At 44.6% G+C, this 243,793-nt stretch overlaps 4 protein-coding genes and 1 long non-coding RNA gene across 8 annotated transcripts; 1 reads left to right on the top strand and 4 right to left on the bottom strand.

Moving 5' to 3' along the window:
• The first annotated feature begins 1,037 nt into the window (after positions 1 to 1,037).
• Positions 1,038 to 23,733, top strand: LOC144689963 (zinc finger C2HC domain-containing protein 1A-like). Of its 2 annotated transcripts, none has more exons than XR_013578741.1 (8): positions 1,038 to 1,495; positions 1,587 to 1,850; positions 6,419 to 6,538; positions 7,911 to 8,046; positions 15,079 to 15,374; positions 18,733 to 18,795; positions 20,103 to 20,163; positions 23,515 to 23,733. XR_013578741.1 is itself a non-coding variant. In XM_078557489.1 (8 exons), exons 2-8 carry the CDS (start codon positions 1,659 to 1,661, stop codon positions 23,534 to 23,536), a joined length of 894 nt encoding a protein of 297 aa, XP_078413615.1. In that variant the 5' UTR covers positions 1,146 to 1,495; positions 1,587 to 1,658; the 3' UTR covers positions 23,537 to 23,733. The 2 variants fall into 2 exon arrangements, 1 of the variants encoding a protein (XP_078413615.1); XM_078557489.1 differs by having other exon boundaries at positions 1,146 to 1,495; positions 18,729 to 18,795.
• A 4,220-nt stretch (positions 23,734 to 27,953) lies between these two features.
• LOC144690179 (zinc finger protein PLAG1-like) lies at positions 27,954 to 119,307 on the bottom strand. The gene is made up of 8 exons (XM_078557631.1): positions 119,233 to 119,307; positions 39,226 to 39,268; positions 37,900 to 38,055; positions 35,456 to 35,568; positions 32,720 to 32,869; positions 32,359 to 32,472; positions 30,887 to 31,323; positions 27,954 to 29,220 (listed from the first exon to the last, which is right to left on the bottom strand). The coding sequence occupies exons 1-8, from the start codon at positions 119,260 to 119,262 to the stop codon at positions 27,954 to 27,956; spliced, it is 2,310 nt and encodes a 769-aa protein (XP_078413757.1). The 5' UTR covers positions 119,263 to 119,307.
• A 46,083-nt stretch (positions 119,308 to 165,390) lies between these two features.
• On the bottom strand, positions 165,391 to 167,404 carry LOC144689962 (uncharacterized). The gene is made up of 2 exons (XR_013578740.1): positions 167,293 to 167,404; positions 165,391 to 167,262 (listed from the first exon to the last, which is right to left on the bottom strand). It is a non-coding gene; the product is annotated as an uncharacterized LOC144689962 (long non-coding RNA).
• Positions 167,405 to 167,735: 331 nt separating this feature from the next.
• Positions 167,736 to 168,151, bottom strand: sf3b5 (splicing factor 3b, subunit 5). Its single transcript, XM_078557488.1, has one exon. It carries the CDS (start codon positions 168,070 to 168,072, stop codon positions 167,812 to 167,814), a length of 261 nt encoding a protein of 86 aa, XP_078413614.1. The 5' UTR covers positions 168,073 to 168,151; the 3' UTR covers positions 167,736 to 167,811.
• A 13,081-nt stretch (positions 168,152 to 181,232) lies between these two features.
• On the bottom strand, positions 181,233 to 185,876 carry oprm1 (opioid receptor, mu 1). 3 transcript variants are annotated; one of them, XM_078557628.1, is made up of 3 exons: positions 185,680 to 185,876; positions 182,839 to 183,191; positions 181,233 to 181,759 (listed from the first exon to the last, which is right to left on the bottom strand). In XM_078557628.1, exons 1-3 carry the CDS (start codon positions 185,694 to 185,696, stop codon positions 181,233 to 181,235), a joined length of 897 nt encoding a protein of 298 aa, XP_078413754.1. In that variant the 5' UTR covers positions 185,697 to 185,876. The 3 variants fall into 3 exon arrangements, with proteins under 3 accessions (XP_078413754.1, XP_078413755.1, XP_078413756.1); XM_078557629.1 differs by having other exon boundaries at positions 181,233 to 181,750; positions 182,821 to 183,191; positions 185,680 to 185,765; XM_078557630.1 differs by having other exon boundaries at positions 185,695 to 185,726.
• Positions 185,877 to 243,793: the final 57,917 nt, after the last annotated feature.

Here is a 243,793-nt window from a genome sequence, read left to right as displayed (position 1 = left end):
ATGTTAGCCTTGAACCAATCAGCACTTTTCCACTCTTGCTTCCCATATGTTGAGTGCGCGATATTGTAGATGACGTCTCGCAATATGCTCAATTTCACTTCTGCACTCTGTGTGGGAATGCCAGAGAGTGCTTGTTCAATCAAGTATTGTAGGAAACACAGCACATAATTTTCACAAAGCAAGATCCCACAAACATTAATGCTATCTGCGTTAATGATGAGGAATAAATATTGGCTCAAGGCGTTGGAGAGAACTCCCCTACTCTTCCAAACTTCACTATGGGATCTTTTACCTCCACCTGCAAGGGCAGAAGGACCTCAACTTACTGTCTCATCAGAAAGAGAAAACATCCAACAGTGTAACATTTGCCTCAGCACTGCATGGGGAGGATCAGCTGTATTACATGTTCAAGTGGGAGTTTAACTCACAACCTTCTGTCCAAGAGATGAGAAGTGCTCGCCACTGAGCCTTGGTCAACATCTACAATCTTTTAAAATTTCAGCGTGTGGTCAACCTTACCCACTAGTCTTCAATTTTCTCATCTTCTCCCCCACTCCCTTCAACCTGGTAACTGGACTGCACTTTCATTTTTGGCCACTCAGTGTGGCCTATCCTCACTCTTCTGTATCTTCACACCAAGTCCTCTCAATCCCTTAGCCCCCTGACCTACATTAACCCTCGCTGCAGCTGCAAGTGACTGCTAAGCTGGCATAGTGACCGCTTGCATTCGAGCATTCACTGGGAACCTTAAACTTGTTGGGGTGAAATTAATCACGTGCAGTAACACAAAGCAGCTGATAGCAAGTTCCACACAGCAATATGATGATAATCAGATAATCAATTTTAATGATGTTGGTTAAGGGATAAATATTTGAGCAGGACACTGAGGCTAACTCCCCTGCCATTCTTCAAAATAGTGCCATGGGTTCCTTTACATCTACAAGAGAGAACGGCTAAGTTTGACGGTTCACCGACAGTGCAGCATTCCCTCAGTACTGCACTGGAGTGTCGGCCTAGGTTTCTGTGTTGCTCAAGTCTCTAGAGTGGAATTTAAAATCACACCCTTCTGACATTGAGAGGTAAGCGTGCCACCTGCTGTGCCATAGCTAACATCCACAGCTACTGAAAGCAATGGGTTTATTTTTGGGAGAATGGCCTTTCACATACCGGATTTTCCTGGGTCCTTATTAGCACTCTCAGTGCATTATAGCCTCTGTCCGCTGAAAGAGATAAGAATGGACCAACTGTCTTTCTCTCTTCATTCTCGGGATGTGGGCATTGTTGGTGTATTACCCACCCCTAGTTACCCTGAGAAGGCAATTGAATGGCTTTGCTGGGCAGCATTGAGGAGTCAAATCAACCTGGTGTGGGACTGGAGTCACATACCGAGCCAGACCGGGTAAGGATGGCAGATTTATCGAGCCAGACCGGGTAAGGATGGCAGATTTATCGAGCCAGACCGGGTAAGGATGGCAGATTTATCGAGCCAGACCGGGTAAGGATGGCAGATTTATCGAGCCAGACCGGGTAAGGATGGCAGATTTATCGAGCCAGACCGGGTAAGGATGGCAGATTTATCGAGCCAGACCGGATAAGGATGGCAGATTCCCTTCCCTGAAGGGAGTCAGCCGAGATTTTACAACAATCTTGACAGCTTCATGGTGACTTTTACTGTTAGCTTTTATTTAGAAACTGCCAGGGTGGGATTTGAATTCAGACATTTGGATGACAGTCCAGTAACAATGGATCTGCTGAAATTTTTAATATTTAATCTTTTCTTGAACACAGAGCAGAATCTGAACCTTGTGCCCTGTAGAAACTGTGGAAGAAGTTTTGAACCCAGTAATCTGGTAAGTTTGTACAAGATTCATTTCCTCAGTTTCCTTCTCAGCCTTCTACTTTCTGCTAAGCATCTCTGAGAACCTTTTTTATTGCTTTGCTCTGCGTCTCTGCACTTGCTTCTGTTTTATGAACCATGATTTAAAACCTGTGTCTTTACTTGCCGTTCCCCAACCACCCTTGAGCTCGCTGACCTACATTGATGCCCAGTCAAGCGATCTCTTGATTTTAAAATTCTCATCCTTGTTTTCAAATCCCTCCATGGACTCACTCCTCCCTATCTCTGCAATCTGCTCCAGCCCTCAACCCTCCGAGGTATCTGCACTCCTCTAATTCTGGCCTCTTGAGCATCCCCGATTTTAATCATTCCACCACTGGAGGCCGTGATTTCCGTTGCTGAGGCTCTATTCCCTCCCAACACCTCTCCGCCTCTCTACCACACTTCTCTCTTTCAAAATACTCCTTAAAACTTAACTCTTTGAACAAGCTTTTGGTCATCTGACCTAATATCTCCTCATGTGGCTCAGTGTCAAATTTTGTTTTGCTCCTGTGAAGCACCTTGGAATGTTTTATTAGTTAAAGGCAACATATAAATATGTTCTTGTTGAGATTGTAGGGTCATCCTCATCACTTGCTAGACCTGAGGCTATGAATTATTTCTTAAATGGGAGGGTTTGGTGATGTTAAGGCCTAAACAAGCATCTGGGCACAGGCGGCCATCTTGGCACCTTATGTCCTCTAATAGGAGGAGTTTTGCCAACAGGTTTCTGTGCCACCATTGAACAGGGACACTGTAGATGTCCATGATGCTTGCTGTCCCCCTTTTCCCCACAGTTCCCTGTCAGAGTGAATATTCAAACCCACGGCAAATCTCAAACTCAAGCCTGCCTTTGCAGACCATTTTGAGTGATGGTTAAGGAAGGAACTGTTTTGTCCGAAGCTCGACAGGTCAGTTTTCTTGCTCGGCCTGTCTGAGGGAGGCTTTGCTGCCTGTGGAAGCTTAATTTCTTGTGAGAAGTTTGAAAGAAAGAAAGACCTGGGGCCTTTCACCATCTCAGGACGTCCTGAAGCGCTTTACAGTGAGTGAGGTAGTTTTGAAGTGTGGCTCATACTATCGTATTGTAGGAAATGCAGCAGCAGATTTGCACACAGCAATGTTTGTAATCGGTTTCAGCAGTGCTACAGATGTTCAGCGATAGTCCCAATCACAGGGCCGCCAGGGCAGTCAACACAGGCCACCATGACCCCCAGGATTACCCTGGAGTCTCCAGGAATTAAAGATGAACCCACAGGACTCCCCTGGGAGCAACTCCTGGAGAAAAATCATAGGATTATTGTTAAAAATGGTATTTTCATGTTCTTTGAGCCCTTATTGCAAGTGGGAAAATTGACTGACTGCCATTCAAGAATCATCCAATGGGGTAGCAAGGAGTCTTTTCACAGAACCACAGAGTGCAGAAGAGGCCCTTCGGCCCATCGAGTCTGCACCGACACGTGAGAAACAATTGAACTACCTACCTAATCCCATTTACCAGCACTTGACCCATAGCCTTGAATGTTATGATGTGCCAAGTGCTCATCCAGGTACTTTTTAAAGGATGTGAGGCTAACCCGCCTCCACCACCCTCACAGGCAGCGCATTCCAGACCGTCACCACCCTCTGGGTAAAATTGTTTTTTCTCACATCCCCTCTAAACCTCCTGCCCCTCACCTTGAACTTATGTCCCCTCGTGACTGACCCTTCAAATAAGGGGAACAGCTGCTCCCTATCCACCCTGTCCATGCCCCTCATAATCTTGTACACCTCAGTCTTCTCTGCTCCAATGAAAACAACCCAAGTCTATCCAACCTCTCTTCATAACTTAAATGTTTCATCCCAGGCAACATCCTGGTGAATCTCCTCTGCACCCCCTCCAGTGCAATCACATCCTACAATGTGGCGACCAGAACTGCACACAGTACTCCAGCTGTGGCCTCACCAAGGTTCCATACAACTCAAACATGACCTCCCTATTTTTGTAATCTATGCTTTGATTGATAAAGGCAAGTGCCCCATATACCTTTTTCACCACCCCACTAACATGCCCCTCCGCCTTCAGTGATCTATGAACATACACGCCAAGGTCCCTTTGTTCTTCAGAACTTCCTAGTGTCATGCTGTTCATTGAATACTTCCTTGTCAAATTACTCCTTCCAAAGTGTATCACCTCACACTTTTCAGGGTTAAATTCCATTGCCACTTATCTGCCCATTTGACCATCCTGTCTATATCTCCCTGTAGACCAAGACACTCAACCTCACTGTTAACCACCCGGCCAATCTTTGTGTCATCCGCAAACTTACTAATCCTACCCCCCACATAGTCATCTATGTCGTTTATATAAATGATGAATAATAGGTGACCCAGCACAGATCCCTGTGGTACGCCACTGGACACTGGCTTCCAGTCACTAAAGCATCCTTCTGTCATCACCCTCTGTCTCCTACAACTAAGCCAATTTTGAATCCACCTTATCAAATTACCCTGTATCCCATGTGCATTTGCCTTCTTTATAAGTCTCCCATGTGGGACCTTGTCAAAGGCTTTGCTGAAATCCATATAAACTACATCAACTGCACTATCCTCATCTACACACCTGGTCACCTCCTCAAAAATTTCAATCAAATTTGTTAGGCATGACCTCCCTCTGACAAAGCCATGCTGACTATCCCTGATCAAACCTTGCCTCTCCAAGTTGGGATAGATTCTCTCCTTCAGAATTTTCTCCAATAGTTTCCCTACCACTGACGTGAGACTCACTGGCCTGTAGTGCCCTGGCTTATCTCTACAACCCTTCTTAAATAGTGGAACCAGATTAGCTGTTCTCCAGTCCTCTGGCACCTCCCCCGTGGCCAGAGAGGAATTAAAAATTTGGGTCAGAGCCCCTGTGATCTCCTCCCTTGCATCCCTCAGCAGTCTGGGACACAAATCATCTGGACCTGGAGATTTGGCCACTTTTAAGCCTGCCAACACCTCAAATACCTTGTCACTCCCTGTATCAATTTGCTCAAGAACCTCGCAGTCTCTCTCCCCGAGTTCGATACCTTCATCTTCATTCTCTTGGGTGAAGACGGATGTGAAGTATTCATTCAACACTCTACCGATGTCCTCTGGCTCCACCCATAGATTGCCCCCTTGGTCCCCAATGGGCCCTGGTTATCCTCTTCCCATTGATATACTTATAGAATATCTTGGGATTTTCCCTACTTTTACCAGCCAGAGCTTTCTCACATCCCCTCTTTACTCTCCTAATTGCTTTCTTAAGCTCCACCCCACACTTTCTGTACTCCACTAATGCCTCCGCTGATTTGCTTCCCTTGTACCTGCTAAAAGCCTCTCTTTTCCTTCTCATTGTATCCTGAATATCTCTGGTCATCCAAGGTTCTCTGGGCTTGTTACTCCTTCCTATCACCATAGAGGGAACATGTTGAGCCTGTACCCTCCCCATTTCTTTTTTGAACGCCCCCCACTGCTCCTCTGTAGATTTGCCCACAAGTAACTGTTCCCAGTCTACCTTGGCCAGATCCTGCCTTATTTTAGTAAAACCCTCTCTCTCCCAATCCAAAACATTTTTTTACAACTTGTCAATTTCTTTGTCCATAACAAACTTAAACTGTACCATGTTGTGGTCGCTATCACTAAAATGCTCCCCCACCACCACCTCAGCCACCTATCCAGCTTCATTCCCCAGAATTAGGTCCAGCAATGCACGGTTCCTTGTTGGACCCTCTACATATTGACTTAAAAAATTCTCCTGTACAAATTTCAAGAAATCCACTCCATCCAAGCCCTTAACACTATGTCTATCCCAATTAATGTTGGGAAAGTTGAAATCACCTAATATAATTACCCAATTGTTATTGATATTACACACCTCCACAAATTGTTCACATATTTGCTCCTCTATTTCCCGCTGACTATCTGGGGGTCTATAATAAACACCTAATAATGTGGCTGCCCCTTTTTTATTCCTAAGCTCTACCCACAAAGCTTCATTCAATGCCCTTTCCAAGATATCATCTCTCCTTACTGCAGTAACTGATTCCTTAACTAATAATGCAACGCATCCTCCTCTTTTACCCCCTCCCCTGTCTCGCCTGAAGATTCTATATCCCGGAATGTTGAGCTGCCAATTCTGCCCCTCCCTCAGCCACGTCTCAGTGATGGCTACTATATCACAATTCCACGTGTCAATCCTCACCCTTAACTCATCCGTTTTACCTGTAATACTCCTGGCATTAAAGTAGAGGCCATCCAGCCTCACTCCCTTGAAGCTTATTGCAGCTGATTGGCTGTGGATAAACAGGACGTTGCGAGAATGATTTGTTAAGTAACCAATGGTGGAGGGTGGGCTGAAAGATCATGTGATGAAACTACCAGGAACGTGTCCCACCAGAGTTGGCACCCTGATTGGGGATGGGGGCAGGGAGGAGATTAGGGATAAACTTTGAGAAGGAAAATCCTATTAAAAGTAAGCTTCAAATTATTAGAAGCTGCTTCTGAACCGCTGTAAAACTCAATGACTTCTTTTATTTTAAGGAAAGACATGAACCCATCTGTAGCAAAGCCGCTAATAAGAAAAAAAGAGTATTCAATTCATACAAGCAAAGAGCTTCTGGGACAGGCGTTTCATCGGTGAGGGGGCCACCAGCTGCAAAGGTAGAACTGATCCCTGAACACTTCATATCGCTTGGAGCGCAGGCTCTATGTCCCTGTGTCGATAGTCAATAAACTGAAGTGAAAGCGTTCAGGTGCAAGGGCTGAAGCGTGGGGGGAGATGAAAGTGGGATTAGTATGGTTGTGGTTAAGAAGTCAGTAGGTTGTAGAAAAGAGCAAAGACTGAGATAAGGAGTGCCACAGTTTTGGTTCTAGGAATTTGTGATCTGGAATGTGCTGCCTGGAAGAAGGATGGGAGCAGATTCACTTTCCAAAGGGAATTGGATAAAAAGCTGAAGGGAAAATATTTTGTTGGGCTATAGGGAAAGAGCAGGGAGTGGGATTAATTGGTAGCTCTTCCAAAGAGCTAGCACAGGCTTGATGGGTGGAATGGCCTGCTACGCCGTGTGATTCTATGAAATAGGCCACAGCAGCACTGGGTGTGAAAAATATAGAACAGAAAATGCTGGAAACACCGACAGAATCTGTGGATAAAGGACCAGAGTTTGTGTTTCGTTAACTGTCTCTCTCTCTCCAGGCGCTGCCTGAGCTGCTGAACATTTCCAGCGTCTTCTGTTTTCATTCCAGATTTCCCGCATCTTCAATATTTTGCTTTTGTGGAAAACGTGGATTCAAACTGTGAGGGTGCAGGCAGAAGGAAGAGTGTCTTTATACTGGGCCGTGGGTTATGTACAATTATTTCACACATTGTTCACCTCAGAGCAGAGAAAGCTAAGCGGAGGTTTGATCGAGGTGTTCAGAATCATGAAGGGTTTAGGTAAAGTAATAAAGAGAAACAATGGCTGAAGGTTTGAGAACCAGAGGGCATGAGTTTAAGGTTAAAAGCAAAATACTGCGGATGCTGGAAACCTGAAACAAAAGCAGAAAATGCTGGACAAGCTCAGCAGGCCTGACAGCGTCTGTGGAGAGAGAAACAGAGTTGATGTTTCGAGTCCGTATGACTCTTCTTCAGACTCTTTGTCTTCTTCAGTTTAAGGTTATTGGCATAAGAACCAGAGGCCACATGAGGATAAACTTCTTTTTCACGGAATGAGTGGTTAGGATTCGGAATGCACCCTGACAGGGTGGCAAATACAGATCTGATAGTATTTTTCAAAAGGGAATTGGATAAATATTTGAATGGAAAACGTGCAGGGGCAACAGGAAGAGTGGGACCAGCTGGATGACCCTTCAAAAGATTCGGCACAGATTCGATGGGGCGAATGGCCTCCTCCTGTGCTCCACGAATCTATGATTGTGCATGGGGTTGTTGGTGATGCTGTGTGTAGAGAATTCTTTATTTGGGAGCGTCTTGCATGCTGAGTGGAAATGATTTAAATTGCAAATTATTCCTTGTTCTGTGCCCCTGCTGCAGCATTCGCCACCCGTATCACATTGGAGACAACAGCATGAAGATTTCATCAACAGCATCAGGTCAGCCAGACTTGCAACAGATGCTGTAAAAAAGGGACTTCCACTTCCACCTCCACCACCTGCCAGCATCAATCCAGGTGCTTTGCTTTTATTGAGTTGCTTTTATTTGCTGTTTAATTTGTACATCTCAACACAAAGTCATTCACAATCCAGATTTTCATACAAGATGATTTTACAAGTCTCTCAAAAATCATAATCTTCACAGGTTATTGAGCAGAGAAACCTCCTAAAGAATTTCCTCTGGAGTCTCCATAGGGTCTATCCTTGGCACCTCCTCTTCCTCGTGGACATCCTGCCCATTGGCAACTTCATCTGAACATATGGGGCCAGATTCCACATTCACTGCTGATGTCTCTCCCCGAGCTCTACCCCTCACCCAGCTCCACCCCACCCCTGACTCCACCCCTCACCCCGACTCCACCCCTCACCCTGACTCCACCCCTCACCCTGACTCCACCCCTCACCCTGACTCCACCCCTCACCCAGCTCCACCCATCTCCCGGATCCACCCATCTCCCGGATCCACCCATCTCCCGGATCCACCTTCGCCAGCTCTACTCCTCCCCTGACTGTACCCATCCCCAGGCTCCACCCCTCACGTGGCTCCACCCCTCCCTGGCTCCAGCACTCACCCGACTCCACCCCTCACCTAGCTCCACCCACCCCCTGGATCCACCCCTCCCACAGCTCTACTCCTCACCTGGCTCCACCCCTTGCCTGGCTCTACCACTACTCTGGCTCCACCCCTCCCATGGCTCCACCCCTTTCGTAGACCCACCCCCCTCACCCTGGCTCTAGCCATCCCCTGGTTGTAGCCATCCCCCCCCCGCTGGCTCCACCCCTCCCTCTGGCTCCTGCCCTCCCCTCCCCGTCTACCCCCTCCCCGGGCTCTACCCATTGCTTGGCTTCATCCCTGCCCCCTGCTCTACTTATCCAATGACTGCACCCCTTGGCTCCACCCCTCCCCAGCCCCAACCCACCTCCATCTCTCTTCACCCCCTTCAGCAGCCTATGTTGTCAGAGAATCAAACATTTGAAAGATTGAAGCCGTTGTCTTTGGTCCTCGACACCATCTCCATTCCTTGGCTATCGATTTCATCGCCCTGCCTAGCCCCTGTTTAAGGCTGAGTCAGGCTGTTCACAAATTTGGTGTCCCATTGACCTCTCTTCCACCAAAGCCTCCATTGTAAGAGTCTTCTCCTCGTGTGAAAAAGTTTTTACAGATTACTCTCTTGAACCATCTCGCTGTAATTTGAAGATTGCCCCCCAACTCTTCTTCTGGATTTCCTCACCAGACTAAATCGCTTCTCTGTCAAATCCTTCTATCATTTTAAACAACTCGATTAGATCACTCCTCACTCTCTCATATTCAGGCTGCCCTCATAATGTAACCTTTTAACTGTGGGTACTATTCTGGTGAATTAACGCTACACCCACCCCTCCACCACCCCCACCTGTTATAAAGGTTGTTTGGTGTTTCAACGAGAGGTCTGAGGCTTGTAAGGTTGAACATAAACTGCATATTGGTAACCCATAACTATGTACATCGCCAAGGTACAGCCCTGCTTAGGTACTGTCTCCAGGCCAGCTCCCGAGACTGTACTGCACAGTCTACTATCATATGACTGTCTACTTCATACTGTGGGGGTTACTGTTCTCCAGTCCCCCATTAACCTTTACACTGCCGAACAGCCTTATCCTACACCTGCCCCCAAGTCCTTACCCAAATACATTTATAATACAATCTTTCCTTTACTTGCTACCCCTTCTCTCCCCCACCGGCCACCCCCTCCCCAACAAGTCTCTGACTTTATAAATTCAGACGGTCTTGAGGCTTGACAATTCTTCAAGATCTCTGTCTGTCAGGTTTGGAGGAATGGTCGTCTCAGTTGCTTTGGGTTGACTTTGTCATTATGGCGCTGAAATTGTCGTGCTCTGTGTTTCTGGTACTTGGTTGTCTCCGTTTGACTGGCTTTTTGTGCTCCTTCGGGCTGCGTTTTCCTTTATTAACAACCGTCTGCTTTCTTTGGACTCCGTGGTTTTGCCCCGTTCCTTCCGAAGGAAACGTTCACTCCTCTCATTCCGAGGGTGGAGTGGGATTTTCTTTTTCCGTGGGATCCGCCATGTTCGTGCTGGATGTGGATGTTTCAACAATGAAAACTTAATTTCCACTCGTTTCACAATTTCAGCTATTTCGTTTTTCAACAGCTCAATGGTTCTCAGTATGTTTGAGGCATCCAGTGTTGTTTCTTCTAGTTGCTTCAGCATCGGGTTTACATTTTCCAATCTTATTTCTGTCTTCTTTCTCTGTCTGCAGCATAACTTTGTCCTGGTCCTTCATTTTGGTTTCACTATTGGCCAGGTCTGTCTCCGGTGAAGTATGAACTTGTTTCGGTTCTGTTATTGTGCTACTCACGGCCTCATTATCCCGCTCGCAGTTTGGAAAGCTCTACGGCTTTTCCTCTCAATGCCTCCTCTTTTCCATTCAGCTACTTCTTCAGTCTTCAGTTTCTTACTTGTAGCTTTCAGCTGTCCCCTGGAATATTGAACATTGCTGAGTCTTCTGGTGCCAACTGGTTCTTCAGTTCATTCAGAGTGACATTAAATTCATTTTGCTTCTCTCTTGTTCTCAGAGGAACAAACTTTGAACTGAGGGAAAAGCAAAATACTGCGGATGCTGGAAAAACTCAGCGGGTCTAGCAGCATCTGTGGAGAGAGAAACAGGGTTAATGTTTCAGGTCCGTATGACTCTTCTTCAGAGCTAGCTCTGAAGAAGAGTCATACGGACTCGAATCGTTAACTCTGTTTTTCTCTCCAGATGCTGTTAGACCTGCTGAGTGTTTCCAGCATTTTCTGTTTTTGTTTGAACTGAGGGATCCTTGTCACGTGTGAAGGTCTTTTAACAGGTTTTCCTTTTCTTTCCAAAGCTCAATTGCTTCACCTTGATTTTTCTTGTCATTCAACAGAGTCTCCTGAAGTTTCTTCTGCTGTTCTTCCATTCTACTGTTCAAAACAGCCTTCATTTCTTCATGCTGCTGAAGGGTTCTGTATTCCTTTTGCATATGATCGTGAAGGACAATCAGCTGTTCTTTCAACTGTTTATTTTCTTGTTGACCTCTTGGCAACTCACGCTGTGATTCAGTGCATTGCTTTTTCACTACAGATAGCTCCAAAACTGGTTTTGCTGACGTAGTATTCAACATTTTTTTGCTCCTCATGTTTATCCAGGGCCATGTATTTATCCTTTAAAGAGTCTTTCAGGGCTTCTTTGTTTTCTCACCAACTTCTTTGAGCACCTTTTCTGCCTGCAGTTATGTCTGACTGTACTTCTGGTTGAGTTCCTTCCAACTCACCTTTCACACAAACATTCTCCTGTGGAATTGTTTCATTTTCTTTTTGCAGGTTTTGTTTGTTTTTGGTTATGTCAAATAGCTTTCCTTCATTCACAGCCATCTGCTTGCTTTGGACTACCACCTGCTGTTGCAATTCAGGTAATGTGTCAGCATTTTCAAAAAGCTCTATTTTTAAGCCTTTCAGCTGCTTCTCAGCCTTGTCTTTCTTCTGTGCTAAACTCTTGTGCACTGACGTGGCCTGTCACCATGGCCAGAAATTCCACCCCCTGGGCGCTCCCTGTGCAGGCGGGGGGGGGTTCCCTGAGTGGTTCCCTGTGCTCTTTCGCGCATGCCCGCGGAAGAATGCAGAGATCTCCCTGAGACATGGAGGTGCCTCGGGGAGATTTGTTTCAGTGTTAAACTTTTAAATAAAGGTTTTTAAAACTTTTAGAACATGTCCCCTCGTGACATTGTCACATGAGCTGGGATATGTCAAAGAATAAATGTATAAATTTTTATTAGCTTTTAAAACACTTCAGGAAACCTCATCCCGCCCGTGGATGAGGTTTCATGAAAAATGCGAAGGCCGCCTGGGCTCTTCACCTGCCCCCCGCCAACCTGAAAATCTAACTGACGAGCGGTGACGTTGGGACGCACGCCCGCCCGCCCGACATCACCGCGCGTCATTTTACAGGTCGGCGAGTGGGCCCCACCTCCTCGCTCGCCGACCGGAAAATGCCTCATCATGTTGTGTGCTTGAGTATTGTATCCCTCGGCCTGGGGTCTTCTATCTCCATCGGTGCTTTATTGGGGGCGTTCTAGACCTTTTAAGGTCTGCACTCTCCACAATTTGGAGATTAAAATATTTGTCAAAGGCTTTTATTAGCTCCTAAATGTGGTGCAGGATTCATCTATACTTTGGTTTAGGATTACTTCATCTGCAAATACACCAAACAAGTATAAAAATGTACTTCTTCTGATTTCTCACTTAATCCTTCTCCAAGACTCCCAATCTTAGATTGGTTTGGCCCTTGCCTTAGCCTAAACCGGCCTATTAGTTTTGATTTACTATCCATGGCTGTTTTTTGGTAACAGGTGAGTACCTCATTATTTTTCTTCAAGATGGCTCTGCAGCTGCTGGTTTTGTTTTTCTCTCTGAGCTTCTTTCCGCTCTTTGTCAGTTTCAGCAGGTTCCCACTGCGATCGTGAGCCTTTCTTTTAAACCACTGTCTCCACAGGGAACCTCAAAAGAAGACGTTTGGGCCAACTATTGGATTTTTGAGCCTAGGAATCACCTGAAAAGTCATCTTTAAATTCTGGCTGCTCTTTCTCACAGCTTTTCCCTTTCAATTCAACCCGGCCACCTCCTGTTCCGGTTCTGGCTGGGACCCTCGCTGTAGCTTTCTTTTAGTTGCACTCTGGATGTGCTGATCCTGATGGCCGCCTATTTTCAGAGGTAGCTTCAACTTTTCTACTTTATTTTTTTGCTCACCCTTCTTGTGATTTGACCAGGTCTACTAACTCTGCTTTCACTCGGGGTCTTCTGTTCATATCCACAGTGGATTTTATTTTTTAGCCTTTTTTCCTTTTTACAAAATTTTGCTCAGCCTTCCTGTGATTTGGCCAGGTCCTTTGACTCTGCCTCTATGTCTGATCAGATCTGGATTCTCATCTGCACAGTAGATTCTTTTTCTGCCTTTTTTCTGTTTCTTTGAATTTTGCTCAGCCTTTTTATCTAGATGGGTCCCTTGTTATGGCAAGTGGACGGTAGATGCCAAGCTGCCCAAATCCCAGAGGGAAACTTGAAGCAGCTGCCACAACTATTTTTGCAATTTGTACTTATTTCGAGATGCAGGCTTTGAATTCAGTAAAAAGGCCACCACATCTTATAGGATTCTTATAAAACTAAATTAAACCTTTATTGATGGAAGAAATGATTTTAAACACATACACAGATCTACAAATTACTACCATGATAACTTCTAAATCCCCTAATTAATCTAAACCCCAGTTACACCTCCATTAAGACAGCAGTGAGACACAAAGGTTTTTAAAAGCCCCAGGCAAAGTAACACACAATACAATGGACAGTCAAATTCAAAGTGATTTTTTTCTCAGCTTCAGTTCCTTTCAGACAGCAGTCTGAGGCTTAGATGCTGGAGGTTTTTCACACTTGATAGATCTTAGAATTCCTGCCTTTACACAAAGCCTTCTCCCCTTTATACATATTTTCCCCATTTGAATGCAAAATCCCATTGTTTCACTATATCTTTGGACTTTTACCTCTCTAATAATACATTTTACCAGTAATCTTTGGGAAAAATAAACACACTGTTTCTTAACTTCTCCTGGCTAGGTGTAATGTTTCACTGCCTCTTTTGAATTCAAGCTAGTCTGGTTTATTTAAAAGTGCAGATGTTCCCTTTGCACCTTACATTCTAAACTTCCCTCATGTTTACCTATTTAACATTTCAAACTTAATTTATCTTTTGATACATTAAAAACTTCACACCAGCTGCCTTTAATTCAATTAAGCCCAATACACACACAAAAACACAGAACAGACCCCACTATTACTCTACTTTACAATAAATTCCAATAACATTTTGAAAATTATTATATCTTCCTGACACCCTTGACCCTGCCTTCAATCAGGTCTGGCAATGGACCCCCACATGGTCTAGTGGAGTCCTTCAGCCTCCATGTCTGTAATGGAGCTTTCCAACTGTGTCTTCAATTTCCTTCTGGCAATTTCCAACTGCATCTTCAATTCAGATGCAGTTTTCTCAGGTTAGGCTTCAGTTTCTTTACTTCTTCATGCTTTGAGATTCCAGGTTCCTTCTCCAGCTTCTCTGGGATTTTGGGGTCCATCCTTCACTGCCACCATGTTGTAAAGTTTGTTTGGTGTCTCACTAAGAGGCCTGGAGGCTTGTATGGTTGAACAAAAGCTGTATATTGGTAACCTGTAACTATGTACATATCCAAGGTATTGCCATGCATGGGAGGCGTCTCCATGCTGGCTTCTTCCGGACTCTACTCCACAGACAGTCTACTATCATGTGACTCCTACATCATACTGTGGGCGTTACTGTTCTCCAGTCCCATATTAACCCTTACTCTGCCAAACACCCTTATGCTACACTGCCCTCCCTCCAAGGCGAGTGTATACTTCCTGAACTTGATACTCCGAGGGAGTGGTGTAGAAGGGACCTGACCAAGGCTCTGCATAACTGAAGCATCACTTCCACTCTTTGTATTCCAGCCTCCAAATAAAAAATAACATTCCATTAGTCTTTTTTATTACTTTCTGTTTTTGTGCCCTCGATTTTAAGCATTAATGTACCCAGACAACAGTGGGTCAGTTGGCTTTTAGAAGGTTAGAACACAGGAGGCCATTTTGCCCATGGGATCTTTTGCATCCACCTGAAAAGGAAGATGTGACCTCAGTTTAACGTCTGAAAGATGGTGCCTCCAATAGGGCAGCACTCTCTCAGTACTGCACTGGAGTGTCAGCCTAGATTCCATGTGGTTGTATCTGGAGTGGGATTTGAAATCACAACCTTGTAACTCAGAGGCAAGAGTGCCACCAACTGAGCCACAGCTGACACTATGGATAGACTAATATAGAAGGCAATCTAAGTGAACACTTAAGCAATACACGATCAAAGGAAATGAAACCACGGCTACCTGATATGTAACAGCATGGCTGTGTGTGTGTTGAGCTCTGTTCAAGATGTGATTGTGTTTGACATTAAGCTGTGTGTAATTTACCCACAGATTACGTTGAGTGTCCATACTGCAATAGACGCTTCAACGAAACAGCTGCAGAGCGACACATCAACTTCTGTAAGACCAACGTCAACCGCAAGACTGTGCCCAGACAAGCCCCACCGCCTTCGTCTTCCTATCAGCCCAGAGCTCCACCACCAGTGGCACAAGTTCAGTTGGCCTCTAAGCAGCCCACAAGCTCAGCCAGAGTTCCAGCTTTGTCATCCACCTCATACCAACCACCGAGAGGCCCTCCTGTACAACCCCCTGTACGGAAAACACAACCAACATATTCACCACCCTCGGTAAGTTCATTTCACCCAGTACGGTCACCCAGTCCGGTAAGATCAGCCCGGCCTGTATGGACACCTGGTTCAGTACGGTCACCCCATCCATATGGTCACCCTGTCCATACGGTCACCCGGTTCAGTTTGGTCACCCTGTCCGGCACAGTTATCCTGTCCGGTACAGTCACCTGGTTTGGTACGGTCACCCAGCCCGGTATGGTTACCCCATCTGGTATGGTCACCCAATTTGTATGGTCAACTGGTTTGGTACGGTCACTCCATTTGGCATGGTCACCCAGTCCAGTATGGTCACCCAGTCCAGTATGGTCACCCAGTCCAGTATGGTCACCCCGGTTGGTATGGTTATCCCACCCGGTACGATCACCCGGTCTTGTATGGTCACCTGTCTGGTATGGTCACCTCGTCCGGAATGGTAACCCAGTCCGGTACAGTCACCCCATCTGGTATAATCACCCCGTTCGGTACAGTCACCTGTTCCAGTACGGTTACTCCATCAGGTACAGTCACCCCGTCCAAAGCGGTCACTCCATCCGGTACAGTATACAAGCGCAATAAGTGATTAGGAAGGTAAATTAAATGTTGGTGTTTATTACAGAGGAATGGGATATAAAAGTTGAGAAAAGTTGCTGCAGCTGTACAGGGCCTCAGTGAGACCACATCTGGAGTACTGTGTATAGTTTTGGTCTCCTTATTTGAAAAAGGAAATAATTGCTTCAGAAGTAGTTCGGAGAAGGTTTACTTGACTGATTCCTGGGATGAAGGGGGGATATCTTATGAAAAAGGGTTGAACAGTTTAGGCTTAAGCCCACTGCGGTGGTCTTAATGAAACATCTAAGACCCTGAGGGGACTTGACAGGGTGGATAGTGGGAGGATGTTTCCTCTTGTGGGGGAATCTATATATAAATTAGGATTAGAAGCAGCAGTGGGCCATTTGGCCCCTCGAGCCTGCTAGAGCTAGGGGACACCATTTAAAAATTAGCGGTCTCCCATTCAAGACAGAGATGAGGATTTCTCTGAGGGTCATTAGTCTGTGGCATTCTCTTCCCCAGAAAGCATTGAGTTTATTCAAGGCTGGGTTCGATGGATTTTTGATAGACAAAGGAGTCAAGGGTTATGTGGTGGGGGGCGTGCAGTCAGGAAAATGAAGTTGAAACCAAAACCAGATCAGCAACGATCTTATTGGATGGCAGAGCAGAGCAGGCTCGAAGGGCCGAATGGCCTACTTCTGCTCCGAAGTCCCATTTTCTTATGTTCCTAAGCCACTCAAGCCGATGTGGTCACTGCACCTGGTATGGTCACTCCACATAGCCGCAAGGGACAGATTTTGGGAATATGATGACTGTGTTTCTCCCCTGTTGAGTCTCACCCTCTGAAGGTGACCACACCCCACCCCACCCCGGCTCCCACCACCCACTTTGTTCCAATACGTAGCTGTGGGAAATTGTAGCCGTGCAGCCCGTCGCCCCCACTAACTATTCTCGGCGTGTGAGCTGGACACTACCCCTTGGCCTGGCTATTCCATCATCACCAGCAAGGGGTATAGCAGTAATGGTCTCCTGTTCCTGAACCCTATCTAGTGACTGGTGCTCAGAGTCAAAAGGTGCAGGATGTGAGATTGGGGTTCAGGCTCGGATTGGGCTGTGATGCCCTTCCTGGTCAAATAGTCAACTGTTATTTATTGTCGAAGCGTGTACAAGTTGACTGGCTACTTGTGTGAGATGAGTGCGAGGAGCTGGTACCCACTGTACTTGGACTCAGTAAAATGAGCAGGGAAAGAGTGGATGTCTGGCCAGAAAAACAACTTCCCGTATCTTATAAGGTGCCAATTCTGGAAAGGAAGAAGTTGCTTTTACATATCACCTGTCACATCCTGTCCCAAAACTCAACAAGGCTTGAATTAATTTTGAAATGCAATCACTGTTATGATCAACCAACCAGGTAGCCAGTTGCTGCAGAGCAAGATCCCATAGGGAATAATTGACTTCAATGACCAGATAATCTATTTCAGTGATGTTAGTTGAAAGATAAATATTGGCCCCAGCAGGCTGGGGAAAACTGCCCTGATCTTCTTTCAAAGGATTATTTACGTCCACCTGAGTGGGCAAAAGTGACCTCAGTTTAACGTCTCATCCAAAAGATGACACCACTGACAGTGCAGCATTTGCTCAGTACTGCGCCTCCAATGCTGCAGCACCCCGTCAATACTGACCCTTCAACAGTGCAACACTCCCTCAGTACTGACCCTCCAACAGTGCAGCACTCCCTCAGAACTGCCCCTCTGACAGTGCAGCACTCCCTCAGAACTGCCCCTCTGACAGTGCAGCACTCCCTCAGAACTGCCCCTCTGACAGTGCAGCACTCCCTCAGAACTGCCCCTCTGACAGTGCAGCACTCCCTCAGTCATGGCAGTGCTCCATCAGTACTGACTATCTAACAGTGCAGCATTCCTTCAGTACTGCCCTTCCGACAGTGCAACCCTCCCTGAATACTGATCCTCTGACAGTGCAGCACTCCCTCAGTACTGACCCTCTGACCGTGTGGCGCTCCCTCAGTCCTGACCCTCAGATATGCCAGCGCTCCCTCAGTACTGGCTATCTAACAGTGCAGCGTTCCCTCAGTACTGATCCTCAGATGATGCAACATACCCTCAAAACTGACCCTCCAACAGTGCAGCACTCCCTCAGTCCTGACCCTCAGATATGCCAGCGCTCCCTCAGTACTGACCCTCTGATAGTGCACGCTCCCTCAGTACTGACCCTCCAACAGGGCAGCATTCCCGCAATACTGACTGTCTGACAGGGCAGCATTCCCTCAATACTGACCCTCAGATGATGCAACACACCCTCAAAACTGACCCTCCAACAGTTCAGCATTCCCTCAATACTGACTGACAGGGCAGCATTCCCTCAATACTGACCCTCAGATGATGCAACACACCCTCAAAACTGACCCTCCAACAGTTCAGCATTCCCTCAATACTGACTCTCTGACAGTGCATGCTCCCTCAGTATTGACCCTCTGAAAGTGCGGCACTCCTTCAGTATTTACCCTCCTTCAGTGCAGCACTCCCTCCGCACTCCCCTTCCTCCAGCGCAGCACTCCCTCACCACTGCAGTGGGGTGCCAACCTGGATTTTGCATTCAACTCCCTGGAGTGGGTCTTGAACCCACCACCTGGTTGAGAGGTGAGGGAGTGCGGCTAAAGAATTCTGAGAAATAGGTGAATCTTGACTTGTTAATGTGCCCGTTAATGAACTGAGCATACACGGTACAATCAGATCGTTGAAACTCTGGCTCAAAATGTTAATGATTGTTTTCTCTTTACCATCTCCCCCTGTCCCTGAATCAAAGACAGCAGGTTCCCCATCAAAAGGCAAACTGACTTCAGCTGCCCAAGCTGTCATGGGAATGACCAGAGGTAAGAGCCGTGCATTGAGTACCCATGCTGTAATTTCAGGATAACCAGGCACAACTGAGAGCTTAGAACTAACTGGAAAGATTGAACAGGCCTGAGGCTCTTTCTGAAAGGAAAGAGAAAGCTTTTGAGATAGCATGATCAAGGTCTGTAAAATGAAAGAGGGGTTGATAGCATAAAGATGTTTCTGCTTGTGGGGGAGACCAGAACCCAAAAAAAAGCAAAAACATTTAAAAATGAACAAACCAGGGTTAAATAAATATAAGATCATCACCATTAAATTCAATAAGGAACCCAACAACGACTAGTATCTGAAAATTTTCTGACATCATTTCTGCATTCAAATGCGATCAAAAATGATCAGCGATCAATGATCAATGTTCTCATTTGGAATGTGTTTTGCATGCACAGCACCTGGTTCTAATAAAACGTCCCATCAAACTTCATAGCAGCATTATAAAACAAAATGTGACACCGAGCTACTAAAGGACATATTAGGGCAGGTAACCTAAAGCGGGGCCAAAGAGGCTGGAAGCTCTTAAAGGAGGACGGTGAGGTAGAGAGGTTTATAGGGCCGAGGCAACTGAAGGCATGGCCACCAGTGGTGGAGAGATTAAAATTGGGGATGCTCAAGGGGCAGGAATGAGGAGTGTAGAGATCTCGGAGGATTGAGGGGTAGAGGAGATTACAGAGATAGTGGGGCAGACGGCAGGGGTGAGGCTGTGGAGGGATTTGAAAACAAGGATGAAAATTTTAAATTCGAGCCAATGTAGGTCGGCAAACATGGGGGAGGGTGGGTGGGACAGGTGAACGGCATGTGGTGTGAGTTAGGACACGGGCAGCAGCATTTTGGATGACCTCAAGATTACGGAGGGTAGAATGTGGGAGGCCAGCCAGGAGTGCAATGGAATGGTCAAGTCTGGAGGTGACAAAGACATAGATGAGGGTGTCATCAGCGGAAGAGCTGAGGCGAGATAGAGACAGACGATATTACAAAGGTGGGGATAGGCGATCTTGGTCATGGGTTGGCATTCAGGGGAAGCCTCTTTACCCAGGGAGTGGTGAGAATGTGGAGCTCACTACCCCAGGGAGTGGTTGAGGCAAATAATATAGATGCATTTAAGGGAAAGCTGGATAAACACATGACAGAGAAAGGAATAGAAGGATATTCTGATCGGGTGAGATGAGATCAGCTGGGAGGAGGTGCATGAGGAATAAATATCTATTGAATTGAATGGCCTGTTCCCCTTCTGTAATTTTGTAATTCTGTGAATTGTAAAATGTGTTTTTGTATATTTAATATGTTGAAGATTACGATGATCCATCCACCAGCCGGAAATCAGCCAGCATGAAAACTTCTTCCACACAGCAGTGAGTACACACGCAATGGGGGATCCTCCAACTATTTATTACTGGCTTCAGGCAGGGGAATGGGCTCTGCAGAACTCTGGCTTGTCAGTGGGGCACATCCAGCCGAGTGGGAAGCAGGAAAGATAGTGACATCGTGGAAATGTCACTGGGCTAGTATTCCAGAGGCCAGGCTAATGATGTGGGAAAACAAAAACAAAAATACCTGGAAAAACTCAGCAGGTCTGGCAGTATCTGCGGAGAGGGACACAGTTAACGTTTTGAGTCCGAATGACCCTTCAACGGAGCTAAGTAAAAATAGAAGAGAGGTGAAATATAAGCTGGTTTAAGGGAGGGGGTGGGACAAGTAGAGCTGGATAGAGGGCCAGTGATAGGTGGAGATAACCAAAAGATGTCACAGACAAAAGGACAAAGAGGTGTTGAAGGTGGTGATATTATCTAAAGAATTTGCTAATTAAGGGTAGAAAGCAGGACAAGCAAGGTACAGATAGCCCTAGTGGGGGTGGGGTGGGGTGAAGGGATCGAAAAAGACTAAAAGGTAGAGATAAAACAATGGATGGAAATACATTTAAAAATAATGGAAATAGATGGGAAACGAAAAATCTATATAAATTTATCTCTACCTTTTAGCCTTTTTCGATCCCTTCACCCCACCCCACCCCCACTAGGGCTATCTGTACCTTGCTTGTCCTGCTTTCTACCCTTAATTAGCACATTCCTTAGATAATATCACCACCTTCAACACCTCTTTGTCCTTTTGTCTTTGACATCTTTTGGTTATCTCCACCTATCACTGGCCCTCTATCCAGCTCTTCTTGTCCCACCCCCCCTTAAACCAGCTTATATTTCACCCTTTTTCTATTTTTCCTTAGTTCTGTTTAAGGGTCATTCGGACTCGAAACGTTAACTGTGTCCCTCTCTGCAGATGCTACCAGACCTGCTGAGTTTTTCCAGGTATTTTTGTTTTTGTTTTGGATTTCCAGCATCCGCAGTTTTTTGCTTTTATAATGATGTGGGGACATGGGTTCAAATCCCACCACATGGAATTTAAATTCAATCAATAAAAATCTGGCACATACAGCTGATTACAGTAATGATTACCATGCAACTATCATTGATTGTTGTTTTAAAACCCATCTGGTTCACCAGTCCCTTAGGGAAGGAATTCTGCTATCCTTCTCTGGTCTGGCCTACATGTGACTCCAGACCCACAGCAATGTGGTCGACTCTTACCTGTCCTCTGAAATGGCCTAGCAAGCCACTAAGTTCAAGGGCAATTAGGGATGGGCAACAAATGCTGGCATTGCCAGTGATGCCCACATCCCATGAAAGCAATGAAGTGGGAGGCAGCTTCCACTGAAATGGGTCAGCATTGAAGGAAAATGGCTGGTGATGTAGGTAACCATCAGAAAATGAATTTCCATGTAGATAAGTGGTTGAGGCATTACATTTTGGTAATAAAACTAAGGTCAGGTATTACTTGGGTAAGAATCTAAATGGGGTAGAGGAGCAGGGGTACAATACAGGCATCACTAAAAGTAGCAAGACAGGTTAATGTGTTTGTAAAAAAAAAAATCAAGCACTAAAGTTTGTTTCTAGAGGGGATAGATTGAAAATTAGGGAAGTCATGCTAAGCTTGTATCGAACCTTGGTAGGGCCAAGCTTGGAGGACTGCATACAGTTTTGGTCACCATGTTATTGAAAAGGATATAGATCCACCAGAGAGGGTGCAAAACAGATTTACGAGGATGACACCAGAATTGGGAGGTTTTACCTATCAGGAAAGGATGAACAGACTGGGTCTCTTTTCTCTTGAAATGAGAAGGCTGAGGGGTGACCCGATAAGAGGTTTGCTAGATACAGAGACATTGTTTCCAATTGTTGAGAAGAGCAAAACTAGAGCCATTAATGCAAGAGAGTCACCAAGAAATTCAATCGGAAAGTCAGAAGAAACTTCTTTACAGAGAGTGCTGAGAATGTGGAACTCACTACCACGGGGAGTGGGAAGCTTGAGAAGGATATGCGAGGAGAAGGGAAAGAGGGTTACGATGATAGAATTAGATTGAGAAGAACAGAAGTCGTGAGTGAAGCAAAGACACCAGCATGGACTGGTTGGGCTGAATGGCCTGTTCCTGTGCTGTATATCCTACATAACTAAGAGAGGGAGCACAGGAGGAAAACACAGGCAACAAGAGGTCAGTTGACATATTTATGGGACCTCCAGATCAGCAGCAACTACGCGTCACCATTCGTTTAAATGGATCATGCCCCTGCTTCCTGGAACATAGTAACACTCTGTGTTTCATGTTAGTTCCCCACTGTGGGGCCCGAATGCATTGACACAGCAAACCAGGTGCATTTCTTGATGGTGTCCAAATTGAGGCCTCAGAACTGAACTAAACTGGTGCTTTGTCATCTCTATGGGTGCCCAGGGCTTGCCTGTAGGGGCCTTGCAGATTTTGCCCCTTGTCAAACTCCGCAGATAAATCTGGGGGAGGTCAAGACGCTCAGTTGGGTGAAAGAAGGCAATGGGGGCAAAGTCGGATTGGCCACTCTGTTTAAACGGAACTGGAGGCCCGTAAAACAGTCACAACAACGTTCAATTTTGAGCACAGTTCCTTTTCACTTCATCTGTTGTGTTAGATCCACACACACTGTGTGTCTTATTGACCTAATACAAAGCCTGGAGTGGATAGCCCCATGTTAGTTTATAGTACATAAGGAGACCATTCAGAGCATCATACCTGTGCTAGCTCTGTTCGATCAGTCCAAACACTGATCCCTCTGCCCCACATCTCCCTATGTTCCTCTCCAAGTGTTTATCCAATTGCTTTCCCTTGAAAGTCTCGGTATTCCCAGCCTCGGCTGCTTGTTGTGGAAAAATTCCATGCCCTGTCTGTAACCCTGGCTGTTTATGTGCCAACGCAGCACAATGGCAGCATTCCTGCTTCCGAGGTTTTGAATTCAAACCTCAGCTCGGGGGATGTGGATCTGTAATGTGGACGAGTGCTTCAGTGTGATGCTGAGGAGGCACTGAAGGGGGTGGGTAGAGAGTTGGAGGGAGGGTGGTGAAGAGAGAGAGAGACTGTCTTTTAGTTGAGAAACCCAAGCTTCAGTGCATGTAAAGATCCCACAACAAGTACACAAGTCTCTGCAAGTGCAGGAAGATAAAGCCAGGGAAAAGTTGTTGGAACTTGGGGGCCAATCACAATGGAAACCTCCCAGAGAATCCCTGGGAAATTGGTTTTACCGAACAGCCAATGTGGATCTGTGCAAACCCACTGGAAAATCAGACAGTAATAAGATAAGGCTCTGGTCAGAGGGTACACTGTCTCTTTCTCTGATCTTTCCCAGGTCTCGATACGGTCGGATGTAATGGCAGAGTATGAAGAGTGGGAAGATAAGAGCTGAGGTGCTACAAGTGCTGTCTGTAACCCTGCGGCAGAACTGAGTCCTGTGGTGGGATTGCAAGTCCCAATATCATTGCAGCTGCACCTCATCGTCCTCATATGTCATCAGCATCAACTGGTCTGTCACTGCTCCCCACCATCAAAAAGCAGTAAAATTCAATTTAATACCCTGCGTTTTATTTCGTGGATAAGGGGGTGGAGGAGAGAGGGACGGAGGTGAGGAGATGGGGCGATGGACCAGTGGTTGGGGGAGGGAGAGAAGGATGGGCAGTGGACTGGTGGGTGGGGGTGGGGGAGGGGATGGGCAATGAATGGGCCTGTGAGTGGGGAGGGGGAGGGAATGGGCAGTGGGCGGGAGGAGAGGATGGACGATGGACTGGCGGGTGGGGGACGGGGATGGACGATGGACTGGCGGGTGGGAGGGGTGGGGGACGGGGATGGACTGGCGGGTGGGAGGGGTGGGGGATGGGGATGGACGATGGACTGGCGGGTAGGGTGGGGGACGGGGATGGACTGGCAGGTGGGGTGGGGGACTGGGATGGACTGGAGGGTGGGGTGGGGGACGGGGATGGACTGGAGGGTGGGGTGGGGGACGGGGATGGACGATGGACTAGCAGGTGGGGTGGAGGACGGGGTTGGACTGGCGGGTGGGGTGGGGGACGGGGATGAACTGGAGGGTGGGGTGGGGGACGGGGACGGACTGGAGGGTGGGGTGGGGGACGGGGATGGACTGGCGGGTGGGGTGGGGGACGGGGATGGACTGGAGGGTGGGGTGGGGGACGGGGATGGACGATGGACTGGCGGGTGGGGGACGGGGATGGACTGGCGGGTGGGGTGGAGGACGGGGATGGACTGGTGGGTGGGGATGGGCGATGGACTGGCGGGTGGGGTGGGGGACGGGGATGGACGATGGACTGGCGGGTGGGGTGGGGGAATGGGGATGGACGATGGACTGGCGGGTGGGGTGGGGGACGGGGATGGACTGGTGGGTGGGGAGGGGGACGGGGATGGACTGGCGGGTGGGGTGGGGGGCGGGGATGGACTGGCGGGTGGGGTGGGGGAACGGGGATGGACTGGTGGGTGGGGAGGGGGATGGGGATGGACGATGGACTGGTGGGTGGGGAGGGGGATGGGGATGGACTGGTGGTTGGGGATGGGGATGGACTGGCGGGTGGGGGATGGGGATGGACGATGGACTGGCGGGTGGGGGATGGGGATGGACTGGCGGGTGGGGTGGGGGATGGGGATGGACGATGGACTGGCGGGTGGGGGATGGGGATGGACGATGGACTGGCGGGTGGGGTGGGGGATGGGGATGGATGATGGACTGGTGGGTGGGGTGGGGGATGGGGATGGACGATGGACTGGTGGGTGGGGTGGCGGATGATGGGCCATTGGGTGGCTGGTGCTTAGATATTTGCAACTCCTATTTTAAAAATGTTGGTTCCAGTGCCTCACCCAGCAAGATCCAGAATGAGTATTCAAGTGTGTGTGCACGTGCGACAGGGTGGTGGGGGCAGTGTGTGTATATGTGTGTGGGGTGGGAAGTGTGTGTGTGTGTGTGTGTGTGCGTGCATGCGCCGTGGGGTGTAGCGTGTGTGTGTGTGTGTGTGTATTGGCATATGTGGGTAAAGTGAAGTTATTTGTTTCCCCTATGGATCCTGATAGATCAGGGTTTGCTGTTCCACACCCCTCAAGGAGAGAATAGGCCCCCACGACACAGGCTCAGACCCCATCCCCAGCACTCACCTCCGCCCCAGACTCCGAGATGCCACCAGTTGATTTCCTGCCGAAGATTTAAAATGCCCCTTCCTATGATCCCAGTCTTACATGCTAACCACTGTCATTACTGCCATTGTGAATAACATACCAGCAAAATAATGAGCTGAGATCAAAACACAGAGACAACATCAACCACCAGTTCCAAATCATACATGGGATTTAATGCATTGTGTAAAAAAACGTTGATCATTTCCAAAAATATATTTTTCATTCCACAACATAAAAAATAATCCTCACCAAATCCACTGTCTATCAATAATTATATGGTGATCAGTCTTAATCGAAAATGTTCATGGTCAATTCCATCAAAAATATATATATCTTTACAAAAGTAAAACCTTACTGAGAATTTGTGTTAACCTCAGGTTTTAAAACTGACCCCGCTTGAAAATTGATTAGGGCAAAAATAGACGATAACTTGAGGATCAACACTGGTCAATCAGAGGAACAGGACTGAGAACAACAGCTATCTGGGTGGGTTAACCAATAATCTGAGGAGTTTGTTGGGGTTTATATACAGAATAACAGATATCCAGGAGTGAGTTACATGCTGAGATCTAAATGGGGGTTTGGGAGTTTTATATATAGAATAGTAGATTCCTGGCAGTGAGTTACAGGCTGCAATCTAATCGAGGATTTTAGGGGGGTTTATATATAGAATAACAGATATCCAGGAGTGAGTTACAGGCTGCAATCTAATCAAGGTGTTTAAACGGGTTTTTATATAGGATAACGGATCCCTGGGAGTGACTTATAGGCTGGAATCTAATGAGAGATTCAGATGTTTTACATATGGAATAATGGAAACCTGAGAATAAGTTGCATGTTCAAATCTAATTGATGTGTCCAAATAGCTTATGTATAGAGTAATATCCAGGAGCGAGTTACAAACTGGGATTTAACCGTGGGAGTCACTGGGAATGTTTCTGTATTTGTGTTAGAGTCTCTGCTGTCAACATTTGTGGAAGTTCCAGGAACAGGAGGAGGCCATTCAGCCCCTTAAGCCTGTTCCACCATTCAATCAGATCAGGCACGTCACCTCTGTTCAGTCCCTATGTTCCACATCTGTCAATGTCCTTCCCGAATAAAAATCCATCAATCTCAGTTTTGAAAGCTCCAGTTGAAAGAGTGTTCCATATTTGCATTATCATTTCTGCTTAGAGGTACTTGCTGATTCACGCCTTGATGGGACTGTCTCGAATTTTAAGATTAAGATCAGACTGCACAGAAGGAGGTCATTCAGCCCATCGTGCCTGTGTTGGCTCCTTGGCAGAGCTATTAAAGCTATTATATGGAATATAATGTGGGAAAATGTGAGGTTATGCACTTTGGCAGGAAGAATAGAGGAGCTGAATATTATTTAAATGGAGAAAGTCTGCAGAAAGCTGCAGCACAGAGGGATTTGGGGGTCCTTGTGCATGAATCACAAAAAGCTAACATACAAGTTCAGCAGGTAATAGGGAAGGCAAATGGAATGTTGGCCTTTATTTCAAAGGGAATGAAATATAAAAATAGGGAAGTTTTGCTAAAACTATACGAGGCACTAGTTAGACCACACCTAGAATACTGTGAACAGTTTTGGTTCCCTTATCTAAGGAAAAATATACTGGCACTGGGGGCAGTCCAGAGAAAGTTCACTAGATTGATCCTGGGTATGGAGGGATTTTCTTATGAGGAGAGGTTGAGTAGGTTGGGCCTGTACTCATTGGAGTTTAGAAGAATGAGAGGCGACCTTATTGAAACATAGATTCTTAGGGGGCTTAACAGGGTAGATGCTGAGAGATTGTTTCCCCTTGTGGGAGAGTCGAGGATCACAGGACATAATCTCAAGAGTAGGGCGGCGCCCATTTAAAAGAGATGAGGAATTTCTTCTCTCAGAGGGTAGTCAATCTGTGGAATTATTTACCGCAGAGGGCTGTAGAGGCTGGGTCATTAAGCATATTCAAGGCGGAGATAGACAGATTTTTAATCAGTAAGGGAATCGAGGGTTATGGGGAGGTGGTGGGAAAGTGGAGTTAAGGATTATCGGAACAACCATGATCTCACTGAATGGCGGAGTAGACTCAGTGGGCCGAATGGCCTACTTCTGCTCCTACCTCTTATGGTCACTCACTCCCATGCTCATGACCCACTGTCCAGTAAATTATCTTTCCCCTTCAAGTATTTTATCCAATTCCCTTTTGAAAGTTATCACTGAATCTGCTTCCACCACCCTTTCAGGCAGCACATTCCAGATCGTAACTCACTGTCTCCACTGCTTCCTTTTCCAATCACCATGTCAGGTTGCGCTGCCTCTGTCTGGATCCTCCTAAGTTTCAAATATATCAAATTGGATCATTACCAAAAAGTAGGGCTTCAAAAATAAGAAATAGCATATTTTGAAAAATGGTAATGTTTGAAGTGCTTTTATCGACAGATGTTGCAGATTTAATGGCCTGGCAGTAATAGAAAACAATTTATATTTGTAAAAATATATATTTTAAAGAAAATGTAAGAATCCAACGTATTTGACTCTTGAATTTTTCAGATTTGACTCTCCATGTTCCCGATCCTCTGTGACTGTTACCCGGGGCTCCCTGATAGAGTGAAGGCAGCAGCTGGTTATTGAAACACTTGGTGAAAGCGGGGCAGTGGAGTAGGTGCGACGGTGGAGGGAAAGGCTGTCGAGACCCGATGAAGCTGGGTCAAGCTCAAACTGGCCACCGAAGGCCCCCCGTCCGGCTGCTGCCCCTCGAGGGGAGCCATTCTCTGCCCAGCCTCCCTTTGGCCATACGGCAGCCCCACATCACCATCTGGAGGTTGGCTGGCACCAGGAGGTGTGGGCAAGAGTCCAAGCAAATGGGAGATGTCCATGGAACTCATGTTCAAGGGCTTGGCATCTTTATGCATGGTGCTGGTACAGCCTGTGTTGTCCAAGGAAACACTCAAAGTTTCCAATCCGATATCCGAGCTTTCCTTACCAGCTGCCGATTGGGATTGAAGCCCTGGTATATCTCCCGACAATTCCAAGTTGTAGCCCCTCGTGCCAACCTTTAGAGACTGGTCTTTGCTGGGCAAGGGGTTATATGAAGTAGTATTGAGCTGGTATTGGGAGGGTTGCATACATCGGCTTGTAGGAGGTGGTGTGGGAGGAGAAAGAATCGGGGCTGGTGTCTCTATGCAACCCAACCTTGTTGCCAGTGAGCTGGGTACCATGTGGTGAGGCCTTCTTGGGTGATGGCCAGATGGCAATGGGTGGGTGTAGAGTTCAGGTCTCACGCTTGCATTGTCCTTCTGCACCGGCTCACCCAGAGGATCAGGCCATAAGGTGCCAACCTCCTCCTTCAGAGAGATGGGGGAGCCGCCATTCAATGGCTCGACCATCCCGTGAGCCACCAAATTCCCTCTCGGCAGCTCCCGAGCATGGCTTTTTTTGGTGTGCCGCGTCAAGTGATCCTTCCGGCCAAAGCGCTGGGCACAGAATTGGCAGAGGAAGTCTTTGCGCCCCGTGTGGACCACTGTGTGCCGCCTGACGTCCTTGCGGGTGTAGAAGCGCCGCTCGCAGCGATCGCACGCGTGCCGTTTCTCCCTGGCGCTGTTGGCCAGCCTACCTGCATGGCCCTTCAGGTGCTCCAGCAGCTGGTCAGTCCGCCCAAACTCGTGGGCGCACACTCCGCACGTCAGGTCACCGCTGGCAGCCGAGTGCAACGCCAGGTGCCGCCTGTAGCCCAGTTTTGTGTTGTACCTCTTGCCACACTCTTCACACCTGAGCAGGGTCTTGTTTGGGTCATGGGTCTGAAGATGGTTCTTAAGGTGATCCTTCCTGTGGAACATCTTCTCACAATATGAACACCGGTGAGACTTCTGAGGACAGTGGGTAGCCATGTGTCTGAAGGAACAATGACATTCAGAAGATTAGCAGGGGCAACAAGCTCTCAGATCCCCCGTTAAAGAAGATGTTTACTCTGCTAACTTTAGTTTTTACTATTAAGGACCAAGGTCTATCATGAAGAACCCTGTAGGAGAAATTTTCGAATCCTGTGCTGCCAGTGAGGAGCCATGCTTGCTGAAGATTGGGAATAACACTATAGCCCTGATTGTCTTCACCTCACTTCTCTTGAGTTTGTGGCCGCTGTCCAGGATCAGATAGTGACAGTGGGATTGGGAGACATTTCTCTACATCTTAGCCCTAAATGGCCCACCTCTTGTTCTCAGACTATGATCCCTAGTTGTAGAATCTACAACTAGGGAGAAAAACAGCCTCTCATCACCTACCCTGTCAAACCCTCTAAGAATCTTATACGTTTCAATGAGATCACTACTGAGGATAAAGGCCAGCTCTACTCAATCTCTCCTCATAGGAGAGCTCCCTTAACCCAGGAATCAGTTTATGTATGCATAATGGGAGACTGTAGGCTAAAATGAGCCATATAGTCTTCCCCATTGTATTAATCTGTCTTGTGATACAATCAAGATTGAACAGACTAAGACTGAAGATGAGGTCTCAAAAGCCTGTAGATCACAGGAAGAGAAGGCTGAGGAGTTCCACGGTTTGGAACTGTTAAATTAGCCCAGAACATACACCTACTGGTGTCTCTTGGTTGCTTTTTTGTTACCAAATTGGTATCAATTAAAGCAACTTACCTGATCAAAAGGCTGAATTCACAATTAAAGTCTAACCCTTTATCAGAAATGCCCTGGCCATTATTTATCCTACAACGGACATTATTAACACAAATTATTTGTTCATTATCACACTGCCCCTTGTGACACCTTGTGAGCAACTGGGTGCAAAAGGGGAGGCGGTGGCATAAGTGGTGTTGTCACTGGACTGGTAATTCAGAGACCCAGGGTAATGCTCTGGGGACCTGAGTTCGAATCCACCACGGCAGATGGTGGAATTTGAATTCAATAAAAATCTGGAATTAAAAGTCTAATGCTGACCATGAAACCATTGTTGTAAAAACCCATTTGGTTCACTCATGTCCTTTAGGGAAGGAAATCTGCCGCCCTTATCTGGTCTGGCCTACATGTGACTCCAGACCCACAGCAATGTGGTTGACTCTTAAGGGCAATTGGAGATGGGCAATAAATGCTGGCCTAGCCAGTGATGCCACATCCCATGAATAAATAAAAAAAAGTGCTTCAATGTCTGTCATTTGGGACATTATGAAGGTATGAAAAGTGCTAAATAATTGCAAGATTGTCCTTACTTTCTGTGGTTCCCAAAGCTTTCCAGCACTGGGGGTTTTCCTCACCTCATGTCTGGATCTGTTATAGACTCAGTTGATAGAGACAGGTTATTGTGATGAGTCAATAGCTCCATTATTGTTGTCTCAGGTGAAGGTGGTGGAAGGAGACCCAGGTGGTCTGTGGTCTTATTTCATCCAGTAACTCCAATGTTTCTATGGCACCTTTAATGTACACATTTGCCCTGAGGCAGTGACAGAACCAAAAACGGAGATCTAAGGAGGGGTGACCAAAAGCTTGGTCAAAGAGATGGGTGAAGTGATGGAGGGATTTAGAAGGGGAATTTCCAGAGCCTAGCCCTTTACCTTATCAGTTTATATTTGGAGATAAACGCTTTGGCACAGTCATGTTGGGAGCAGATATACGGACGTTCTCCAGTGTGTGAATAGGAGTGCGCTGTTAGTTTGTCCGCAGTGAAGAAGATCTTCTCACACAGTGGACAGGGGAATGTCTTCCGTGGTTTTGTCTCTTCTCCCTCCATCCCTGTGCCCACGGCCTGACTGTCTCGCTGCAGGATCCTCAGGCTCGCCGTCTGGTCAAACTGACCATCAGGGACAGGAGTGTCTGTCTTCAAGCAGGTGGAAGCATGCTCGGTCCCCAGGCGCCCAGTCATGGCCAGTCCGCGCACTCTCCCTCGGACCATTCCCTGACTCAACTGGCTGCAGGGATGCGATTCCAGCAAACTGAAGTTGCTGAAGACATTACAGCAACTGGAGCATTTCCACCGGTTGGCAGTCTCCACCTGCAAAAGAAAGAAGAAACTGCGCTTTAATTTAGAATCATAGAATCAAACAGCACAGAATGAGGGTCGCTGTGCTTAAACCGGCTCTTTGAACGATCCAATTAAATAGTTTCACCCCTCTGTGCTTTCCCTGGAGCCCTGCAATCCTCTCTCCATCAGTATTGATCTAATTCCCCTTTGAAAGTTACTAATGAATCTGCTTCCATCGTCCTCTCAGGCAGATCACAACAACTCACTGTGTAGAGAGAAAAAGACCCTCCTCATCTCATTCTCTGGTTTTTGTTGCCAATTATCCTATATACCTATCTATATAGATATATATAGTAATATAGGATATATATATATATATATATATATCTGTATCCTCTATATCTATTTCCTTTGGTTACCGACCCTCCTGCCACTGGAAAAAGATTCCCCCTGTTTTCTGATTTCCTGATATCCACCTGATGAATCTCTGATCCTTTCGAAGAAGAAGAGAAAAAGCCTTAGAAACAAATGGAAGGAACTCTTGAGAAACTACGTGCCATCCTCTTTTAGATCTGTGTCAGTTCTGGCTCCCCATCCCAAACACAAGTCACTTAGATCAAGTGCTTCCATTTCTGTCAAGTCTTGACACATCTCTAAGAAAAGTCTCCAAGCTCTTCATGGTTAATGGAGGTGTTCTGAAGGGCAGTAACAACAGGAATTCGTATGTGGACAATCAAACCTGCCCATTTCCTCCACAACAAAGCCTCAGAGGCAGCAAGGAGATGAAAGAGATGGTACAGATTGAGGGAGGAATATTGGCCAGGACACTGAGGAAATTGCTGCTGCATCCTTTGAATAGTTACCAGTGACTTTTAACCATTCATCTCAAGCACTGGAACAGGCAAATAAGTTGCCATAGGCAGAGAACTGAACTTGAGATCTTCCAAATTTGTTTGGCAAAGAGATAGATTCTCTAGCTCTGAGCTATTGGAATAGCTACTGGAAAATCAGGCAATGTGATTTAACCCAAACAAGCCAATCCCTGAGTGACAAAATGAGACTTACAGCAGGAGATGTGTAGAGCCCAGGCTCCTGTTTGATAAGCACCGATGGAGCTTCCATGAATTTGGCGTAATCTGCCGCATACCAGACTTTCAGTTCCATATGCGGTTGGATGCTCTGCAGAAGATACCATTCCATTTAGCATTTACATAGTTAACACCTAACCATGATGTCACATCACACACCTGTGTACCTCCCCTCTGTGGCAGAACCCGCTGGATGATACCACCCATCAGGTGACATTTCCCCATTGGCTGACACCTTTCCTGTGGGTGTCACCTCCCTGTTAGATGTCACTTGTCTACACCGTGACACCTCCCCACCTCCATTGGGTCCAGGCTCTGATAAGATCTACAGCCCCTACCTTTACTGTTGTGAAGTACACTTCTCCCCGGTGCTGGTATGCAACAAGGGTTTGCTCCTCCAGATTCCTCGCAGGACGCACAAACATCATCCAGTTACCTGATTCTTCATCCGGAGTGTTTAGGAAATATTTTACCCCATCCTTTAAAACCTGGGGAGACAGACAGTGTACCAATGGAACAAAGTATACAACAGGTCTCCCTCAAGCACACCCTAAACTCCTCGCCAATGGCATAAACAGAGGAACAGGGGGAGACCATACAACTCTAGAGCATGTTCCACAATTCAGTTAGATGATGGCTGGTCTATATCTTTATTACTCGCTGTGATTCCATTTCCCTTTATATCCTTGCTCAATAAAACTCGAACAGTCTCAACCTTGAAATTTTTGTTTGACCCCCAATTTCAACAGCTTTTGGGAGGAAAAGTTTGAGATTTCCACCCCCATTTGTGTGAAGCAATGTTTCCTGGGTGAAATACACACGCACTGTTGGCGCCTCCTTATATAGTCAATAGTGCAGAGCATTAGTGCCAACAAGGGTTTCTACTACAAGCCCTTGCCCTACCACCCTGTGCCAATTGATGCCAATATTCAGTTACGTAACACTGCCTGAAGGATACCTGAAGACGTGGCTGTACAATTACAAGGCAGAAGTCAGGAGTGTGATGGAATACTCTCCACTTGCCTAGATCAGTGTAGCTCCAACACTCAAAAGGCTCAACATCATCTGGACAAAAGCAGCCTGTTTGATCAGCACCCCACTCACCACCGCTCCCTCCACCACCAACCAGAGTGGCAATAGTGTGTACCATCTACAAGATGCACTGCAGCAACTCACCAAGGCTCCTCTGACAGCACCTTCAAAACCTGTGACCACTACCACCTAGAAGGACAGCAGGGGAACAGCACCACTTGCAAGTTCCCCACATACCAGCCTGACTTGGAACTTCACTGTCGCTGGGTCAAAATCCTGGAACTCCCTCCCTAACAACACTGTGGGAACACCTTTACCAAATGTACATCAGTGGTGCTGAAAGAAGGTTCACCATCATATTCTAAGCATAAACAGAACAAAAGAATGGTGTCTGGTAGACAGAACCAAATATTGGTGGCAGTTCTACACTGCACTTGGTAAGCTCCTGAGTGAGTCAGGTGACTTGGTGAGTCAGGTTCAACAATATAGCAGTGGCTGCTGAAGAAGGGAAGGAGAGAACTGCAGATGAAGGAATGTTTTTTTAATTCGTTCGTGGGGTGTGGGCGTCACTGGCTAGGCCAGCATTTATTGCCCACCCCTAATTTCCCTTGTTCAGAGGGCATTTTTAAGAGTCAAACATATTGCAGTGGGTCTGGAGTCACATGTAGGCCAGACCAGGTAAGGATGGTAGATTTCCTTCCCTAAAGGACATTGGTGAACCAGATGGGTTTTCACGACAATCGAGGTTTCATGGTCATCATTAGACTTTTTAATTCCAGATCTTTATCGAATTCAAATTCCACCATCTGCCTTGGTGGGACTGGAACCCAGGTCCCCAGGGGGGGGCTCTGAAGAAGAGTCATACGGACTTGAAACGTTAACTCTGTTTATCTCTCCAGGTGCTGTTAGACTTGCATTTTCTGTTTTCGTTCCCCAGAGCATTACCCCGGGTGTCTGGATTACCAGTCCAGCGACAATGCCACTACACCACCACCTCCCCATGTTGCTGCTTTTCTTGCTACGTGCATTTATAGGTTCTGGGAAATATGAATTTAGCTCTGTCTACAACAGCACAGAGAATTAAGAGAACAGGCACACACCTGGAAACTATGCTCCCTTACCCAGAGGATATATACTTTTTGAGAGTGTAGTGTACCCTTACAGAATATCTCAGTACAGAGGTGACCATTTGACCCAACATGCCTGTGCTGACTTGGTCCAATATAGTCCCACGCTCCAGCTGTTTCCCCATAACTCTGGAGTATATGTCCAATTGTTTTTGAAGAGTTCCTACTGAATCAGATTCCACCACCCTCTCAGGCAGTACATTCACATTCATAAACCAAATCAGGATAGAGAGGAGGGCGGGGAAGGTCACTCGATCCCATCCTAACCGATTCACCCAGAAAGAGCATACAGCCTCTCACTGTAGATCCCGTTGCTTCTCAATCGACTCCTGGGGTTTGAGCTCCACTACCCAGACACACGTCATTAAATACAACTGTCCCTAAGACACAATGAAGAAAATCCTGCTCTAGGGAGAGGTTGTGTTGTCAATGAAGGTGCATTTAATTGATTCCTAGAATGAGGGGTGTTCTGTGAGGGGAGATCGAGTAGAATGGATGGATATTCTCTGGAGTTTAGAAGAACGAATCAAACATATAAAATTCTTGGGAGGGTTTGATAGGGCAAATACTGAGAGGTTGTTTCCCCTGCCTGGACAGCCTAGTACAAGAGGTGACAATTTCAGGATAAACAGTCAACCATTTAGGGCGGAGATGAGGTGAGATATCTTCACTCAGAGGGTTGTGATTCTTTGGAATTCTCCATCCCAGAGCACTCTGGAAGCTCAGTTGTTGAGTATATTCACGGCTGAGATCAACAGATTTTTAGGCACCAAGGAAATTGGGGATAGTGTCGGAAAGCGGAGTTGAAGTAGAAGATCAGTCTTGATCTTCCTCAATGGCGGAGCAGGTTTACTTCTTATGTTACTGCAATCTCATTGCAAGGGAGGCTAAACACCTGTACTTGTCAATCCATACCTGTAACACAATCCTGCTGTCATCACTGTTGGTGAGCCTGGTTGAAAGTTGGCCCACGAACGGTCCAAACTGTGTCCGCTTCTGAATCACCTTCTTGGCGAATACTCCTAAGACTGTAAGAGGGCATCAAATTAACACAGAATTTACAACACAAAAACAGGCCATTCGGCCTGACTGGTCCATGTCAGGGTTTCTGCTCCACAAAAGCCTCTTTCTACTGTACGTCATGGACCCCTATCAGCATAATCTCTATTCCTTTCTCCTGCGTATGTCTCCACTCTGCTCCCCGCCCCCACCTCCACCCCCCACAAGTGGAAACAACTTCTCTACATCCACCCTTTCAAATCCTTTCATAATTTTAAAGACCTGTATCAGATCAGGAGCCCCAGGCTGTACAGACTTTCCTGATGGGTATAACCTCTCAGATCTGGTATCATTCTGGTAAATCTTTTCTGTACCTTCTCTAGTATTTCTATACACTGTCTCCTGCCAATATCTTTCTGTGTATGTGTGGAAAACCAATGACGTCATTGGCAGGAGATGCAGTGCCAGCAAAAATCTGTCACAGGGTGGCGGCCGCGCAACCTGACTTGATAGCACGAAGGGGGTGGGCACCTGGGCATGATTGATGTCCACATCAGCCAATAGTAAGGATGTATGTCAGTTTAAAGGGTATGTAAGCCAATCAGAGCTGCAGGCACGGGACTCAATGAATCATGTGCGGTTGTAGTGGTTCGGACCCTGCTGAACGAGGACAACGTTGTTACCAACCGAGGCCCAGAATAAGATCGTGAGAAGCTTAGACCACCGAATCGGTGCTCGGCACAATGGCCTTCAATGCGTCCATCAGTGGCCTCCTCATATCTGAGGAGCTGTGGGGCGAACGTTGTTGGGCTCAATGTTGGGTTTTATTTACTGGTTTGGAGACGGGGTCTTGACTGGTGTTTTCTTACAGCGTCTGTATTTGCTTGAAATATCTTTCAAAATACATGGGAATATGTCTTTAATAATTGTTTGATAAGCATCTGTGTTTCTGGGCGCTGCTGCTCCATCACTCGCTAAGACGTCACGGAGTAAAACACGACAACTACGCACGCATGGCGTTGGCAGCAAACACAGCCTTTTCTACAAACCTTTTATAATGTGGAGACCTGAACTGTGCTCAGTGTGGCCTAATCAAGTCTCGCGCAAGTTTCAACGATGGATGGTCGGTCAGTAACTGAGTAACAGCGTGGAATTAAAGTGCAGAATGTGGTTCAGGAATGTGTTATAGTATAATGTGTGCTGCAACAGATACATGTACTGATCCATCCCATACCGGAAACGTCACTGAATTGTTCTCCTGTTGGCTGGTGGTGGTAGAAAGTGTCTAAAAGTCTCTGTAAACTAGCCTGTGTACCAATGCCTCTCTTCCATTTATTATACTCCTAGCCACACAAATACCTCTATATTAAAAGTGTACAATTCACCTGCATCTCTATTGCCAGCCCTCAAGCCCATCCCTCCTGTATGTCTCAGTAGGTTCTCCCACATAAAATTATGGTTCCCTCTTTGTGTCCTTAAGTTGGATTCTGTTTTTCCCTCTCTCAATATTGTGCTTTCAATATCCTTTTTTCAAAAAAAACTTGTTCATGGAATATGGGTGTCACCCATCCCTAATTGCCCTTGAGAAGGTGGTGGTGAGCTGCCTTCTTGAACCGCTGCAGTCCATGTGGTGTAGGTACACCCACAGTGCTGTTAGAGAGGGAGTTCCAGGATATTGACCCAGTGACAGTGAAGGAACGGTGATATATTTCCAAGTCAGGATGGTGAGTGACTTGGAGGGGAGCTTCCAGGTGGTGGTGTTCCCATGTGTTTGCTGTTCTTGTCCTTCTAGGTGGTAGAGGTCGCAGATTTGGAAGGTGCTGTCGAAGGCAAGTTGTTTCTGTGCATCTTGTAGATGGTACACACTGCTGCCACTGTGCGCTGGTGGTGGAGGGAATGAATGTTAAAGGCGGTGAATGGGGTGCCAATCAAGTGGGTTGCCTTGTCCTAGATGGTGTCCAGCTGCTTTAGTGTTGTTGGGAGCTGGACTTATTCAGGCAAGTGGAGAGTATTCCATCAGATTGACTTGTGCTTTGTAGACAGTGGACAGGCTCTGGGCAGTCGGGAAGCGAGTTACTCACCACAGAATTCCCAGTCTCCGACTTGTTCTATTGGCCACAATATTTATGTGGCTGGTCCAGTTAAGTTTCTAGTTGATGGCAACTCCCAGATGTTTCTACATTGAATTGCCTCTATATCCTTTCTTTATTCTTCATGTGGTAACCGTTTCTGCTGTATCTTCTCTGAGTGCAGTTATGTCTACTCCTTGTTCTCTGGTTTCTATTCATTCACCTCAACCTATAAGAGATACCTTTAGAACATGAGGTACTTGTGACCCAGTCACTGCATAGGCTACTTACTCTGCTTGCTGACAGCTGGCATCTCCAATACTCGGAGGGCAAGGTAGTGTGGTAGAGTCAGCCTGGCACGGCTGGGAATGGTCCTGTCCTTCACCTTGATTAATGGCCCATGTATCCTGCACTCCCCAGGCAGGCATTTACCACAGTCCGCACACCCTAGAACAACAACAATGTGCATTTACATAGTGCCTTTAACGCAGTAAGCATGTTCCAAGGCGTTTCACAGCAACAAATCAAAGAAAACTGGATACTCAGCCATACAAGGAGATAGTAGGATAGGTGGCCAAAAGCCTGGTCAAAGGGATAGGTTTTAAGGAGCATCTTAAAGGAGGAGAGAGAGGTGGAGGAAGGGAATTCCAGAGCTTGGGGCTGAGGCAATCAAAGGCATGGTCACCAACAGTGGAGTGGTTAACATCGAGGGTGCACATGTGGCCGGACACTTCTTAAAACCTCCCTCTTTGACCAGGCTTCCTTGTTCTTATTTTCCAGTTCCCTTGCAATATCCGACATCAGGCAGGAACCCTTAAAGGGACAAATTGCACAGCAACAGCAACTTAAGCAGCACATGTGCAGTAAGTTGCATGAAAAGCCGATCCCTGCAATTTTAGCAGCCAGAGTGCTAATGCATCCCTGTGAAGTTCCTCTTTCTGTCAATTTAACATGCTCACCCACTTAGCGTGACATTGGGCCATTCATCACTAATGTACTTGTGATTTCAACCTTTTCATTTCCAGGCTCCTCCTCCCCTCCACTTTATCCTCTTCCTTTCCAATATCTCCTCCCCTCCACTCTCCTGCCCCTCATCCTCCTTCTCTTCAACCACCTCTCATTCAACAGTCTCCTCCATCCTGCTTCCCTTCAACTGCCTCCTCCATTCCTTTCCCCTCCAAACTCTCCCCAAAAACCTTCCTTTTCCCTCCCCTCCGTCTCTCCAACCACAGCTAGGGATGGGCAACAAATGGCGACCTTGCCAGCGACGCCCACACCCCGAGAATAAATGAAACACAAACTCGAGGCTCCTGCTGAGCCCAATTCCCCACAATGGGGAGCGAATCATCCAATCAAAGCTCAGTCACGTAAACCAATCAGCAGGCTACATGTGACCAGCTTATTTCTTGATCTACAACACTGGGCTGACTTGCATCACCTGCGAAACATCACCCATGCGGGAGCTGGTGGTGCCTGGGGACGGGGCTGTTGGTCTCGAGATTGTTGGTCTCGAAACGAGGAGTTCAAAAAAAAACACAAGGAGGAAAAATGAGCTCCAACTGAGCGCGAGTCAAAGGTTCTGACACTCGGTTTAAGAGAAAGGGAAAACAAACTTACAGAGCTGATCTGTGGACATGTTCAAGGAGTTTGAGGGGCAGACCTGCGGAGGAATGGATCGTTTAGTAAAGCACACAGCAACATTCCTTACAGCTCCCCAAATATTCCCCGCACAATTCCTTATCACTTGATTTACTTTCACGATTCCTTCAATCTTTGGGGGTCCCTTGTCTTGGTCAGGTTATAGAGGCCGATGGACAAAAGCAAAGGGCTGTGCACTGGATAGATGGGAATATTGAGAAATTTTCCAAGTTCACATATCAATGGTTCCGTAGTGGCGTACTGCAACAACAACAAAACCAATAACTAACATTTATACAGCGCCTTTAACGTAGTAAACTGTCCCAACACGCTTCATCAGGCAAATTTTAACTGGCACGGATCGATCTCGATAGGGGAGGGGCACGGACCAGTCTCGATGGGGGAGGGGCATGGATCAGTCTCAATAGGGGAGGGGCACGGACCAGTCTCGATGGGGGAGGGGCACGGATCAGTCTCGATGGGGGAGGGGCACGGACCAGTCGATGGGGGAGGGGCACGGATCAGTCTCGATGGGGGAGGGGCATGGATCAGTCTCGATGGGGGAGGGGCACGGATTGATCTCAATGGGGTAGGGGCACGGACCAGTCTCGATGGGGGAGGGGCACAGATCGGTCTTGATGGGGGAGGGGCACGGATCGGTCTTGATAGGGAAGGAGCACGGACCAGTCTCGATGGGGGAGGGGCACGGATCAGTCTCGATGGGGGAGGAGGGGGGCACGGACCAGTCTCGATGGGGGAGGAGGGGGGCATGGACCAGTCTCGATGGGGGAGGAGGGGGGCATGGACCAGTCTCGATGGGGGAGGGACACGGATCAGTCTCGATGGGGGAGGGGCACGGATTGATCTCAATGGGGTAGGGGCACGGACCAGTCTCGATGGGGGAGGGGCACAGATCGGTCTTGATGGGGGAGGGGCACGGACCAGTCTCGATGGGGGAGGAGGGGGGCATGGACCAGTCTCGATGGGGGAGGGACACGGATCAGTCTCGATGGGGGAGGGGCACGGATTGATCTCAATGGGGTAGGGGCACGGACCAGTCTCGATGGGGGAGGAGGGGGGCACGGATCAGTCTCGATGGGGGAGGGGCACGGATCAGTCTCGATGGGGGAGGGGCACAGATCGGTCTTGATGGGGGAGGGGCACGGACCAGTCTCGATGGGGGAGGGGCACGGACCAGTCTCGATGGGGGAGGGGCACGGACCAGTCTCGATGGGGGAGAGGCACGGACCAGTCTCGATGGGGGAGGAGGGGGGCACGGATCAGTCTCGATGGGGGAGGGGCACGGATCGGTCTTGATAGGGAAGGAGCACGGACCAGTCTCGATGGGGGAGGGGCACAGACCAGTCTCGATGGGGGAGGAGGGGGGCACGGATCAGTCTCGATGGGGGAGGGGCACGGATCGGTCTTGATAGGGAAGGAGCACGGACCAGTCTCGATGGGGGAGGGGCACAGATCAGTCTTGATGGGGGAGGGGCACGGACCAGTCTCGATGGGGGAGGGGCACGGATCAGTCTCGATGGGGGAGGGGCACGGACCAGTCTCGATGGGGGAGGGGCACGGAGCAGTCTCGATGGGGGAGGGGCACGGACCAGTCTCGATGGGGGAGGGGCACAGAGCAGTCTCGATGGGGGAGGGGCACAGATCAGTCTTGATGGGGGAGACGGGAGGCACGGATCTGTCTCGATGGGGTGGGGCACAGATCAGCCTTGATGGGGGAGGGGCATGGATCAGTCTTGGCTGGGGGAAGGGCACAGATCAGTCAATCAGGGGAAGGGGAGGGGCACAGATCGGTCTCGATTGGGGGAGGGGGTGGGACATGGATCAGTCTCAATTGGGGGAGGGGGTGGGGCACAGATCAGTCTCGATTGGGGGAGGGGGTGGGACATGGATCAGTCTCGATTGGGGAAGGGGAGGGGCACAGATCAGTCTCGATCAGTAGAGGAGCACAGATCAATCTCAATCGGGGAGGTGGGAGAGGGGCATAGATCAGTCTTGATTGGGGGAGGGCAGTGGGGGGATGAAACAGGCACAGTTCAAAGCTTAGACCAGCCTTGGATCAACAAAAAGGGACCTAGAAGGAGTGAGTGACTAGAGGGGAAGCCAGCTTAATACTGCCACCTATACACACACCTACAAATACTCACGCGCACTCACACGCCCAGGTGCGTATTCACTCACACGTGTGTACTCACACGCACGCACTCACTCACACGCACTTGCACACACTCACACGCACGCACACACGCACTCGCATGCACTCACACACGTACTCTCACACGCACGCACGTATTCTCACATACTCACGCACACACACACACGTACTCTCACATACATACACACACCTGCACGTATTCACACCCACACTGCTTATTAGTAGTTTCCACTTGGCGGGTGGGGGTGGGGGCGGTGGTAAAATGGTTTAAAGAAAAAATACAAAGTTCCCAGGTTTAAATACTAGCCATAAACTGATAACAGGTTGAAGCTTCTAAGCATTTTACCAAATGTTAAACAACTGTGGAGGAGGGTGAATACTCCCTCTGGTTAGTCAAAAATATTGTAAAGAACAAATTCATTTTTGCACGAGAATGAATAAAGAATTTTCCCTACTATCTTGCTAATTTATAATGAGTAGAGAGGCACTAACATGTCCATCCATGTCTCTTTTGACCAGATCAGTTTTGTTCAACACATTATCCACATGTAAGCAATTGAAAATCCAAATGTACTAAATGGATTTCTGATTATAATAGACACCATTACTGGTCACGTAATCTTAATACTCATTTCACATGGAGTATGTGTGTGAACTTCAAGCTTTCTGTGCGGTTGTTGGTTAAAAAAAAAGAAAATAAGCAAATTTTTGATCGCTCTCTCGCTGTTATATATAAACCGCCTGAATTCCACCCTTTTCTCTCTGTGTTCTCTGTTGCAGCAGCAGAATTGATGTGACAAAATGCAATTATTTCTAGAACCAGAACCTCTTAACTCATTAAAACGTGTGACAATGCAGCACCCTTCAAGATGAAACAGAATTGATTTGAAAAATATGGAGCAAATCATTTGTAAACAAAATACATACTTAATTTTCAAAGCAGCTGCTGTGACTCCCAATGCCCACCAGCGTTTTGCTTTGACAGCCTAGCAGCAATGTCACATTGAATTGATGGGCTGTGGTGGAATAATACAGCACTGAATCAACAGAGCCCTTTAAACCAGCGGGGTCCACGAAGTTAGCCACATGTGGCTAATTGAGAATCCACATCTGGATCATTGCATTTCTGATTAGTAAATTAAGAAAAACGGCATCAGTGGTCATGTGATCACAATACTCATATCACCACAATGTGTTTTTTTTAATTCATTCATGGGATGTGGGCTTCGCTGGCTAGGCCAGCATTTATTGCCCATCCCTAGTTGCCCTTGAGAAGGTGGTGGTGAGCTGCCTTCTTGAACCGCTGCAGTCCATGCTTGTGCTTGTGAACTTTAACCTTTGTGAATGTAATATGCTAAGATGAAAGACAGAGGGTGCAAGTGTTTTTTGAACAATGAGGCTGCTTTATTTCCTTGGGTAATGAGTGACAGTAAATGTCCAGTAATATGAAATATCACAGAATGTGTCTGTTGGCTCTCTGAATGAACGATCCACCTAGTGCCACTGCCCCATCTTCTCCCTGTAACCCTGCACATTCTTCCTTTTCAGATAATAATCCAATTCCCTCTTGGATGCCTTGATTGAACCTGCCTCCACCACACCCACAGGCAATGGATTCTAGATCTTAACCACTCGCTGTGTGAATAAGTTTTTCCTCATGACTCCATTGCTCTTTTTGCCAATTACTTTAAATCTGTGCCCTCTCGTTCTCGATCCTTTCACAAGTGGGAAGAGTTTCTCTCTATCTACTCTGTCCAGGTCCCTCATGATTTTGAACACTGCTATCAAATCTCCTCTCAACCTTCTCTCCTTCAAGAAAAACAGTCCCAATTTTTCCAATTTATCCACTTAACTGAAGTTCCTCATCCCTGGAACCATTCTCGTGAATGTTTTCTGCACTTTCTCCCACGCCTTCACAACCTCCTTAAAGTGTGGCACCCAGAACTGAACACAATGTTCCAGTTGGAGTACTTTTATCTAAATTGTGTGCAAGCCGTTTGCTAAACTAACATGTGGGGTAAAACATGTCGCCATACAGCAACTTTGGATAGTCTGAGATTTGTCCTAGAAAGGCTGCTTTGGATACACTGAACCATTCTATTGGCATTATTAATCAATACATCCCTTAGAACGGAAGAACAAGCCATCCTGGACAACCAGACAGCACAGGACCTACCCTATGTCAGGTCAGTTTACAGACAAAACCAGTTCCACTTCATTCCAAGGGGAAGCACAGGGCCAGAGGCCAGAGAGACAAACCAATAGAATGTCAAAGGGAACAGGAAACTCCTGAGTAGTGGAAGCGAGAGAGGAATACTGTAGCAAAACTCAACACCAATCCTTATCGTTAAGACACCAGGCTTTCAGCTGCTCTACCAAATTCCTTTCTGCTCTATTTTAACACAGTTGTTAACTCGTTTAAAAAAAGTGGCACACCACTGAACAAGGTGTCTGCTGTGGGTAACACTCTCCCCAGAACGTCATGGACTCAACTCCCACTCCAGGTCTTCGAGCCCACACTCCAGGCTGACACGTCCAGTGCAGTACTGAGGGACTGCTGCACTGTCCCGGGTGCAGTCTCTCAAAAGGGACATTAAACTACCCTCTTGGCCTCTTGGGTTGATGCAAAAGATTCCATGCCACCTTTTTTGGTGAAAATCAAGAGAGTTCTCCGGTATCATGGCCAATATTTATCCCTAAATCAACATCACACAAACCAATTCCCTTGTCAATTCTCAGCTTGCTGTTTGTTGGAGCTTGCTGTGCACAAATTGGCTGTTACATTGTGACAGTCATTACATATGTGTCTATGAAGCAACTACACTTCAAGAGTACTTAATTGATTGTAAAGTGCTTTGGGACCCCCTGGGCTGGTGATAAGTGCCGTATCAATGCAAGTCTTTCATAATAAATGATCATTCATGGCTGTTATTACAGAATAGGGATCTGTTTCCCTCAATAATAAACAGTGCACTATTTACTGTGTGTGAAGTGCTGAGATGTGATGTGATACTTCACTAGCTCTGCATTCACACTTCCTGCTCGATATTCTACTTACATTTAATATTATCAACAGTATTCCTTTCAGCATTTTAAAGGTCTAGATCATGTCCTCTCTCCACCTTATTCTCTGAACTGAAAATCAACTCACTCCACTTACAGCAATGTCAGCTGTACATTGTTCCAACAGTCCCCTGAAATTTAATGCTGCAATGATGGAATCACAAGGAAGATTAGTTCCCTTGGTGGAGTTGCAGCCCTACTCACCATCCCAGAATGGGCTGCTGCTCAAAGCAGTCTCTGGATTTTGGTAGTCAATACTGGGGAAAGATCAGCTCCCAACTTAATCCCTATACTCAGCATCAAGCACACCCATTCCAGAGTATATAAAGAGTGTGAGCAATATTCGACCCTTCTGTGAGAGAGTGTGTTTGTGTGTGTGTGCGTGTGTATGGTGTGCAGGGATTTATATGTGTGTGTGTGTGTGTGTGTGTGTGAGAGAGTGTGTGTGTGTCTTTTTTTCCGGATTTTATATGAGTGCGTTTTGTAGGGTTTCATAAGTGTGCGTGTGAGTATTTTGCAGGGTTTTGTGTGTGTGTGCGCGTTTTGCAGGGTTTTGAGTGTGTGTGTGCGTTTTGCAGGGTTTTGAGTGTGTGTGTGCGTTTTGCAGGGATTTGTGTGTATGCGTTTTGCAGGGTTTGTGTGTGTGTGCGTTTTGCAGGGTTTTGTGTGTGTGTGTTTTGCAGGGTTATGTGTGTGTGTGTATTCTGCAGGGTTTGGTGTGTGTGTGTGTTTTGCAGGGTTTTATGTGTGTGTGCCTTTTGCAGGGTGCTGTGAGTGTGCGCGTTTTGCAGGGTTTTGTGTGTGTTTTGCAAGGGTTTGTGTGTGTGTGTGTGTGTGTTTTGCAGCCTTTTATGTGTGTGTGTGTTTTGCAGGGTCTTGTGTGTGTGTGTGTTTTGCAGGGTTTTGTGTGTGTGAGCGTTTTGCAGGGTTTTGTGTGTGTGCGTTTTGCAGGGTTTTATGTGTGTGTGTGTTTTGCAGGGTTTTCTGTGTGCATTTTGCAGGGTTTTGTGTGTGTGTGTGTTTTGCAGGGTTTTGTGTGTGTGTGTGTTTTGCAGGGTTTTATGTGTGTGTGCGTTTTGCAGGGTTTTATGTGTGTGTGTGCATTTTGCAGGGTGCTGTGTGTGTGTGCGTTTTGCAGGGTTTTGCGTATGTGTGTGTTTTGCAGTGTTTTGTGTGCTTGCGCGTCTTGCAGGGTTTTGCGTATGTGTGTGTTTTGTGCGTGTGTGCGTTTTGCAGGGTTTTGCGTATGTGTGTTTTGTGTGTGTGTGCGTTTTGCAGGGTTTTGCGCATGTGTGTGTTTTGCAGTGTTTTGTGTGTGTGTGCGTTTTGCAGGGTTTTATATATGTGTGTGTGTGTGTGAGAGAGAGAGAGTGTGTGTGCGTCTTTTTTTCCGGATTTTATATGAGTGCGTTTTGTAGGGTTTCATAAGTGTGCGTGTGAGTATTTTGCAGGGTTTTGTGTGTGTGTGTGCATTTTGCAGGGTTTTGAGTGTGTGTGTGCGTTTTGCAGGGTTTTGTGTGTGTGTGTGTTTTGCAGGGTTTTGTGTGTGTGTGTGTTTTGCAGGGTTTTATGTGTGTGTGTTTTTTGCAGGGTTTTATGTGTGTGAGCGTTTTGCAGGGTTTATGTGTGTGTGTGCGTTTTGCAGGGTATTATGTATGTGTGTGTTTTGCAGGGTTTTGTGTGTGTGTGTGTTTTGCAGGGTTTTATGTGTTTGTGTGTTTTGCAGGCTTTTATGTGTGTGAGTTTTGCAGGGTTTTGAATGTGTGTGTGTTTTGCAGGGTTTTGTGTGTGTGTGTTTTGCAGGGTTTTGTGTGTGTGTGTATTTTGCAGGGTTTTATGTGTGTGAGTTTTGCAGGGTTTTGAATGTGTGTGTGTTTTGCAGGGTTTTGTGTGTGCGTTTTGCAGGGGTTTGTGTGTGTGTGCGTTTTGCAGGATTTTATGTGTGTGTGCGTTTTGCAGGATTTTATGTGTGTGCGCCTTGCAGGGTTTTGTGTGTGTGCGTTTTGCAGGGTTTTGTGTGTGAGGTTTGCAGGTTTTTGTGTGTGTGTGTTTTGCAGGGTTTGTGTGTGTGTGCGTTTTGCAGGGTTTTGTGTGTGTGTGTGTTTTGCAGGGTTTTGTGTGTGTGTGTGTTTTGCAGGGTTTTGTGTGTGTGCGTTTTGCAGGGTTTTGTGTGTGTGTGCGTTTTGCAGGGATTTGTGTGTGTGTGTTTTGCAGGGTTTTGTGTGTGTGTGAGTTTTGCAGGGTTTTGAATGTGTATGTGTTTTGCAGGGTTTTGTGTGTGCTATTTGCAGGGGTTTGGGTGTGTGCGTTTTGCAGGATTTTATGTGTGTGTGCGCCTTGCAGGGTTTTGTGTGTGTGCGTTTTGCAGGGTTTTGTGTGTGTGTTTTGCAGGTTTTTATGTGTGTGTGTGTGTTTTGCAGGGTTTGTGTGTGTGTGCGCCTTGCAGGGTTTTGTGTGTGTGTGCATTTTGCAGGGTTTTGTGTGTGTGTTTTGCAGGTTTTTATGTGTGTGTGTGTTTTGCAGGGTTTGTGTGTGTGTGCGTTTTGCAGGGTTTTGTGTGTGTGTGTGTGTGTTTTGCTAGGTTTTATGTGTGTGAGCGTTTTGCAGGGTTTTATGTGTGTGTGTGCGTTTTGCAGGGTATTATGTATGTGTGTGTTTTGCACGGTTTTATGTGTGTGTGTGTTTTGCAGGGTTTTGTGTGTGTGTGCGTTTTGCAGGGTTTTATGTGTTTGTGTGTTTTGCAGGCTTTTATGTGTGTGTGTGTTTTGCAGGGATTTGTGTGTGTGTGTTTTGCAGGGTTTTGTGTGTGTGTGAGTTTTGCAGGGTTTTGAATGTGTAAGTGTTTTGCAGGGTTTTGTGTGTGCGTTTTGCAGGGGTTTGGGTGTGTGCGTTTTGCAGGATTTTATGTGTGTGCGCGCCTTGCAGGGTATGTGTGTGTGTGCGTTTTGCAGGGTTTTGTGTGTGTGTGCGTTTTGCAGGGTTTTATGTGTGTGTGTACACTTTGCAGGGTGCTGTGTGTGTGCGTTTTGCAGGGTTTTGCGTATGTGTGTGTTTTGCAGTGTTTTGTGTGTGCGCGCGTTTTGCAGGGTTTTGCGTATGTGTGTGTTTTGTGTGTGTGTGCGTTTTGCAGGGTTTTGCGTATGTGTGTGTTTTGTGTGTGTTTGCGTTTTGCAGGGTTTTGCGCATGTATGTGTTTTGCAGTGTTTTGTGTGTGTGTGCGTTTTGCAGGGTTTTATATATGTGTGTGTGTGTGAGAGAGAGAGAGTGTGTGTGTGTCTTTTTTCCTGGATTTTATATGAGTGCGTTTTGTAGGGTTTCATAAGTGTGTGTGTGTGTGTGTGTATTTTGCAGGCTTTTGTGTGTGTCTGTGCGTTTTGGAGTGTTTTGTGTGTCTGTGCGTTTTGCAGGGTTTTGTGTGTGTGTGCGATTTGCAGGGTTTTATGTGTGTGTGTTTTTTGCAGGGTTTTTTGTGTGTGAGCGTTTTGCAGGGTTTTATGTGTGTGCGCGTTTTGCAGGGTATTATGTATGTGTGTGTTTTGCAAGGTTTTATGTGTGTGTGTGTTTTGCAGGGTTTTGTGTGTGTGTGTTTTGCAGGGTTTTGTGTGTGTGTGTGTTTTGCAGGGTTTTACGTGTGTGTGAGTTTTGCAGGGTTTTGAATGTGTGTGTGTTTCGCAGGGTTTTGTGTGTGTGTGTTTTGCAGGGATTTGTGTGTGTGTGTTTTGCAGGGTTTTATGTGTGTGTGTGTTTTGCAGGGATTTGTGTGTGTGTTTTGCAGGTTTTTATGTGTGTGTGTGTTTTGCAGGGTTTGTGTGTGTGCGTTTTGCAGGGTTTTGTGTGTGTGTGCGTTTTGCAGGGTTTTCTGTGTGTGTGATTTGCAGGGTTTTGTGTGTGTGTGAGTTTTGCAGGGTTTTGAATGTGTAAGTGTTTTGCAGGGTTTTGTGTGTGCGTTTTGCAGGGGTTTGGGTGTGTGCGTTTTGCAGGATTTTATGTGTGTGTGCGCCTTGCAGGGTTTGTGTGTGTGTGCGTTTTGCAGGGTTTTGTGTGTGTGTTTTGCAGGTTTTTATGTGTGTGTGTGTTTTGCAGGGTTTGTGTGTGTGTGCGTTTTGCAGGGTTTCGTGTGTGTGTGTTTTGCAGGGTTTTGTGTGTGTGTGTGTTTTGCAGGGTTTTATGTGTGTGTGCGTTTTGCAGGGTTTTATGTGTGTGTGTGCATTTTGCAGGGTGCTGTGTGTGTGCGTTTTGCAGGGTTTTGCGTATGTGTGTGTTTTGCAGTGTTTTGTGTGTGCGCGCGTTTTGCAGGGTTTTGCGTATGTGTGTGTTTTGTGTGTGTGTGCGTTTTGCAGGGTTTTGCGTTTGTGTGTGTTTTGTGTGTGTTTGCGTTTTGCAGGGTTTTGCGCATGTATGTGTTTTGCAGTGTTTTGTGTGTGTGTGCGTTTTGCAGGGTTTTATATATGTGTGTGTGTGAGAGAGAGAGAGTGTGTGTGTGTCTTTTTTCCTGGATTTTATATGAGTGCGTTTTGTAGGGTTTCATAAGTGTGTGTGTGTGTGTATTTTGCAGGCTTTTGTGTGTGACTGTGCGTTTTGGAGGGTTTTGTGTGTGTGTGCGTTTTGCAGGGTTTTGTGTGTGTGTGCGATTTGCAGGGTTTTATGTGTGTGTGTTTTTTGCAGGGTTTTTTGTGTGTGAGCGTTTTGCAGGGTTTTATGTGTGTGTGTGTTTTGCAGGGTTTTGTGTGTGTGTGTTTTGCAGGGTTTTGTGTGTGTGTGTGTTTTGCAGGGTTTTACGTGTGTGTGAGTTTTGCAGGGTTTTGAATGTGTGTGTGTTTCGCAGGGTTTTGTGTGTGTGTGTTTTGCAGGGATTTGTGTGTGTGTGTTTTGCAGGGTTTTATGTGTGTGTGTGTTTTGCAGGGATTTGTGTGTGTGTTTTGCAGGTTTTTATGTGTGTGTGTGTTTTGCAGGGTTTTGTGTGTGTGCGTTTTGCAGGGTTTTGTGTGTGTGTGCGTTTTGCAGGGTTTTGTGTGTGTGTTTTGCAGGTTTTTATGTGTGTGTGTTTTGCAGGGTTTTCTGTGTGTGTGATTTGCAAGGTTTTGTGTGTGTGTCTGTTTTGCAGGGTTTTGTGTGTGTGTGTGTTTTGCAGGGTTTTGTATGTCTGTGCGTTTTGCAGGGTTTTGTGTGTCTGTGCATTTTGCAGGGTTTTGTTGTCTGTGTGCGTTTTGCAGGGTTTTGTGTGTGTGCGTTTTGCAGGGTTTTGTGTGTGTGCGTTTTGCAGGGTTTTATGTTTGTGTGTTTTGCAGGCTTTTATGTGTGTGTGTGTTTTGCAGGGTTTTGTGTGTGTGTGTTTTGCAGGGTTTTGTGTGTGTGTGTGTTTTGCAGGGTTTTGTGTGTGTGTGTTTTGCAGGGTTTTATGTGTGTACGTGCATTTTGCAGGGTGCTATGTGTGTGTGCGTTTTGCAGAGTTTTGCGTATGTGTGTGTTTTGCAGTGTTTTGTGTGTGTGTGCGTTTTGCTGGGTTTTATATATTTGTGTGTGTGTGTGTGAGAGAGAGAGAGTGTGTGTGTGTCTTTTTTTCTGGATTTTATATGAGTGCGTTTTGTAGGGTTTCATAAGTGTGTGTGTGTATTTTGCAGGGTTTTGTGTGTGTGTGCATTTTGCAGGGTTTTGTGTGTGTGTGCATTTTGCAGGGTTTTGTGTGTGTGTGCGTTTTGTAGGGTTTTGTGTGTGTGTGCGTTTTGCAGGGTTTTGTGTGTGCGTTTTGCAGGGTTTTGTGTGTGTGCGTTTTGCAGGGTTTAATGTGTTTGTGTGTTTGGCAAGCTTTTATGTGTGTGTGTGTTTTGCAGGGTTTTGTGTGTGTTTTGCAGGGTTTTGTGTGTGTGTGTGTGTGTTTTGCAGGGTTTTATGTGTGTGAGTTTTGCAGGGTTTTAGAATGTGTGTGTGTTTTGCAGGGTTTTGTGTGTGCGTTTTGCAGGGGTTTGTGTGTGTTCGTTTTGCAGAGTTTTATGTGTGTGTGCGTTTTGCAGGGTTTTGTATGTGTGCATTTTGCAGGGTTTTGTGTGTGTGTGTTTTGCAGTGTTTTGTGTGTGTGTGATTTGCAGGGTTTTGTGTGTGTGTGTGTTTTGCAGGGTTTTGTGTGTGTGTTTTGCAGTGTTTTGTGTGTGTGTGATTTGCAGGGTTTTGCGTGTGTGTGCGTTTTGCAGTATTGTGTGTGTGTGTGTTTTGCAGGGTTTTGTGTGTGTGTGTGCATTTTGCAGGGTTTTATGTGTGTGTGCGTTTTGCAGGGTTTTATGTGTGTGTGTGCATTTTGCAGGGTTTTGTGTGTGTGTGTGTGTTTTGCAGGGTTTTATGTGTGTGTGAGTTTTGCAGGGTTTTAGAATGTGTGTGTGTTTTGCAGGGTTTTGTGTGTGCGTTTTGCACGGGTTTGTGTGTGTTCATCTTGCAGAGTTTTATGTGTGTGTGCGTTTTGCAGGGTTTTGTAAGTGTGCATTTTGCAGGGTTTTGTGTGTCTGTGTTTTGCAGTGTTTTGTGTGTGTGTGATTTGCAGGGTTTTGTGTGTGTGTGCGTTTTGCAGTGTTGTGTGTGTGTGTGTGTTTTGCAGGGTTTTGTGTGTGTGTGCATTTTGCAGGGTTTTATCTGTGTGTGTGTTTTGCAGGGTTTTATGTGTGTGTGTGCATTTTGCAGGGTGCTGTGTGTGTGTGCGTTTTGCAGGGTTTTGCGTATGTGTGTGTTTTGCAGTGTTTTGTGTGTGTGTGCGTTTTGCAGGGTTTTATATATGTGTGTGTGTGTGTGAGAGAGAGAGAGCGTGTGTGTGTCTTTTTTTCCGGATTTTATTTGAGTGCATTTTTTAGGGTTTCATAAGTGTGCGTGTGTGTATTTTGCAGGGTTTTATGTGTGTGTGCGTTTTGCAGGGTTTTGTGTGTGTCTGTGCATTTTGCAGGATTTTGTGTGTGTGTGTGTTTTGCAGGGTTTTACGTGTGTGTTTGTTTTGCACGGTTTTGAATGTGTGTGTGTGTGTGTGAGAAAGAGAGAGTGTGTGTGTGTCTTTTTTTCCGGATTTTATATGAGTGCGTTTTGTAGGGTTTCATAAGCGTGCGTGTGTGTGATTTGCAGGATTTTGTGTGTGTGCGTTTTGCAGGGTTTTATGTGTGTGTGTTTTTTGCAGGGTTTTATGTGTGTGAGCGTTTTGCAGGGTTTTATGTGTGTGTGTGCGTTTTGCCGGGTTTTATGTTTGTGTGTTTTGCAGGCTTTTATGTGTGTGTGAGTTTTGCAGGGTTTTACGTGTGTGTGAGTTTTGCAGGGTTTTGAATGTGTGTGTGTTTTGCAGGGTTTTGTGTGTGTGTGATTTGCAGGGTTTTGAATGTGTCTGTGTGTTTTGCAGGGTTTTATGTGTCTGTGCACTTTGCTGGGTTTTATGTGTGTGTGCGTTTTGCAAGGTTTTATGTGTCTGTGCGTTTTGCAGGGTTTTGTGTGTGTGCGTTTTGCAAGGTTTTCTGTGTGTGCGTTTTGCAGGGTTTTGTGTGTGTGCGTTTTGCTGGATTTTATGTGTGTGCGTTTTGCAGGGTTTTGTGTGTGCGGTTTGCAGGGTTTTGTGCGCATGTGTGTGTTTTGCTGGATTTTATGTGTGTGCGTTTTGCAGGTTTTATGTGTGTGAGCGTTTTGCAGGGTTTTATGTGTGTGTGTGCGTTTTGCAGGGTATTATGTGTGTGTTTGTGTTATGCAGGGTTTTGTGTGTGTGCGTTTTGCAGTGTTTTGTGTCTGTGTGTGTGTGTTTTGCAGGGTTTTATGTGTGTGTGCATTTTGCAGGGTTTTATGTGTGTGCGTGCATTTTGCAGGGTGCTATGTGTGTGTGCGTTTTGCAGAGTTTTGCGTATGTGTGTGTTTTGCAGTGTTTTGTGTGTGTGTGTGCGTTTTGCTGGGTTTTATATATGTGTGTGTGTGTGAGAGAGAGAGTGTGTGTGTGTCTTTTTTTCCGGATTTTATATGAGTGCGTTTTGTAGGGTTTCATAAGTGTGTGTGTGTATTTTGCAGGGTTTTGTGTGTGTGTGCATTTTGCAGGGTTTTGTGTGTGTGTGCGTTTTGCAGGGTTTTGTGTGTGTGTGCGTTTTGCAGGGTTTTGTGTGTGCGTTTTGCAGGGTTTTGTGTGTGTGTGTGTGTGTTTTGCAGGGTTTTAGAATGTGTGTGTGTTTTGCAGGGTTTTGTGTGTGCGTTTTGCAGGGGTTTGTGTGTGTTCGTTTTGCAGAGTTTTATGTGTGTGTGCGTTTTGCAGGGTTTTGTATGTGTGCATTTTGCAGGGTTTTGTGTGTGTGTGTGTTTTGCAGTGTTTTGTGTGTGTGTGATTTGCAGGGTTTTGTGTGTGTGTGTGTTTTGCAGGGTTTTGTGTGTGTGTTTTGCAGTGTTTTGTGTGTGTGTGATTTGCAGGGTTTTGCGTGTGTGTGCGTTTTGCAGTATTGTGTGTGTGTGTGTTTTGCAGGGTTTTGTGTGTGTGTGTGCATTTTGCAGGGTTTTATGTGTGTGTGCGTTTTGCAGGGTTTTATGTGTGTGTGTGCATTTTGCAGGGTTTTGTGTGTGTGTGTGTGTTTTGCAGGGTTTTATGTGTGTGTGAGTTTTGCAGGGTTTTAGAATGTGTGTGTGTTTTGCAGGGTTTTGTGTGTGCGTTTTGCACGGGTTTGTGTGTGTTCATCTTGCAGAGTTTTATGTGTGTGTGCGTTTTGCAGGGTTTTGTAAGTGTGCATTTTGCAGGGTTTTGTGTGTCTGTGTTTTGCAGTGTTTTGTGTGTGTGTGATTTGCAGGGTTTTGTGTGTGTGTGCGTTTTGCAGTGTTGTGTGTGTGTGTGTGTTTTGCAGGGTTTTGTGTGTGTGTGCATTTTGCAGGGTTTTATCTGTGTGTGTGTTTTGCAGGGTTTTATGTGTGTGTGTGCATTTTGCAGGGTGCTGTGTGTGTGTGCGTTTTGCAGGGTTTTGCGTATGTGTGTGTTTTGCAGTGTTTTGTGTGTGTGTGCGTTTTGCAGGGTTTTATATATGTGTGTGTGTGTGTGAGAGAGAGAGAGCGTGTGTGTGTCTTTTTTTCCGGATTTTATTTGAGTGCATTTTTTAGGGTTTCATAAGTGTGCGTGTGTGTATTTTGCAGGGTTTTATGTGTGTGTGCGTTTTGCAGGGTTTTGTGTGTGTCTGTGCATTTTGCAGGATTTTGTGTGTGTGTGTGTTTTGCAGGGTTTTACGTGTGTGTTTGTTTTGCACGGTTTTGAATGTGTGTGTGTGTGTGTGAGAAAGAGAGAGTGTGTGTGTGTCTTTTTTTCCGGATTTTATATGAGTGCGTTTTGTAGGGTTTCATAAGCGTGCGTGTGTGTGATTTGCAGGATTTTGTGTGTGTGCGTTTTGCAGGGTTTTATGTGTGTGTGTTTTTTGCAGGGTTTTATGTGTGTGAGCGTTTTGCAGGGTTTTATGTGTGTGTGTGCATTTTGCCGGGTTTTATGTTTGTGTGTTTTGCAGGCTTTTATGTGTGTGTGAGTTTTGCAGGGTTTTACGTGTGTGTGAGTTTTGCAGGGTTTTGAATGTGTGTGTGTTTTGCAGGGTTTTGTGTGTGTGTGATTTGCAGGGTTTTGAATGTGTCTGTGTGTTTTGCAGGGTTTTATGTGTCTGTGCACTTTGCTGGGTTTTATGTGTGTGTGCGTTTTGCAAGGTTTTATGTGTCTGTGCGTTTTGCAGGGTTTTGTGTGTGTGCGTTTTGCAAGGTTTTCTGTGTGTGCGTTTTGCAGGGTTTTGTGTGTGTGCGTTTTGCTGGATTTTATGTGTGTGCGTTTTGCAGGGTTTTGTGTGTGCGGTTTGCAGGGTTTTGTGCGCATGTGTGTGTTTTGCTGGATTTTATGTGTGTGCGTTTTGCAGGTTTTATGTGTGTGAGCGTTTTGCAGGGTTTTATGTGTGTGTGTGCGTTTTGCAGGGTATTATGTGTGTGTTTGTGTTATGCAGGGTTTTGTGTGTGTGCGTTTTGCAGTGTTTTGTGTCTGTGTGTGTGTGTTTTGCAGGGTTTTATGTGTGTGTGCATTTTGCAGGGTTTTATGTGTGTGCGTGCATTTTGCAGGGTGCTATGTGTGTGTGCGTTTTGCAGAGTTTTGCGTATGTGTGTGTTTTGCAGTGTTTTGTGTGTGTGTGTGCGTTTTGCTGGGTTTTATATATGTGTGTGTGTGTGAGAGAGAGAGTGTGTGTGTGTCTTTTTTTCCGGATTTTATATGAGTGCGTTTTGTAGGGTTTCATAAGTGTGTGTGTGTATTTTGCAGGGTTTTGTGTGTGTGTGCATTTTGCAGGGTTTTGTGTGTGTGTGCGTTTTGCAGGGTTTTGTGTGTGTGTGCGTTTTGCAGGGTTTTGTGTGTGCGTTTTGCAGGGTTTTGTGTGTGTGTGTGTGTGTTTTGCAGGGTTTTAGAATGTGTGTGTGTTTTGCAGGGTTTTGTGTGTGCGTTTTGCAGGGGTTTGTGTGTGTTCGTTTTGCAGAGTTTTATGTGTGTGTGCGTTTTGCAGGGTTTTGTATGTGTGCATTTTGCAGGGTTTTGTGTGTGTGTGTGTTTTGCAGTGTTTTGTGTGTGTGTGATTTGCAGGGTTTTGTGTGTGAGTGTGTTTTGCAGGGTTTTGTGTGTGTGTTTTGCAGTGTTTTGTGTGTGTGTGATTTGCAGGGTTTTGTGTGTGTGTGCGTTTTGCAGTATTGTGTGTGTGTGTGTTTTGCAGGGTTTTATGTGTGTGTGCATTTTGCAGGGTTTTATGTGTGTGCGTGCATTTTGCAGGGTGCTATGTGTGTGTGCGTTTTGCAGAGTTTTGCGTATGTGTGTGTTTTGCAGTGTTTTGTGTGTGTGTGCGTTTTGCTGGGTTTTATATATGTGTGTGTGTGTGAGAGAGAGAGTGTGTGTGTGTCTTTTTTTCCGGATTTTATATGAGTGCGTTTTGTAGGGTTTCATAAGTGTGTGTGTGTATTTTGCAGGGTTTTGTGTGTGTGTGTGTGTGTTTTGCAGGGTTTTGTTTGTGTGTGTTTTGCAGGGTTTTGTGTGTGTGTGTGTGTGTTTTGCAGGGTTTTATGTGTGTGTGAGTTTTGCAGGGTTTTAGAATGTGTGTGTGTTTTGCAGGGTTTTGTGTGTGCGTTTTGCAGGGGTTTGTGTGTGTTCGTCTTGCAGAGTTTTATGTGTGTGTGCGTTTTGCAGGGTTTTGTAAGTGTGCATTTTGCAGGGTTTTGTGTGTCTGTGTGTTTTGCAGTGTTTTGTGTGTGTGTGATTTGCAGGGTTTTGTGTGTGTGTGCGTTTTGCAGTATTGTGTGTGTGTGTGTTTTGCAGGGTTTTGTGTGTGTGCATTTTGCAGGGTTTTATGTGTGTGTGCGTTTTGCAGGGTTTTATGTGTGTGTGTGCATTTTGCAGGGTGCTGTGTGTGTGCGTTTTGCAGGGTTTTGCGTATGTGTGTGTTTTGCAGTGTTTTGTGTGTGTGTGCGTTTTGCAGGGTTTTATATATGTGTGTGTGTGTAAGAGAGAGAGAGAGAGTGTGCGTGTGTGTCTTTTTTTCCGGATTTTATATGAGTGCGTTTTGTAGGGTTTCATAAGTGTGCGTGTGTGTATTTTGCAGGGTTTTGTGTGTGTGTGCATTTTGCAGGGTTTTATGTGTCTGTGCGTTTTGCAGGGTTTTGTGTCTGTGTATGTTTTGCAGGGTTTTGTGTGTGTGCGTTTTGCAGGGTTTTGTGTGTGTGCGTTTTGCAGGGTTTAATGTGTTTGTCTGTTTTGCAGGCTTTTATGTGTGTGTGTTTTGCAGGGTTTTGTCTGTGTGTGTTTTGCAGGGTTTTGTGTGTGTGTGTGTGTTTTGCAGGGTTTTATGTGTGTGTGAGTTTTGCAGGGTTTTAGAATGTGTGTGTGTTTTGCAGGGTTTTGTGTGTGCGTTTTGCAGGGGTTTGTGTGTGTTCGTCTTGCATAGTTTTATGTGTGTGCGTTTTGCAGGGTTTTGTAAGTGTGCATTTTGCAGGGTTTTGTGTGTGTGTGTGTTTTGCAGTGTTTTGTGTGTGTGTGATTTGCAGGGTTTTGTGTGTGTGTGCGTTTTGCAGTGTTGTGTGTGTGTGTGTATTTTGCAGGGTTTTGTGTGTGTGCATTTTGCAGGGTTTTATGTGTGTGTGCGTTTTGCAGGGTTTTATGTGTGTGTGTGTTTTGCAGGGTTTTATGTGTGTGTGTGCATTTTGCAGGGTGATGTGTGTGTGTGCGTTTTGCAGGGTTTTGCATATGTGTGTGTGTGTGTGAGAGAGAGAGAGAGCGTGTGTGTGTCTTTTTTTCCGGATTTTATTTGAGTGCATTTTTTAGGGTTTCATAAGTGTGCGTGTGTGTATTTTGCAGGGTTTTATGTGTGTGTGTGTTTTGCAGGGTTTTGTGTGTCTGTGCGTTTTGCAGGGTTTTGTGTGTGTCTGTGCATTTTGCAGGGTTTTGTGTGTGTGTTTTGCAGGGTTTTATGTGTGTGTGTTTTTTGCAGGGTTTTATGTGTGTGTGCGTTTTGTAGGGTATTATGTGTGTGTGTTTTGCAGCGTTTTATGTGTGTGTGTGTTTTGCAGGGCTTTGTGTGTGTGTGTTTTGCAGGGTTTTGTGTGTGTGTGTGTTTTGCAGGGTTTTGTGTGTGTGTGTTTTGCAGGGTTTTGTGTGTGTGTGTGTTTTGCAGGGTTTTACGTGTGTGTGAGTTTTGCAGGGTTTTGAATGTGTGTGTGTTTTGCAGGGTTTTGTGTGTGCGTTTTGCAGAGTTTTGTGTGTGTGTGCACTTTTCAGGGTGCTGTGTGTTTGCGTTTTGCAGTATTTTGTGTGTGTGTGATTTGCAAGGTTTTGAATGTGTGTGCGTTTTGCTGGGTTTTATGAGTGTGTGCGTTTCACAGGGTTTTGTGTGTGTGTGCGTTTTGCAGGGTTTTACGTGTGTGTGTGCACTTTTCAGGGTGCTGTGTGTTTGCGTTTTGCAGTGTTTTGTGTGTGTGTGATTTGCAAGGTTTTGAATGTGTGTGCGTTTTGCTGGGTTTTACGTGTGTGCGCGGTTTGCAGAGTTTTGTGCCCATGTGTGTGTTTTGCTGGATTTTATGCGTGTGCGTTTTGCAGGGTTTTGTGTGTGTGTGTGTTTTGCAGGGTTTTATGTGTGTGCGTTTTGCAGGGTTTTGTGTGTGTGTGCACTTTTCAGGGTGCTGTGTGCTTGCGTTTTGCAGTGTTTTGTGTGTGTGTGATTTGCAAGGTTTTGAATGTGTGTGCGTTTTGCTGGGTTTTATGAGTGTGTGCGTTTCACAGGGTTTTGTGTGTGTGTGCGTTTTGCAGGGTTTTACGTGTGTGTGCGGTTTGCAGAGTTTTGTGCCCATGTGTGTGTTTTGCTGGATTTTATGCGTGTGCGTTTTGCAGGGTTTTGTGTGTGTGTGTGCGTTTTGCAGGGTATTATGTGTGTGTGCGTTTTGTAGGGTTTTGTGTGTGTGTGCATTTTTCAAGGGTGCTGTGTGTTTGCGTTTTGCAGTGTTTTGTGTGTGTGTGATTTGCAGGGATTTGAATGTGTGTGTGTTTTGCAGGGTTTTATGTGTCTGTGCGCTTTGCTGGGTTTTATGTGTGTGTGCGTTTTGCAGGGTTTTGTGTGTGTGTGTTTTGCAGGGTTTTGTGTGTGTGTGCGTTTTGCAGGGTTTTATGTGTGTGTGCGTTTTGCAGGGTTTTGTGTGTGTGTGCGTTTTGCAGGGTTTTATGTGTGTGTGCGGTTTGCAGGGTTTTATGCGCATGTGTGTGTTTTGCTGGATTTTATGTGTGTGCGTTTTGCAGGTTTTATGTGTGTGCGGTTTGCAGGGTTTTGTGCGCGTGTGTGTTTTGCAGGATATTGTGTGTGTGAGCGTTTTGCAGGGTTTTATGTGTTTGTGTGCGTTTTGCAGGGTATTATGTGTGTGTGTGTTTTGCCGGGTTTTGTGTGTGTTTTGCAGGGTTTTGTGTGTGTGTGTCTTTGTGTGTGCGTTTTGCAGAGTTTTGTGCGTGTGTGCGTTTTGCAGTGGTTTATGTGTGTGTGTTTTGCAGGGTTTTGTGTGTATGTGTGTGTTGCAGGGTTTTGTGTGTGTGCGCGTTTTGCAGGGTTTTATGTGTGTGCGTTTTGCAGGGTTTTATGTGCGTGTGTTTTACAGGGTTTTGTATGTGTGTGTTTTGCAGGGTTTTTTTTGTGTGTGTGTGTGTGTTTTGCAGGGTATTATGTGTGTGTTTGTGTTTTGCAGGGTTGTGTGTGTGTGTTTTGCAGGGTTTTGTGTGTGTGTGTGTTTTGCAGGGTTTTGTGTGTCTGTGTGTGTTTTGCAGGGTTTTGTGTCTGTGTGTGTTTTGCAGGGTTTTGTGTGTGTGTGTGCGTTTTGCAGGGTTTTATGTGTGTGCGTTTTGCAGGGTTTTGTTTGTGTGTGCACTTTTCAGGGTGCTGTGTGTTTGCGTTTTGCAGTGTTTTGTGTGTGTGATTTGCAAGGTTTTGAATGTGTGTGCGTTTTGCTGGGTTTTATGAGTGTGTGCGTTTCACAGGGTTTTGTGTGTGTGTGCGTTTTGCAGGGTTTTACGTGTGTGTGCGGTTTGCAGAGTTTTGTGCCCATGTGTGTGTTTTGCTGGATTTTATGCATGTGCGTTTTGCAGGGTTTTGTGTGTGTGTGTGCGTTTTGCAGGGTATTATGTGTGTGTGCGTTTTGTAGGGTTTTGTGTGTGTGTGCATTTTTCAAGGGTGCTGTGTGTTTGCGTTTTGCAGTGTTTTGTGTGTGTGTGATTTGCAGGGATTTGAATGTGTGTGTGTTTTGCAGGGTTTTGTGTGTGTGCGTTTTGCAGGGTTTTGTGTGTGTGCGTTTTGCAGGGTTTAATGTGTTTGTCTGTTTTGCAGGCTTTTATGTGTGTGTGTTTTGCAGGGTTTTGTCTGTGTGTGTTTTGCAGGGTTTTGTGTGTGTGTGTGTGTGTTTTGCAGGGTTTTATGTGTGTGTGAGTTTTGCAGGGTTTTAGAATGTGTGTGTGTTTTGCAGGGTTTTGTGTGTGCGTTTTGCAGGGGTTTGTGTGTGTTCGTCTTGCATAGTTTTATGTGTGTGCGTTTTGCAGGGTTTTGTAAGTGTGCATTTTGCAGGGTTTTGTGTGTGTGTGTGTTTTGCAGTGTTTTGTGTGTGTGTGATTTGCAGGGTTTTGTGTGTGTGTGCGTTTTGCAGTGTTGTGTGTGTGTGTGTGTTTTGCAGGGTTTTGTGTGTGTGCATTTTGCAGGGTTTTATGTGTGTGTGCGTTTTGCAGGGTTTTATGTGTGTGTGTGTTTTGCAGGGTTTTATGTGTGTGTGTGCATTTTGCAGGGTGATGTGTGTGTGTGCGTTTTGCAGGGTTTTGCATATGTGTGTGTGTGTGTGAGAGAGAGAGAGAGCGTGTGTGTGTGTCTTTTTTTCCGGATTTTATTTGAGTGCATTTTTTAGGGTTTCATAAGTGTGCGTGTGTGTATTTTGCAGGGTTTTATGTGTGTGTGCGTTTTGCAGGGTTTTGTGTGTCTGTGCGTTTTGCAGGGTTTTGTGTGTGTCTGTGCATTTTGCAGGGTTTTGTGTGTGTGTTTTGCAGGGTTTTATGTGTGTGTGTTTTTTGCAGGGTTTTATGTGTGTGTGCGTTTTGTAGGGTATTATGTGTGTGTGTTTTGCAGCGTTTTATGTGTGTGTGTGTTTTGCAGGGTTTTGTGTGTGTGTGTTTTGCAGGGTTTTGTGTGTGTGTGTGTTTTGCAGGGTTTTGTGTGTGTGTGTTTTGCAGGGTTTTGTGTGTGTGTGTGTTTTGCAGGGTTTTACGTGTGTGTGAGTTTTGCAGGGTTTTGAATGTGTGTGTGTTTTGCAGGGTTTTGTGTGTGCGTTTTGCAGGGTTTTGTGTGTGTGTGCACTTTTCAGGGTGCTGTGTGTTTGCGTTTTGCAGTATTTTGTGTGTGTGTGATTTGCAAGGTTTTGAATGTGTGTGCGTTTTGCTGGGTTTTATGAGTGTGTGCGTTTCACAGGGTTTTGTGTGTGTGTGCGTTTTGCAGGGTTTTACGTGTGTGTGTGCACTTTTCAGGGTGCTGTGTGTTTGCGTTTTGCAGTGTTTTGTGTGTGTGTGTTTTGCAAGGTTTTGAATGTGTGTGCGTTTTGCTGGGTTTTACGTGTGTGCGCGGTTTGCAGAGTTTTGTGCCCATGTGTGTGTTTTGCTGGATTTTATGCGTGTGCGTTTTGCAGGGTTTTGTGTGTGTGTGCGTTTTGCAGGGTTTTATGTGTGTGCGTTTTGCAGGGTTTTGTGTGTGTGTGCACTTTTCAGGGTGCTGTGTGCTTGCGTTTTGCAGTGTTTTGTGTGTGTGTGATTTGCAAGGTTTTGAATGTGTGTGCGTTTTGCTGGGTTTTATGAGTGTGTGCGTTTCACAGGGTTTTGTGTGTGTGTGCGTTTTGCAGGGTTTTACGTGTGTGTGCGGTTTGCAGAGTTTTGTGCCCATGTGTGTGTTTTGCTGGATTTTATGCGTGTGCGTTTTGCAGGGTTTTGTGTGTGTGTGTGCGTTTTGCAGGGTATTATGTGTGTGTGCGTTTTGTAGGGTTTTGTGTGTGTGTGCATTTTTCAAGGGTGCTGTGTGTTTGCGTTTTGCAGTGTTTTGTGTGTGTGTGATTTGCAGGGATTTGAATGTGTGTGTGTTTTGCAGGGTTTTATGTGTCTGTGCGCTTTGCTGGGTTTTATGTGTGTGTGCGTTTTGCAGGGTTTTGTGTGTGTGTGTTTTGCAGGGTTTTGTGTGTGTGTGCGTTTTGCAGGGTTTTATGTGTGTGTGCGTTTTGCAGGGTTTTGTGTGTGTGTGCGTTTTGCAGGGTTTTATGTGTGTGCGGTTTGCAGGGTTTTATGCGCATGTGTGTGTTTTGCTGGATTTTATGTGTGTGCGTTTTGCAGGTTTTATGTGTGTGCGGTTTGCAGGGTTTTGTGCGCGTGTGTGTTTTGCAGGATATTGTGTGTGTGAGCGTTTTGCAGGGTTTTATGTGTGTGTGTGCGTTTTGCAGGGTATTATGTGTGTGTGTGTTTTGCCGGGTTTTGTGTGTGTTTTGCAGGGTTTTGTGTGTGTGTGTCTTTGTGTGTGCGTTTTGCAGAGTTTTGTGCGTGTGTGCGTTTTGCAGTGGTTTATGTGTGTGTGTTTTGCAGGGTTTTGTGTGTATGTGTGTGTTGCAGGGTTTTGTGTGTGTGCGCGTTTTGCAGGGTTTTATGTGTGTGCGTTTTGCAGGGTTTTATGTGCGTGTGTTTTGCAGGGTTTTGTATGTGTGTGTTTTGCAGGGTTTTTTGTGTGTGTGTGTGTGTGTTTTGCAGGGTATTATGTGTGTGTTTGTGTTTTGCAGGGTTGTGTGTGTGTGTTTTGCAGGGTTTTGTGTGTGTGTGTGTTTTGCAGGGTTTTGTGTGTCTGTGTGTGTTTTGCAGGGTTTTGTGTCTGTGTGTGTTTTGCAGGGTTTTGTGTGTGTGTGTGCGTTTTGCAGGGTTTTATGTGTGTGCGTTTTGCAGGGTTTTGTGTGTGTGTGCACTTTTCAGGGTGCTGTGTGTTTGCGTTTTGCAGTGTTTTGTGTGTGTGATTTGCAAGGTTTTGAATGTGTGTGCGTTTTGCTGGGTTTTATGAGTGTGTGCGTTTCACAGGGTTTTGTGTGTGTGTGCGTTTTGCAGGGTTTTACGTGTGTGTGCGGTTTGCAGAGTTTTGTGCCCATGTGTGTGTTTTGCTGGATTTTATGCATGTGCGTTTTGCAGGGTTTTGTGTGTGTGTGTGCGTTTTGCAGGGTATTATGTGTGTGTGCGTTTTGTAGGGTTTTGTGTGTGTGTGCATTTTTCAAGGGTGCTGTGTGTTTGCGTTTTGCAGTGTTTTGTGTGTGTGTGATTTGCAGGGATTTGAATGTGTGTGTGTTTTGCAGGGTTTTATGTGTGTGTGCGTTTTGCAGGGTTTCGTGTGTGTGTGTTTTGCAGGGTTTTGTGTGTGTGTGCGTTTTGCAGGGTTTTATGTGTGTGTGCGTTTTGCAGGGTTTTGTGTGTGTGTGCGCGTTTTGCAGGGTTTTATGTGTGTGTGCGGTTTGCAGGGTTTTATGCGCATGTGTGTGTTTTGCTGGATTTTATGTGTGTGCGTTTTGCAGGTTTTATGTGTGTGCGGTTTGCAGGGTTTTGTGTGCGTGTGTGTTTTGCAGGATATTGTGTGTGTGAGCATTTTGCAGGGTTTTATGTGTGTGTGTGCGTTTTGCAGGGTATTATGTGTGTGTGTGTTTTGCCGGGTTTTGTGTGTGTTTTGCAGGGTTTTGTGTGTGTGTGTCTTTGTGTGTGCGTTTTGCAGAGTTTTGTGCGTGTGTGCGTTTTGCAGTGGTTTATGTGTGTGTGTTTTGCAGGGTTTTGTGTGTATGTGTGTGTTGCAGGGTTTTGTGTGTGTGCGCGTTTTGCAGGGTTTTATGTGTGTGCGTTTTGCAGGGTTTTATGTGCGTGTGTTTTGCAGGGTTTTGTATGTGTGTGTTTTGCAGGGTTTTTTGTGTGTGTGTGTGTGTGTTTTGCAGGGTATTATGTGTGTGTTTGTGTTATGCAGGGTTTTGTGTGTGTGTGTTTTGCAGGGTTTTGTGTGTGTGCGCGTTTTGTAGGGTTTTATGTGTGTGTGCATTTTTCAAGGGTGCTGTGTGTTTGCGTTTTGCAGTGTTTTGTGTGTGTGTGATTTGCAGGGATTTGAATGTGTGTGTGTTTTGCAGGGTTTTATGTGTGTGCGTTTTGCAGGGTTTTATGTGCGTGTGTTTTGCAGGGTTTTGTATGTGTGTGTTTTGCAGGGTTATTTGTGTGTGTGTGTGTGTGTTTTGCAGGGTATTATGTGTGTGTTTGTGTTATGCAGGGTTTTGTGTGTGTGTGTTTTGCAGGGTTTTGTGTGTGTGCGCGTTTTGTAGGGTTTTATGTGTGTGTGCATTTTTCAAGGGTGCTGTGTGTTTGCGTTTTGCAGTGTTTTGTGTGTGTGTGATTTGCAGGGATTTGAATGTGTGTGTGTTTTGCAGGGTTTTATGTGTCTGTGCGCTTTGCTGGGTTTTATGTGTGTGTGCGTTTTGCAGGGTTTTGTGTGTGTGTGTTTTGCAGGGTTTTGTGTGTGTGTGCGTTTTGCAGGGTTTTATGTGTGTGTGCGTTTTGCAGGGTTTTGTGTGTGTGTGCGTTTTGCAGGGTTTTATGTGTGTGTGCGGTTTGCAGGGTTTTATGCGCATGTGTGTGTTTTGCTGGATTTTATGTGTGTGCGTTTTGCAGGTTTTATGTGTGTGCGGTTTGCAGGGTTTTGTGCGCGTGTGTGTTTTGCAGGATATTGTGTGTGTGAGCGTTTTGCAGGGTTTTATGTGTGTGTGTGCGTTTTGCAGGGTATTATGTGTGTGTGTGTTTTGCCGGGTTTTGTGTGTGTTTTGCAGGATTTTGTGTGTGTGTGTCTTTGTGTGTGCGTTTTGCAGAGTTTTGTGCGTGTGTGCATTTTGCAGTGGTTTATGTGTGTGTGTTTTGCAGGGTTTTGTGTGTATGTGTGTGTTGCAGGGTTTTGTGTGTGTGCGCGTTTTGCAGGGTTTTATGTGTGTGCGTTTTGCAGGGTTTTATGTGCGTGTGTTTTGCAGGGTTTTGTATGTGTGTGTTTTGCAGGGTTTTTTGTGTGTGTGTGTGTGTGTTTTGCAGGGTATTATGTGTGTGTTTGTGTTATGCAGGGTTTTGTGTGTGTGTGTTTTGCAGGGTTTTGTGTGTGTGTTTTGCAGGGTTGTGTGTGTGTGTTTTGCAGGGTTTTGTGTGTGTGTGTGTTTTGCAGGGTTTTGTGTGTCTGTGTGTGTTTTGCAGGGTTTTGTGTCTGTGTGTGTTTTGCAGGGTTTTGTGTGTGTGTTTGTGTTTTGCACGGTTTTGTGTGTGTGTGTGTTTTGCAGGGTTTTGTGTGTGTGTTTGTGTTTTGCACGGTTTTGTGTGTGTGTGCGTTTTGCAGGATTTTGTGTGTTTGTGTTTTGCAGGGTTTTGTGTGTGTGTTTGTGTTTTGCAGGGTTTTGTGTGTGTTTGTGTTTTGCAGGATTTTCTGTGTGTGCGCGTGTGTATGTTTTGCAGGGTTTTGTGTGTGTGTGTATTTTGTAAGGTTTTGTGTTTGTGTGTGTTTTGAAGGGTTTTGTGTGTACGTTTGTGTTTTGCAGGGTTTTGTGTGTGTGTGTGTGTGTTTTGCAGGGTTTTATGTGTGTGTGCGTTCTGCAGGGTTTTATGTGTGTGTGTGCATTTTGCAGGGTGCTGTGTGTGTGTGCGTTTTGCAGGGTTTTGCGTATGTGTGGGTTTTGCAGTGTTGTGTGAGTGTCTGCGTTTTGCAGGGGTTTATGTGTGTGTGTTTTGCAGGGTTTTGTGTGTATGTGTCTTTGTGTGTGCGTTTTGCAGAGATTTGTGCGTCTGTGCGTTTTGCAGGGGTTTATGTGTGTGCGTTTTGCAGGGTTTTGTGTGTTTCTGTTTAGCAGGGTTTTGTGTGTGTTTGTGTTTTGCAGGGTTTTGTGTGTGTGGGTTTTGCAGGGTTTTGTGTGTGTGTGTATTTTGCAAGGTTTTGTGTGTGTGTGTGTTTTGCAGGGTTTTGTGTGTTTCTGTTTAGCAGGGTTTTGTGTGTGTTTGTGTTTTGCAGGGTTTTGTGTGTGTGTTTGTGTTTTGCAGGGTTTTGTGTGTGTTTGTGTTTTGCAGGATTTTGTGTGTGTGCGTGTGTGTGTGTTTTGCAGGGTTTTGTGTGTGTGTTTATTTTGCAGGGTTTTGTGTGTGTGGGTTTGGCAGGGTTTTGTGTGTGTGTGTATTTTGCAAGGTTTTGTGTGTGTGTGTGTGTTTTGCAGGGTTTTGTGTGTATGTTTGTCTTTTGCAGGGATTTGTGTGTGTGTGTGTGTGTGTGTTTTGCAGGGTTTTATGTGTGTGTGTGTGTTGCAGGGTTTTGTGTGTGTGTGTGCATTTTGCAGGGTTTTATGTGTGTGTGCGTTTGGCAGGGTTTTATGTGTGTGTGTGCATTTTGCAGGGTGCTGTGTGTGTGTGCGTTTTGCAGCGTTTTATGTGTGTGTGTTTTTTGCAGGGTTTTATGTGTGCACGCTTTGCAGGGTTTTGTGCGTGTGCGCGTTTTACAGGGCTTTATGTGTGTGTGTTTTGCAAGGTTTTGTGTGTGTGTGTGTTTTGCAGGGTTTTGTGTGTATGTTTGTGTTTTGCAGGGTTTTGTGTGTGTGTTTGTGTTTTGCAGGGTTTTGTGAGTGTTTGTGTTTTGCAGGATTTTGTGTGTGTGCGAGTGTGTGTGTTTTGCAGGGTTCTGTGTGTATGTGTGTGTTGCAGGGTTTGGTGTGTGTGCGCGTTTTGCATGGTTTTGTGTGTGTGCGCGTTTTGCAGGGTTTTGTGTGTGTGTTTGTTTTGCAGGGTTTTGTGTGTGTGGATTTTGCAAGGTTTTGTGTGTGTGTGTGTTTTGCAGGGTTTTGCGTGTGTGTGTGTGTGTGTGTGTGTTTTGCAGGGTTTTATGTGAGTGTGTGTTTTGCAGGGTTTTGTGTGTGTGTGTGCATTTTGCAGGGTTTTATGTGTGTGCGTTTTGCAGGGTTTTATGTGTGTGTGTGCATTTTGCAGGGTGCTGTGTGTGTGCGTTTTGCAGGGTCTTGCGTATGTGTGTGTTTTGCAGTGTTTTGTGTGTGTGTGCGTTTTGCAGAGTATTATGTGTGTGTGTTTTGCAGGGTTTTGTGTGTGTTTTGCAGGGTTTTGTGTGTGTGTCTTTGTGTGTGCGTTTTGCAGAGTTTTGTGCGTGTGTGCGTTTTGCAGGGGCTTATGTGTGTGTGTTTTGCAGGGTTTTGTGTGTATGTGTGTGTTGCAGGGTTTTGTGTGCGTGTGCATGTTGCAGGGTTTTACGTGTGTGTGCGGTTTGCAGGGTTTTGTGCCCATGTGTGTGTTTTGCTGGATTTTATGTGTGTGCGTTTTGCAGGGTTTTGTGTGTGTGTGTATTTTGCAAGGTTTTGTGTGTATGTGTTTTTTGCAGGGTTTTGCGTGTGTGTGTGTGTGTGTGTTTTGCAGGGTTTTACGTGTGTGTGTGTTTTGCAGGGTTTTGTGTGTGTGTGCATTTTGCAGGGTTTTATGTGTGTGCGTTTTGCAGGGTTTTATGTGTGTGTGTGCATTTTGCAGGGTGCTGTGTGTGTGTGCGTTTTGCAGGGTTTTGCGTATGTGTGTGTTTTGCAGTGTTTTGTGTGTGTGTGCGTTTTGCAGAGTATTATGTGTGTGTGTTTTGCAGGGTTTTGTGTGTGTGTGCGTTTTGCAGGGTTTTATGTGTGTGTGCGTTTTGCAGGGTTTTGTGTGTGTGTGCGCGTTTTGCAGGGTTTTATGTGTGTGTGCGGTTTGCAGGGTTTTATGCGCATGTGTGTGTTTTGCTGGATTTTATGTGTGTGCGTTTTGCAGGTTTTATGTGTGTGCGGTTTGCAGGGTTTTGTGTGCGTGTGTGTTTTGCAGGATATTGTGTGTGTGAGCATTTTGCAGGGTTTTATGTGTGTGTGTGCGTTTTGCAGGGTATTATGTGTGTGTGTGTTTTGCCGGGTTTTGTGTGTGTTTTGCAGGGTTTTGTGTGTGTGTGTCTTTGTGTGTGCGTTTTGCAGAGTTTTGTGCGTGTGTGCGTTTTGCAGTGGTTTATGTGTGTGTGTTTTGCAGGGTTTTGTGTGTATGTGTGTGTTGCAGGGTTTTGTGTGTGTGCGCGTTTTGCAGGGTTTTATGTGTGTGCGTTTTGCAGGGTTTTATGTGCGTGTGTTTTGCAGGGTTTTGTATGTGTGTGTTTTGCAGGGTTTTTTGTGTGTGTGTGTGTGTGTTTTGCAGGGTATTATGTGTGTGTTTGTGTTATGCAGGGTTTTGTGTGTGTGTGTTTTGCAGGGTTTTGTGTGTGTGCGCGTTTTGTAGGGTTTTATGTGTGTGTGCATTTTTCAAGGGTGCTGTGTGTTTGCGTTTTGCAGTGTTTTGTGTGTGTGTGATTTGCAGGGATTTGAATGTGTGTGTGTTTTGCAGGGTTTTATGTGTCTGTGCGCTTTGCTGGGTTTTATGTGTGTGTGCGTTTTGCAGGGTTTTGTGTGTGTGTGTTTTGCAGGGTTTTGTGTGTGTGTGCGTTTTGCAGGGTTTTATGTGTGTGTGCGTTTTGCAGGGTTTTGTGTGTGTGTGCGTTTTGCAGGGTTTTATGTGTGTGTGCGGTTTGCAGGGTTTTATGCGCATGTGTGTGTTTTGCTGGATTTTATGTGTGTGCGTTTTGCAGGTTTTATGTGTGTGCGGTTTGCAGGGTTTTGTGCGCGTGTGTGTTTTGCAGGATATTGGTGTGTGAGCGTTTTGCAGGGTTTTATGTGTGTGTGTGCGTTTTGCAGGGTATTATGTGTGTGTGTGTTTTGCCGGGTTTTGTGTGTGTTTTGCAGGGTTTTGTGTGTGTGTGTCTTTGTGTGTGCGTTTTGCAGAGTTTTGTGCGTGTGTGCGTTTTGCAGTGGTTTATGTGTGTGTGTTTTGCAGGGTTTTGTGTGTATGTGTGTGTTGCAGGGTTTTGTGTGTGTGCGCGTTTTGCAGGGTTTTATGTGTGTGCGTTTTGCAGGGTTTTATGTGCGTGTGTTTTGCAGGGTTTTGTATGTGTGTGTTTTGCAGGGTTTTTTGTGTGTGTGTGTGTGTGTTTTGCAGGGTATTATGTGTGTGTTTGTGTTATGCAGGGTTTTGTGTGTGTGTGTTTTGCAGGGTTTTGTGTGTGTGTTTTGCAGGGTTGTGTGTGTGTGTTTTGCAGGGTTTTGTGTGTGTGTGTGTTTTGCAGGGTTTTGTGTGTCTGTGTGTGTTTTGCAGGGTTTTGTGTCTGTGTGTGTTTTGCAGGGTTTTGTGTGTGTGTTTGTGTTTTGCACGGTTTTGTGTGTGTGTGTGTTTTGCAGGGTTTTGTGTGTGTGTTTGTGTTTTGCACGGTTTTGTGTGTGTGTGCGTTTTGCAGGATTTTGTGTGTTTGTGTTTTGCAGGGTTTTGTGTGTGTGTTTGTGTTTTGCAGGGTTTTGTGTGTGTTTGTGTTTTGCAGGATTTTCTGTGTGTGCGCGTGTGTATGTTTTGCAGGGTTTTGTGTGTGTGTTTGTTTTGCAGGGTTTTGTGTGTGTGGGTTTTGCAGGGTTTTGTGTGTGTGTGTATTTTGTAAGGTTTTGTGTTTGTGTGTGTTTTGAAGGGTTTTGTGTGTACGTTTGTGTTTTGCAGGGTTTTGTGTGTGTGTGTGTGTGTTTTGCAGGGTTTTATGTGTGTGTGCGTTCTGCAGGGTTTTATGTGTGTGTGTGCATTTTGCAGGGTGCTGTGTGTGTGTGCGTTTTGCAGGGTTTTGCGTATGTGTGGGTTTTGCAGTGTTGTGTGAGTGTCTGCGTTTTGCAGGGGTTTATATATGTGTGTGTGTGTGTGAGAGAGAGAGAGCGTGTGTGTGTCTTTTTTTCCGGATTTTATTTGAGTGCATTTTTTAGGGTTTCATAAGTGTGCGTGTGTGTATTTTGCAGGGTTTTATGTGTGTGTGCGTTTTGCAGGGTTTTGTGTGTGTCTGTGCATTTTGCAGGATTTTGTGTGTGTGTGTGTTTTGCAGGGTTTTACGTGTGTGTTTGTTTTGCACGGTTTTGAATGTGTGTGTGTGTGTGTGAGAAAGAGAGAGTGTGTGTGTGTCTTTTTTTCCGGATTTTATATGAGTGCGTTTTGTAGGGTTTCATAAGCGTGCGTGTGTGTGATTTGCAGGATTTTGTGTGTGTGCGTTTTGCAGGGTTTTATGTGTGTGTGTTTTTTGCAGGGTTTTATGTGTGTGAGCGTTTTGCAGGGTTTTATGTGTGTGTGTGCGTTTTGCCGGGTTTTATGTTTGTGTGTTTTGCAGGCTTTTATGTGTGTGTGAGTTTTGCAGGGTTTTACGTGTGTGTGAGTTTTGCAGGGTTTTGAATGTGTGTGTGTTTTGCAGGGTTTTGTGTGTGTGTGATTTGCAGGGTTTTGAATGTGTCTGTGTGTTTTGCAGGGTTTTATGTGTCTGTGCACTTTGCTGGGTTTTATGTGTGTGTGCGTTTTGCAAGGTTTTATGTGTCTGTGCGTTTTGCAGGGTTTTGTGTGTGTGCGTTTTGCAAGGTTTTCTGTGTGTGCGTTTTGCAGGGTTTTGTGTGTGTGCGTTTTGCTGGATTTTATGTGTGTGCGTTTTGCAGGGTTTTGTGTGTGCGGTTTGCAGGGTTTTGTGCGCATGTGTGTGTTTTGCTGGATTTTATGTGTGTGCGTTTTGCAGGTTTTATGTGTGTGAGCGTTTTGCAGGGTTTTATGTGTGTGTGTGCGTTTTGCAGGGTATTATGTGTGTGTTTGTGTTATGCAGGGTTTTGTGTGTGTGCGTTTTGCAGTGTTTTGTGTCTGTGTGTGTGTGTTTTGCAGGGTTTTATGTGTGTGTGCATTTTGCAGGGTTTTATGTGTGTGCGTGCATTTTGCAGGGTGCTATGTGTGTGTGCGTTTTGCAGAGTTTTGCGTATGTGTGTGTTTTGCAGTGTTTTGTGTGTGTGTGTGCGTTTTGCTGGGTTTTATATATGTGTGTGTGTGTGAGAGAGAGAGTGTGTGTGTGTCTTTTTTTCCGGATTTTATATGAGTGCGTTTTGTAGGGTTTCATAAGTGTGTGTGTGTATTTTGCAGGGTTTTGTGTGTGTGTGCATTTTGCAGGGTTTTGTGTGTGTGTGCGTTTTGCAGGGTTTTGTGTGTGTGTGCGTTTTGCAGGGTTTTGTGTGTGCGTTTTGCAGGGTTTTGTGTGTGTGTGTGTGTGTTTTGCAGGGTTTTAGAATGTGTGTGTGTTTTGCAGGGTTTTGTGTGTGCGTTTTGCAGGGGTTTGTGTGTGTTCGTTTTGCAGAGTTTTATGTGTGTGTGCGTTTTGCAGGGTTTTGTATGTGTGCATTTTGCAGGGTTTTGTGTGTGTGTGTGTTTTGCAGTGTTTTGTGTGTGTGTGATTTGCAGGGTTTTGTGTGTGTGTGTGTTTTGCAGGGTTTTGTGTGTGTGTTTTGCAGTGTTTTGTGTGTGTGTGATTTGCAGGGTTTTGCGTGTGTGTGCGTTTTGCAGTATTGTGTGTGTGTGTGTTTTGCAGGGTTTTGTGTGTGTGTGTGCATTTTGCAGGGTTTTATGTGTGTGTGCGTTTTGCAGGGTTTTATGTGTGTGTGTGCATTTTGCAGGGTTTTGTGTGTGTGTGTGTGTTTTGCAGGGTTTTATGTGTGTGTGAGTTTTGCAGGGTTTTAGAATGTGTGTGTGTTTTGCAGGGTTTTGTGTGTGCGTTTTGCACGGGTTTGTGTGTGTTCATCTTGCAGAGTTTTATGTGTGTGTGCGTTTTGCAGGGTTTTGTAAGTGTGCATTTTGCAGGGTTTTGTGTGTCTGTGTTTTGCAGTGTTTTGTGTGTGTGTGATTTGCAGGGTTTTGTGTGTGTGTGCGTTTTGCAGTGTTGTGTGTGTGTGTGTGTTTTGCAGGGTTTTGTGTGTGTGTGCATTTTGCAGGGTTTTATCTGTGTGTGTGTTTTGCAGGGTTTTATGTGTGTGTGTGCATTTTGCAGGGTGCTGTGTGTGTGTGCGTTTTGCAGGGTTTTGCGTATGTGTGTGTTTTGCAGTGTTTTGTGTGTGTGTGCGTTTTGCAGGGTTTTATATATGTGTGTGTGTGTGTGAGAGAGAGAGAGCGTGTGTGTGTCTTTTTTTCCGGATTTTATTTGAGTGCATTTTTTAGGGTTTCATAAGTGTGCGTGTGTGTATTTTGCAGGGTTTTATGTGTGTGTGCGTTTTGCAGGGTTTTGTGTGTGTCTGTGCATTTTGCAGGATTTTGTGTGTGTGTGTGTTTTGCAGGGTTTTACGTGTGTGTTTGTTTTGCACGGTTTTGAATGTGTGTGTGTGTGTGTGAGAAAGAGAGAGTGTGTGTGTGTCTTTTTTTCCGGATTTTATATGAGTGCGTTTTGTAGGGTTTCATAAGCGTGCGTGTGTGTGATTTGCAGGATTTTGTGTGTGTGCGTTTTGCAGGGTTTTATGTGTGTGTGTTTTTTGCAGGGTTTTATGTGTGTGAGCGTTTTGCAGGGTTTTATGTGTGTGTGTGCGTTTTGCCGGGTTTTATGTTTGTGTGTTTTGCAGGCTTTTATGTGTGTGTGAGTTTTGCAGGGTTTTACGTGTGTGTGAGTTTTGCAGGGTTTTGAATGTGTGTGTGTTTTGCAGGGTTTTGTGTGTGTGTGATTTGCAGGGTTTTGAATGTGTCTGTGTGTTTTGCAGGGTTTTATGTGTCTGTGCACTTTGCTGGGTTTTATGTGTGTGTGCGTTTTGCAAGGTTTTATGTGTCTGTGCGTTTTGCAGGGTTTTGTGTGTGTGCGTTTTGCAAGGTTTTCTGTGTGTGCGTTTTGCAGGGTTTTGTGTGTGTGCGTTTTGCTGGATTTTATGTGTGTGCGTTTTGCAGGGTTTTGTGTGTGCGGTTTGCAGGGTTTTGTGCGCATGTGTGTGTTTTGCTGGATTTTATGTGTGTGCGTTTTGCAGGTTTTATGTGTGTGAGCGTTTTGCAGGGTTTTATGTGTGTGTGTGCGTTTTGCAGGGTATTATGTGTGTGTTTGTGTTATGCAGGGTTTTGTGTGTGTGCGTTTTGCAGTGTTTTGTGTCTGTGTGTGTGTGTTTTGCAGGGTTTTATGTGTGTGTGCATTTTGCAGGGTTTTATGTGTGTGCGTGCATTTTGCAGGGTGCTATGTGTGTGTGCGTTTTGCAGAGTTTTGCGTATGTGTGTGTTTTGCAGTGTTTTGTGTGTGTGTGTGCGTTTTGCTGGGTTTTATATATGTGTGTGTGTGTGAGAGAGAGAGTGTGTGTGTGTCTTTTTTTCCGGATTTTATATGAGTGCGTTTTGTAGGGTTTCATAAGTGTGTGTGTGTATTTTGCAGGGTTTTGTGTGTGTGTGCATTTTGCAGGGTTTTGTGTGTGTGTGCGTTTTGCAGGGTTTTGTGTGTGTGTGCGTTTTGCAGGGTTTTGTGTGTGCGTTTTGCAGGGTTTTGTGTGTGTGTGTGTGTGTTTTGCAGGGTTTTAGAATGTGTGTGTGTTTTGCAGGGTTTTGTGTGTGCGTTTTGCAGGGGTTTGTGTGTGTTCGTTTTGCAGAGTTTTATGTGTGTGTGCGTTTTGCAGGGTTTTGTATGTGTGCATTTTGCAGGGTTTTGTGTGTGTGTGTGTTTTGCAGTGTTTTGTGTGTGTGTGATTTGCAGGGTTTTGTGTGTGTGTGTGTTTTGCAGGGTTTTGTGTGTGTGTTTTGCAGTGTTTTGTGTGTGTGTGATTTGCAGGGTTTTGCGTGTGTGTGCGTTTTGCAGTATTGTGTGTGTGTGTGTTTTGCAGGGTTTTGTGTGTGTGTGTGCATTTTGCAGGGTTTTATGTGTGTGTGCGTTTTGCAGGGTTTTATGTGTGTGTGTGCATTTTGCAGGGTTTTGTGTGTGTGTGTGTGTTTTGCAGGGTTTTATGTGTGTGTGAGTTTTGCAGGGTTTTAGAATGTGTGTGTGTTTTGCAGGGTTTTGTGTGTGCGTTTTGCACGGGTTTGTGTGTGTTCATCTTGCAGAGTTTTATGTGTGTGTGCGTTTTGCAGGGTTTTGTAAGTGTGCATTTTGCAGGGTTTTGTGTGTCTGTGTTTTGCAGTGTTTTGTGTGTGTGTGATTTGCAGGGTTTTGTGTGTGTGTGCGTTTTGCAGTGTTGTGTGTGTGTGTGTGTTTTGCAGGGTTTTGTGTGTGTGTGCATTTTGCAGGGTTTTATCTGTGTGTGTGTTTTGCAGGGTTTTATGTGTGTGTGTGCATTTTGCAGGGTGCTGTGTGTGTGTGCGTTTTGCAGGGTTTTGCGTATGTGTGTGTTTTGCAGTGTTTTGTGTGTGTGTGCGTTTTGCAGGGTTTTATATATGTGTGTGTGTGTGTGAGAGAGAGAGAGCGTGTGTGTGTCTTTTTTTCCGGATTTTATTTGAGTGCATTTTTTAGGGTTTCATAAGTGTGCGTGTGTGTATTTTGCAGGGTTTTATGTGTGTGTGCGTTTTGCAGGGTTTTGTGTGTGTCTGTGCATTTTGCAGGATTTTGTGTGTGTGTGTGTTTTGCAGGGTTTTACGTGTGTGTTTGTTTTGCACGGTTTTGAATGTGTGTGTGTGTGTGTGAGAAAGAGAGAGTGTGTGTGTGTCTTTTTTTCCGGATTTTATATGAGTGCGTTTTGTAGGGTTTCATAAGCGTGCGTGTGTGTGATTTGCAGGATTTTGTGTGTGTGCGTTTTGCAGGGTTTTATGTGTGTGTGTTTTTTGCAGGGTTTTATGTGTGTGAGCGTTTTGCAGGGTTTTATGTGTGTGTGTGCGTTTTGCCGGGTTTTATGTTTGTGTGTTTTGCAGGCTTTTATGTGTGTGTGAGTTTTGCAGGGTTTTACGTGTGTGTGAGTTTTGCAGGGTTTTGAATGTGTGTGTGTTTTGCAGGGTTTTGTGTGTGTGTGATTTGCAGGGTTTTGAATGTGTCTGTGTGTTTTGCAGGGTTTTATGTGTCTGTGCACTTTGCTGGGTTTTATGTGTGTGTGCGTTTTGCAAGGTTTTATGTGTCTGTGCGTTTTGCAGGGTTTTGTGTGTGTGCGTTTTGCAAGGTTTTCTGTGTGTGCGTTTTGCAGGGTTTTGTGTGTGTGCGTTTTGCTGGATTTTATGTGTGTGCGTTTTGCAGGGTTTTGTGTGTGCGGTTTGCAGGGTTTTGTGCGCATGTGTGTGTTTTGCTGGATTTTATGTGTGTGCGTTTTGCAGGTTTTATGTGTGTGAGCGTTTTGCAGGGTTTTATGTGTGTGTGTGCGTTTTGCAGGGTATTATGTGTGTGTTTGTGTTATGCAGGGTTTTGTGTGTGTGCGTTTTGCAGTGTTTTGTGTCTGTGTGTGTGTGTTTTGCAGGGTTTTATGTGTGTGTGCATTTTGCAGGGTTTTATGTGTGTGCGTGCATTTTGCAGGGTGCTATGTGTGTGTGCGTTTTGCAGAGTTTTGCGTATGTGTGTGTTTTGCAGTGTTTTGTGTGTGTGTGTGCGTTTTGCTGGGTTTTATATATGTGTGTGTGTGTGAGAGAGAGAGTGTGTGTGTGTCTTTTTTTCCGGATTTTATATGAGTGCGTTTTGTAGGGTTTCATAAGTGTGTGTGTGTATTTTGCAGGGTTTTGTGTGTGTGTGCATTTTGCAGGGTTTTGTGTGTGTGTGCGTTTTGCAGGGTTTTGTGTGTGTGTGCGTTTTGCAGGGTTTTGTGTGTGCGTTTTGCAGGGTTTTGTGTGTGTGTGTGTGTGTTTTGCAGGGTTTTAGAATGTGTGTGTGTTTTGCAGGGTTTTGTGTGTGCGTTTTGCAGGGGTTTGTGTGTGTTCGTTTTGCAGAGTTTTATGTGTGTGTGCGTTTTGCAGGGTTTTGTATGTGTGCATTTTGCAGGGTTTTGTGTGTGTGTGTGTTTTGCAGTGTTTTGTGTGTGTGTGATTTGCAGGGTTTTGTGTGTGAGTGTGTTTTGCAGGGTTTTGTGTGTGTGTTTTGCAGTGTTTTGTGTGTGTGTGATTTGCAGGGTTTTGTGTGTGTGTGCGTTTTGCAGTATTGTGTGTGTGTGTGTTTTGCAGGGTTTTATGTGTGTGTGCATTTTGCAGGGTTTTATGTGTGTGCGTGCATTTTGCAGGGTGCTATGTGTGTGTGCGTTTTGCAGAGTTTTGCGTATGTGTGTGTTTTGCAGTGTTTTGTGTGTGTGTGCGTTTTGCTGGGTTTTATATATGTGTGTGTGTGTGAGAGAGAGAGTGTGTGTGTGTCTTTTTTTCCGGATTTTATATGAGTGCGTTTTGTAGGGTTTCATAAGTGTGTGTGTGTATTTTGCAGGGTTTTGTGTGTGTGTGTGTGTGTTTTGCAGGGTTTTGTTTGTGTGTGTTTTGCAGGGTTTTGTGTGTGTGTGTGTGTGTTTTGCAGGGTTTTATGTGTGTGTGAGTTTTGCAGGGTTTTAGAATGTGTGTGTGTTTTGCAGGGTTTTGTGTGTGCGTTTTGCAGGGGTTTGTGTGTGTTCGTCTTGCAGAGTTTTATGTGTGTGTGCGTTTTGCAGGGTTTTGTAAGTGTGCATTTTGCAGGGTTTTGTGTGTCTGTGTGTTTTGCAGTGTTTTGTGTGTGTGTGATTTGCAGGGTTTTGTGTGTGTGTGCGTTTTGCAGTATTGTGTGTGTGTGTGTTTTGCAGGGTTTTGTGTGTGTGCATTTTGCAGGGTTTTATGTGTGTGTGCGTTTTGCAGGGTTTTATGTGTGTGTGTGCATTTTGCAGGGTGCTGTGTGTGTGCGTTTTGCAGGGTTTTGCGTATGTGTGTGTTTTGCAGTGTTTTGTGTGTGTGTGCGTTTTGCAGGGTTTTATATATGTGTGTGTGTGTAAGAGAGAGAGAGAGAGTGTGCGTGTGTGTCTTTTTTTCCGGATTTTATATGAGTGCGTTTTGTAGGGTTTCATAAGTGTGCGTGTGTGTATTTTGCAGGGTTTTGTGTGTGTGTGCATTTTGCAGGGTTTTATGTGTCTGTGCGTTTTGCAGGGTTTTGTGTCTGTGTATGTTTTGCAGGGTTTTGTGTGTGTGCGTTTTGCAGGGTTTTGTGTGTGTGCGTTTTGCAGGGTTTAATGTGTTTGTCTGTTTTGCAGGCTTTTATGTGTGTGTGTTTTGCAGGGTTTTGTCTGTGTGTGTTTTGCAGGGTTTTGTGTGTGTGTGTGTGTTTTGCAGGGTTTTATGTGTGTGTGAGTTTTGCAGGGTTTTAGAATGTGTGTGTGTTTTGCAGGGTTTTGTGTGTGCGTTTTGCAGGGGTTTGTGTGTGTTCGTCTTGCATAGTTTTATGTGTGTGCGTTTTGCAGGGTTTTGTAAGTGTGCATTTTGCAGGGTTTTGTGTGTGTGTGTGTTTTGCAGTGTTTTGTGTGTGTGTGATTTGCAGGGTTTTGTGTGTGTGTGCGTTTTGCAGTGTTGTGTGTGTGTGTGTATTTTGCAGGGTTTTGTGTGTGTGCATTTTGCAGGGTTTTATGTGTGTGTGCGTTTTGCAGGGTTTTATGTGTGTGTGTGTTTTGCAGGGTTTTATGTGTGTGTGTGCATTTTGCAGGGTGATGTGTGTGTGTGCGTTTTGCAGGGTTTTGCATATGTGTGTGTGTGTGTGAGAGAGAGAGAGAGCGTGTGTGTGTCTTTTTTTCCGGATTTTATTTGAGTGCATTTTTTAGGGTTTCATAAGTGTGCGTGTGTGTATTTTGCAGGGTTTTATGTGTGTGTGTGTTTTGCAGGGTTTTGTGTGTCTGTGCGTTTTGCAGGGTTTTGTGTGTGTCTGTGCATTTTGCAGGGTTTTGTGTGTGTGTTTTGCAGGGTTTTATGTGTGTGTGTTTTTTGCAGGGTTTTATGTGTGTGTGCGTTTTGTAGGGTATTATGTGTGTGTGTTTTGCAGCGTTTTATGTGTGTGTGTGTTTTGCAGGGCTTTGTGTGTGTGTGTTTTGCAGGGTTTTGTGTGTGTGTGTGTTTTGCAGGGTTTTGTGTGTGTGTGTTTTGCAGGGTTTTGTGTGTGTGTGTGTTTTGCAGGGTTTTACGTGTGTGTGAGTTTTGCAGGGTTTTGAATGTGTGTGTGTTTTGCAGGGTTTTGTGTGTGCGTTTTGCAGAGTTTTGTGTGTGTGTGCACTTTTCAGGGTGCTGTGTGTTTGCGTTTTGCAGTATTTTGTGTGTGTGTGATTTGCAAGGTTTTGAATGTGTGTGCGTTTTGCTGGGTTTTATGAGTGTGTGCGTTTCACAGGGTTTTGTGTGTGTGTGCGTTTTGCAGGGTTTTACGTGTGTGTGTGCACTTTTCAGGGTGCTGTGTGTTTGCGTTTTGCAGTGTTTTGTGTGTGTGTGATTTGCAAGGTTTTGAATGTGTGTGCGTTTTGCTGGGTTTTACGTGTGTGCGCGGTTTGCAGAGTTTTGTGCCCATGTGTGTGTTTTGCTGGATTTTATGCGTGTGCGTTTTGCAGGGTTTTGTGTGTGTGTGTGTTTTGCAGGGTTTTATGTGTGTGCGTTTTGCAGGGTTTTGTGTGTGTGTGCACTTTTCAGGGTGCTGTGTGCTTGCGTTTTGCAGTGTTTTGTGTGTGTGTGATTTGCAAGGTTTTGAATGTGTGTGCGTTTTGCTGGGTTTTATGAGTGTGTGCGTTTCACAGGGTTTTGTGTGTGTGTGCGTTTTGCAGGGTTTTACGTGTGTGTGCGGTTTGCAGAGTTTTGTGCCCATGTGTGTGTTTTGCTGGATTTTATGCGTGTGCGTTTTGCAGGGTTTTGTGTGTGTGTGTGCGTTTTGCAGGGTATTATGTGTGTGTGCGTTTTGTAGGGTTTTGTGTGTGTGTGCATTTTTCAAGGGTGCTGTGTGTTTGCGTTTTGCAGTGTTTTGTGTGTGTGTGATTTGCAGGGATTTGAATGTGTGTGTGTTTTGCAGGGTTTTATGTGTCTGTGCGCTTTGCTGGGTTTTATGTGTGTGTGCGTTTTGCAGGGTTTTGTGTGTGTGTGTTTTGCAGGGTTTTGTGTGTGTGTGCGTTTTGCAGGGTTTTATGTGTGTGTGCGTTTTGCAGGGTTTTGTGTGTGTGTGCGTTTTGCAGGGTTTTATGTGTGTGTGCGGTTTGCAGGGTTTTATGCGCATGTGTGTGTTTTGCTGGATTTTATGTGTGTGCGTTTTGCAGGTTTTATGTGTGTGCGGTTTGCAGGGTTTTGTGCGCGTGTGTGTTTTGCAGGATATTGTGTGTGTGAGCGTTTTGCAGGGTTTTATGTGTTTGTGTGCGTTTTGCAGGGTATTATGTGTGTGTGTGTTTTGCCGGGTTTTGTGTGTGTTTTGCAGGGTTTTGTGTGTGTGTGTCTTTGTGTGTGCGTTTTGCAGAGTTTTGTGCGTGTGTGCGTTTTGCAGTGGTTTATGTGTGTGTGTTTTGCAGGGTTTTGTGTGTATGTGTGTGTTGCAGGGTTTTGTGTGTGTGCGCGTTTTGCAGGGTTTTATGTGTGTGCGTTTTGCAGGGTTTTATGTGCGTGTGTTTTACAGGGTTTTGTATGTGTGTGTTTTGCAGGGTTTTTTTTGTGTGTGTGTGTGTGTTTTGCAGGGTATTATGTGTGTGTTTGTGTTTTGCAGGGTTGTGTGTGTGTGTTTTGCAGGGTTTTGTGTGTGTGTGTGTTTTGCAGGGTTTTGTGTGTCTGTGTGTGTTTTGCAGGGTTTTGTGTCTGTGTGTGTTTTGCAGGGTTTTGTGTGTGTGTGTGCGTTTTGCAGGGTTTTATGTGTGTGCGTTTTGCAGGGTTTTGTTTGTGTGTGCACTTTTCAGGGTGCTGTGTGTTTGCGTTTTGCAGTGTTTTGTGTGTGTGATTTGCAAGGTTTTGAATGTGTGTGCGTTTTGCTGGGTTTTATGAGTGTGTGCGTTTCACAGGGTTTTGTGTGTGTGTGCGTTTTGCAGGGTTTTACGTGTGTGTGCGGTTTGCAGAGTTTTGTGCCCATGTGTGTGTTTTGCTGGATTTTATGCATGTGCGTTTTGCAGGGTTTTGTGTGTGTGTGTGCGTTTTGCAGGGTATTATGTGTGTGTGCGTTTTGTAGGGTTTTGTGTGTGTGTGCATTTTTCAAGGGTGCTGTGTGTTTGCGTTTTGCAGTGTTTTGTGTGTGTGTGATTTGCAGGGATTTGAATGTGTGTGTGTTTTGCAGGGTTTTGTGTGTGTGCGTTTTGCAGGGTTTTGTGTGTGTGCGTTTTGCAGGGTTTAATGTGTTTGTCTGTTTTGCAGGCTTTTATGTGTGTGTGTTTTGCAGGGTTTTGTCTGTGTGTGTTTTGCAGGGTTTTGTGTGTGTGTGTGTGTGTTTTGCAGGGTTTTATGTGTGTGTGAGTTTTGCAGGGTTTTAGAATGTGTGTGTGTTTTGCAGGGTTTTGTGTGTGCGTTTTGCAGGGGTTTGTGTGTGTTCGTCTTGCATAGTTTTATGTGTGTGCGTTTTGCAGGGTTTTGTAAGTGTGCATTTTGCAGGGTTTTGTGTGTGTGTGTGTTTTGCAGTGTTTTGTGTGTGTGTGATTTGCAGGGTTTTGTGTGTGTGTGCGTTTTGCAGTGTTGTGTGTGTGTGTGTGTTTTGCAGGGTTTTGTGTGTGTGCATTTTGCAGGGTTTTATGTGTGTGTGCGTTTTGCAGGGTTTTATGTGTGTGTGTGTTTTGCAGGGTTTTATGTGTGTGTGTGCATTTTGCAGGGTGATGTGTGTGTGTGCGTTTTGCAGGGTTTTGCATATGTGTGTGTGTGTGTGAGAGAGAGAGAGAGCGTGTGTGTGTGTCTTTTTTTCCGGATTTTATTTGAGTGCATTTTTTAGGGTTTCATAAGTGTGCGTGTGTGTATTTTGCAGGGTTTTATGTGTGTGTGCGTTTTGCAGGGTTTTGTGTGTCTGTGCGTTTTGCAGGGTTTTGTGTGTGTCTGTGCATTTTGCAGGGTTTTGTGTGTGTGTTTTGCAGGGTTTTATGTGTGTGTGTTTTTTGCAGGGTTTTATGTGTGTGTGCGTTTTGTAGGGTATTATGTGTGTGTGTTTTGCAGCGTTTTATGTGTGTGTGTGTTTTGCAGGGTTTTGTGTGTGTGTGTTTTGCAGGGTTTTGTGTGTGTGTGTGTTTTGCAGGGTTTTGTGTGTGTGTGTTTTGCAGGGTTTTGTGTGTGTGTGTGTTTTGCAGGGTTTTACGTGTGTGTGAGTTTTGCAGGGTTTTGAATGTGTGTGTGTTTTGCAGGGTTTTGTGTGTGCGTTTTGCAGGGTTTTGTGTGTGTGTGCACTTTTCAGGGTGCTGTGTGTTTGCGTTTTGCAGTATTTTGTGTGTGTGTGATTTGCAAGGTTTTGAATGTGTGTGCGTTTTGCTGGGTTTTATGAGTGTGTGCGTTTCACAGGGTTTTGTGTGTGTGTGCGTTTTGCAGGGTTTTACGTGTGTGTGTGCACTTTTCAGGGTGCTGTGTGTTTGCGTTTTGCAGTGTTTTGTGTGTGTGTGTTTTGCAAGGTTTTGAATGTGTGTGCGTTTTGCTGGGTTTTACGTGTGTGCGCGGTTTGCAGAGTTTTGTGCCCATGTGTGTGTTTTGCTGGATTTTATGCGTGTGCGTTTTGCAGGGTTTTGTGTGTGTGTGCGTTTTGCAGGGTTTTATGTGTGTGCGTTTTGCAGGGTTTTGTGTGTGTGTGCACTTTTCAGGGTGCTGTGTGCTTGCGTTTTGCAGTGTTTTGTGTGTGTGTGATTTGCAAGGTTTTGAATGTGTGTGCGTTTTGCTGGGTTTTATGAGTGTGTGCGTTTCACAGGGTTTTGTGTGTGTGTGCGTTTTGCAGGGTTTTACGTGTGTGTGCGGTTTGCAGAGTTTTGTGCCCATGTGTGTGTTTTGCTGGATTTTATGCGTGTGCGTTTTGCAGGGTTTTGTGTGTGTGTGTGCGTTTTGCAGGGTATTATGTGTGTGTGCGTTTTGTAGGGTTTTGTGTGTGTGTGCATTTTTCAAGGGTGCTGTGTGTTTGCGTTTTGCAGTGTTTTGTGTGTGTGTGATTTGCAGGGATTTGAATGTGTGTGTGTTTTGCAGGGTTTTATGTGTCTGTGCGCTTTGCTGGGTTTTATGTGTGTGTGCGTTTTGCAGGGTTTTGTGTGTGTGTGTTTTGCAGGGTTTTGTGTGTGTGTGCGTTTTGCAGGGTTTTATGTGTGTGTGCGTTTTGCAGGGTTTTGTGTGTGTGTGCGTTTTGCAGGGTTTTATGTGTGTGCGGTTTGCAGGGTTTTATGCGCATGTGTGTGTTTTGCTGGATTTTATGTGTGTGCGTTTTGCAGGTTTTATGTGTGTGCGGTTTGCAGGGTTTTGTGCGCGTGTGTGTTTTGCAGGATATTGTGTGTGTGAGCGTTTTGCAGGGTTTTATGTGTGTGTGTGCGTTTTGCAGGGTATTATGTGTGTGTGTGTTTTGCCGGGTTTTGTGTGTGTTTTGCAGGGTTTTGTGTGTGTGTGTCTTTGTGTGTGCGTTTTGCAGAGTTTTGTGCGTGTGTGCGTTTTGCAGTGGTTTATGTGTGTGTGTTTTGCAGGGTTTTGTGTGTATGTGTGTGTTGCAGGGTTTTGTGTGTGTGCGCGTTTTGCAGGGTTTTATGTGTGTGCGTTTTGCAGGGTTTTATGTGCGTGTGTTTTGCAGGGTTTTGTATGTGTGTGTTTTGCAGGGTTTTTTGTGTGTGTGTGTGTGTGTTTTGCAGGGTATTATGTGTGTGTTTGTGTTTTGCAGGGTTGTGTGTGTGTGTTTTGCAGGGTTTTGTGTGTGTGTGTGTTTTGCAGGGTTTTGTGTGTCTGTGTGTGTTTTGCAGGGTTTTGTGTCTGTGTGTGTTTTGCAGGGTTTTGTGTGTGTGTGTGCGTTTTGCAGGGTTTTATGTGTGTGCGTTTTGCAGGGTTTTGTGTGTGTGTGCACTTTTCAGGGTGCTGTGTGTTTGCGTTTTGCAGTGTTTTGTGTGTGTGATTTGCAAGGTTTTGAATGTGTGTGCGTTTTGCTGGGTTTTATGAGTGTGTGCGTTTCACAGGGTTTTGTGTGTGTGTGCGTTTTGCAGGGTTTTACGTGTGTGTGCGGTTTGCAGAGTTTTGTGCCCATGTGTGTGTTTTGCTGGATTTTATGCATGTGCGTTTTGCAGGGTTTTGTGTGTGTGTGTGCGTTTTGCAGGGTATTATGTGTGTGTGCGTTTTGTAGGGTTTTGTGTGTGTGTGCATTTTTCAAGGGTGCTGTGTGTTTGCGTTTTGCAGTGTTTTGTGTGTGTGTGATTTGCAGGGATTTGAATGTGTGTGTGTTTTGCAGGGTTTTATGTGTGTGTGCGTTTTGCAGGGTTTCGTGTGTGTGTGTTTTGCAGGGTTTTGTGTGTGTGTGCGTTTTGCAGGGTTTTATGTGTGTGTGCGTTTTGCAGGGTTTTGTGTGTGTGTGCGCGTTTTGCAGGGTTTTATGTGTGTGTGCGGTTTGCAGGGTTTTATGCGCATGTGTGTGTTTTGCTGGATTTTATGTGTGTGCGTTTTGCAGGTTTTATGTGTGTGCGGTTTGCAGGGTTTTGTGTGCGTGTGTGTTTTGCAGGATATTGTGTGTGTGAGCATTTTGCAGGGTTTTATGTGTGTGTGTGCGTTTTGCAGGGTATTATGTGTGTGTGTGTTTTGCCGGGTTTTGTGTGTGTTTTGCAGGGTTTTGTGTGTGTGTGTCTTTGTGTGTGCGTTTTGCAGAGTTTTGTGCGTGTGTGCGTTTTGCAGTGGTTTATGTGTGTGTGTTTTGCAGGGTTTTGTGTGTATGTGTGTGTTGCAGGGTTTTGTGTGTGTGCGCGTTTTGCAGGGTTTTATGTGTGTGCGTTTTGCAGGGTTTTATGTGCGTGTGTTTTGCAGGGTTTTGTATGTGTGTGTTTTGCAGGGTTTTTTGTGTGTGTGTGTGTGTGTTTTGCAGGGTATTATGTGTGTGTTTGTGTTATGCAGGGTTTTGTGTGTGTGTGTTTTGCAGGGTTTTGTGTGTGTGCGCGTTTTGTAGGGTTTTATGTGTGTGTGCATTTTTCAAGGGTGCTGTGTGTTTGCGTTTTGCAGTGTTTTGTGTGTGTGTGATTTGCAGGGATTTGAATGTGTGTGTGTTTTGCAGGGTTTTATGTGTCTGTGCGCTTTGCTGGGTTTTATGTGTGTGTGCGTTTTGCAGGGTTTTGTGTGTGTGTGTTTTGCAGGGTTTTGTGTGTGTGTGCGTTTTGCAGGGTTTTATGTGTGTGTGCGTTTTGCAGGGTTTTGTGTGTGTGTGCGTTTTGCAGGGTTTTATGTGTGTGTGCGGTTTGCAGGGTTTTATGCGCATGTGTGTGTTTTGCTGGATTTTATGTGTGTGCGTTTTGCAGGTTTTATGTGTGTGCGGTTTGCAGGGTTTTGTGCGCGTGTGTGTTTTGCAGGATATTGTGTGTGTGAGCGTTTTGCAGGGTTTTATGTGTGTGTGTGCGTTTTGCAGGGTATTATGTGTGTGTGTGTTTTGCCGGGTTTTGTGTGTGTTTTGCAGGGTTTTGTGTGTGTGTGTCTTTGTGTGTGCGTTTTGCAGAGTTTTGTGCGTGTGTGCATTTTGCAGTGGTTTATGTGTGTGTGTTTTGCAGGGTTTTGTGTGTATGTGTGTGTTGCAGGGTTTTGTGTGTGTGCGCGTTTTGCAGGGTTTTATGTGTGTGCGTTTTGCAGGGTTTTATGTGCGTGTGTTTTGCAGGGTTTTGTATGTGTGTGTTTTGCAGGGTTTTTTGTGTGTGTGTGTGTGTGTTTTGCAGGGTATTATGTGTGTGTTTGTGTTATGCAGGGTTTTGTGTGTGTGTGTTTTGCAGGGTTTTGTGTGTGTGTTTTGCAGGGTTGTGTGTGTGTGTTTTGCAGGGTTTTGTGTGTGTGTGTGTTTTGCAGGGTTTTGTGTGTCTGTGTGTGTTTTGCAGGGTTTTGTGTCTGTGTGTGTTTTGCAGGGTTTTGTGTGTGTGTTTGTGTTTTGCACGGTTTTGTGTGTGTGTGTGTTTTGCAGGGTTTTGTGTGTGTGTTTGTGTTTTGCACGGTTTTGTGTGTGTGTGCGTTTTGCAGGATTTTGTGTGTTTGTGTTTTGCAGGGTTTTGTGTGTGTGTTTGTGTTTTGCAGGGTTTTGTGTGTGTTTGTGTTTTGCAGGATTTTCTGTGTGTGCGCGTGTGTATGTTTTGCAGGGTTTTGTGTGTGTGTTTGTTTTGCAGGGTTTTGTGTGTGTGGGTTTTGCAGGGTTTTGTGTGTGTGTGTATTTTGTAAGGTTTTGTGTTTGTGTGTGTTTTGAAGGGTTTTGTGTGTACGTTTGTGTTTTGCAGGGTTTTGTGTGTGTGTGTGTGTGTTTTGCAGGGTTTTATGTGTGTGTGCGTTCTGCAGGGTTTTATGTGTGTGTGTGTATTTTGCAGGGTGCTGTGTGTGTGTGCGTTTTGCAGGGTTTTGCGTATGTGTGGGTTTTGCAGTGTTGTGTGAGTGTCTGCGTTTTGCAGGGGTTTATGTGTGTGTGTTTTGCAGGGTTTTGTGTGTATGTGTCTTTGTGTGTGCGTTTTGCAGAGATTTGTGCGTCTGTGCGTTTTGCAGGGGTTTATGTGTGTGCGTTTTGCAGGGTTTTGTGTGTTTCTGTTTAGCAGGGTTTTGTGTGTGTTTGTGTTTTGCAGGGTTTTGTGTGTGTGGGTTTTGCAGGGTTTTGTGTGTGTGTGTATTTTGCAAGGTTTTGTGTGTGTGTGTGTTTTGCAGGGTTTTGTGTGTTTCTGTTTAGCAGGGTTTTGTGTGTGTTTGTGTTTTGCAGGGTTTTGTGTGTGTGTTTGTGTTTTGCAGGGTTTTGTGTGTGTTTGTGTTTTGCAGGATTTTGTGTGTGTGCGTGTGTGTGTGTTTTGCAGGGTTTTGTGTGTGTGTTTATTTTGCAGGGTTTTGTGTGTGTGGGTTTGGCAGGGTTTTGTGTGTGTGTGTATTTTGCAAGGTTTTGTGTGTGTGTGTGTGTTTTGCAGGGTTTTGTGTGTATGTTTGTCTTTTGCAGGGATTTGTGTGTGTGTGTGTGTGTGTGTTTTGCAGGGTTTTATGTGTGTGTGTGTGTTGCAGGGTTTTGTGTGTGTGTGTGCATTTTGCAGGGTTTTATGTGTGTGTGCGTTTGGCAGGGTTTTATGTGTGTGTGTGCATTTTGCAGGGTGCTGTGTGTGTGTGCGTTTTGCAGCGTTTTATGTGTGTGTGTTTTTTGCAGGGTTTTATGTGTGCACGCTTTGCAGGGTTTTGTGCGTGTGCGCGTTTTACAGGGCTTTATGTGTGTGTGTTTTGCAAGGTTTTGTGTGTGTGTGTGTTTTGCAGGGTTTTGTGTGTATGTTTGTGTTTTGCAGGGTTTTGTGTGTGTGTTTGTGTTTTGCAGGGTTTTGTGAGTGTTTGTGTTTTGCAGGATTTTGTGTGTGTGCGAGTGTGTGTGTTTTGCAGGGTTCTGTGTGTATGTGTGTGTTGCAGGGTTTGGTGTGTGTGCGCGTTTTGCATGGTTTTGTGTGTGTGTGTTTTGCAGGGTTTTGTGTGTGTGTGTGTTTTGCAGGGTTTTGTGTGTGTGGATTTTGCAAGGTTTTGTGTGTTTGTGTGTTTTGCAGGGTTTTGCGTGTGTGTGTGTGTGTGTGTGTGTTTTGCAGGGTTTTATGTGTGTGTGTGTTTTGCAGGGTTTTGTGTGTGTGTGTGCATTTTGCAGGGTTTTATGTGTGTGCGTTTTGCAGGGTTTTATGTGTGTGTGTGCATTTTGCAGGGTGCTGTGTGTGTGCGTTTTGCAGGGTCTTGCGTATGTGTGTGTTTTGCAGTGTTTTGTGTGTGTGTGCGTTTTGCAGAGTATTATGTGTGTGTGTTTTGCAGGGTTTTGTGTGTGTTTTGCAGGGTTTTGTGTGTGTGTCTTTGTGTGTGCGTTTTGCAGAGTTTTGTGCGTGTGTGCGTTTTGCAGGGGCTTATGTGTGTGTGTTTTGCAGGGTTTTGTGTGTATGTGTGTGTTGCAGGGTTTTGTGTGCGTGTGCATGTTGCAGGGTTTTACGTGTGTGTGCGGTTTGCAGGGTTTTGTGCCCATGTGTGTGTTTTGCTGGATTTTATGTGTGTGCGTTTTGCAGGGTTTTGTGTGTGTGTGTATTTTGCAAGGTTTTGTGTGTATGTGTTTTTTGCAGGGTTTTGCGTGTGTGTGTGTGTGTGTGTTTTGCAGGGTTTTACGTGTGTGTGTGTTTTGCAGGGTTTTGTGTGTGTGTGCATTTTGCAGGGTTTTATGTGTGTGCGTTTTGCAGGGTTTTATGTGTGTGTGTGCATTTTGCAGGGTGCTGTGTGTGTGTGCGTTTTGCAGGGTTTTGCGTATGTGTGTGTTTTGCAGTGTTTTGTGTGTGTGTGCGTTTTGCAGAGTATTATGTGTGTGTGTTTTGCAGGGTTTTGTGTGTGTGTGCGTTTTGCAGGGTTTTATGTGTGTGTGCGTTTTGCAGGGTTTTGTGTGTGTGTGCGCGTTTTGCAGGGTTTTATGTGTGTGTGCGGTTTGCAGGGTTTTATGCGCATGTGTGTGTTTTGCTGGATTTTATGTGTGTGCGTTTTGCAGGTTTTATGTGTGTGCGGTTTGCAGGGTTTTGTGTGCGTGTGTGTTTTGCAGGATATTGTGTGTGTGAGCATTTTGCAGGGTTTTATGTGTGTGTGTGCGTTTTGCAGGGTATTATGTGTGTGTGTGTTTTGCCGGGTTTTGTGTGTGTTTTGCAGGGTTTTGTGTGTGTGTGTCTTTGTGTGTGCGTTTTGCAGAGTTTTGTGCGTGTGTGCGTTTTGCAGTGGTTTATGTGTGTGTGCGTTTTGCAGAGTATTATGTGTGTGTGTTTTGCAGGGTTTTGTGTGTGTTTTGCAGGGTTTTGTGTGTGTGTCTTTGTGTGTGCGTTTTGCAGAGTTTTGTGCGTGTGTGCGTTTTGCAGGGGCTTATGTGTGTGTGTTTTGCAGGGTTTTGTGTGTATGTGTGTGTTGCAGGGTTTTGTGTGCGTGTGCATGTTGCAGGGTTTTACGTGTGTGTGCGGTTTGCAGGGTTTTGTGCCCATGTGTGTGTTTTGCTGGATTTTATGTGTGTGCGTTTTGCAGGGTTTTGTGTGTGTGTGTATTTTGCAAGGTTTTGTGTGTATGTGTTTTTTGCAGGGTTTTGCGTGTGTGTGTGTGTGTGTGTTTTGCAGGGTTTTACGTGTGTGTGTGTTTTGCAGGGTTTTGTGTGTGTGTGCATTTTGCAGGGTTTTATGTGTGTGCGTTTTGCAGGGTTTTATGTGTGTGTGTGCATTTTGCAGGGTGCTGTGTGTGTGTGCGTTTTGCAGGGTTTTGCGTATGTGTGTGTTTTGCAGTGTTTTGTGTGTGTGTGCGTTTTGCAGAGTATTATGTGTGTGTGTTTTGCAGGGTTTTGTGTGTGTGTGCGTTTTGCAGGGTTTTATGTGTGTGTGCGTTTTGCAGGGTTTTGTGTGTGTGTGCGCGTTTTGCAGGGTTTTATGTGTGTGTGCGGTTTGCAGGGTTTTATGCGCATGTGTGTGTTTTGCTGGATTTTATGTGTGTGCGTTTTGCAGGTTTTATGTGTGTGCGGTTTGCAGGGTTTTGTGTGCGTGTGTGTTTTGCAGGATATTGTGTGTGTGAGCATTTTGCAGGGTTTTATGTGTGTGTGTGCGTTTTGCAGGGTATTATGTGTGTGTGTGTTTTGCCGGGTTTTGTGTGTGTTTTGCAGGGTTTTGTGTGTGTGTGTCTTTGTGTGTGCGTTTTGCAGAGTTTTGTGCGTGTGTGCGTTTTGCAGTGGTTTATGTGTGTGTGTTTTGCAGGGTTTTGTGTGTATGTGTGTGTTGCAGGGTTTTGTGTGTGTGCGCGTTTTGCAGGGTTTTATGTGTGTGCGTTTTGCAGGGTTTTATGTGCGTGTGTTTTGCAGGGTTTTGTATGTGTGTGTTTTGCAGGGTTATTTGTGTGTGTGTGTGTGTGTTTTGCAGGGTATTATGTGTGTGTTTGTGTTATGCAGGGTTTTGTGTGTGTGTGTTTTGCAGGGTTTTGTGTGTGTGCGCGTTTTGTAGGGTTTTATGTGTGTGTGCATTTTTCAAGGGTGCTGTGTGTTTGCGTTTTGCAGTGTTTTGTGTGTGTGTGATTTGCAGGGATTTGAATGTGTGTGTGTTTTGCAGGGTTTTATGTGTCTGTGCGCTTTGCTGGGTTTTATGTGTGTGTGCGTTTTGCAGGGTTTTGTGTGTGTGTGTTTTGCAGGGTTTTGTGTGTGTGTGCGTTTTGCAGGGTTTTATGTGTGTGTGCGTTTTGCAGGGTTTTGTGTGTGTGTGCGTTTTGCAGGGTTTTATGTGTGTGTGCGGTTTGCAGGGTTTTATGCGCATGTGTGTGTTTTGCTGGATTTTATGTGTGTGCGTTTTGCAGGTTTTATGTGTGTGCGGTTTGCAGGGTTTTGTGCGCGTGTGTGTTTTGCAGGATATTGGTGTGTGAGCGTTTTGCAGGGTTTTATGTGTGTGTGTGCGTTTTGCAGGGTATTATGTGTGTGTGTGTTTTGCCGGGTTTTGTGTGTGTTTTGCAGGGTTTTGTGTGTGTGTGTCTTTGTGTGTGCGTTTTGCAGAGTTTTGTGCGTGTGTGCGTTTTGCAGTGGTTTATGTGTGTGTGTTTTGCAGGGTTTTGTGTGTATGTGTGTGTTGCAGGGTTTTGTGTGTGTGCGCGTTTTGCAGGGTTTTATGTGTGTGCGTTTTGCAGGGTTTTATGTGCGTGTGTTTTGCAGGGTTTTGTATGTGTGTGTTTTGCAGGGTTTTTTGTGTGTGTGTGTGTGTGTTTTGCAGGGTATTATGTGTGTGTTTGTGTTATGCAGGGTTTTGTGTGTGTGTGTTTTGCAGGGTTTTGTGTGTGTGTTTTGCAGGGTTGTGTGTGTGTGTTTTGCAGGGTTTTGTGTGTGTGTGTGTTTTGCAGGGTTTTGTGTGTCTGTGTGTGTTTTGCAGGGTTTTGTGTCTGTGTGTGTTTTGCAGGGTTTTGTGTGTGTGTTTGTGTTTTGCACGGTTTTGTGTGTGTGTGTGTTTTGCAGGGTTTTGTGTGTGTGTTTGTGTTTTGCACGGTTTTGTGTGTGTGTGCGTTTTGCAGGATTTTGTGTGTTTGTGTTTTGCAGGGTTTTGTGTGTGTGTTTGTGTTTTGCAGGGTTTTGTGTGTGTTTGTGTTTTGCAGGATTTTCTGTGTGTGCGCGTGTGTATGTTTTGCAGGGTTTTGTGTGTGTGTTTGTTTTGCAGGGTTTTGTGTGTGTGGGTTTTGCAGGGTTTTGTGTGTGTGTGTATTTTGTAAGGTTTTGTGTTTGTGTGTGTTTTGAAGGGTTTTGTGTGTACGTTTGTGTTTTGCAGGGTTTTGTGTGTGTGTGTGTGTGTTTTGCAGGGTTTTATGTGTGTGTGCGTTCTGCAGGGTTTTATGTGTGTGTGTGCATTTTGCAGGGTGCTGTGTGTGTGTGCGTTTTGCAGGGTTTTGCGTATGTGTGGGTTTTGCAGTGTTGTGTGAGTGTCTGCGTTTTGCAGGGGTTTATGTGTGTGTGTTTTGCAGGGTTTTGTGTGTATGTGTCTTTGTGTGTGCGTTTTGCAGAGATTTGTGCGTCTGTGCGTTTTGCAGGGGTTTATGTGTGTGCGTTTTGCAGGGTTTTGTGTGTTTCTGTTTAGCAGGGTTTTGTGTGTGTTTGTGTTTTGCAGGGTTTTGTGTGTGTGGGTTTTGCAGGGTTTTGTGTGTGTGTGTATTTTGCAAGGTTTTGTGTGTGTGTGTGTTTTGCAGGGTTTTGTGTGTTTCTGTTTAGCAGGGTTTTGTGTGTGTTTGTGTTTTGCAGGGTTTTGTGTGTGTGTTTGTGTTTTGCAGGGTTTTGTGTGTGTTTGTGTTTTGCAGGATTTTGTGTGTGTGCGTGTGTGTGTGTTTTGCAGGGTTTTGTGTGTGTGTTTATTTTGCAGGGTTTTGTGTGTGTGGGTTTGGCAGGGTTTTGTGTGTGTGTGTATTTTGCAAGGTTTTGTGTGTGTGTGTGTGTTTTGCAGGGTTTTGTGTGTATGTTTGTCTTTTGCAGGGATTTGTGTGTGTGTGTGTGTGTGTGTTTTGCAGGGTTTTATGTGTGTGTGTGTGTTGCAGGGTTTTGTGTGTGTGTGTGCATTTTGCAGGGTTTTATGTGTGTGTGCGTTTGGCAGGGTTTTATGTGTGTGTGTGCATTTTGCAGGGTGCTGTGTGTGTGTGCGTTTTGCAGCGTTTTATGTGTGTGTGTTTTTTGCAGGGTTTTATGTGTGCACGCTTTGCAGGGTTTTGTGCGTGTGCGCGTTTTACAGGGCTTTATGTGTGTGTGTTTTGCAAGGTTTTGTGTGTGTGTGTGTTTTGCAGGGTTTTGTGTGTATGTTTGTGTTTTGCAGGGTTTTGTGTGTGTGTTTGTGTTTTGCAGGGTTTTGTGTGTATGTGTGTGTTGCAGGGTTTGGTGTGTGTGCGCGTTTTGCATGGTTTTGTGTGTGTGTGTTTTGCAGGGTTTTGTGTGTGTGTGTGTTTTGCAGGGTTTTGTGTGTGTGGATTTTGCAAGGTTTTGTGTGTGTGTGTGTTTTGCAGGGTTTTGCGTGTGTGTGTGTGCGAGTGTGTGTGTTTTGCAGGGTTCTGTGTGTATGTGTGTGTTGCAGGGTTTGGTGTGTGTGCGCGTTTTGCATGGTTTTGTGTGTGTGTGTTTTGCAGGGTTTTGTGTGTGTGTGTGTTTTGCAGGGTTTTGTGTGTGTGGATTTTGCAAGGTTTTGTGTGTGTGTGTGTTTTGCAGGGTTTTGCGTGTGTGTGTGTGTGTGTGTGTGTTTTGCAGGGTTTTATGTGTGTGTGTGTTTTGCAGGGTTTTGTGTGTGTGTGTGCATTTTGCAGGGTTTTATGTGTGTGCGTTTTGCAGGGTTTTATGTGTGTGTGTGCATTTTGCAGGGTGCTGTGTGTGTGCGTTTTGCAGGGTCTTGCGTATGTGTGTGTTTTGCAGTGTTTTGTGTGTGTGTGCGTTTTGCAGAGTATTATGTGTGTGTGTTTTGCAGGGTTTTGTGTGTGTTTTGCAGGGTTTTGTGTGTGTGTCTTTGTGTGTGCGTTTTGCAGAGTTTTGTGCGTGTGTGCGTTTTGCAGGGGCTTATGTGTGTGTGTTTTGCAGGGTTTTGTGTGTATGTGTGTGTTGCAGGGTTTTGTGTGCGTGTGCATGTTGCAGGGTTTTACGTGTGTGTGCGGTTTGCAGGGTTTTGTGCCCATGTGTGTGTTTTGCTGGATTTTATGTGTGTGCGTTTTGCAGGGTTTTGTGTGTGTGTGTATTTTGCAAGGTTTTGTGTGTATGTGTTTTTTGCAGGGTTTTGCGTGTGTGTGTGTGTGTGTGTTTTGCAGGGTTTTACGTGTGTGTGTGTTTTGCAGGGTTTTGTGTGTGTGTGCATTTTGCAGGGTTTTATGTGTGTGCGTTTTGCAGGGTTTTATGTGTGTGTGTGCATTTTGCAGGGTGCTGTGTGTGTGTGCGTTTTGCAGGGTTTTGCGTATGTGTGTGTTTTGCAGTGTTTTGTGTGTGTGTGCGTTTTGCAGAGTATTATGTGTGTGTGTTTTGCAGGGTTTTGTGTGTGTTTTGCAGGGTTTTGTGTGTGTGTCTTTGTGTGTGCGTTTTGCAGAGTTTTGTGCGTGTGTGCGTTTTGCAGGGGCTTATGTGTGTGTGTTTTGCAGGGTTTTGTGTGTATGTGTGTGTTGCAGGGTTTTGTGTGCGTGTGCATGTTGCAGGGTTTTACGTGTGTGTGCGGTTTGCAGGGTTTTGTGCCCATGTGTGTGTTTTGCTGGATTTTATGTGTGTGCGTTTTGCAGGGTTTTGTGTGTGTGTGCGTTTTGCAGCGTTTTATGTGTGTTTTTTGCAGGGTTTTATGTGTGCGCGTTTTGCAGGGTTTTGTGCGTGTGCGCGTTTTACAGGGCTTTATGTGTGTGTGTTTTGCAGGGTTTTGTGTGTGTGTGCGTTTTGCAGAGTTGTGTGTGTGTTTTGCAGGGTTTTTTGTGTGTGCGTTTTGCAGTGTTTTGTCTGTGTGTGCGTTTTGCAGTGTTGTGTGTGTGTGTGTGTGTGTGTGTGTTTTGCAGGGTTTTATGTGTGTGCGTTTTGTAGGGTTTTGCGTGTGTGTGTGTGTTTTTCAGGGTTTTGCGTGTGTGTTTTGCAGGATTTTCTGTGTGTGTGTGTGTGTGTGCGTGTGTATTGCTGGGTTTTCTGTGCGTGTGTGTTTTGCAGGGTTTTGTGTGTGTGTTTTGCAGGGTTTTATGTGTGTGTGTTTTTTGCAGGGTTTTGAATGTGTGTGTGTTTTGCAGGGTTTTGTGTGTGTGTGTTTTCCAAGGTTTTGTGTGTGTGTGCGTTTTGCAGGGTTTTGTGTGTGTGCGTTTTGCAGGGTTTTGTGTGTGTGTGCATTTTGCAGGGTTTTGTGTGTGTGTTTTGCAGGGTTGTGTGTGTGTGTTTTGCAGGGTTTTGTGTGTGTGTGTGTTTTGCAGGATTTTGTGTGTGTGTGCGTTTTGCAGGATTTTGTGTGTGTTTGTGTTTTGCAGGGTTTTGTGTGTGTGTTTGTGTTTTGCAGGGTTTTGTGTGTGTTTGTGTTTTGCAGGGTTTTGTGTGTGTTTGTGTTTTGCAGGGTTTTGTGTGTGTGGGTTTTGCAGGGTTTTGTGTGTGTGTGTATTTTGCAAGGTTTTGTGTGTGTGTGTTTTGCAGGGTTTTGTGTGTATGTTTGTGTTTTGCAGGATTTTGTGTGTGTGTGTGTGTGTTTTGCAGGGTTTTATGTGTGTGTGTGTTTTGCAGGGTTTTGTGTGTGTGTGTGCATTTTGCAGGGTTTTATGTGTGTGTGCGTTTTGCAGGGTTTTATGTGTGTGTGTGCATTTTGCAGGGTGCTGTGTGTGTGTGCGTTTTGCAGGGTTTTGTGTGTTTGTGTTTTGCAGGGTTTTGTGTGTGTGTTTGTGTTTTGCAGGGTTTTGTGAGTGTTTGTGTTTTGCAGGATTTTGTGTGTGTGCGTGTGTGTGTGTTTTGCAGGGTTTTGTGTGTATGTGTGTGTTGCAGGGTTTGGTGTGTGTGCGCGTTTTGCATGGTTTTGTGTGTGTGTGTTTTGCAGGGTTTTGTGTGTGTGTTTGTTTTGCAGGGTTTTGTGTGTGTGGATTTTGCAGGGTTTTGTGTGTGTGTGTATTTTGCAAGGTTTTGTGTGTGTGTGTGTTTTGCGTGTGTGTGTGTGTGTGTGTGTTTTGCAGGGTTTTATGTGTGTGTGTGTTTTGCAGGGTTTTGTGTGTGTGTATGCATTTTGCAGGGTTTTATGTGTGTGTGCGTTTTGCAGGGTTTTATGTGTGTGTGTGCATTTTGCAGGGTGCTGTGTGTGTGTGCGTTTTGCAGGGTTTTGCGTATGTGTGTGTTTTGCAGTGTTTTGTGTGTGTGTGCGTTTTGCAGGGGTTTATGTGTGTGTGTTTTGCAGGGTTTCGTGTGTATGTGTCTTTGTGTGTGCATTTTGCAGAGTTTTGTGCGTGTGTGCGTTTTCCAGGGGTTTATGTGTGTGTGTTTTGCAGGCTTTTGTGTGTATGTGTGTTGCAGGGTTTTGTGTGTGTGTGCATTTTGCAGGGTTTTGTGTGTTTGTGTTTTGCAGGGTTTTTTGTGTGTGTTTGTGTTTTGCAGGGTTTTGTGAGTGTTTGTGTTTTGCAGGATTTTGTGTGTGTGCGTGTGTGTGTGTTTTGCAGGGTTTTGTGTGTATGTGTGTGTTGCAGGGTTTGGTGTGTGTGCGCGTTTTGCATGGTTTGTGTGTGTGTGTTTTGCAGGGTTTTGTGTGTACGTTTGTGTTTTGCAGGGTTTTGTGTGTGTGTGTGTGTTTTGCAGGGTTTTATGTGTGTGTGCGTTTTGCAGGGTTTTATGTGTGTGTGTGCATTTTGCAGGGTGCTGTGTGTGTGTGCGTTTTGCAGGGTTTTGCGTATGTGTGGGTTTTGCAGTGTTGTGTGAGTGTGCGTTTTGCAGAGTATTATGTGTGTGTGTTTTGCAGGGTTTTGTGTGTGTTTTGCAGGGTTTTGTGCGTGTGTGTCTTTGTGTGTGCGTTTTGCAGAGATTTGTGCGTCTGTGCGTTTTGCAGGGGTTTATGTGTGTGCGTTTTGCAGGGTTTTGTGTGTTTCTGTTTAGCAGGGTTTTGTGTGTGTTTGTGTTTTGCAGGGTTTTGTCTGTGTGGGTTTTGCAGGGTTTTGTGTGTGTGTGTATTTTGCAAGGTTTTGTGTGTGTGTGTGTTTTGCAGGGTTTTGTGTGTTTCTGTTTAGCAGGGTTTTGTGTGTGTTTGTGTTTTGCAGGGTTTTGTGTGTGTGTTTGTGTTTTGCAGGGTTTTGTGTGTGTTTGTGTTTTGCAGGATTTTGTGTGTGTGCGTGTGTGTGTGTTTTGCAGGGTTTTGTGTGTGTGTTTATTTTGCAGGGTTTTGTGTGTGTGGGTTTGGCAGGGTTTTGTGTGTGTGTGTATTTTGCAAGGTTTTGTGTGTGTGTGTGTGTTTTGCAGGGTTTTGTGTGTGTGTGTGTTTTGCAGGGTTTTGTGTGTATGTTTGTGTTTTGCAGGGTTTTGTGTGTGTGTATGTGTTTTGCAGGGTTTTATGTGTGTGTGTGTTTTGCAGGGTTTTGTGTGTGTGTGTGCATTTTGCAGGGTTTTATGTGTGTGTGCGTTTTGCAGGGTTTTATGTGTGTGTGTGCATTTTGCAGGGCGCTGTGTGTGTGTGCGTTTTGCAGGGTTTTGCGTATGTGTGTGTTTTGCAGTGTTTTGTGTGTGTCTGCGTTTTGCAGGGGTTTATGTGTGTGTGTTTTGCAGGGTTTTGTGTGTATGTGTCTTTGTGTGTGCGTTTTGCAGAGTTTTGTGCGTGTGTGCGTTTTGCAGGGGTTTATGTGTGTGTGTTTTGCAGGGTTTTGTGTGTATGTGTGTGTTGCAGGGTTTTGTGTGTGTGTGCATTTTGCAGGGTTTTGTGTGTTTGTGTTTTGCAGGGTTTTGTGTGTGTGTTTGTGTTTTGCAGGGTTTTGTGAGTGTTTGTGTTTTGCAGGATTTTGTGTGTGTGCGAGTGTGTGTGTTTTGCAGGGTTCTGTGTGTATGTGTGTGTTGCAGGGTTTGGTGTGTGTGCGCTTTGCAGTGTTTTGTCTGTGTGTGCGTTTTGCAGTGTTGTGTGTGTGTGTGTGTGTGTTTTGCAGGGTTTTATGTGTGTGCGTTTTGTAGGGTTTTGCGTGTGTGTGTGTTTTTTTCAGGGTTTTGTGTGTGTGTTTTGCAGGATTTTCTGTGTGTGTGTGTGTGTGCGTGTGTATTGCTGGGTTTTCTGTGCGTGTGTGTTTTGCAGGGTTTTGTGTGTGTGTGTGCGTTTTGCAGGGGTTTGTGTGTGTGTGTTTCGCAGGGTTTTGTGTGTGTGTTTTGCAGGGTTTTATGTGTGTGTGTTTTTTGCAGGGTTTTGAATGTGTGTGTGTTTTGCAGGGTTTTGTGTGTGTGTGTTTTCCAAGGTTTTGTGTGTGTGTGCGTTTTGCAGGGTTTTGTGTGTGTGTGCATTTTGCAGGGTTTTGTGTGTGTGTTTTGCAGGGTTGTGTGTGTGTGTTTTGCAGGGTTTTGTGTGTGTGTGTGTTTTGCAGGATTTTGTGTGTGTGTGCGTTTTGCAGGATTTTGTGTGTGTTTGTGTTTTGCAGGGTTTTGTGTGTGTGTTTGTGTTTTGCAGTGTTTTGTGTGTGTTTGTGTTTTGCAGGGTTTTGTGTGTGTGGGTTTTGCAGGGTTTTGTGTGTGTGTGTATTTTGCAAGGTTTTGTGTGTGTGTGTTTTGCAGGGTTTTGTGTGTATGTTTGTGTTTTGCAGGGTTTTGTGTGTGTGTGTGTGTGTGTTTTGCAGGGTTTTATGTGTGTGTGTGTTTTGCAGGGTTTTGTGTGTGTGTGTGTATTTTGCAGGGTTTTATGTGTGTGTGTGTTTTGCAAGGTTTTATGTGTGTGTGTGCATTTTGTAGGGTGCTGTGTGTGTGTGCGTTTTGCAGGGTTTTGCGTATGTGTGTGTTTTGCAGTGTTTTGTGTGTGTGTGCGTTTTGCAGGGTATTATGTGTGTGTGTGTTTTGCAGGGTTTGTGTGTGTGTGCGTTTTGCAGGGTTTTACGTGTGTGTGCGGTTTGCAGGGTTTTCTGTGTTTGTGTGCGTTTTGCAGGGGTTTGTATGTGTGTGTTTTGCAGAGTTTTGTGTGTGTGTTTTGCAGGGTTGTGTGTGTGTGTTTTGCAGGGTTTTGTGTGTGTGTGTGTTTTTTGCAGGGTTTTGAATGTGTGTATGTTTTGCAGGGTTTTGTGTGTGTGTGTTTTCCAGGGTTTTGTGTGTGTGTGCGTTTTGCAGGGTTTTGTGTGTGTGTGTTTTGCAGGGTTTTGTGTGTGCGTGTGTGTGTTTTTTGCAGGGTTTTGAATGTGTGTGTGTTTTGCAGGGTTTTGTGTGTGTGTGTTTTCCAGGGTTTTGTGTGTGTGTGCGTTTTGCAGGGTTTTGTGTGTGTGTGTTTTGCAGGGTTTTGTGTGTGCGTGTGTGTGTTTTTTGCAGGGTTTTGAATGTGTGTGTGTTTTGCAGGGTTTTGTCTGTGTGTGTTTTCCAGGGTTTTGTGTGTGTGTGCGTTTTGCAGGGGTTTATGTGTGTGTGTTTTGCAGGGTTTTGTGTGTATGTGTGCGTTGCAGGGTTTTGTGTGTGTGCGCGTTTTGCAGGGTTTTATGTGCGTGTGTTTTTTGCAGGGTTTTATGTGTGCGCGTTTTACAGGGATTTATATGTGTGCGTTTTGCAGGGTTTTATGTGTGTGTGCGTTTTGCAGGGTTGTGTGTGTGTTTAGCAGGGTTTTGTATGTGTGTGTTTTGCAGGGTTTTTTGTGTATGTGTGTGTGTGTGTGTGTGTGATTTGCAGGGTATTATGTGTGTGTTTGTGTTATGCAGGGTTTTGTGTGTGTGCGTTTTGCAGTGTTTTGTCTGTGTGTGCGTTTTGCAGTGTTGTGTGTGTGTGTGTTTTGCAGGGTTTTATGTGTGTGTGCGTTTTGCAGGGTTTTATGTGTGTGTGTGTGCATTTTGCAGGGTGCTGTGTGTGTGTGCGTTTTGCAGAGTTTTGCGTATGTGTGTGTTTTGCAGTGTTTTGTGTGTGTGTGCGTTTTGCAGGGTTTTATATATGTGTGTGTGTGAGAGAGAGAGAGAGAGAGAGTGTGTGTGTCTTTTTTTCCGGATTTTATATGAGTGCGTTTTGTAGGGTTTCATAAGTGTGCGTGTGTGTATTTTGCAGGGTTTTGTGTGTGTGTGTGCATTTTGCAGGGTTTTGTGTGCCTGTGCGTTTTGCAGGGTTTTGTGTCTGTGTGCGTCTTGCAGGGTTTTGTGTATGTGCGTTTTGCAGGGTTTTGTGTGTGTGCGTTTTGCAGGGTTTTATGTGTGTGTGTTTTTTGCAGGGTTCTATGTGTGTGAGCGTTTTGCAGGGTTTTATGTGTGTGTGTGCGTTTTGCAGGGTAATATGTGTGTGTTTTGCAGGGTTTTTTGTCTGTGTGTGTTTTGCAGGGTGTTGTGTGTGTGCGTTTCGCAGGGCTTTGTGTGTGTGCGTTTTGCAGGGTTTTATGCGTGTGTGAGTTTTGCAGGGTTTTAGAATGTGTGTGTGTTTTGCAGGGTTTTGTGTGTGCGTTTTGCAGGGGTTTGTGTGTGTTCGTCTTGCAGGGTTTTATGTGTGTGTGCGTTTTGCAGGGTTTTGTATGTGTGCATTTTGCAGGGTTTTGTGTGTGTGTGTGTTTTGCAGGGTTTTTTGTGTGTGCGTTTTGCAGTGTTTTGTCTGTGTGTGCGTTTTGCAGTGTTGTGTGTGTGTGTGTGTGTGTGTGTGTTTTGCAGGGTTTTATGTGTGTGCGTTTTGTAGGGTTTTGCGTGTGTGTGTGTGTTTTTCAGGGTTTTGCGTGTGTGTTTTGCAGGATTTTCTGTGTGTGTGTGTGTGTGTGCGTGTGTATTGCTGGGTTTTCTGTGCGTGTGTGTTTTGCAGGGTTTTGTGTGTGTGTTTTGCAGGGTTTTATGTGTGTGTGTTTTTTGCAGGGTTTTGAATGTGTGTGTGTTTTGCAGGGTTTTGTGTGTGTGTGTTTTCCAAGGTTTTGTGTGTGTGTGCGTTTTGCAGGGTTTTGTGTGTGTGCGTTTTGCAGGGTTTTGTGTGTGTGTGCATTTTGCAGGGTTTTGTGTGTGTGTTTTGCAGGGTTGTGTGTGTGTGTTTTGCAGGGTTTTGTGTGTGTGTGTGTTTTGCAGGATTTTGTGTGTGTGTGCGTTTTGCAGGATTTTGTGTGTGTTTGTGTTTTGCAGGGTTTTGTGTGTGTGTTTGTGTTTTGCAGGGTTTTGTGTGTGTTTGTGTTTTGCAGGGTTTTGTGTGTGTTTGTGTTTTGCAGGGTTTTGTGTGTGTGGGTTTTGCAGGGTTTTGTGTGTGTGTGTATTTTGCAAGGTTTTGTGTGTGTGTGTTTTGCAGGGTTTTGTGTGTATGTTTGTGTTTTGCAGGATTTTGTGTGTGTGTGTGTGTGTTTTGCAGGGTTTTATGTGTGTGTGTGTTTTGCAGGGTTTTGTGTGTGTGTGTGCATTTTGCAGGGTTTTATGTGTGTGTGCGTTTTGCAGGGTTTTATGTGTGTGTGTGCATTTTGCAGGGTGCTGTGTGTGTGTGCGTTTTGCAGGGTTTTGTGTGTTTGTGTTTTGCAGGGTTTTGTGTGTGTGTTTGTGTTTTGCAGGGTTTTGTGAGTGTTTGTGTTTTGCAGGATTTTGTGTGTGTGCGTGTGTGTGTGTTTTGCAGGGTTTTGTGTGTATGTGTGTGTTGCAGGGTTTGGTGTGTGTGCGCGTTTTGCATGGTTTTGTGTGTGTGTGTTTTGCAGGGTTTTGTGTGTGTGTTTGTTTTGCAGGGTTTTGTGTGTGTGGATTTTGCAGGGTTTTGTGTGTGTGTGTATTTTGCAAGGTTTTGTGTGTGTGTGTGTTTTGCGTGTGTGTGTGTGTGTGTGTGTTTTGCAGGGTTTTATGTGTGTGTGTGTTTTGCAGGGTTTTGTGTGTGTGTATGCATTTTGCAGGGTTTTATGTGTGTGTGCGTTTTGCAGGGTTTTATGTGTGTGTGTGCATTTTGCAGGGTGCTGTGTGTGTGTGCGTTTTGCAGGGTTTTGCGTATGTGTGTGTTTTGCAGTGTTTTGTGTGTGTGTGCGTTTTGCAGGGGTTTATGTGTGTGTGTTTTGCAGGGTTTCGTGTGTATGTGTCTTTGTGTGTGCATTTTGCAGAGTTTTGTGCGTGTGTGCGTTTTCCAGGGGTTTATGTGTGTGTGTTTTGCAGGCTTTTGTGTGTATGTGTGTTGCAGGGTTTTGTGTGTGTGTGCATTTTGCAGGGTTTTGTGTGTTTGTGTTTTGCAGGGTTTTTTGTGTGTGTTTGTGTTTTGCAGGGTTTTGTGAGTGTTTGTGTTTTGCAGGATTTTGTGTGTGTGCGTGTGTGTGTGTTTTGCAGGGTTTTGTGTGTATGTGTGTGTTGCAGGGTTTGGTGTGTGTGCGCGTTTTGCATGGTTTGTGTGTGTGTGTTTTGCAGGGTTTTGTGTGTACGTTTGTGTTTTGCAGGGTTTTGTGTGTGTGTGTGTGTTTTGCAGGGTTTTATGTGTGTGTGCGTTTTGCAGGGTTTTATGTGTGTGTGTGCATTTTGCAGGGTGCTGTGTGTGTGTGCGTTTTGCAGGGTTTTGCGTATGTGTGGGTTTTGCAGTGTTGTGTGAGTGTGCGTTTTGCAGAGTATTATGTGTGTGTGTTTTGCAGGGTTTTGTGTGTGTTTTGCAGGGTTTTGTGCGTGTGTGTCTTTGTGTGTGCGTTTTGCAGAGATTTGTGCGTCTGTGCGTTTTGCAGGGGTTTATGTGTGTGCGTTTTGCAGGGTTTTGTGTGTTTCTGTTTAGCAGGGTTTTGTGTGTGTTTGTGTTTTGCAGGGTTTTGTCTGTGTGGGTTTTGCAGGGTTTTGTGTGTGTGTGTATTTTGCAAGGTTTTGTGTGTGTGTGTGTTTTGCAGGGTTTTGTGTGTTTCTGTTTAGCAGGGTTTTGTGTGTGTTTGTGTTTTGCAGGGTTTTGTGTGTGTGTTTGTGTTTTGCAGGGTTTTGTGTGTGTTTGTGTTTTGCAGGATTTTGTGTGTGTGCGTGTGTGTGTGTTTTGCAGGGTTTTGTGTGTGTGTTTATTTTGCAGGGTTTTGTGTGTGTGGGTTTGGCAGGGTTTTGTGTGTGTGTGTATTTTGCAAGGTTTTGTGTGTGTGTGTGTGTTTTGCAGGGTTTTGTGTGTGTGTGTGTTTTGCAGGGTTTTGTGTGTATGTTTGTGTTTTGCAGGGTTTTGTGTGTGTGTATGTGTTTTGCAGGGTTTTATGTGTGTGTGTGTTTTGCAGGGTTTTGTGTGTGTGTGTGCATTTTGCAGGGTTTTATGTGTGTGTGCGTTTTGCAGGGTTTTATGTGTGTCTGTGCATTTTGCAGGGCGCTGTGTGTGTGTGCGTTTTGCAGGGTTTTGCGTATGTGTGTGTTTTGCAGTGTTTTGTGTGTGTCTGCGTTTTGCAGGGGTTTATGTGTGTGTGTTTTGCAGGGTTTTGTGTGTATGTGTCTTTGTGTGTGCGTTTTGCAGAGTTTTGTGCGTGTGTGCGTTTTGCAGGGGTTTATGTGTGTGTGTTTTGCAGGGTTTTGTGTGTATGTGTGTGTTGCAGGGTTTTGTGTGTGTGTGCATTTTGCAGGGTTTTGTGTGTTTGTGTTTTGCAGGGTTTTGTGTGTGTGTTTGTGTTTTGCAGGGTTTTGTGAGTGTTTGTGTTTTGCAGGATTTTGTGTGTGTGCGAGTGTGTGTGTTTTGCAGGGTTCTGTGTGTATGTGTGTGTTGCAGGGTTTGGTGTGTGTGCGCTTTGCAGTGTTTTGTCTGTGTGTGCGTTTTGCAGTGTTGTGTGTGTGTGTGTGTGTGTTTTGCAGGGTTTTATGTGTGTGCGTTTTGTAGGGTTTTGCGTGTGTGTGTGTTTTTTTCAGGGTTTTGTGTGTGTGTTTTGCAGGATTTTCTGTGTGTGTGTGTGTGTGCGTGTGTATTGCTGGGTTTTCTGTGCGTGTGTGTTTTGCAGGGTTTTGTGTGTGTGTGTGCGTTTTGCAGGGGTTTGTGTGTGTGTGCATTTTGCAGGGTTTTGTGTGTTTGTGTTTTGCAGGGTTTTTTGTGTGTGTTTGTGTTTTGCAGGGTTTTGTGAGTGTTTGTGTTTTGCAGGATTTTGTGTGTGTGCGTGTGTGTGTGTTTTGCAGGGTTTTGTGTGTATGTGTGTGTTGCAGGGTTTGGTGTGTGTGCGCGTTTTGCATGGTTTGTGTGTGTGTGTTTTGCAGGGTTTTGTGTGTACGTTTGTGTTTTGCAGGGTTTTGTGTGTGTGTGCGTTTTGCAGTGTTGTGTGTGTGTGTGTTTTGCAGGGTTTTATGTGTGTGTGCGTTTTGCAGGGTTTTATGTGTGTGTGTGTGCATTTTGCAGGGTGCTGTGTGTGTGTGCGTTTTGCAGAGTTTTGCGTATGTGTGTGTTTTGCAGTGTTTTGTGTGTGTGTGCGTTTTGCAGGGTTTTATATATGTGTGTGTGTGAGAGAGAGAGAGAGAGAGAGTGTGTGTGTCTTTTTTTCCGGATTTTATATGAGTGCGTTTTGTAGGGTTTCATAAGTGTGCGTGTGTGTATTTTGCAGGGTTTTGTGTGTGTGTGTGCATTTTGCAGGGTTTTGTGTGCCTGTGCGTTTTGCAGGGTTTTGTGTCTGTGTGCGTCTTGCAGGGTTTTGTGTATGTGCGTTTTGCAGGGTTTTGTGTGTGTGCGTTTTGCAGGGTTTTATGTGTGTGTGTTTTTTGCAGGGTTCTATGTGTGTGAGCGTTTTGCAGGGTTTTATGTGTGTGTGTGCGTTTTGCAGGGTAATATGTGTGTGTTTTGCAGGGTTTTTTGTCTGTGTGTGTTTTGCAGGGTGTTGTGTGTGTGCGTTTCGCAGGGCTTTGTGTGTGTGCGTTTTGCAGGGTTTTATGCGTGTGTGAGTTTTGCAGGGTTTTAGAATGTGTGTGTGTTTTGCAGGGTTTTGTGTGTGCGTTTTGCAGGGGTTTGTGTGTGTTCGTCTTGCAGGGTTTTATGTGTGTGTGCGTTTTGCAGGGTTTTGTATGTGTGCATTTTGCAGGGTTTTGTGTGTGTGTGTGTTTTGCAGGGTTTTTTGTGTGTGCGTTTTGCAGTGTTTTGTCTGTGTGTGCGTTTTGCAGTGTTGTGTGTGTGTGTGTGTGTGTGTGTGTTTTGCAGGGTTTTATGTGTGTGCGTTTTGTAGGGTTTTGCGTGTGTGTGTGTGTTTTTCAGGGTTTTGCGTGTGTGTTTTGCAGGATTTTCTGTGTGTGTGTGTGTGTGTGCGTGTGTATTGCTGGGTTTTCTGTGCGTGTGTGTTTTGCAGGGTTTTGTGTGTGTGTTTTGCAGGGTTTTATGTGTGTGTGTTTTTTGCAGGGTTTTGAATGTGTGTGTGTTTTGCAGGGTTTTGTGTGTGTGTGTTTTCCAAGGTTTTGTGTGTGTGTGCGTTTTGCAGGGTTTTGTGTGTGTGCGTTTTGCAGGGTTTTGTGTGTGTGTGCATTTTGCAGGGTTTTGTGTGTGTGTTTTGCAGGGTTGTGTGTGTGTGTTTTGCAGGGTTTTGTGTGTGTGTGTGTTTTGCAGGATTTTGTGTGTGTGTGCGTTTTGCAGGATTTTGTGTGTGTTTGTGTTTTGCAGGGTTTTGTGTGTGTGTTTGTGTTTTGCAGGGTTTTGTGTGTGTTTGTGTTTTGCAGGGTTTTGTGTGTGTGGGTTTTGCAGGGTTTTGTGTGTGTGTGTATTTTGCAAGGTTTTGTGTGTGTGTGTTTTGCAGGGTTTTGTGTGTATGTTTGTGTTTTGCAGGATTTTGTGTGTGTGTGTGTGTGTGTGTGTTTTGCAGGGTTTTATGTGTGTGTGCGTTTTGCAGGGTTTTGTGTGTGTGTGTGCATTTTGCAGGGTTTTATGTGTGTGTGCGTTTTGCAGGGTTTTATGTGTGTGTGTGCATTTTGCAGGGTGCTGTGTGTGTGTGCGTTTTGCAGGGTTTTGTGTGTTTGTGTTTTGCAGGGTTTTGTGTGTGTGTTTGTGTTTTGCAGGGTTTTGTGAGTGTTTGTGTTTTGCAGGATTTTGTGTGTGTGCGTGTGTGTGTGTTTTGCAGGGTTTTGTGTGTATGTGTGTGTTGCAGGGTTTGGTGTGTGTGCGCGTTTTGCATGGTTTTGTGTGTGTGTGTTTTGCAGGGTTTTGTGTGTGTGTTTGTTTTGCAGGGTTTTGTGTGTGTGGATTTTGCAGGGTTTTGTGTGTGTGTGTATTTTGCAAGGTTTTGTGTGTGTGTGTGTTTTGCGTGTGTGTGTGTGTGTGTGTGTTTTGCAGGGTTTTGTGTGTGTGTGTGCATTTTGCAGGGTTTTATGTGTGTGTGCGTTTTGCAGGGTTTTATGTGTGTGTGTGCATTTTGCAGGGTGCTGTGTGTGTGTGCGTTTTGCAGGGTTTTGCGTATGTGTGTGTTTTGCAGTGTTTTGTGTGTGTGTGCGTTTTGCAGGGGTTTATGTGTGTGTGTTTTGCAGGGTTTCGTGTGTATGTGTCTTTGTGTGTGCAGTTTGCAGAGTTTTGTGCGTGTGTGCGTTTTCCAGGGGTTTATGTGTGTGTGTTTTGCAGGCTTTTGTGTGTATGTGTGTTGCAGGGTTTTGTGTGTGTGTGCATTTTGCAGGGTTTTGTGTTTGTGTTTTGCAGGGTTTTGTGTGTGTGTTTGTGTTTTGCAGGGTTTTGTGAGTGTTTGTGTTTTGCAGGATTTTGTGTGTGTGCGTGTGTGTGTGTTTTGCAGGGTTTTGTGTGTATGTGTGTGTTGCAGGGTTTGGTGTGTGTGCGCGTTTTGCATGGTTTTGTGTGTGTGTGTTTTGCAGGGTTTTGCGTGTGTGTGTGTGTGTGTGTGTGTGTGTGTTTTGCAGGGTTTTATGTGTGTGTGTGTTTTGCAGGGTTTTGTGTGTGTATGCATTTTGCAGGGTTTTATGTGTGTGCGTTTTGCAGGTTTTTATGTGTGTGTGTGCATTTTGCAGGGTTTTGTGTGTGTGCGTTTTGCAGGGTTTTGCGTATGTGTGTGTTTTGCAGTGTTTTGTGTGTGTGTGCGTTTTGCAGAGTATTATGTGTGTGTGTTTTGCAGGGTTTTGTGTGTGTTTTGCAGGGTTTTGTGTGTGTGTCTTTGTGTGTGCGTTTTGCAGAGTTTTGTGCGTGTGTGCGTTTTGCAGGGGTTTACGTGTGTGTGTTTTGCAGGGTTTTGTGTGTATGTGTGTGTTGCAGGGTTTTGTGTGCGTGTGCATGTTGCAGGGTTTTACGTGTGTGTGCGGTTTGCAGGGTTTTGTGCCCATGTGTGTGTTTTGCTGGATTTTATGTGTGCGCGTTTTGCAGGGTTTTGTGTGTGTGCGTTTTGCAGCGTTTTATGTGTGTGTGTTTTTTGCAGGGTTTTATGTGTGCGCGTTTTGCAGTGTTTTGTGTGTGTGCGTTTTGCAGGGTTGTGTGTGTGTTTTGCAGGGTTTTATGTGTCTGTGTGTTTTGCAGGGTTTTTTGTGTGTGTGTTTTGCAGTGTTTTGTCTGTGTGTGCGTTTTGCAGTGTTGTGTGTGTGTGTGTGTTTTGCAGGGTTTTATGTGTGTGCGTTTTGCAGGATTTTCTGTGTGTGTGTGTGTGTGTGTGTGTGCGTGTGTATTGCTGGGTTTTCTGTGCGTGTGTGTTTTGCAGGGTTTTCTGTGTGTGTGTGCGTTTTGCAGGGGTTTGTGTGTGTGTGTTTTGCAGGGTTTTGTGTGTGTGTTTTGCAGGGTTTTATGTGTGTGTGTTTTTTGCAGGGTTTTGAATGTGTGTGTGTTTTGCAGGGTTTTGTGTGTGTGTTTTGCAGGGTTGTGTGTGTGTGTTTTGCAGGGTTTTGTCTGTGTGTGTGTTTTGCAGGATTTTGTGTGTGTGTGCGTTTTGCAGGATTTTGTGTGTGTATGTGTTTTGCAGGGTTTTGTGTGTGTGGGTTTTGCAGGGTTTTGTGTGTGTGTGTATTTTGCAAGGTTTTGTGTGTGTGTGTTTTGCAGGGTTTTGTGTGTATGTTTGTGTTGTGCAGGGTTTTGTGTGTGTGTGTGTGTTTTGCAGGGTTTTATGTGTGTGTGTGTTTTGCAGGGTTTTGTGTGTGTGTGTGCATTTTGCAGGGTTTTATGTGTGTGTGCGTTTTGCAAGGTTTTATGTGGGTGTGCATTTTGCAGGGTGCTGTGTGTGTGTGTGTTTTGCAGGGTTTTGTGTGTTTGTGTTTTGCAGGGTTTTGTGTGTGTTTGTGTTTTGCAGGGTTTTGTGAGTGTTTGTGTTGCAGGGTTTGGTGTGTGTGCGCGTTTTGCATGGTTTTGTGTGTGTGTGTTTTGCAGGGTTTTGTGTGTGTGTTTGTTTTGCAGGGTTTTGTGTGTATGTGTGTGTTGCAGGGTTTGGTGTGTGTGTGCGTTTTGCATGGTTTTGTGTGTGTGTGTTTTGCAGGGTTTTATGTGTGTGTGTGCATTTTGCAGGGTGCTGTGTGTGTGTGCGTTTTGCAGGGTTTTGTGTGTTTGTGTTTTGCAGGGTTTTGTGTGTGTGTTTGTGTTTTGCAGGGTTTTGTGAGTGTTTGTGTTTTGCAGGATTTTGTGTGTGTGCGTGTGTGTGTGTTTTGCAGGGTTTTGTGTGTATGTGTGTGTTGCAGGGTTTGGTGTGTGTGCGCGTTTTGCATGGTTTTGTGTGTGTGTGTTTTGCAGGGTTTTGTGTGTGTGTTTGTTTTGCAGGGTTTTGTGTGTGTGGATTTTGCAGGGTTTTGTGTGTGTGTGTATTTTGCAAGGTTTTGTGTGTGTGTGTGTTTTGCGTGTGTGTGTGTGTGTGTGTGTGTTTTGCAGGGTTTTGTGTGTGTGTGTGCATTTTGCAGGGTTTTATGTGTGTGTGCGTTTTGCAGGGTTTTATGTGTGTGTGTGCATTTTGCAGGGTGCTGTGTGTGTGTGCGTTTTGCAGGGTTTTGCGTATGTGTGTGTTTTGCAGTGTTTTGTGTGTGTGTGCGTTTTGCAGGGGTTTATGTGTGTGTGTTTTGCAGGGTTTCGTGTGTATGTGTCTTTGTGTGTGCAGTTTGCAGAGTTTTGTGCGTGTGTGCGTTTTCCAGGGGTTTATGTGTGTGTGTTTTGCAGGCTTTTGTGTGTATGTGTGTTGCAGGGTTTTGTGTGTGTGTGCATTTTGCAGGGTTTTGTGTGTTTGTGTTTTGCAGGGTTTTGTGTGTGTGTTTGTGTTTTGCAGGGTTTTGTGAGTGTTTGTGTTTTTCAGGATTTTGTGTGTGTGCGTGTGTGTGTGTTTTGCAGGGTTTTGTGTGTATGTGTGTGTTGCAGGGTTTGGTGTGTGTGCGCGTTTTGCATGGTTTTGTGTGTGTGTGTTTTGCAGGGTTTTGCGTGTGTGTGTGTGTGTGTGTGTGTGTGTTTTGCAGGGTTTTATGTGTGTGTGTGTTTTGCAGGGTTTTGTGTGTGTATGCATTTTGCAGGGTTTTATGTGTGTGCGTTTTGCAGGTTTTTATGTGTGTGTGTGCATTTTGCAGGGTTTTGTGTGTGTGCGTTTTGCAGGGTTTTGCGTATGTGTGTGTTTTGCAGTGTTTTGTGTGTGTGTGCGTTTTGCAGAGTATTATGTGTGTGTGTTTTGCAGGGTTTTGTGTGTGTTTTGCAGGGTTTTGTGTGTGTGTCTTTGTGTGTGCGTTTTGCAGAGTTTTGTGCGTGTGTGCGTTTTGCAGGGGTTTACGTGTGTGTGTTTTGCAGGGTTTTGTGTGTATGTGTGTGTTGCAGGGTTTTGTGTGCGTGTGCATGTTGCAGGGTTTTACGTGTGTGTGCGGTTTGCAGGGTTTTGTGCCCATGTGTGTGTTTTGCTGGATTTTATGTGTGCGCGTTTTGCAGGGTTTTGTGTGTGTGCGTTTTGCAGCGTTTTATGTGTGTGTGTTTTTTGCAGGGTTTTATGTGTGCGCGTTTTGCAGTGTTTTGTGTGTGTGCGTTTTGCAGGGTTGTGTGTGTGTTTTGCAGGGTTTTATGTGTCTGTGTGTTTTGCAGGGTTTTTTGTGTGTGTGTTTTGCAGTGTTTTGTCTGTGTGTGCGTTTTGCAGTGTTGTGTGTGTGTGTGTGTTTTGCAGGGTTTTATGTGTGTGCGTTTTGCAGGATTTTCTGTGTGTGTGTGTGTGTGTGTGTGTGCGTGTGTATTGCTGGGTTTTCTGTGCGTGTGTGTTTTGCAGGGTTTTCTGTGTGTGTGTGCGTTTTGCAGGGGTTTGTGTGTGTGTGTTTTGCAGGGTTTTGTGTGTGTGTTTTGCAGGGTTTTATGTGTGTGTGTTTTTTGCAGGGTTTTGAATGTGTGTGTGTTTTGCAGGGTTTTGTGTGTGTGTTTTGCAGGGTTGTGTGTGTGTGTTTTGCAGGGTTTTGTCTGTGTGTGTGTTTTGCAGGATTTTGTGTGTGTGTGCGTTTTGCAGGATTTTGTGTGTGTATGTGTTTTGCAGGGTTTTGTGTGTGTGGGTTTTGCAGGGTTTTGTGTGTGTGTGTATTTTGCAAGGTTTTGTGTGTGTGTGTTTTGCAGGGTTTTGTGTGTATGTTTGTGTTGTGCAGGGTTTTGTGTGTGTGTGTGTGTTTTGCAGGGTTTTATGTGTGTGTGTGTTTTGCAGGGTTTTGTGTGTGTGTGTGCATTTTGCAGGGTTTTATGTGTGTGTGCGTTTTGCAAGGTTTTATGTGGGTGTGCATTTTGCAGGGTGCTGTGTGTGTGTGTGTTTTGCAGGGTTTTGTGTGTTTGTGTTTTGCAGGGTTTTGTGTGTGTTTGTGTTTTGCAGGGTTTTGTGAGTGTTTGTGTTGCAGGGTTTGGTGTGTGTGCGCGTTTTGCATGGTTTTGTGTGTGTGTGTTTTGCAGGGTTTTGTGTGTGTGTTTGTTTTGCAGGGTTTTGTGTGTATGTGTGTGTTGCAGGGTTTGGTGTGTGTGTGCGTTTTGCATGGTTTTGTGTGTGTGTGTTTTGCAGGGTTTTGTGTGTGTGTTTGTTTTGCAGGGTTTTGTGTGTGTGGATTTTGCAGGGTTTTGTGTGTGTGTGTATTTTGCAAGGTTTTGTGTGTGTGTGTGTTTTGCAGGGTTTTATGTGTGTGTGTGCATTTTGCAGGGTTTTATGTGTGTGCGTTTTGCAGGGTTTTATGTGTGTGTGTGCATTTTGCAGGGTGCTGTGTGTGCGTTTTGCAGGGTTTTATGTGTGTGTGTGCATTTTGCAGGGTGCTGTGTGTGTGTGCGTTTTGCAGGGTTTTGCGTATGTGTGTGTTTTGCAGTGTTTTGTGTGTGTGCGTTTTGCAGAGTATTATGTGTGTGTGTTTTGCTGGGTTTTGTGTGTGTTTTGCAGGGTTTTGTGTGTGTGTCTTTGTGTGTGCATTTTGCAGAGTTTTGTGCGCGTGTGCGTTTTGCAGGGGTTTATGTGTGTGTGTTTTGCAGGGTTTTGTGTGTATGTGTGTGTTGCAGGGTTTTGTGTGCGTGCGCATGTTGCAGGGTTTTACGTGTGTGTGCGTTTTGCAGGGTTTTGTGTGTGTGTGCGTTTTGCAGCGTTTTATGTGTGTGTGTTTTTTGCAGGGTTTTATGTGTGCGCGTTTTGCAGGGTTTTGTGCGTGTGCGCGTTTTACAGGGCTTTATGTGTGCGTTTTGTAGGGTTGTGTGTGTGTTTTGCAGGGTTTTATGTGTCTGTGTGTTTTGCAGGGTTTTTTGTGTGTGCGTTTTGCAGTGTTTTGTCTGTGTGTGCGTTTTGCAGTGTTGTGTGTGTGTGTGTGTGTGTGTTTTGCAGGGTTTTATGTGTGTGCGTTTTGTAGGGTTTTGCGTGTGTGTGTGTGTTTTTCAGGGTTTTGTGTGTGTGTTTTGCAGGATTTTCTGTGTGTGTGTGTGTGTGTGTGCGTGTGTATTGCTGGGTTTTCTGTGCGTGTGTGTTTTGCAGGGTTTTCTGTGTGTGTGTGCGTTTTGCAGGGGTTTGTGTGTGTGTGTTTTGCAGGGTTTTGTGTGTGTGTTTTGCAGGGTTTTATGTGTGTGTGTTTTTTGCAGGGTTTTGAATGTGTGTGTGTTTTGCAGGGTTTTGTGTGTGTGTGTTTTCCAAGGTTTTGTGTGTGTGTGCGTTTTGCAGGGTTTTGTGTGTGTGCGTTTTGCAGGGTTTTGTGTGTGTGTGCATTTTGCAGGGTTTTGTGTGTGTGTTTTGCAGGGTTGTGTGTGTGTGTTTTGCAGGGTTTTGTGTGTGTGTGTGTTTTGCAGGATTTTGTGTGTGTGTGCGTTTTGCAGGATTTTGTGTGTGTTTGTGTTTTGCAGGGTTTTGTGTGTGTGTTTGTGTTTTGCAGGGTTTTGTGTGTGTTTGTGTTTTGCAGGGTTTTGTGTGTGTGGGTTTTGCAGGGTTTTGTGTGTGTGTGTATTTTGCAAGGTTTTGTGTGTGTGTGTTTTGCAGGGTTTTGTGTGTATGTTTGTGTTTTGCAGGATTTTGTGTGTGTGTGTGTGTGTGTGTGTTTTGCAGGGTTTTATGTGTGTGTGCGTTTTGCAGGGTTTTGTGTGTGTGTGTGCATTTTGCAGGGTTTTATGTGTGTGTGCGTTTTGCAGGGTTTTATGTGTGTGTGTGCATTTTGCAGGGTGCTGTGTGTGTGTGCGTTTTGCAGGGTTTTGTGTGTTTGTGTTTTGCAGGGTTTTGTGTGTGTGTTTGTGTTTTGCAGGGTTTTGTGAGTGTTTGTGTTTTGCAGGATTTTGTGTGTGTGCGTGTGTGTGTGTTTTGCAGGGTTTTGTGTGTATGTGTGTGTTGCAGGGTTTGGTGTGTGTGCGCGTTTTGCATGGTTTTGTGTGTGTGTGTTTTGCAGGGTTTTGTGTGTGTGTTTGTTTTGCAGGGTTTTGTGTGTGTGGATTTTGCAGGGTTTTGTGTGTGTGTGTATTTTGCAAGGTTTTGTGTGTGTGTGTGTTTTGCGTGTGTGTGTGTGTGTGTGTTTTGCAGGGTTTTGTGTGTGTGTGTGCATTTTGCAGGGTTTTATGTGTGTGTGCGTTTTGCAGGGTTTTATGTGTGTGTGTGCATTTTGCAGGGTGCTGTGTGTGTGTGCGTTTTGCAGGGTTTTGCGTATGTGTGTGTTTTGCAGTGTTTTGTGTGTGTGTGCGTTTTGCAGGGGTTTATGTGTGTGTGTTTTGCAGGGTTTCGTGTGTATGTGTCTTTGTGTGTGCAGTTTGCAGAGTTTTGTGCGTGTGTGCGTTTTCCAGGGGTTTATGTGTGTGTGTTTTGCAGGCTTTTGTGTGTATGTGTGTTGCAGGGTTTTGTGTGTGTGTGCATTTTGCAGGGTTTTGTGTGTTTGTGTTTTGCAGGGTTTTGTGTGTGTGTTTGTGTTTTGCAGGGTTTTGTGAGTGTATGTGTTTTGCAGGATTTTGTGTGTGTGCGTGTGTGTGTGTTTTGCAGGGTTTTGTGTGTATGTGTGTGTTGCAGGGTTTGGTGTGTGTGCGCGTTTTGCATGGTTTTGTGTGTGTGTGTTTTGCAGGGTTTTGCGTGTGTGTGTGTGTGTGTGTGTGTGTGTTTTGCAGGGTTTTATGTGTGTGTGTGTTTTGCAGGGTTTTGTGTGTGTATGCATTTTGCAGGGTTTTATGTGTGTGCGTTTTGCAGGTTTTTATGTGTGTGTGTGCATTTTGCAGGGTTTTGTGTGTGTGCGTTTTGCAGGGTTTTGCGTATGTGTGTGTTTTGCAGTGTTTTGTGTGTGTGTGCGTTTTGCAGAGTATTATGTGTGTGTGTTTTGCAGGGTTTTGTGTGTATGTGTCTTTGTGTGTGCGTTTTGCAGAGTTTTGTGAGTGTGTGCGTTTTGCAGGGGTTTATGTGTGTGTGTTTTGCAGGGTTTTGTGTGTATGTCTGTGTTACAGGGTTTTGTGTGTGTGTGCATTTTGGAGGGTTTTGTGTGTTTGTGTTTTGCAGGGTTTTGTGTGTGTGTTTGTGTTTTGCAGGGTTTTGTGAGTGTTTGTGTTTTGCAGGATTTTGTGTGTGCGTGTGTGTGTGTTTTGCAGGGTTTTGTGTGTATGTGTGTGTTGCAGGGTTTTGTGTGTGTGCGCATTTTGCATGGTTTTGTGTGTGTGTGTTTTGCAGGGTTTTGTGTGTGTGTTTGTTTTGCAGGGTTTTGTGTGTGTGTCTATTTTGCAAGGTTTTGTGTGTGTGTGTGTTTTGCAGGGTTTTGTGTGTGTGTGTGTGTGTGTGTGTTTTGCAGGGTTTTATGTGTGTGTGTGTTTTGCAGGGTTTTGTGTGTGTGTGCATTTTGCAGGGTTTTATGTGTGTGTGTGCATTTTGCAGGGCGCTGTGTGTGTGCGTTTTGCAGGGTTTTGCGTATGTGTGTGTTTTGCAGTGTTTTGTGTGTGTGTGCGTTTTGCAGAGTATTATGTGTGTGTGTTTTGCAGGGTTTTGTGTGTGTTTTGCAGGGTTTTGTGTGTGTCTTTGTGTGTGCATTTTGCAGAGTTTTGTGCGTGTGTGCGTTTTGCAGGGGTTTATGTGTGTGTGTTTTGCAGGGTTTTGTGTGTATGTGCGTGTTGCAGGGTTTTGTGTGTGTGTGCGTGTTGCAGGGTTTTACGTGTGTGTGCGGTTTGCAGGGTTTTGTGCCCATGTCTGTGTTTTGCTGGATTTTATGTGTGTGCGTTTTGCAGGGTTTTGTGTGTGTGTGCGTTTTGCAGGGTTTTATGTGTGTGTGTGTGCATTTTACAGGGTGCTGTGTGTGTGTGCGTTTTGCAGGGTTTTGCGTATGTGTGTGTTTTGCAGTGTTTTGTGTGTGTGTGCGTTTTGCAGAGTATTATGTGTGTGTGTTTTGCAGGGTTTTGTGTGTATGTGTCTTTGTGTGTGCGTTTTGCAGAGTTTTGTGAGTGTGTGCGTTTTGCAGGGGTTTATGTGTGTGTGTTTTGCAGGGTTTTGTGTGTATGTCTGTGTTACAGGGTTTTGTGTGTGTGTGCATTTTGGAGGGTTTTGTGTGTTTGTGTTTTGCAGGGTTTTGTGTGTGTGTTTGTGTTTTGCAGGGTTTTGTGAGTGTTTGTGTTTTGCAGGATTTTGTGTGTGCGTGTGTGTGTGTTTTGCAGGGTTTTGTGTGTATGTGTGTGTTGCAGGGTTTTGTGTGTGTGTGCATTTTGCATGGTTTTGTGTGTGTGTGTTTTGCAGGGTTTTGTGTGTGTGTGTGTTTTGCAGGGTTTTATGTGTGTGCGTTTTGTAGGGTTTTGCGTGTGTGTGTGTGTTTTTCAGGGTTTTGTGTGTGTGTTTTGCAGGATTTTCTGTGTGTGTGTGTTTTGCGGGGTTTTCTGTGTGTGTGTGCGTTTTGCAGGGGTTTGTGTGTGTGTGTTTTGCAGGGTTTTGTGTGTGTGTTTTGCAGGGTTTTATGTGTGTGTGTTTTTTGCAGGGTTTTGAGTGTGTGTGTGTTATGCAGGGTTTTGTGTGTGTGTGTTTTCCAAGGTTTTGTGTGTGTGTGCGTTTTGCAGGGTTTTGTGTGTGTGCGTTTTGCAGGGTTTTGTGTGTGTGTGTGTTTTGCAGGATTTTGTGTGTGTGTGCGTTTTGCAGGGTTTGGTGTGTTTTTGTGTTTTGCAGGGTTTTGTGTGTGTGTGTGTGTGTGTGTGTGTGTGTTTTGCAGGGTTTTATGTGTGTGTGTGTTTTGCAGGGTTTTGTGTGTGTGCGTTTTGCAGGGTTTTGTGTGTGTGCGTTTTGCAGGGTTTTATGTGTGTGCGTTTTTTGCAGGGTTCTATGTGTGTGAGCGTTATGCAGGGTTTTATGTGTGTGTGTGCGTTTTGCAGGGTAATATGTGTGTGTTTTGCAGGGTTTTTTGTGTGTCTGTGTTTTGCAGGGTTTTTTGTGTGTGTGCGTTTCGCAGGGCTTTGTGTTTGTGTGTTTTGCAGGCTTTTTTGTGTGTGAGTGTTTTGCAGGGTTTTGTTTGTGTGTGTTTTGCAGGGCTTTGTTTATGTGTGTGTGAGTTTTGCAGGGTTTTAGAATGTGTGTGTGTTTTGCAGGGTTTTGTGTGTGCGTTTTGCAGGGGTTTGTGTGTGTTCGTCTTGCAGGGTTTTATGTGTGTGCGTTTTGCCGGGTTTTGTATGTGTGCATTTTGCAGGGTTTTGTGTGTGTGTGTGTTTTGCAGGGTTTTATGTGTGCGCGTTTTACAGGGCTTTATGTGTGTGTGTTTTGCAGGGTTTTATGTGTCTGTGTGTTTTGCAGGGTTTTATGTGTGTGTGTGTGTGTGTGTGTATTGCAGGGTATTACGTGTGTGTTTGTGTTATGCAGGGTTTTGTGTGTGTGCGTTTTGCAGTGTTTTGTCTGTGTGTGCGTTTTGCAGTGTTGTGTGTGTGTGCGTGTTTTGCAGGGTTTTATGTGTGTGCGTTTTGTAGGGTTTTGCGTGTGTGTGTGTGTGTGCGTTTGTATTGCAGGGTTTTTTGTGTGTGTTTTGCAGGATTTTCTGTGTGTGTGTGTGCGCGTGTGTATTGCAGGGTTTTCTGTGCGTGTGTGTTTTGCAGGGTTTTGTGTGTGTGTGTTTTGCAGGGTTTTGTGTGTGTGTGTGTTTTGCAGGGTTTTGTGTGTGTTTGTGTTTTGCAGGATTTTGTGTGTGTGCATGTGTGTGTGTTTTGCAGGGTTTTGTGTGTGTTTGTTTTGCAGGGTTTTGTGTGTGTGGGTTTTGCAGGGTTTTGTTTGTGTGTGTATTTTGCAAGGTTTTGTGTGTGTGTGTGTTTTGCAGGGTTTTGTGTGTATGTTTGTGTTTTGCAGGGTTTTGTGTGTGTGTGTGTGTGTTTTGCAGGGTTTTATGTGTGTGTGTGTGTTTTGCAGGGTTTTGTGTGTGTGTGTGCATTTTGCAGGGTTTTATGTGTGTGTGCGTTTTGCAGGGTTTTATGTGTGTGTGTGCATTTTGCAGGGTGCTGTGTGTGTGTGCGTTTTGCAGGGTTTTGCGTATGTGTGTGTTTTGCAGTGTTTTGTGTGTGTGCGTTTTCCAGAGTATTATCTGTGTGTGTTTTGCAGGGTTTTGTGTGTATGTGTCTTTGTGTGTGCGTTTTGCAGAGTTTTGTGCGTGTGTGCGTTTTGCAGGGGTTTATGTGTGTGTGTTTTGCAGGGTTTTGTGTGTATGTGTGTGTTGCAGGGTTTTGTGTGTGTGTGCATTTTGGAGGGTTTTGTGTGCTTGTGTTTTGCAGGGTTTTGTGTGTGTGTTTGTGTTTTGCAGGGTTTTGTGAGTGTTTGTGTTTTGCAGGGTTTTGTGTGTATGGATTTTGCAGGGTTTTGTGTGTGTGTCTATTTTGCAAGGTTTTGTGTGTGTGTGTGTTTTGCAGGGTTTTGTGTGTGTGTGTGTGTGTGTGTGTGTGTGTTTTGCAGGGTTTTATGTGTGTGTGTGTTTTGCAGGGTTTTGTGTGTGTGTGCATTTTGCAGGGTTTTATGTGTGTGCGTTTTGCAGGGTTTTATGTGTGTGTGTGCATTTTGCAGGGTTTTGTGTGTGTGCGTTTTGCAGGGTTTTGCGTATGTGTGTGTTTTGCAGTGTTTTGTGTGTGTGTGCGTTTTGCAGAGTATTATGTGTGTGTGTTTTGCAGGGTTTTGTGTGTGTTTTGCAGGGTTTTGTGTGTGTCTTTGTGTGTGCGTTTTGCAGAGTTTTGTGCGTGTGTGCGTTTTGCAGGGTTTTGTGTGTATGTGTGTGTTGCAGGGTTTTGTGTGTGTGTGCGTGTTGCAGGGTTTTACGTGTGTGTGCGGTTTGCAGGGTTTTGTGCCCATGTGTGTGTTTTGCTGGATTTTATGTGTGTGCATTTTGCAGGGTTTTGTGTGTGTGTGCGTTTTGCAGCGTTTTATGTGTGTGTGTTTTTTGCAGGGTTTTATGTGTGCGCGTTTTGCAGGGTTTTGTGCGTGTGCGCGTTTTACAGGGCTTTATGTGTGTGTGTTTTGCAGGGTTTTGTGTGTGTGCGTTTTGCAGGGTTGTGTGTGTGTTTTGCAGGGTTTTATGTGTCTGTGTGTTTTGCAGGGTTTTTTGTGTGTGCGTTTTGCAGTGTTTTGTCTGTGTGTGCGTTTTGCAGTGTTGTGTGTGTGTATTGCAGGGTTTTATGTGTATGTGTTTTGTAGGGTTTTGCGTGTGTGTGTGTTTTTCAGGGTTTTGTGTGTGTGTTTTGCAGGATTTTCTGTGTGTGTGTGTGTGTGTGCGTGTGTATTGCAGGGTTTTCTGTGCGTGTGTGTTTTGCGGGGTTTTCTGTGTGTGTGCGTTTTGCAAGGGTTTGTGTGTGTGTGTTTTGCAGGGTTTTGTGTGTGTGTTTTGCTGGGTTTTATGTGTGTGTGTTTTTTGCAGGGTTTTGAGTGTGTGTGTGTTATGCAGGGTGTTGTGTGTGTGTGTTTTCCAAGGTTTTGTGTGTGTGTGCGTTTTGCAGGGTTTTGTGTGTGTGCGTTTTGCAGGGTTGTGTGTGTGTTTTGCAGGGTTTTATGTGTGTGTTTGTGTTATGCAGGGTTTTGTGTGTGTGCGTTTTGCAGTGTTTTGTCTGTGTGTGCGTTTTGCAGTGTTGTGTGTGTGTGTGTTTTGCAGGGTTTTACGTGTGTGCGTTTTGTAGGGTTTTGCGTGTGTGTGTGTGTGTTTTGCAGGGTTTTATGTGTGTGCGTTTTGTAGGGTTTTGCGTGTGTGTGTGTGTTTTTCAGGGTTTTGTGTGTATGTTTTTCAGGGTTTTGTGTGTGTGTTTTGCAGGATTTTCTGTGTGTGTGTGTGTGCGTGTGTATTGCAGGGTTTTCTGTGCGTGTGTGTTTTGCAGGGTTTTCTGTGTGTGTGTGCGTTTTGCAGGGGTTTGTGTGTGTGTGTTTTTGCAGGGTTTTGAATGTGTGTGTGTTTTGCAGGGTTTTGTGTGTGTGTGTTTTCCAGGGTTTTGTGTGTGTGTGCATTTTGCAGGGTTTTGGGTGTGTGCGTTTTGCAGGGTTTTGTGTGTGTGTTTTGCAGGGTTGTGTGTGTGTGTTTTGCAGGGTTTTGTGTGTGTGTGTGTTTTGCAGGGTTTTGTGTGTGTGTGCGTTCTGCAGGATTTTGTGTGTGTTTGTGTTTTGCAGGGTTTTGTGTGTGTGTGTTGTGTTTTGCAGGGTTTTGTGTGTGTTTGTGTTTTGCAGGATTTTGTGTGTATGCGTGTGTGTGTTTTGCAGGGTTTTGTGTGTGTGTGTGTATTTTGCAAGGTTTTGTGTGTGTGTGTGGGTTTTGCAGGGTTTTGTGTGTATGTTTGTGTTTTGCAGGGTTTTGTGTGTGTGTGTTTTGCAGGGTTTTGTGTGTGTGTGCATTTTGCAGAGTTTTATGTGTGTGTGCGTTTTGCAGGGTTTTATGTGTGTGTGTGCATTTTGCAGCGTGATGTGTGTGTGCGTTTTGCAGGGTTTTGCGTATGTGTGTGTTTTGCAGTGTTTTGTGTATGTGTGCGTTTTTCAGGGTATTATGTGTGTGTGTGTGTTTTGCCGAGTTTTGTGTGTGTTTTGCAGGGTTTTGTGTGTGTGTGTCTTTGTGTGTGCGTTTTGCAGAGTTTTGTGCGTGTGTGTGTTTTGCACGGGTTTATGTGTGTGTGTTTTGCAGGGTTTTGTGTGTATGTGTGTGTTGCTGGGTTTTACATGTGTGTGCGTTTTGCAGGGTTTTGTGTGTGTGTGCGTTTTGCAGGGTTTTGTGCACATGTGTGTGTTTTGCTGGGTTTTATGTGTGTGTGCGTTTTGCAGGGTTTTGTGTGTGTGTGCGTTTTGCAGGGTTTTACGTGTGTGTGCGGTTTGCAGGGTTTTGTGCACATGTGTGTATTTTGCTGGATTTTGTGTGTGTGCGTTTTGCAGGGTTTTGTGTGTGTGCGTTTTGCAGGGTATTATGTGTGTGTGTGTTTTGCAGGGTTTTGTGTGTGTTTTGCAGGGTTTTATTTGTGTGTTTTGCAGGGTTTTTATGTGTGTATTTTACTAGGTTTTATTTATGTGTTTTGCAGGGTTTTTATGTGTGTGTTTTGCAGGGTTTTATTTGTGTGTTTTACTGGGTTTTATTTGTGTGTTTTACTGGGTTTTATGTGTGTGTTTTGCAGGGTTTTTGTGTGTGTGTTTTACAGGGTTTAATTTGTGTGTTTTACTGGGTTTTATTTGTGTGTTTTGCAGGGTTTTTATGTGTGTGTTTTGCAGGGTTTTTATATGTGTGTTTTGCAGGGTTTTACATGTGCGTTTTGCAGGGTTTTGTGTGTGTGTTTTGCAGGGTTTTGTGTGTGTGTTTTGCAGGGTTTTTATGTATATGTTTTGCAGGATTTTATTTGTGTGTTTTACTGGGTTTTCATTGTGTGCGTTTTGCAGGGTTTTACATGTGTGCGTTTTGCAGGGTTTTATATGTGTGTTTTCCAAGTGTGCGTTTTGCACGGTTTTACTTGGGTGCGTTTTGCAGGGTTTTACACATGTGTGTTTTGCAGGGTTTTATATGTGTGTTTTGCAGGGTTTTACATGTGTGCGTTTTGCAGGGTTTTACATGTGTGTTTTCCAGGGTTTTACATGTGTGTGTTTTGCAGGGTTTTACATGTGTGTGTTTTGCAAGGTTTTACATGTGTGCATTTTGCAGGGTTTTACATGTGTGTTTTCCAGGGTTTTACATGTGTGCGTTTTGCAGAGTTTTACTTGTGTGTGTTTTGCAGGGTTTTATATGTGTGCGTTTTGCAGGGTTTTACATGTGTGCGTTTTGCAGGGTTTTACATGTGTGTGTTTTCCAGGGCTTTACATGTGTGCGTTTTGCAGGGTTTTACTTGTGTGTGTTTTCCAGGGCTTTACATGTGTGTTTTCCAGGGTTTTACATGTGTGCGTTTTGCAGGGTTTTACATGTGTGTTTTCCAGGGTTTTACATGTGTGCATTTTGCAGGGTTTTACATGTGTGCGTTTTGCAGGGTTTTACATGTGTGCGTTTTGCAGGGTTTTACATGTGTGCGTTTTGCAGGGTTTTACTTGTGTGCGTTTCGCAGGGTTTTACATGTGTGTTTTACATGTGTGTGTTTTGCAGGGTTTTACTTGTGTGTGTTTTGCAGGGTTCTATATGTGTGTTTTACGTGTGTGTTTTGCAGGGTTTTACATGTGTGCGTTTTGCAGAGTTTTACATGTGTGCGTTTTGCAGGGTTTTACATGTGTATGTTTTGCAGGGTTTTACTTGTGTGTGTTTTGCAGGGTTTTACATGTGTGTGTTTTGCAGGGTTTTACATGTGTGTGTTTTGCAGAGTTTTATTTGTGTGTGTTTTGCAGGGTTTTACGTGTGTGTTGTGCAGGGTTTTACTTGTGTGTGTTTTGCAGGGTTTTACATGTGTGTGTTTTGCAGGGTTTTACTTGTGTGTGTTTTGCAGGGTTTTACATGTGTGCGTTTTGCAGGGTTTTACATGTGTGTGTTTTGCAGGGTTTTACTTGTGTGTGTTTTGCAGAGTTTTACATGTGTGTGTTTTGCAGGGTTTTACTTGTGTGTGTTTTGCAGAGTTTAATTTGTGTGCGTTTTGCAGGGTTTTATGCGTGCATTTGTATGTGTGTTTCGCAGGGTTATAAATGTGTGTGTGTTTTGCAGGGTTATAAATGTGCATGTTTGAGCAGGCAACACATTTCTCCCCATTTCTAATCTGAAGTAGAGGAAATGACAAAGATGTTCAGGCCGAGGGTGAAAAACGACATCCGCTATAATCACCCTGAGTTGTATGTTGCAATGTTATTGACAAAACGGGGAGGGGGCGGGGAGGGGGGAGCAGTAAGCAGGGGATAATGCTAGTTCAGAGTTTAGAATATTTTATAGTAATTCTGAGCCACAGCCACCGAGATTCCTGTCGAGGTCACGGTTGAAAGCAGCAACGCTATTGTTGTAGCGCTGGACGTTGGCTACATTACATTCTGTAATGTGTACTTACAAAGACCAGCCTTCATGAGTCCCGCCCCCATTCCTCCAAAGCCATTCATAAAATTTTGGTTGAGAACTGCCACAGGTCAGACCTGTCTCTGCGATTGTATCTAAAACACTCGCCAGGGAGAGAGAGAGAGAGAGAGAGAGCGAAGGATGATCATTGTAAACTTACTTTCCAAAACAAACCAACTCCAAAGAATGGCCCCTCCCTCCAAACCAGACCATAATCCGCCAAGGTGGGTGGGTGGGGGGGTAATAAAGGGGGTAGGGGGGCGAAGATTTAAAAAAAGACAAATTCTACCTATGGTATCGTGTTCCCTTAAACAGTACAAAGACATCAGCAACAAGTTAAAGGGGACAGTGAAAATATAGCATCTTATTAATGCATTCCAGATGCAAAAGAGAAAAATCCTCAATATAAATAAAAGCAATTGTAGTTTCACCCTCTTATATGTCGCAAGGAGCAGCTGGTAAACATATATCAATACAGAATCATTGTCTGCTCCTTGGACACACAGGTTGGGGCCAGGGAAAGGAGAATTAAGGCAGGGAGAGAAAATAAACCTCCAACTTTGGGTCATATGTTTCTGGAGTTGTGCTGTCAGCAAACATGCTGGAGAGGGATGGACTGACTCACCCCGATCGGCCAAGCATCGCTCCCCCTCATTCAGACGGCATCCGGCCGGCCTCTGCTCTGCTGCTCAGCGATCCCCAGTTTGCCTCCTGTCCTTTCCTGTCCAGCAGGAGCAGAACCCGCAAGGGTGCGAAACTGTGCAAAAGTTAGTCTCAGTTTCTCGGGCTTGGGATTCACAAAGGAAGTTACAGTGGTTTTGGTGAGGGACACAACACCGGTTAGTCCCTGCGATCTACAGGGGGCTGGGGGGTGGGGAAGGGGAGGGGCTGCCCTGCTATTGAAAAACACACACACACACACAATCCTCACTACAGACTCACACTGTACTCACTCATTCAAACGTGCAAACAGCAAACAGGGTTCTTGCATTTCTGAAGATGAATCTTTAAGTGTTACAACAAAAAAATATCAGAGTTATGTCTTACCAAACATTTTGTTCGTCCAATCCTGGAGTTTGCAAGTTGCATGGGGGAATCCTTAAACTGTGCGGCAAGGGATATAAATAAGATTGAAGGGATCCAAAGATTAAGCAAGAGTCACATCCCTGATCAAAGATTTGGAATGGGAATCAGGAAAAATAGACTGACCGTGATCTATAAACTATGGACTGGACCGGTGGGGATTGACAGGAACACATACCTGGTCCCCTCCAGCAATGAGTAAACATGAGATAGTCACCCACACAAACTACAAAGGCCATGTGTTTCCAAGACAGTGTATTAACAATCTTTCTTCCCATGGATAATCCCACAATGGAACAAGCTGCTAAAGGAAATAGTCACTGGAAATCTTCAAGGCCCATCTTTAGATTATTTCCAAAGAACAAAGAAAAGTACAGCACAGGAACAGGCCCTTCGGCCCTCCAAGCCTGCGCCAATCATATTGCCCGTCAACTAAAACATTTTTCACTTCCGGGGTCCGTATCCCTCTATTCCCATCCTATTCATGTATTTGTCAAGCTGCCTCTTAAACACCACTATAGTACCTGCTTCCACCACCTCCTCTGGCAGCGAATTCCAGACACTCATTACCCTCTGCGTAAAAAACTTGCCCTGCACATCTCCTCTCTCGCTTTCTCCTCTCACCTTAAATCTATGCCCCCTAGTAATTGACTCTTCCACCCTGGGAAAAAGCTTCTGACTATCTACTCTGTCCATGCCACTCATAATTTTGTAAACTTCTATCAAGTCGCCCCTCAATCTCCATCGCTCTAGTGAGAACAATCCGAGTTTCTCCAACCTCTCCTCATAACTAATAACCTCCAGACCAAGCAGCATCCTGGTAAACCTCCTCTGCACCCTCTCCAACGCCTCCATATCCTTCTGGTAAAGTGGCAACCAGAATTGCACACAATATTCCAAGTGTGGCCTAACCAAGGTTCTATACAACTGCAGCATGACTTCCCAGCTTTTATACTCAATACCGCTGCTGATGAAGGCAAGCATGCCATATGCCTTCCTGACTACCTTATCCACTTGCATTGCCACTTTCAGTGACTTGTGAACCTGTACACCCAGATCCCTCTGCCCGTCGATGCACTTAAGGGTTCTGCCATTTACTGTATAATTCCTACCTGTATTAGACCTTCCAAAATGCATTACCTCGCATTTGTCCGGATTAAACTCCATATGCCATTTCTCCGCCCAAGTCTCCAACCGATCTATATCCCGTTGTATCCTTTGACAATCCTCTTCACTATCTGCAACTCCTCCAACCTTAGTGTCGTCTGCAAACTTACTAATTAGCCCAGTTACATTTTCCTCCAAATCATTTGCATATACTACAAACAGGAAAGGTCCCAGCACTGATCCCTGCGGAACTCCACTAGTCACAGCTCTCCATTCAGAAAAACACCCTTCCACTGCTACCCGTTGGCTTCTATGACCAAGTCAATTCTGTATCCACCTTGCCAGCTCACCTCTGATCCCGTGCGACTTTACCTTCTGTACCAGTCTGCCATGAGGGACCTTGTCAAAGGCCTTACTGAAATCCATGTAGATAACAACCACTGCCCTTCCATCATCGATCATCTTTGTCACTTCCTCGAAAAACTCGATCAAGTTAGTGAGACATGACCTCCCCTTCACAAAACCATGTTGCCTTTTACTAATACGCCCATTTGCTTCCAAATGGTAGTAAATCCTGTCACGATGAATCTTCTCCAATAATTTCCCTACCACTGACGTAAGGCTCACCAGCCTGTAATTTCCTGGATTATCCCTGCTACCCTTCTTAAACAATGGAACAACATTGGCCATTCTCCAGTCCTCTGGGACCCCACCCGTAGCCAGTGAGGATACAAAGATTTCTGTCAAGGCCCCAGCAATCTCCTCCCTTGCCTCCCTCAGTACTCTGGGGTAGATCCCATCTGGCCCTGGGGACTTATCCACCTTAATATTCTTCAAGATGCCTAACACCTCTTTTTTGATCTCAACATGATCCAGGCTATCTACACACTCTTCCCTAGACAAATCGACCACTAAGCCCTTCTCTTTGGTGAATACTGATGAGAAGTATTCATTTAGTATCTCTCCCATTTCCTCTGGCTCCACACACAGATTCCCACCTCTGTCCCTGAGTGGGCCTACCCTTTCCCTGGCTACCCTCTTGCTTTTTACATATGTATAAAAGGCCTTGGGATTTTCCTTAATCCTGGTTGCCAATGGCTTTTCATGACCCCTTTTAGCCCTCCTGACTCCTTGCTTAAGTTTCTTCCTACTTTCTTTATATTCTCCACGGGCTTCATCTGTTCCCAGCCTTCTAGCCCTTACGAATGCTTCCCTTTTCTTTTTGACTAATCTCACAATATCTTTCGTTATCCAAGGTTCCTGAAACTTGCCATGCTTATCCTTCATCCTAGCAGGAACATGCCGGTCCTGAATTCTTATCAACTGACGTTCGAAAGCCCCCCACATGTCAGTTGTTGATTTGCCTTCAAACATCCGCCTCCAGTCTAGATTCCTCAGTTCCTGCCTAATATTGTTATAATTAGCCTTCCCCCAATTAAGCACCTTAACCCGAGGACTCCTGTTATCCTTATCCACCAGTACCTTGAAACTTACTGAATTATGGTCACTTTTCCCGAAATGCTCCCCTACTGAAACTTCGACCACCTGGCTGGGTTCATTCCCTAATACCAGGTCCAGTATTGCCCCTTCCCTAGTTGGACTATCTACATATTGTCTCAGGAAGCCCTCCTGGATGCACCTTACAAATTCTGCACCATCCAAACCCCTAGCACTAAGTGATTCCCAGCCAATATAGGGAAAGTTAAAATTACCCATCACAACAACCCTATTGCTTTTACATCTTTCCAAAATCTGCCTACATAACTGTTCCTCAATCTCCCGCCGGCAATTGGGAGGCCTATAGTAAACCCCCAACATTGTGACTGCACCCTTCCTATTCCGGAGCTATACCCATATTGCCTCGCTGCATGAGCCCAATGAGGTGTCCTCCTGTCGTACAGCTGTGATATTCCCCTTAACCAGCAGTGCAACTCCCCCACCTCTTCTACATCCCTCTCTATCCTGCCTGAAACATCTAAATCCTGGAACGTTTATCTGCCAATCCTGTCCATCCTTCAACCAAGTCTCTGTAATAGCAATAACATCAAAGTCCCAAGTACTAATCCAAGCTCTAAGCTCATCTGCCTTGCCTGTTATACTTCTCGCATTGAAACAAATGCATTTCAGACCCCCAGTCCCACTGTGTTCAGTAATTTCTTCCTACCTGCTCTTCCTCTTAGTCCTACTGGCCATATTCACTAGTTCCCAGTCCTTTATTTCACCCGCTGACCTATTGCTCTGGAAGAGATCCCAATGATCTGGATCAGAAACCCTCCCTCCTACACCATCTGTTCATCCACGTGTTTAGCTGCACTATCTTCCTATTTCTAGCACACTGGCATGTGGCACAGGGGGTAATCCTGAGGTTACAACTTTAGAGGTCCTGTTTTTTAACTTTCTGCCTAACTCCCTGATCTCCCGCTGCAGGACCTCATCACTCTTCCTGCCTATGTCGTTAGCACCAATGTGTACCACGACCTCTGGCTGTTCTCCCGCCCCCTTCAGAATGTCCCGCACCCGATCAGAGACATCCTGGACCCTGGCACCAGGGAGGCAACATACCATCCTGGTGTCTCTTTCATGACCACAGAAGCGCCTATCTAAGCCCCTGACTATAGAGTCCCCTATGACAATTGCTCTTCTTCCATTTAATTTTTTTTAACATCAGGGCTACCATCTCAGCAGCTCATGCCTGGTTTATCTAGCGCTACCCATATAAATATTAGTGGAATACGGATATTAGTCTGTGATGTTAACACAACTACAACAAGCAGAAACAGACATTAGTTTAAGACACACAGAGAATATTACTAACTCTCACACACACACACATAACCAAGCACAAGTCAGGAGTGTGATGGAATACTCCCCACTTGCCTGGATGGGTGCAGCTCCAACAACACTCAAGAAGCTAGACACCATCCAGGACAAAGCAGCCCGCTTGATTGGTACCACATCCACAAACATTCACTCCCTCCACCACCAACACACAGTGGCAACAGTGTGTATCATCTACAAGATGCACTGCAGGAATTCACCAAGGCTCCTTCAACAGCAGCTTCCAAACCCGCAACCACTACCATCTAGAAGGACAAGGGCAGCAGATAGATGGGAACATCACCACCTGGAAGTTCCCCTCCAAGTCATTCACCATCCTGACTTGGAAATATATCACTATTCCTTCACTGTCGCTGGGTCAAAATCCTGGAACTCCTTTCCTAACAGCACTGTGGGTGTGCCTACACCACATGGACTGCAGCGGTTCAAGAAGGCGGCTCAGCACCACCTTCTCAAGGGCAATTAGGGATGGACATTAAATGCTGACCCAGCCAGTGAAGCCCACATCCTGTGAATGAATAAAACACACACACACACACACACACACAATACTGTAACTCAGACAGACACACAGTTAGATACACGTGATACTCACGAACTCATAGACACACTCACACAGTCACAGACTAACTTAGAGACACACACAAACATACACCAATCTACACACACACAGACTGTTATGACCGATGCAGTTGGTAAAGTGGAGTTATTTAAAAATCCCGGAGGGAACTTTAATCAACTTTCATAGCCTATAATTTTTCATTGATATGTTTGAGATGAGACTCTAAATTCAGGATTCAGACCACCAGTTCTCAAGGCTTTACATTAAACTAAATTAAACATTTCAATACTTTATATAGGTTAAAATATATGTACACATGGCTACAAATTACTACTATCATAACTTTTAACAAATTCCCAAACTAATCTCCATTAAGGCAACAGCAACCCATAGACTTAACCAAACACCAGGCAAAGCATTTTCACCTTACAAGTTCAAAATGAGGTTCTTTTCACTTTGGTTCCTGTGTAGCCAGTTGGAGGCTTGCAGCTGCCTTTTGATCTCACATTGCCTCTGCTCTGCACACCCGAAAACTACAGAAGTTATACCTACCAGCCCCATTGAATGTTAATTCTCATTGTATCAACAATCTCTGAACTAAACCTCTTTGACAATAAAACCCTTTTCATTGTACCAACCTGATTAGTAATATAAACATATTGCTTGGTAGCTGCTAGATAGGTGTCCGTTTTCACCCCACTTCTTGAATGCTCTATTCAAAAAATGCAAATGCACACTATCTCTCTTACATATCAAAACTAGTACACATCAAAGCACCCAGACTAGCTGGCTTTAATCCAGTTAAGACACACCCACAAACTAAACCTCTATTTTAAAATAAAAATATTTTCCAAAATATTATATACATTAATAGCTTCGTGACAGAGACAAACAATACTAACTCAGACACATGCATGCATTCAAACACAAGATACACCAACTCAGGCTCGCATACTTGTGCACACAGACACACGGGGCAGACTTTTCCCGTTGTCGCGTGGGGGCGGGACCCGCACCACCGCGTGTAAAATGACGTGCAGTGATGTCGGGCGAGCGTCCCGACCTCACCATGCGCCATCGCGATATTTCACTGGGCGAGGGTGCCATTAATTAACCGGCCACTTAAGGCTCTTTAGTCTTCAATCGATGCTGATTTTTCGGCGTCTGTACAATCTTCGGGTCAGCACACAGGTGCAACGGGCAGGCGGGTAGGACACATTTGTATTAACCTCATCCACGGGCAGGATAAGAGGGCTCAGTGGGTTGTGAATGTGCACAGACAAGTTTTTATTTTTGAAAGTTTTTCAAACTTGCCTGTGTGATCTGCAATGCTTCCAAACGCACACCAGCTGCTTTGTCTGGACTCTTAACCTTCAGGTCAGCACTCTGCAGTGAGGAATCTTTTCTGGGCCTGCAGGTTTCAGGAAGCCTTCCCTTAGCCTGGGAATGGGAGCTGAACTCTCCACTGGAGGCAACTCCTCTGAGGAGGAAGGGAGGGCTAGAAGTGGGAGGAGGCCAGGAGTGTACATTCAGCCTCCAGGGAAGCCACCTTTGGGAGGCCAGGTGCAGGCACAAGGGGTGCAGGGCCAACAGGAAGCCCAAGGCGGAAGTGGCTGCAGAAGACACCACTATCCTGCTGCCAGGGTTTACAGGCAGTAAAGCGGCTACCTCAATATGTCTGAGGTGCAGTGCTGAAGGAGGCTCCATCTCTCAAGGGAGACAGTCAACTATATCTGTCAGATGATTGGGCCTGAGATCTCCGCTAACTGTGCGGGTGGGCACCCCATGCCAGCGGCTCTAAAGGTCACAGCTGCCCTCAACCTCTATGCCTCTGGCTCCTTCCAGGGCTCGGTGGGTGATCTTTGCGGTGTCTCCCAATCAGCTGTCCACACTTGTGTCAAGCAGGTTACAGACGCTCTGTTCAGACGGGCATTGACCTTCATCCACTTCTGCTGCGACCAGGCAAGTTAGGCACAGTGAGCCAGAGGCTTCACGGCCATTGCTGGCTTCCCCTGTGTCCAGGGTGCTATAGACTGTACACATGTGGCCATCAAGGCGCCAGCAGGTGAGCCCAGTGCCTTCGTCAACAGGAAGGGCTTCCACTCCATGAACGTGCAGATAGTGTGTGATCACAGGATGCTGATTCTACAAGTCTGTGCAAGGTACCCAGGGAGCTCCCATGACGCCTACATCCTCAGACACTCCCAGGTGCCGGGGCTGTTCAGTGCTCCAGCCCGGCTGGATGGATGGCTGCTGGGTGACAAGGGCTATCCCCTCAGAAGGTGGCTCATGATGCCTCTCCCCCATCCAAGAACAGAAGCTGAGCAGCGCTACAATAGGAGCCACGCCTCCACAAGGGTTGTGGTGGAGAGAACCATCGGTCTTCTCAAGATACGCTTCCGATGCCTGGACCGCTCAGGGGACGCACTCCAGTACCCCTCAGATCGTATCTCGGTGATAGTGGTTACATGCTGCACTCTCCACAATCTGGTGCTGGAAAGGGGGGACACAGTGAACGATGAAGATGTAGACGCAGTGGCTGCAGCTGCACACGATGAGTCCAGCAGTGAGTCCGAGGATGAGCACGCACAGGGAAATGCTGAGGGGGTAGACGCTGACCCGGGCATACTCCAGGGAGGCAGGGACACCCGGGAGGCTTTAATCCAACGAACCTTCAGCTAACACACCACAGATGGACCTCCCGGACAAACCTGGGCTGTCGGCTCGATACTCAACACCTGAGTGCAAAATCTGCCAGGTTAGCAACAGTAACTAAGGGCCTTGTTAATAAAGCTGAATATCCAACAAAGCCCTCATTACAGATTTGGAAACCATCCACATGCAGAAGTAAAGAGGCTCCCTCAGCCATGGTGACATATCTGAATTTAATATGTCAAGTAAAGCAACTTATTTCAAAAAAAAGACAATAATATTACAAATCAAATAAAATCATAAGTGCCTCATTTTGGGCCAACACAAAAGCACCAGTGAAAACCCCATGGTGTGCCTAAGGTGCCTTATGCTTTTGTTTCCGGGTGCTATGTCTTGGTGCCGCCCCATCGCTCGGAGATGGCATCTGAGAGTCTGCTGACTCTGCTGTCCTGTTGGCCTCGATGACCTTGGCGGGCGTCCTCTGGCCCGTGGAGCCTGTGCTGGCCCCGCCTGGGAGGGAGCTGCCAGTTCCACAGCTGGCATCTCCCCAGTCGTCGCAGCCTCACCGGATGCTACAGTCCCTGGGAGAGGGTCAGAGGAGCTGCCGCCCTCATCTGGAGCGCCCTGAGAGGAGCTCGCAGAGACGACAGGCAGCTGCTGCACCGACGTGAGGTCACTTTGGATCTCCCTGCTCTGTGGATGGATGGGCACCGAGCTGGGAAACTTGATGCCCAAACCATCTCCCACACTGGCACTGACCAGCTGAGGTCAATGCCGATATGAGGGCTTGCTGGTCAGAGCGCATCCCCAGGAAGCCCTGATGGGTCTCCTGGAGGAGCCTCTCCATGAGAGTCACCACTCTCTCCATGGAGGACGCATAGTGTTCGGACATGTGGCTCATTGCTTCGGCAATCGTCCGCGTAGACTCCTCCACCACGGAGACCAAGCCAAGCACAGCCTCATGTATCTCCCCCAGATGCTCCCACACATCCGGTCGCATTTCCTGCGCTTGCTGCACATCCAGAGGCACATCATCAGACACCGACTGAGCATGTGCCTGGTCCCCTGGAGTCCTCTGACTGCTGGCGCCATGGGCACTCTCTGTCTCTGCCAGCTCCTCCAGCGACTGTGAAGTGCCCTCACCACTGTGCCCCGGGGCACTAGTCGATGTTCGAATTCCCACCGAGGTGCTAGTATCTGCGCTGGTGCCTGCCTCGCAGAAATGGTGTGACACTGGTGAGAATTCAGGCCCCTCAGGTGTGAGAGGGGCCTCTGCTGCTCCTCCTCCCGGCCCTGCTCCGATGATGTTGAAAGGAAGAACAAGGACATTGGATCAGTTAACGTGGAGACAATGACAAAGTTCAGCCCTGTTCCCCGGATCATTATGTGCTCATCCTTCCATAAGCAATGGTCAAGCCATGTTCAAAATTAAATCATTTAACATTCAGCCCTGCTATGGCTGCTGGGAGGACAATGCAGACCCCACTGTTGGGCATAAATACCTGGCCGTGGCACCCCAGCCTCACCAACACCAGTGGACCTGGGTACATGGCGCCTCTCCAGATCCAGGACCTCCAGCTCGAACTGGCTTAGAATGGCGATCTGCGCCTGGCCGCCGCCAGTCCTCACCCGCTCTGCCACGTTATGAGCATTCTTCAGCTGAAAAGGAGAGAACAGCATTGATTAGTGCAAATTGCACATGGACTCACTTCACGCACGGCCCACCCCAACCAGAGTGGGACATACCAGGGCTCCAGTGCCCCCTCACCCTGCTGCTGCCGAACACTCACATAAAGATGCTAGGCCTGTTCCCCACCCCCTCACCACCCCCCACTCGGTATATCCTTCCACAGCAAGGAGGCGCAAGCACATGGAGTGCGGAGCGCAGCAGATGGTTCATTGCCAACGCCACCTTGAAACTCCCCTCCCACCATCTCATCACCCTGACTTGGACATGTCCTGGAGTTCCAGCACTGTACCCAGGTGCAGCTCCTCCAGGCTGCCCCCACACCAGCCATGTGGGACTCAGTGTAACACATGCTGCGAGGGAAAATTCATCTCCTCATCACCCTCTCAGGCTGACCTCAGCATGGGCAATATCTGCTGGCCCACCCAGCACAGGACACATACCGTCAATGATCCATTGCAGCTACTACACTCAGACTTGGGGGCGGGTGCAGCAGGGGGCATAAGCCTACCTGCTGGGTTAAATGCCCAATGCCAACATGGTACTCACCCTGCCAGAGCGCAACAAGTCATTGAAATGCTTGCGACACTGGATCCAGGTGCGTCGCACCACATCGCGGGAGCTCACCACCTCCGCCACCTCCTCCCAGGCACATTTCGTCATGTGGGGGGGGCCCCTCCCCCAATCCTGGGGAACCAGCACCTCCTGGCTTGCTGCTGACTCCTCGAGGAGGGCAGCAAGGCAGTCAACCGAAAAACGAGGGGCACACAGGCCCCACCCTCCAGCCTGGCCTGCTCACCAGAAGCCCTCTGCTGTGGACTTGCACTGGCCATTGTGAGCAGCTTGGAAAAGGCTGCCAGGCCTTCATTTAAACAGACCACCAGGTCGCCATTGGTCCCCGCGGTCTGTGCACGCCCACCACCGCCCGCACACTCCCATTATCCACGGGGTCGAGAAATATGCCGGGCGGGCCTTAATTGACACGTCCGTGTAAAATGGTGGCCCGGACCCAATCGCGGATGGCGATCGGGTCCACACCCGCCCACGCCCGGTCCTGCTCCACCCCCCCCTCGAACCCTGACAACCGGAAAATTCAGGCCACGTACACACAAACAGTTACAAACAGTTACACACAGCGATGTACTGTGCACATGCACAAGGACAGGAGCACACATATTCCTGTGAAAAAATCCCACCGTTTCTGTTGTAAAAATAAAGTTTTCAAACTGGTAGAGACAATAATCTAGAACAAAATTAATTGGCATTGGGAAAAGAATGGTCAAATAAATTAAAGTCAGCAAGATTTGTTCAAGACCATGTTTAGTTAACTTGACTAAGTTCCTAAATGAAGAAAGTTGATGAGGGCTCATGTACATGACATGAACAGCTCATGTTTGATATATGGACTTTCAAATAGTGTTGGATAGCCTACGATATAGTAGACTTGTTAGCAAAATTACATCTCATGGGATTAAAGGGGCAGGGACATGTGTGGATATGAAATTGGCAAAGAGGAAGAAACCAAGGAGTAGTCGTGAACAGTTGTTTTCCATACTGGAGAAAGATATACATTGGGTTCCCCAGGGGTCAGAATTAAGACGACTGCTAGTTTTGAAATATAGTGAATTAATGATCTGGTTACAGGATTGTAGTAGTCATGTTCTTGAACTATAATCCATTTCTTTATGAAATATGGGCATCACAGCAAAGGTCAGCATTTGGTGCCCATTCCTAATTGCCCTTGAGAAGGTGGTAGTGTTCCACCTTCTTGAACCATTGTTGTCCATGAGGTTGTAGCTAACAGTTCTGTTAGGAAGGGAATTCTAGGATTTTGACCCAGTGACGATGAAAGAACACCGATATACTTCTAAGTCAGGATGATGTGCAGCTTGGAGACGAACTTGCAGGTGGTGGTGTTCCCAAGCACCTGATGCCCTTGTCTTCTAAATGGTGGAGATCTCGGGTTTGAAAGGTGCGGTCGAAGGAACCTTGGCAAATTGCTGCAGTGCTTCTAGTAGATGGTACACACTGCCGCCACTGTGCATCAGTGGTGGGGGGAGTGAAATGCTTGTGGATGGGCTGCCAATTAAGCTGGCTGCTTTGGCCTGGATGGTGTCAAGTTTCTTGAGTGTTGTTGGAGCTGCACTCATCCAGGCAAATGGAGAGTATTCCATCACACTCCTGACTTGTGCCTTGTAGAAGGCGGGCAGGCTTTGGAGAGTCAGGAAGTGAGTTACTGTCATGAAGGTGTAATAATTTTCATAATGTTTTTCTGGTTTCTTGTAAGGTAGGTTTATTGGGGTGAGTAGCTGGGTCTGTGTGTGATTTAATTACATTTGAAGTCAGGTAGATTGCAGGCTTTGTCTCATCAAAAGAAGCTAGGTGCTTGGTGAGCTAATGAGTAAACATGGATGCCGGCTTAGCATGTAAGGTGTGAAAGGAATTTGCATTTTTAGATAAATAACGGGAGATTAGGATTTCAAAGGCATCTCAGTCTGTTTACAGATAGCCAGGCAAGCAAGTTAAGGAATGTGTTTATTTTTTCCCAAAGGTTACTGATAGTATATAGTGACAACATGAACGTTTTATGTTATGAGAGAGATACAGTTTCAAAGACTTATGAAACAATAGAATTTACACATTAAGAAGGGAGAAATGTTTATAAAGGAGAATGAGGCTATTTGTCAGGGGAAGGCATTGTAAGATTTAACAGGAGTGTGTGAAGTAGCCTTAATGAAGCCTCCAGCATTTGTGCATAAGCCTGTTGTCTATAGAAACTGGAGCTAGAGAAAAGTAATTTGGAATTTCACTGTCCAGGGTATTGTGTTAATTTGTTGGATCTGTTTAAAGTCTAAAATCTATTTTTGGACCGTTGCCTTAAAAGGAGGTGTAACTGGGAGTCAGGTTCATTAGGAATTTTAGGAGTTATTATAGTAGTAATTTGTAGTTTTACGTATGGACTTGAAATCTTCTCTTTTGTTAATAAATATTTTAAATTAGTTTTTAAAAAAAATCTAAAAGTCCTCGTGGACTTATTACTTCTCAATTCAGCGCACGCATCTCAAAATAAATACAAGTTGCAAAACCGTTGTGATAGCACGATCAAGTTCCCCTCGTGGATTTGATCTGCCTGGTACACATCATCTGTCATGTCATAACAATTACTCACTGCAGAATACTCAGCCTCTAAATTGCTGTTGTGTCCATGGTATTTACATGGCCAGCCCAGTTCAGTTTCTGCTCAATGGTAACCCCAGGATGTTGATCGTGGGGTATTCAGCAATGGTAATGCCGCTTACTGTCCAGAGGAGGTGATTAAATTATCACTTGTTGGAGATGGTCGTTGCTGGGCACTTGTGTGGCATAAACGTTACTTGCCACTTATCAGCCAAAGCCTGAATATTGTCCAGATCTTGCTGCATAGGGACACAGACTGGTTCAGTATCTGAGGAGCTGCAACTAGAACTGAACTTTGTGCAATCATTAGCGAATATCCCCATTTCTGACTTAATAATGGAGAGTAGGTCATTGATGAAGCAGCTGAAGATGGTTGGGTGCAGGACACTAACCTGAGGAATTCCTTCAGTGATGTCCTGGAGATGAGATGATTGACTTTCAACAACCACAGCCATCCTCCTTTGTGCATTTTTCTCTGATTTTAGACTGACTTCAATTTTACTTCAGCTCCTTGATGCCACACTCAGGCCAATTTACAATGAAGTCAAGGGCAGTCACCTCCAATTAACCTCTGGAACTCAGCTCTTTTGTCCATGTTTAGACCAAGGCTGTAATGAGTGGCCCTGGTGAAACCCAGGATTTCTTGGTATACTGTTTGTGTTTTTGGACAAATAATTCGGAGTTTATGATTTATATGCCACCATGGCAGTTTATGAATTTGAAATCAATGTAAAAAATCTTGAAGTTAAAAAGCTAGTAACAATAAAAATTACCACAACGTTGTCAGATTGTCATGTTGCCAATGGAAATAATAACCAGGAAAGATGGAAAATGGGTTGTCAATTGATTATTAACCATCTTCCGCTATGACACAAACTGAAGATCGACCTCAGTAATGTTGCAGCATCAAGAATACAAACAACAACTAGAACAACAACTGTCATTAGAACATGTCAAGTTTCAGTCAAAGACATGAGGTTTCCATGATCATCTACAATAAGATTGAGGTTGAGTAGAACTTAAAACCTTGATGCCATCCCCTCGGCAGTGCCGCTCTCCTGCTCCCTGTCTTCTTGGAGCACCCTGGGAATAAGAGCCCAGAAGCGGACGAATAGCATTTGTTCCTGGCAATTATTGATAACACTGAGGAGAATCTGTGGATCTGAATAATATCCTGTTATTAGCTGATGAAGGAAGAACTTTCGTTTATATAGCATCTTTCATGGCCTCAGCACATCCTAAAGCATTTTACAGCCTATGGAGTTTTTGGAAGTGTAGTTAATGTTGCCATGTAGAGAATGTGGGAGCCAATGTTCACACAGCAAGAAAATTCTCTTCTGAATAGTGCCACAGTATCTTTTATATCCAGCTGTGAGGAGCAGAAGGGGTTTCAGCGTAATGCCTCTTCTGAAGTACAGCACTGCCAACAGTGCAGCATTCCCTCAGTACTGCAGTGGATGCAGCTTTGATACAAATTTCAGGAAGGAAGAAGGATCAGGAGCCATTGGGTATGGCTGAGTCTGCCCACAGTGCAAAAGCATCAAACATAACATTATCGGAGCTTGTTTTAATTTAAAGGGGCATAATCGCCCCTGGGGAATAATGTACCTAACAAGATGCAGGATAAATAATTATAATCACCCAGTCACCTCCTGCATATATTGGACAAAGTGGTTGATGCATTTTTATTTTTTTAACGAAATGGCCAATCTTAGATTGAAACACCACTGGTCAGGACTTCAGATCAATGGCTACCAGTTGTGTGGAGTATAAGGAGGCTGCAAGGTGGAGTTCAGGTCAGCTGCATGTTAATGGATGTGCTGTTGTCTAGTGCCTAGCTTCTGACTGAATGCTCATGCTGGTGGCTTGCTAATTATCTCATCCATTCACAATCTTCGTCGAATTGCGAATGTAACACCTTTATTCGAGAAAGTATACTTTTCGAAAAAAAAAATCTTCATTGGATTATTTGTCTATCGTCCAAACCATAAATTTGTTCTCTTAACACTTTTAAAAAGAAAGCTGCAAAGCAACTTCAGTGGGAATAGTTTCCACGTTTTCTGTGAAATTATTGGTATGGTTCCAAAGGCTCCTGGTCCTCATTTCCAAAAGGACATGTTTATGATGCCTTGCTTGTTTCATACTTCAATGAGCACAATTTCTTAATTATTACCCATTCCCCGTTGACTTGAGAAATTGCTGGTGGGGCTTCTTTATCATAGTCATTGTTTCTACATTCTAGTCACTTGCTGGGTCACTTCAGAGGGCACTAGAAAATAACTTGTAATTATACAGCACATTTCATAACTTCAGGTTATCTCAAAGCACTTTAGAGTCAACTGCATCAGGTAGGGCTGACATGCATCAGGTTGGCATGTTTTTCCATCCCCAAAGGCTGTTGGTGAACTATTTGAGTTTTTAGGGCAATCTGATACCTCTTTTATGATTATTTCCCCATCTGCCCTTACCAGCACACCAATGGCTACATTTCTTGAATTCAGTGTGGGATTTGAACCTCACGTGAAGCATTGACTCTGTACCATAACTGTTGCATAATAATCAGATTTCTCTGTCTGCTATTTAAGTGGAAGCTATAAACTAAATAGGTCAAAATCTTTGTTAATATGGCACATTAGGTATTTCAGACACCCAGTTTCCCCTGTCTCTCTCTGAAGCCTTGGGACACTTTTGCATTAAAGCAAACAATGTGAATGTAAGTTATTACAATAACATATAGCTTGATTCAAACCTCCTTACCTCTATAAAAGCCTCTGACGGAGGGCGTTTTACATCCATTAAAAAGCTCTCAGCATCTCACATTGGGCTGGTCGCTGTTTATGGAGAAAGTCGACGCAAGGACTAAAAAGCAGATCTCCAACTCTTCCATTGAAGTTATTTACCACTGATTCCACATCCCCATGCTGTAGAGAACATGCTGCCTGATGCTGGCAAAGTTAATTTTATCCACTATTTTGGCAAAGATACATATCTGTTTGAAATGAATGAGTTAATTATTCAAGGACCTATCTGGTTTCAGCCTCAGTTACTTCCTCAAAGAATTCCAGTGGCTCAGTGAGGCATTACTTATTGCTTCAGAAACCACGTTGACCAATCCTTGTGGTCTCGTCATTCTTTGGATCAACAGTGATGCATTCCATAGAATGGAGTCTCATGTTTTCACCAATACTGAAGTTGATCTAACTTGTCTCTAATTCTCTGACTCATAAATTAATGCAGTTTTGGTGAACAGGGGACATTTTACATCTTCTAGTTCTCAGTGTAGCTCCTTCATTTGTGAAGCAGCAAAAAATATTGACCTGAACCTTGCCTTTAGGATTCTGGGTTGCATCACATCTTATTTAAAATTTATACTTGGGTTGTGGGTTTCGCTGGCTGGGCCAGCATTTATTGCCCATCCCTAGTTGCCCTTGAGGAGGTGATGGTGAGCTGCCTTCTTGAACCGCTGCAGTTCCGCTGGTCCAGGTGCTGATAGAGATATCATACTTTATATTTCTTTGTTAACTCATGCATCGGTTATGGGTTTTATCAGTCAACTTGGATCTTGAATTTGACCACAGGGGTAATTTTTGAAGAATCTATTTCATATATTTTCTATTCCTTGATCCTTTTAGATGTTCTACATGCTAACTAATTCTAATATTCCCTTTAGTCCCTTACTCTATGCCTTTGTCACCTCTTGCTGAATATTCCAATATTCTCCTGGTGAACTTTCACCTTCCGTAAATTACAGATCATTTAAGCTCTGCTTTCCATATCCTATCTTACACATGCCTATCCCTTCTGTCTCTGCTGGCGTTGATTTGCTCCCAGTCTCCTATTTCCTCAAAGTTAAACCTCTCAACCCTGTCTTTAAATTGATCCATGGCATTTCTCTTTCTACCTCTCTAATATCCTCAAGTGTTGCAACTCTCCCCTCCCAACTCGCTGGACCTCTGATTCCAGCCTCTTGAAAATCCTCAACTAATTTTGCCCAACCCCACCACAGCCCCCACTTGGTGACCATATCTTCAGCTGCGTAGGGCCGATGTTCCAGAATTCCCTCTCCAACTCCCAGTGTAGCTCCCCTTCCTCCTTTAAGGCCCACTTTAAAACCAACCTTTTAAACCAAGCTTTAGGTTAGGTAGGGAATGCCAGCCTATTCACCCAGTAATGATGAGGGAATGATGATTAGGATGGTGCGTGACTTGTGCGGAACTCGGAAGGGATGTTATTCCACGATGCTGTTGTTCTTCATTTTGGTAGGGGGGAAATGTTTTGGAGCAATAATAGTGAATCTGAAGATTGATCTTATTGTAGCCATAGTGTGCTGGATCACTCATTGAGCTAGTTGCCCTATTCTGGATGGTGCACAGTGTTTTAACCATTGTTGTGCCTGCATCCATCCAAGAAAGCTGTGAACATCCCGCCACAATTCTGGCTTCAGTTTTGATACTGGGTGGAGCAGCACTAAGTGGTTAGGAGCTGAGACACTCGACACAGTGTACTCAGCCTCTGAACTACTTTTGTTGTTGTGATGTTGATGTGTCTGGCTCCGTTCTGCTTCTCACCAATGATGACCCACTAGGATGTTGATGGTGGTGCTGTTGATTGGTCAGAGGGAGATGGCTGGGCTTTCTCTTTTGTACAATCGTCATTGCCTGGCATGTATGAATAACAGCATTCCAACATAATAGTGTGTCAACATAACAGTTAGAGTACATAGTAGCTGTCTCTATCCAATTCAACGTCCTCTTGATAAGATGCTATATCTTGAGTGTAATTCTCACCATCACTGTTTGGGGAGTAACCTGGTGGAGTAGAGAGTTCATCTATTATATAATGTCCTCCTGATTACAATGGGATGAAAAGTAAATGGTTCGACAATGGTTGGGCAACCCACTCTGCCAGGTTAGTGCTCAAATGTCGAAAATGCAAATGTCCACCTTAGCTTCCTGTTAACATAATTAAATGGTGCAAAGGGCATTTGATAGAGTTGATTTGTGGAAGTTTGAATAGGTTGATGGGGTTTCTTCATCAGAACTGATCAGGCATGTTCTCCTGTGTGTGTGGTTTTCTGTCCTTATGGTGACATCTCCTGCACCAACAACACTTTGGGCAATGACTCACCGTATTTCATTGAGATATTTCATCTATACATGGGACTGCAATTGGGTCAATAGTCAATTTTTGATAACATTCTATTCCTGGCTGACCTGTTACTCAACTCCATTTAACCTCCTTTAATACATATTCCTACCTAACAAAGATGTATCAGCTTGTTTCAAAAATATCAGTTGTCCTTCAGGACAGCCCTTTGGCAGAGAGAGTTCCAGATTTCCACCGCTCTTAGCGTGAAAAATAATCGGGCTCTAGTTTTAAGGCTGTGTCCTCTTATTCCTCCACAGTGTCACTGAATCTATCTTATCAAATCTCTATTATTTTAATGATCTCAGTTAGATCACCCCCTCAGCATTCTAAACTAACTCTATGCAATCTGTCCCTTGTTTTAATTCCTTACACCCATTTATCATTCTAATGAATCTGCACCATAACCCTTCCAAAGTCAATATTTTTTTCCTTAGGTGCAGTGCCCAGAGCTGAATGGATACTCTCAAGGGGATCTGACCAAAGTTCTGTACATGAAGCATCAATTGTTTAAAACAGTACACTCCAGAGCCAACCAGGGAACAGGCTATTCTAGACCTGGTAACATGCAATGAGGCAGGGTTAATCAATATCCTCATGGTAAAGGAGCCTCTAGTTGAGAGCGATCATAATATGATAAAATTTCACATTCAGTTTGAAAAGGAGAAGTATGGGTCTAAGACTAGTGTTTTAAACCTAAATAAAGATGATATAAGGGTGTGAAGACAGAGCTGGCCAAAGTGAACTGGGAAACTAGGTTAAAAGCTAGGACAGTAGAGAAGCAGTGGCAGACCTTTAAGGAGATAATTAACAAGTCTCAGCAAAGATTTATCCCAGTGAGAAAGAAAGACTCTTTGAGAGGGGTGCATCAGCCATGGCTAAATAAGGAAGTTAAGTATTAAATTGAAAGAAACACTGTAAAAATCTGCAAAGATTAGCAGTAGGTCAGAGGATTGGTCAACTTTTAAGAACCAGCAAATAATGACTTAAAAATAAAAGAGGGAGCTAGTATTGGTCCTCTAGAGAGTGAGCCTAGGAAATTAATAATGGGAAACAAGGAAATTGTGGAGTCGTTGAACAAGTATTTTGTGTCTGTCTTCACTGTAGAAGACTGAGAAAACTTCCCAAAGATACCTTAAAGTCATGAGGTGAACGGAGGAAGTTAAAACAATCACGATCACCAGGGAAAAGATGCTGGGAAAACAATTAGACCTAAAGTCTGACAATTCACAAGGACCAGATGGCCTGATTCCTGGGATCTTAAAAAAAGTGGCTGTAGAGACAGTAGGTGCATTGGTCATAATCCCTTAGATTCTGGAAGGTCCCAGCGGATTGGAAAATGGCAAATGTAATGCCTTTATTCAAGAAAGGAGGGAGACAGAAAGCAGGAAACAATATGCCAAATTAACCTAACATTTGTCATTGGGAAATTGTTGGAATCCATTAATAAGAATGTTATAGCTGGAGACTTAGAAAATCATAATGTGATCAGGCAGAGTCAACATGTCTTTGTTTTTTTTTATTCATTCATGGGATGTGAGTGTCCCTGGCTAGGCCAGCATTTATTGCCCATCCCTAATTGCCCTTGAGAAGGTGGTGGTGAGCTGCCTTCTTGAACCACTGAAGTCCATGTGCTGTTGGAAGGGAGTTCCAGGATTTTGATCCAGTGACAGTGAAGGAACGGCGAAACATTCCCAAGTCAGGATGGTGAGTGACTTGGAGCGGAACTCCCAGGTGGTGGTGTTCCCATGTGTCTGCTGCCCTTGTCCTTCTAGATGGTAGCGGTCGTGGGTTTGAAAGTTGCTGTCTAAGGAGCCTTGGTAAGTTCCTGCAGTGCATCTTGCAGATGGTACACACTCCTGCTATTGTGAGTTGGTGGTGGAGGGAGTGAATGTTTGTGGATGTGATGCCAATCAAGTGGGCTGCTTTGTCCTGGATGGTGTCAAGCTTCTTGAGTGTTGTTGGAGCTGCACTCATCCAGGCAAGTGGGGAGTATTCCATCACACTCCTGACTTGTGCCTTGTAGATGGTGGACAGGCTTTGGGCAGTCAGGAGGTGAGTTACTTGCCACAGGATTCCTAGCCTCTGACCAGCTCTTGCAGCCACTGTATTTATACGACTAGTCCAGTTCAGTTTCTGAACAATGGTAGCCCCAGGATGTTGATAGTGGGGGATTCAGCAATGGTAATGCCATTGAATGTCAAAGAGTGATGGTTAGTTTCTCACTGGTTGGAGATGGTCATTGCCTGGTACTTGTGTTGTGTGAATGCTACTTGCCACTTGTCAGCCCAAGCCTGGATATTGTCCAGGTCTTGCTGCGTTTGGACATGGACTGCTTCAGTATCTGAGATGTCACAAATGGTGTTGAACATTGTGCAATCAGCAGCGAACATCCCCATTTCTGATCTGATAGAAGGAAGGTCATAGATGAAGCAGTTGAAGATGGTTGGGCTGAGGACACTACCCTGAGGAACTCCTGCAGTGATGTCCTGGAACTAAGATGATTGACCTCCAACAACCACAACTATCTTCCTTTGCACTAGGTATGACTCCAACAGGCAGAGAGTTTTCCCCCTAATTCCCACAGACTCTAGTTTTGTTAGGGCTCATTGATGCCACAATCAGTCAAATGCTGTCTTGATGTCAAGGGCAGTCACTTGCATCTCACCTCTGGAGTTCAGCTCTTTTATCCATATTTGAACCATGGTTGTAATGAGGTCAGGAGCTTTGTGAAGGGGAAATCATGTTTAACTAATTTGTTAGAGTTCTTTGAGGAAGTAACAAACAAGATGGATAAAGGGGAACTGGTAGATGTGGTATACTTGAATTTTCAAAAGGCATTTGATAAGATGCGACATCAAAGGTTACTACACAAGACAAGAGCACATGGTATAGGCGGTAATATATAAGCATGGATAAAGGATTGGTTGGCTAACAGGGAGCAGAGAGTCAGGATAAATGGGTCTTTTTTGGGTTGGCAAGCCGTAACTACTGGAGTGCCACAGGGATCAGTGCTGGGGCCTCAACTAGTTACAATGTATATCAATGACTTGGATGAAGGGACTGAAGGTATGGTAGCTAAGTTTGCCAATGACACTAAGATAGGTAAGAAATTAAGTTGTCAGGAGGTAGAGAGTCTGCAAAGGGATATAGATAGGTTAAATGAATGGGCAAACATTTGGCAGATGGAGTATAATGTGGGAAAATGTGAACTTGTCCACTTTGGCACGAAGAATAGAAAAGCAATATATAAATGGAGAGAGATTGCAGAACTAGGTGGTACAGAGGGATCTGAGCGTCCTGGTGCATGAATCTCAAAATATTAGGTACAGCAAATGATTAGGAAGGTAAATGGAATGTTGGTGTTTATTGCAAGAGGAATAGAATATAAAAGGTGCAAGGTTTTACTGCAACTGTACAGGGCCTTGGTGAGACCACATCTGGAATATTCTGTGCAGTTTTAGTCTCCGTATCTGAAAAAAAGATATAATTGTATTAGAAGCATTTCAAAGAAGGTTCACTAGATTAACTTCTGGGATGAAGGGCTTATCTTATGAGGAAAGGTTGAACAGGTTGGGCCTATACACATTGGAGTTTAGGAGAATGAGAGGTGATCCTATTGAAACATATAAGATCTTGGGGAGGTTGGGGGGTGTGGTGGGGAGTTGATAAGATAGGTACCAGGAGAATATTTCCTCTTGTGGGGGAGACTAGAACTAGGGGACACAGTTTAAGAATAAGAGGTCTCCCTTTTGAGATGGAGATGAGATGGAGATGGATCTTTCCTCTTAGAGGGTCATTAATCTGTGGAATTCTCCTTTCCCAGAGAGCAGTGGAGGCTGGGTCATTGAAATGATTCAAGGCTGAGTTAGACAGATTTTTGATAGACAAGGGAGTCAAGGGTCATGGGGGGCAGACAGGAAAGTGGGGCTGAGACCACAACCAGATCAGCCATGATCTTATTGAATGGTGGAGCAGGCTCAAAGGGCCAAATGGCCTACTCCAACTCCTGTGTTCCTACATTCCAATTTATCATTTTGTATTCCACCCCCTTTGAGGTAAAGGTCAGTGTTCCTTTTGCTGTTTTAATTTCTTTTTGCGCACCATAGATTTTAGTGATTTGAATGCATGGACCCTTTTTGTTCCTCCACAGTTCCTGGTCCCTCCTCATTAAGAAAATATTCTTTCTCAGAAATAAAGTGCTTGACCTCACATTGAACTATCCAGCATAGTTTTGCCCACTCACCTAACCTGTCTATGTCCCTTTGTAACTTCCTGTGCTCATCCACACAACTTACTGCGCCTCCTAACTTATTATAGTCTATAAACTTGGATATACCACTCTCTATTCCTTCAGCCATGTCATTTATATATGAGGAAAAGCTGATGCTTCAGTATAAATAACTGGGGAAACATTTCTAGTTACATCCTGCTAATTACAGAACATTCTAATTACCATATATAAGCGTGTAAAAGTTGAGATTTTGAGACCAATCTTTAGGCTTTCACACGAGTGATTTTTTGAGGGATTGACATGCGTGTTTGATATAGGCCCAACTGAGTGAAATCTAAAAAAGACTGTTGAATGAAATAATGTAAAAAAAAAACAACACTAAAGAGCCCATATTAATTATCATTCATAATCTGATCACTTTAATAATTTGATTAAATAAAAACAACTTTAAACATATATTTACCAGTACTTATTCTCAATGGTATTAATACATTTGTAATGAAATTGAATCATTTTTGGGCTTTGATCTCTGAAAAACTAGGGTTGACTTTTACATGAGGTATTGAAAAATTACTTTTTTTGGCCAAAAATCATGGGAACGAGGTTTACATAAGATAGACTTTTATCTGAATACATACGGTACTCCGACTCTGTTAGCTACCTCTCAACCAGCCCGTCACAAGGTTACCTTTCATTCTACATACTTTCATTTTTGCTAATAATCTTTTGTGCAGACCCCTAACAAATGCTTTCTGGGAATCCATGTAGACAATATCCATAGACACCCCCATATCCACCTTGCTAGCAATATCCTGAAATAACTCAACTAGATTAGCCAGCCCTGATCACAGAATCACAGAATTGTTACGATGCAGAAGGAGGCCATTCGGCCCATCATGTCTGCACCGGCTCTCTGAGCATCTTAATTTAGTGCCAATTTCCTGCCTTTTCCCCGTAACCCTGCACTGTTTCTGTTTAAATAATCATCCAATGCCTTTTTGAATGCCTCAGTTGAACCTGCCTCCACCACACTTCCAGGCAATGCATTCCAGACCCTAACTACTCGCTGTGTCAAAAAGTTTTTTCTCATCTCGCATTTGCTTCTTTTGCAAAACATTTTAAAATTGTGCCCTCTGGTTCTCGATCCGTTTACAAGGGGGAACAGTTTTTCCCTATCTACTCTGTCCAGACCCCTCATGATTTTGAAAACTTCTATCAAGTCTCCTCTTAGCCTTCTCCTCTCCAAGGAAAACAGTCCCAACTTCTCCAATCTTTCCTCATAACTGAAGTGTTTCATCTCTGGAACCATTCTCGTAAACTTCTTCTGCACTCTCTCCAATGCGTTCACATCCTTCCCATAGTGTGGCGCCCAGAATTGTACACAATACTCCAGCTGATGTCTAACTAGTGTCTTATATAAGTTCATCAAAACCTCCCTGCTCTTATACTCTACACCCCTATTAATGAAGCCTGGAATACTGTAGAAACAGCTCTCTCTACCTCTCCTGCCACCTTTAATGACTTATGTACATATACACCCAGGTCTCTCTGCTCCTCCACACCCTTTAGAATGGTATCCTTTATTTTATACTGTCTCTCCATGTTCTTTGTACCAAAGTGTATCACCTCACACTTCTCCGCACTGAACTTCATCTGCCCCCTATCTGCCCACTCCACCAATGTGTCAATGTCCTTTTGAAGTTCTACACTGTCCTCCTCACAGTTTACAATTCTCCCAAGTTTTGTGTCATCCGCAAACTTTGAAATTGTCCCCTGCACACCAAGATCTAGATCATTTATATCTATCAGGAAGAGCAAGGGTCCCAATACCAACCCCTGGGGAACTCAATTACAAACCTTCTTCCAGCCCAAAAAATACCCATTAACCATTACTCTCTGTTTCCTATCCCTCAGCCAATTTTGTATCCACGTTGCTACTGTCCTTTTTATTCCATGACTTATAACTTTCCTCACAAGTCTGTTTGTGGCACTGAATCGAACACCTTCTGGAACTCCATATACACCACATCAACGGCCCTCATCAACCATCTCTGTTACCTCTTCAAAAAACTCCAGAAAATTAGTTAGACATGATTTTCCTTTAACAAATCCATGCTGACTCTTCTGAATCAATCCACATTTTTTCATGTGACTATTAATTCTATCCCAAATAATTGTTTCTAGAAGTTTCCCCAGCACTGAAGTTAAACTGACTGGTCTGTAATTGCAGGGCAGATCTTTACAACCTTTTTTGAACAAGGGCGTAATGTTTGCAATTCTCCAGTGCTCTGGCACCTCCCCTGAATCCAGGGAACATAGGAGTTGGAGTAGGTCATTTGGCCTCTGCAATTTCCACTCTCACTTCCTTCAATACTCTTGGATGCATCTCGTCCAATCCCAGTGCCTTATCAACTTTAAGTACCGACAGCTTATCCAATACCTCCTTCTTATCGATTTTAAACCCTTCTAGTGACTAGGTTTCTTCCTCTGTCACCATCTACCATGGTGACATGTAGCATGTCATGATAGCATGACATGGTGACATCTGGCAGCATCTACGTCATAGGTAAAGACTGATGCAAAGTGTTCCTTTAACATCTCAGCCATGCCTCTTGCCTCAATGTGTAAATACCCTTTTTGGTCCCTAATTGGCCCTACTCCTCCTTTTATCACCCTTTTACTATTTATGTGCTTTTATGTTAGCTGCCAATCTTTTTTTATAATCCCTCTTTGCTTCTCGTATTTGCTTTTTCACATCCCTTCTGAACCTTCTGTAGTCAGCTTGGTTCTCAATTGTATTTGCTACCTGACACCTGTCATAAGTGCACTTTTTCTTCTATAACTTAATGTCTATCTCCTTTGTCATTCAGGGAGCTCTGGATTTGTTTGTCCTGCCCTCTCCTTTTGAGGGAACATATCTTGAAGGTGCCCAAACCATCTCCTCTTTGAAGGTAGCCCATTGTTCAGCTGCTGTTTTTCCCGCCAACCTTTGGTTCCAGTCTATCCGTCCCAGCTCCGTTCTTGCCCCATTGAAGTCCGCTTTGTGCCAGTTGACTATTCTTACTCTGGATTGACCAATATCCTTTTCCACCTCATCCTTTAAAAAATCCGTGTTAACTCTATTTATACAATCCCCACAGAGACTGATAACTTTTAAAAAGAAATTTGAACTTCCAGTTAATAGCTGAAAGAATGACATATCAAGATTGTGCATTTTAAGACACTTGCTGTAACAAATGACTAAGGGGTTGGTGGCACAGTGATATTGTCACTGGACCAGTATTCCAGAGACCCAGGGTAATGTTCGGCAGATGGTAGAATTTGAATTCAATAAAAAAGTCTGGAATTAAAAGTCTGATAGTGACCATGAAACCATTACCAATTGTTGTAAAAAAACCCATCTGGTTCACTGATGTCCTTTAGGGAACAAAATCTGCCGTCCTTATCTGGTCTGGCCTACATGTGAATCCAGACCTACAGCAATGTGGTTGACTCTTAAAATGCCCTCTGAAAAAGGACAATTAAGGATGGGCAATAAATGCTGGCCTAGCCAGTGATGCCCACATCCCATGAATGAATTTTAAAAAATTAACGAAACAATATCTTTGTAAGGAATTTATACTTATACAGTATGGAATTGCCCCCTTCTTATTCTTAGGCCAACTGAGAAAACACACATCACAGCTACACTTTACATTGTCCTTTATATAGGCATTCAATTTTCCCAGAATCAATCCAAAATATTCTGAGATCCCAATGGTTTATTTCTGTTCTTTTCTTTTCTCAGTCTGGTAACTTGCAATCTTAGAACTCTCTTTCACAGTGAGTTTTCTTTTCATGGAGACTCCCCCTCTAGCTGAATCTAGGTGACTCTTACAGCCTTGTTTTAACTCCCCACAAATTTCGTCTTTTCAATCTGAGCGCGAGCTTCCACCTGTATTCCTGTGCGGTGAACCAAACAAAATTTTTTCGACATTGAGTTGCTCCCTCCCTCCTGGACCCAGGCAGACTCAAAAATACTGTCTGTGATATTCTTGGAAAGCCTGTAACGTGATCTTTACAAAGGCTTTCTCTGCAAACTTCCCCATGGCAATGTGAATCACATGGGCCTTGTAGCTAGGTATAAATGCTAATTAGCTATGCTTGAGAGCCCAAATTCCTTTCATTTTGGAACCAAATAGATGGTTTAAAATTATTTAGAATCTAACATTCTCAACACCTTCCTGAAACTTTGGAGACTCATGGTTGCTACTGTCAACACATAGGCTGCTACCATTATCTCCAAGCATAAATACCTTGCACCTTCTTCCCTGTAAAACAATCTAAGCCTTCCTTTGATCTCTAACAATCAAACCGTCCAGGCTTATTGTCAGGCAGACTGCAGAATGGGTCACATGACCCCTTCATTTTACCTTAAATTTTAAGACACAGTCCGAAAACATAACAATGTTATAAACCTCATTTATGTGGCACTATCACCTGCTCATTCTTGTCTTCACAACGATTTATGTTAAATTGACAACTCTCTATTTAGCTGCTGTTTTCCTCCCCTCCTTCTTTAATAGCTGAATGACATTTGTGATTTTCAATGCAAAAGTGGAATTCCTGAATCTAGAAAGCTTTGGAAAATTATGACCAACACATCTGCACATTGATGAAAATGTATTAAATAGGAAAGACTTGAATTGATATTAAATCCTTTCAAGGTATCGCAAAGCACTTTACTGCCAATGAAGTACTTGTCCAGTGAACACTAATGTGATAATGGCCAGATAACCTGCTTTTGTGGTGTTGATTGATGGATAAATATTGCCCTGGGCACCAGAGGTAACCCCCTGCTCTTCTTCAAAATAGCGCCATGGGATTTTTTACACCCACCTGAGAGAGCAGGTTACATCTCTGTTTACTTCATCCAAAGTGCAACTCCCCCCAACAGTGCTGCACTGGAAAGTCCACTTTGCTTTTGTGCTTCAGGTCTGGAATGGGACTTGAACCCATAATCTTCTGACTCAGAGGCAAAAGTGCTACTAATCACAAGCCACAGCTCACACATCTGTAAGTTAGTGAAGTATGTATTAAATCATTCCCCCCTTCTCCAATTTCATTGCAGCACCCCACCCCCTGCTATCTCAGTGTCATATTTCCAATTGTAACTCCAGTCCCCATCTGGTTACCTTTCCTGGGGAAGATTGTTAAAGTAAGACATGCTTGTACAGTATATGTACTAGTTCTCTATTGTAGCTATCTCCTCTAATCCTTTTCCCCTGCTCATTCCCAGCATACTTTCATATTATTCTTCCTCAAGTATTTATGCTATTCATTCTTAATACTGCAATTAATTGGGACTCAACAGTGAAATGGCATACCCTTGATCGCTTTTTCCAGTTGAATCAATACAGATTTAAATAATATGCTGCATGAATGGGCAATAAAAGGGTTTAAAATAGTGAAGCAATCCTTGAGTATTGTAAAATATATTGGTGCAAGTTATTTAATGATGTTGAGGAATGTCGTGTCAGGGTTTAGTAGGCACTGCATATCAATCAATGTGGGGGTCAGGCAATTAAAAACAAACATGTCTCCGGAATTTTCTTTAAATGGCATCTGGAAGTACTTAAAGCGAACCTGATCTCTCAAATGGCAATTCATAACTTGTGGGTGCTGTGCTGATTGGCATCTTGTGCTGTGGCCAATCAGCACTGTATCCCTGTACCTTGTTAAATTGGGGGTGGAAAGGTCACAGGCCCCCAGGCTAGAACTGCTGCACCAAATTGAAAGGCTGATTGAAGGCCAGAGAAACAAGTCCTTGATTGGGAACACAGATTGATAAAAATAAAGGCTGACTATTCAGAAATTAATCTGTTTCCTGACATGTCCAGTTCTCAGTCATGGCTGTACGAGCTATAGGGACACAAAGATGAGATGTTCATGGGGTCAAAGTGTTCCAAAACAGCTACTGAGTAGAGGGGAGGGGCTTCACAGAGAAGCACTGGCCAGAGATTAAAGGAGGCACAAGGAATGACATAAACATTCACTCCCTCCTCCACTATCACATAGTGACGGAAGCGTGTACCATCTACAAGATTCACTGCAGCAACTCATCAAGGCTCCTTTGGCAGCACCTTCCAAACCCTCTACCACCTAGAAGGACAAGGGCAGCAGATGCATGGGAACACCACCACCTGCAAGATCCCTCCAAACCCCACACGATCCTGACTTGGAGTGCTGTTCCTTCATTGTCACTGGGTCAAAATTCTGGAACTCTCTTCCAGCAGCACTGTGAGTGTAGCTACTGCAGTGCAGTGGTTCAAGAAGGGTGCTCATCATCACCTTCTCAAGGGCAATTAAGGATGGGAAACAAATGCTGGCCTTGGCAGCGACATTCATATCCCATGAACAAATAACAAAAAAATAGTAGAGAGGCCACCTGATGAAGGCTAGAGATTTTAGAAATATATGAATACTAGATACTGCTAATTCAGAGACATGGATTGGAAACAGGGCTTGAGAGAGAGAGAGAAACAAAAACAAAAATACCTGGAAAAACTCAGCAGGTCTGGCAGCATCTGCGGAGAGGGACACAGTTAAAACCCTTTTTTTGCCAATAATTTATATAGATTTTTCTTTTCCCACCTATTTTCATTATTTTTAAATGTATTTCCATCCATTGTTTTATCTCTACCTTTTAGCCTTTTGCGATTCCTTCCCCCCACCCCACCCCCACTAGGGCTATCTGTACCTTGCTCGTCCTGCTTTCTACCCTTAATTAGCACATTCCTGTAGATAATATCACCACCTTCAACACCTCTTTGTCCCTTTGTCTGTGACATCTTTTGGCAATCTCCACCTATCACTGGCCCTCTATCCAGCTCTACTTGTCCCACCCCGCCTTAAACCAGTTTATATTTCACCTCTCTTCTATTTTTACTTAGTTCTGTTGAAGGGTCATTTGGACTCGAAACGTTAACTGTGTCCCTCTCCGCAGATGCTGCCAGACCTGCTGAGTTTATCCAGGTATTTTTGTTTTTGTTTTGGATTTCCAGCATCCGCAGTTTTTTGCTTTTATATGAGAGAGAGAGAGATACTGAATGGGGACCAGCAACCCCAAAGTAAGGCATATGTTAGAATCCGCACTGAGTGGAGGAGAGTGGCTTCAGGAGATGGCAAATGCTGGATCACAGAGAGGCATGAGGGGTAGAAGGACACTTCTACAGGAATTTACCATGTGTAAAAATTATTATCGAAACACAGGGAAGGCAATAAGTAGGTGCTGGGATTTTGATGGATTTGCAAAAGCTCCTTGATTTAAGACATTACACAAATCTGGCTGATTTTCTTAAATCCTACCCAATGTCTGTCTGTTCATTGGATCACACTGTGTATTGCAATATTACTGTGCATTTGCTCCATCTTGCCATATGTTCACTTCACTTATCCATTTGCCATGTAACATTAACTTGAGATGTAATGAAAGCCAGATTTTGACTAAAGTATTATTGAGGTCAGATCTCACTAAAATAAACCAAACCCGATTAAATAACTTCAAACTCAACCTGGAATTTTAGTTATAATTGAAAACAGTTTGACAATTACGGCCAGATCCTAAATGCCTTACTATGTTTGCAAGTTCAGGAGCTTCTTGAAGAGGCTGTTTGTTCAGTTTTTGCAACAGGAACAGACTGGAGGAGTGAGTAGATTCTGTTCTTGCTGACTGCGCAGTCACTGGATCCATTTGGTCCAAAGGGAGACACGCTCAGCACACGCGAAGAAAGGACTTGTTCATGATCTCAGGATGACCTCAAGCACCATGCAACCAATTAAATACTTTTGGGGGTTTAATCACTATAACAATATGAGAAACACAGCAACCAATTTGTATACAATACGGTCTGACCGTAATGAGATAATGATCAGATCAACTGTACTAGTGATGTTGGTTAAGGGATAAATATTGACCAGGGCTAAAAGGAGAATGCTTCTGCTCTTCTTCAGAATAATGCTGGGGGATCTTTCATGTCACCTGAGGGGCAGACAAGGCCTCAGTTAATGCCTCATCAGAAAGATGACACCGCTGATGGTGTATCAGCAACTCAGTGATGCTGTGCAAGTTTCAATCTAGATTAATGTGCTTAAATTCCTGGGTTGGGGCTTGAACTCATGACCTTCTGATGCAGAGAGTTTGAGGGTGACGACTGAGTTGAGACTGACAGTTCCAATGAGCATATCTGTTTAACATGCACTGGTGATTTTTTCTTTTTATTCAATCATGGGATGTGGGTGTCACTGGCTATGTCAGCATTTATTTTCCATCTCTTTCTATTGCCCTGCCTGTTGATATCTGTGTTAGCTGTAGCTAGTAAAGACAACTTCCTCATAACCGCAAAGGATTGTGTGCTCACCTGACTCTGGCAAGGGCTTCACCTACCTCCGAAACAATAGGTGTTACAATTGGAGATCACAGCTATGAAGTGAGAAATGGAACTGTTCCATTTTGACTGTTCAGTCACTCCATTCTCACTCAGCTGACTCACCAGTCAGGTGAAATAGACTCTGTACATCACATCTATCAAAATACTTCCATCATTTAAAAAAAAATCTATTAAATCTTCCCTTAGCCTTCTTTATGCTAGATAAAAATGCTCACAGGAGCTTGAGTTTCAAAGCGAGAAAGACAGAGAGAAAACATGCCAATAAAATATCAAAGCTGATTGTAACCGATGAATATTGCCATTGTCATTCAAAACAGTGGCAAAATATTTCACTGGGTGTAAAATATTCTGGATGCCCTATGCTTGTGAAAAGAGCTATAGAAATGTACGTTCCTTTTCTTTATTGAGCTTTTTCTCATTTCTTTTTAAGATTGGTGTGGGTGGTAATTCTGCTACTCTGTCACTGTGGGTGGTATGCACAAAACAGCTTTATTGATGTACCCTGTGTCATTTTTTAAAGGAACATTTTCTTCAAGGAAAGAAAGTGCTGGCAAATCTTTTTTCTCTGGGAGAGAGAAAGGAACATTATTCTCCGCATGAAGCTGTGACACCATATTTGCAACTTGATGTACTTTACAACAGTTGTATACAACATTAATGTAGCACGTTTAACATGAGAGAATGTCTCCACGACCTTTACAGAGGGCTATAAAGCAGATACCAAATGGGAGAGTCTGAAAGCTTGGTCAGTGAGATGGGTTTAAGGGTGTTAAAGGTGGGAGAGGAACTGAGAGGTGAAAGAGTTCAGGGGGGGAATGTTTCGGAGGTGGTGCTAAAGTCCCCACCACCACTGGAGAAAAGGGAAGAGGAGCTTGACAGAAGGCTGTGAATGAGAGTCTTATTTGCAGAGGAATGGACATCTTGAAGAGCTAATACATGAGAGAGTTAAGGAGGTCATGGGAGTGCGGGGAGGAAGCAACCTGGAGAGAGCTGAAGCTGAAGTTCAGGATTTTAAATTCAATGCTCTGTAATGTATATCAGTGAAATGGGGTGGACAGATTGATGGGGTTAAACCTTACAGAAACCACTGCAAACTCAAATGATGGTTACTCCACAACATAGTCAACCGTAATGAGAGAACCTGAATTCATTAGCATTCTCCCCAGGCAGTTTTGCGTGCAAGTCTCGCTCCAGCAACTTGAGCCATGAAATCCAGGCTGATACTTCAGTGCGGCATTGAGGGAGTGCTGTACTGTTCAAGGTACATTTCAAATGAGGCTTCCGCCCTCTCAGACTGCTGTAAAAAACATGGCTGCTAGTCAAAGAAAAGCAGGAGAGTTCCTGCTACTTCCTGTTCCAGTGTAGTGGCAGGAGTTCAGTATTGTATTTCTTTGAATATAAAAGATTGCGGGGTGAGCCTGATGAAAAGGTGAACTGATTTGAAAGGGTAGATAAGAAGAATGGTGAGGAAATCAAGAACAAGGGAGCACAATCTCAGAATGAGAGCTAGGCCATTCAGGAGAGAAATCAGAAAGCAGTTTTTCACACAAAGAGTAGTGGAAATCTGGAACTCATTCTCACAAAAGGCTGTGGATGGTTGGGGGTGGGATGGCATTGGAATATTCAAAACTGGGAGCGATTGAGTTTTGTAGGTAAAGGAAGTGTGAATATGGAACAATGGCAGGTAAATGGAACTGAGGTGCAGATTTAAAAAAAAATTCATCTATGAGATGTGGGTGTTGCTGGCTAGGCCAGCATTTATTGCCCATCCCTAAGTGCAAGCTGTCCTCATAAATGAGCCCACTGAGCTCATTGTGGTTTCAAATCCCAACATAGGATATGTCAATAGTATAGGGAATTTCTCTGGACTTCTGCACATTATCAAGTCTTCCGTAGATTCTGTTGTAATCTGGAATTCTTAATCTTTCAAATTAAAAAAAACAACATTAACATTAGACTTTTTTTTGAACAGGTATGAAAACCCAACATCCAGTTAAAAAGTTTCCACTGGAAACACCATATACATAGAGCTTCAGTGTGCCTGATACAGAATGGAAATCTTGGCAATTTAGAGATACACTCTGGTTGCCAGGCTAGGGCTCCCCTTTTTTCTGGGAAAGATTGAGGAGTTATATGACTTGATAGAGGTCATTAAGACTACGAAAGGGCTTGATAGAGTTAAGATGATGTTTCCACTTGCAGGTGAGACCAGAACTAGGGGCTATAATTATAAGATAGTCACTAATAAATCCAATAGGGAATGCAGGAGAAACTTCTTTATCTCAAGAGTCTGGAACTTTCCACAAGAAGTTGTTGAGATGAATATTATAGATGCATTTATGGGGAAGCTGGATAAATACAAGGGAGAAAGGAATAGAAGGATATTGATGGGGCTCGATAAAGTGAGGTGGGAAGAGGTTTGTGTGAAGCACAAAAACCAACATGGACCTGTCACTCTGAATAGTCTGTTTCTGTGCTGTAAATACTATACAACTATGTTACCAAACTCCCAGGCATTTATGTATCTTCAGGGGTGCATAGATCTGCTGTCACATTGTGTGTGGTAAAAACAAAGTGGATCCAACCAGGGCCACTCTCTCCCACGTCAGTATTAACTTGCAGCATTCAGGAACTGAGCATCAGGCATCAGTGGTGGTTCAGTTCGTAACACTCTCTTCCTTGAATCAGAAGTTTGTAAGTTTGTTCACATTCCAGAAACCTGAGCCCGTATCTACACTGGCCAGATGTCTGGTTTCGTACCGGAGAGTCTGGTTTGTAGCCGGTCTGACCACTGTCTGGTATTTTGTACCTTTGATCACTTACCTCAGTGAAGCAGCAGCAGGGGCCTGCGCTCATTCTTTTCCCTGTCTGCAGCAGCCTCAGTTTACATATTCCCCCCCGCCCACTCCATTGTCTCTCAAACTGTAATCAATCTCAGTACATGATGACATCATCCTCCATGTGTCACAACAGTGTCCGCTATTAATGGTTTCTAACAGTGGCCAATGGCACTTCCAATGCAGTACTGAGGGCGTGTTGCACTATTGGAGGCGCTGTCCTTCAGATGGAATGTTAACTGAGACCTGGTCTGCCCCCTCACATGGATGTCAAAGACCCTGCTGCACTATTTTGGAGAAGAACTGGGTTTTGGGGTTAGGGAGGTAGGCCTGTTCCTCAGGAATAAAGACCAGCATTTACAGTGTTTTTTAGACTACATAAAGCACTTTACAGGAAATGAAGAACTTTTGAAGTGTAGTCACTTTTTGTAATGGCATGGCAACCAATTTGCGCACAGCAAATTCCCACAAACACCAATGAGATAAATGATCAGATAATATTATCTTTAGAATGATCGACCTAAATGGAGTTGGTGTATTTGGTGACCGCTTTGGTGCCTTTGGAGACGGCGTGTTTGGCCAGTTCCCCTGGCAGCGTGAGGCGGATGGTGCTCTGGATCTCCCCGGCTGAGATGGTGCGGCGCTTGTTGTAGTGAATGAGGTGCGAGGCCTCGGAGGTGATGTGCTTGAAAATGTTGACAAAGAAGGAATTCATAACACTCACGGCCTTGGATGAGATCCTGGAGTAAGGGTGGGGCTGGGTCAGCACCAGCTCTGCTTGCGAGATTTCCTCTGCTACTTGGGCGGCTTCTTGGTGACTTTAGTCAGTGGCCACTTTGACGCCTTGTCGGACGAATCACCCTTAGCCACAGCCGCCATCTCAGGCATTCCACTCGACTTGGACCATAGTGGTACAGGGAGCATATTGGTTGTCGCTGCATTAATAATCCAGAACCTTATGCTAATGATCTGTTGTCATGAGTTCAAATCCTACCAAGGCAGCTGAGGAATTTAAATTCAATTAAACAAATCTGGAATAAAAACCTAGGAGCAGTAATCGTGACCATGAAACTACAAGATTGTTATAAAAACCTTTAGGGCAGAATTTTACATTTGGCGTGCGGGCATGTGCCCGACACGCTGGGATGTAAAATGATGCGCAATAATGTCGGGCGTACGTGCATCCTGATGTCATCGCAAACTTGTGCGATATTTCGTTTGGCGGGTGCGCGCTGGAGTTGGCTGAATAACTGAAAGGCCTATTAAGGCCATTAACTAGGTAATTAAGTTGCATTTTACGCAACGGTTCAACATTACAGTTGGCACTCCACGGCTACGTTCGCGACCGGGTGTCCCTGGAGAGGGAGCTCGCGGTGTCTGCCGGCACCATCGAGGCCTTCCGTGCCCGGTGGGCACCGCGGGGACTGGGGTGTTTTGTTGACCCCTTTAATCACATTTTGGTTTAATGTTTGTAAGGTTCCTTTAAAGTTTTTCCTTGATTTTACAGCTGACCTGACTTAGGGGCTGTGCTTGATTTACCCCTTATTTTGTTAATTTAGTTAATTGTTTTAACTCTGAAAGAGATTACAGTTGGCGGGCAGGCGAAAAGGCCAAGCAGCCTTTATGTTTTTTTAGCAAACCTCATCCACGAGTGGGATGAGGTTTCCCAAAGCTAATACTACTTAAATAAAACCGTTATTTTCAAAATAAAAGCATGTCCCATCTCATGTGACACAATCGCCGTGTGGAGCCAATCGCGGGCGGTGGTTGGCTCCATGACCGGGCCCGCCTGACCAATGTAAAATCTTGGCCTTAGGGAAGGAAAACTGCTGCCCTTACCTGGTCTGGATTATATTTGATTCCAGATCTACAGCAATGTGGTTAATCAACTGCCCTTTGAAATGGCCTGGCAAGCCACTCAGGAGTATTCAAGAAGGTGGCTCCTCACAGGTGATTAGGGATGAGCAATAAATACTTGCCTTGCCAGCGACACCCATATCCTGTGAAAACATTTATTTTTACTGATGTTGGTTGCAGGATACGTATTGACCAGAATGCTGGCGACAACTCCCCTGCTCTTGGAATAATGTTGTGGGGTCCTTTACATACACCCCAAGAGGGTGGACAGGGGTCAAGGATTAACAATTGAAAGACAGATGGTTGGCTAAATAATGCCATACAGTTGCATGATTTCACATGCTGCTGATAGAGTATTATAAGGGGGTGCATAGGGTGGTAGGAGGAGCTGCATGTGGAGCATAAACATAAGCATGAAGCAGTTAAGGCCTGTTTCTATGCTGTAAATTCTATGTAACATAGCCCATTCTGTTATTTAATTAACAAAGTGGCCTTTGATACCAATATTGGTCAGAGATGCCTCAGTTGGCATAAAGTATGTTGTTTAATAAATGACTGGCACACAGCACCATTAAAAGCTGGTCAGTAAAGGGCTCATTAACTTACCGACCAGTTTCTGGATGAATTGCATGCCATTTGTCTGATGTTTCTTCTTTATTAAGGAGAAACCCCCAGCTTAAATGAATTATTCTGCATGCTTTATCGTTACAGACAAGTTATCAGTTCTATTTTGTCCTTTTCCTAACCGTTCATACACGGTTCCACAGCTGTCTGGGATCTTGCTGAAGCGACCTTTCCTTACCCTAGGGAGTGGCTGATGTTATCCAGAGATTTGGATGAATCAAACAGACTTGTGCAACGCGATGCTGCTTGCTTGCATAATTGTGGTAGCTCTATCAAGCACACGTGTGACTCAAAAACAAGCCCAAATCCACATCCATATTCACATCTGTAATTCATTCCAGGTCATCTATTATCTATACTCAATGCTCGCTTTGAATCCCAGTACATCATGAAGCATTTACAATGTAATTATCCCCTCCGTTCCAAGCTGCCAAACTCCTGAAATTAATTTGAGTGAGATTATTGGGTCAACTCAAACCAACCCCTTGCTTCCATTTGCCCGTACACTATAATTTCATGAATGATGTCTGATGAGTAAAGAACTAGAGATTACAAGCATTAAGTCTTGTTTTCAGATCTGTTAATTTAAGAATTAGAGGGAACTCCTCTTTCTGTAGTTTTTGGAATGTGGAATAGACTCCCAGTTAGGAGTGGTTAACATTGCATCGATCAACATATTTGGTAAAATGATACCTGAATTTTGGATCTGGAAAAGTGATTGATAAGGGTAGGTACAGATTTTTTGTTGAGAAATGTAGGTGTAAATAAGGACTGAAGGAGAGTGAAGCGTGCAACACTGATACAAAAAACAGAAAGACAAAGCTGCCAATGGAAATCGGTTGAGGGATTTGTCCGAACACCAGGGAGATCTCCCCCCCGGTCTTCTTCAGGATAATGTCATGGGACCTTGTATGTCTGCCTGAGAGGAAAATGGGGCATTCGTTTTATATCTCAATACATACAAATTAGGAGCAGGAGGAGGCCACTCGGCCCTTTGAGCCTCTTCCGCCATTCAATAAGATCATGGCTAGTCTGACTGTAACCTCCTTCAACCCCCAGTAACCTTTCGCCCCCTTGTTAATCAAGAATCTATCTAGTTCTGCCATGAAAACATTCAAAGATTCTGCTTCCACTGCTTTTTGAGGAAGGGAGTTCCAAAGTCTCACTACCCTCAGTGAAAAAAATTCTTCTCATTCTGTCTTAAATGGGTGACCCCTTCTTTTTAAACAGTGACTCCCTAGTTCTAGATTCTCCCACAAGAGGCAACATCCTCTCCACATCCACCCTGTCAAAACCCCTCAGGATCTTATACGTTTCAATCAAGTTGCCTCTTACTCTCCTAAACTCCAGAGGATACAGGCCTAGCCTGGTGTCCAACCTTTCCTCATACGGCAACCTGCCCATTCCTGGTATTAGTCTTGTAAACTTTCTCTGAACTGCTTCCAAAGCATTTCATCCTCCCTTAAATAAGGAGACCAATACTGTACACAGTACTCCAAATGTGGTCTCATCAGTGTCCTGTACAACTGAAGCATAACCTCCCTACTTTTATCATTTATTGCGAGGGGAATTGAATATAACATTCTATTAGTTTTCCTAATTACCTGCTGTACCTGCACACTAACCTTTTGTGATTCATGCACTAGGACACCCAGATCCCTCTGAAACTCGGAGCTCTGCAATTTCTCACCATTTAGATAGAATGCTACTTTTTTATTTTTCCTGCCAAAATGGACAATTTCACATTTTCCCACATAACACCCCATTTGCCAGATCTTCGCCCACTCACTTAACATATGCCCCCTAGTGGCCTCCTTATGTCCTCTTCACAACTTACTTTCCTATCTATCTTTGTATTGTCAGCAAATTTAGCAACCATACCTTTAACCCCTTCCTGCAAGTCATTTATATAAATTGTAAAATGTTGAGGGCCCAGCACTGATCCGGGTGACACACCACTTGTTACATCTTGCCAACCAGAAACAGACCCATTTATGGCTATTCTCTATTTCCTGTTAGCTAGCCAATCTTCTATCCATGTCAATATGTTACCTCCTGCACTATGAACTTTTATTTTCCGCAATAACCTAAATTGGTTAAACATGATTTCCCTTTCGCAAAACCATGCTGAGTGCCTGATTGCCTTGAATTTTTCTAAGTGCCCTGCCATAACGTCTTTAATAATAGCTTCAAACATTTTCCTTTGACAGATTATAAGCTAACTGGCCTGTAATTTCCTGCTTTTTGTCTCCCTCTCCTTTTAAATAAAGGAGTTACATTTGCTATTTTCCAATAACACCTTCCCTGAATCTAGGGAATTTTGGAAAGTTAAAACCAACGCAGCAACTATCTCACCAGCTACTTCTTTTTAGTCCCTAGGATGAAGTCCATCCAGACACGGGGATTTGTCAGCCCGCAACTCCAACAGTTTGCTAAGTACCACTTCCCTACTGATTGTAATTTTCCTGAGTTCCTCCCTCCCTTCCATTTCCTGATTTGCAGCTTACTTCTGGGATGTTACTTGTATTCTCTATAGTGAAGACCGATGCAAAATACCTGTTCATCTGCCATCTCCTTATTTCCCATTATTAATTCCACAGATCACTTTCTATAGGACCAACACTCACTTTGTTAACTCTTTCTTATTTTAGTATCTATAGAAACTCTTACTCTTTGGAATGTATCCATTCTGTGTATTCTGAAATATCTCTTTAAACGTCTGCTAATGCATCTCCATTGACCTATCCCTTATTCTCATTTGCCAGTTCACTTTACCTAGCTCTGCTTTCATTGCCACATAATTGCCCTTAAGTTTAAAAAACTAATTTCAGACCCACTCTTCTCTCCCTCAAACTGAATGCAAAATTCAATCATATTATGATCAGAGCTACCCAGGGGTGCCTTCACTCTGTGGCTATCAATTAATCATATCTCATTGCACAATATCAGGTCTAGTATAGCCTGCTCTCTGGTTGGCTCCAGAACTGGTTGTTCTAAGAAACTATCCCGAAAACTTCTATAAACTCCTCATCTATGCCCATTTGATTTTTCCAGTCTATATGTTGATTAAAATCCCCCATGATTATCGTCGTACCTGTCTGACAAGCTCCCATTATGTCTTCCTTTATACTCTGTCCTATCATGTAGTTACAATTCGGGGGCCTGTACTCCCATATCTATAATTTCTCATCTTGACTCACACTGCTTCTACATCCTGCTTTCCTGAACTTAGGTCATCCTTCTCTACTGCGCTAACACCATCATTAATTAGCAGAGCCACCGCTGGACCTAGCTCCCGGTCCTTCCCAAAAGTCGTGTACCCTTCAATATTCAGGTCCCAATCTATGTCTTCCTGCAGCCATGTCTCTGTAATGACAATCAGATCATTTTTTCTTTACTCTTTCATGGGTTGAGGGCGTTGCTGACAAGGCCAGCAATTGTTGCCCATCCCCAATTGTCCTTGAACTGAGCGGCTCAGAGGGCAGTTAAGAGTCAACTACATTGTTGTGGGTCTGGAGTAGACCCATAGACCAGGTAAGGATGGCAGTAATGGTGACCATGATCACAATCACCAATTGTTGTGAAAACCCATCTGGTTCACAAATGCCCTTTAGGGAAGGAAATCTGCCATCCTTACCTGGTCTGGCCTACATGTGACTTCAGATCCACAGCAATGTGGTTGACTCTTAACTGCCCTCTGAAATGGCCTAGCAAGCCAATCAGTTCAAGGGCAATTAGGGATGGGCAACAAATGCCAACCCTGCCAGTGATGCCCAAATCCCATGAAAGAATAAAGAAAAAAAATCACTGTGACCTGAACATTTCAGCTTTTCATGCAGATAGTACATGAAATACAGGATGCAGTCTATACAAACAACAGAAGGTGACCTTGCTGGATCATAGGCAGAGAAGCTTCATTAAAGGGGAAAGGTCATCATCCATGAGCTATGGTTGCCATCTGAGAAGTCTCTGTTCATCACCTATGAAGACAAGGTGATTCAGTCCATCATTCAAAACAGTTAACATGAAGATGATACCATTCTTCTTTAGTTCCTTGGTGTTTTCTCTCACATTTGAATTTTAAATACAATTTCCAACAATAAACTAAGATCAGAGTCATCTCAAATTCCAATTATTTGATGCAATGAAACAGAAATCAGACAGGCATAAGAAGCGGTTTATGTAAGCTAGTAACAGGCGTAATGAATTTCTGCACTTTCATCATTTCTCTTCTCAGTTCTCATTGCCTCCCTACCCACCACTACCACAGGTTGATTTACATAAAGGTAGCAGTCAAGATCCCAAAAGCCAACTAACCTATCTGCTAGTCACACAAGTCAGGAAGTTCCTATGTTTAATTGCTTACCTCTGCTGAACTGAGTGATCTTGACTAATCCAGTGGAACTATGCTGTAGCCAAGATTCAACGCCTTCAAGTGTCCATTTGATGTAACACTGTGGGAACGAGGGTGAACTTATTCCCCAACAGTATATCATCCCTCACCTACAATTTTAAATATCACCAGGCTCATTACAGTCCTGTGTTCAAAAGATGGTGCACAGGATCCCCTTAAGCTGAGAGAAGGGACCCCGGGTGTCACCATGGCAATCCCAGGCCGGGTTCAAACTCTCAAACACAGAAAACCTTGAATATTCAGAGCAACGACTGGCCCAGTACAGACACCCATCCCTATCCGGTGCATACCCCTGCCCCACTCTGTTGGCAGTTTGTGGCCTATCACTGGATGCTGCATTTTATACACACAGTGCTGATGTTGATACTTTTTCTATTGAAATTACACATTCACACTCCTCATTGATGCGAAAACACCTTTGAAAACAGAATATAGCTTCACTTACCAGCTCCCTGTCCGTTCCTCTTCACAGCCTGGGGTTTTGAGAGTGAAAAAACAAAAAACTACTGCGGATGCTGGAAATCCAAAACAAAAACAGAATTACCTGGAAAAACTCAGCAGGTCTGGCAGCATCGGCGGAGAAGAAAAGAGTTGACGTTTCAAGTCCTCATGACCCTTCTACAGAACTGAGTAAAATTAGGAGGGGGGTGAAATATAAGCTGGTTTAAGGTTGGGGGGGAGAAGTTGTGGGGGGAGTGGTGGTTGTAGGGACAAGCAAACAGTGATAGGAGCAGATAATCAAAAGATGTCACAAAGGAACAAAGAGGTGTTAATGGTGGTGATATTATCTAAGAGAATGTGCTAATTAAGAATGGATGGCAGGACATTCAAGGTACAGCTCTAGTGGGCTAGTGGGGGTGGGGTGGAAAGACTGACAGGGCATTACAGGTATAGATTTAAAAATAATGGAAATAGGTGGGAAAAGAAAAATCTATATAAATTATTGGAAAAAACAAAAGGGAGGGGGAAGAAACGGAAAGGGGGTGGGGATGGAGGAGGGAGTTCAAGATCTAAAGTTGTTGAATTCAATATTCAGTCCGGAAGGCTGTAAAGTGTAAAGATCTTGAACTCCCTCCTCCATCCCTACCCCCTTTCCGTTTCTTCCCCCTCCCTTTTGTTTTTTCCAATAATTTATATAGATTTTTCTTTTCCCACCTATTTCTATTATTTTTAAATCTATACCTGTAATGCCCTGTCTTTCCACCCCACCCCCACTAGAGCTGCCATCCATTCTTAATTAGCACATTCTCTTAGATAATATCACCACCTTCAACACCTCTTTGTTCCTTTGTCTGTGACATATTTTGATTATCTGCTCCTATCACTGTTTACTTGTCCCTACAACCACCACCCCCCCCAACTTCTCTTCCCCCCCCCCCCACCCCCTTAATCCAGCTTATATTTCACCCCTCTCCTAATTTTACTCAGTTCTGTAGAAGGGTCATGAGGACTCGAAACGTCAACTTTTTTCTTCTCCGCCGATGCTGCCAGACCTGCTGAGTTTTTCCAGGTAATTCTGTTTTTGTTTTGGAGAGTGAAGTTGAGCACACAGTCACCCCGCCCTGGGTAGCATTTTAAACATTAACTGGGCTTTTTAATAAACCCCTCCCCTGCCCATTATTGCAAAGCCACAGGTCTTCTCTCTACTGGCTTCTGCCCATGGAGACATTCCCGGTACAGGTGGCTTCCCAGGCCTGCTCCCGGCCCCATTACTGGCCACGTGGGAGGCAGCAGCGGCCAAGGAGTTGCCGGAGACTCCACTCCTGGCACCCACTCTGGGTTTCTGGCTGTCTTTGTTTTCTTATTCAGCTTCTTGCCTTCAGCGTTAGTAAGGAAGTCAGACTTGTCGTCACACGTCTGGCCGAGGCGATTAGTGACGATGCAGCTGAAAGTCTCCCGCACGGCACCAGAATAACTGCTCCACTCCAGGTCCTCCAATCACAAAATCTCCCCCTCCCTTGCTGCTCTTCCAAACATAGATTCGGTCTCTGGAGGAGCAGCAAGAGTGTGAAGGAGAACAGCGGTGATTACAGGAGCTGGAGCAGCAAGCGTGGGAGACACGGAATCTGTCTTCGGAGGAGCAGCTCTGCAGTATTTTCCTGCTCTTTCTGCATTTTTTAATTGTCCAGCCCTATTCAGATTACAGAGCAGGCAGAGGTCAGAGACACTTAGATTGGCGGAATTCCAAATTTAAATGTCAGAAACCCACTAGGCAGCAGAAATTTCTCATCCCTGCTCCTTCAGTCACAAGGATAGAGTTCCCTACCTAACGGCATCCTGACACTGACTGTTGCAGCTCATGGAGAAGGCCCTCCACTATGTCTCAAAGGAGCTCTGGAGCTTTACTTGCTTCACCTACATTCCAGAGCATAGATAGTTTGAAAAGCAATTGTGCTTATGTCATAGATTCAGTTCAATTCAAGGGGGTAATTAAATTAGCAGACATTCCTGAAGATATAAGAACATAAGAAATAGGAGCAGGAGTAGGCCATTCAGCCCTCAAGCCCGCTCTGCCATTCAATGAGATCATGGCTGATCTACTTCAACACCATTTTCCTGCACTACCCTCATAACCCTTTGATGTTTTTAAAATGTAGAAATCTATCAATCTCACTCTTGAACATACTCAGTGACTGAGCCTCCACAGTCCTCTGGGGCAGAGAATTCCAAAGATTCACCACCCTCAGAGTGAAGAAATTCCTCAGCTCATCCTAAATGGCCTACCCAGGAGACTGTACCCCCTGGTTCTATACCCGCAACCAAGGGAAACATCCTTCCTGCATCTATCCTGTCGAGCCCTGTAAGAATTATGTATGTTTGAATGAGATCATCTCTCATTCTTCTAAGCTCTAGAGAATAAAGGCCCAGTCTATTTAATCTTTTCTCATAGGACAATCCCTCCTTCCCAGGAATTAGTTTACTGAACCTTCGTTGCACTGCCTTTATGGTAAGTATATGCTTCCTTAGGCAAGGAGACCAAAACTATACACAGTACTCCAGATACGGTTTCACCAAGGCTCTAGACATTTGCAGTAAGCCATCTTTACTCTTATACTCAAATCCTCTTGCAATAAAGGCCAACATACCACTTTCTTAATTGTTGCTGTGCCTGCACATTAGCTTTCAGTGACTCATGAACAAGTCCATCCAAGCCCCTTTGAAGTTCAACACTTCCCAGCCTCTCACCATTTAAGAAATACTCTGTATTTCTGTTTCTCCCACCAAAGTGGGTAATCTCACATTTCCCTACATTGTATTCCATCTGCGAATTTTTGCCCACTCGCTTATCCTCTCCAAATCCCCTTGAAGCATCTTTGCACCTTCCTCACAACTCACACTTCCACCTAGTTTTGTGTCATCAGTAAACCTGGAAATATCACATTTAATCCCCACATCCAAATCATGGATATAGATTGTAACTAGCTGGGGCCCAAGCACTGACCCTTGTGGTACCCCAATAGTCATAGCCTGCCAACCTGAGAATGACCCCATTTATTCCTACTGTTTTCTGTCCATTAACCAGTTCTCAATACAAGCCAGTATATTCTCTCCAATTCCAATTTTGTTCAACCTCTTGAGTGGGCCCTTATCAAAAGTTTTCTGAAAATCTAAATATACCACATCCACTGGTTCTCCCTTATCTATTCTGTTAGTTACATCCTCAAAAAACTCCAACAAGTTTGTTAAATGCGATTTCCCTTTCATAAATCCATGTTTGACTCTGCCCAATGCTACCATTATTTTCTAAGTGTTCTTTTATCACAGATTCTAGCATTTTCCCTACTATTGATGTCAGGCTAACAGGTTTGTAGTTCCCAGTTTCTCTCTCCCTTTCTTAAGTACTGGGGTTACATTTGCCACCTTCCAATCTCTAGGCACCATTCCAGAGTCTATAGGATTTTGAAAGATGACTGTCAATGCATCTACTATCTCTACAGCCATCTCTTTCAACATTCTGGGATGTAAATCACCACGTCCAGGGGATTTATCTACTCTTAAGTCCCATTGATTTTTCTAATACCTTTTTTTTACTAATATTAATATCTTGCAGTTCCTCATTTATACTGGTCGCTTGATTCTCCATTATTTCTGGGAGGTTTTTAGTATTTTCCTCCATGAAGACAGACAAAATATGTATTTCGTTTCTCTGCCATTTCCTTATTTCCCCATTATAAATTCTCCTGACTCTGCATGTAATGAACCTACATTTCTTTTTGCTAACCTTTTCTTATTTACATACATGTAGAAGCTTTTACAGTTTGTTTTGTGTTTCTCACTAGTTTACTCTCATATCCTATTTTCCCTTTCTTAAATCCTTTTCTTGGTCCTCCTTTGCAGAATTCGAAAATGTTCCCAATTCTCAGGCTTACCACTTTTTTCACAAATTCGTATGCGTCTTCCTTTGATCTAATGCAAGCCTTGATTCTTTCATTAGCTACTGTTGTAACACTTTCCTTGCTGGGTTTGAATTAAGGGAATGTACTAGTGTTGCAAACAATGTATTAGTTCTTTGAATGTTTGCCATTGCCTGGCTATCATCATATCTTTTAACATAGTTTCCCAATCTACCATAGCCAATTTTCCCCTAATACATCTAAACAAAGGAAACTATGAAGTTAAGACCCTAGTCTCTGATTGAACTACTGTACATTAAACTTAATGTAACATCCTATCATATTGTGGTCACTGTTTCCTAAAGGCTCCATTACAATGAGCATTAATTAGCCCTTTCTCATTGCACAATTCTACATCTAAATAGCCCATTCCCTAATTGGTTCCTCCACGTACTGCTCTAGGAAATCATCTTGCACATACATTCCAAGAATTCAACGTCCACATTGTTAGTCCTAATTAGGTTTACTCAGTCTATATGTAGATTTAAATCCCTCATGAATACTTTATTACTTTTGTTACATGCACCTGATTTATACTGTGATTTACATGACCACTGCTGTTTGGTGCCTATAAACAATTCTCACCAATGTTTTCTGCACCTTGCTGCTTCTTAGTTCCACCCAAACTGATTCTACATCTTGATCTTTAGAACTAAGGTCAACTCTCATTACAGTACTAATGCCCTCTTTAATTAACTGAGGTATCCCACCACCTTTTCCCACCTTATTAAATGTCACATACCTTTCAATATTCAGGTCCCAGCTTTGATTTCCTTGAGCATGTCTCTAATGGCTATCAAGTCATACATATGAATTTCTATTTGAGCTGATAATTCATCTGTTTTATTGTGAATGCTGTGAGCATTCAGATACAGAACCCTTAATTCAGTTTTTTTTAAACTCTGGCCCTATCTGCTGCCGCACTCTTAAGTTTGCAATCACTGTCCCTTCCTGCCATACTCTGATTATCATTATGTTTATTGCTCCTTTGATCTATTACCTTGTGAGTTCCCTTTAAATGTATTCAATCTTCCCCTACATGATCCCTTTCGCCCCTCTCCAGATTTGTTACAGCAGAGACAGCCATTCGGCCCATCATGTCTGCACCAGCTCTCCAAATGAGCATTTCACCTAGTGCCATTCCACCACCTTCTCCCAGTAACCCTGCAGTCTTCCTTTTCAGATAATAAGCCAATTCCTTCTTGAATGCCTCGATTGAACCTACCTCCACCACACTCTCAGGCAGTGCATTCCAGACCTTAACCACTCGCTACATGAAAAAGCTTTTCATCATGTTGCTTTTGCTTCTTTTGCCAATTACTTTGAATCTGTGTCCTCATATGAACATATGAACTGTAGTTAGTTTAAACCCCTCTCTACTTCCCTAGTTATATGATTCACTAGAACACACTGGCCCCAGCATGGTTCATATACTCACTAAAAACATTGAGGAAAATGTAAGTTTTCGATGTGGAATTAAGGTTGAAAGTATCAACATGAAGCTGCTGCAAACAATAGGTTTTTCAAACAGCTGAAGGGAAATTATTTTAGGACAAGATATTGTAACCCTCAATAACTCAGGGAATACTGAGGCTTCACTAGGGGCACTGATGCATTGGATATCTGAAGAAAAGTGATGAAGATGATTCCAACACTCAAAAATTAAAACCACAAAGGCTCAAAATTGAACAAAACAGCTCATTAATCTTGAATTGAGAAAGGATTGAAATCACGAGATATAGATTACATAGATACAAGTATGTGTTTTTATTCCTTCCTGTATTTTGTTTTATATGTAGACAGATAAACCCTCCTTTACTGTAAATTCAAGGCTCTTTGACCATGACAAGCTAGTTAACTAGGCGTTTGCTGTTGCATTTCAGGTTAACAAAAATGTCAAAATAACTGAAGCATTAAAAATTCCCATTTAGCCACAGATTAGGGCAGTGATATACATTTGAGTAAAGCACAGTTCACAAGTTTCTCCAGTTTGAACCCAACCTTTACTGTAAATTCAAGGCTCTTTGACCATGACAAGCTAGTTAACTAGGCATTTGCTGTCGCATTTCAGGTTAACAAAAATGTCAAAATAACCGAAGCAATAAAAATTCCCATTGAGCCACAGATCAGTGCAGTGATATACATTTGGGTAAAGCACAGTTCACAAGTTTCTCCAGTTTGAACCCAACCTTTCACAAAATACAATCTGTAGAATTGCAGTGAAAACCAATGCTTGAATTTGCCAGAAACAGACTTGTCACTTTGCAAATTAGCAACACAAAATAGGTCCAAAATCCTCACTTCCGAATGATAAAAAGGCAAATTTCTCAATGTCCTGATGATGTTTTGAATCTGGCTGACCAAGCACTACTGAACCACTTTACACACAAAATCCACTGAAGATCATCTATTAAAACACCAATCTACAGGGGGAGGAATGGAAAAATTCACCCGATAAGTTGGTCTTCATTTCCAAAACTGCTTTCCTTTTAAACAGATTGACATTCCACGTGAATTTCCCTTGAATAAAAAACACCAGCGACATGCCATGCTTGCAGCCTGCTTTGCTTTGAGGATATTGTCATGATTTGTGTGTTTCAAAGCACTTCTCTGCTTCTGCTTTCTTTATTCAAACAAGCACTCACCAACTTAAAGGGCCTGGCCTTTATAAAATTCACTTGCTGGAGAGAGCTCAGGAACCTCTGTAGCTCTGTATAGTTTTCCCACATGGGGCAGCCCTCTGTTTTATACTATTTATGGGGCAATTCATTCACAGATGCCTTTTTGTGCAGGAACCGTCTTCGTATGGACATCAGGTATTTTTGGAATCCTCCCTTGCGGGTTCTTTCAAGATCATCACACCAGCATTGGGCTCAGATTTCAGTATGATTAAAAATCTTCCAGTGCTCAAAGCCAGGATGAAAGCTTCTCACTGATCAACTTGTGTCGAAACCTTTCCTTTTTACTAGGGGACAGGTCATTTTTGTAAGATTTCCCTCCTCGGTTATGTTGCCAAAGCGAGTGCAAATCACTGGATGTGAGGAGCTTTGGACCATCTTGAAATGGTGAAATTTCTCTTCCATTAACAAGCTGACAAAGGTGCCACTTGATAACATCTTATGCAATCGGCTTAGCTGGTGCTTGTGACCATTAGCGTACAAAAAAGTCACTGCATTGCACAAAAAGGTCAACTGTTTTTGTGAGGCTTTGAGATACTTCAGATTAGTAACAATGCTGTATGCCAAACGCAAGTCCTTATAATGGCAGAGCTCTTGAGGCAAATGGAGACTCCCAGGCTGCAGATGCAAGATGGACAGATTCCTTGGCTGGTTGTGGGGTGTTAAGCGAATGGAGACATTTATGGCTGGAGAACCACCTGGTTGTTGGAGGACAGGGTACACCACCTGGCTAAAGATATGGGAACAATCCTCTGCTTGAGGTGGGGTCAGCTGATCCCTTGGTTGTTAACAAGGGGGTAGATCATATTGATGGCGAATGGAAGGGGAGAAATTGAGTCCCAGGTTGGGCGTGGGGGAACTGAGCTTCACTTCTTCCACAAGCCCTATTCCTGTCTCCTACACCCTCACCATTCCTCCTCATATTTGTACTATTCCCCTTTATACCCCTCATATCCCTGTCCTTCACCCATATACCCCTCATATCCCCGCCCTTCACCCATATACGCCTCATATCCCTGCCCTTCACCCATATACCCCCCATCCTTCACCCATATACCCCTCATATCCCCATCCTTTACCCATATACCCCCCGTCCTTCACCCATATACCCCTCATAACCCCATCCTTCACCCATATGCCCCCTCATAACCCCATCCTTCACCCATATGCCCCCTCATACCCCCATCCTTCACCCAAATACCCCTCACATCCCCATCCTCCACCCATATACCCCTCATACCCCCATCCTTCACCCAAATACCCCTCACATCCCCATCCTCCACCCATATACCCCTCATACCCCCATCCTTCACCCAAATACCCCTCACATCCCCATCCTCCACCCATATACCCCTCATACCCCCATCCTTCACCCAAATACCCCTCACATCCCCATCCTCCACCCATATACCCCTCATACCCCCATATACCCCTCACATCCCCATCCTTCCGCCATTAACACCCCCTCACCCCGGGCCGGGCCCTCTCAGGCCTCCTCGGGTTTGTCGGGCGGGGGGCCGCATGGCTGCAGCATCTTCTCCATGAGGTTGAAGCGGACTCGGGCCTTGGTCTCATTCTCGGCCACGGCGAAGTAGTTGAGCAGGTCGAAGTGGCCCATGTACGAGGCGTACGAGTCCCGGTGCTGGTTAACCAGCCACTCCCACTTGGTGGTGTCGGCGTGACCGGTGCCGATATATTTGGACTGGAGATGTTCCAACTGGCTGTGGATATTGTAACGGTCCGTCATGGCTCTCCCCCAAAATTCAAAATTCAACCGTCAACCACCCGAAGCCACAGCGCGGAAAATCCAACATGGCCGCCGGCCCCATGGTTACAGCCACTTTTAAAATTATCTATAAAATTAAAAGCTAATCTTGCTAAAGTCCAGCGACTTTATCACTTATTTTAATAGAAAAATAATTTTTTTTTTGTAAATGAAAGGGTTTTTAAAGCTTAAAATAAATTATATTCATACGCAGGCGCATTGGGAAACGGATGGCTTGAAGCCCCGCCCTCGTGGTATCGGCGCTCTTGCCTCTCTGGTACCCCCTAGGCTGGAGGATCACTGCTGCGAGGAACTACAACACAATTCCCTCTTCCTCAGCCAATTCCACTATGTACATTTATTTCTCTGCTGGCATGAACTTCTTTTGGTCCTTGATCAGTATCTTGAGTTGTCATATTTAGACTGGGATTCTGAAACGATTCCTACTGATCTGCAGTGTGTTATTTTTTAACCATAGAATTACCTGGAAAAACTCAGCAGGTCTGGCAGCATCAGCGGAGAAGAAAAGAGTTGACGTTTCGAGTCCTCATGACCCTTCAACAGAACTGAACACAGTTCTGCGGAAGGGTCATGAGGACTCGAAACGTCAACTCTTTTCTTCTCCGCCGATGCTGCCAAACCTGCTGAGTTTTTCCAGGTAATTCTATTTTTGTTTTGGATTTCCAGCATCCGCAGTAGTTTTTTGTTTTTATTTTTTAATCATTATTCTTTCATGTGATGTGAGCATCACTGGCAAGTTCTGGTCTCCACATTACAGGAAGGACATAATTGCTCTGGAGGGAGTGCAGAGGAGATTTACAAGAATGGTGCCAGGGTTTGAAAATTGCAGCTATGAAGAGAGATTGGATAGGGTTGCTTTCCTTAGAACAGAGGAGGCTGAGGGATGACCTAATTGAGGTGTACAAAATTATGAGGGGCCTAGATAGGGTAGACAAGAAAAAACTGTTTCCACTAGCAGTGGGTCAATTACCAGGGGGTAGAGATTTAAGGTGATTGGTAGATGGATTAGAGGGAACATGAGGAACAACTTTTTCACCCAGAGGGCGGTGGGTGTCTGGAATTCACGGCCTAAGTTGGTGGTTGAGGCTGAAGCCCTCAACTCATTTAAAAGGTACCTGGATCTGCACCTGAAGTGCTGTGACCTGCAAGGACCAGGCGCTGGAAAGTGGGATTGAAATGAGCGCCTAGTTTCTTTTTTTCACTTTTTTGGCCAACACAGACGCAATAGGTTTTTAGCAACATTTGATGATTATAGTTGTCATGGTCAACAGTACTGAGACTAGCCGTATATTCCAGATTTATTAGTTGAATTTAATTTGGAATTTGTACCTGTGTCCTCAGAGTATTAGCTGGGACCAAAAGCAATAAACTGTGGATGCTGGAAATCCAAAACAAAAATAAAAATACCGGGAAAAACTCAGCAGGTCTGACAGCATCTGCGGAGAGGAACACAGTTAACGTTTCGAGTCCGTATGACTCTTCAACAGAACTAAGGAAAAATAGAAAAGAGGTGAAATATAAGATGGTTTAAGGGGGGGAGGGGGCTGGGTGAGACAAGTAGAGCTGTATAGAGGGCCAGTGGTAGATGGAGATTGCCAAAAGATGTCAAAGACAAAAGGACAAAGAGGTGTTGAAGGTGGCGATATTATCTAAGGAATGTGCTAATAGGTGACATTAAGGGTAGAAAGCAGGACGAGCAAGGTACAGATAGCCCTAGTGGGGGTGGGGTGGGGGGAAGGGATGCGCCCTCACACCTTCCTCTCCCTCCCAGAACCATGATAGGGTCCCCCTTGTCCTCACTTATCTCCCCACCAGCCTCCGCATTCAAAGGATCATCCTCCGCCATTTCCGCCAACTCCAGCATGATGCCACCACCAAACACGTCTTCCCTTCACCCCCCCTGACGGCATTCCGCAGGGATCGTTCCCTCCGGGACACCCTGGTCCACTCCTCCATCACCCCCTACACCTCAACCCCCTCCCATGGCACCTTCCCATGCAACCACAGAAGGTGCAACACCTGCCCCTTTACTTCCCCTCTCCTCACCGTCCAAGGGCCCAAACACTCCTTTCAAGTGAAGCAGCATTTCACTTGCACTTCTCTCAATTTAGTCTACTGCATTCGCTGCTCCCAATGCAGTTTCCTCTACATTGGAGAGACCAAACGCAGACTGGGTGACCGCTTTGCGGAACACCTTCAGTCTGTCCGCAAGCATGACCCAAACCTCCCTGTCGCTTGCCATTTCAACACTCCACCCTGCTCTCATGCCCACATGTCCATCCTTGGCCTGCTGCAATGTTCCAGTGAAGCCCAACGCACACTGGAGGAACAGCACCTCATCTTCCGACTAGGCACTTTACAGCCTTCTGGACTGAATATTGGGTTCAACAATTTAGATCATGAACTCTCTCCTCCATCCCCACCCCCTTTCTGATCCCCCTTTTCTCCAATAATTTATATAGATTTTTCTTTTCCCACCTATTCCCATTATTTTTAAATGTATTTCCATCCATTGTTTTATCTCTACCTTTTAGCCTATTTCGATCCCTTCCCCCCACCCCACCCCCACTAGGGCTATCTGTACCTTGCTTGTCCTGCTTTCTACCCTTAATGTCACCTATTAGCACATTCCTTAGCTAATATCACCACCTTCAACACCTCTTTGTCCTTTTGTCTGTGACATCTTTTGGCAAGCTCCACCTATCACTGGCCCTCTATCCAGCTCTACTTGTCCCACCCTCCCTTAAACCAGCTTATATTTCACCTCTTTCCTATTTTTCCTTCGTTCTGTTGAAGAGTCATACGGACTTAAAACATTAACTGTGTTCCTCTCCGCAGATGCTGTCAGACCTGCTGAGTTTTTCCAGGTATTTTTATTTTTGTATTAGCTTGGGCCTCTGGTCCAGAGGCATTACCACTACACCACTGCCGCCCCTTAAATTAATGTAGGATCATAGAAGAGAACAGCACAGAAGGAGGCCCTTTGGCCCATTGAGTCTGTGCTGGCTCTTTTATAGGGCAATCCAATTAGGTCCACTCCCCCACTCAAGTATTTATCCAATTCCCTTCTAAAGGCTACTATTGAATTTGTGTATTGCAACCCAAATCCTATCCCCTTGTTGGGTAAAAAGTTTTCCTCATGTCACCTCTGGTTCTTTTGCCAATCATCTAAAATCTGGTTCAGCCATATGAAACAGTTTCTTTTTAATTGCTCTATTATTTTTAAAATTCTTACATAGGGGGTGGTCTTCGCTGGCTAGGTCAGCATTTATTGCCCATCCCTAGTTACCCTTGAGAAGGCGGTGGTGAGCTGCTTTCTTGAACCGCTGCTGTCCATGTGGTGTAGGTACACCCACAGTGCTGTTAGGGAGGGAGTTCCAGGATTTTGACCCAGTGACAGTGAAGGAATGACCGATACATTTCCAAGTCAGGATGGTGAGTGACTTGGAGAGGAACTTCCAGGTGGTGGTGTTCCCATGTGTCTGCTGCCCTTATCTGGCTGACAGAGATAACATTATGATTAAGATTGATAAGTTCCCTTTTTGTTTGATTGGATTTCATGTTTGATTTTTTCTATTAGCTGTGCCTCTTTGTAGAGGCCAGACACTTGGAGAATTGTTTCTCTGCTGTTGACACATAGCCAAGGCAAGAGATTGGCTGCAGCATTCTTACAGATTGGAAGAGGGTTTACACCAATTACTGAGAAGTGATTGTGAGCTGGTAACTAATTTTCCAGCTATTAGTGAGCAGATTTTTAAAATTCATTCATGGGATGTGGGCGTCGCTGGCTGGGCCAGCATTTATTGCCCATCCCTAATTGCCCTTGAGAAGGTGGGGGTGAGCTGCCTCCTTGAACCACTGCAGTCCATGTGGTGTAGGTACACCCACCGTGCTGTTAGGAAGGGAGTTCCAGGGTTTTGACCCAGCGACAGTGAAGGAACGGCGATATATTTCCAAGTCAGGATGGTGAGTTACTTGGGGAGGAACTTCCAGGTGGTGGTGTTCCCATGTGTCTGCTGCCCTTGTCCTTTTAGATGGTAGTGGTTATTGGTTTGGAAGGTGCTGTGAAGGAGCCTTGGTGAATTCCTGCGGTGCATCTTGTAGATGGTGCACACTGCTGCTACTGTGCGTCGGTGGCGGAGGGAGTGAATGTTTGTGGATGTGGTGCAATCAAGTGGGCTGCTTTGTCCTGGACGGTGTCAAGCTTCTTCAGTGTTGTGGGAGCTGCACTCATCAGGCAAGTGGGGAGTATTCCATCACACTCCTGACTTGTGCCTTGTAGATGGTGGACAGGCTTTGGGGAGTCAGGAGGTGAGTTACTCGTCGCACATCTCAGTCGATGTGGTATTGTATATCGTAGCTCAATCGTCAGCTGTGTTATTTCTGAGTCAGAAGGTTCAGATGTTTCAGTGCTGTCTTCAAAAAGCGTTGCTTTGTGGAAGGTGCCATCCTTTGGATGGAACATTGAACTGAGGGCTGGTCGAATACAAACATGACAGGAAAAACCGTACATACTGTGGTGAATGGGCTTGCGGATTCACAGAGCCCTTTACCCATTTCACTTATTCTTAAACCAATAAATGAATTTATTCTGAGCCTCAACAACAGCAGATGCTAAATTTATCTCTCCCCAACATCGCTAAGAAACAAATTATCTGGTCCTTTCTTACGCTGCTGTTTGTGGGAGTTTGCTGTGTGCAAGTTGGCTGCTGCATTCCCCACGTTATAAAACTGTCTTCAAAAGTACTTCATTGACTTTGAGGTGCTTTGGGATGTTGTAAAAGTTTATGTATGAATGCAACTTTTCTTTCTATGTAATTGCATTTATTGCCCATTCCTAATTGCCCTTGAGGAGATGGTGCTGAGCTGCCTTCTTGAACCACTGCAGTCCCTGTAGTGTAGGTACACCCACAGTGCTGTAAGGGAGGGAGTTCCAGGATTTTGACCCAGCAACAGTGACGGAATGATGATCTATTTCCAAGTCGGGATGGTGTGTGACCCAGAGCATGGCTGTTCTTGTCCTTCTTGAAGACCACATCGAAGAAAGGCGCTGCTGAGGTTACCTGGGTGAGTAGGTGCATTGCATTTTATAGGCTATCAATACTGCAGGCACAATGTGCCAATGAGGGAAGGGATGTGTCTTAAGTTCAGTGGCAGGGGCACCAAACAAACTCTGTCCTGGATGGTGGTGCGTTTTTGGAGTGTTATTGTGGCTGCTACCATCCAGGCAAATGGTGAACATTCCATCACATGCTGGAATTGAACCTTGTTTGGTCTGCAGTACTGAACGTCCTCCTTACACAGGATGCTCATACTGGAATAAACCATCAGCATTAACTTGTCTCACCTCAACAGACATACAAATCCCTCCATCTCAAAAAGTTCCTGAGGATCGGAAATGGCCAAGTATCCCAGCTGGACCCTTTTTAGTTGACTGAAAGCAATTAAAGGGATGTGGTAGCATGGATGACAGATACTCTTATCATGTTTTAATACTACTTTAATATCACTTTAAAGAAAACCAAAACAGACATGCATGCATCGAATCATGAGAAGTACGGTTATTGATGTACAAAATCTTCGAGTCTGGTGCTAATATTCATATAGTTCTGTTACAAAACAGAAGACATCACCAATAAAACAGAGAATCTATTTAGGCATTTCACAGTCCTGAATTTTCGTCTGAAAAGACGTTACAGAGTCAAAGCCAAACATCAAAAACTCTTTCTGTTACTGGTCTTCGGGAATTCTACCAAACTCCTGGCCGTCAATGACCATGTTCGCAGAATGAAACGGGAAGAAATATCTGGCTGTCACCTACTAGGCCGGCATTTATTGTCCATGCCTTATTACCCTTGAGAAGGTGGGGCTGAGCCGCCTTCTTGAACTTCCACAGTCCATGTGGGGTAGGTACACCCACAGTGCTGTTAGGGAGGAAGTTCCAGGACTTTGACCCAGTGACAGAGAAGGGACGGGTGAGATATTTCCAGATGGGATGGTGTAGTGACAGTTTCTATCCCAAATGTTAACTTGCCTTTTCTCGTTTCTGACACTGACAGACCTGCTGTGTATTTCTAGCATTTTCTGTTTTTTCTGTTTTTTTTTTAAAAGAAATGTCAGGAGTCCTTAGAGACACAATGTGGACTATTAAAAATGTAAATAGTGACATCGCTGAACCTTTAACTTGTGAAGTGAAAAGGTGTGAACATCACTTAACTATCAGCTGGTATAACATAAAAAAAACATAAGAAATAGGAGTAGCAGTAGGCCACTCAGCCGCTCAAACCTGTTTCATTATTCAATAAGATCATGGTTGATATCTCAACTCCATTTTCCCGCAACATCCCCATATTGCTTTCCCTGAGTGTCCAAAAACCTATTGATTTCAACTTTAATATACTCAATGACTGATCATCCACGGCCCTCTGGGGTAGAGAATTCCAAAGATTCTCAACCCTCTGAGTGAAGGAGTTTCTCCTCATCTCAGTCCTAAGTAACCGAGCCCTTATCCTAAGACTCTGGTTTCTAGTTCTAGCCTCTGCAGCCTGGGGCAAACAGCTTCTCATCATCTACCCTGTCAACCCCTCTAAGAACTTTAAACGTTTCAATGAGATCACCTCTCATTCTTCTAAACTCCAGTGAGTATAGGCCTATTCTATTCAATCTCTCCTCATAGGACAGCCACCTCATCTCAGGAATCAACCTAGTTAACTTTTGTTGTGCTCACTCAAAGACAAGTATATAATTGCTTAGGTAAACAGGCCACCAATGGAAAGTAAAATCCAAGCACAGAGTAAACCAGGCGACTGATCCCATCCCCTTAGTTTCTTGCCAAGCAGGTTGGGTTAAAATTATCACAAACTGTTTGGGTAATATCTTTGACTGTACAATGTTCAACCAGATTTTCAGTGCGCGAGTGATCAATCTAAGGAACAAGCTCCTTAGGAAGATGGTGGGAGTAGGGAGCATTGATCAGTTCAAATCCAAATTAGATCAATTTCTGTCAGAAAATAACATTTTGGGGCAGAGTAGGTGAGTAATTAGAGATACAATGTGTAGTGGTTGTAGTGTAGCTTGGGAGGAACAGCTGATTTGGACCATTGTTCCCAAACCTCTCCACCACTGAGAGTTTTCCTCACCTCATGTCTGGGTCTGTTGTAGAGTCATTGATAGAGATTGATTGTAATGATTAGACAACAACTCTATTATCACTGAATCATGCACCATGAACCAGGATGAAAGAAGGTAAACCAGATGGACCTCTCTCCTTCATTGTCCAAAATTCCAACCTTTCTATCAGCTTCATGAATTTCTTTTAAATCTCTTTTTCTCTCTTCTTCTTGTAAATTCGTATTTATCTCCATCTGAATCACTGGTTGTTTTCTGCCCATTCCCCACACTGTCCACCCACCCCAAACAAAGGAGTACCCTTGTCCAGTCACAGCTCTTCCCTAGACCTTTCCATTCTCTCCCAGCGGAGTTGCTTGTGTAGGAGGGGGAGTGGGAATTTATAGAGTGAAGAGAGAGCGAGTCGGCCATCATTGTGTGGACCACCTTAGTGGGGGCCACAGAGATTATGAATTTAAATGGAGGGTCATAAACCTGACTTTCACCATTGTGCTAACATTCACAGGGTAATTCTAACCTGACTGATGGGGTGGGGGAAAGGTAGGTTTGAATCAGATTGACTTTAATGGAGAGTCAAATTGGGCGGGTTATAAAATGGCTGCAGGAATCCAACTCGCCCTGGAGTCTTCAACAACAGAAGATTCCCATGGGAAAGTGGTGTGTCTGAGGACGGACATGTGGGCGGGAGGGCAGGACAATTTCATGAGATGAAATCTCCAGGAATATATCCAATCAGAGTTGGCAACTTTAGGTATCATCCAAAATATGGCTGACTGCGTTTTTCAATCAGCTGTGCCAACTTGTTTCATTGAAAATAGTTTAGCCTTAAACTCAGCCTCACCCCACATGTCCTGTCAGCCAACAAAAGCCGTCACACCTTGAACTGTACCAAGTGAATGTGTTAAAGAATAATGCACTTTATTCATTGCAGACTGTCGCTAGTGCACTATTGTTACTTACAAAGAGACAGTCACAATAAATCATAAAATAGAATTGTAGGATGGTTACAGCACAGAATGAGACAATTTGGCTTGCCGTGTCTATGCCATCGCTCTGGGAGAGCAACTCAGCTACTCTCACTTCTCTGTCTTTTCTCTGTAGCCCTGAAAATCTTTCCTCTTCAGATAATTGTATCCAATTCTCTTTTTAAAGCAATGATTGAATCTGTCTCCACCACACACCCAGGCAGTGCATTCCAGATCCTAAACACTCGTTGCATAAAAACCTTTTAGTTCTTTTGCAAATCACCTTAAATCAGTGCACTCTAGTTCTCAACCCTTCCACCAAAAGGAACCATTTCTCCCTATCTAGACTGTCCAAACCCCTCATGATTTTAAACATTTAGTCCAAATCTCCTCTTAACCTTCTCTTCTCCAAAGAGAACACTCCCAACTTCTCCAATCTATCTTCGGAACTGAAATTCCTCATCCCTGGAACATTCCCAGGATCTTTTCTGCACTCTCCTTCACGTCCTTCATAAAGTGTGGTGCCTAGGATTGGATACAATATTCAAGCTGAGGTCAAACCCGTGGTCTATAAAGATTCACCATAATTTTCTTGCTTTTGTACTCTTATGTTCCTACTTTCAAAGCCCAGGATCCCATACGCCTTGTCATGCCACTTTCTGAACCAGCCCTGCCACCTTGAATGATCTGTGCACATATAACCCCAGGTCCCATTGCTCCCTTTTAGTATTGTACCCTTTATATTATAGTTAGCAACATAAGAAATAGGAGCAGGTGTAGGCTTTAAGTCCCTGCCATTCAATACGAACATACGAATTAGGGGCAGGAGTAGGCCACTCAGCCCCTCCAGCCTGTTCCGCCTTTAAATGAGATCATGGCTGGTTTGCTTTTAACGTCAACTCCACATTCCCGTCTACCCCCGATAACCTTTCACCTCCTTGCTTATGAAGACTCTATCCACCTCTGCTTTAAAGATATTCAAAGACTCTGCTTCCACCACCTTTTGAGGAAGAGAGTTCCAAAGACTCATGACCTTCTGAGAGAAATTTTTTTCATCACCTCTGTCTTAAGTGGGCGACCCCTTATTTTTAAATAGTGACCGCTAGTTCTAGATTCTCACACAAGAGGAAACATCCTCTCCACATCCACCCTGTCAAGACTGCTCAGGATCTTATACTTTTCAATCAAGTTGCCTTTACTCTTCTGAACTCCAGCTGATACAAGCCTAATTTGCCCAACTTTTCCTCATAAGACAACCCACCCATTACAGATATTAGTCTGGTAAACCTTCTCTGAACTGCTTCTAACGCAATTACATCTCTCCTTAAATGAGACCAATGTTGTACACAATACTCCAGATGTGGTCTCACCAATGCCCGGTACAACTGAAGCATTACCTCCCTATTTTTGTATTTAACTCCTCTTGCAAGAAATGATAACATTCTATTAGCTTTCCTAATTACTTTCTGTACTTGCATATTAACATTTTCCAATTCATGCACTTGGACACCCAGATCCCTCTGCATCTCAGAGCTCTGAAATCTCTCACCATTTAGATAAAATGCTTTTTTTAAATTCTTCCTGCCAAAATGGACAATTTCACATTTTCCCACAATATATTCCATTTGCCAGATCTTTGCCCACTCACTTGACCATCTATGTCCCCTTGTAGCCTCCTTATGTCCTCTTCACAACTTACTTGCCCACCTATCTTTGTGTCATAAAATCATGGCTGATCTAGTCATGGCCTCAACTCAATTTTCCTGTTTGTTTCCCCATAACCCTTGACTCCTCCACAGTTCAAGAATCTGTCTGTCTCAGTCTTGAACATATTCAATGACCCAGCCTCTGCAGCTCTTTGGCCTAAAGAATTCCAAAAGACATACGAGAATAAATTCCTCATCATCTCCCTCTTAAACTGATAATTGTTTGCTTCTGCAGTATGTACATACCCAAGATTTTGCCATTTTCCATTGCTGTTCCCCCAACCCCCTCCCTATGAATCGTAAGAACAACAGAAAATGTTGGAGAAACTTTGCCTGGCTCTGTGGAGGGTGGAAACTAGAGTTAACAATTTGGAAAAGATGACCTCTTATCAGAATTGGAACTCTATGACTGGATTTTTGTTGCTATCTATTGTCCCTCCTGTGTTCACTAGAACTCGCTTTCAAAATCCACATCTCTTTCTTTGGCAACTGTCTCCTGTTCCCTCTTAATCTTAATGAATGATATTTCTAGTTCAGCAACCTGATATATTACCACTATTTCTCTGCGTTTGCAGTACTTCCTGTTTTTATTTCAGATTTCCAGTATCTGCAGTATTTTAAGGTTTCCATTCCTTATGACTGTATTTTCTTACATTACCAAGTCAAAATTAATTTCTTGTGACCTTGTGTCCTCTAATTTCATTGTAAGGCACTGTTATTGACAGTGTGGGCTGTTGGTTTCGAGGACCTCAGACTGGCGCTAATGAAGACTGATAGGGGGAGATGATGGTGTAGTGGTATTGTTGCTGGGCTAGTAATCCAGAGACCTAGGGTAATGCTCTGGGGCCCTGGGTTCAAATCCCACCATGGTAGATGGTTGAATTTGAATTCAATAGAAGTCTAATGATGACCATGATCGATTGTTGTAATAAACCCATCTGGTTACAGTTCATGCCGTTTAGAGAAGGAAATCTGCTGTCCTTGTCTGGACTACATGTGATTCCAGACCCACAGCAATGTGGTTGACTTATAAATGCTGGTCTAGCCAGTGATGCCCATGTCCAATGGATTAAAAAAAATGGACACTAAGGGCTGCAGTGGAACATCTCTGAGATACAACAGCCTTTTCACAATCAATTATCCTTGTGCCAAGTTGCAGAGGGAAGTGAAAGACAGTGGGGTAAGCAGGTGATGAGAGGTGAGGGTTTCTGAAGAACAAGGCTTGTGGATGCAGCTGTGAGAGACTGGAACATGTAGATGGGAGCATTTAGTGACTGAACAATGAGGGGTAAAAAAAGAAAGTAGGAACAAGGAGACCAATAGTATAAAGCAAAAGTCAATATCTCCTAACTAGATAGTGAGAGAAAAAAACAATAAACCTGGTCTTTCAGATGTGTGGGGATTGAGTTACAGAAAAAAGATAAATTAAATTTAATAATGAACAAAACAAACAACATAATAATCTCTATCCTCCCATGAAATTTATGTTTTTAATTTCCTTAATGTGTTTCTGTAATAATTCCTTGTGCACTACTAGCCTATTTATTATACATGGGTATGTGCCAGGAATGAAAGTCACAAAGGAGATAAATGCAAATGATTTGACCAGTAATGTGAGATGGCAAGTGAAACGCCACTCTGAGTAATGAAGATTTAGGGTCCATTGTACATGAAGTACCAGCTGATGTACAACAGTTTCCACCCTCTCTCTTTCCAATTCCCCCACCTTTCCCAAAGGTGTTGAGCACTCACTGTGGTTCGTTTCCATTCAGCCTCTCATGCCCCATGTGAATTATGAGTAAACCTTGACAGTGAGTGCTGGAAAACTATTCGACTATGCAGGCAGCAGTGGTAGGGAATTAGCACAGTTGAGCCTAATCCCACCTTCAAACGTTTCCATTTGAGAATACCAAGCCTTCCCCCCCCTCCCATTCCCATCCAAACCTTGGGGCATTGAGGCCAACTCTGATGCCTCTACCCCTGCCACAGATGAGACCAGTTAACTCCACTCAGACAAGGGATTAAACCTGTTGCAGTCACCTGTATCACTCATTGGATACAGAGGCTATTTCAGTGGCAAAGCTCCAATTACATCGTTAAAATAGCGGCCTCGCAGTTCCCAGGTAAATGTTGAGGTTAAAGGACTTCCACTATTATCAAATAGACATTTTCCACATTTAATTTTCAGGACTTTACCTCTGTTCTGTTATATTCCCTTCCGATTCCAAATATTTAGTTGACACAACATGCTGAAAATCATTGGTAAGTATGATCCCTGAAGACTTGCATTTTCTTTTCTTTCATTAATCCATAGACTCATAGACGTTTAAAGCACAGAAGGAGGACATTCGGCCCATCGTGTTCACGCTGGTCAACAAAGATCTGACTACACTAATCCCATTTTCCAGTGCTTGGCCCATAGCCCTGGAGGGCAAGTGAATATCTAAATACTTCTTAAATGTTACGAGAGTTTCTGACTCGACCACCCTTTCAGGAAGTGAGTTCAGGTGGAGTCCATCTGAAAGATGTTGAAAGAACTTCCTGTTAAGAGTCCAAAATAAGGGAACCAACGATCCTGGAGTGAAAGGACAATCAAATGACAGAGACAGATAAAGGTCACAGTTGTTAAAAGCCAACAGTAGCGGCTTTTCTACTGGTCCAGTCATATAAAAAAGAAGAATATATGTGCTGTGGTACTGAGCTCAGCGCAAGGTTGGAAAGATCTTTTGGATGTTTGGCCCATGACATGTGCTGAGTCAACTGAGCTCAAGCGGGGAGTTACAATGGGGATTCCATAGTTTACCTCAGACACTTTGACTGGGGAGGTGAAAAAACAGGGGTATCAGCCAGGGTTCCTGTTTCTGATAGATGTCCAGTAGCCAAACTGCCATCCCTTTAGTGGAAATGCTAGCATGAGTACAAACCCAAATGTTTGAAAAGTTTTTCAATATTTGCTGACATACAAACGCCAGATACTTGGATGAGGTACAGGGAAGGGATTCCCACTGGATGCAGATTCACACCCCAGTGTGAATTGCCACTGGCCGAGGAGAGGAGACGGAGAAAATTTGTAGGGTTAGTGTGGGGATGGGGAGGGAATAAATATGAAGGGTTGGGATTTGTGACTCCCAACGACAAGCTATTCTTAGTGAACTGACGAGCAATGACTCCCAGTTCTGGCATCAACCAAATGATGGGCAGTGGCTCAGTTGCCCAGGCGGCTCTCTTCCCCCAGTTAGAGTCCTGTTGTGATTTGGGTGAGTTCTGAGTTGAGGTCCTCTCCCTGGTGCGAGTGGGGTTCCAGGGACATCTGCACGCCTAGTCATACCTGGTGATTAGTCCTGTCGGCTGTGTGGATGGTGGATGGGTGCTCCCGGGTATGGTTTCTAACCCGGTTGGAGCCCTGATACTGAATGGTTGAGGAAGTGGGCACGCAGAACTCCCGGAAACACCGCTTGAAGTTCTCGTCCAGGAAGGCGTACAGGACGGGGTTGAGACAACTGTTGGTGTAGCCCAGGGCAATGCAGAAGTGCCAGGCCACTGCGGCGAAGAGGGTGGATGGGATCTTCACCAGGGCCCTGAGGATGACATAGATGTGGATGGGTGTCCAGCAGATGATGAAGACGGCCACTACCACAAGGACCATCCTGGTGATGCGCCGGAGGTTCCTGTCCTTCTCCTTCGAGCCAGAGAGCATCCGGACACTCTTCAGGCGGAGGATCATCAGGCCATAGCACACCGTGATAATCAGGACCGGCATGACGAAGGCAAAGATGAAGACGCAGATTCTCAGGAGGTTGTCCCAGTACCAGGAAGGGTGCGGGAATTTCAACGTGCAATCTGTTATTCCTAAAACTGGAAGGATGGACAGGGTAAAAACAGAAATAGTTAAATAGTAGATTGTTGGCCAAGTGCATCAATTTTTGCATGAAAGGTCTTGTAGACAAACACGCCAACAATGAGGGACAGGAAAAGTCCCTCTGCTTCATTTCAAAGCCTTCAGCATCACCATATAGAGACCGTAACCCCTCCCGAAACCATGTGCTCTCCTGGGAGAGACAGAAAACTAGATCTTGACACAGGCCAATTCTGGGTGGAAAAATGTCTGGGCAATTGCTCTCTTAAGTCTTAGTCAATTGAAATTAGCCCTGGAGATCACTGGGGCCTTTTGGCACTGAGCTTTTGTATGAGGTCATCTCTGCTCCAACCAGAAATGAGCCCTGTTCTCACTTGAAGGAATTTAGCAAATGGACATCAGCTGTCAGCCTGTTCCAAGGCTTCATTATTCTCTGGAAAAAAAAAACATCTCCTGACATTGAACCTGGACCTGGCTTTATACAACATAAAATTGAGATCCACCCGCTCCTGTCACCGTTGCCCCTAACCTACGTAATTAGAACAAACTGTCGGCTTGAATAAACAACCTTAAAACCGCAATCAGATCACCCCTGAGTCTATGCTTTGTAAAATGTCCTGAATAAGAAAACCAGCTGCTGAGGTGATCTGAGTAATATCAGATCATTTACCAGAGCAACATGTTTGCCCAGGCAATTAAATCATGAAATTAAACACGGAGGCCATTCAGCCCAACACACCTGCACTGATGCCAGATGTGCTTCTGAAGAAAGGATACTGGTGATGGGGTGGGTGGGCAGTTTGAGGCCGGTGGTGGTGGGTGGGGGACTACGGTGTGAAGGTTGTGACTTAGATTGAAATCAAAAGGGATCAATGTTGCTGGGTCAAATGGGGTCATTCCAGTTTGAGTGAACACTCAAATTTCTTATCAAACATAGATAGAGATTTGCTAAAGAAAAGGATTCCAGTGCACATTGATCACAGGCCCTCTTTACAATGAATTTTGGATGGAAGTGACCTTTCTCACCATAGGGAGAGTGCAAACAATACTCTACCTGCTGCCCGGTACTCACCATTGTCGAACCTTGTAGTTGCCATTATCATGACGGGCAGTCCGATGGCCGAGGACAGGATCCAGATGCAGACATTGACAATCTTGGCATTCCGTGGCGTGCGGAAATCCAGAGCCTTGACCGGATGGCAAACTGCGATGTACCGGTCCATGCTCATGGTGGTGAGGGTGAATATACTGGTGAACATGTTGTAGTAGTCGATGGACATGATGACCTTGCACAGCAGCTTCCCAAAGGGCCAGGTCCCCATCAAGTAGTTGACACTTTGGAAAGGCAGTGTGCTGGTGGCCAAGGCATCAGCCAGAGCAAGGTTGAAAATGTAGATGTTGGTGGCTGTTTTCATTTTGGTGTATCTGAAAATCAAGGGAGGTGAAACATGGGTAGTTCAGTACAGGGAGTGACAGGAGATTCCATGGACTTCTGACTTTGTTGATCATTATGTGCAGTCAGAATTCTACAGAACAAAATGCTTTTATACTCTTCCTCCTACTCACCCTTCCCCCTCAATGGGTTAGTACCTAGTACACTCAAGTCACTCACAGCAGGGGTTAGGTACAGAGTGAAACTCCTCATACACTGTCCCATGAAACACTCCCAGGATAAGCATTTATTACAAGGGGAATGAAGTATAATGTGGAAAAATGTGAGGCGATCCACTTTGGCAGGAAGAATAGAAAAGCGGAATATTATTTAAATGAGAAAGAGACTGCAGAATGCTGCAGTATAGAGGGATCTGGGTGTCCTTGTACATGAATCACAAAAAGTTGGCTTGCAGGTATAGCAAGTAATTAGGAAGGCAAATGGAACTTCGGCCTTTATTGTGAGAGGAATGGAGTATACAAGTAGGGAAGTTTTGCTATAACTGTACAGGATATTGGTGAAACCCCACCTAGAATGCTGTGTACAGATTTGGTCTCCTTACTTAAAAAGGGATATACTTGCATTGGAAGCAGATCAGAGAAGGTTCACTAGGCTGATTTCTGGGATGAAGGGATTGCGTCATGAGGAAAGATGGAGCAGGTTGGGCCTATACTCAATGGAGTTTAGAAGAATGAGAGGTGATTGTATTGAAATATGTAAGATAAAAAGGCGGCTTGCCAGGGTAGATGAAGAGAGGATGTTTCCTCCTGTCACCCTTTGTGGAGAACCAGAACTAGGGGCCACAGCTTCAGAAAAAAGAATCTCCCATTTAAGATGGAGATGGGGAGGAATTTCTTCTCTCAGAGGTTTTTTGGTGTTTGGAATTCTCTTCTCCAGAGAGCAGTGGAGACTGGGTCATGTAATATGTTCAAGGCTGAGTTAGACAGGTTTTTGATTGACAAGAGAGTCAGGAAAGTGGAGTTAAGGCCACAATCAGATCAGCCATGATCTTATTGAATGAAGGAGCAGGCATGAAGGGCCGAATGGCCTACTTCTGCTCTGATTTCTTATGTTCTTATGTAGGCATGGCACTAGTTAGAGAAAAAAGAAAGACTTGCATTTATATAGTGCCTTTCATGACCACCGGATGTTCCAAGGCACTTTACAACCAATGAAGTACTTTTGAAGTGTAGTCACTGTTGTAGTATTGGAAATGTGGCAACCAGTTTGCACACAGCAAGCCCCCACAAACAGCAATGTGATAACGACCAGATACCCTGTTTCTGTTTGTGATGTAGATTGAGGGGTAAGTATTGGTCAGCTCACTGGGGTCAGTGATTCTTCTATGTCCACCTGAGAGGGCAGACAGGGCCTCAGTGTAACATCTTATCCAAAAGACAGAAACTCCCTCTGTGACTAACCTTGTAACTTGCCCTGGGAGAGTTTGCTGGGACAAAACCAAGTAAAGCGCCCTCTACACTAACCCATCAAACACAGATTAAGGGTTCTGCAGTATCAAATCAAATCAATTGTCATAGGTTACATGATAGACTTTCAGTTATAGAGTAAGGGAATATCTTGCAGAAAGAATAATGGTGGTGGCGGTGGGGGAGTTATTATTATTATAATGCAAAAAATCCATTTTTACCTGAGTTTGGGGAGAGTGAACATTAAAAACAAGTCTTTCAAATCTTTCCATAGCTTGAGGCTGTGTTCCCCCCTCCACCTTCCTTCAGCACTCGGTGACCTGGTCTGCAGTCTGGCCACCTGAGTGGTGGAGTGTAGTTGGTTGGAAGGAAGTAAGTGTGAGTTTTTATGTAAACATGTCACGGAATAATTATACCCTCTCTCCAGTGGCGGCACTCTATATGCAGGGAGCGGGGTGTGGTAATTATAATGGGCAGAAATTACAGGGGTAGTTCCCTTTGGCAATGTGGAACTTGTAATGGAATTATATGCACAATAAGAATTGATGGTATGATTTGAAAAGGGAGTCTACATTCTACCTGCGCGCCTTTCAGAGACTGCACTCCCGGACCTATCGGTTAGATGGCGCTATTTGAGCACTTAACTCAAGTGGCAAATCAGTCCCACCCAATAAATGCACAAATGTATATTAAATACAGATATTAATCCATTAACATTCAACCAGTGCACAAATATGCAAAAATCAATGTGCAGATTGTGTAATTCATTCCTGCAGCGTTGTGTGTAATTTCTTTTCTTGTTTGTAATCAATGCATGAGTACCTAACATTGAATAAACCATCAAGTGCAAAAAGACAAGGGCAGCAGTTCTAAAGGTTATGCACGCTGTCTTATGTATGAACAAGAATATTGACACTCCATGTCCAGCGATTGCAATGAATGAAGTGAGGCTGGGGAGCGAAGCTGCCCGACTCGGGCCAAATCGGTTGATGCTGGCGAGAGGTTTCACGAGAGATGGAGAGAGAAACAGGGAGTAAGTTGGATTGCACCTTACCTGACAATGACATACATGACCAGGACATTGCCGACCAGCCCCAGTACACAGACAATGGAATAAAGAGCAGTGATGATGATGGCGATAACGATTGAAGAGTAGCTCTTGGTCAGAGAGGTGCTCTCTGTGCCGTTGCATGGGTACGAGGTGGAGTTCAGGCAGAGATAGGACGAATTGGCAGAATCCAGGCTGGAATTCGCAATGGCCAAACTGCTCTTGCAGAGCTGGGATCCGTTGGCAGCTACATCAACGCAAGGCTGGACGAGTAGATCCATTGCAATGGTTTTTTTCTTATATGCAAAAATAAAAAGCGGAGCTTGGAGCAGGAGCACTGAGATTCAAAACTTCAGCAGAAGCCTCCTCAGATGACTAGTGCAGCGCATCTCCTGGCCAGTGAGGTGAAATCCTCTGGGGGGGAATGAAGGTCCTGGGCTAGCAGTGGAGGAAGGGTCACCCCTTTCCACACTATTTGCCAAGTGTTGTTAAACTGGACTCTGTCTGGGCCCCTGGGCAGCCGCTGTCACTGACGGATCCATCTCCTGCTGGCTGAACCTTTTCTGGTCGTGATTCGCCGTTTTATTGGAGAGGGTGACGTCAGCCCACCCCCACCCCCCTCGCTGTGATTGGAGAGTTGGAGCCGGCACCTGCTCCCAGTGTCAGGTAAAGGTGGGCAATAGGGAGCTGCGCTGTCCTTGGTACTGAAAGAGACCCAGGACTGAAATGGACGGACTTGAATCTCGGAACCAAATAGCAATTGAAAAGCAACTGGGTTAACTTTAAAGGCAGAGCGGAGAGAGATGCTGTGGCTTAGGAAAGAGTACAGCCCCAGTCAGCAGCCCAGTCTAATGGTGCATGGAAATTTAGCCCTGTCTAAAGTGGGATTTATTTGTCAAGGAGAGGGCTGGGAGTGGGCGAGGTGGGGCGGCGTGGAGTAGGGGGAGGGGGGGCATGATATAAGGCAACTAATAGAAATTGGCATGAATTTTCAGTTGAAACTAATGCACACAAGTGTTTTCTTATGTTAAACACATCGCCCCATCTTTTGCCCCAGCTGTATAAAAGCCATTCTATGGCAAGCTGATGGTTGGTGTATTCACTGCGTGCCTAGGGAAACCTGAATAGGGAAGTGCGGGAGATGTAACTGTCAGAACAGTAAACATCTGTATAAAGAAAGTGCAGGTGATTGATATTTTGGGGTGAGTAACCCAAATGAGTTTTACAAAGAAATCATGAGAGACGGGCCTTTACATAGCGCCTATCAGGGACTCAGGGCGTTCCAAAGCACTTTACAATCAATTAAGAAATTTTCAAATGTAGTCACTGTTGTAACGTAGGAAATACATCAGCAAACAATAGCAAGTTCCACAAACAGCAACGAGATAATGACCAGATAAGCTGTTTTGAGTGATGTTGGTTGAGGGATAAACATTGATCAGGTCACAAAGAAAACTCCCCTGATCTTATTCATATAGGTCTTAGGATCATTTATGTTCATCCGAGGGGGCAGACAAGGCTTTGGTTGAAGGTTACATCTAAAAGGCAGAGTCTTTGGCAGTTTAGCATGGTGAATGTCAACCTAGGTAACATGCTCAAGTTGGTGGAGTGGAGATCGAACCCACAATCTTCTGACTCAGATGCAAAAGTGCTATCCACTGAGCTACAGATGACACTGAATGAAGGGCTACTCACCCCCCAATCTCAGTGACTTGCCTTTTCTCTTTCTACATGCTCTCAGTAGCTTGCTATGGATGGCCAGCATTTTTTGTCTTTTCCTTTCTGATTTGATGATTTTTCTTTCAGTGTTGTACATGGGTCCCTGACAAGTTCTAGTGAGATGGTCAAAGGGTTCTTTGACTTCCTTAGGCAGCCTTGACAGCATTTACAATCTAAAGGGATCCAAAGAAATTCTTCTTCCTGACCTGAGATAGAATGGTGCATTCTCAGACTTAGGAACTACATAGGAAGAGAGAAGGATTCTTATCCTATCCGATGGATCCTGTACAATCTCATTGAGCTGATGACTGGCATTAAAAGCAGACAGTGAATGTCAAAGTACATCTACCACTCTTTATCACATATTCATCTGTTTTGAACCTGAATGATTAGTAATTTTTTTTTCACACACCTTTCTTTCACTCATCTTCCTTTTTCTCTACTCCTCGCCTTGAAGATAATTAACAAAGGAACCAGAGGGGAGATGAGGAGATTTTTTTCTTTATGTAATGAGTTGTTGTAGTCTGGAATGGGATTAATTGAATAGCTCTTTGAAAGCACTGGCAGAGCATAATGGGCCAAATTGGCATGTTCTGTGCTGTATGATCAGAAATTCACTGGGATTAATCCTGAGTGCAATAAGAGGTATAAAGATTTTTATACATTCACTTGGGGAGAAGGGGAGAGGAATTCACATTATAGCAATGGTCTTTCTATCCCATTATTTTTTAACTTGTGCAATCTATGAATGATAAAAAATAATATGTCTATGAGAAGCCACCTTGCTGGTGTAGTTCAAAATGAAAAATGGCAATTGTGAGGTCAGACAATACAACACAGTGAATTGTTAATTTGTGTGGCCCCACAATCATTTTTCATCCAGTATTTTGGATTTTAGTCAGAGGGAGGTGGAGATGAGATGCACCTGTCACTTGTGAGGCAGAATTTGTATAAACTTTCCTGTAACCTTTAAATTTAGCTAAACTTGTATTGAACCTTTATTGTATTGAAATTGTATTGTATTGTTTTGGGCTTGTTTTATGAGGAGGGGTTGAGCAGTTTAGGCCTATACCCACTAGAGTTTAGAAGGATGAGAAGAGATCTAATTGAGGTATATAAGGTGCTAAAGGGGATAGACAAACTAGATGTGGAGTGGATGTTTCCCCTTGTGGGGCACTCTAGAATGAGAGGCCATAGTTTTAGGCTAAGGGGTGGTAGGTTTAAATCAGAGGTGAGGAGGAATTACTTTTCTCAAAGGGTCGTGAATCTGTGGAATTCACTACCTCAGAGTGCAGTGGATGCCGGGACGTTGAATAACTTTAAGGAGGAGATAGACAGATTTTTAATTAGTAATGGGTTGAAAGGTTATGGGGGGAGGGCGGGAAATTGGAGTTGAGGCCGAAATGAGATCAGCCATGATCGTAATGAATGGCGGGGCAGGCTCGAGGGGTTGAATTGCCTACTCCTGCTCCTAGTTCTTATGTTCTCATGTTCTTATGAACCTTGGCTAGACCACAGTTTTGGCCTCCATGTTGCAAAAATGACATGGAGACATTGGGAAAAGTGGAAAAATAGCTTTACTAGATACCAGGACAGAGAAGTTATAATTGTTAGGAAAGGCTTAACATGTTGGATCCCTTTTCTTTGAAAAGATTTGCATAGAGCTATTACCTGTTTAGAGGTCTTTCACATTATGAAGGGGTTTGACAAATAAAAACAAAAAAGGTGCAATCACATTGCTGGGAGTGTACTATAGGCCCCCAAACAGTCAGAGAAAAATAGAAGAGTAGATATGTAGGCAAATTTCAGAGAAGTGTAAAAATAATAGGGTAGTAATAATCGGTGATTTCAACTTCCCCAACATTAACTGGGTTAGTCATGGTGTGATAGGTTTAGAGGGAGCAGAATTCTTAAAATGCATCCAGGAGAGCTTTTTAAGTCAGTACGTAGAATGTTCTATAAGAGAGGAGGAGAAATTACTTTTCTCAAAGGGTCATGAATCTGTGGAATTCACTACCTCAGAGTGCAGCGGATGCCGGGATGCTGAATAAATTTACGGAGGAGATAGACAGATTTTTAATTAGTAATGGGCTGAAAGGTTATGGGGACAGGGCGGGAAATTAGAGTTGAGGCCAAAATGCCGTCCATTTCAGTCCTGAGTCTCTTTCAGATATGATTTGGCCAGAGTGGACTGGGAGCAGCTACTTTTAGGTAAATCTGCGTCAGGGCAGTGGGACCATTCAAGAAGGAAATAGGGAGAGTACAGGGCCAACATATTCCAGTAAAGACAAAGGGTGAGACCAACAAATCCAGGGAACCCTGGATGTCGAGGGATATACAGGATTGGATAAAGAGAAAAAGGGAGGCATATGGCAGATACTGAGGGCTGAAAACAGCGGAAGCCCTAGTGGAGAATACAATGTGTAGGGGGGAACTTAAAAAGGAAATTAGGAGAGCAAAAAGAGGGTATGAAAAAACATTGGCAGGTAAAATAAAGGAAAATCCAAAGTTATTTTACAAGTATATTAAGAGTAAGAGGATAACTAGGGAAAGAGTAGGGCCCAATAAGGACCATAGTGGTAATTTGTGTGTGGAGCCGGAAGACGTAGGTAAGGTTCTAATTGAACACTTTGTGTCGGTGTTCACAAGTGAGAGGGATGCCGTGGGTATGGAAATCAGGCAGAAGGACTGTGATATAATTAAAGAAATTAGCATAGAAAGGGAGGGAGTTCTAAGTGGTCTGGCAGGCTTAAAAGTGGATAAATCTCCAGGCCCGGATGAAATGTATCTCAGGCTGTTGAGTGAGGCAAGGGAGGAGATAGCAGGGGTGCTGGCAATAATTTTCAATACCTCTCTGGCCACAGCAGAGGTGCCAGAGGACTGGAGGACAGCCAATGTGGTACCATTATTCAAGAAGGGAGGAAGGGAGAAACCAGGGAACTACAGGCCGGTCAGTCTAACCTCAGTGGTGGGGAAACTATTGGAAGCAATTCTGAGGGACAGAATTAATCCACACTTGGAGAGGCAGGGATTAATCAAGGACAGTCAGCATGGTTTTGTTAAGGGTAGGTCATGTCTGACCAATTTGATTGAATTTTTCAAAGAGGTGACCGGGTGTGTAGATGAGGACAATGTATTTGACGTATTCTACTTGGACTTCAGCAAGGCTTTTGATAAGATCCTGCATGGGAGACTGATAACGAAGGTAAAAGCTTATGGAATCCAAGGCAATTTGACAAATTGAATCCAGAATTGGCTGAGTGGCAGGAAGCAGAGGGTGATGGTCGAGGGGTGTTTTTGTGACTGGATGCCTGTGTCCAGTGGGGTTCCACAGGAATTGGTGTTGGGTCCCTTGCTGTTTGTGGTATGTATAAATGATTTAGACTTGAATGTAGGAGGGTTGATCAGTAAGTTTGCTGGATGAAAGGAAAATTGGTGTGGTGGTAAATAGTGAGGAGGATAGCCTTAGATTACAGGAGGAAATAGACGGGCTGGTCAGATGGACTGATCAGTGGCAAATGGAATTTAATCCGGATAAGTGTGAGGTGATGCACTTGGGCAGGACAAACAAGGCATGGGAATACACAATGAATGGTAGGACCCTGGAAAGTACTGAGGATCAGAGGGATCTTGGCGTGCATGTCCACCGGTTCCTTAAGGTAGTGGGACAGGTAGATAAGGTGGTTAAGAAGGCAAATGGGATACTTGCCTTTATTAGCCGAGGCATAGAATATGAGAGCAGGGAGGTTATGCTGGAACTGTATAAAACGCTGGTTAGGCCACAGCTAGAATATTGCGTGCCGTTCTGGAATCTGCATTATAGGAAGGATGTGATTGCACCAGAGAGAGTGCAGAGAAGATTTACCAGGATGCTGTCTGGGCTGGAAAGTTTTAGTTATGAGGAGAGATTGGATAGACTGGGGTTATTTTCCCTGGAGCAGAGGAGATTGAGAGGGGACATGATTGATGTGTATAAAATTATGAGGGGCATAGATAGGATAGACAGGAAGGAACTTTTCCCCTTGGTGGAGGGATCAATAACCGGGGGGCATGGATTTAATGTAAGGGGCAGGAGGTTTAGAGGGGATGTGAGGAAGAATTTTTTCACCCAGAGGGTGGTGGGAATCTGGAACTCACTGCCTGAAAGGGTGGTAGAGGCAAGAAGTATTTGGATGTGCACTTGCAATGCCATGGCATACAAGGCTATGGGCCTAGTGCTGGAAAATGGGATTAGAATAGTTAGGTACTTGTTTGACCGGCGCAGACTCGATGGGCCAAAGGGCCTTTTTCTATGCTGTAGAACTCTATGACTCTATGACTCTATGTAGAGATGTTTCCAATTGTGGGGGAAACCAAAACTAGGGGCTATAAATGTAAGCTCATCACCAATAAATTCATTACGTAATTCAGGAGAAATGTCATTACCCAGACTGTAATGTGAAACTTTCTACCACAAGGATTAGGTGAGACAAATAGCATAGATGTATTTTAGGGGAAGATGGATAAGCACATGAGGGAGAAAGGAATAGAAGGATAGGGTGATAGGATTAAATGAAGAGGGATGGGAAAAGGCTGGGGTGGAGCATATGTGATGGAACAGTTTCGTTCTCTTGTACTGTAGATGCTATGTCGTTTATAGGAACATAGGAATAGGTGGAGGCCATTCAGCTCCTTGTGCCTGTACTGTGCCATTCAGTTAGATCATGGATAATCTGTATCTCAACTTCATCATTATTCCATATCTCTTAATACCCTTGCATAACAAAAAAGTATGTATCTTAGTTTTGAAATTTTCAATTAACTGTCAGCCTCAACTGCTTTTGAGGAGGGACAGCGTTCCAGATTTCCAATAACCCTTTGCCTGAAGAAACGCTTCCTGACATCCCCACTGATGAGCCTGCCTCTGATTTTAACATTGCTCTGGACTCCCCCCACTCCCTCCACTATCCATCCTATCAACACCCAATGATCTTAAGCACCTCATCTAGATCACCCCTTAATCCTCTATATATGCATTTAGTTCAGTTGTGGAATCAACATTTGATGGCTACTTGACTAGAGGGAGACTTTACATAGTGGTTGTGTTGCGAAGCTGATGATGTAGATTAGGTGAATACTTTGGGATATGGTTTCAAATCTCATCACCACAGCAGCTGGTGGGATTTATATTCAATTATTAAGTCTGGAATTGAAAGATAGTCTCATTAATAATGACTATAAATCTATTACTGATTGTTGTAAAAACCCATCTGTTTATACTGCTGCTTGGGGAAGGAAATCTGCTGTCCTTACCTGGTCTGGTCTGGCCTATGTGTGACTCCAGACCCACAGCAATGTGGTTGACTCTGAAATGACCTAGCAAGTCATTCAGTTCAAGGGCAGTTCGGGGTTGTCAGTGATGCCCACATCCCATGAAAGAATTTTTAAAAATGGTTTGCAGCTGTAGCACAAAAAGGCTTTAAAAATGTTTTTCGTGGAATGCTGGCATCGCTGGAAAGGCCAGGATTTTTTTTTTTCCCCATCGCTAATTGCCCTTCATGGTTAGTTGGCAGCTCATTTCACACTTTGTCTGATGCTTTTTTCAATTTCAATCATTGGAGTCAACCAATTTCATCCCTTTTGGTCTATATCAACCAGCTGTAGCACCAATAGCCTGCCAGGTCATTGAACTCTGCTGCTGATTCCCCTCCTCCCACCTAAGTCTCTTTGGCTCAGTGGAGGGACCCCCCAGGAGTGGGTCATGTCAACTTGTGCTCCCCTGTGTAGACCCAAGAAACTCAGGAGGGAGCTAGCTGTCCTACGGTGGAGGTGAGGGGTTTACCTATTTGTCCTCCATCTGGTGTCTCAGTGTTTCAGTGTTGACCCCCTGAGTCAGGCATCAGACGATTCCTGCCCCTAATCTCGGCCAGCAGCTTACCACACCTCCTGTTGGGGCCCACGTCAGGAATGCCATTAACTGGCCTCCCAACGTATGCTGGATCCCATTGAGGCTGAGAACATCGAAACATCTAATGTGGGAGTCCCTGCTCCTAGCCCCTTTGGTTTATTGGGACCAGGATTGGGGCAGAGGGAAATTATGCCAAAAGCAACCACCCTCGCCTCCTCCCTCCAGATAACTCTTAATACAGGCCTCGACCTGATGCATTGGGTCCCAGCATCTTTCCTGCGGCTGTGCTGCAATCCTATTGGATTTCTGTTCTGTGGCTCATGTGCTCACAAATAACATTGTACTGTGAAAGGTCTGTAGAAGACTAATTCCTATGACAGGTTTAGCTGCAACGAGTTGTGTGAGATCGGGCAGAGAGACGACTGCTGACTCTAGAGGGAGGACAGAGACATTACAACTATCAGTGGCTCTAAAGCTCCTTGGGACATCCTCAGGAAATGAAAGGCATCATATAAATGAAAGTCTTTGCTTATTATATATCTGTGTTTGTGTGTGTGTGTGTGCGTATGTGTAAATTTTGATGTTAATCATATCACGGTTTGAGGACATATAGCTCACCATAGCAGCTGGTGGAATTTATATTCAATTAATAATTCTTGAATTAAAAAGCTAGTCTTAGTAATGGTGACGACATCAACCATTGATTGTCATAAGAATCAATCTGGTTTACTAATATTTTTTAGGGTAGGAAATCTGCTGTCCTTACCTGGACTGTCCTACACATGACTCTCAAATGACCTCTGAAAAGGCCTAGCAAAGCATTCAGCTTAAGGGCAACTAGGGATGGGCAACAAAGACTGGCCTTGCCAATGAATGTCACAAAAAATAAATGTTTAAAAAAGTGTACATTTGATTTCTAAAAGTGTATGTGTGAGTGCTAACATGCGTTTTGATTGAACTGTTTTGCAGTTTGTGTGTAAATGTATGCATGGGAGTGTGTGGCACTGTGTATACTTGTGCATGAGCGAGTGTTCTTGTGCCTTTGTAAGTGTGTATATGTATATGGGCCGGCAAGGGGGGGGGGTTGTGTCAACATACATGTGTTGGATATTGGTATTTGTGGGTATGTGTGTATATGTGCTTCTGCGCGTGTTTGTGCATATATGTTGGAATGTGTGTGTCTGTGCAGATTGATCAGGACACTAGAAATAATCCCCTGCTTTTCTTTGAATAATGCCCCCTGAAGAGGCAGTCAGGGCCTCAGTTTCATGTCTTATCCAAAAGACAGCACCTCCAGCTGTGCAGCTCTCCCTTAGTATTACCCTGGACTTTCAGCCTGGAATTTCGTGCTCAAGGCTTGGAGTGGAAGTTAAACGCACACCTTCTGACTCAGAGAGGACTACTTGCTAACTCAAATGGTCATTATTCACATGGGAGCTTGGATACTGATTGTTAGCAGGTTATCTGGGTCCTCATTGTCGAAATTGGTCCTTTCCTCACCTGTGCGCCTACAGCGCACTTTTCCATCAGGTAATGAGTAGACGTTGTATTGACCTACTTGGACTTGCAGAAGTGAGATGGTTAGAATCTGGTCAGATGGAAAAGAAGAATCACGTGCTTTACTTCTCAGGAGGTGACAAGCATCGGAATGAAGTAGGAACTCTAGTAAACAAAAGATACAAGAGATCAGTTCAAAGTTACTGAGCAATCTCAGAAAGAGTGATCATGATTAAGATGGAAGGAAAGACTTTTGAACTGGTTGTTATACAAGTTTATGCCCTAACACATGATCACAGGGAGCAGGAAATAGAGGCATTTTATGGTGACATTGCGAAGTGTTATGATCAAGTTAAACCAACTGCTATGGTAATTGTAATGGATACCTTAAACACTAAAATCGATGAGAAAACACCAGGGACGCATGTCAGTCAATATGGTCTTGGATCATGAAATGAAAGAGGAGAGAGATTAATACAATTTTGTCAAGAAAATGATCTGATGGTGGCAAACACTTTCTAAAAGACTGTACACTTGGAGAAGTCCAAGCGATGTGTATAGAAATCAAATAGATTATATGATGGTGAATCAACATTTTAGAAACAGTCTAAAGAACATTTATTCTTATCCCAGCATGGACATAAATTCAGATCATTGTCACCTTGTGGCAAAAATTAAGTTGCAAATGAAAATATCAAAACAAGGAAAAGATGTGCAGCCATTTAGACTTTGACATGTTGAAGGATGAGAACATTAGAGAGGCATTGACTCTTAAAATAAAAAACAAGTATGGATGTCTCAGGACTGAGGAAACATTACAAGCAGAGATCTCAGAACCAGAAACAGGAAGCCAAAGGAAAAACATGAAAGAGAGTGTACAACATGCTGCAAAGGAAATATTATCAAACCGGGAAAAAAAAAGGAGACAAGGAATGGATGACAGATGAGATACTAGCAAAGATGATAGAAAAGAAACATACCCGAGTCTGATGAAATTGAAAAGAAAATAAAGAATGAATGCAGGCCGGCTAGAGAGAAATGGTATAGTGAGATGTGTGATGAAGTAGTGAAGCTGGAAAGAAATCATGAAATGAGTGTTATGCACCAGAAGGTGAAATCTTCGACAGATAGAAATAAAGGGGTAGCAACAGATAGTGGGTGCATAAATGACAAAGCTGGTAAAATAAATATTGTTTGAAAGGGATGCAGTAACAAAAGGATGAACAGAATATATAGTGAATTGTACAATGATGCAAAATGAGGGAGTCCTCAAGATTTAGATGGACCAAACATGATGATGTCAGCGGTAAAGAATGCTTTGAAATTGATGAGTACAGGAAAAGATCCAGGTGTGGATCAAGTGACAACACAACATCTACAAGCCCTCGGAGAAACAGCATTAGGAGTAATAACAAATATGTCATCAAATGTATACCAAAAGATACATTCCAAGTGACTTGAGACATTTATTATTTGTCAGGTTAGCCAAGAAACCTAAAGCAATGGAGTGGAATCAATTTAGAAGTATAAGCTTAACAAGTCATCTCATTAAACTGATCTTGAAAATAATAATAAAAAGAAATAATAACATATTTGAAGCAGAAATTGGCGAAACGCAGCCTGGATTTAGACCTGGAGTAGAAACAAGAGGGGGAATATTTAACCTAAGAATAATCTTCGATAAATATCTAGAAATAAAGAGCATTGACCTAGGCTTCAAAGCTTTGAAAAAGCGTTCGATCATGTTTACCACCAAAAGTTAAGAGTAGTGTTGCTGAAATGTGACATTGACAGTAAAGATGTGAGATTTGTCCAGAGCCTATGTTGAGACTAAATAACGAACATCAGGTTAGAAGATGGACAATCAGACATGTTTGAAGTGAAGAGAGGAACGAGACAAGGCTGTGTACTGTCACCAGAATGATTCAATCTTTACACAGGACAAATATTCAGAGAATTAGATGTATTTCCAGGAGTAGAAATTGGAGGCAAGAACATAACAAACTTGCATTATGTTGATGACACAGCGCTACTTGCAGAGCCAGAAGAGGCCCTACAAAATATCGTCGATCAAGTAAAATCTCAAAGTTTAGAATATGGATTGAGTATGAACACCAAAAGGACAAAAACAATGGAAAAATTAGAAGGAATACATTAGAAGAAACTAGAGCAAAGATTGAAGTGGATGGTGTCACACTGGAAATTAATAAGTTTGCCTATTTAGGACAAATGATAACAGAAGATGGTTGATGTGATACCAAAATTAGAAGGATAGCGTTGGACAGAAGTAATTTTGTGAAGAGGAAGGGTGTGTTAACAACAGGAAAACTCAAGCTTGTGACAAGGAGAAAGCTCATAGGGAAGGATTTTCTCCCCGCCGGGCGGACCGGTCGGGAGCAGTCACAGAGCTGATCGCTGCTCGCGATTGGCTGTGTGCCGCCATTTTATGTGGGCGGGCCAATTAAGGCCCGCCCAGCGTGACGAACACCCAGAAGCGCTGAGCGCTCCCTGTGCGGGCATGGGGGGGGAGTAGGCTGAGTTGGGGCCTGCGCTCTTTTGTGCCTGCGCGTGAAAGAGCGCAGAAATCTCCCTGAGGCACAGACCTGCCTCAGGGAGATTACTTTGCTTATGAAAAATTGAAATAAAGAAAAAAAAATATTCAGACATGTCCCCTCATGTGACAGTGTCACATGAGCTGTGACATGTCAATGAATTTTAATAAAAGTTTTATTACATTTGTAAACCCTTCATGAAATCTCATCCTGCCTGTGGATGAGGTTCCATGAAAAATGCGAAGGCCGCCTGGGCTCTTTGCCTGCCCCCCGCCAACCTTAAGGTTAATTACTTCAATTGCTATTTAACTGGCCTTAACAGGCCTTTGACAGTTCAGTGGGGGCGCAGCTGACTCTGGTGCATGCCCGCCGAACTGAGGATCGGAATGACGCGCGGTGACGTTGGAACACACGCCCGATATCACCGTGTGTCATTTTACGCGTCGGTGAGTGGGGCCCGGCCCCACACGCTGACCAGAAGATTCAGGCCATAAGATGCTACATTTTATCCACTTTCCTGTCTGCCTCAGAAACCTGGGCAATAAGTAAAGTTCAGTGGAGAATATAGAGGCCTTTGAAGTGTGTTTGCTAAGACATATGTTTAAAATTCCATATACAGACCGAAAGACAAATGAAGAGGCGCTTGAAATTAAAAGAACTCTAAAAAGTGACACCCAGAAAAGAAAATGTCAGTATTTTGGCCATTTGATCAGAGCTGAAAAGCTACAGTGATCTCCTAAAGGGCAAAATGGAGGGCAGCAGAAAGAAGGGCTGAGCTAGGTGTCACTGGATGATGGGTGCCACAGAGCGGTTGCAGATGAGCTACAGTGGATGTGGGAGGGGTGGTGCAAGACAGACGAGTGCGATGTAACATGAGAGCAGATCTCCTGGCAGGAGGAGTAGCTACAAACAGCAGCAACAGATGGAAATCTGAAATAAGGACAGAAAATGCTGGAAATACTTAAACGCCAGAAAAGGACATAGATAGAACAGGAGTATAACTTTTAAATTGGAGGAGGGCAAATTTTACAAAGCTGAGAGGTGACCTGGACTGGACACGGCTATTAGAAGGAAAAGCTGTGTCAAATCAGTGGGAGGCATTCAAAGGCGAGATTCTGCGGACACAGTGTAGACATGTTCCCGTAAAGAAAAAGGGTGGTGCTGCCAAATCTAGAGCCCCCTGGTTACCCAGAAGCATACAGACCTTGAAGGAAACCAGGGGGGAAATAGTGGATGCTCTGAGGATCATTTTCCAATCCTCACTCGATACAGGCAAGGTCCCAGAGGATTGGAGATGTGTGAACATTGTACCATTATTTAAAAGAGTGGGAGGGTTAGGCCTGAAAATTATAGGCCCGTCAGTCTGACTTTGGTGGTGGGAAAATTATTGGAAACAATTCTGAGAGACAGGATAAGCTGTCACTTAGAAAGGCAAGGATTGATCAGGGATAGTCAGCATGGAATTGTTGGGGGAAGATCGTGTCTTACGAACTTGACAGAATTTTTTTGAGGAAGTAACAAGGAGGATTGATGAGGGTAGTGCAGTGGATGTTATCTACATGGATTTCAGTAAGGCATTTGACAAGGCCCCATGTGGCAGACTGGTCAGGAAAGTGAGACCTCATGGGATACAGGGGAAAGTGGCAGGTTGGATCCAAAATTGGGTCAGTGACAGGGAACAAAGGGTAATGGTCGATGGATGTTTTTGCAAATGGAAAACGGTTTCCAGTGGTGTTCCACAGGGCTCAGTGTTGGGGCCCTTGCTGTTTGTTGCATATATTAATGATCTGGACATAAATGTAGGAAGTATGATTGGGAACTTTGCAGATGACACAAAAATTGGCCATGTAGTTGATAGTGAAGAGGATAGCTGTCCACTCCAGAATGATATCAACAGTTTGGTTGAGTGGGTGGAGAAGAGGCAAATGGAATTCAATCCAGAAAAGTGTGAGATAATTCATTTAGAGTCATAGGGCAGAATTTTATGGCTGACGTGCAGGTGGTGAGCCTCCCAAAGTCAGCGCGCGGCATCACGATATTTAGATGGGCGGGCGCTATGAAATGTGACGCGCATCCGTCATTAATTAAAGGCCTTGTTTAGGCCCTTAACTCGGCAATTGATGCCGATTTTGAGGGACTGTGCGAACTTCGGCTCGGAGCATGGGCCCAACGGGCAGGCGGGTAAGTGATATTTTATCAAAACTCATGCACTGGCGGGATATTTGAGCTCAGAGAGGTTGTTCATGTTTTTCCTGAAGGATTTAATGCAGAAAATGTTTTAAACTTGCCTGTGTGATTGTTACCAGTTCTGTTTGATTTCCAAGAGCTTTCTCTGTACTTTGAAGCTTCAGCTCACCAGTCTGCAGACAGTAATCTTTATCGGGCCTGCAGCTTTCCGGAGGCCTCCATTTAGCCTGGGGGTATGGGTTCTGACATCTCCACTGGAGGCAGCTCCTCTGAGGAATAAGGGAGGGATAGAATAAGGAGGAGGCCAGGACTGGACAATCAGCCTCCAGGGGAGCCACCTTTGGGAGGCCAGGCGCAGGCACAAGGGGGGGCGCAGGGCCAAGAGGCTGTCCAAGGTGGGAGGGGCCACAGAAGACGCGACTATCCTGCTGCCAGGATACAGGCAGCGAAGCAGCTACCTCAATATGTTTAAGGTGCAGTGCCGAAGGAGGCTCCGACTGTCAAGGGAGACAGTCAACTGTATCTGTCAGATGATTGGTCCTGAGATCTCTCCTAACTGTGTGGGTGGACACCCCATGCCAGTGGCTCTAAAGGTCACAGCTGCCCTCCACTTCCATGCCTCTGACTCCTTCCAGGGCTCGGTGGGTGATCTTTGCGGTGTCTCCCAATCAGCTGTCCACACTTGTGTCAAGCAGGTTACAGACGCTCTGTTCAGACGGGCATTGACCTTCATCCACTTCCGCTGTGACCAGGCAAGTCAGGCACAGTGAGCCAGAGGCTTCACGGCCATTGCTGGCTTCCCCCGTGTCCAGGGTGCTATAGACTGTACACATGTGGCCATCAAGGCGCCAGCAGGTGAACCCGGTGCTTTCATCAACAGGAAGGGCTTCCACTCCATGAACGTGCAGATAGTGTGTGATCACAGGATGCTGATTCTGCAAGTTTGTGCAAGGTACCCAGGCAGCTCCCACGACGCCTACATCCTCAGACACTCCCAGGTGCTGGGGCTCTTCAGTGCTCCAGCCCGGCTGGATGGATGGCTGCTGGGTGACAAGGGCTATCCCCTCAGGAGGTGGCTCATGACCCCTCTCCGCCATCCAAGAACAGAAGCTGAGCAGCGCTACAATAGGAACCACGGCACCACAAGAGCTGTGGTGGAGAGAACCATCAGTCTTCTCAAGATGCGCTTCCGATGCCTGGACCGCTCAGGGAGCGCACTCTAATACCCCCCAGATTGGGTCTCTCTGATCGTGGTAGCATGCTGCACTCTGCACAATCTTGCGCTGGAAAGGGGGGATGCAGTTGACGATGAAGACCTTGACGCCCTGGATGAGGCTGCACATGATGAATCCAGCAGTGGCTCAGATGATGAGGAAGCACAGGGCGATGATGAGGGGCAGCACGCCAACCCACTACTACACCAAGGAGGCAGGGACACCCGGGACAATTTAATCCAAAGAACCTTCATCTAGCTCCACACACATGGATCAGCAGGACCAGCATTGCCTGGAACTTCCACACGTGGCACTTAGGTGCCACATCTTCCACCTCATCAGCTGCAACTAAGGGCTTAGTACAGAAACATCAATGTCCACTCATACACTCATGAGATGTCTGTGAAAAAGACAAATGCAGCACAAAGGAAACACCCTCAGCCATGGTCAGAAAAGTGGACTTTATTCAGTCCAAAATAAACAACAAATGTTGCTCTGACGCACATAATGAAATATTCCCTAATCTAGGGCCAACACAAAATCCCCAGTGACAAACCTGTGCAGTGCCTAACGTACCTTATGCTTATGTTTGGGGGTGCTATATCTTGGTGCCGCCCCATCGCTCGGAGTGGCTTGTGAGACAGTCTGCTGACTCTGCTGTCCTGTTGGCCTCGATGACCTTGGCGGTCGTCCTCTGGCCCGTGGAGCCTGTGATGGCCCCGCCTGGGAGGGAGTGGCCAGTTCCAGAACTGTCATCTCTCCAGTTGTCGCAGCCTCACTGGATGCTACGGTCACTGGGAGAGGGGCGGAGGAGCTGCTGCCCTCATCCGGAGCGCCCTGAGAGGAGCTCGCAGCGATGACAGGCAGCTGCTGCACCGACGTGAGGTCACATCGGACCTCCCTGCTCACCGCAGATGCATAGGCACCGAGCGCTGACACTTGGTGCCCAGAACATCTCCCACATTGGGAATGACCACCCGTGGCCATTACCGCTGTGAGGGCTTGCAGGTCAGAGCGTAACCCAATCAGAAGATTCTCCACCTGATCGAACCCTCTCTCCATGAGAGTCGCCAATCTCTCAGTGGAGGAAGCCTGAATCTCTGTCCTGAGGTTCATGCCTTCACTTACACTCTGCCTGGATTCCTCCACCACAGAGACCAAGTGAAGCACACCCTCATGCAACCCGGCCAGATTCTCCCATGCACCCGGCCGCTTGTCCTGCAGCTGCTGCATGGCTGACGTCTCCAGAGGCACATCATCACGGCCTGACTTAGCATGCGTCTGGTACCCTGCAGTCCTCCGGCTGCTGGCGCCATCAGCACTCTGTCTGTGCCATCTCCTCCAGTGATTGTGAAGTGCCCTCTCCACTGTGCCCCGGGACATTAGCTGACGTCATAATCCCCACCGATGTGGTAGTCGCTGCGCTGGTGCCTGGCTCACTGAAAGGACGTGACGCAAGTTGCAAGTCTTGGCCCTCAGGTGTGGAGGGGGGGCTCTGGACGTGTTGGTGGCAGCCATGCGGTGGTAATGCTGAAATTAACAACAAGGGCAGTGTATCAGTTAGCGCTCAGTCAGTAACATCATTCATCCCTTTCCCCCCCAGCCTCATAATGCGCTTACCCTTCAAGAACCTAAGGAGACAAACATTGGTGGGGTGGTAAATAGTCAGGAGGAGGCCCAAACATTACAGGCGCAAACAGACAAGCTGGTCAGATGGCCTAAGGAATGCCACATGGAATGTTATGTGGGTAAGTGTGCGGTTAAGCACTTGGGCAAGACAAACAAGGTACAGGAATACAGGAGTAATGGTGAGACCATGGGAAGTGACGACGATTACAGGGACCTTGCTGGGCAGACCCGTTAAGGTAGCAGAACAGGAACATAAGGCATTTAACAAGGTCAAAGCCAAACTTGCCTTTATGAGCCGAGGAATAGAATGTAGGAAATGGGAGGTCATGTTGCAAGTGCAGAAAACGCTGTCGAGGCCACATCTACACTTCTGCATTCACTTGTGACCTGCACTTCATGGGAGGGATGGGATTGGAGTGGGGAGAGTGCAGAGGTTCCTGACCTGGATGCATGCTGGCCTGGAGAGTTGGAGTGATGAGGAAACATTGCAAACACTTGCAACATTTGCCGTGGATCACAGGAGATTGACAGGTCACATTATTGACCTTCATACCGTTAGGACAGGCATAGAACGGGTGGACAGAAGGCAACATTTCCCCTTGGCGCAGGGATGACTAACGTGGTGGCATTTATTTAAGTTGAGTGCCATGAGGTTGACAGGTGAGGTGCAGAGGACCTTTTGGACAGAGTAATGTGGGGCGCACTGGCTGAAAGGGTGGTGGAGGTTCCAACCCCCCTAAGATGCAAAACATCTTTGGATGTGCAGCAGCGATGCCATGGCATGTTAGGCCATCGGGATAGTGGTCACAAATGGGATAAGGCGACTTTGGAAGGTGCTGGAGACGTGCATCCTCAAGGGGTCGAGGGACCTTTGTGTATGACCCACACGTCTGACTGTACCAGTCTGTGAATGAGCAGTGTTGCTGCATTAATGATTGCAGCAACCATCAGCGCTTTGGATGGTGGGGAGACAGAGTGGATGGGACTGTGGACCTCAAATACCTGGCTGCTGGACCCCAGCCTCACCGCCACCTGCTGCCCTGGCCACCTGCCTCCTCCCCAGCTCCATGGCCTGCTCCTGGAAGGTGGTGAGGCGCTGGAGCATGGCGTGTCCACCACCAGTCCTCTGGCACTCCTACAGATTGTGTTTGGTTTTTGCCTGCAGATCAGGGAAGAGGGTTTATTGGGGCTGATCGCTCATGTACTCTGTACGCGCATGCCGCATCCCAACCACAGTGGCCCATCTGAGGCCTCCAGCGGCTCCTGTCCACACTACTGGTGACCAGTCCCCAGAAGATAGTATGGCTGGTCCCAACCCCCTCCCCCAACGGCCACCTTGGACACATTTGGTGTCCATCACTTTGAATAACACACGGGTCTTAGCGCCCATGGCAAGGAGGTGCAACTAGGTGCGGTGCCAAGACCAGCAGATGGCTCTTGGCCACGACACCTTGAGGCTCCCCTTGCACCATCTCATCACCATCAATATGACATGTGTTGGAGTTCTGAGTACGTGTCTAGCTGCCTCCCCTGCAGGTTGCCCCCAGACTACTCAAATGCGACAAACACCAACATATGCTGCAGGGAGAACCCATCTTCTCCTCAACCACTAAGGTTGATGTAAACATGGTCACTATCTGTTTGCCCACCCAGCGTACGCCAAATGCCCAATGCAGTAACGACACTAAGACATGGGGGGTGTGGGTGCTCAAAGGCTAAGGCTACCTGCTGGGTCAAATGGCCAAGGCTGACATGGTACTCACCCTTCCAGAGCGCAACAAATCATTGAATCGCTTGCGGCACTGGGTGCCTGTGCGCTGCACATCATCATGGGCACTTACTGCCTCTGCCACCTCCTCCCACGCCTGCCTGGTGACGTGGGGGGCGCTCCTGCTCCCATCCTCGGGAAACAACACCTCCCGATGATTTGACACCTCTTCCAGGAGGGCAGCAAGGCAGGCACCGAGGAACCAAAGGGCACATTGGCCCCCCGCTGGCCTCTCCTGCAGCCTTTCCCCCTCCTCCTCCTCTGCCCTCACCTCCTCTGGAGCCCGGTCGCTGGCCTTGGTGACCAGTCTAACGGAGGCTGCCTGGCCGTTCTTTGTACAGACTGTCGGTTCCCCATTGGAACCAGCGGTCTTAACACGCCCTCCGCATGTTTGAATTTCCCGCTGTCCACGGGAATCTGAAACACGCTGGGTGGGCCTTAATTGGCCCGCCCGCACAAAATGGCGGTGCGGCCCGTTTCGCTGGCGGCGATCGGCTCCACGCCCACCGCCAATTGGGTCGGGCCCGCCCGCCCGACAAACACAAAATTCAGCCCATAGAGTCATAGAGGTCTACAGCACAGAAAAAGGCCCTTCGGCCCATCGAGTCTGCGCCGGTCAAACAAGTACCTAACTATTCTAATCCCATTTTCCAGCACCGGGCCCATAGCCTTGTATGCCATGGCATCGCAAGTGCACTTCCAAATACTTCTTAAATGTTATGAGGGCTTCTGCCTCTACTACCCTCCCAGGCAGTGAGTTCCAGATTCCCACCACCCTCTGGGTGAAAAAATTCTTCCTCGCATCCCCTCTAAACCTCCTGCCCCTTACCTTAAATCTATGCCCCCTGGTTATTGATCCCTCCACCAAGGGGAAAAGTTCCTTCCTGTCTACCCTATCTATGCCCCTCACAATTTTATACACCTCAATCATGCCCCCCCTCAATCTCCTCTGCTCCAGGGAAAATAACCCCAGTCTATCCAATCTCTCCTCATGACTAAAACTCTCCAGCCCAGGCAACATCCTAGTGAATCCCCTCTGCACTCTCTCCAGTGCAATCACATCCTTCCTATAATGTGGATTCCAGAACTGCACGCAATACTCTAGCTGTGGCCTAACCAGCATTTGGGGAGGGCAAACCAAACAAGGGAATGCTCAATAAACTGGAAGTTATTGAGAGGGGTTGAGGAAGTGAGAGGCCTTGGAGTGCATGTCCACAGGTCCTTGAAGGTGGCAGGACAGGTGGACAAGGTGGTCAAGAAAGCATATGGAATGCTTTCCTTTATTGGGTGAGGTATTGAATACAAAAGCAGGGATGTAATGATGGAACTTATAAAATGCTGGTTAGACCACAGCTGGGATTTTGTGTAAAGTTCTGGTCTCCACATTACAGGAAGGACATAATTGCTCTGGAGAGAGTGCAGAGGAGGTTTACGAGAATGTTACCAGAGTTTGGAAATTGCAGCTATGAGGAGAGATTGGATGGGCCGGGGTTGTTTTCCTTGCAACAGAGGAGGTTAAGGGGTGACCTAATTGAGATGTACAAAATTATGAGGGACCTGGATAGGGCAGACCAGAAAGACTTGTTTCCCCTAGCTGAGGGGTCAATTACCGGGGGAATAGATTTAAGGTGATTGGTAGAAGGATTAGAGGGGACATGAGGAAAAACTTTTTCATCCAGAGGGCGGTGGGCATCTGGAATTCACTGCCTAAGTTGGTGGTTGAGGTTGAAATCTCAACTCATTTAAAAGGTACCTGGATCTGCACTTGAAGTGCTGTAACTTGCAAGGCTATGGAAGTGGGATTAAAATAAGTGGCTGGTTTCTTTTTTCTCCTTTTGGCCGGTGCAGACACGATGGGCTGAATGGCCTCTTTCTGCACCTTAGCTTTTCTATGGTTCTATGGTGTACAGCATTGTTCTGCTTATTTAAAAATGGATGTAAATGCGTTAGAAGCAGTTCAGAGAAGGTTTACCAGATTAATACTTGGGGCAGAGTTTTAAGCTTGGCGGGCGGGCGTGCACCTGACCTGACCCAGCATGAAATCGGGCGAGATGATGTCAGGCGAGCGTCCCGACGTTATCCCGCACTCAGGAAATATTTCGGTTGGCGGGTGCGTGAAAATTCTGAAGCGTGCCTGCCGACAATTAAGAGCGTAATTAAGCCCATTAACGGAGCAATTGACTCTGATTTTTCATGGTCCATCCAACCTTACAGTTGGCGGACGGGCGAATCAGCCAGGCGGCCTTTACATTTTTCAACAAACCCCATCCACGGGCGGGACGAGGTTTCCGTGATGACATAAAATATAAATAAATTTCTGTGGACAGCATTTTCAGAGGCTAAATTTTCAGGTTATTTATTATACTGCATAGACACATTCAGCTTCTGAAACCTTTATTTTTGATTTTTCAGGCCTTCAGCTCCCTGAGGCAGCCTCTCTGCCTTCAGGGAACTTCCCCTCAGCGCTGGCCTGTGCCTGCGTTGATGTCAGAACATGCCTTCTTCCCGCCCCCATCCCAGCAGCGCTGAGATTAGTGTCCGTTTCACGCTGGTTGGCCGTTAATTGGCCAGCCAGCATGAAATCGCGATTGGGGGCCTATCGCGGTCGGCAGTCCATTTCCCGGCTGATCCCGGGCCCGCCGATCGCACAATTCCGGCCCTGGAATGGGGGGGGGGTTGTCACATAAGGAAAGGTTGGACAGGCTAGGCTTGTATCCACTGGAGTTTAGAAGAGTGAGAGGTGACTTGATTGAAACAAAAAAGATCCTGAGGGGTCTTGACAGGGTGAATGTGGAGAGGATGTTTCCTCCTGTGGGAAAATCTAGAACTAGGGTTCACTGTTTAAAGATAAGGAGTTGCCCATTTAAGCCAGAGATGTGGAGAAATTGTTTCTCTCAGAGGGTGGTGAGTCTTTGGAACTCTCTTCCTCAAAAGGCATTAGAAGCAGTCTTTGAATATTTTTAAGACAGAGGTGGACAGATTCTTCATAAGCAAGGGGGTGAAAGGTTACTAGGGGTAGGCAGGAATGTGGGGTTGAGGTTACAATCAGATGAGCCATGATCTTATTGAATGGCAGAGCAGGCTCGAGGGGCTGAGTGGCCAACTCCTGCTCCTAGTTCGTATGTTTGTATGTTCCCAGTCCAGGCAGTGAGTCATTAGAAATGCTCACAAACTACGATACCCATCATTCTCTACCATAACCCATCCAACTTTGGTTGTGGGGCTCACCGGTGAGAAGCCTGACCATGACCTTTTACTTAAACTCAAACTTCGCCAAAGGTACAAACCTGACTATCCAAGAAGTTGTTTTTTCTCAACCCTTCATAACACAGCTCCTGACTGCCTAACTACCCTTCCTGTGTCCCAAGCTTATTGGACCTGTCCAGCTCTCTCCTTCATTTGACATTGTCCTCATCCTTTTGGGAACCATCATCACTCCCCATTTCCTTAAATATCGAACTCAATTCTTTTACCTTTCACAACTATCATCCTATCTTCAGCTTATCCCAACATGGTCACTACAACTTCTCAAAGGCTTTCTCTTTCTGTACCTGAAGGGTGCCACAGGAACATAAGAAATAGGAGCAGGAGTAGACCACATGGCTCGTTAAGCCTGCTCCACCATTCAATATGCTTGTGGTAGATCTTGGGCTTCAACCCCACTTTCCCGCTTGCTCCCCATATTCCTTAATTCCCAGAGATACCTGTGTAACCCTGTCTTAAATGTATTTAAAGATGGGACATCCACAACCCTCTGGGGTAGAGAATTCCAAAAATTCACAACCCTTTGAGCGAAGTAGTTTCTCCTCATCTTGGCCTTAATTGATCAGCCCCTTATCCTGAGACTGTGCTCCCGTGTTTTAGATTCCCCGACTAACAGAAACAGTCTCTGTGTTTACCCTGTCCAGCAACTTCAGAATTTTGTGTGTTTTAGTGAAATCATCTCTCATCCTTCTAAACTCGGAGAATATCAGCTCCATTTACTCAGTCCCTCATCACAGGGCAACCCTCTCATCCCAGGGACCAATTTAATGAGCCTTTGTTGAACTGCCTCCAATGCCTTAGTGTTCTGTCCTTGATTTCCTCTTATTCATAATCTTTTCTCTTCAGTTAGTTTTTACTGAACTCACTCCATCACCCGCACTCCCCACTTCCCCTCAGGCTACATTCAATGCTGCTGTAGAACCTCACCATCTTCTTCAGTTCAGATGTGAGATTCCGACGCCATATCTGGCTGATTGTGAAGACTCTACGCAGTGTTCTTTGTTTCTGTCTCAGCTTTCTTCCTCCTCTATTGCGGGACCTCCAATACACAGCTTCATTGTGCTGATAATTGACTTTCTAACACTACTCTTACTGGTCTGCCCAGCTCTTCCCTTCACAAACTTCAGCCAATTCACAACACTAACATCCCAGACTGCTCTCACACAATGCCGTAATCTCCCACACCCCCAGAATCCCAGACTCCCTGAGTCCAAGCAAGTTGAGTTTGAAGCATTCAAACTCTTTATCTTTAAATGTCTCGATGGTTTTGCTTCACCCAACCTACGCAGTCTTTCCCAGAATTTCTCCCTGCCTCTGTGTATAGTATCACAGGATCACAGTATCTTTACAATGCAGAAGGAGGTCATTCGGCCCATCACATCTGCACTGGCTCACTAAAAGAGCATTCCACCTAGTCCCATTCCCCTGCCTTATCCCCATAACCTTGCACATTCTCTCTTTTCAGGTAGCAACCCAATTCCCTTTTGAATACTTCAATTGAACCTGCCTCCACCACCCTTTCAGGAAGTTTGATCCAAACTCCACGCACCTTCTGGGTAAAAAAAAAATTCTTCACATCACATTTACTCCTTTTGCCAATTATTTTGAATCTGTGCCCTCTAGTTCTTGATGTTCTCTTGAGTGGGAACAGTTTCTCACTATTTACCCTGTCCATACCCCTCAGGATCTTGAGTACCTTTATCAATTCTCCTCTCAGCCTTCTTTTCTCCAAGGAAAACTGTCCTAACCTCTCCAATCTATCCTCATAGCTACAGTTCTTTATCCCTGGAATCATTCTTGTGAATCTCCTTTGTACTCTCTCCAATGCCTTCACATCCTTCCTCAATTATGGTGCCCAGAACTGGGCACAATACTCCAGATGAGGCCTAACTAGTGTCTTATACAAGTTCAACATGATCTCCTTACTCTTGTACTCCTCTGTCTGAATCTCCATCTGAACATCTCAATCTGACATCCTCCTTACTATGTGATATTCTGTGCACAATATAAACTATTTGAACCCCTCAATAACATAAATTATAGAATAAATGCCTATTCTTTTTGCGTCTGTACTTTTCCCAAACATCTCACAAAATCTCAAGCCTAATGCTTGGAAGTCCATAGCCTTCCTCTAAATAGCCTCTAAACCTTGAGTGCACCTTTTCAAAGTTATGAAAAGAGAGAAAATAGGAATAGGGTAAAAGACATTCATAGTTATCATGGAAACACAAGTATCATAGCAACCAGAGCCATTGATAGACTGGTAAAGTCTGTAATGACAGGGCATGTCATAAAGAAAATAGGAAAAATGTCAATAGGTAACTTGGTAAAGTTAAAGAAATGAATCAGTAATGACTTTAAATCAATCTTTAATTTAAAAGAAAAGTTTATCATTGGATTCTCACACCAGTTCCAGACATTTAGATAAACGGACAAGCAACTGTTTCCTTCACAGGCGATGTCCAGTTAACATCTTTCCACAGGATTAGTGGAGAGGGTTTTCCTCTGGTTGCTGTGTGTTAATAATGCTATTCATTTATTGGGAAGATATTCTCTCATTTATTAGAATTCTGGAAATGTCACTGGGAGATTTCCATGGTTCAAACTCCACTTCAGATATCTGAGCACAAAATCCACGTTGACTCTCCCATGCAGTACTGATAGAGTGCTACACTGTAGGAGTCGCCCTATTTCAAAGGAGACATTGGGCAGAATTTTACAGCAGCGGGATTTATGTTCCCGCTGAAGTCAATGGGGTTTAGAATGTCTCGCCGCATCTTATGGCCCCGTCCCTGCCGAAACGGGGCAGTAAAATTCTGCCCATTGAATTGAGGTCCCATCTACCCTCTCGGATGAATGTGAAATATCAGATGGCATTATTTTCGAAGAAAAGCATGTGTCTTCAGTATCCTGGCTAATATTTGCCACTCAACCAAAATCACTAAGAAAAAGCAGATTATCTGGTCATTATCTGCTGTGTGTAATTTAGCTATTGTGCCTCCTACATTAAAACAGTGACTACATTTCAAAAGTATTTCATTGAGTGTAAAGTGCTTTGGGACATCCTGGATATTAGAGCCGAAGTGCACCTATTCTGTACTTTTCTTATTCATTGATGGGATGTGGGCGTCGCTGGCTGGGCCAGCATTTATTGCCCATCACTAATTGCCCTTGAGAAGGTGGCGGTGAGCTGCCTTCTTGAACCGTTGCAGTCCATGTGGTGTAGGTACACCCACAGTGCTGTTAGGGAAGGAATTCCAGGATTTTGACCCAGTGACAGTGAAGGAATGGCAATATATTTCCAAGTCAGGATGGTGAGTGACTTGGAGGAGAAGTTCCCTATGTGTCTGCTGCCCTTGTCTTTCTAGATGGTAGAACCTGTGGTTTTGGAAGGTATTGTCTAAGGAGCCTTGGTGATTTGTTGATATCAAGTTAGACCTAAATTTCCTGCCAATTTCATTGGAGTATATCCAAATATAAAATCAGTGTAAATCTGTGTAAACAATTGGGGTCCAAGAAAAACACCAAACTCAAGTGGCAAACAGAGTGCAGCTGACTAACTGAGTGAAGACTTGGGGGAGAATTTTCCCCCTATCGGGGGGGCTGTGTGGGGGCGGGCGCAGGCCCAATTGGCACCCCCGATCGGGTCCATGCCGCCATTTTATGTGGGCAGGCCAATTAAAGCCCGTCCAGCGTGACGTGCGCCCAGGAGCGCTGAGCACTCCCTGTGCGGGCGGAGGGGAGGTCCCTGAGTCGGGAGTGCGGCTCTAGCACAGAAACCTCCCTGAGGCACAGAGGTTCCTCAGGGAGATTAGTTTAAGTTTAAAAAATTTAAATAAAGAAAAGAAAAATTTTTAAGGCACATCCCCTCATGTGACAGTGTCACATGAGCTGGGGCATGTCAATGAACATTAATGAAAAAAATTATTTAATTTATAAACCTTTCATGAAACCTCATCCCGCCCATGAGTGAGGCTCCATGAAAAATGCAAAGGCTGCCTGGACTCTTCGCCTGCCCGCCAACCTTAAGGTTGGATGGGCGGCTCAGTTTATTACTTTAATTGATATTTAAATGGCCTTAATAGGCCTTTGACAATTTGGTGGGCTTGTGCTGAACTGAAAATCTAAGTGACACGCGGTGACGTTGGGACACCTGCCTGACGTTGCCGCATGGCATTTTATGCCCCCCCGCTCGCTGAGCCAAAAAGTCTGGCCTTGGAGTTTGGTGAGAGGGGAATTTTAAGGGTTAATTTCGTTCTTAAATTTTGCTCTTAAAATCTAATCTAGTCTATAATTAACAGTAATTGGAAAATACTGTGTAAACAGGCTAAGTTCTTTCTTTCTTGCAGTTTAGACAGGGTAAACTCACTCTCAGCCTTAGGAGCTTAGTAGTTAATTAGCTAACTGGTTGAATCTGGTTACTGTAGCTCCAGTTTAGTTTACTATAAGTTCAGGTAAAATCAAAATACTGCAGATGCTGGAAATCTGAAATAAAAACAGAAAATGCTGGCAAAACATAACAGAGGAGGTGGTGGTGTAGTGGTATTCTCACTGGGCTAGTAATTCAGAAACCCAGAGTAATGCCCTGGCGACCTAGGTTTGAATCTCGCCACTGGTAGATGGTGGATTTGAATTCAATAAAAAAATTTGGAATTATAAGTCCAGTGATGACCATGAAGCCATTGTCGATTGTTGTAAAAACCCACCTGGTTCACTAATGTCCTTTAGGGAGGAAAATCTGTCATCCTTACCTGGCCTACATGTGACTCCAGATCCACAGCAATGTGGTTGACTTTTAAACACCCTCTGAACAAGGGGATGGGCAATAAATGCTGGCCTAGCCAGTGATCCCCACATCCCATGAGTGAATAAAAAAAGGTCTGACAGCATCTGTGGGAAGTGAAACAGGGCTAATGTTTTGAGTCTGTATAACTCTTCTTCAGAGCTAAAGAATAGTAGAAATAAGATGGAATTTACACTGTTTAAGGGGTGGAGCAGGTGATGCTGGATGGATGGTCAGTGATCTGTGGGGGCTAAGGAGAGATTAACAAAGATGTCATAGACGCAAGACAAAGGGAGTGTCAATGGTAGTGGTAAGGGTAAGGACTAAAGAAGGTGCTAATAGTGGCATAAAGGTAAGAAAGCAGAATAGCAGAACAAGGGTCAACACTCTGTGAAAGAGCAAATATCAGATAGCCCTTTAGGGAATGGGTTGGGGGAGGGGGCGGTGGTTGGGAAAAAAGAACAGAAAAAGGGCTTGTGTCCATTACATCATTGTCACTCCCTCCATTTAAAGGGATTTACATTTAAAGGGATATTTCAGAATACATGGAGAATTTCAATGAGAAAGAAAAATTCCAAGGGGAAGGCTTAGCTAAAAAGTTACAGATAGGTCAAACAGAGGACACAAGTAACATCTCAGGAATAAATGTAAATCAGGAAATGGGAGGGAGGGAGGAACTCGGGAAAATTACAATAACCATGAAAGTGGGATTGAGCAAATTGTTGGGGCCCACGTCCTGATGAACTTCATCCTAGGGTCTTGAAAAAAGTGGCTAGTGAGATAGTTGATGCACTGGTTTTAATTTTCTAAAATTCCCTAGATTCGGGGAAGGTTCCATTAGATTGGAAAATAGCAAATATAACTCCTTTATTCGAAAAGGGATTGAGAGAGAAAGCAGGAAACTATAGGTCAATTAGCCTAACATCTGTCATAGGGAAAATGTTAGAAGATATTATTAAAGATGCTATAGCAGGGCACTTAGAAAAATTCAAAGCAATCGGGCAGAGTCAACATGGTTTTGGTAAAAGGGAAATCATGTTTAACCAATTTATTGGAGTTCTTTGAAGGTGTCACATGTGCTGTGGATAGAGGGGAACATCAAAGTGCCACATCAAAGGTTAATGCGGAAAGTAAAAGCTCATGGTGTAAGGGGTAGCATATTGGCATGGATAGAAGATTGGCTAGCTAACAGGAAGCAGAGAGTTGGCATAAATGGGCCCTTTTCTGGTTAGCAGGATGTGACAAGTGGTGTGCCACAGGGATCAGTGCTGGGGCCTCCACTTTTTACAATTTATATAAATGATTTGGATGAAGGGGCCAAAGGAATGGTAGCTAAATTTGCTGAAGCCACAAAGATAGGTAGGAAAGTAAATTGTGAAGAAGTCGTAAGGAGGCTACAAAGTGACATAGATAGTTTAAGTGAGTGGGCAAAGATCTGGCAAATGGAGTATAATGTGGGAAAATGTGAAATCGTTCATTTTGGCAGGACGAATAGAAAAGAAACTTTTTATCTAAATGGTGAGAGATTGCAGAGCTCTGAGATTCAGAGGGATCTGTTAGTGCATGAATCACAAAAGGTTAGTCTGCAGGTACAGCAGGTAATTAGTAAAAATAATAGAATGTGATCATTTATTGTGGGGGGAGTTGATTACAAAAGTAGGGAGGTTATGCTTCAGTTGTACAGGGCATTGGTGAGACCACATCTGGAGTATTGTGTACAGCACTGGTCTCCTTATTTAAAGAAAGATGTAAATGCATTAGAAGCAGTTCAGAGAAGGTTTTCTAGGCCAATACCAGGAATGGGCAGGTTGTTTTATGAGGAAAGGCTGGACAGGTTAGGCTTGTATCCACTGGAGTTTAGAAGAATAAGAGGCGACTTAATTGAAGCCTTTTAAGATTCTGAGGGGTCTTGGCAGGGTGGATGTAGAGAGGATGTTTCCTCTTGTGGGAGAATCTGGAACTAGGTGTCACTGTTTAAAAATAAGGGGGCACACAGTTAAGACAGAGATGAGGAGAATTTTTTTCTCTCAGAGGGTTATGAGTGTTTGGTACTCTCTTCCTGAAAAGGCTGTGGAAGCAGAGGCTTTGAATATTTTTAAGGTAGAGCTAGATAGATTCTTGATTAACAAGGGGGTGAAAGGTTATCAGGGGTAGGCAGGAATGTGGGGTTGAGGTTACATTCAGATGAGCCATGATCTTATTGAATGGCAGAGCAGGCTTGAGGGGCCGAGTGGCCTACTCCTGCTCCTAATTCATATGTTCCTATGTTCATATGTTCATAGCATATATTTCTTCTTTCAATACAAAAATTCAAATTTCTACTCATTCATTCATGCACATCACATTTAAGAACCTGTAGTCGAGATGCTTTTCAATTTTTAATGTGACTCCTACAGACGTCAAGAAAGCGCATTCAGAGAAACAGAAAACATAGATCAGCTCTCAGTGTCTATAAATAAACAAAATGCTCAAATGATTGCAATAAAATTACAAAAAACCTCTTTTGTTTTTTGCTGTGCTTCAAATGCTGGTTTTAATTTGAAGTAAAGCTCTGATGTAAGTTCAATTTCAGGAAACTTGCATATAACTTTGCACCTTGGCTATTTGATGGGTGCAACTTCCTTTGAGTGGAGGGATAGATAGAAGATTGCAAGAGCTCACAGCGATTGAGCATTTTGTCCTTACGCCCAAAATTCATCTATCCAGTAGGTCATGTATTGGTACTTGGGTTGAATTCCTCTCTGAGTGCAAATAGGCAACAGACTGCAGGTCAGTGGATGGAGTATGGCATTGGACTTGATGAACTTGGTATTTGATACTCCTGCTGTGCCAAACAGATCTAATTTGTACAGACTACCTCTTGCAGACAAGAGAACAGAGGAACTGGTCCTTCTGCTATACTCTATGGAGATCTTTCTCCCTTTTATTTATATTTATGTTTCATTTGTTTCTATCCTTCCTTCCGCATGAAGATGTACTGTTTCCTGGGATGTGGTTCCTTTACCATCTTAGACCTTTGAAATGCAACAATGCTCCTTTCAAACTACCTATCTAAAGTTATACTTGAATAAAAAGGCTTCATGTCCTGAATGCATTCCTCAAATAATCCAAGTATCACCCTTATGGGTGACTGTTTCATGCCTGTTTGCAGGCTCCACTGATTTTTGTTGATCTAACACACAAGTTCAGATTGTTGCAGCTTGTTTCACTTCAGGACTCAAAGAATAGGAATGATGAGAACATTAACGAGTATATAGATGATTAATGCTATCTCCTAAATTAAGTTGATATCCACCAGCCAATGATTCCAGCTACCTTACATAATGCATGTGGATATTCAACATTATTAATTGCTGTTCAACAGAGCAGAAATAAGATGTGTTCTTGAATATTGCATGCTCCAGTTGCTGAACATGCTGATGTTATAAATAAATAATAAACAAATAGGAAAATGGGCAGGCTATCGATTGATAAAGACAAAGATAAATAGGGACACATAGAGATAGAGACAGAAAGATAAAGAGAGATGTAGACAGATAAATACCATTGTTGGAACACCATCATCAGCACATGGACCCCTGTACTTCAAGGAGAAGTGCCATCATCACCTTCTCAGGGCAATGCACGATTCACAATATTTATGATCTTGCCACCCACAACACAAAAATAATCTTTTTAAAAAGATTGATGTAAAAAAATATTAAAGTAATGAAGCAATTTATCTTAAATGGAAATTCAAATATTGTTGTAATTAATTTAGTTTACAAATGGAAGGTAAATGAAAAATTGTACTGATTCTTGGCTAGTAGTCTGCTGAATTGCAATAGATCCACTTGTTTGTGTTTTTACACTTAATTTCCAGTAATGGAGCTAATTTATATTCCAATCAATAGTGTTTGCAATTCCTCTGAGGAATTGAGGCACAATTCTCACTCACTGAAAGAAAATATTAAATGATGTCAAAAGTATCTATACTTAAACTTAATAGACTTCAGACAGATGCTTTAAACAATGGTATATTTATCAGAATAAGGCATTTCATTTCACATTGGCTGATTGGATTCATGAATAAAACTGAATTCATTTTTCCAGTTGTGTTGCTGTTTCCAAATAAATTATGATCTTGGGTCAGGTGAGCCCATGTACACATCAGTCATGTTATCATCAGGATTAGCAGCACAAGGCACTGTCATCAGCACTATATTTGGGCCGTGATCTGTGTCAAAGACAGGTGTCAGTGTTGGCTTATTGGTTGCACTCTTGCCTCTGTGCCAGCAGGTTCTGGGTTCAAGACCACTTTATGATTTGAGCTTATATTCAAGAGGCTGGCATTTTAGTGCTGTATTCATGGAGTGCTGCACTGTGAGAGGTGTTATTTTTCATATGCAACATCAAACCAAAGCCATATTTGTCATTTCCTTTTGCCATTACAAAAAGAGCAAGAGTGGTGTCTTAGGCCAACATTTATTCCTCAACCAGCATCACTAAAACTGATCATCATATCACTGCTGTTTTGGGGATCTTGTTATTCATAAATTGGCTGCCATGTTTCCCTGTATTAAAATAGTGATGACATTTCCAAAATGCTTTTAAAAGGATTTTTTTCTCATTCAAGGGATGACGTCGTCACTGGCTAGGCCAGCATTTTTTCCCATCCCTAATTGCCCTTGAGAACTGAGTGGCTTGCTAGGCAATTTCAGACGGTAGTTAAGACTCAACCACGTTTTGGGATATCCTGAGGTTGCGAGAGACGCTATGTAAATGCAAGTCCTTTCTAATTGCTGAAATAACCTAACCCCACACTGCTGAAAGTGGTTGTCCCCACTTATCTGCTCTCACATTCCGTTATTTAGCTGCAGAATATTGTTCTACAATTTGGCCACACTGACTGTTCACTGAACTAGCAGATACTTAACTGAATGCTGCTATATGTCGTGTGCTCCTGAGTATTGCACACCCCATTCCACTCACGTGGTCATCGATCCCCAGAAACACAGCATCTCCACATCTTCACCATTCAGATGCACAAAATGTAAATAGGCGAATTGACCTGTTGACATAATCATGTCACCAATTCACCCTGTTGTGTTCAAGGTTTATAAAGGGGCAACAATTCCTAATTTTGTTCGCTTTCTCTTACAGCCATGATCATTGGACTGCAGATGCTCCAATCAATCACCATATATTCTTCAACCCCACAGACCATTAACCGGGATTCAATTGGAATGATGTGCCTGATCAAAACCAACTGAGGGCACAGTGACCAGCACCACGGACAGCAGCCCAAGCTGCCTCTCCAGGCCCTATAAGCATCTGGGGGGGAGAGAAACAGAGGTAACTTTTCGAGTTCATTATGACTCTTCTTCAGTCATATTGGACTCGAAATGTTAACTCTGTTTCTCTCCCCACAGATGCTCGCAGACCAGCGCTTTCTGTTTTTTGTTTCAAATTTCCAGCGAAAAGTATTTTTGCTTTTATCTAAAGGCCCCTGCGATCAGCACCACGGACAGCGACTGGACTAATGGCCCCGGATAACGTGATCTCAGGACCATGGACAGCAGCCTCGCCAATTCTCTGCTCCAGCAGCCCCGGGGCCACTGCGGTGTCACAACTTGCCCAGCATGACAACTTGGCCATGTTTCCAGTCGCGGTATGAGTGGTCCGGATGGGTCAAAGGACATCATGGTGACCAGAGGTGGCACTGTCACCAAGCCCTCAGACCCAGGAGGGCGTCAATCGCTTGTTTCCCAGCCTGCAGCGACAGGAGCAGCTGCGAGTCCCGATGGTGGCGCACTAACCACAGAAAGGACGGGAGAACCCTTGCTGCCGGCTCAGGGTTTGGGGCTTTGCGTCCGGTCCGGTCCACTCGACACTGGGCGAATACTCAACTGCTCTTAACCTCGGCAAATGCAAAGATAAAAAAGGCAAATTCACAAGCACGCTTTCCCTGTCAGCCTCGTTTAAAACCCCCTCCCTTTCACACGACATCACAGACTGCAGTTGCAATCAAAAGCTAGAAGCAGGGAATAATTCGCAGAGAGAGAGAATCAGGGATAAGGTCTCAATGTGGTCCTGTTGCCAACCATGTATAGATTTCATTTATCTTTCTACCAAGAGTGCTACCTCAGCTCGTTCAATAAATATAATAGGAGTTTTCAAAAATTCCATGAATAAAATCACGCCCACGGTAGTTTCAGTGTTCCCTTGCTGAGCTGCATCTTGAGTTCGTATTCGTTATTTAAGAACGGCTGAACTATATTAAAGTTCGTCCGTTAATGAACGCACAAATGTCCGCTCCGCCACCAGCAAACACCTTTGCCTCCACCATACTCTCCAGGTGTTTTCCTGAGATATTATGCCAATTTCCCACTGTCCTCCTGCCGAACGCCAACTTTAGTATGCAGGGAATTTAATCACATCTGATCTCTGCACCAAGGAATGTCCGATGGAGCAGTGAGCAGAAAATGTTCCTCCTGTTCTCCGTTCTTGTCAGTTATCAACACTCAGGCGGGAACATGGAGAAGGAGGTTATTTTTCATGAATCCCAGGTTTTTACTCTGACGAGGGTGCCTTACTGTGCATTGAATCAATACTTGTTGTGATTTGAAGCAACATAAAGGAAATTTAACTGTGTTCTCTACTGTGAGAGTTATTGTAGGGTTCTGCCATCAATCCGGTCGATAGCTTTTATAGTGGTCCACGGTGTTGAATGGAATCCAGTTTTGTTTCCCAGTATCAGAGTTCTGGACATCACCAACTAAACACAAAAGGTTCTACAATGCAGCAGGCTCATGTGGGAAACAATGACATGGATAAAAAGTAAAATACCCTGTCCTCCTCCTTCAGCTACCATGCTCTGAGAGGGCGTTAGCAGCCATGGACTTCCTTTGTACTGGTCCATGATTATGCTTGGTAAAGTGCTACAGTGGTATGCCACCACCTTCTGCAGTATGGCTGACCAGGAAACTCTTCCATTCTTACCACCCACCATCAGGTGTATTTCAAGGATTTACAGGCTGATAATCAACCTGTTTGGCCACATTAGGAACACACCTTCCATGGCCATCAAGTCCTGAAGTGGGACTTGAAGCAGAGCTTCTGGCCCAGAGCTAGGGTTCCACTACTCCCTGCACCACAGGACATCCTAAAATGCCTACAGATGCTGGAAATTGGAAATAAAACAGAAAATGTTGGAAACACTCAGCAAGACAGGCAGCATCTGTGGAGAGAGAAACAGTTAAAGTTTCAGGTTGATGACACTTCACTATCTACAAGGCACAAGTCAGGAGTGTGATAGAATACTCTTTATTTGCCTCAATGAGTGCAGCTCCAACAATGCTCAAGAAGCTTGACACCTTACAGGACAAAGTAGCCCACTTGATTGTCACTCTTCTACAAATATTCACTCCCTCCACCACTGGCGCACAGTAGCAGCAGTGTGTAGCATCGACAAGATGCACTGCAGGAACTCACCAAGGCTCCTTAGGAAGGCAGTGCCTTCCAAACCCACAACCACTACCATCTAAAAGGACAAGGGCAGCAGACACATGGGAATACCACCACCTGCAAGTTCCCCTCCGAGCCACTCACCATCCTGATTTGGAAATATACCACTGTTCCTACACTGGGTCAAAACCCTGGCAATCCATCCCTAACAGCACTGTGGGTGTACCTACACCACATGGACTGCAGCGGCTCAAGAAGGCAGTTCACCACCACCTTCTCAAGGGCAACTAGGGATGGGCAATAAATGCTGTCCTAACCAGCAATGCCCACATCCCATGAATGAATAAAAAAATAAAAATATCAGAACTGACTTCTGATTAAAGGATATTGACGTGATAGGTTAACTCTGTTTCTCTTTCCACAGATGCTGCCTGACATAAACAGAATTATGACTTAAGTTCTGAAAAGGGATTTCAAGGAACTAAATTCTAGATTAAGGAACAAAACTTCCAAGGTCACAATGTGTGGATGAAACCAAGGCTGGGGCACTGGATCAGATAGGGAGAGAAAGATTTGGATTGACATTGCATGCTAAGATAAAGGCAAAATACTGCAGATGCTGGAAATATGAAACAAAAACAAAAATTGCTGGAAAAACTCAGCAGATCTGACAGCATCTGTGGAGATCTCTCCACAGATGCTATCAGACTTGCTGAGTTTTTCCAACATCTTTTGTTATTGTCATTGCATGACTGGATTCAGATTCCAGGAACATTGGGATCACTTTGGGGGCCATGGGATGTGGTTAAGATGAGATGGCCATCACTTGAACCATAGATAGATATTCCTGCATCATGTGGAAAAGATAACTAGGCCAGTGGAGAAAGATTTAAACTAGCAGGAGCAGTTACCCAAATAAGAGTTCTGTACAGGGATGTGTTTAGCATACAAAATAAATCAAGTGACTTAGGAGTAGAGGCTCAGCTCAGAGCGTACGATGAAGTCACACCTGTCACACATTGTGTATGACTGGGAGTTAAATATCCCAGGCTGTATAACCTTTTTTGGGAGTCCTAGTCCAGGATTCTCTTAAGGTTAACTTGCAGGTTGAGTCGGTAGTTAGGAAGGCAAATGCAATGTTGGCATTTATTTCGAGAGGACTAGAATATAAAAGCAGGGATATGCTGCTGAGGCTTTATAAGGCTCTGGTCAGACCACATTTAGAATATTGTGAGCAATTTTGGGCCCCGTATCTCAGGAAGGATGTGCTGGCCCTGGAGAGGGTCCAGAGGAGGTTCATGAGAATGATCCCAGGAATGAGAGGCTTAACATATGAGGAATGTTTGAGGACTTTGGGTCTATACTCGATGGAATTTAGAAGGATGAGAGGGGATCTGATTGAAACTTACAGAATACTGAAAGGTCTGGATAGAGTGGACGTGGGGAAGATGTTTCCATTAGTTGGAGAGACTAGGACCTGAGGGCACAGCCTCAGAGTAAAGGGAAGACCTTTTAGAACAGAGTTGAGGAGAAACTTCTTTAGCCAGAGAGTGGTGAATCTGGAATTCATTGCCACAGAGGGTTGTGGAGGCCAGGTCATTGAGTGTATTTAAGACCGAGATAGATAGGTTCTTGATTGGTAAGGGGATCAAAGGTTACGGGGAGAAGACGGGAGAATGGGGTTGAGAAACTTATCAGCCATGATTGAATGGCAGAGCAGACTCGATGGGCCAAATGGCCTAATTTCTGCTCCTATGTCTTATGGTCTTAAGAAAGAAGAGATAATTTGAGGAAGGAGGTGGAGGAGGAGGTGAAAAACTGACAAAAGACATGATTGCAGCAATAGAAAGAAGGCATTTCAGTTATGGTGATCAGGGAGTGGAACCATTATGTAGAATTAGACATTTTTCCAGAACAAGGTGTTTGAGAACCAACATGGCAATGGGCAATATTAGATTTAGTGGTGAGCCAGAATGAGTTAACTATCTGGCCCTAAGAAAACATTTTGCAAGCAGCGACCATAATATGATTGAATTAGATTTTTGGTTTGATAAAGGGGAGGGAGAGAGTCAAAAAAAAATTCTTAAATTTAAATAGCTAAATGTCTAGATTAATCTGGGCTGAACTGATAAACCTACAGACAAATAATGGGGGAAGTATTCAAAGAAGTAATTAGTATAATACAGCACCAACATATATTTTTAAAAGGCAAAGCTTCCACTGCGTAGTTAAGCAGCCATGGTGAACAAACAATGTAAAAGTCGGCATCAAGTTGAAACAACAACAACAACAACAACTTGTATTTATACAGTGCATTTAATACAGTAAAACATTCCAAGCACTACACAGGAGTGACTATCAAACAAAATTTGACTCTGAACCACATAGGAGATATAAGAGCAGGCAGCCAAAAAAGCTTGGTCAAAGAGATAGGAAAAGACAAGGAAGACAGGAAGAATGAAAAGACAGGACAGAGAAGAGGCCGGAATCTGGGGAGCTCCACCACTAAGCTGCAGAGTAACCATTAAGTTCTTTGGTCATTGCTGTTAAAAACACCCACGCTGCTTGCAAGTGAACACCATTTGCAGGTTACTTACAGGACAAGGACAAAAGGTGCGATACTCTTGATCATGTCAGCTACCCAGAGAGCAGGTGCAGAAACACAGCTAGTGAAACATTTTAAAAGGAGGGAATCAGTAAAAATGTACAAAACAAAATATTTAAAGACTAAAGCTTATTTCAGTGGTTATCTTAAATGGCAGGTGTGTGCAGGTACCACAAAAATTATATTATTTCCAAGTACTCCGTTGGATTGGACACTCTTATCCCTTCCACTTTGTAGAGCGTATGTCACAACAAATCTGTTAACATAAATGCACATGACATGCAGCACACTGTGATTTATCCACATGACACTCTTTGAATTGTAAATCTGTACTAGCAATGTAACATTAAAATGAAAACAGTGCACAGGAAGCCTTCAAAAGTGGCAAGCTTACTTTATGGAAAAGGTTCACATAGATTCAAGGAAAAGTGGAAACGCAGTGGACTGGGAGAGCACTAAAAAGTAACACATGGATGCCAAGAAAGCAATAAGAGGTGCAAAGATAGGATATGAAAGCAAACTTGTGACCAACATCGAAGTCAACAGATGGAACAATATGATAATAGGCAATAAGGAAATGATACTTTTCAAATGAATACAATAACCTAAAAATAAATCAAAGATTGAATTAGATTTAATATGTTTAAAAATGGTAGTGGAGAAAATATTGGGAGCTGAATTAAATACATCTTTAGTTTCTATCCTGCTATATTAAAAGAAGTAGATAAGGAAATTGTTGATCTGTAAGAATTTTTCAAAACTCTCCAGTTTCAGGAGTTCTTGTCATGAGAATGGGAAATTGTGACTGAATGAGATCTAGCTATAACTTCACCAACTAACCAAAGATATACTGAGCTGTTTAAAGAGGACCTGTTTTTTCAAAAATACCAGAAAAGACACTGACCAAAGATGGCTACCACCAGCCACCTGATGTCTGGTTTTGTAAGTTAGCCACTTTTCTGGAAAGTTCCTATATGGATTACACTGCAGACCTGTCCTGACATGTGGCCCGGAATTTCACATCTAGGGGGGGGGGTGTCAAGGTCCACTTCAAAAAAGGGAATCTTGAAAGGAAGACATTAAAAATGCAAGGTGCTGGACTTTAATTAACTGTAATTCTGTCAAGTCAATGGGAACTGCTAACTAGCCAGAAGCACCCAACAGACACTCCAAACCCTCTGTGGAGGACAAAATAACCCCATCTCCTGTTGGCTTTTGCTATCTTGAAATGAGTCAAAAATTTCTGAGCTGAAAGATAAAAGAATGTGATCGCTTGGTCTACAACAATGAATGCAAGACATGTTAATCAAATTCTTTTCATGGAACATACAGACAGGAGGTTTAAGAACTGGTTTTGCCAAGCCGAAACAGAGAGAAGTCATCAAAGTCATCTGCAAAAGAACAACTAAAGGAAGCAGTAAGGAATCTCTCTCTCTCTGAAGCTAAAATTGTCTCCAGCAAAGTAAACTTCAATTCAACTCCAGGATTTTAAAAGAAAACAGCTAACTTCAAATGACTACAATGTTCAACAATCTATGCCTCAAGGACAAGCAAAGGACTTAGCTGTATATTCTTTTAACTTTTATTTGGACTCTAACTTTTCTTACTTCTGAGATGTGTGTGTGTTTTGTTGTGCCTTTTACTATCTTTTCCCGGGTTTAGTAATTAATAAACATACTCTTTTTTTGACTCAAGAAAATCTGGTTTAATTGGCTCCTTATTAAAAAGTAAATACATTTGGATTGGAAAAGGCATTTACAGGGAAAATCAATTTTTAAAAACCTTTACTGTGACCCGCCGAGGGGGCCCATAAAGGGGATCTAATTCATTCCTCCTCACTAACCCGGTTGCCACACTCTGGATTAGGAAATTACGTCTTGTAACTTTCCCACAATAGCTTAATGGCCATTCTTTCATTCCTCTTGCATTTGTATTTTGTTCCTCTCTCTGTTATGGTATCTAAATGAAAGACATTATGAAAATGTTAGTTGTTGCTGAGGAACACTGTGGAAAGAAAGAGAACTGGTTATATAGCACAAATCACTCACTGATAATATCCCAAAGTGCTTCATAGCCAGTAATGCACTTTTTTGCAGCATAGTAACTGTTGCAATGTAAGGAAATATGACAACATAGCAAGATCCCACAAGTAGCAATGAATGATGGGGTAATCTTTTCTCAGGGTTGTTGATTCGGTAAGAAATTTGGCCAGGCCATGAGGGAAACTCCTGAATTCCTTTGTTTCTCTCTAAATAGCACCATGGCATTCACTTGACAGAATAGACTTTGGATTAAGGGACAGCACCTCCAATGCAACAAAAACTTCCTGAGTACACGCAACTGAAGTGTCAGCCTAGATCATGCAGTTAAATCTGTGGGGCTTGAATCAATGACTGACCTTGCCTATAGCATAATGCTCCCCATACCATTATCCTTCACTTTCATTCCTTAGGACAGTGATCAACTAAAGAACAATTCCGAGGCAGTAGTTGTAGTTAAATCAGTAAAAGCTCTTATTTGTAGGTCAGGGAATTGGCTGCACCTCCAACATATTTGTCAATTTTAATACCTTCTTCAGTTAATCAAATCAAATATTACTGTGGTTCCTGGCAGCAAGCCAACACTCTCAATCAATATGAAGCCAAAGTTCATAGCGGTACACTTTCTGGCTATAGTTTGTATTTACAATAGAATCTTATTGCAGCGTCTAATATTAGAGCCCTCAGTCACAGTGCAAACTCCATTCTAGCTAACCGAGTGACTGAAACGGTCTTAGAGGATCATTATTTTCAGTGATGATCACCATGGAGAGGGATTGCTAATACTGGGTCAGTGGAGAACACTAACATTGAGATTGAAGATTAAATGCTCACTGCACATTTTATCCTGACTTTTCTTTTGCCTAATTTCTTGGGTGAATATTGCACTCATCAAGATTGAGGAGGTCAGTATTGGTGAGTGTAAATTATCATCACTAGTGGCAATGTCAAACATATCCAGTACAAGGGAGTTTCAATCCCTAATTCTTTCCATCTCTCTACCCTTTACTCCTCCTTTAAGATGCTCCTTAAGACCCATCTCTTTAACCAAGATTTTAACCACCTGTCCCACTATCTCCTCACCTTACACCCTATCAAAATTTGTTTAATAACACTCCCATGAAATACCTTGGAATGTTTTACTACACTAAAGGTGTTATATAAATGCAAGTTGCTGATGTTGCTCCCTCTCTTCATTTCCAACAGCATGAAGATGAATTTTGACTGGGATGGATGATGGAAAATTGCCAGGCCTGTTTTACATTCTGTCTGCTTCTCTTTCCAGGAAAGAAAACCAGACAGGGTATGTGGATTTGTGTTCCAATTTCACCCCCTCTGTCTTGAGTCCAACACTGCACCAGTGTAAATTATCCCACACCAACGCTGGCTGCTCCTGTATCCAGTCCAATTGACAGTGACAGTTTAAGTGCCAATTAAGAGCAGTTTTTACACCTTGAACCCAACGGTTGAGTGAGAGTTGACAATCTTGCCTCGTACTGGCAATGAAGATTCTCCTCCAACAGAATCCTTTAGGAAGGATGTCACAGCATTGGAGAGAATGTAGAAAAGATTCACGAGAATGGTTTCATGGATGAGGAACTCAGTTATGAAGATAGATTGGAGAAGTTGGGGCTGTTTTCCTTGGAGAACAGAAGGCTGAGAGGAGATTTGTTGGAGGTATTCAAAGTCATGAGTGGCCTGGACAGAGTAGCCAGGGAGAAATTGTCCCCACTTGTGAAAGGATTGAGAATGAGGGGGCACAGATTGAAACTAATTAGTGAGAGAAGCAAAAGTGATATGAGAAAAAAATGTTTTCACACAGCGAGGTTAAGGTCTGGAATGCACTGCCTGAGAGTGTGATGGAGGCAGGTTCAACTGGAGCATTCGAAAGGTAATTAAACAGTTGTTTGAAGAGGAAGAACGTGCAGGGTTATGGGGAGAAGGTGGGAAAATGGCACTGAGTGAAATGCTCATTCAGAGATCCAGTACAAACACGATGGGCCGAATGGGCTCCTTCTGTGCTGTAAGAATCCTGTGGATTCTGAGAACATGGTGGATTCAGCCCTTTGTGAAACTGTGATTAATTCTTCAGCCTGGACTTCCAGGAGGCACCATGTCACTGGTTTACAGTGTGAGGCTAAGGTACAAGAAAGATGACATGATTAATTTTCACTTCAGAAATGAGACTCATCTTTCAGCTTGATTAGCGATGCTGAGCGAATATGTGTTTATAGATCTTCTTCACCATTTAAGAACCAATATCTCACTTCTTATAGTGTGTTCTTAGGTTAATCAGCAATAATTCAGCTGGCAAGACTGCTAATGAGGAGGTTTAATGATCTAAAATGAGCTATTTTGGGTTGATATGGAGCACTGATGCAAGTTAAGCTTTCACCAGAGAACCGGAGTAAATTGATGCAAAGCTGGAAAAGTCTAGCTGAGGAGAGATATAGGGGAGTACAGTGATTAACACTAGGAATAATCTCCTGAGTAGGGATTAGAGACAAAACCCTGGAGTCATTGAATTTGTAAATGTAGGTTTCTATAGAAGGTTGAGGTAGAGGAGCTGAATGGCCTCCTTCATCTGCACTTACCTTTGTGATTTCCAGTGTTATATCAATTATATCAAACCTTTGTTTCATACCTTCACACATACTTTTCTCTCTTTGGGGAAGTGTTGGAAGAATTATTAGGCTGATCATCAACTTGTTGAACTGCATCATAAACACTCCATCCATGGCCAGCAAGTGCTAGAGTGGGGCTTGAACCTGGAGCTTAGAGACAGGGACACTACTGTCTGAATCACAAGACCTCACAGCAATAAAAAGCTTCCCATGCTACTGATTTGCCACAAATCAGGATGATTCATTTGAAATTGTTTCTGTACGCCTTGCTCTGTGACACAACTTTTCGGTTTTGGAGGGAAGTGAGGTTTCATGTTTGTCAAAATTTTCACTGCAGAATTCTTCAAGTTAATTTGGGCCTGGTGAAACCATCTGTGACTCCAGGTCACATCTAGAAACAAATCTCACCCAATGAATTGCTGTTGGAAAGCAGTCACTGTTGTTATGGAGCCAAGCAGGCAGAAAAATAAAAATAAATTTGACTGAGTGTTCTCAGGTCAGGTGCAGCAACAACACAGAGCCTTCCTGTGAAGTAGCACCTTGAGCGCTCTCAGGTGGTGCACAAGAATGTATGCATTGCGAGGTGCTGCTCCCAACATGGACACTTACTCAAAGGGTGTGTAAAGCAGAGGATCACATGTGGAAGCCAGTGTGCATTCTGGTTTTCGGAATAAATTTAGTTCCTCCGATGGGACTCGCTGTGTTAAACTGTGAACTTCCAACTCTAGGAGCTGGATTCAAATCCAGCTCAGGCTGAAAGGTATCTGCCTGGTGGCTGTGGAAGGTTCATGAGTTGAGAGAAACCCCCATCCAGCTCCTCAAGGGCTTGCTCCTAACAGCACCAAACGGCTACATAATTGCTATTTGACTTTGAGAAGCCACTGGATGGCTGGGGCAGGAAATGAAAATCATTAACTCATTGATGTAATTGGAGGCTTTTCAGAGAATAGGGTGCAGGTAGATTTTTGGGGCAGGGTTGAGAAGCTTTACTCCACATGTGACTGTGCCATCCCCATCCTGGGGGTGCTTAATGCTGACACTTGGGGCCCGAGATTGGGAAAGGTTCATGCTCCGAGGTGAGCACAGCAATTATACTGAAGAAGATTAATCTTTCTTAAAGTGCCCAACAGTTCAATTGTTTGACTGTCATGTAGCAATAAACCATTGTTACAATCTCCTTAGAGATCGATAATGAATCACAAAATCACAGAATTGTTACATCACAGGTGGAAGACATTTGGCCCATTATGTCTGCACCAACTCTCTGAATGAGCAATTTGCTGAGGACCGTTCCTCCACCTTCTCACCAGAACGCTGCATATTCTTACTCTTCAAATAATAGTCAAGTTCCCTCCTGAATGCACCGGTTGAGTCTACCTTCACCACACTGTCAGGCAGTGCATTCCAGATCTTAACTACTCGCTGTGTGAAAATGGTTTTCCTCATATCGCTTTTGGTTCTTCTGCCAATTATTTTAAACCCGTGCCCTCTCACTCTCAATCCTTTCATGAATGGGAACAGTTTCTCCCTATCTACTCTGTCCAGACCTCTCATGATTTTGAATACCTTTATCAAATTTCCTCTCAGCCTTCTTTTCTCCAAGGATGGTCCCAATTTCTCCAATCTATCTTCATAACTGAAGTTCACCACCCTTGGAACAATTGTCATGAATCTTTTCTGCACTCTCTCCAATGCCTTCACATCCTTCCTAAAGTGTGGCACCCAGAACTGGACACAATACTCCAGCTGAGGCTTAGACAGTTCAACACAACCTCCTTGCTCTTGTACTCTATGGTCCTACTAATAAAGCTTGGATAGTTTATGCTTTATTAACTGTGCTCTTAACCTGTTCTGCCACCTTCAATGATTTCTGCACATTTACACCCAGGTCCCTCTGTTCTTGCACCCCCTTTACAGTTGTATCCTTCATTTTATATTGTCTCTTCATGTTCTACTCATTAAAATGAATCAGTTCACATTTCTCCGCATTGGAATTCTACCACCTGTTCACCCATTCCACCAATTTGGCTATTTCCCTTCGACGTTCGACACTACCCTCCTCACAGTTCACAATGCTTCTAAGTTTCACATCACCTGCAAATTTTGAAATTGTGCCCTGTGCACCAACATCTGGGCCATTAGTATATCACAGGAGGAGCAAGGGTCCCAACACTGACCCCTGGGGAACGCCACTACAAACCTACTTCCAGTCAGAAAAACATCTGTTTCCTGTCACTCAGCCAGTTTCATTTCCCTGCTGCTACTGTCCTTTTTATTCCGTGAGTTACAGCTTTGCTCACAAGTCTGTTGTACAGCACTGTATCAAATGCTTTTTGGAAATCCATGTACACCACATCAACAGCATTGCCCTCATCAACACTCTCTGTTACCCCTGCAAAATAACTCAAGAAAGTTAGTTAAACACAATTTTCCCTTAACAAATCCTTGTTGGCTTTCCTTAATTAACCTGAATTTGTCCATGTGACCATTAATTTTGTCCCAAATTATTGTTTCTACCCCACCACTAAAGTTAAACTGACTGGTTTGTACTTCCTGGGCTTATCTTCACATGCTTTTTTTGAATAAGCATGTAATGTTTGCAATTCTCCAGTCCTCTGGCACCACCCCTGTGTCTAAGGAAGATTGGAAAATTATGGTCAGGGCCTCTGCAATTTCTACTTTCACTTCACTCAGTATCCTTGGATGCATCTCATCCAGTCTTGGTGCTTTATCATCTCTAAGTACAGACAGCCTATCCAATATCTCCTCCTTATCAATTTTAAATCCTTCTAGTGTATTAATTACCTCTTCTTTCACTGTGGCCTGGGTAGCATCTTCTTCCTTGGTAAAGATAGATGCAAAGTATTCATTTGATACCTCAGCTACGCCCTCTGCCTCGATGCATAAATCCCCTTTTTGGTCCCAAATGGCCTCACTCCTTTAACCATTTATATGCCTATAGAAAGTTTGGAGATTCCCTTTTATGTTAGCTGCCAGTCTCTTTTCATACTCCCTCTTTGCTTCTCTTATTTGCTTCATCACTTCCCCTCCCTGAACCTTCCATGTTCAGCCTGGTTCCCCATTGTATTGATCTAACTGACATCTGTCTTAAGTACACTTTTTCTTCTTCATCTTAATCGCTATCTAAAGAGAAACTCAAACTCCCAGTTATTAGCTGAAAGGATGCTGCATCAAGATTTCACATTTTAAAAGAACTTTTACTGTATCCATGACTAAAGACAAAACACTATTAATTAAACACTATTAATTTTTCGTAGGCAACTAATACTTTAAACTATCGAAAAGAGTCTGCCACCTTCTACTTGTAATGACAACTGAAAACTCCAGTTTTGATATATTACTCAGCCTCTTAAGTGGACCTCCAATTTCCTGGAACCAGTCCAAAGTGTTTTGCAGCTCCCAAGGATTTACTTCTGTTCTTTTCCCTTCACAATGTTATCTTCCACAATGAGAGTTTTCCCTGGGCATTCTCTCTCTAGTTTCAGTTGCGGGGACCCTTCAGTCATTTTTTTTAACTCTTCACAAACTAAGCTTTCACACTGAGCACAAGCTCTCACTTGCATTCTACACGGTGAATGATAGAATCAGCATTTTCTCTGCTTAAGGTGCAGTCCTGGCTAACCTATCTTTTCACTCTCCAACTGTCAGTCAACTGCAGATCACTGAAGACCAGAACTGAAAGTCCCCTTCTGTCTGTGATACCTCTGGCTTTATAGGGAAATTTGTGACCTGATCTCAAAATGGCTTCCTCTATCCTCCACTCCATGGCAACGGGAAACACACTAGCCTGTACCCAAGTGGAAACGCTAATCAGCTATCTCTAATTACAACCGCTTTTCATCTTAGAAACAAAGAGATAGGTTCCAGGCCAACTAGTTACAACTTGATACCGATAACACCTTTCTGGATTTTAGGAGATTTAAGGTCTCTTGATTGTGGACTTAGAAACAGCTGTCATTGTCCCCAAGTGTTAACGTTCGGTACCTCCCTTTCAATAACACAATGTGACTTTCCTTTTGATCGAATACCTAAACCATCCAGGTTTAGTGTCAGACATGACTCCAGCATAGACATGATTCCTTTAATTTAGCCTGTGTTTAAAGGGACAGTTCCAAACCATGATATTCTTATAAGCTAAAATATATAGTCCTGAAACATCATACTCATATAAACATCACGCTTATAACACCATTTATTGTTTTAGGAGCTTAGGGATAGGAGGAGGCCATTCAGTTCCTCAAGCCTGCTCCATTAAGTTTGATCACGGCTACTCTGCACCTAAACCTCAATTACCCACCTCCATATCCTTTTATACACTTACCTGACAGAAATCTATTAATCTCAGTCTTGAAAATACCAGTTGCCATCCATGGCCTTTTGTGAGAGAGAGTTCAAGATTTCTCCAACATTTCTGTATGAAGAAATGCCCGATTTCACTTTTGAATGCCTGGATCTACTTTTAAGATTGTGTCCCCTTGTTCTCATTGCCTTACCAGAGGAAATAGTTTCCATTTGTCTACCTTCATGAACTCTTTTTACATTTTAAGCATTTCGATCAGATTGCCCTTCAATCTCCTATACTCAAGGAGTCATGATAAGTTTTTTTTATTTATTTGTTCACGGGATGTGGGCATTGCTGGCTAGGCCAGCATTTATTGCCCATCCCTAATTGCCCTTGTTCAGAGGGTGTTTAAGCATCAACCACATTGCTGTAGGTCTGGAGCTATATGTAGGCCAGACCAGATAAAGAACAGCAGATTTCCTTCCCTAAAGGACATGAAAACCAGGTGGGTTTTTACAACAATTGACAATGGTTTCATCGTCAATTCCCATCGCATTCTGAGATCCACACTCAGTGCCATGCGCCGCCATATGAACAGTCGACCTCTCCCTCCAGCAGCACCGCCACACCCTTTTTCAAAGCTGCGCGTGCCCCCAGTTTCATTTTATTCTTCGCCTCATTCGACGCCTCAACAAGAAACTTTTTCTCTTTCTCTCAAGTGCTAAGGAACGCAAGCTCCAACAACTCATCGACACCAACACCCATCTGGAACCCTCCACCCCTGCTTGTCCCTCCGTCCCCACTCCATCTTCCAATCCCAGCCTCAGCCGCGTATTCACTATACCCCCTGACCTTCCCCTCTCCGATGCTGAACATTCAGTGCTCAGCAAAGGACTTAATTTCATACCCTTACGCCCTCATCTCAATGAATTTCGGGCTCGGCACGATGCTGAACTCTTCTTCTGCCGTCTTCGTCTCCGTGCTCACTTCTTTTGGCAGGAGTCCTCTCCCCATTCAACGGATCCTTTTACCCACCTCCAATATTCTCCCTCCACCTGGACCCCTCCCTCTGGATTCTTACCTTCTCTTGATCTTTTCATTGAGAACATTAGCCGTCTCAATTTCTCTGCTCCTCTCACCCATTCTAATCTGTCTCTCTCTGAACTTACTGCACTCCGTTCTCTCAGGTCCAACCCCAACATTGTCATCAAACCCGTTGACAAGGGTGGTGCTGTTGTTGTCTGGCGCACTGACCTCTACCTCGCGGAGGCTGAGCGTCAACTCGCAGACACTTCCTCCTACCTCTCCCTGGACCATGACCCCACCACTGAACATCAAGCCATTGTTTCCAGGACTGTCACTGACCTCATCTCCTCTGGAGATCTTCCTCCCACAGCTTCCAACCTGATAGTCGCCCAATCTCGGACGGCCTGCTTCTACCTCCTACCTCCTACCCAAAATCTGAGGGCCCTTAGTTTCTTCCTTGAACAGAGGCTCGAACAATCCCCATCCACCACTACTCTCCTCCGTCTGGCTGAACTTGTTCTCTCACTGAACAATTTCTCCTTTAACTCCTCTCACTTCCTCCAAATGAAAGGTGTGGTTATGGGTACCTGCATGGGCCCCAGCTATGCCTGTCTCTTTATGGGGTATGTGGAACATTCCTTGTTCCAGTCCTACTCCGGCCCCCTCCCACAACTCTTTCTCCGGTACATCGATGATTACTTCGGTGCTGCTTCATGCTCTCGTCGGGACCTGGAAAAATTTATTAATTTTGCTTCCAATCTCCACCCCTCCATCATTTTCACATGGTCCATCTCTGACACTTCCCTTCCCTTCCTTGACCTCTGTCTCAATTTCTGATGATAGACTGTCCACCAATATCCATTACAAGCCTACCGACTCCCACAGCTACCTCGACTACAGCTCCTCACACCCCGCTTCCTGTAAGGACTCCATCCCATTCTCTCAGTTCCTTCGCCTCCGTCGCAACTGTTCTGATGATGCTACCTTCAAAAACAGTTCCTCTGACATGTCCTCCTTCTTCCTTAACCGAGGTTTTCCACCCACGGTCGTTGACAGGACTCTCAACCATGTCCGGCCCATCTCCCGCGCATCCGCCCTCACGCCTTCTCCTCCCTCCCAGAAACATGATAGGGTCCTCCTTGTCCTCACTTATCACCCCACCAGCCTCCGCATTCAAAGGATCATCCTCCGCCATTTCCGCCAACTCCAGTATGATGCCACCACCAAACACATCTTCCCTTCACCCCCCCTGGCGGTATTCCGTAGAGATCGTTCCCTCCGGGACACCCTGGTCCACTCCTCCATCACCCCCTACTCCTCAACCCCCACCTATGGCACCTCCCCATGCCCACGCAGAAGATGCAACACCTGCCCCTTCACTTCCTCTCTCCTCACCGTCCAAGGGCCCAAACACTCCTTTCAAGTGAAGCAGCATTTCACTTGCATTTCCCCTAACTTAGTCTACTGCATTCGTTGCTCCCAATGCGGTCTCCTCTACATTGGAGAGACCAAACGCAAACTGGGCGACCGCTTTGCAGAACACCTGCGGTTTGTCCGCAAGAAAGACCCAAACCTCCCTGTTGCTTGCCATTTTAACACTCCACCCTGCTCTCTTGCCCACATGTCTGTCCTTGGCTTGCTGCATTGTTCCAGTGAAGCCCAACGCAAATTGGAGGAACAGCACCTCATCTTCCGACTAGGCACTTTACAGCCTTCTGGGCTGAACATTGAATTCAACAACTTTAGATCTTAAACTCCCTCCCCGCCATCCCCATCCCGTTTCTTCCCCCTCCCTTTTGTTTTTTTCAATAATTTATATAGATTTTTCTTTTCCCACCTATTTGCATTATTTTAAAATCTACAACTAATACCTTGTCAGTCTTTCCACCCCACCCCCACTAGAGTTGTACCTTGAGTGTCCTGCCATCCATTCTTAATTAGCACATTTTCTTAGATAATATCACCACCTTCAACACCTCTTTGATCCTTTTGTCTGTGACACCTTTTGATTATCTGCTCCTATCACTGCTTGCTTGACCCTACAACCACCCCACCCCCATCAACTTCTCTCTCCCCCACCCCCACCTTAAACCAGCTTATATTTCACCCCTCTCCTAACTATACTCAGTTCTGTTGAAGGGTCGTGAGGACTCGAAACGTCGACTCTTTTCTTCTCCACCGATGCTGCCAGAGCTGCTGAGTTTTTCCAGGTAATTCTGTTTTTGTTTTTGACAATGGTTTCATGGTCATCATCAGACTTTAATGCCAGATTTTTATTGAATTCAAATTTCAACATCTGCCGTGGTGGGATTCAAACCTCGTTCCCCAGAGCATGACTCTGGGTCACTGGAATACTAGTCTAGTGACAATACCACTATACTATCGTTAACCCTCTAAGACCTGTTATTCTACTGAACCTTCAGTACACCTGGTGCAAGGCTGACATATCCTTGCTGAGGTGCGGTGTCCAAACTGAAGGCAGTATTCTGGAGGAGGCTTATGTAACAGAAACATACATTCCTCCCCTTTGTATTCCAGCCATTCATCAATCACCTGCCCTTCAGGATGTATCTCAGTGACAGAGCTGAGGGATATAAATATTTACAAATTCACGTGTGATCTATCTCTCCTGAGGGCACACGGGACTTGAATTCTAATCATTGGCTAATTTCTCAGCTTAATGTACTGCAACAACCCTCCATTCCCTGGAGACAGCTTTCATTTCTGCTCAGATTTTACACGATTCTCACAGGAACCTTTCTATTAGTGAGTTCTCCTGAGCTCAACACATTCAATTAGTGCAATCTGAAGTATAATTTCTAGCTCCGTGACTTATGGGTCACTGCACACTCAGGCATCTCAGTGTTATCATTATTAATAATGCAAAACTTAGTCTCAGTTTCCATCCTGTGCCTAACAAATAAATGTGTCTTGCATTGAGGAGGACATCAAAGGGATTGGATAGAGTAAACAACGAGAAAGGATTTCCACTCGTAGGAGGGTAAGTTACCAGGGGACACCGATTTAAGGTAATTGACAAAAGAACCAAAGGGAACCCAGGGAGAATTTATCTTGTGCAGCGAGTTGTTGTGTTCTGGGAGGCATTGTCTGAAAGGGTGATGGAAGCAGATTCAATAGGAATGTACAAAAGAAAATTCGAAAAATAATTTAAAAAGAAAAACGTGGAGAGCTACAGGGGACTGGGGCTCTGTCAAAGAGGTGGCACAGACACAATGCTTCCTCCGGACTACATTTTTTTATTATTCTTTCATGGGATGTGGGTGTCACTGGCAAGGCCAACATTTGTTGCCCATCCCTAATTGCCCTTGAACTGAGTGGTTTGCTAGGCCATTTCAGAGGGCAGTTCAGAGTCAACTACATTGCTGTGGATCTGGAGTCACATGTAGGCCAGAGTGGGTAAGGACAGCAGATTTCCTTCCCTAAAGGACATAGTGAACCAGATGGGTTTTTACAACAGTTGATGTTAGTTTCTTGGTTACCATTACTGAGATGAGCTTTCAATTCCAGATTTGATAATTGAATTTAAATTCTACCAGCTGCCATAGTGGGATTTGAACCTGTGTTCCCAAAGCATTAGCCTGGGCCTCTGGATTACTGGTTCAGTTCAGGGAGATGGTTGTGTAGTGGTAATGTTGCCGGATAAGTAACCAAGAGACCTAGGCTAATGTTCTGGGAACACGGGTTTAAATCCCACCACAGCACCTGGTGAAATGTAAATTCAATTAATAAATCTGGAATTAAAAGCTATTCTAATGGTGACCATGAAATCATTGTCGATTGTCAAAAAAACCCATTTGGTTCACTAATGCCCCTTAGGGGAGGAAATCTGCTGCCTTAGCCTGGTCTACATGTGACTCCAGGCCCACAGCAACGTGGCTGACTATTAAATGGTTTGGTAAGCCACTCAGTTATATCAAACCGCTATGAAGTATAAAAGGAATGATACCAGATAGACAACCCGGCATCAATCTAGGCACTGGAAATGACAACAGCACACGCAGCCCTGTCGACCATGCAATGTCCTCCTTACTAATATCTGGGGGCTTGTGCCAAAATTGGGAGAGCTGTCTCACAGACTAGTCAAGCAACAGCCTGGCATATTCATACCCATGGAATCATAGTTTACAGCCAATGTCCCAGACACCACCATCACCATCCCTGGGGATGTCATGACTCACCGACAGGACAAACCCACCAGAGGTGGTGGCACAGTGGTATACACTTAGGGGAGTTGCCCCGGGAGTCCTCAAAGTTGACTCTGGACACCATCAAGTCTCATGGTATCAGGTCAAACATGGACAAGGAAACCTTCTACTGGCTATCGCCTACCACCCCCCTCAGCTGATGAATCAGTACTCCTCCATGTTGAAGCAGTGAGGTAAGAATGTACCCTGGGTGGGGGATTTCACTGCCCATCACCAAAAGTGGCTCGGTAGCATCACTGCTGGCCGAGTCTGAAAGGACTTAACTGCTGGGCTGTGTCTGTGACAGGCGGTGAGGGAACCAACAAGAGGGAAAAACCTACTTGACCTCGTCCTCACCAATCTACCTGTCGCAGATGCCATGTCCAGTATCTGAAGGAGTGACTACTGCACAATTCATGTGGAGAGGAAGTCCCATCTTCACAATGAGGATACCCTCCATGGTGTTGTGTGGCACTATCACTGTGCTAAATGGAATAGATTCTGAACAGATCTAGCAACTCAAAACTGGGCATCCATGAGGCGCTGTGGGCCAGCAGCAGCAGCAGCAGAATTGTATACAACCACAATCAGTAACCTCATGGCCCCGCATATCCTCCACTCGACCATTACCATCAAACCGGGGGTTCAACCCTGGCTCAATGGAGAGTGCAGGAGGGCATGGCAGGAGCAGCGCCAAGCATACCTAAAAATGAGGTGTCAACCTTGTTATGATCCTTGACCAGATCCCCAAGCCTTTTGGTAAGATTTGGTTAGGGACCAATAATGTTTTGTTTAAAGTGGACAAAGTTTGAGTTTCAAAACACTTGCTCAGGTAATAAAACCACAAGATTCCATGGGTTTTGAACAGACAAAAATAATTTTTACTAAACAAGGTCAGAAAACAAAACAACTTACAACATCTATCTTATACTCTAACATTCAGGGTTAATATGAGCTACATGTGAATTAACAGGCAAACTGTGGTCGAACACACCACACTGCACACTAAATGGTAGATGCAATCAAGATAGAGTCCATGGATTTCTCAACAACCCACCCAGACATCAGTAACCACAGTGAGTCAACCAATCTCACTGATCCCAGGGATTCCAGTCTTTACCTTCGAAGATCTAACCATAGAACCATACAAAAGTTACAACACAGAAGGAGGCCATTCGGCCCATCTTATCCATGCCAGCTCGAGGACACCCAGGTGCCCTTTCTAATCCCACCTTCCTGCATCCAGCCCATAGCCCTGCAGCTTACAGCACTTTAGGTGCAGATCCAGGTACTTTTTAAAAGAGTTTAAAGTTTCTGCCTCTACCACCAACTTGGGCAGCGAATTCCAGGCACCCACTACCCTCTGCATAAAAAAGTTCTTCCTCATGTCCCCCCTACACCTTCTGTCCCCCCTAACCTTGGAATTCCTTCCAAAAGGCATTCCAACTTGATTGGAATCAACAACGGCCCACCTTGCAGGGTCTCAATCTCATCTCCTAAGGTTCTGTTCCCCTGGATTCTCGAGTACACTCACGCACCAATTCACCCGCACAACCTCAGATCTCTGGCTGCTCTGAACAGAACACTACTGCTCCAAAAGGGGTATCGATGTCCCAACAGCCCACAGCACAGTGTCACCAGCCTTTGGTTGCCTTCTTGGATCTTCAGGGCTTCTCCTGAGCCCTCTTCACTTAAAGTCCCACCCACAGCCCTTTCTCATTTTGAGCCTGTTTCTCTGCTCCTTTCTCTTTAGCTGAACTAGGGCCTTTCCCTGCCTCTGCTCCCTCTCTGAGACTCTTCTTTAAGTCAACTGGGACCTTTTCCTGTCCCTGTCCTCTCTTTGGGACTCCTCTTTTGGGATCTCTCCCTGCCCTCTCTCCTTTTGAGACCTCTCCACGTCCCCTCCCACCATCCCCTGCTTGGGACACTGGCTTGCCTTCTTGATGGCACTTTGCTCCCAGTCACCTGACCCAGGTTTTCACACTGTTTCCTTATGCACAAGCGCAGTGGATCCAAAGACAGTAAAAATGCTGATCTGTGGATGTGTAGTAGTCTGTACATGTGCAAAAGCTCCGAGGCCTGTTGGAGTTGAAGCTCCCCTCTTCGTGCTCAACATTAAGGTAAATTTGGTTTTCCTAACAACCAGGTGAAGCTGCAACACAGGACTACTTGCATGCCGAACAGCAGAAGCAGCATGTGATAGACAGAACTAATCGATCCCACAACCAATGCATCAGATGCCACATCCAGTTGTCAACGGTGGTGGACAATGAAACAACTCACTGGAGGAGGAGGTTCCACAAATATCCCCATCCTCAGATGACAGAGGAGCCCAGCACATCAGTGCAAAAGACAAGGCTAAAGCATTTGCAACAATTTTCGGTCAGAATTGCCGAGTGGATGATCCATCTCGGCCTCCTCCGGAGGTCCCCAGATGCCAGTCTTCAGCCAATTTGATTCATTCCAAATGATATCAAGGAATGGCTGAAGGCACTGGATACTGCAAAGGCTATGGACTCTGACAATATTCTGGCAATAGTACTGAAGGCTTGTTCTCCAGAAACTCCTACGCTCCTAGCCAAGCTGTTCCAGTACAGTTTGTTCCGGTCATTGGCCAGACTCCAGGTCATTGAGGGGAGGTCGAGTTAGGGAGCAGTAACATTTTGTTTAAAGCAGTTAAAGGTTGAGATTAATGACACCTGCTTTTGGAATACAAGATTCCACAGGATTTGAACAAACACAATAAACTTTACAAAGTTAGAAAAGCAAAACAATCTATATACCTTCCACTCTAACATTCAGGATTAACATCAGGTACACATGAATTAACAGACAAACTGTGGTTGGACTCACCACACACGACAGAATAACTGTCAGATGCAACCAAGACAGGGTCCTTTGAACCCACCCAGATGTTAATAAATCAATATCACTGAAACTTTGTCTTTCTCATGAGGGTTTACAATCTCCACCTTTGAAGATCATACTTGGAACTTTCTCCACTACCTCAAACTGACTGAAGAAGAGTTGTTCACTGTGAGTTCAGTCTTTGAAATGCTGTCTCCCTTGTTTAGGGATTTCCAGTTTTCACTCCAGAATCTAGTCACTGGCGCCATTCCAGCTCTTTAACTACTCTGAGAAGGACATTGCTCCTGAGTGTCTCTGAGCTCCAATCCCCCCCAGTTGCACTGAGAAAATGCTGCTCATGGGTTTCCCTGAGCCCGATCTCCCTCAGTAGCACAGAGCCAGCGACCTTCTGCTGTCTTCTCAGCTTCCGACAGGATTCTTTTGGCCCCGACTGCACAGAGCTACCAAACGGCTCAGGGGTCTTCACTTAACCCCTGGCTCCTCAGAGCTAACAGAACTTCAGCTGTATGGAGCTAGGCACCTTCCTTTTCATCTGCTCCTGACTAACTGGCTGACGAAAATTGACTGGCCCTTGAACTGCTCTGCACTGAGTATTGAGCTGTTGTGGGGAAGCTATCAGCACACTCACAGCGGGTCCCAAACATGTTACTAGATCGAAACCATTGTAACAGCATTGGAACATCCTGTCCCTTAAAAGTTACAATGTCCATACTTACATATCATACATAGACACAATGAATTGAATTCATAACAAGCTACAACACTGGCATCTACCCAGCATTGTGGAAAATTGCCCAGGTATATCCTGTCCAGAAAAAGCAGGACAAATCCAACCCAGCCAATTACCGGCCCATCAATCTACTCTTGATCATCAGTAAAGTGATGGAAAGTGTCATCAACAGTACTATCAAGTGGCACTTACTCAGCAACAACCTGTTCACTGACGCTCAGTTTGAGTTCCGCCAGGGTCACTCAGCTCCTGACCTTATTACAGCCTTGGTTCAAACATGGACAAAAGAGCTAAACTCAAGAGGTGAGGTGAGAGTGACTGCCCTTGATACCAAGGATGCAGTTGACCGAGTGTGGCATCAAGGAGCCCCAGCAACACTGAAGTCAATGGGAATCAGGGGAAAAACTCTTCACTGGTTGGAGTCATACCTAACACAAAAGAAGATTTTTGTGGTTGTTGGAGGTCAGTCATCTCAGTTCCAGGACATCACTGCAGGTTTTCCTCAGGGTAGTGCCCTCAGCCCAACCATCTTCAGCTGCTTCCAGCATAAGGTCAGAAGCGGGGATTTTCACAGATGACACAGCACTATTTGTGATTTTGCAGATACTGAAGCAGTCCATGTTCAAATACAGCAAGATCTGGACAATATTCAGGCTTGGGCTGATAAGTGTCAAGTAAGATTCATGACACATAAGTGTCTGGCAATGACCAACTCCAACAGAGGAGAATCCAACAATTTCCCCTAGACATTCAATGGCATTACCATTGCTGAACCCCCCATTATCAACATCCTGGGGGGTTACCATTGACCAGAAACTGAACTGGACCAGCCACAAGAGCAGGTAAGAGGATGGGAACTCTGTGGAGATTAACTCAACTCCTGACTCCCCAAAGCCTGTCCACCATCCACAAGGCACAAGTCAGGAGTGTGATGGAATACCATCCACTTGCCTGGATGAGTGCAGCTCCAACAACACTCAAGAAGCTCAACAGCATCCAGGACAAAGCAGCCCACTTGATTGGCACCCTATCTACAAACATTCACTCCCTCCACTACTGATGCACAGTAGCAGCAGTGTGTACCATCTGCTAGATGCATTGCAGAAACTCACCAAGGCTCCTTCGACAGCACCTTCCAAATCCACGACTATTTCCACCTAGAAGGACAAGGACAGCAGACATAATGGGAACACCACCACCTGCAAGTTCCCCTCCAAGCCACTCACCATCCTGACTTGGAACTATATCTCCGTTCCTTAATTGTCACTGGATCAAAATTCTGGAACTCCCTTCCTAACAGCACTGTGGGTGTACCTACACCACATGGACTGCAGCAGTTTAAGAAGGCAGCTCACCACCACCTTCTCAAGGGCAATTAGGGATGGGCAATAAATGCTGGCCCAGCCAACGATGAGCACATCACATGAATGAATAAAACAAAAGTGACATTACTGCTATGCCACCATCTCCCCATGATTGAATGATCACATGAACTTGCATTATCCCAGTACCCTTTCGTTATTGAACAATCCAGGCTAATGATAAGAAGGTTTTCTTTTCCTGTACTGGGTAGAATTTTCCACAGTGGCCTTTTGGCTGCATTAGACCATAACATTCAGACTATAAATGAGGCCAAAACAGTGTGCACATTGACCCTTCATTCTGTTATGGCCTAACGCAGCCAAAAGGTCTCTGTGGAATTCTGCATCAGCTCACACTTCCCTTCAGACAGGAGAGGGCTTTTTTTATGGTTTGAAGAACAGTGGAGAACCCCATGCATTTGCTTCCTCTGCTGGAGCATGTGTGTATGCGTCAGTTTACCATGCTTCAGACTCTGATAGGGAAACCACGTGATGTTCACTTATGATGTGGCAGGTGATGTGTGCCTGGCAGACCGAAACCACAAGGGAAACTTGGGCACGCTATCACAACGGTTTTGCAATTTGTATTTATTACAGGATGAATTCAGAAGTGATGAGTCCACTAACACCTTTAGATATTTTAAAAACTAAATTAAACAACAAAAGAAAAGATTTCAAGTGCATACATAAGATTACAACAAATCCCAAAATTCCTAACTAACCTGATTCCCAACTATACACCCCCTTTAAGGCAACAGTCCAAAATAGATTTTAAATTAAAGAAAAGCCAGCAAGTTTACCACAGCACCCACTCAACAATGGCATTCCAAAGGCTTTCCTCCACATTTGATTACGGGACACAGCAGACTTCTGTAAAAGCGGCTGGAAGCTTCCCCAAGGCTGTTTTACACTGTCCTCTTAGGTCTTACATGGCCCCCCAACATAGCCTTCCACTCCTCCTTATATATGTTTCTCTCTCTTTAATGTGTAAATTCCATTGTTCACTATAGAGGATACAAGTAACATCCCAGAAGCAGCTATAAACTAGGAAATGGAAGTGGGGAAGGAAGTCAGGAAAATTACAGTCACCAGAGAAGCCGTGCTGAGTAAATTGTTGGAGCTGCGGGCTGACAAGAGCCCGGATCCTGATGGGCTTCATCCTAGGGTCTTAAAAAAGTGTCTAGTGAGATAATTGATGCATTGGTTTTCCAAAACTCCTTAGATTCGGGCAAGGTTGCATTAGATTGGAAGATGGCCAATGTAACTCCATTATTCAAAAAGGGAAGGAGACAGAAAGCAGTACAGGTCAGTTGGCTTAACATCTGTCGTAGGAAAAATGTTAGAAGCTATTATTAAAAAAGTTATAGCAGGGCACTTGAATAAGCTCAAGGGCATCAGGCAGAGTCAACATGGTTTGTGAAAGAGAAACCATGTTTAACCAACTTATTGAAGTTCCTTGAGGCAGTAACATGTGCTGTGGATAAAGGTGGATGTACTGTACTTAGATTTCCAGAAGGCATTTGATAAAGTGCCACATCAAAGGTTATTGCGGAAAATAAAAGCTCATGGTGTAGCGGGTAACACATTGGCATGGATAGAAGATTGGCTGGCTAACAGGAAGCAGAGAGTAGGCGTAAAAGGCACTTTATCTGGTTGGCAAGGTGTAATAAGAGGCGTGCCACAGGGGTCAGTGCTGGGACCTCAACTGTTTACAATTTATATAAATGACTTGGGTAAAGGGATTGAAGGGATGGTTGCCAAATTTGCTGATGACACAATGATAGGCAGGAAAGTAAGTTGTGAAGAGGACATAAGGAGGCTACAAACAGATGTAGATAGGATCAGTGAGTGGGCAAAGGTCTGGCAGATGAAGCATAATGTTGGAAAATGTGAAATTGTCCATTTTGGCAGGAAGAATAAAAGAGAAGCATATTATCTAAATGGTGAGAGATTGCAGAGCTCTGAGGTGCAGAGGGATCTGGGTGTCCTAGGGCATGAATCACAAAAGGCTAGTTTGCAAGTACAGCAACTAATTAGGAAAGCTAATAGAATGTTATCATTAATTGTGAGGGGAATTGAATACAACAGTAGAGAGGTTATGCTTCAGTTGTACAGGACACTGGTGAGACTACATTTGGAGTACTGTGTACAGTGTTGGTCACCTTATTTAAGGAAGGATGTAACTGCGTTGGAAGAAGATCAGACAGGGTTTACCGGACTAATACCTGGAATTGGTGGGTTGTATTATGAGGAAAGGTTAGACAGACTAGGCTTGTATCCACTGGAGTTTAGAAGAGTAAGAGGCGACATGATTGAAACATACAAGATCCTGAGAGGTCTTCACAGGGTGAATGTGGAGAGGATGTTTCCTCTTGTGGGAGAATCTAGAACTGGGGGTCACTGTTTAAAAATA

Source organism: Cetorhinus maximus, chromosome 14 (genome assembly GCF_964194155.1).
Source record: "Cetorhinus maximus chromosome 14, sCetMax3.hap1.1, whole genome shotgun sequence".
In the NCBI taxonomy this organism is placed as follows: domain Eukaryota; kingdom Metazoa; phylum Chordata; class Chondrichthyes; order Lamniformes; family Cetorhinidae; genus Cetorhinus; species Cetorhinus maximus.
The sequence above is the reverse complement of the archived record's forward strand: the minus strand, read 5'-3'. Positions and strand labels throughout refer to the sequence as shown.

Bases quoted from the DNA above. Each gene is read 5' to 3' on its own strand.
- LOC144690179 (XM_078557631.1), bottom strand. From the start codon at position 119,262: ATGAGGGGGAGCGATGCTTGGCCGATCGGG. The intron at 31,324-32,358 runs GTAAGTCTCATT...TTTCTTTTGCAG, and splicing joins GGCTCTACACATCTCCTGCT to GTGGAGACTGCCAACCGGTG. The intron at 29,221-30,886 runs GTAAAGGGCTAG...TTGTTCCTTCAG, and splicing joins TCCAAATATAAACTGATAAG to ACACATGGCTACCCACTGTC.
- oprm1 (XM_078557629.1), bottom strand. The intron at 181,751-182,820 runs GTAGAGTATTGT...TAGGAATAACAG, and splicing joins TGGTGAGTACCGGGCAGCAG to ATTGCACGTTGAAATTCCCG.
- sf3b5 (XM_078557488.1), bottom strand. From the start codon at position 168,072: ATGACGGACCGTTACAATATCCACAGCCAGTTGGAACATCTCCAGTCC.
- LOC144689963 (XM_078557489.1), top strand. From the start codon at position 1,659: ATGGTGACTTTTACTGTTAGCTTTTATTTAGAAACTGCCAGGGTGGGA. The intron at 15,375-18,728 runs GTAAGTTCATTT...CCTGAATCAAAG, and splicing joins CAACATATTCACCACCCTCG to ACAGCAGGTTCCCCATCAAA. The intron at 18,796-20,102 runs GTAAGAGCCGTG...AATATGTTGAAG, and splicing joins TGTCATGGGAATGACCAGAG to ATTACGATGATCCATCCACC.